This window comes from Hyperoodon ampullatus (genome assembly GCF_949752795.1).
Source record: "Hyperoodon ampullatus genome assembly, chromosome: 4".
Classification (NCBI taxonomy): domain Eukaryota; kingdom Metazoa; phylum Chordata; class Mammalia; order Artiodactyla; family Ziphiidae; genus Hyperoodon; species Hyperoodon ampullatus.
Genome location: NC_136917.1, coordinates 116,909,041 through 117,197,398, shown reverse-complemented (window position 1 = coordinate 117,197,398; position 288,358 = coordinate 116,909,041). Strand labels below are relative to the sequence as shown.

Below are 288,358 nucleotides of genomic sequence, written 5' to 3'. Positions count from 1 at the left end.
CATCCCAAATTTCACATTACTGGGAAGGCCCAACATATTTTATAGAACTTAAGTATTGAAAAGAGCCACTTCAAAATTTTTAAGGTGGTTGGTATTTAAATGCTTCAAGACAGAAAAAGACATATGGAGAACACAGTGTTAATGCCATGGTGGACTCACCCAGCCAAACTCCTTTTATTAGCAAAAGTGAGAATCTGACTTCTGAGACCTCTGGGGAACACTTGGAAATTTCTGGAGGGCAAATGGTGTGAAAATCCTTTCTGCTACCAAGACTGTCAGTAGTTGCAGCAAATTATAAAAAGTTCTGTTTTACTTGTGAAACAATACACCTGTGTTTGGACAGCTCTGGGTGGAGGTAGGAGGTGGGAAGGCAAGCCCCGAGCCCACCAGGCAGTAGCAAAACTGAAAGTTAGCCCCTCACCTCCCCACTCTCCCCGGCTTCTAAGAGGCCTCTCCATGCTGGGATGGATGGTTGCCTGAAACTGGAAGGAAAGGTGATGCTGAATGGAATCCTTACTGATCAAGAGAAGGGCCTGCCCTGTGGCTTAACCCGTCTTGTGATTACCCACCCACGGGCTCCACAGTGCCTGATGCCTCCCCCAGTGTTGTCTATTTCTAGTTGGGGAAAGACTTATTTTACCCTCCTATGAGGTAAAATTCTAATAGCCTAGTTTTCCCACTCTTCACAGCTAAAAGATTTTTTGAAGAAGAAACCTACAAGTTGTGACAAACTCAAGGCCTTTGGGATAATCAAGCTAAATCGTGCCTGATATATCTGTTCTATCTGCCCATGCCTGACTGAAACAAAACCAAACTCATTGAACCTTGTTATTCTATTCTGCCATTTCATATTTTAAGAAATCCACAGAATGCACGTAGGAACTTTTTTTTGCCAAAGAGCAGCATCCTCTTACAGGTGTTCTCCCAGGGACCCAACTCCTAGCCCATTAGTTTTCTATAAAGGAACCTTGAGTTCTAAGAAAGCCTAGCTAGCTCTCCAGCCCACGAGGTAATGGAGAGGTAGGTCATCTCGCTCCAAAAGAGGCAGCAACGGGCAAGGAGTGGAAAGGGGATTTCACTGGGGGACCGGAGACACGGCAGGAATCAAGCAGCGCGGCCCCTCCTCCTCCCCTTCCGGTCCTCGTCTCTCCCTCCTCCTCCCCTTCCTCTCCTTCCTTACCGGTGTGAGGACAGGAGCTAATCGATCAGACCCCTTCCAGCAGCGCTGGAGCACGCTTCCCCACCACCCCAGCTCGGGGCCCCTGGTCTCCCCACCTCCATTCCTCCCCAAATTCATCTCTAAGGCTCTGCGGGGCCCGCAGGCAGGCACATTCCAAAAAGGATCTCGCACGTTTCATCGTCAGGGACTCCTCATTAGCTGGCTGCTGTAGTCACTCTTTTCTCCAGCTCTCCCTTAAAGGCAGGAGTCCTGGCTTTGTCCCCTTCTAATTGGCCCTCTCCGCCCCCTCACATCCCAAGCCCACCGCCCCTGGCACCTCCCCTCCCACCCCACCCCCTACGCACCCCCCCCCCCCCAAGAACAATGGATGGGGAAGAAAACGTTTCCGGGATTAATCTCATAAATCTCTCACCCGCTTCCCTGGAAATTCTCTACCCTGGAGCAAGTGGGGCGTGGGGCAGCCTGAGAAGATCATTCCTGACTCATTAGCATGTTTCTGCAATGAGCCAGCTGGATCATCTAAAAATTATTCTTCTACCCAGGAGGAAAGGCTTTTTGCCAAACTGCAGGCTAACTCGAAGAATTTAGGGCAATCCCCGGCCCTGGCGTCCCGGGCGAAGCTGAGAAGGCCATTCAGAGAGCCATTTCCTGAGCCCCAGGGCGATCAGTGCCCCCCTGGAGTGGATTTTTACAGATTCTGCCTTTGCCTGCAAAGCTTCCTAAAGAACAGTCCATTGTGTTGTTACCTTTGTGCCTGTCTGGGAAGAGAGAATTCATATACCTTCCTGTTCTTGATAGAGTGGGCCCTGAGAAATATTCTTACCTTTCTCTTATCAGATCCCCATGAATTCAGTCAGGCTGATAACACAAGCCTTGAAAGTTTGCATTCACTATTTATTCTCCAAACAGCTTTTATCTTTTCTGCTTTGGCCCCTTCCCCATATCTAAAAGATTTTTATCATCACTTTCTCATTGTATTTGTGTCTGTTTTTCAGTCCTGTGCTGAGGGTTTTACATACCAGATCTCATTTACAGTTTGACAACACTGCAAAGTAGGTGTTTAATAGTCTATTAATAAACAAGGAAACTGAGCTTTAGGAAAATTAGGACTGTCACTCAAATCACACAGCCAGAAAGTGGCCACAAGGCATTGGAACCTAGCTCCATCTGGCTAGCAGGCATTGCTCATAGCTACTTCACTAAGACACGGAGAGCCCAGGAAATGGACATTTTCTCTGATTAACACCCATATCTGAGCACATGCTATGTAGCCTGAACAATGTCCACTGTCACCTGACCAGCTTTCTGAAGATGATGATGACGACCAGGACGGCCATGACAATTTCTGCAAAGAGGCACAATATAAAAGGAATTTAAGAACTGTCAGAACGAAGTGAGAGAGTGGCATGGATATATATACACTACCAAACGTAAAATAGCTAGCTAGTGGGAAGCAGCCGCATAGCACAGGGAGATCAGCTTGGTGCTTTGTGACCACCTAGAGGGGTGGGATAGGGAGGGTGTGAGGGAGACACAAGAGGGAGGAGATATGGGGATATATGTATATGTATAGCTGATTCACTTTGTTATAAAGCAGAAACTAACACACCATTGTAAAGCAATTATACTTCAATAAAGATGTTAAAAATAAAATAAAGTAAAAAAATTTTAAAAGAAAAATGTCAGAAACCTCGAGGTCAGGAACATAACTAGTTCCTAAGAGAGCAGGGTGCTACATAGGTGCCTGATTCAGTGCTTTTGATGGTGAGAGAGAGTATCTCCAGCAATGGAGACAGCAGATCAGTGAAGCGAGGCGTACGGGGAGCAGAAACAGGGCTGCCATCAAAGACAAGGAGACAAGTCAGACCAGCATAAAAGCAGCACAGCTATGGCGCTTCCCTGGTGGCGCAGTGGTTGAGAGTCCGCCTGCCCATGCAGGGGACACAGGTTCGTGCCCCGGTCCGGGAGGATCCCACATGCCGCGGAGCAGCTGGGCCCGTGAGCCATGGCTGCTGAGCCTGCGCGTCCAGAGCCTGTGCTCTGCAACGGGAGAGGCCACAACAGTGAGAGGCCCGCGTACCGCAAAAAAAAAAAAAAAAAAAAAAAACCAAAAAACAGCACAGCTATGGATAGAAAAGGAGAGCCTTTGGAGGTCTGAGGGATGGGAGGAGGTCAGAGATGGTACCCAAAGTCCCTCTGCTGTTGGATTCTGGTCTTCAATTCTCTACATTTCCCCCCCACCCCCACCCCATACTAACCCTCCAGCAACATGGGCCAGTAGAGTGCCAGAGGCTAAGGAAGTTAAGTGTAGAAAATCATTGGCACTAATTAGGAAGGGCTCGATTTTGACGCCTTTAGTTCCTCTGTCCTTAGTTTTCTCATCAAATATATCCATTCATTCTAAAATATTGAGAGACTACAGTAGACAGGGCTTTGTCTTAGCACTGGGAGAGACATGAGCCCTGACCCTGAGTGGCTGGCTCCCTAGGTTGTAAAACAAGAAGTGCACACATCAAAAGGTGAATGAAAATTGTTCAGACCCATATCCATCTGCCTGACACCATCCCCACTTGGAGGTCTAATAAACACCTTGAATGTAATGTGTTTAAAATACAGACCCTGGGTTTCCCCAGGATCTTGACCCAACTCTTTTCACTGTTCTCCTAACCATCCTGCAAGGCTCACCTTGTCCCTTCTCTGTGGAGCCAACCTGCCCATCCAGCCCATACTGACTTCTCTCTCCTGTAAGACACTTTGCCTCTGCCACCCCTACAGAGGTGACCCACCATCCCCACCTCAGTAATCGGCACCTCATACCACCCAGCTTCTCACCCAACATCATCCTTGGTCTCTCCCTTCCCCTCTGCAGGTACATCAATCCATCAACGAGTCCTGCCTGCTACATCTCCAACATATAGCCCAGCCTGGGCCCCTCCCTCTTCCGGTACCACTTTCGCCACCATCACCCTCTGGGACTCCTGCAATGGCCTCGTGACCAGCCTCTCAGCTTCCACTCAGTGGTTCCCTCACTACTTCTAGCTTCTTAAAGTAGCCAGAGTGATGCTTTTTAAATAAACTGGAGCTTATCATTCTTCTGCTTAAAATCCTCAAATGTCTTGTCATCACATTTAAACTTACATCTAAAACTTCCTACCTGACGCTACAAGGCTGTGCCTGACCTGGCACCTGTGTCCACCTGTGACAGCCCCCCTTACTTATCTGCCTCCCTCTGTGTCCAGCAGGTAAAAGGACCTTCTTTCCATTCCCCCCACCACTAAGCTTTGTTCCATTCTGGGGGCTTTGAACTTGCTCTTCTCTTCACCTAGGAAATGCTTGCCCCAGATCGTCCCAGGGTTGACTCCTCTTGTGACTCAGGTCTCAGTTTAAATGTTCCCTCCTCAGAAGATCCTTTTCTACATGGCCAATTCAAAATAGCCCACCGGGGCTTCCCTAGTGGCACAGTGGTTGAGAATCTGCCTGCCAATGCAGGGTACACGGGTTCAAGCCCTGGGCCAGGAGGATCCCACATGCCGCGGAGCAACTAAGCCCACGAGCCACAACTACTGAAGCCCTCGCGCCTAGAGCCCGTGCTCCGCAACGAGAGGCCACCGCAATGAGAAGCCCGTGCACTGCAATGAAGACCCAATACAGCCAAAAATAAAAACAAATAAATAAATAAACTTATACAAAATAGCCCACCAAGCACTTTCAAATCCATCACTGTTTAATTTCATCATAGCACTTATCGCTAGATTTTTCTTGGTTGCTGATTTATTTATGTAATTGCTAACTACCTCTTCCACACATGCCCAGTTAGAATGTAAGCTTCATTATGTGCCCTGTTCCACACTATTTCCCCAGTGCCTAGGAAGGTGCTCAGTAAATATTTTCTGAATGAATTAATTTAGTACAATATAAGGTTTTCTAACTAGAAAATGGTACTGCTAATACATGAGAGCTAATAAGAGCTGAATGAGGATTAGGATTTGAGCTGTGAAAGGGAGCAGGCCATGCATTTCTGGCCAGGGATTTAACACGAGGACAAGCTCCTTGACACATGGTAAGAAGCAGTAAAGCCTTGACATAAAGAAGCCAGGCGGCCCAGCTTCAAATACAGAACCAAACCTCACACTCTACTAATATAAGCTGGGGATATTGTATTCACTCAAATGTAAGATGATGACCCAAACCACAGTGGAATTGGAATGGAAATGGAGGGGGCATGGAAAGAAGAGGAGATGTGAGGGATATTATAGAGAAGAGACAAACAGGCAACAAATCATCTAGTGTAATTAAACTGAGCAGACATAAATTAGAAGTAGCAGGAGGAATACGAGATGAATTTGAAAACCAAAAATCAAAGATGATTTTTTTAAACTGGGGAAAATGGTGACCCAGATTGTGTGGGAAAGTGGTCAGATTTCAGGAGAGTTGGGTCTAAGGAGGTGGCAGGGTCTTCTAATGGACTATCTAGGAAGCCATGGGAAATGTGGACTGGTGTCTGAGAGTGAGATTAAAGTCAGAGAAATGTGTCTGTGAGTCATCTGAACAGAAATCATAGAGGACTGTGATATATTCCAAGAGAAGAGAAGTTCGAGGGGACAGTCCCAATGTCTCTCCCCTCAGAAGCTACCCTCCAGCTTCAGGAATGGGAGACCTGCCCAGGCTAGAGGTGGATGTGTATCCCAAACACCAGGAATACAGAATGTTCTCCCCAAAGAACTGAACAGCGCACTCGAGCTCCACGGAAGCAGAGTGTCTAGGTGGGAAGACAATCCAGACAGGCAGGGCATGTGTGCTAGACAGGCAGAAAAGGTAGAGACTAGATGAGGAAGGAGTGAGAATTTGGTCCACAGGTGGGGACAGATAGAAGATGGGAAGGAAGCCAAGTCAACTGTATGGTCAGAAGACCCAGGGTGGTTGAGTCAAGAAGGCAAGGGATGAAACTTCACAAGACTAAATGTGACCAGAGTGTCTCCTGCTGCAAGGATGTCAAGGAGAATAAAGTATATGAAAAGGTAATTGGGTCTTCCAATCAGTGAATTCACATTGGCTACTGGGAACAATTTCAGCTGAGTGGTGGGACAGAAACCAGATTGCTTGGGTTTACAGTGATGAAATAGAAACCCCAGGTGAAAAGAATTGGTTCAAGAGGAAGAACTGCAGTAACTAATATTTTTTAGTGTTCTGTTAGGCAGTGGATGAAGTCATTGGCTAGAAGAGAAGAAATGGAAGTGGGGAGGGTCAGAAGAACAGAGAAGCATTGGTATAGGTGCTATGGAGACAGGACAGAGAATAAATCTTCAGATGTGATGGTTATTTGAAAAGTGAAAGATGGTGAATACAGTTATTTGTTCATTCAATAAATCCTTTTCGAGAACCAGCTTATGCAGAGAGATACGGCCATGAACAAGACAGCCTCACGCAGCTAGCAGGGGTGGGTGGTCATGGTAGCCACCATAACACTTGCCACTACTCTTCTGTAACAAATTATAGTTGGAGAAGCACTTTCACATTCCATTACTTCTTCAGACCTGACAATATTGCTTGGAGGTCAATGGTGGGAGATTCATTTTTCAAAAAAAGAAATCTAAGGCTGGGAGATGCGAAGACATGTCAAAGTCTGCACAGCTACTTACTGTGAGAGTGAAAATGAGAACTCGTGTCTCCACTCAGGGCAGATGCTTCTCGCAACAAGCAAAGGGCTGCATGGGCAGAAAGTAGCTGCTTTGGGGCATCTCTTTTCTTCCTTCTCTCCTCCTTCCCCTTTCCTCCTCATCCCCTCCCCTTTTTAAGTTAAATACAGTCCTCTTCCTATATCTGATTTCTTGATCTGAGCTCAGGTCCAGCACTGAAATGCCAATTCAAGTCAAATACTTCACCCATCTTTGGATTGGGGTGTAGCCAAAGATGATAGCCATCAATTTTTAGATGAGCACCAGGTGGAGGATAGTTTTTAGAACATTAACTCAAATTCTCATGAACCCAGCTATCCTGTGGGATTTCCTTGTCCCTTGAGCTCTAGTAAACTTGGCTTAAACGTCCAAATTCTAAAAACTGTGAAAGTTCAAAGCCCTCCCCTCAATTTCTATGAATTCCCGAAGCTTTAGCATCTAATCTCCTTGTATCTGGTTTCTACATTCACACATGCTGTCTTCTCTTTGGCCCCAAACTGAAATCCAGACCCCTTCACTTGTTTCCATACCAATTCGGTGAGTTTAATCAAATGTATAGGTTTCCCAGGGGGTGAGGAAAGGACTTTTGAGGAGATAACCTAATTACACGACGCAGAGCCCTCCACCATCTCACTGTCTCCACTCTCTCCTTCCCTCTTCCCCTCCCAGTCCTCCCCTTGTGAGCTAAATGAAGTCTCCTTATTTCAGGCAATTCAGTGTTGTCAATCACATTATATGTCTTGAGGCTGCCCTTAAAAAAACCTCAAGACACGTAATGTGATTGATACACTGAATTGCCTGAAATAAGAGGACTTCTACCAGAGTGGTTTCTCCAAGTATTTCTTCCAAGTATAGTATTCTCTATAAGAGAAATTAAGGCAAATAAAATGTGCTACATTTTGTGACGTTCATAGTAACCCTCTGAAGTAGGCATTATTATTATTCCCATTTTGCAGATCAAACCTGAGGCACAATCAAGCTAAGCCACTTATCTACATTTTTACAGCTGATAAGTAGCAAGCCCAGATTGCAGCCATGTTCTGTCTGACTCTAAAGTCCATTGATTTTTGTAAGACACCATGATCTTGAGGTTGTCCCAGAAAAGTCTAGATGAAGGACAAATACTGGAGGAAGGAAAACGGAAAAGGGCCACCTTCTTCCGTATCCGGGAAGGAACTGGCAAGCAGAAAAGTATGCCTACAGAAGGTATTTCCCTGTGCAAATCCCAGTGAGAATAAAGCCAGAACACCCAAATTGTTATTCTGAAGTGATCTGATAGAGGTATGTCTGTAACTTTCAAATCCAACAGAGAAATTTATCTTGAAGTATTTATCCCAAGCACCAGAAGTACTTGAACTTTAACATTATCCACTTCAGAAAATTGCAGTGCAACAACACTGGCTAGACCGTGAGGACATTATGCTAAGCAAGATAAGTCAGATGCAGAGAAGCAAATACTTTGTATCACTTACATGTGGAATGTATAAATGGAATGTATAAAAGCCAAACTCAGAAACAGAAAGTAAAGTGGGTGTTGCCAGGGGATGGAGGGTTGGCGCAAGGTTGGGGGAGGGGCAGGGGGCGGGGGGGGTGGACAGATGTTGTTTAAAGGTACAAACTTGCAACAAGTAGTAAATAAGTCCTGAAGATCTAATGCACAACACAGTGAATATAGACAATAATATTGTTTTATAATCGTCAAGCTTGCTAAGAGACTAGATCTTAATTACCAACCACTAAAAAGAAATGATAATTATGTGACATGATAGAGGTGTGAATTATTGCTACAATGGCAATCATATTGCAATGTATAAATGTATCAAATAAACATGTTGTACACCTTAAATTTATACAACGTTATGTCAAGTATATTTCAATTAAAAAAGAAAAGAAAAAAGAAAATGACTGGAGAGACTGACCCCGAGGAAAACGGAGTCATGATTGAGGGTGCATCAATCAAAAGGTCCTGGGCTTCCCTGGTTGGTGCAGTGGTTGAGAGTCCGCCTGCCGATGCAGGGGACACGGGTTCGTGCCCCGGTCCAGGAAGATCCCACATGCCGCGGAGCGGCTGGGCCCGTGAGCCATGGCCGCTGAGCCTGCGTGTCCGGAGCCTGTGCTCCGCAACGGGAGAGGCCACAACAGTGAGAGGCCCGCGTACCGCAAAAAAAAAAAAGGTCCAGAGGCTGACACTAAGGATGGTACTGGATGGCTGAATTTAAGTTGGGAAATGAACCCGGCTATCCTGGGGGCTCTTCCTGCTGACACTAGGAATGTAATGTCTCTGAGAATCTGCCTAATACCTTGCACGGCTGAACGGAGTCCAGAAACGAGGCCTGTACAAATAGGTTGAGCAACTGCATCCAATTTCTGTGTTTAACAAAAATTGTGGAGGGAAATCCTAAAGGGATGCCCCTCATCATCACCGTGTATTTACAAGAATTGTAATTTACAAAATTACACCGTGCTTTACAAGAAATCACCCTCGAGAATTCCCTGGCAGTCCAGTGGTTAGGACTCCGTGCTTTCACTGCCGGGACCCGGGTTCCATGCCTGGTTGGGTAACTAAGATCCAGCAAGCACCGTGCGGCCAAACCAAAAAAAAGAGAGAAAAAGAAATCACCAGGCACCGTGCTAGGCACTCTAGGTATAAGGACAAGTAAGAGCAGAGTTGTTGCCCCCAGAGAACTTCTAGTCTAGTGGGGAAGGAGATTTTAATTTTTAAAATCACAGATAAAAGTGTATAATTGCACCAACAAATTCTAAATACTTTACTTTTGTTGGCTTATTTGATTCCCATAGCCCAAAATGTAGGCAGCAGTATCCTCATTTTATGGATGAGTAAATTGGGACTCAGAGAGGTAAAGCCTAAGGTTACTTGGGACTGGGATTTTATCGAAGTTCAAAGTTACTCCTCTGCCTTCTTGCACTGCTGAAAAGAAGGACGTAAGTTGAGCAATTTGACACCGAATTTTGACATGTTAAATCATGTTACTACGTAGGAGGAGTGATTATCTGTTGAGCCTCACGGAACCGCCTTAGCAACCCCGTTTCTGCTGTCACTTTTGACAAGATTATGGATATGAGCAACTCCTTGGATTTTTCTTATCTTGAGTTCTCCTTAAAAGGGGGATGCTTTTAGAACCTTCTTTTGATTACTCCCTTATTTGATTATTACCCTGTTTATTTGATTATGCCTGTGATTATTCTGAACCAGAAAATGACCAAACTTCTTAGCCTGACAGATCCCTTACAACCTGACCCCTTTCATCCCCTCTCTAGCTCCCAACCTGGAACACATCATTCTTTCTTTCAAGACCATATCCCCACATGTAATTGCCTTGGGAAAGCTTTCCTCACCTACTGCAGGCATTGCCTCCTTTGTGATCTCACCTTTATTAAAGCTCTTTTCACCTCATATAGGGTATTTGTGCCTCTCCAGGAAAACCCTGAGTTTCTCAGGGTTTCTCTAGAATTGTCAAGATGCATATGAATGTCTAGATGAATTGTCGAGATGCATATGAACTGTGTCATATGCATCTAGACAATGCTAGCACCTAAGAGCGGGCACACAGTAACACAGTAGGCCCTTGGTAAATACTCACTGGATGAAAGCATGAGTGAGTAAATGAATGACTGAATATCCTGTGACTCAGGGCTCTAGCATTCCAGGCAGGTACAATTTCAAAAGTCCCAGTAAGCTATTTCAGTTAGGCAGCTCAAAAAGTAGCATCACAGAATATCAGCTCTGGAAGGCTCCTGAAATAACCTCTTCCAACGATTTTATTTTACAGATGAGGAATGGAGGTTTGCAGAAAAGAGACTTGCCCAAGGTCACTTCTGCATTACTCTCCACTTACCCCTCAATACAGGTGCTTCATTCTTTTAACTTTGAGCTCAAAAGTAATCCCAAGATATTTTTTTAATTAAAATTAATGACTGATCTACAAAGAAGCCTGTTAGTGTCACAATTACCCAGAGACCTGGAGAGTCACTCTGGCGGGTGGGGAGAGAAAGAGGCGATGAGGTCATCTGGTGTCTGTATTTATCAATAGGGATCTTAGCTTCTTCCCTCCATGAAGACCCTCAGCATTTCATGGGGAATTTTAAAAGCTTGTGGTTTGCAATAAGATCCACCACTGTGGCTTCAGTTGCGCCTATTGTTCCTTGCTGCTCACGGCAAGTACAAAGTGGCACTCAAATAAATATGGGCTAATATTAAATAAATATACATATGGCATTGGTAACATAGAATTAGCCCAGTCATAGGTAGTGCAACTAATACTCAACTGTGTGTTGTAGCCAAGAACTTGGCAGTCTCACCCCTAAAAGTCATTATGGTGTTGAATTCTTCACAAAGAGGTTTTGTCTAAAAAGAATTATATAACGGGGAAGGGGAAGCTGGGACAAAGGGAGAGAGTGGCATGGACATATATACACTACCAAATGTAAAATAGCTAGTGGGAAGCAGCCGCAGAGCACAGGGAGATCAGCTCGGTGCTTTGTGACCACCTAGAGGGGTGGGATAGGGAGGGTGGGAGGGAGATGCAAGATGGAGGAGATATGGGAATGTATGTATATGTATAGCTGATTCACTTTGTTATAAAGCAGAAACTAATACACCATTGTAAAGCAATTATACTCCAATAAAGATGTTTAAAAAAAAAAGAATTATATAAAAGTGTAATTCTCCTCCTTATCAAACAGGAAGCAGCCAGACTTCATCGGCCTGCCCATGGCTGCTTGGCTGTTGTTCTTCCCTTTAGAAACTAAGGGTTTGCAGCGCAGGAATCATCTCCTTTTATCTTGTATCCGCAGTGCCTCGGACATAGTTGGAGCTCACTAAATGTTTGATGAAATAATAAATCAACAAATAAAAGAATGAATGTTTGCCTACTACAGTCATTAAAATCAGGTTTAGCTATACAGAACTGAAACCAAGATGAGAGGTTTGAACAAGACAGAGGTTTCTTTCTCTTTTACACAAAAGAGAGGTAAGAAAACCATGCGGATATGAGGGTTCTACAGTCACCAGGGATCCAGCTCATTTTATCTTTGTGCCATATCCTCCTATCCTCCTATACTCAAGGTTGCCTCAAGATCAAAGGTGGCTGCCATAACACCAATCATCAAGTCTATGATGAAGGCACAAGGAAGTGGGGAAATGCACAAGGAGTGGGGAAATGCAGCCCACCTAGTCAAGTAGAGCTCTTTTTTTTTTTTTTTTGGCCACACCCTGCAGCTTTCAGGATCGCAGTTCCCCAACCAGGGCTCGAACCCAGGACTCTGGCAGTGAGAGCTCCGAATCCTAACCACTGGACCTCCAGGGAATTCCCTAGAGCTCTTCTTCTTTTTTTTTAACCTAAGTAGTTTTTAATCTTTTTTATTGTGGTAAGAATATAGATGATAGGGCTTCCCTGGTGGCGCAGTGGTTGAGAGTCCGCCTGCCGATGCAGGGGACACGGGTTCGTGCCCCGGTCCGGGAAGATCCCACATGCCGTGGAGTGGCTGGGTCCGTGAGCCATGGCTGCTGAGCCTGCGCGTCCGGAGCCTGTGCTCCGCAACGGGAGAGGCCACAACAGAGAGAGGCCCGCGTACCGCAAAAAAAAAAAAAAAAAAAAAAAAGAATATAGATGATAAAAATTACTGTTTTAACCACTTTTAGGTATATTTTAGGTAACCATTTTGAGTGGTATTAAATCCATTCATAATGTTGTGCAACCATCACCCATCCATCTCCAGAATTCTTTCGATCTTGTAAAACTGAAGCTATGTATTCCTTAAACCCTGATTCTCCATTCTCCCCTCCCCCCAGCCCCTGGCAACCACCATTCTACTTTCTTTATGCATTTGACTACTCTAGGTCCCTCATATAAGTGGAATCATACAGTATCTATCCTTTTGTAACTGGCATATTTCACTTAGCATAATGTCCTCAAGGTCCATCCATCCATGTTGTAGCATGTGTCAGAATTTCCATCCTTTTGAAGATTAAATAATATTTCATTGTATGTATGTACCACAGCTTGCTTATCTATTCATGTCAATGGGGCTTCCCTGGTGGCGCAGTGGTTAAGAATCTGCCTGCCAATGCAGGGGTCACGGGTTTGAGCCCTGGTCCCAGAAGATCTCACATGCCACAGAGCAACTAAGCCCGTGTGCCACAATTACTGAGCCTGCGTGCCACAACTACTGAGCCTGCATGCCACAACTACTGAAGCCTGTGAGCCTAGAGCCTGTGCTCCACAACAAGAGAAACCACCACAATGAGAAGCCCATGCACCGCAACGAAGAGTAGCCCCCTCTCGCTGTAACTAGAGAAAGCCCGCGCACAGCAATGAAGACCCAACACAGGCAAAAATAAATAAATAAAAAATCTACAAGGATGTATTAAAAAAAAGAAAAGCTGGGGGCTTCCCTGGTGGCGCAGTGGTTGAGAGTCCGCCTGCCGATGCAGGGGGCGCGGGTTCGTGACCCGGTCCGGGAAGATCCCACATGCCGCGGAGCGGCTGGGCCCGTGAGCCATGGCCGCTGGGCCTGCGCGTCCGGAGCCTGTGCTCCGCAGCGGGAGAGGTCACAGCGCTGAGAGGCCCGCGTACCGCAAAAAAAAAAAAAAAAAAAAAAGCTGTTAAGAGAGTAAATCCTAAGCATTCTCATCACAAGGAAAAATTTTTTTCTATTTCTTTAATCTTATATCTATAGGAGGGGACAGATGTTCACTAAAATTATGATTATCATTTCATGATGTATGTAAGTGAAATCATGATGTTGTACACCCTAAGCTTGTACAGTGCTGTATGGCAATTATATCTCAATAAAAAATGGAAGAAAAAAAATGCCCACTGATTCCAAAATAATCCTGTCTACTCCCATGTCTGAACTTTCCTCCAAGACAATCTGTCTGTGGCTTAAAGGGCTGTGTCTCCAGAAAGCTCCTTCCCATAAAAGACTGACATGTTCAGGCCTCAATAATAACTCTCCTGTATGTCTTTCAGAGCATTTTCACATATCTACTCTCACATCTCCAGACCCACAGTTGCAATGACCGGTTTAACATCCCCACTTGGAAATTCGCTGGCATTTTAACTCAACAGATCAGAAAGGTCAGTTATCCTCCCGTTGCTCCCCACCCACCGAGCAGCTCTTCCTCTGACTTCCTAATTTCAAATCCAATACGTTTTCTTTACGTAACCTCAAGGAGTCTTAATATGACAATTTATATTGTGAAGCTCCAAAAGAGACGTAGAGCTTAGAACACTTTTCAAATGTATTTGTCCGTGGAAACCTTTTCTTCTTTTATGGAACAACTCTAGGGATAAGCGTGCTAAGCAACGTATTATGGGGGAACAGCCACCAAGCCTGGAAATGCAGAAACATCGTCAAGTCCCTCTTACCTTTGGTGCTTTCCAAGTCACCTCGATTCTGCCTCCAAAAAGTCCTCTCTCCTTTCCTTCCCGTCTTTCTTGTTAATTCAACAAGGAAGTCCTGAGACTAATGTGGTTCTAATACCTTAACAGCCTCCGGAAGCAAACCAAAATCTAAGCCTGTAAGCACCTGTAGGTTAGTAAGTCAAAACATAAGGATAGGGCTTCCCTGCTGATGCTGGGGATGCGGGTTCGTGCCCCGGTCCGAGCGGAGCGGCTGGGCACGTGAGCCATGGCGGCTGGGCACGTGAGCCATGGCGACTGAGCCTGCGCGTCTGGAGCTTGCGCGTCCGGAGCCTGCACGTCTGGAGCCTGCACGTCCGGAGCCTGTGCTCCACAACGGGAGAGGCCACGGCGGTGAGAAGCCCGCGTACCGCAAAAAAAAAAAAAAAAAAAAAAAAAAAACCTAAGGATAACCAATCACAAACAGCTAGGCTTTCCCTTGTAGCCAATCAATAATGTCCGTACTCTGCGTCCGCCTTTTCTCTTTAGAAGTCTCTCCTCCACTCCTGCCGGTGGCCAGAGTGCGCCTAACCACTTACAGTTTGTCGCTGCCCACTTTATCAATTTTTGCTCAAATCCACTCTTAAAATTTTTCCTGTGCCTCAGTTTATCTTTTAACAGTTCCGTCCATTTCTAAGGCCACCATTCAACCTTTCCCAGAGTGACTTATCTCCCTGAGCTAGAGCATTTGCCTTACTGCTTCATTCCTCAAACTGTGTACCAGTGACCATGCTGGGCTCTAGGAATGCCGCAGCGGCAAAGGAGCCGTGGTCCTTGTCTTGTGCTTGGCATTGCTTAAGGTCCAGTGGGCAGTAATAACAGAGTAAGAGTAAAATGGCAAGTGTGTTGGGATTGACATATATACACTAATATGGATAAAATAGAAAATCAGAACCTGCTGTATAAAACATAAATAATTTTTTTTTTTTTTTTTTTTTTTTTTTGCGGTATGCAGGCCTCTCACCGCTGTGGCTTCTCCCGTTGCAGAGCACAGGCTCCGGACGCGCAGGCTCAGCAGCCATGGCTCACGGGCCCAGCCACTCCACGGCATGTAGGGATCTTCCCAGACCGGGTCACAAACCCGTGTCCCCTGCATCGGCAGGCGGACTCTCAACCACTGCGCCACCAGGGAAGCCCTAAAAATTTTTTTAAAAAAGAGTAAAACGGCAAGTGTGATGGGCACTGCAAAGGAGAACAGCATGATGCTATGTGGTTCTCTGGGAAGGTCCCTGGGGAGCAATGTTTGGATGTTTGAACAGAGAGCTGAGGGTTGCACAGGAATTAATTAGGCAGATGGGCAGGAAGAGCTCTCCAGGCAGAAGGGAACGTCCTGCGCTAGGCAGAGCTGTGGAGAGAAGCAGCCTGGTGAGGAAGGCTGGAGGCTGGCATAGCAGCTGCAGGACACAGTGATGGTGTGCTCAAGATGGACAAAAGAGGGCCAGAGAGACAGATGGAGCCTTGAAGGCCTTGTTAAGAATTTTTATCTTTTGCCTTGAAAACTGGGGGTGATTTATCACTGTTTGCATCTTGAAAAGTCAGCTTCATCTGCTGTGTGGAGGATGTGGGACTATAGCGAGGCAAGGGTGGATACAGAGAGACCAGATGGAGGCTACTGCAAGTGTCCTCATGAATGATGGTCGTGCAGCTTGGGCCAGAGGGGTTATGATGGCCATGGAGAAATGTGGACGGATTCGAGTGGTACTTAAACAGTAGAATCAATAGGACGTTGCATTGGATTGTATTAAGTTATCTGTGGATTGGTCTCTTTCCTTGAAGACAAAAATCTGTGTCTTACTTATTTCTTGATTCCACATACCTAACTGCAGACCTTGCATTTGGTAGGAGGTGGTCATTAAATGTGCAGAATTGATTTGCATACAGAGAGCAAAGGTTTGAGGAAATCCAACCCAATAGGTGCATTTTGAAGCAAAAAGAAGGGGCAAGTCTCACCTTGCTGGACAGTTCCTGAGGAGGGCAGACTGACTGAGTTGGGTACCACAGAGGTGCATGCCTGGGCCCAGCATGGAGACACAAAAGGCAACTCTATCTCTCCCTTACCTCTACCTGATGGCACAGGCATAGAACCTTTACCTTCTGTGGCAGAAATGGAATCATATGCTCATTTTCCTAATGGATTAGGGAGATAGTTGGACCCCTATCAAGCCATGTAGCTCCAACTATTGAAGGGAGAGAGATTTGAGGACTTATTTCAAATTAACATTTCACAGCAAAGAGGAGTTGCTGCATTGGGTCTTTGTTGCTGCGCACAGGCTTTCTCTAGTTGCGGGGAGTGGGGGCTACTCTTTGTTGCGGTGCACGGGCTTCTCATTGCGGTGGCTTCTCCTGTTGCGGAGCATGGGCTCTAGGCGCGCTGGCTTCAGTAGTTGCAACACACGGGCTCAGTAATTGTGGTTCAAAGGCTCTAGAGCGCAGGCTCAGTAGTTGTGGCGCACGGGCTCTAGAGCGCAGGCTCAGCAGTTGTGGTGCATGGGCTTAGCTGCTCTGCGGCATGTGGGATCTTCCTGGACCAGGGCTCAAACCCGTGTCCCCTGCATTGGCAGGCGGATTCTTAACCACTGTGCCACCAGGGAAGCCCCTGGACCACTTCTTTAGATGTCAGAATCTGTGCCTAAAGTTGGAGGAAATAAACAAATGAACCCACAAACAATGGTCCAAAGAGTGTTTTGATTAATTGCTATAGCTCAGAACACTCAGTGTGAATCACCAAACAATAGTCATTGTGATCCACATTGCTTATGAAGACTGGAAGTAAAAAAACCAGCTCACCCCAGCCATAAACAGAGTTAACTTCTGTCAGAGATTCTGAAGAAAGTTCTAGACTCAGGGGTCAATCATTGCCTTTTTTGTTTCAGTGCTGAAGCAATTATATGCCAGAAACAAAGACCTCCTTGTCCTCCCTGGTCTCCCTCTTCACTCTAAGAAACATTAGTGTTCTCCCTAAATCTTTGTCACTGACCCCGCACCATAATTATAAGCCCAATCTGAAACTTTCCCAGAGTTCAATGGCTCTCACCTAAGGGACAGACTTAGAAATGGAAAAATATTTTCTTTGAAACACAACAGTGCTGTCAACATCTGTGATGGTTTGTTAATGATGAAACGGTACAGGAACAGGGATGGTTTAGGGGAATTGCAAAATAGCAACTAGTCATGGGATAACAGGAGGAAAAGAGGATGCCTGAGGGGAATTGCTAGGTCAGGGCTTCTTTTCCTTTTCTTTTTTTTACTCCTGCCCTGCATTTTCATGAGTTGCTGTCTGGGTCTGAAAAGGTCACAGGCCTAATTATACCTGTGGACACCCCATAATAGAAGCATTAACATGGTGCCCCGTGACCTGCCAGACAGCCTCTCTCTGCCTCAGCCTGCAAGTTCCCAAACTAGTCAAATCAAAAAGCCCATGAAATGTGGATGACATTAAGGAATTATTGTTGGGATTTTTTAGATGTGATAATGATAGTGCGGGTATGTTTAAGAAAGAGAAAGAGAGAGAGTCCCTAGCTCTCAGAGGTGAATATTGAAGTATTTACAGAGGAAAAAATAGGATGTCTGGGATCTTCTGTAAGATAATCCTGGCGTGGGGAAGGGAGGGGTGGAGGATAAATGAAGCACAATAGGCCTTGTATTGATCATTGCTGACGGGCAGTGATGGGAGGATGAGGGTCAGTACACAATGCTGCCTTGTGTGTATGTTTGAAATTTTCCATGATAAAAAGTTTTTAAAATACGGCAGGCATGTTCTTCTTTCTCAGAGACCCCTGAGAAAGCCAGTCTTTTTACACCCAGAAACCTCTTCCTTGAGGCCACGAAACCAATATAAATGTGTTGGTTTTATCACATGCTCTTTGTGTTTCTAAAACATTGTACGTTGAACTCTTTGCCTCCAGAGATAGGGAAACCTAGATATGAGGTAGAGACCCTCTCTTATTCCATAAAAATATGTGTCACATCAACATTTTTTCCTCACTTCTAATCACGTGTGCCCCACGCATGCCAGATGTTAGCCAACCTATTCATTCCAGAAGAGTTTTTAAAATTCTACTACTGTCATCATCAGGCACAAGGCCCTGTGGGTAATGCACTCCAAACAGGAACAAACCTGAGAGCTGGCTATAAATTCTATGTTCAAAATAGCATCTCTTCAGAAGCCATATCCACAACCTCCCTAGAAAACTTCCCCTATGGGGGGTTTAAGGATTTCTCTGCCCAGGGCTCTGGAGGTTTCCTTAAATGGCTCAATTCTCAGGCCCTTTGTCTCCTTTCACAGCAAGAAGCTGAAATCACTCTTCTGGAATTTTCTTCCCACCCTTATGGTTTCTCCTTCCTCTGCAGAGCACTGTTCAAGTATGGCACCTGTCCCTGTTGACTCAGGTGTTCTCACCAATCAAATCAAGCAAGGTCAAAAATGATCAATGCAGCAACTTCTGTGTCCCCGGAACTATCCAATGTCCTAAAAGAAAGGGGGAGAGAGAGATAGAAATAGAGGGGGGAGGGATGAAGGGGGGAAGGATAGGGAGGGAGGGAAGGAGGGAAGAAGAAGAAAGGGAGAGAGGGAGAGGGAGGGAAGGGAGGAAGGAAGAAGGGAGAGAGGAAAGGAGGGAGGGAGGAGGGAGGGGGAGGGAGGGGGAGGGGAAAGGAAAGGGAGAGAGAGAAGAGAGGAAGGGCAAGGAGGGAAGAAAAGAAGAAAGAGGAAAAACATAACTTCCTAATTAACTATCTTCTGTGACTTTCAGGCATGAAAATGTTTTTCCAGAAAATACTTTCCTCAGATTGACTAATACAAAACTTCAAGAGGGAAAGAACTAAGCCTGATGTTCAAAATTTACCTTTACTTTTTCTCTTTTCATCTTCCACCACCTGGGTTCGGAAGGCTGGTTCTGTAGCTACATCATTTGATGGAGGCAGCATCCAACTTGATGATTCAATTGACTCAACAGGTGACTAGATAGTTTTAAAAGCCCTTTGTGTCAGCGAGGCCTTTGTCTATATCAAGCGCAAAGGCAGCTCTGCAGCTGCCTCAAATCACCCTAGAAAGCTCTCCCCATGGACTGGATGCCATGACTTGTCAATAAAAACAGAGCATTACCTGGTAAAGTTCCTCCTGAACAATGGGTCCAGATGTGAGCTTGAAAAATGTCCCTCATGCTTGTTTCATTATAAAGTATGTGGTTAAAAGACTTTGGCATGATCTATTTGTTGGTTGGACATGTGGTGGAGTAGAGGGAAGGGGGCAGAAATTATATGATGATTTAAAACATAACAGATTTCATTTGGCACTCCTTGGTGGGAACTTGAAATCAAATACAGTAGCAAAGCCATCTGTCAAGGGCAACTTGTTCTGATGTCCAAGAGAACCTCCTTAAAAACCTATAAGTCATCGATGTAAGAAATAAATGACACTTTCATTCCTTCCACTCTTCATGTCTTGGGGATAGAAGATACAAGGAATGAGATCTTGGATTGTAAATCATGGTGACTGGCTGCTAAATCTGAGTGAGGCAAGGCCCATAGGTTAGTCTGCACATTCAGCATTATTCGGTTCCAACTCTCTCTCTTCTCACCCGTCACCCCCCGGACACCTCAACCCCTGTCGGCTTGATATCCACCTTCATTTATCTTGGTATGAATGGCATAATGGGAAAAGGTTAAGGCTTGAAGGAATTGCAAAAAAACGGTCAACTGAAAGATTAAACGTAGTCCTGCCCCCCTTTTTCTGGACTTGTGATAAAACTAAATGATAAATGAGGGAACAGGGAGGAATTGAATTAAACCAGCAAGTTGCTTTCTCATCCTGAAAAAATACAATCTAATCCAATCCAATCCAATCCAATCTTTTGTGACTGTGACTCGACATTAGCAGCTGCTTGGAAGATCTTTAATAATCTGATGGCTCAACTGAGGAGATAAACTCCAGCCTATGTCTGCTCCTGCACCTAAAAGAAGTCAGGATTGTAAACGGCTACCTAGGTCATAGAAGGAAAATAAAGAAGTTGCTTTAGGGGTGGGGGAGAGATAGACTGGGAGTTTGGGGTTAGCAGACGCAAGCTATTATATCTAGAATGGATAAACAACAAGGTCCTACTGTGTAGCACAGGGAACTATATTCAATATCCTGAGATAAACCACAATGGAAAAGAATATAAAAAAGAATAAAAAAAAAAGAATGTATATATGTGTATAACTGAATCACTGTGCTGTACTGCAGAAATTAATGCAACATTGTAAATCAACTATACTTCAATTTAAAAAGTTCAAAAATAAAAGGAAGTTGCTTTATTTTATATAAATAACACCAGCTTAAGTGTGGCCTTGAGTCCTATTTAGAGAAGTATGTGTGTGTGTGTGGTGGGGGTGTGCGTGTGTGTTGGTGGAATCTCAGGAGAGGCGTAAGAGGTTGGATCATTCTCATCAGACCCTGGCCATTTCCAATATGTGCACCTGGAGCCCTTCTGCCCAGGTTCAAAACTTCCACGCAGGTCTGGGGAGGATGCTCCCGGAGGCCGCCAGTCCTGGATGGGGGGGAATCGCTGCTCCACTCAATCCTGCACGCGGTCGGGCCGGAATCCAGGAGGGGTTGCGGCTGGGTGAGGGAGCAATTATCTCCTTCCGCAGTGTTGGCGGGCACAGTGCTCTTACACCTCCCCAGGGGCACAAGGAGGGCCAGGCTAACCCCATCTGAAAAGCTCTTTTCGCAGAAGGGAAAAAAAAGGTTATTTCAAGTCAAGAAACTGACACATTGATTTACATTGGTTCTGGCAGTGAGCTGGCAGGAGAGGAAGTTTTTTCCAATGAACAGTGGACGCCGTGGCCCTCAAAATGGCCTAGAGCCATCAGGCATTCATAGTCTCCCACGTCCAAGTGTGGCAGCCCCACGAGCAGGAGCCTTGCAGAAACTGTGTTTTCGCATGTGATTATTCAGGTCCTCTGAGAATAGTAAGAGTCAAAGGGGGTCAAAATAGTGGGTGGAAAGAAATGGAAATAAATTAAACACGCCGCTAAAGCACAAGCTGGTAGGTGAATGCAGAGACTCTCTCCACATCCAGTCCATAGAATCAGAGTGACCAGCAGCCCCCACGGGAGCAGAACAGCCCAGCCCACCGACAGCCTCTTCTTCTCTTCAAGACCAGGAAGACTCGGGCTGCAGGGCTTCCTATGTTTCAGGTCAAAGAGAAAAGCATGTTCCTCTACAAGTCATTCTTCCTTCTCTCCTTACCCTGCATACTCTCCATGGCCTATTCCCCAAGGTCACAAGAGATTGGCCAGCAATCCCAGATTTGTGTTTATTACTTTAAGGACAGACATAATGGTCAAAAGGACTGGGCTTCTCATGTCCATCTCTTAGAACCTTCTGTTCCCAGCAGGAAAATCAAAATTATAGCAGAAGCTTACTTAGGAAGTCTAATCATTGCCAAGAAAGTTGGACTCAAGAAATATTTTTATCAAGATATTACAGCTCAAGGGCCTCCCTGGTGGCGCAGTGGTTGAGAGTCCGCCTGCCGATGCAGGGGATACGGGTTCGTGCCCCGGTCTGGGAGGATCCCATATGCCGCGGAGCGGCTGGGCCCGTGAGCCATGGCTGCTGGGCCTGCGCGTCCGGAGCCTGTGCTCCGCAACGGGAGAGGCCACAACAGTGAGAGGCCCGCATACCACAAAAAAAAAAAAAAAAAAAAAAAAAAAAAAAAAAAAGATATTACAGCTCAAGAAATCAACTTTTTCCTCTAAAGGAATTCATCTGCTACTTGGACAAGAACTGGTCTCTCCTTCCCTTGAGTTTACAGACTGGAATACTTCAGGTTTTCCTGTGGTTAGTACAGCCCAGATCGTCAAGCTGAGAAGAGTCAGGGATTTGGGACAGACATTCAATCTACGTGGGGGAAAAAAAATTCTCGCAGAGGACCAAGTGAAGCAAGCGTGTACGGAAGTGTAATCCTGATCACTGTTAAGAGGGTACACTCTGGGTGCAGATCCAGACTCCACCACTTACCAGCTGTGTGACTTTAATCTGGTTACATATCCTCTCTGATAATAAGTTTCTCTATCTATAAAATGGGATAATAAAGTTGCTGGGAGGTTTAAATGAGCTATAAAACAATATACAGTGCCTGGCCCATTGTAAGCAGGATACATGTGGGCTAATATAATCATTATCATCATCTACTGTCTTGATTTTGCCATTTTTACCTTATACACCCTCCACCTTGCTTTGGATTTCTCTCTATTATGCAACGATCCCTCTATTTAAAAAGAAGGGTACCCTGACCCACTACACTGTCCAAAATTTTCTTATTAAAGGTAAAAAATAAATTAGTAGTCAATTGGAAAGGAGAAGGGACATTCCTTAGCACAGTATTCCTTTTTTCGCAGAGGAGACACCTATGACCACGTTGCCCACCACTTGGCTGCTGCCAGGAGACTTGGGTGGCTTGCCCAGTGACATGGAGAAAACTGAAGAGGACATAGGAAATTGTCCTCTCTCACTTACATGTGGAAGCTTTAAAACAAAAACAAAGAAAACTGAGCTCATAGATACAGAGAACAGATGGGTGAGTGGTGTCAGAGATGGAGGATGGGGGGAGCAGCGAGCGAAAGGGGTAACGGTACAAACTTCCAGTTATAAAAAGTCCCGGGGATATAATGTACAGCATGGTAACTATGGTTAGTAATACTATATCATATTTTTGAAAGCTGCTAAAAGAGTGGATCTTAAAAGTTCTCATCACAAGAACAAAACAATTGGTAACTATGTGTGGTGATGAATGTTAACTAGACTAGACTTATTGTGGTGATTATTTCACAATATATACAAATTCTCAATCACTATGTTGTACACCTAAAACTAATATAATGTTATACGTCAATTATACCTCAATAAAGAAAAAAATTTTTTTAACTGCCCTCTGAGTTCGGTCTGCAGGCTCCCAGGAGGGAGCCAGGGGGCACAACCCTGCCTGCCATCACCTAGGCCTGCTTGGCTCCTGAGAAGAATACGACACCTGACCTGGTCCCACCCTTGCCTCGTCCTCAGCCACCTCTGCCAAATAAGATGGGGAGAGCAAAACATTCTCTGGCTTTCTCCAAGTCCAGGGTAATTTTATTCAAAGGAGCTTTGTTTCCAGAGAAACTATTCATTTGGTATCTCTGTCGTTGTTTGGTGTCTTTACTGTTGAGTATCCAAGACCCTGTAACCCATACGTTCCTGGGATAAAATTGTTTTGAGTATTGACATATTCTTCAGGAGCAGATGAACGCAAGTATAGCCCTGAAGGGGCTCAGGAGGAAATGATTATGAAAACAGAAACAGAAACCATAATCTCTTTCATCACAAACAAAATAGACGGTCATCACCATGGCAAATATGTAACTTATTACTACCTTTCCCTTGGTCTCATAAAACAAAATTCTTCATACCCTTCTATCCAAAAATTCCACTTACAAATTTGACATGTGTAAAGATATTCATTGTAGAATAGTTTTTAATGATTAAAAAAATTGGAAGGAGTGTGAGTAAATTGTAATAAACTATTATAGATCCATATTTTGGAATACCATCTTATAGTTTAAAAGAATGATATAAATCTTCATGGAGTGACTTGGAAAGATGCCTAAAACATATTAAGAAAAAAAAAAAGCAAGTTACTGAACAAATATAACCCCATTTGTGTTAAAGTATGTACACACATATACCAAACAAAAACAAGATATGTTTTTCTATGACATATAAATGTAAATGCATAGAGAAAAGGGGAAATGGGGGTCTGATTCAGAAGGGCTTTGATTTTCCTGTATTATTTGAATATTTTACAACAAGAAGGTATTTGTGCATTAGTCATGTGTTTACATATGGATTTTTAAAGGAATTATTAGGAAATATAATGAAATACCTAATCTCAATCGGATGAAAACAAGATGTAGAGCCACATGCCATTTACAGCAGGAGAATTCTCCTGGCATTTACCAGCCCTTTCAACAATGAAGAGACCATTTTGTTTGGCATAGAAGAAAAGCCTGAGGCGAAGATCTAAGGGGACCAGAGAATCATGCATTTTAATGAAATCAGGTTCAACCATCTGGTCACATTAAAGATAACCCATCACCTGTTGAGAGCCACAAATCATTTACTAAATTTGAATCTACCCACCATGCAGGCAAAGATTAATTTGCCAAGCCCAGCAGTGATCCAACCCAAATCACTGCTCTCCCACTAACAGTATCTTTACAGAAGAATTTTCTAGTTCTCTTATGTTTATAAAATGGAAGCAGAGAGCATAAGTCACATCTCACACAGTAGGGTAGCCAACAGGCAGTAGGGAAGATGAGCAATTCACATAAGGTTTTCATAAACTGTCAACTGTTCATTCAACATCCTGTTGTGGAATATAATAAAAGGATGATTGAAGCTGTAAACACAGAGCTAACTGTGGTTGGATTATAACATTTATGTTGATCAGCCTATTTTTCAGCCATTCAGCTGCAAAATCTCATCTACTTTCAAAGATAAATCTTCCTGATAAGTAAAATGTTTGAGACATTTTGTATCAAGATCACACTAAAGTGTGAAAGACATTAATTCAAGCCTTGCCACCCCGCAGAAAAATAAAGAAAGCAGGGAGTGAAGAAACATCACTTCCATAGCGAGTAGCATACTTTTGAAACTCATTTCCCCAGGATGCTGTCAAGAAAAGTTTAAATAAATTCTAGGGACACAGTGGACATAATTGCTTTCATTATTTCCAAAGCATTTTAACATCTATTGTAGGTGATACAACAACCCTATGGAACAGGCAAGCAGAAATAGTGTTCCCATGTCACAGATGCAGAAATTGTGATAGATTTAAGAGTCCAAGATCAGATGGCTAATTAGTGACAGTGCCAGGGTTAGAATCCAGGTATGTTGACTCCCAACCAAGGTCTTAGAATATTGCTTAAGTAAAATATCAATTTCCTAGTTGGCAAAGACTACTTATTCTCTAAAAATGCCAGTCATTTGGTCAAGTCTTAGAGAAATGACCTTCGCTTAGGGCAGGCCTTGAGCTCCCCTTAAAGAGGAGTGGACCAGTGGCCCCAGTCCAGGCCATGCTCTTGCTGTTTTGCAGGTCGGGCCTGTACTGCAGCTTCTAGTTGTTCTAAATTTTTTCACCAAACAATTGTCACAGCCTGTGATGTTTCCATCCAAATCATTTTAAGGTCAGAACATGTGGGGTCAGAAGCACATTGGAAAGTGGGTACTGCCTGCTTTCTGATGTTAAGAAACATCAGAAAGGGCTTCCCTGGTGGCGCAGTGGTTGAGAGTCCACCTGCCGATGCAGGGGACACGGGTTCGTGCCCTGGTCCGGGAAGATCCCACATGCCGCGGAGTGGCTGGGCCCGTGAGCCATGGCCGCTGAGCCTGCGCGTCCGGAGCCTGTGCTCCACAACGGGAGAGACCACAGCAGTGAGAGGCCCGCGTACCGCAAAAAAAAAAAAAAAAGAAAAAAGAAACATCAGAAAGCATCTTATCCTGCCTACAGGCTGTCCATCAAGGCTCAGAGTAAGCAGCAACATACATTATTGATTAGTCTTTCAAACTTTTCCACCAAGATCATGGTCCACACCCCCATTAGTAAAGCTCCTCCAAGTGTCCCAGACCTTGGAAATGAGAGCTTCCTGGCTTTGGAGAAGACTGTAGTTATCTAGGTACATCACCCTTCCCACCACTCAGCAGACACTCTCCTTCCCTGGAGGAATGACTCGCGCAGACAGCATGAGGCTGTTTTTGCAGGATCGATGACCTGAATATATGGGAGTAAAACTCGCCCAGAGAATTAGATTCAAGAGACTTGAAGCTTCCCAGGAATCTGAAAGAAATGGCATTTCAGTTTTCACAGCCCACTAGAGCCGGTTAAAAGGTCAGAAATAAAAGGTTATTGACCCGGGAGATTTTCTTGGGTGGAGAAGGGCACCGCAACTGCAGCCCCTGAGTTCCTCCAACTCAGGGATCATAAAGGAGCTTGCAGGTCACTGACTCTGGAGAAAATCAAAGTGGGGAAATGATTGGAAAATCTAGTCTGCGCTTCGTTGGATTTTTATGGAAGGGAGTTACTAGGGAATGTTCTGCTTTCAGAAAGAATAAGTTGTATTGGTTTGTTTTGAGTTTTGTATTCAAATTCCTATTCCTTTAATAATTTCTGCATCGAGGGAATTCGCTGGCGGTCCAGCAGTTAGGACTCCGTGCTCTCACTGCTGAGGGCCCCGGTTCAATCTCTGGTTGGGGAACTAAAAATCCCACAAGCCGTGCGGCCAAAAAAAAAAGGGTACCTAATCATTTCTGCATTGGGACTTCCTGAGGTTCACACAGCTCAGTTCCTGGGTTCCAAGTAAGTAAAGAATGGGTTTCTGGCTGGTTCTCTGTTATCTTCTAAAAATTACCCCCTTGTGGGCTTCCCTGGTGGCGCAGTGGTTGAGGGTCCGCCTGCCGATGCAGGGGACACGGGTTCGTGCCCCGGGCTGGGAGGATCCCACACGCCGCGGAGCGGCTGGGCCCGTGAGCCATGGCCGCTGAGCCTGCGCGTCCGGAGCCTGTGCTCCGCAATGGGAGAGGCCACAACAGTGAGAGGCCCGCGAACCGCAAAAAAAAAAAAAATTACCCCCTTGCCTTCCAACCAGGAAACATAGCAAACATAAAATTCTCCTTAGCTTTGATCAAGACAAAATGCCAGTCATCTGAAACTGCATTTGACAGAGGGCATGTCCAATAGGAAGCGAACTAGTAAACTGGGTCGTGAAATTGGAGAAAAGGACAAAAGAAGAAGTTCACTGATCAAAAAGCCGTCACAGCCACTAAGATTAGACGTCTCCAGACATGACACTGGACACCCTGTTGGAAAGATTAGCCTTGTGGAAAGTGCAGTTGTAGATTTCCTTAGCATGTTTGAAACATTCTCCAGCTCAGAACAATCAAGAGGCCATGAAAATGCCACTTTCCCTCAGAACTGACAGAACCTGGAAAAACCCTGTTCCTGGTCATTGATTACACCCCACCAGAGCCATTAACATGCAGCTTCACAGCTTCTTGGAGTTTGACACAGGCAGGCTGAGCTTGTTTTTATAGTCCCCTGGGGCAAAAACTAAGCAAGCACCACAGTAATTTCACACTTTGAAATGGCCCTTTCTCTCCTAAATTTCTCCCCCCACCTCAGTCACCCTGGAATACCTGAGCTCATAATCAGGAGAGAAACATGAAACACACAGCTCAGCAGCCAGTGCTCCCCATGCAAACAATGGGGCCATTGGTCATGGACAGTTGATCACCAACGGCTGGACCAAGACCAGCAAACAACTTTGCATAGGCCTCTAAGCAACCATTAAGCGAGGTGGACTAGGGACTGAGTCAGGCTTGAATCAAGTGACTTGTTAAAGGCTCTCGGTCCACCATCAATCTCTAGGCTTATAGTTCCCTGTGACTTTTGACGGTTTCTGATCAGTGTGACATGTCCAAGAAAAAGCTTTTCCCTTGGGTACACTAGAAATGCTAAGGGACAAAAAATAAATATACTGTTTGCATAGCACTATATCCAGGATAACAGTCACAGAGGTGTCATTCCTACAACGGCAAAACTAGGAAACTTTAGTAGGAGACAAAGCCACCAATGTGTATGTTTACAGCATTCCTTTCTCTCCTCCAAGCCTAAAAAGAAGTAGGTTTTTACCCCTCCAGTTCTGGTCTCTGCTTTTGTGATGCAGAATGAGAGAAATGGATGAAGAAAGGGAGAGGAGAAGGAATGAAGGAGACAGGAAATAAAGGGGGAACAGAGAGGCTGGACCCCCTGGGTGTGGGAGAGTTTTTGCTTGTCGGTGCCTGGGTTTGGTTTTTTGTTTTTTTATGGTTAGGAATTAAGCATGGGAGAGAGAGAGATGGGGGAGGTCCACTCCTTTCTGCAGAGTCCCCTAAGAGAGGCTGGAATGGGAAGACAAGGTGTTGGAGATAATTCGGTGTGAGTTAAGGGTATATTTCCTTCTGTCCTTTTGTGGTTTCTCCAGACACAAGTTAGAAACAAAGTCGCTGTTATTTACATGTTTTTTTCTGTTAAACAATTGTTTCTTTAAACCACCCTGAAACTGGACCACCTGAGGCCCCACTTGTAACAAAGTTATCCTTGAAACCAGCAATGGTAAAAGCGGAATTCAAATAGGACTTTATAATCATGGCTGCTTAGAGCCCCTTGCAGTTCAGAAAGCCATTTTTACCAACCTAGCCCTTTCTTACCTACTGATAAGGATGCCACCTGCGTGACTGCTAGCCCTTGATGTACTTGAAAGATAAAAGTATCCTGGACCGACACTGACCATAGCATTACACTGATAAAAGTGTTCAATAAACCAGATGTCTGCCCTTGAGTAAACAGAAGATCTAGATGATGAACTGGAGTTTTCTTTTCATCTGGATGTTTTCTGTGAGGAAGATGTGGTCATTGACATCTCAGGTGTCAAAACCTTGGTAGGTTTGATGCAAGGCATGCGGGTATCTCAGCAGAGAATAAGCTAAGAATAAGAGGACTAAGATGGATGATGGAATGGGTCCCTTGGGGGAAAAGATGGTCCACAGTCCAAATCATAGTATTCAGCAAGCACCGTGAACTCAGACTCAGTGCCGTATCTGGAGTATTTGACACGTGAAGTGGATCCTTTTTTAACACCCTCTCTCTCTTCAATACAACAAAATTATTCTTAGTGACAATCATGAAATAAACCTAAGAAGAAAAATGTCCGGAAAAGGAACAAAGACAGTGAAAATGCTTTTATTGAATTGCCTGTGCATAATCTTGCCTGTAAAAAATAAAAATAATAGTAAATAATAAAACACATTCAGGTATATAAAAGGGGAAAGCTAATGCATTAACACTCTCCAGTTTACATTACTGATTTTTTGAAAAAAGAAAAATCTCCTACATACATAGCTGTCTGTTGCAGTAATGAATCTCCCAGTTCACACTGTTTCACTGTTTAAAATTTTAAACACAAGTAAAAACTCCAAGTGATCGTGTTTCTTCACGATCACGTTGATAATCACTGTGCCATCATTTTTATTTTGAATCTACTCTTCAAACGCAGGAATATCTGGCCCTGCAGGGGTTAGAGAACTAACTGGTGCCTGAGCTACCACAAATGATTCTAAATTGTTACAAACTTAGGAAACAAGCGTACCTCTGATTCTGCCTGTGTTGGAGGCCTACTGTATAACTAGCAGGCCTCAGAATTAAATTCCATGTTTTCATGGAATGTGTAGTAAAGCACGATGATAAAATATGTACTACAATTGTATTAAAATGTATATTACAACTGTATTAAATTACAATGTGTATTAAAGGACAATAATAAAATGTGTTCATTTGACTCCTACATTTTTTTTTGACTCCTACATTATTAAAAGTCAATTGGTTAGAACTTAGAAAATGTACCCCCTTGTTTTTTTGCACCCTGGGGGAATTGCTCCCACTGCCCTGCCCTTAAAATGCAACTGTGCAGGCTCCTTCTGGCCTGATGTTGTCTGTTTTGATGAAAGGAGCCCAGCTGCAAGAATCTCAAGGTAGTTCCAAGATGAGGGAAATGAAGTCTAAATCAGAAACTGGACACAGCGGAAGTCAGGACGGATTCTTGAGCGCTCATTAGGTGCTCAAGACTGACTCTACCCCTTACCTGCTCATAAGACTGACTCTACCCCTTACCTGCTCATAAGAATTGGATGTTTAATTTCCTGCTAAGTTTGGTCCCGAAGGCTCAGGACCAAGTGGGTGGGGTGGACATCTGGGGAAAGTTCTTTGATCCAAATTTGAGTGGGGTTGGACCAGGCAGAGCCAGCTTGGAATGGTCCTTAAGGGGGTGTTTTATCAATATCAGATGATAAAAGGAAGACAGTCAAACTCTTCCAATCAAGCAAGTGTGTTCACAGTATTATTCCAAAGTGTGGTTATTTACAAAGTGCATGTTAATTTTGGGAAGTCCTCATCTGTCATTTTTCATGGAAGAATTGAATGAAAGGGATAAATAAAAAGGTGCCACAGCATATCATTTATTTGACTGCTTTCCCTTGGGTTTCTGATGTGGCCACTCTTGAAAAGCTTTCCAGATTTCCCAAGTTATTATGTGACTGGAGTGCTTCAAAAATCACCTGCCCAGCAGGTTCCTGAGCAAACCTTGATTTTTAATTATCATACCCACCATTTATTGATTGAGCACCATGTCCCAGGCACAGTGTTAAGCTACATCTACAAAAGTAATACTAATAATTGGTCTTCTCGGTGCAGATTTACAAAGAGATAGTTCCCCATCACAAATAAGAACAGACAGAAAATAGCTCGGAGGAATTTGTCATCATCCAGCTGATAGAGATAATCATACCAAAGTATGTCAGAGTCAGGAAATACCACAAGGTTAAGAAGATTACAAAGGACGAAGATGACCATAATTACCTATGTTTAACTGAATAGTATAATTGAATCACATAATTCTTTTCCACTATTTAAGTTCCTGGCTTAAAAGTCAGGACTGACCTATACACCGCTGCACTCTTGGCTAGTCAGAGACTATGGGGGGAGCGAGGGGGCGTGGCATTCACTGCGGCAAATAAGGCTCTCCTGTTCTTCCCCCTCCTCCACCCCCACCGAAAAGTCTGTGGTAAGTGAAGTCTCTGACATTGTCAACTGCAAGAGGACAAGACTTTGACTTCTCTGGGGTGTGAAGGAAACAACTAGAAAAGCAACCATCTGTATGACCATGTACTGAAGCAGGGCCGTGTGTTAGGAAGAAAGCAGGATCTGGCAATAGATCTGATATTGAGGCTCCATTCGCACCTAACTGGCTTGGGACCTTAGCAAGTCACAGTCTCTCTGATTCCTCTCCGTGAAAAAATGATAATGCCTCTGTTCTGCTTGCCTCGCCGGTCACCTGTGAGGATGACATGGGTGATGCACCTGAGCTCACCGGGGTAGGTCACAGAGTCTACAAAGGGAAGAGGCATCATCCACATACGTATTCTACCTTCCATCCCAAGCGCATGCTAATAACCACAGTTTTTCTAAGCGATGGATAATATTCAATTCAAGAGACACTTTATCGTAAAAATTATTTCAGGCCATGCAATCTTTTTTTGGGGGGGGATTGTCTTTTATGAGAAATGGTTTAGTCATTTTGCTGTCATCCAGTCTTTTTTTAATCTTGTTATTCCATTGGGCCAAATGTAGAAGCTGTAAATAAGGGAAGCAATGGGAGGCTGAACAAAATTCTTGCATGGTTTCAGTTCCACAGCGGACTCTGTGAGAATGATGCAGGTTTTAGGATTGGGCGGAAGAGGTGGCAGTGAAGGAAATCCAGGGAGAGTGGGAGGGTATTTCCAGCTCTGTGAAAATATCCCTGGCCAAGACACAAAGACTCAGGGCCTCGGATTCCAGCGTCAGCTCAAGCCGGCCCCCCAACTCAGCCCTCAGCTCTACTGCTCTTTGACAAGCATCCAGTTGGAAAACCCATCCTTTGGGTCATAGGACTTGGTGCATTTTGCTGCAGTGCATGGCCTGGAGGGCAGTATCAACACCAGAGCATGTTTACTTCTGATGTGACAAGGATGGCTTCGCCACAGAGTCGATGTTTACTTGAGCCTCAAAGCTTATTAGATAGATTAGGAGGCAACTGGCCTACCCTGTCAACCCCTCAGGTTGTCTCATTGTTGTGGTGTCTGGGCGCCTTGGTGTTTTGTGTTCATTTGTTTGTGTGGCTGGAGGGGTGTGGGTTGTAGAGTATGTGTGTGGGAGGAATCTCTCCATCGATTATTTCAAATAATGGTTCATTTCAAATAAGCTATTTTTAATATAAAATGAACCTTCCACTTAGAAGGACTAGGCCATTAGCTAAATTGTATTTCTGGGTCTAGCACACTTCTTGTGAGAGTTTTGACCACGTTCACATTTTCTGATTTCCATTTTGCTTTGATACCATAAATATTATCTTGCCTGGGAATATATAGTATACAACAAGGGGGAAACAAGTCAGATCACTAAACATTGATTCTCTGTCATTATTCACTCAACATTATGTGCCCAAAAGAGGTGCCCCGGGATGGAACAGAAGCTTGCATATATTTGGAGGAAGCCTTTGGCTTCCCCGCAACTCAACCTCCTCACCTTACTCACCAGGGGGCAAGAGAAAGCCCACTCACCCAGCAGTAACACGAGTGGACCCTGTGCCCGGAGATCACTAAGATCAAAGTCACCATTACAACCCTTTCGGAGATTCTTTTTAATTTTTTTTTTTTTTTTTTTTTTTGTGGTACGCAGGCCTCTCACTGTTGTGGCCTCTCCCGCTGCGGAGCACAGGTTCCGGACGCGCGGGCCCAGCGGCCATGACTCACGGGCCCAGCCGCTCCACGGCACGTGGGATCTTCCCGGACCGGGGCACGAACCCGCATCCCCTGCATTGGCAGGCGGACTCTCAACCACTGCGCCACCAGGAAAGCCCATCGGAGATTCTTATTGGAAGGCTAGACCCTTTGAAGAAAAGCACAGCATCACTAAGAACCAGACTGTGTGTTTGAACCCTAGTTTGCCTAATCAGCTATTACCCTCAGGCAAATTCTTAACCTCGCAGTACCTCAGTTTCTCTATTTGTAAATTGGGGATAATCATGGTATTTTATGATGCGGTTGTGAGGAGCCACTGGTATAATACATGCAAAGCAATTAAAACAGTACCTAGGGGGCTTCCCTTGTGGTGCAGTGTTTAAGAATCCGCCTGCCAATGCAGGGGACATGGGTTCGAGCCCTGGTCCGGGAAGATCCCACATGCCGCAGAGCAACAAAGCCCGTGCGCCACAAGCACTGAGCCTGCGCTCTAGAGCCCGTGAGCCACAACTACTGAAGCCCACGCGCCTAGAGCCCATGCTCCACAAGAGAAGCCACCGCAATGAGAAGCCCATGCACTGCAACGAAGAGTAGCCCCCTCTCACCGCAACTAGAGAAAGCCCGCTTGCAGCAACGAAGACCCAATGCAGCCAAAAATAAATAAATAAAATAAATTTATTTAAAAAAAAAAACAGTACCTATGTTATAGTAAGTGCTCAATAACCATTACTACTTCTTCTTTCCTTCCTCCTCCTTCTTCTCATTATTAATATTATTATAAAAATACACTATTCAACAATGATAGCCCCCCCAAAATCTTTTCTTCTTATCTCTCTAACCAGAGACTAAAATTAAAAGAGGTAATAATAGAGAAAAACAGGATTTCTGAGCTCATAGAAACAGTCAACATGGTAGCTATGATCTTAAAACGATGAGTGGCAGGAATAAACCAGGCAAAAATCAGCCTTGTTAAGGCAGAGTTCTGAAAAGAGGATATGCATCCCTGGCTTTGCCCTCTCTGAATCCTGACGTTGACCTTCATTGTCCTGGCACCTCTGTGGAGCCCAGGGTTTTCGATTATGAGGGCCTTTGACCTTGAGTCCGTCTTCCCACCCTCAGATTTAGCTAATATGGGTGTAAGAGGAAGATTGATTAATTTTATTTAGAAGCAATATTAGTGTCAAGACGTCAACCACACGCATGAACAAGTTTGCAACTAAAAAGATCAAGAGTAAACACAATAAAATGGAGAAAAGAGAGTCCTTCCAACAAATGGTGCTGGACCAAGTAGACATCCACACACAAAACAATGAATCAGACTCGCACTCTTCACAAAAATTAACTCAATATGGATCATAGACCTAAACATAAAATGTAAATCTCTGAAACTCCCGAAAGATAACATAGGGGAAAATTTTGATGACCTTGGGTGCAGTGGTAACTTTTTGATATGAAACCAAAAGCACAATATATGAGAGAGTTGTTAATCTGGACTTCGTTAAAATTACAACTTCTGCTCTGCGAAAGACATTGTCAAGAGAATGAAAAGACAAACCACAGGCTGGAAGAAAATATTTCCAAAAGGTATATCTGATAAAGGACTCATCCAAAATACACAAAGCACTCTTAAAACTCAACAATAAGGGCTTCCCTGGTGGTGCAGTGGTTGAGAGTCCGCCTGCCGATGCAGGGGACACGGGTTCGTGTCCCGGTCCGGAAAGATCCCACATGCTGCGGAGCAGCTGGGCCCGTGAACCATCGCTGCTGAGCCTGCGCGTCCGGAGCCTGTGCTCCGCAACGGGAGAGGCCACAACAGTGAGAGGCCCGCGTACCGCCAAAAAAAAAAAAAAAAAAAACAACTCAACAATAAGACAAACAACCTAATAAAAAAAATGGGCCAAAGACCATAACAGATAACTCACCAAGGAAGATGTATACATGGCAATAAGCACACGAAAAAGTGTTCCACGTCACACATCATCAGGAGAATGCAAATTAAAATGACAATGAGCTACCACCACCCATCTATTAGAATGGTCAAAATCCAGAACACTGACAACACCAAACGCTGGCAAGGATGTGGAACAACAAGAACTCTCATTCATTGCTGGTGAGAATGCAAAATGGTACAGCCACTTTGGAAGACAGTTTGGATTACAAAACTAATCATTCTCTCACCCGATGATCCAGCAATCATGCTCCTTGGTATTTATACAAGGAAGTTGAAAATTTATGTCTACACGAAAACCTGCACATGGATGTTTACAGCAGCTTTGTTCACAACTGCCACAACTTGGAAGCAACCAAGATGTCTTTCAACAAGTGAATGGATAAATAAACTGTGGTACAAACAGACAATGGAATATTATCCAGTGCTAAAAAGAAATGAGCTCTCAAGCCACAAAAAGAATTGGAGGAAACTTTAATGCATGTGACTTAGTGAAATAAGCCAATCTGGAAAGTCTGCATATTCTAGGATACACGTCATTATGGAAAAAGCAAAAACAAAAACAAAACCCTATGGAGACAGGGGTTAGTGGGAAGGGAGGACTGAATAGGCAGAGCACAGAAAACTCTTAGGGCCGTGAAATGACTCCGTGGGATACTATAATGGTGGATGTATATACATGTGTCCAAACCCATAGAATGTGCAACACTAATTGTGAACTTAATGTAAACTGTGGACTTTGGGTGATAATGATGTGTCAGTGTAGGCTCATCATAATGAATGTGCCACACTGAAGGGGGATTTTTTTTTTTTTTTGGCTGCGTTGGGTTTTTGTTGCGCGGGCTTTCTCTAGTTGCAGCGAGCGGGAGCTACTCTTCGTTGGGGTGGACGGGCTTCTCATTGTGGTGGCTTCTCTTGTTGTGGAGCACGGGCTCTAGGTGCTTGGGCTTCAGTAGTTGTGGCACGCGGGCTCAGTAGTTGTGACTCGCGGGCTCTAGAGCACAGGCTCAGTAGTTGTGGCGCATGGGCTTAGTTGCTCCCCGGCATGTGGGATCTTCCCAGACCAGGTCTCGAACCCGTGGGCCCTGCACTGGCAGGTGGATTCTTAACCACTGTGCCACTAGGGAAGCCCTGACCATCCAATTCTTCCATGGTTAGAAGAGATCTGCTAGTGTTGGAGGGTCTCCTGCAGAGGCAGGGGGTGGCTGTCTCCCACTGTGAGGACAAGGACACTGGCAGCAGAAGCCCTGGGAAGCACTCCCTGGAGTGAGCCCTCCCAGAGTCTGATGGGGGATCTTGACAATGGGGGAAGCTATGCATGTGTGCAAGGGCAGGGAAATCTCTGTACCTTCCTCTCAATTTTGCTGCGAACCTAAAACTGCTTTAAAAGGTTAAGTTTTTTTTTTAAAAACAATCAAAATTTGAACCTCACCTTTGAGCTAGAGGCCCCAAGCCAAAAGGCTTGCTCATCCCTACCCTCTCTTGTAGGATCTATGCATATTCCCATATGTATCATTCTCAAGAAAGTCTGTGCAGCAGAAATGTGGATAAAGTAGTGTTTCTTAACATCTTGAGGAGCATAAAGATGTTTGAAGCAATGGACTCATTCTCCAGAAAAATTATACCTCACAAATTTGCATGAAATTTTGGAAAGCTATGCATCCACCACTCCCACAGCAATTCTCAGCCTCCAAGAGGACAGTGAGACCTTCACTAGAAGTGGGAAACAGAGTCAGGGACATAAAGTACTTGCTGCCCCAGGAGAATGGGAAGCTAGCTCTCACTTGCACTCCAAAGAAAGTCTATCATCCCATCTTCTGTACTTGGTTGATTCTTCCTGGAAACCAACCATGAAAGACCTCAGCTCAGAACAGCAATGAATTTGGTGGCTCCCAAGTTTTGGGGAAAGCCACACTGTGATCACCTAACTCTAGCCCAGGTCACCTCTGAGGTCCTTCTCAGGGACTTGTACCTCCAGCAATCCCCTGCCTGCCCACCACAGAAGGCTTCATTCACAGTCCTTGGAAACTTTCACTTTCATGCTATCAATCAAATTCTTATGAAACATGTACTCTGTCTCCAGCGTGAAACTAGGTATTATGGGAAATGGGGCATTTCCCAAAAATGTCTCCTAATCTCGGCTCCTAATCTTGGGGGCTACAAAACAAATACATATTTTAAGAGAGAGAGAAACGATGTGGTCAGAGGTTCATCATGGTCTAAGACTGGAATATTTTCTAAAGGTCAGTGTGCTATATGAGCTGAGGGCCCATAGAACATAAAAGGCTTCCAGGAAAAGGTGGGGCTTCCTCCAGGCTTGTTCTATGCGTCCCTGTAACAGCTGTTCTCCTCAAAGTACACTTTCTTCTACCCACCTCCACCTTAATCCACTAGAATCAAATATTGTCTTAGCAGCCTGTTTCCTGATTGACCCTAACGAGCCAGGCAGGTCAGCATGAATCCTGCTGCCAAAACTCAGACCTTTGGCTCTGGGCTGCCTTTATTCCAGCACAGAGTTTCAAGGTCAGGAGGGACTCCAGAGGTCACCTAGTCTAAACTCTCTTCTGTTGCTTAGGAAAGAGACATCTGGGGACACATTCTCCAAGCTTCCGAGGAGAGTAAATGCGGGAGCTGGGGGAGTCTGGTCAACGGTGGAAGCCCTGCACCTGCGAAAAAGCAGGAGCTGGCAGGACACAAAGCACACCTGGACAAACTCACCGGTGCACGAAGAACACAGTCAGCTCGAAGATTCAGCAGCAAATTGTGTGCCTATGGCCATCCATTGAATTACCCCTTCAACCAACCAAAGTTTACCAGACCAGACACACAGTAGTCATCAGTATGTGGACAGAAGAAGAGGGAAGAAATATGAGAAGATATCGTCAGAGGGATAAGGAGAGGCCAGGACACAGTGATGTCCCAGCAGCCAAGAGGAGTTTCGATGGCAGCAGGCTCAGCAAATAGATAAGGACTGAACTTTCCATTCAAGGTGGCAGTTAGGAGGTCAGAGTTGACGTTAGCAGGAGCAGTAAGTGAAAGGACTGAGATGGAAGCCAGATTGCAGTGGCCAGAACAGCAATGAGAGTCAGAGGCCCCGAGAGGAAACCAGTTTGGGGGTCACTTGGTGCTAGTAGCCTGACTGGGGGTGGAACAGAATCAAGAAAGGTTCTTTATAATTAGAAAGTCTTGACCTTTTTCACAGGTAAAGCAGCAGGATCAGTGAAGTGGGATGGGTTGGGAGGCCAGAGAAAGAGGGAGGGTGCAGCTGGAGGGGGGCATTTGCCTTAGAATGGATGAACATATAACAACAGAACATCATGCACCTTGTTAACCATCCTCTTCCCACATCCCATGCACAGATTTTCGTGAAAAAAAACAACTCGCTTTGTATTTTTTGCCTCTTAAAAAACAGCAAAACGAAAACTCCCCCTCAGCAAGTGTGGATTCTCTGTCAGACTTGGTACTAGGTAACTTGACACTTTTACTGGGTCATTGAAAAATCTCAGAAGCTCAGCTGGCTATAGGAGGTGAGATGCCAGTGGGGTGACATCTGGTCCCAGTTCTGTGAGACTGGAGTTCAGGGCATCAGAAATGCCTGTGCAGAAGGGCCCCGACAGAGCAGCAGCCCACTGCCATCTGCCCACTGAACGTTCCAGAATGGCAAAGAGAGAATGACTGAGTCCCTGGCACACCTCCAATGACCCTCTCCTCCGTTTGTCAACTTCTAAGTCAGGCAACGTGATCACAAAATACTATCTTTTTTTTTCATCTTGTAGAGGAAAATGAAATACCCTCAAGTGTTCACAACTTGCTTATTCTGAATGCTTATTAAGCACCTACTATATACCAGTCTGCACCCGTTTGCTTTTACTGCATAACAATTCACCCTAAAGCAACAGGCATGTATTATTTCTCCCGATTCTGCATGCCCAGGTAAAAATCAAGGATCCTGATGAAGGGACAGTGGTGCCACAGAGATGGGAGCGGCCATTTCTTCCTGGGGAGCTCAGGGAAGGCTCTGAAAAGAGCAGCACTTAATGGATGTCTCAGACCTCAGACATGCGGTAGAAGCTCATTAGGCAAATAGGGGGGGAAAGGAGGTCATTGAAAGAAAGAGAAACAACAGGTAAAGCCAGAGCAATGTGAAACAACAGGGTGAGTTTGGGGAACTGTGCAGAAATCAGTGTGAGTAGAACACAGGGTGAGGCAGGGGTAATTAGGAGATGACAGGAAAGGTTGGAAGAGTCAGGTCATGAAGGATAGTAAGCAACGCCAGCGTTGTCTTTGCTGAACTAAGGGAAAGACAATGGAGAAGAGGAAACATCTGCAAAAGCGACATTGAAGTAGCTTGACCATTGGATGCAAAAAGTCATCCAAGAGAGAGTCAATCTCAAGAGAGAGAGAAAGAAGGATGAGTCCCAGGTTTTGGCCTGTGTTAGTGAACGGACAGTAGTACCGTCAGTCAGGGTGGGGACGTGGGAAGAACAGGAGTAACGATGACGAATTTGCAGCGTCTCTGCCACATTCTGGAACGGCTGTGCAATGGGTGGTGGTAAACATTGGTTTGGACTCCAAAGGAGAGTCCTGGCCTGGCGAATTCAATTCGCAAGCTGTCAGCATAGGCAGTGCTTTAGGGATATTAAAAAGGATAGCGATCTTAAACCCGTGTTTCATCCCAGCTAGCAAAAAAATAAATAAAAAAGAAGAAAAGTAATTTCTTTTTTAAAAAAGAACAATCATTTTCAAATTCTTTTCTCTCCTAGCAAAGGAACTAGCCAAGGGTTTGTTTCAATACCAAACAAAAAGAGGGAAGCGATCGGCTTTCTACATGAATGCAATGGGTAATTCGTGAAGCTCTGAAAAATATAGCCGCAGTTTTGCCAATGATTTCCTGTGCCCATGTAAACAGTACCATATTCTCTGAAGCTCTTTCCCCCTTCAAAAAGGTAAACTGTGCTTTGCCACCAAGTAGGGAGAGAACAAGTATGCAGTCTCCAAATTCTTTCTGCTAAGACCATGTTCTTTCAGAAGAGTCTTCAGATATTAAACAGATGGTAACCACTTCGGTTACCTGCAGAACTGGGTAGGAACATGGTAAGTCCAAGTGGCCAAGTATAGTGAGCTGTTATTACTTACAGAGCTGAGGACGATTGAGGAGGAGGAAGATGGGTCCTAGTAACAGATTTCTTGCTGTATCATTTCCCCACATGGCAGGAATTGTGTGCTCCTGCTTGAGGAACATTTTGCTACTCCGCCAAAAAGAAAAACAAAAACAGTCAGTTTGCATCATATAAATTTAGGGAATACTGGACACTAAATCCAGTGTCCAGTAGAGAACCACAATAGTGAAGAACCTTATTTAACTTTATTTTGTCAGTGTTTCCCCAGATTCATTTGACCAAGGAAACCTGGGCTCTGCAGAGCAACCAAGGCTTCCCACTCGGCCTTTCTACCAACGCTGACATGGATTTGTAACAAGAGGGCGGTGCCTTCTCCCATCCTCATAAACCTGGGGACAGGATCTCAGCTCCAGCCATCTCTCCCCATTTAAATTCTGAATTTGAGTGGTCAGAACAGCTGCCTCCCCTCCCCCAAACCTGCCCAGCTCTGGGAGGGATCCCTATTGAAGAGGAAATCCACCATTTCCTGTCCAAGCAGCCCCTTTGGTGAAGTGGGTCTTTGACCTGCTGAATTGGAGGTCTGTCTTCGGGATTTTTCCAGGACAGGGAAAAAGCTCCTCTTAGAAAAGATCCTTTGTCCTTGAGCAGCACACCCCGAGGGAAAAATCAAAAATGAACATAGTCAGATTTTTGTAGCCTTCTCTTCTATTTTATTCTGTATGTTAGGTCAATAGGAAGCACTGTTTTAAAAAAAAAATCCAGTCAGGAAAAATAAAAATGTTTATGACAGCATTTTTTCTCTTAGATATTATATCCCATTTTAAATCAGGAAGTACAACATCTGCATCTGCTCTTAAGGATTCTCTTTTTATTTCCTCATCACGAGAGATTTTCTTTTTTAGCTAAAATGTCAGACACTATAAATCTGAATGCACATAAGATGAGATCAGGGGAGCTGAGAGAAAGTACTTAAGAAAAATGGGAAGATGGAAGGAATTGAGAAGGAGGTGTAAATTGGCATCAAACCTCAGCCATGAAAAATAAAGAAATAAGCAAATAAACCATTGCACTGACCTCATTAGGAAATTCTGGGCGCTGGAGCAGTGGGAAAAGAAAAGTAGAGAGAAAGAGGGGTGTCTGGGTGAATCATAGAATGGGCCTGTGATGGGGCACGGGGTGTTGCAAATACTCTATGGAAAGCTGACTTTTCATTTTCTCTCAAAACAATAAGATAGTTAGACTGCAATATTCTTATTGCATCACTTCCCCATGTGTGTAATGGAGGCTGGGAAATCATCTTTCATCTTCCTTTCTTAGGTCTTTGACTTATTCCTTCAACCTACACTATTATCATCCATCCTGTGCTTGGACCCAGATGCTACCTCCCAGGCCTGCATGGATGTCCCAACCCATGGGAGACCCCAGGTGCCACGATGGAAGAAGGAAGGTTGAATGAGTTATTCAACTCAGGAAGACTGTCCCAAGGCAGATACAAGTGTATAGGATTTATATCAGTCAGTTACTATTTCTGTTACTGAACCAGACTTGGGTCCACTCGCCCTCATGCAGTAAAGCCAACCTCCTGACATGGGGGAGGGGTCTGTCCCGGGAAGACCCCATAGGGTCCTGCTTGGTTACATTGCTCTCAGCTGCAAGTAAACAATAAGATGGCTTAAACAGGAAGAAACCTAGAGGGAGGAAGTTGTTGGTTTTAGTCTAGTACCTTATCCAGTTAAGGGTAATGTCTGCAATTTTTATAGGCTTTCCTTTATGGTCATAAGATGATTGCCTGTGCTCTAGACATCACATCTACATTCAATCTTTCTCTTAGGGACTAAGAAGGAGAAGGAAGTAGGTCTGGTGATGTCTTTCCCTTTTATCAGGAAAGAGAAATGTTTCCCAGAAGCCCCTAGCAAGCTTTGACTTTTAACTCATTGACCAAAACATGTGACATACCTTCAAGCAAGGCTGGAAAGGGGGCACTGAGATTTCCCAGCCTCTAAAATGGAGGCTAAGTCAACTATATGCCAAAAAATTTTTTAATAAATAAATTTTTTAAATGGAGGCAACAAGAAGATTGAGTAGGTCTATCGGCTCAACCAATGATAACTATCTGCCACCAGATTATTATCCACTAACTCTATTATTACTGGATGCTCATTCCTGAAATTTGATCAAAGGCCCACCCCATCATGAGGCTCTTAAGGCCACGTTCTGCTCATCACCTGACCACTTAGAGTTGAGCTATGGTGTAAGTGAACTGATGGTATGCAATAACTTTGTTCCCACTTAAATTAAAAGCTTTTAAATAAGTTGAATTTTTTTTTTAGGACCACTCATGTCTTCCAAAAACTCTCAAGTTTCTTTGGTTTACATCAAAGTCCTATCTAATTTGCTCCCGAGAGGAAACCTACCACAATAGTAAAGTTGTATATTTCCACAGGGATTTTCCCTAAACTGTTAATGAGTTGTGACTTCCTTATATGTACATGCAGACGAGACTGGTACACTACAAGCAGGTAGACAGAATTCCAACCAGATGGTTCAAGGAAAGGAAACTGGATTAGCAGATCATTTCAGACACCTCCATGTGTTGACTGAAATCCATAAGGGGAATGACAAAACATGTACCTTATTTTCCCAACAAACTGTGCACCATATTGAATGTTAAGCATTAAACTGAGGAAGGGGTAGAGCAAGCTCTGGTTTTTCTTTCCTTGTCACTAGAACCATAAGCCTAGTTTTGCCTGATTCATGTATCCAGAGCCGGGGGGGCGGGCAGGGGGGCGCGGAGAAAGAAGTGCATGGCTGGTTCATAAACTCATACCACTGAGGGTCCCTGTGGTAATCCTATAGCGCAGGCCTTTGAATAAATCAGAGGTGGCAAGGGTGTGTCTAATTTCCATGAGTTCCTGTATGGAAAGCAAATCCCATTTTGCTTGATTTTCCAGTTTAAACAATAAACCATAAGAGTCTCTCTTCCCCACCCTTAAGCCAATTTCACTGAAACTGGGGCTGATGCAAATTAAGGCACTTTCCAGTATTCAGGCTCCCAACCCCCCCACCCCCAGTTTAATTAAAGCCCACTTTGGTTGAGGAGTAAACTGGTATTTACACATCAGGAGAAAAATCTGGTTCCAGCAATTAAAGGGATTTTCTAAATCTTGTCCCCCATGTTAGAACACCCATTTTAATAGTTAATTAAAGACTTCTTAACCATCCTCTGAAGGAAATTTGAAAAAGAAAAGATTAGGAACCTGCCACAAAGACATTACTGACAACGAGGACTGAAATTCTTTGTTAGTCCCTTTAAGGAAAACTAAGGTCTTCATTTACCTAAAATACTTTGGGTATGCAGACTTTTTTTTTTTTTCTTTTACCTAAAGGAGATACTTATTTGCCTTTGTAAACAAGTACAATCTGAGGGTAGCCCTGCAAGTTTCACAGCTGTTCCACAGATATAAGCCAGCTTGCAAGTCACCTGCATACCACCCCCATTGCAGTGAAGGTAGGTTGGGAGCACAGATGCCTTCTTCCTTTGGTCTCTTAAGGTATGGCTGGTGCCAAAATGGCAAACTCCATAGATAAGGCCCACCCCACCGCCGGCAACAGGGAAGAGCAACATTTCAAAATCTATTTTGTCAAATGTGTCATAAAATATGTATTTTAATTACAATCAGTGCTCATCTTTAATTACAATCAGTGCTCATTTCAAATTATAATGTGTTTAACACTTTCTACCTCCCCTGACAAAGAGTGAACTTCTTTAAATCCAGGATGAAAACAGTTAGATGTTAATTTAAATGTTTATAAGAGAGTACATAGTTTTGAAAAACTCTTTTGGGAGTGCCCTAGCAAGTGAGTTTTAAGAAACCCGATTTCCTTGGGATGTCAGTACAAGTTGGGAAGGGAAGCAAAGTGAGGGGAGGTTGGGCTCTGTGGTAAATTAAGTTTGAGAGGTGCTGAGTTACAGTGGCACAGGCCTCAGAACCTTTTAATAGGCTAATAGCGTTAGGATCCTCTCCAGAGAGCAATAGTCTTCAGTTTTTCCCCAAGCTTTGACCATAGGAGAGGGGCGGCGGCACCAAAGGGTAACTTGAGAGCATTTTACACCTCGCCCCAATAATCTCCATCTCTCCAACCTCCCCCTCATAAAACATAAGCTAAGTAAATACATATCTTACCATAAACACGAGCTTCAGGCAGTGGTGTGATGAAGCCTGTTCGCACGGTCTCATACCAGCAACTTGGGCATAACTGGCGATCAAAATGTGCTCGGCAAAAAAAGTTCTGGAGCAGTAGGTCAAATCAACCCTGACCATATTTACATCATGCAGGAGAAGTAAACAGTTGAAGCAATTGCGAAGATAATGCCAGACCCCCGAAAATGTCTATGTGTCAATACTTTCCTTAGAATATCCAGATGTGCACATCAGATATTTTTCTGTTGAATTATCTGAAAACTTGCTTCAGTTCTTAACATCATTTTGTATGAATATGTGCAGTCTCTGTTCATAGAATACTTAGATCATTTCTGATTTGGGCCTTATTAGTGGCATATTCCTCATACCAAAAAGTGTGTGGAAATAAACTAGTTAGCTAGAGGCATGGACCAGCAGTTGAGACAAACCATGATAAAGGACACCTTCTTATTTCATCGATTCATGTTCCACATCAAATCTTATCCCCTATGTGTATTTCACATGGCCTTTCTAGAATGCTTACAAGTATTGTCTTTGCTTTTCTCGAACAAAATTCAAAAAGGGTACTTGGGCTTCCCTGGTGGCGCAGTGGTTGAGAGTCCACCTGCCGATGCAGGGGACGCGGGTTCGTGCCCCGGTCCGGGAAGATCCCACATAGCGGCTGGGCCCGTGAGCCATGGCCGCTGAGCCTGCGCGTCCGGAGCCTGTGCTCCGCAACAGGAGAGGCCACAACAGTGAGAGGCCCACGTACCGCCAAAAAAAAAAAAAAGGGTACTTGGTTATCCATCTAATGCCCCCAAACACCTCCAATTTAGTTAAATCACTGGGTTAAAAGATGTCTTTTCAATCCCGAGATTAATAAAAATCTCTTGTGTGATATCAATTCGACAAGATAACCTATTGATTGAATCTTTGACTTTTCAACTGAGTATTTTGCCTTTGTATCTGACGATGACATATGTCATTGTGCAAAATGGAAAGGCCATCTGGCAAGAGCTGCCCTGCCAGATAAGGAAGAATGCTGGCATTCTTACCTCAGGGATGCTCAAAATCAAACTAAGTTGAATGCTGTGAAAATGAAAGCTTCTCCAACAAAAAGTATCCTTCAGATGCAAGCTTCATATCTCCCAGTCACATCTGTGCTGTCTCTGCATGATGACGAGTGATTCTGATATAGCATTCCCTTGCCCTCAGAGTCCCCAAAGAACAGTGCAAAGGACGTGGATAATTCTCCAGTGCAGGGCAAGAAACATAGAATTTCAGAAATGAGATGAAGGCCCTTTTCAACCTCCAGTTAGAAAATAAGCCAAGGGGATGTAATATACGGCATAAGGAATATGGTCAAGAATACGGTAATAGGGCTTCCCTGGTGGCGCAGTGGTTGGGAGTCCGCCTGCCCATGCAGGGGATGTGGGTTTGTGCCCCGGTCCGGGAGGATCCCACGTGCCGCGGAGCGGCTGGGCCCGTGAGCCATGGCCGCTGAGCCTGCGCGTCTGGAGCCTGTGCTCCGCAACGCGAGAGGCCACAACAGTGAGAGGCCCACGTACCGCACAAAAAAAAAAAAAAAAAAGAAAACGGTAATAAATTTGTATGGGGACAGGTGGTTACTAAACTTACCATGGTGATCATTTCATAATGTATGCAAATGTCAAAGCACTATGTAGTACACCTGAAACTAATAGGATGTCAACTATTTTTCAATTAAAAATAAAAAGTGCAATTGTCTCTGAACTTTCTTTCCTCACAACACATTATTACATTATTTTGTAATCACATATTTTCCAAGCCATCTGTTTTGTCTGCTTGACCAAGAGCACGTGCTGTGTGGCATTACTTATCTCCATAACCTCAAAGCCAGCACAGAGACTGACCCAAGGTGGGCACTCAGTAAATATTTGTTAAGTGAAAAAATGGAAAGTTGAATGAATGAATAATGAAGGAGGGAAGGAATTCGAGATTTGAAGTCCTGTCTTCTGGATGACACAGTGTGTTAACTCTAAGAACCATCCGAACAGCATCTTTTGGTCAAACTGTTTATCATGACCTGTCTGCACCATAGTGTGACAGGCAACAACTGACACTTCCAGGTCTTAGAAACTTGCTCTGCCCTATGTTCTCTGAATAGTTGGACTAAAATTTATAGACCATTCAATATTGAGCTTTTCTAGGCTTAGGTGCAGTTTTTTGTGCTTTGACATTATCTAACCTCCCTTTTTTCCAGATACTAAATATTATTTAGTATCATCTGATGCTCTTGACTTTCCTTAAATGTGCATTTCTCCCCTATTTGTCTTCTCGGTCACTTTTAGAACACACCAATACTTCCTGTCTTTCCAGCCTGATATTGTTCTAATTAAATCTCTCCTTTGGAAAAAAATTTCTATCTTGTTTCCTTTATTTCTTTTCTATAATTTGTTCCCAAGGCCTTGACCCCTGAACTTACACTGAGTTTCCACAGCCACTTCCTCAGCTGGCCTGCCGGGCACTATCTCTAAAACATTCCTAGAATTGCTCCTTGCTGAGATCGAAACCCATGTGCACACCTAATCTCAACTTATCTTGACAGGTCCGATTTTTCCATACATGGTCCACATACCTCCCTATTGTCTGACAGTCTGCAGATGAAAATCCCGTGTCTGTTCCACATCCAAGAAGGGCACATATCACTTCCTTGGTTTTCCTCATCTCCTGGGACATTTGGGACTTCTCTAGGAGAGCTGTCATCTTCAAATCTGATATGGCTCTTCAAGTTATTTCATTAGAGCCAGTGATCCCATGTGGAGACTTGTGTTTTATTTTGTTTTCCCCCTAGTTCTGCTACTGACATGACAAAAAACTGGAGACAAGGTACTGAACTTGACTCTCTCAGTTAGTATAAAGCAGGGATTTAAAATACTTGGCATGGGGTTTCCCTGGTGGCGCAGTGGTTGAGAGTCCGCCTGCCGATGCAGGGGACACAGGTTCGAGCCCCGGTCCGGGAAGATCCCACATGCTGCGGAGCGACTGGGCCCGTGAGCCATGGCCGCTGAGCCTGCGCATCCGGAGCCTGTGCTCCGCAACGGGAGAGGCCACAGCAGTGAGAAGCCCGCGTACCACACAAAAAAAATTTTTTTAAATAAATAAATAAAATACTTGGCATTCATCCATTTTGGAGCGTAGCTCTAAGGATAAGTGAGTCTATAGCTATACTCAAGATTTTATTATTATGGATCTCTATTAGCAGTCCTACCATTTTACTGATGTTGTTAATGGAGCTCATAATAATATAAGAAATCCATCAGCAGGCCTGGAACCTCACTCAGACAGGCTCTACTACCACAGCCTTTAAGAATGATCTGCCCACTGTGCTCCCTCCCTTCACTAAACCCCACTGAATTTTTTTTAGCACGTGTCAAACTGCCCAGTGATTAATTTTTATCTTATAATTTTCTGTGGGTTAGCTTTGTCCTAATGAGTTTGTAAGACACTTGGAAATAAGGCTCAGGCTTGGGCTTTCTCCTGAACCTCTGCAGTACCAGCTTTAGGATGGGTCATGTAAGTTCTCAGTAACTTTCTTTTTTTCAATTGAAATATAGTTACAATGTAGAGATTATAGTATGGCAACCAGTGAAGTAAATCAGACAGAGAAAGACAAATACCATATGATATTACTTATAGGTAGAATCTAAAAAAATGATTCAAACGAACTTATTTACAAAACAGTAACACTTTTTGATTGGCAATATGGAATTTCATCCTGAGGATTCTCTTCATCATAGTGAATAAAGGATGGCTTATGACTTCTAATGAGATTGTGAAGTTGAAAGATAAGTTCAGTGCCTTTTAAAAAAATATTTCTCTGGAAGAGGAGTTGCTCCAAGCCCCGCCCCACCCAAGCCCTGAACGAAGTCCCCAACAATCCCGCTACTTGCAGCCAAATTTCCCAAGAGATTTCCCTCCTCCAGCCTGTCTCCTGCTTTCAGGAGTTGATGCTGAGTGGGAGCACCTCTCTTTTCAACTCACATTTCCTGGCCACATCCCTCTCCAGACTCCTCATTTTTATATTCCAACCCCTGAAAATGCCCTATTTATCAGTGACAATAGACCAGTAGCCAGAACGCTCCCCCAGCCCCAGCCCCATGTACTGCTATCGTGGTCGCACTCCTCTTGTCTGCTGCTCAAGGGAAGGAGGAAATCGCATTCTCTGAGCGCCTGCGTGGGTGTGGACTCCTCTGCTACAGGTGGGGAAGTGATGGTAAACGTGTAACAACCCATCTGCAGGAGGGAGCCCTGATTTGTAGCCTGGGCAGAGGGCCCTGGTGTAATTAGCGCCACCACGGCCAATTGCAAGTTACGAATGTGACACCACTGAACACAGAGGTAAAAGAGCTGTGCTCCTCTGCAACAGTGAACAGGGTGGAACGGGCTCCAGTTCGGGGGAAGGGTAGGTAGCTTGGCAACTCCAAATGCTCAGCTCATAAAAATTAAGCATAACTTTGGCTTCTTCTTTTTTTTTTTTGATATCTCACTTTTAAAATTTGACTTGGCTCCCTTTTTATACATGGAAGACTATTTACCCGAAAGGGTAGCAGAATATGGCATCCCAAAATATGCCACCCTTTGCCCAGGATTCATTACAGAAGGTCTGCCTCAGCTTGCAAAAGACATTTTTCTCCAGTTTCTCCAGTGCAAAGCATGGAGGTAATTTTAATAAAAGGCACTTAATAAAAAATAAATAATACCTTAAGACCATTCATGCAGACACTTCCTGACAATCCCTGGAAGTGCCGACTAGCCTGTGAGCTAATTATCCTGTAAATTTCCTTTTCTTCCCCAGTGTGGAGGTGAGATTTAATTTGAAAGATTAAAATCTTTGCATGATTACACACTATCTGGTAATTGTTAAGCTCTGTAGTTACATGCTCAATAGCTACTAACTAAGTGCAAAGAATTACAAGGTGATTTGTGCCTGTAAAATAAATTCCAAGAATTTTGCTTTTACAAAAGGCAAGGAAGTCAAGGTGGCAGAATAACAGATGTGCTAAGTGGAGTAATTGATCGTAAACTTCAGGAAAGAGAGACTTAGGGGTCTCTGGATTCATAGAGAGGCCAAGTCGCAGAATGCCTTCCTGTGCATTTCTGAGATTGTGCTAAACTTTATTTACATAAAAGCCCGGCTCAAGTGGGTAACGCTATCTAAGGGGTATTTAGCCTAAGCTTCTGGAGGGTTCCGAATGTCTGCCCTTCTCATGACAGAGGACCCACCCTAACCACGCATTCATCACTTTCAAACACAAAAAGCCAAAACCAAACTTCTTGAACTCAATACTAGAGCAATGATATGAGATTGTGTGTGTGTATAAAATTAGAATTTTAAAGAAAGAAGAAGAAAAAATAACAAAGCCTTTAGCATTTATGTTTCTGACTCCACCACTATTTGATTCTGTGCCAGCCATTCTTTCTCTGCTTTAGTAGGTCACACCGGAAAATTCATTCATTAAGCAAATATTTATTCAGTACCCAGTGCATACCAAGCTCCTGTTCTTGGCACCGGGGACATGATGATAAGTAAAATAGATAAGGACTCTGCTCTCATGGACTTAGAGTCCAGCAGGAAAGAAAGATTTACTAATACTTACAAGTATTCATTTCAATTACAAATACTTACAAGTAATATTTAGAAGTCCTGGAAAAGAAACGGGCAGGCCACCATGGAGAGTGTAGGGTCTATCCTAGATTAAGAGTTAAGGAAAGCAGCTATGAGGAAGCGATGCTTAACCTGAGACCTTAAGATTAGGTCGGCATTATTAGCTTGGAGAAAGGGGAAGGGCAAAACCAGTCTTTTTTCCAGCCAAGTAATGCAAAAGGAGTTTTCAAAATGATTATCTTTTAAAGCTTTTCTCCCTCCAAACCTTGAAGCTCCCCAGCCCAGTTTGTTTGTTGTAGCTAAGATTTTTAAGATTTTTCTAGCTATAACCTCTGATGTTACTGGTAGCAGCAGGCATAATTCTAAAAGAACAAGAAATATCAGATCTGATGAAGCCAGGCCTTTTTGTAGACAGGCAATAATGAATCATTAGAAATTAAACTCAGAATGGCCTGGGAGTGGCCTCTTCCAGAATCCACTCTGTGGAGTATCCCGGAGTCAGGCCTCCCTGGTAAAGACAAGGAAGGGGACACATGGGCGGGCCAAAGAAGGAGGGGCTGGTGGACAGGGACTGAGTCAATCTGGGCTCACACAGGACAGGGTAAATGGTGGTAGTTAGTCCACAGGACCATTTCAGGCAAACAAAAAGAAAAATGCAGAATACCTCCTTTCCTTGGAGGTTTGTTCACATGTGCAAAATGAGAAACATAACTAGATAACTGTCAATGTTATGCCTCATGTTTGATTGTAATGACTCAGCTTAAACCATGTCAACATCCAGAATTTTTGGAAAATTCACCCATTTCCCTTAATGGTAGGACTTTTCATGTGCTACCAGAATAGGAGCCTCACCACTCACTTATCTTGGCCTACAATCATAACATGTTATTACTGATAGTTTTTATATTTATATCTTTAGAACTAGTTTTTGTTTTTTTAAAGAGAATGAGAAATGTAGGGAAAAAAGGAAATACATGATCCATCTTTCAAATCATCACTCAAATAAAAGTCATAGTCTACATTTGGGTATATTTCTTTTCAATCTTCTTTCTCATCCATCATTTTCAGGTTTTACTTTTTCTTCTTTTAAATATAACCATTTAATAATCCACATATGGCTCTGAGAGCTGTTTAATTTTTATTTAACATTCTATCATAAACATTGTCCTCTGTTATAACTTCTGTAAACATTACGTTTAGTGGTTGCACAATATTCCATCAGTGGGGGTGCCACCAATCTTCTACTGTTGGACATTTAGGGCTTCCATAAGACTCTTAACCTGACACTTTTTGAATAATGAGGACTATGTCCATAGCAAGGACTCTTGGATGTGGCATAACTGGGTCAAAGATATAAACCTTTAAAGATTCCTAAAATTTATTTCCAGATTGTGTCTTAAAATATTGTCAATTTATCCTCCCATTGACAATGTATCCTCCCAATGACAATTTATCCTCCCATTGACAAGCACTTGTTCTATGACACACTTGTCAGTTTCCTCTCCTTTCCTCTCTTTTTCACTCTCTTAACTTTTAGTAATTTGTCAGGCAAAAAAAGTCACGGATGGTATCCTGTCCTTTTTTTTTTTTTTTAATATTTAGTTATTTGGCTGCGCCGGGTCTTAGTTGCAGCACGCTGGATCTTTTTTTTTTTTTTAGTTGCAGCATGCAGGTGCTTAGTTTCAGCATGTGGGATCTAGTTCCCTGACCAGGGATAGAACCCCGGTCTGCTGCATTGGGAACGTGGAGTCTTAACCACTGCACCACCAGGGAAGTCCCAGTGTCTTGTCTTAATTTGTATTTCTGTGTGCTTGATCATTTTCCCATATTTTGTATTAGCTGAATTTTCTCTTTGATATGTTGTCCGTTTATGCTCTTTGTTCATTTTCAATTAATCTTCTTTTATGCTTTGGGGGAAAAAAATTGCCCAGTTTGTGCCTTAATATTTTTTAACATATTGAACAGTTTCATTCTTGTGATGATAATTCTAAACTATGACCATAACACAAATAATGCAATTTTTATTTGAGATACTATTTTAAAATTATTTATTTATTTATGGCTGTGTTGGGTCTTAATTTCTGTGCGAGGGCTTTCTCCAGTTGTGGCAAGCGGGGGCCACTCTTCATCGCGGTGCGCAGGCCTCTCACTGTTGTGACCTCTCTTGTTGCGGAGCACAGGCTCCAGACGTGCAGGCTCAGTAGTTTTGGCTCACGGGCTTAGTTGCTCTGCGGCATGTGGGACCTTCCCAAACCAGGGTACGAACCTGTGTCCCCTGCATTGGCAGGCAGATTCTCAACCACTGCACCACCAGGGAAGCCCTGAGATACTGTTTAAACACAGCTCATTTTTGTCTCAAATTAATTCAACTACTCTGAGACTGACGCTACAATGTATCTTTTTACTAGGCTTAAGTCTTTTCCTGCTTATGTTCTTATAGCTTGCCTCCTTACTTTAATGTATATAAACACACACACACACACACAGACTCATACACACAATGTGCAGGCAGAGACAAAAAAAGGAGATAAATTTTAATTTGCTCTTTTTTGTTTTAGTCACCAGTCCAATAAAATATTTGGCTAAGTTATAGGTGTCAATTACATATGATATTCTTGTCCTTAGAAGCATAGAAAATTGAGAATTGAATATAAAAAATTAATGAGAATCTTTAATTTTTTTTGAGAATCTTTAATTTTTAAAATAGATTAAGCATGTAATTTACTTTAAAAAATAACTATTTGAAAAATTGTGCATTAATTTCACTAAAAACATTTTTTTATAATCTTCTTTTGGAATTGACTTCCAATTAGTTTCTGAGCCTCCTTCATTTTTATTGCAAATGATATTACCCAGGTTGGTACAATTCTTATTCACTTATTTTGGTTTAACCTACTTTGGGAGGGTTCCAATGATAAAGTTTCTCTCATCTCCAGGACTAGAGAATTGCTACATTAGTCCATAATCCCAAGAATCTAAGTCCAAATCTGAAAACCAAAGTAGGAGGAGGTTTGGGGTAAGAGAATGTCCTTGAAATAAGCATAATGCTTTTAAGGGCACCTACTATGAAGGAGTCCAGGTTCATCTGCATGTATTGGTTCTGGCTGGGGTCTCCGTGAGCAGGTGTGCCATGCACAACCTGTTCCACTGAGTGTGATGGCCCTACTTCTCAAATGTGCATTTGAAAAAAAATCCATTTGAGTCCTCACTTGAAGCTCAAATACTCAGAATAGCTTTTATTATTTTTTCAAAAACTAAGAAAAGTTGTGTAAAATCAAGATTAAACTGTAATTATTAAGGCCGCACCATATCAGATTTAACAAGGTTTTGTTACAATTAACTGGGTACACATAATTTTGAGCACTGCTTTTTCTGATGAGATGTGAACTAGTGAAGTCTGTAAAGGTGTAATACCACGATTTAGAACATTATCACGCTGCAATCCCTGGCATATAGAATGGGGCTTATGTCAACATCCACTTATTCAAAAATTCCTAAGATGTTCACTTTCTAAGGTAGAATCAGCAAGGTGATTAATTATTCATTTAAAAAAACACTCTTGGGCTTCCCTGGTGGCGCAGTGGTTGAGAGTCCACCTGCCGATGCAGGGGACGCGGGTTCGTGCCCCGGTCCGGGAAGATCCCACATGTCGTGGAGCGGCTGGGCCCATGAGCCATGGCTGCTGAGCCTGCGTGTCCAGAGCCTGTGCTCTGCAACGGGAGAGGCCACAGCAGTGAGAGGCCCGCGTACCACAAAAAAAAAAAAAAAAAAAAAAAAAAAAACCACTCTTGGGCATCTCAGCAACAATGAACTGATGTCTTTGGTAGATCAATAATTTTTCACTCTAATCCCAAGAAGAAACCCAGTGCATCAAAAGAGTCATCAGCAAAAACATAAAAAGATACGTGCCAGCTGTTTCTGGCAGCCCATCGAAGAGGGAACCGAGAAAAACAATCAGAAATTTTTGCGATATGTTGGGAGAGGAGCAGTAATGGAAAATATTCATAAACAAATGACTAACACTTGTCTGTATGTTATTCAGGTGTGCAGATAAAACACATGCATCTCTTGCACGGTCTCTTCTGGATACAAATTACTCTAAGGCTCAGGCAGTCAGTTCCAGGGTCTTGTAATTCCTTATGCAGCCCGAGCCATCATGGGTATCAGCAGTTTTGCTGCATAAGCACTTTAAGATTAAATCCTAACATCAAAACTAGCATAAAACATCCTGTGTAAAATAAGTCACATCAGAGGCTTTCTTTTTCAATTTCCAAATTGGTGTTGCTATTGTCTTGTACTTCGAATCAGCCTAGAAACATTTTCCCTTCTCTCTAATCCCATTTCCTTGATGCTTGGCCTGACAGTCCCTCCAGGCAGGCTACTTCCACTGTGTTGGCTGGGACAGACGTTTGATGCAGGAGGAAAGGAATATGGTGTCTGCCCCACTAAGAGTCAAATCAAGCACATGGGAAAACAACCATTTCCTTTGCTTGTATTTAAGCAGGTATGATAGATTTATTTCTCCTGAAATTTAGCTTTCCCACAGCAAGAAGCAGAGGAGCAGCCACAGTGGGCAATACAAAACCCTGCTAAGTAAGACTCGCACAGCCCTTCCTGGATGTTAGAAATCGATAAACCAGATTGCACCTTTGACAACCTGCTTGGGCTTCAAACACTTGAGGGAGACATCTCCGGGCCTTGTGGGAGGGCCAGGGAGGCCCGCCCTCAAGACCATGGGATCCCAGGTGTGACCTTGGTCTTGACTGCTTGTGCACGTAGCCATGGAAGCTCCTTAATTTGGACTACTTTGCTGAAACAGGGACCGACCAGAGGTTGCCACATCTCCTGCTTTACAAAACCTTGAGAAGAGAAAACAGGTGTGTTTAGGCTAGAAGCAGAGGATTGACCAACTCAGTTCTCAAGGGAAGGGATAGTACCCTTTGGGGAAATATGGAAATCTGTGGGAGTATTTTTGATTGCTGATTGGGAGACACCACTAGCGTTCAGTGGGTGGAAGGTAAACACCTTGCTAAGTATGGGATTTGGTCCACATGACAAAGAATTTTCCCATATCCCTTCCTAACTTCATATGAATGTCCAATTATGTAAGTGAAAAACTTGATAAAATTATCTGAGCCTAAGGTCTAACTCCATTTAACCTGGAAACACAATGTATTTTTTCACAGATTTAATATACATTGAATTTTTCTAGAATGCCACCACTGTGAGCAAACACCTGTTTTGTTTGTAATTTGACCAAGACTGATCACCCTTTGAGTAAATCTCTGATGGCAATGTATCAGTCTGCCTGTATAACTTCTGCATAGACGCAAATATACTTCCTTGGTCCTTCTTTTAAAATGCCAAATATAAAGAAAAAGTGTTGACAACACTCAGTTGAGTGTTGTTTTCTCTTAAGCCCAATTCACAAGAAGTAGTTGTGGCTACACAGTAGAATTTAATTCCAATAGAATTGAACTATTTCCAAAAACCTTTTAGTTTTGCATACGTTGGGCTTCCCTGGTGGCACAGTGGTTAAGAATCCGCCTGCCAATGCAGGGGACACGGGTTCGAGCCTTGGTCCGGGATGATCCCACATGCCGTGGAGCAACTAAGCCCGTGTGCCACAACTACTGAAGCTCACATGCCTAGAGGCCATGCTCCACAACAAGAGAAGCCACTGCAATGAGAACCCTGTGTGCCACAACGAAGAGTAGCCCCCGCTCGCCGCAACTAAAAAGAAAGCCTGCGCGCAGCAACGAAGACCCAACGCAGCCAAAAATAAATTTTTAAATTTATTTTTAAAAAATATATATATGCATTCAATATGAGTTACTTTCCTATTATTTTCTCCTATCTATTACAGGCTGTGCTGGACCCCATGTACCCCACCCCAATCCCCACTCCAGGGCTTCCTCAGCTGCTGGAGTGTTGACCGCTGACAGCCCAGAGCTGAATGCCACCACCCTCTCCCAGCAATATCTCCAGACGGCTGTCTCTGCCAGGGTCTCGCCCTATCACTCCTCCCTAGGAGCTGCCTACGTCCACTGACTGGTTGCTGGGGGGATAATAAAGCTCTAATTTGGCACAGTTCTGCGGGAACACCCCAGCTCCAGAGCTCCCTGTGGGATCTGCTGAGTCATTTGTGGGATTGCATCAAGGCAGAGCCCAACCTCTGCCTCCGCCCAAACCTGCTGCCTTCTCTCTCCCCCACGTGCTGATCCTGAGAGCGTGCCCCATGTATTTCCTACCACCTAACGCCATCTCAGGTTCTCTTTCCTGGGCAACCTGAACCGTGACACAAGTAGAGCATTATAATGGCATTTGGACGTTGGGTAGTATGTTATCTGGCAATTTTAACTGAAGATAGTAAAGGGGGAAATTACAAAACATTTGTAATTTTTAAAAAAGAAGCACTGGATCTGATGGGCCTGAGAACCTCTGGACTAGGTGATCTCTTCAGGGTCCCTCCACCTCAAGACCCTTTCCTTTAGGGCAGGAACACTGCTTGCCCCAGAAGGGCTGCAAGTAACCCGGACTCAAAATGACACCTTCTGTAACTCTTTCTCACGCACTTGAATAAAATAAGTGGTCCTGTACAGCATCACTTCACACAAGCACTTTTTCCTCCAGATTGTCTACCTACCAGGCCTGTATCCTTCGTCAAGCTCTTGCTGTTATATGAGGCAACCAGCAACCCCCAGGAGTGCGTGCCCTTCCTACATTCCTGAAGCCTCACCTGCAACTGGCCGGCGCCTCTTTAGCTCTCTGAGAGACACAAGGTGCCTAAGGAAATAGTAAACTGGCTCAATAGCATCAGGCACTTGGCCCTGTGAGACTTTTTTAGTTGAAATACAGTTTTAATTTAATTCTTAATATCACAGGACTGTGTTCTCCTTAAACTGTCAACTGAAGAAGATTCACAAAGCCAGAGGAGAGCTGGAGCATGTGTATGTATGTGTGTGCATTAGTGTCTGTGCATGTGTGTCTGCAGATGCTCTATGTGTCTGTGTGGGAAAGAGTGCTTGCTGGCTTAAGGGGCGGCAGAGGAGGACAGTCCAAAAGCAAGACCGGTGAGCACTACATTTGTTCCTCTGGTCTAACCTTCTGACCAGGCTGCCTCAAACCAATGATTCAAAGTCCTTGGAAACAACTAAATTTTTCCTCATGCCAGGCAAGTGTTCCTTTATAATCAGTAAAGCCAGAATGAGGGTTATTTACCTGGCTCTGTGACCCCATTCAAATTGACTGTTGACATAATCCTTCAGCGTGCCACAGGGCCATCAACTATCTTAGCTGTCAGACATTCCACACAGAAACACAGATCAGTGTCTGAAAGTGTGATCCCAGTTCCTCAGGGCTGGCATGCTGCCTCTAGGTTGGCTGCGTATTAGAGGCTGTCTTGTCACTCAGTATTTCTTAACTCCTTCACCTGTAATACTAGAATGCAGGTCAGAGTTTCCACCTCTGGTTCCTCCTAGGGGTGAGGTGATGATTAAAGCAATAATAGTTTTCAAGTACAGAGACATTCCAGATTAAAGACACTACATAATGGAACACATTCTGCTTCTAATGACATAGACTGATGTAACAGCAAGCTAGGAAAATAAGATTAAGCCAGGCGTCCCTATTACAGCAACAATGCCATTTGCCTTACTCTCATGACTTAGGGCCTGCCTCCATATAAGAAGCCCTAGTGCCCAAGAAAGAAGACACCAGGTTGAGAAAGAAATGCTTTCATTCACTCAACTTCCATTTCACCAGTCAACAAAGGTGTACAATTCTATTCCAGTCACTTAGTTCAAGGCTAAAAATCGAGTTGAGAAATAGATGGCCCATCTATTTGTTCATCGTGTCATTTGTACTTCAGAGAGAGGTTTTATTAAAATATTCATGTTGCTCATGGATGGACCTAGAGATTACCATACTGAGTGAAGTAAGTCAGAAAGAGAAAGACAAATACCATATGATATCATTTATACGTGGAATCGAAAATATGACACAAACAAACATTTACGAAACAGAAACCGACTCCCAGACATAGAAAACAAAGTTAAGGTTACCAGAGAGGAAGGGGGGTGGGAGAGGGATAAATCAGGAGTCTGGGATTAGAATTTACAAACTACTATATGTAAAATAGATAAACAACGAGGTCCTACTGTATAGCACAGGGAACTATATTTAATATCCTATAATAAACCATAGTGGGAAAGAATATGAAAAAGAATGTATACATGTGTGTGTATGTGTGTATATATATATATATGACTGAATCACTTTGCTGTACACCAGAAACTAACACAACATTGTAAATCAACTATACTTGAATTAAAAAAAAAATTCATTAAGGGCAGGAAGACCACATAAGGTCTGCCAGTTAACCTAGGCAAATGCATTGCACGTTCATTTTCTTCTCTCACATGTACAATTGGCATACTAGGCTGTGGCACGGTTACTCTGCTGCCCCACACAGCAGCTCTTAGCCAAACATCTTACATCCCAGAACAATGTTGATTGACATAGATCCTGGCAAATCATTGTTGGAGGCTCAGCAGTGCCAAGGCTGCAGACCACAATGGTGGTATCAAATGTCCTGCAATGATATCAAGAAAAGTGGTTTGGAGGACTGAGCTGTTGGCCAACAGACTGTACTTCTATAAAATGATGCTTATCAGAGATTGTAATAAGTTCTGTCCATAGCCAAGCCACTGAGAAGATATTTTCTGATTCCATTCATTCAAATATATTTGAAGTCCCAGGTCTGAACTGGCAAAGGAACCCAAAAAAAGCAGTTAGAAATACAAGCGTTTATTAGGCAGCTTGGATTAAGGGGGCCAATAGAACATGAAACAGAAAAGAAAAAAGTCTGTTTCTGGTTGGGTATATCTGTTGTTGAATGGTATATAAAACTTGGCCATAGTGCCTACTATATTCCTAAGGTCCTGATGCCCAGCCTGCTTCCAGAGGAAAAGAGAGCAAGATCAGAAAAATATTCACATGGAAAGAAGTCAATGACATATTAAAAGAAAAATGCAAGTTGCAGATTCAGTAGTATGCTTGATCCTCCTTGCTCCAGCCCATGACCAAATTCATCAGAATCCAAGCAAGCACGGTATTATGAATCAGCTGCATTTAGGCCACAGCACTTTAGAGGCCATCACAGAAAGTTCACCCATCAAGGATGACACCTTCTCTGTGGAAAGGTATGTCCCAAATATCAAACAATTCTTGCTTATCAGCTTTTCAACATGAGTCATTCTTAAAGGCTTCCAAAAATTTGTTACACAATGGCTTAACTTGGCCCTACCTTGATTCTTATTTCTCAAAAGCTGGGTGGTTTATAAAAATTATTTCCCAGGAGCAAGCTAATATGTTCTCATCATCTTTCATTCAGGGCTTTGGTGCATTTCTGTGGACTCTCCCAACATAGGCGGCCCATGAAGACCCAAACCTCACCTCCAAAAATATTTTTTCAAATCCCCTGGAAAATATTCCTATCTGGAATTATGATTAACAGGTTAAGTAACAAGTTGAGTATGTAGTACTATTTAAGTAAATCTAGTTTTAGGCATCACACTATACAGGGAACAGGCAGAGTTCCTTAGATTTTTTAATTTTGGTAAAAAGAAGTTTGAAATTATTTTTATCAAGCTGCCACATGAAAACCATCCAGTCAACTTTTTTCTGGATTTAAAAAACTTATTCTTCATCACCTGTCATTTCTCCTTCAGTTAAAATTCTAAGGATGAGTTTGTGACAGGCAAGGCCTGTGGCTGTCAGTGATTCTACTTTAGCTCCTTGTACCATTTCCAGTGGGTGAAGGATGGCACACTGACAAAGCTTAACTTCATCTCCTGCTGTTAACATTTCAGCAGAAGGGGATCTTCTTGGTGGAATCATTCGATAACTCCCCAATTACAAATAACTTTACAATGTAGAAAGGGAGGTCCCAAACTTTTTTTTTCCTGTGACTAATATGGTTTCTTCTCCTCCTTTCTTAAAATTTCTACGTGAATCACAGAGATGACCTGAAGGCTGAAAACTATGTGTCAGCTTTTTAATAAACTTTAATTGTCACCACAGAAAATTAAGCACAGGCTGAGAGTCAGGATCCAAGGTTGAATATAAACCGCAGATTGGTAATCAGCTCTGATCCCATGATATTGCGAAAGCTTTGTCTTTGGGGTAGAGAGAGAAAACCTGTGATGAGCACTGAAAGAGAACTTTCAGCTCTTCCGTGTGGCCCCAGTTGAGACCACTTTCAGTCACCCCTGCCCCGTGGAGTTTGTCCCGGGCGCCCTAAGGCAGGATAGGAGCGCAGCGCACAAGGCCTGCACCTCCCCTCGTGCCTGGCTGATGGCATCAAGACACTGGCATCCGTTAGTGGCAGCTTCCAAGGTGCTGTCCTCTGGTCATCTTCCAATTCTATATCCCGACAACAGAAAACTGACCTTGAAGAAAAACACTTGCTAGGGGGTCAGGATATTTAATAAACTGAAGGTGACCAGTGTGGGCTTCCTGCTGCTTCTAAAGCTGTTAAGATCTTTGCAGGTGCATTCAATCATCATGCTGTTCCTGAGTAACATTATAGCTGGGGGGAAAAATAGGAGGAGAAATAACTGTGGAACTTGGCGTGCTCGGCATCTATTTCATAACCATGCTCAAAGGTCTCCACTGGAAAATCTTGAATAGATGCAACAGTCATGCTTTTAAAACTGATCAGAAAGGGATGGGCTGTGGTGCTATTATGGAACCACGTTATTTTAAAATGCACATTAAATGCCTCCCAAATCCTTTTATTCAAAACCCCCAGATAAAAGGAGTAGTTTCCTCTCAAAGAAACCAAGGCTGCTTCTTCCTCAAAGAATAAGCTGTGAGAGCTGGTAAGACATTAGCAAATAGTCCATCTGAGCTAAAAGAAAAATAATGGTTTGGTTTTGTTAACATGGAGAAGTGCCATTACATTTAAGTCTTTGTTGTAGACTGCCCCTGGATGATTGCTGCTGCTATTAACCAGAATGTTCTAATTGAATATAAGCTCATTTATGGGGCAGAGGGAGGAAGAGTGTTTGCCCAGGTGACTTGTAACAAAATGAACTAAGCAGATGTTAGGCATCCTGAAATTACCGCCAAGTTTTCATGAGTTGTTAGACACTGAGATGCTCTGAAAATCCTGCCTAAAATTGCAGCTTATTTGTGAGCAGAGCAATCATATCACTCTGTTCAGGCAGATTATTGCCAAATGCTAGGAAGTTTTCAAAACCATTTAGTCATCCCCCCAAATATAAAAAGGAAAATGAAGACACTATCCCTCTGAAAGTGAGATACTGAAAGCTGGGCCACTGGGATGATCTCATCCCTATTCCAAACTTTCCCTCACCTGCTCCTACACCTGCCTGGCCCACATGAAATCACAGGGCCACGGGGTGAGATAGCAGGTAGGGGGCGATTTCAATCTTAGCCTTCAGCTGTAACCCTCCTGAGTTAGTCGGGTCCTCCGAGAAGCAGACATCAAGACAGGAGGAGCCCAGCAAGAGACGTTCAGGAGAAAGGCCTGTGAAGAATAAGGGGGCGCGGGGGGGCGCGGGCTTCCCTGGTGGCGCAGTGGTTGAGAGTCCGCCTGCCGATGCAGGGGACACGGCTTCGTGCCCCGGTCCGGGAGGATCCCACATGCCGTGGAGCGGCTGGGCCCGTGAGCCATGGCCGCTGAGCCTGCGCGCCTGAAGCCTGTGCTCCGCAACGGGAGAGGCCACAGCAGTGAGAGGCCCGCGTACCGTAAAAAAAAAAAAAAAAAAAGAATAAGGGGAGACAACCAGAGAAGGCAGGGATGGCATTCAGACTGCATCCCAGGTCAGACCCCTGGGAAGCAAGGCAGGAAGGAGGGAAAGCACTTTTCTAAACACTAACGTTTCCTGTTGGTAGTGGGTAGAGGGGCCGCGTGTCAGGCACCAGCTGCCCTGTCTACTCATCCCACTTCCCTTTCGTGCAGATCCTATCCAGTGTCGTAGGTTACCGAGACCGATGCTATGCCCGTCACAGGCTCTGATACCTCTCCAGGTCCACCTGTGAACGCGGGTGTTCGTGCGTGAGCCAAGCCCCGGAGAGAAGTGGGCAGCTCTTCTCCACTCTCTGTCTCTGCTTTCCCCCTTTCTGCTCCCCACAGAGGGCTGCTGCCTGGCCCCTAGTCTCCAGGTGCAATTACCACTTCCCCTTCCCACCTCGAGGGTGGCTCCTTTCCTCTCTGGTTCTGAAAGAGCCCCTACAAGCTTTCTCAGAGATGCAAAAGGAGGGTTCCTGCACATCCCTTGCTCTCGGAAGGAGGAAGGGATCTCCGCCCAGCCTGAGTAACTCACTGAATGTTGAATGTCAGAGCACAAGCAGTGCCGACCCAGAGGCCCCAGGGCTCCGTGGTTCTCTGCCCTTGGACATGGTTCTTGGATGGCAAGGAAAGCTCTGAGTGCATTCAGAGGTTGTACAGGCAGTCACCCCCCTAGACCCATTCTCCTCACAGCCTTCTCTCTGGTTGCTGGAAGCAAAGGGCACCCGGCAGTGTTACCTGCCTCCATGGTGCCTCTGTACCCCATCCCGTTCTCCACCCCCAGTGATGCCCAGGCGGAAAGGTGCCTCTTCACAGAAAGTTCAAGGAGCCTGCCCTAGCCCGGGCCAGCAAGGCCCACCTATGTCATCCGAGAGAGAAACGTTCTGCTTCCCCCCAGCTAACTTTAATCAGCTCCACCAGAGCTTTCTGAAAGACCCATTGTTTTCCCCAAATGGTTTGGTTTATCTCTGAACATTTCTACATTTCCACCTGAGATTATTATCCCTTCCTTCTCTGATTGTTTAAAAATTTTTTTCCTAGCCAATGAACCAATGAATGACGAAATGAATTTCTAGTTATATGGACGTTTGGACACCCACACCACACACCACACTATGAAGTTAGCTTTTTGCTCCAGAGAAATACCTGAACGTGGAAATAAGAATATATTACAGTAATTAAATTTCAAACACAAAGTCTTGTGGAGGAAAAAAATGTGCAGAAATAAAAATCTCTGAATCAGCATTTACACTGTGAGTGCAGATATTCACTTCAAGGTATTTGCTAAAATACTGACTGTCATTAACCTGTGAGTCAGTCGATTCTGGCAGTGTGAATTCTAAGTTCGCCATTTGGAATGTGGGACAAATCCTCCTAGCGGCGATGTTATAATTGGTGGCTGGTTCCCCGGTCACCCATCATGACTCCACATCCTAAGCCTCCGCTAGGCGGGCTGATCCTGGGTCCCGGGACAATGAATGCAGGGATGGGAGGAGGGTTTTTCTCTCTTTCCAGTGCATGGAGTCCACTCATGGTAACAGTTAAAAAAATATATATATATATATATAGATAGATAGATAGATAGATAGATAGATAGATATAGATATATATATACTGTATACTTTATTAGATTTAACAATTTATTTGACATCCTTAAAAGGCTCCTTTTGTTTCTTTTTACTTTTTGGCATTTAATAGACTTTCCTTTTTTCGAGCAGTTTTAGGTGCACAGAAAAATTGAGGCCAAAGTACAGAGTTCCCACACACCCCCTTACCTGCTCCCCTGGCCAGCACAGCACACAACCTTCCCCTCTATCAACCTCGCCACCAAAGCGGTCCATTTGTTACAGCCTGTATCTGTTAGGAACCTACAAGGACACATCATTATCACCCACAGTCCAGAGTTTGTTAGGGTTCACTCTTGGTGTACATTTTATGGGTTTGGGCAAATATAGAATGGCATGTATCAATGATTATAGTATCATACAGAATAGTTTCAGGGTCCTAAAAATCTTCCATGCTCTGCCTGTTCATCCCTCCCTCCCCCTTAACTGTAACCTTTTGAAGTAAAATATTGCCTTTCTCATTCTTCTCCCACCTGCTACTGCCTCACCAACAGGCCTCCTGATGCCCAGTGTTCCTCTGGGTGCGTCTTCCTGTTCAAGCCCCCCTCGGGCAGGCACTCCCCCCAGGGTTCCCAACCCCCGGCCACCCTCAGAGTGGCCTGATTCACAGGAAGGGATGAATGACTAACAGCCCCCCAATGGAGCTGAGGTATTTCCGTTTTGAGAAAGGGTGCTGACTGACCCCCTCCACCTCTTGAATAGCTACACTCTCAGAAGGTACCAGAAAGGGATGTGAGGTGGACCACCACTCACCAGACACGTCTCCCCGGGGTTTCTTCTGCTTCTTCCTCTTTCTCCCTTCCTTCCCTTCAGAGCAGACACATGCGAGTACAATTCCTAGATCTGTTCTCTCAAAATGGTTCTCATGGCAGCAACGCCTGGGCTGGAATGTGTGGAGATGGCTGAGTGGGACACCGGTGTTTGCAATTTAGAGTTTGCGCCTAGATTAGTTAGATCCTCAGACAGAGACATTTTAGTCCTTCACTTTGCAGGTGCCCAATTTGTGTCTACTGATTTCATCTTCTTTGTAGCTACAATAGTAGCAAGTACCCTCAGCCCCTCTAGGATGTCCAATAAACGCTCCCAGCAGCATCTAAAAACTGGGTGTAAAATCACTTTTCGAAACAAGACAAATTATCTGATAACCGAAGAAAAGGATTAGTGAGAGACTTGGCTGCACCTCCAACTGCCTTTCCTTGATGCAGTCCCCCATCTTTGCGCAGATAAAGATTATGGTTGCCAAGGAAACAGGACCAGAGAGAGAAAGACAGAAACTTTGTCTCATTTGGTTTTCCCCGGATTCACAAAGCAGGCTGGGTTGTAAGCAGAGCTGGATGAGATTATGGTAGATTTGTAATTTACTTAGTCAAATTGCTTTTAATTCCTAGTCATGCCTTAATGTACACTTTTTTTTTCCTCTGAAAGTTAGGTCTTGCACTTAGTGGTCCAAGGTCTGACAAATAACAGAGCTTTAAAATTCATTGTCTATGATTAAACTCAAATACAGGACAGATGGCTTGTCTAAGTATGTGTCAGACGGGCAAAGCACTTAAGATTTGTGACAGGCAAGACCAGGAATTAACTGCTAAGTTTTTGCACTTATTCATACATTCATGTGCACCATGATTACAACTATAAAACTCACTTTAGTGTTCTCACTTTATTCAAAATATTCCCAAACAAGCAACTACTCTCCGTTTGGCAAACCAGATGCCCTAATCTCAACCCCATTAACTCAAAATCCATTTTTCTCATATTATATGTATTGTGTACATTTCATCTTACCCTGACATTCAGGATGAAAATAACATCCCTTTGAAAGCCCAGCTTGCCCAGAACCCCAAATGTTGGTTCCCACCTCATTTTTATGAACCTTTTTGTTGAAATATTTAATTTTTTTATTGAACAAACATTTGTCTGTCAAGATAAACAAAAACCGACCAAATGAGAACAGGCAAAGGCTATTTATTCAGAGCTTGCTATAGCAGGGGCGTCAGCCACTGTCACTTGGTTTTGGCAGAGACTCAAAGGCAGGCTCAGAAGTGGGAAAGCTGTATAAGTGGAAAAAAGGGAAGGTTTCAGATATGCCCTGATTGAAGGCTGGTGGCCTAGGGAACCTGGAAGCAGGCTAACTAGAAGTAGGTACCCTATGTGATAGTTAGGGGGGCATATTTGATTTTTTTCTGTTTGGTCCCAAGTTGGAAGCAGTAACAAAAATTAAGGAAGCTGCAAGTTATTAATCAAGTCCTGGCTGTTTGGGGCCAATTGTTAACACGGTTATTGTTTGGCTTCCGGGACCAGTTGCTAGAGATAGTAATATGACTTCCTGCAAGTCTGATTTGCAGATTGCAGGCTGACGTCCTGGGCTGGTTACTGCAGATAATGGGGTTGGTTTCCTGCACTGGTTGCTGCAGATTGTGGGTCAGAGTTCTATTTTTATTATGCTCTGGCCATTGTCCATTTGTATATTCAATCTCTCAGGCAATAAACATTGTATGAACAAAAAAGTACACTGAGCCTAAGTGTACAGCTTAATGAATTATCAAGTGTAACAACCACCCAGGGCCCCCATTTATTTTAAAATTCTCCTCAATCAGAATCTTAGAAGCCTGTTGTCAAGGGACACTGTGAGTTGGAGGGCAGATTCTTTCCCTGTGCTTCTTTAGTCCTGGTGTCCAGTGGTGGGACTCACCAGCTGCAACCTTCTCGGCCCGTGTCACAAAGTCAAGTCTTCCCAGACACAACGGACACGGGCAGCCCTGGGTTTCCCACAATCAGGCTCAGCCCCATGAATCACCGTTCTCCACATTCCTGGACAGGTCAGAGAGTGTGCCTTGAAATCCAGGCTTCACCACTCCCTTGGGCAAGTTAATCTCTCCAAACCTGTTTCTTAATCTACCAAATAGGGGCAATAATTGTGCCTGTTCTCAAGACCTCCCTGGAAGTCTAGTGGTTAAGACTCCGTGCTCCCACTGCAGGGGGCATGAGTTCGACCCCCGGTGGGGGAATTAATATCCTGCACAGTGTGGCCCAAAAAAAAAAAAAGTGCCTGTTCTCATTGGATTGCTGTAAGGATCAATTAAGGCGATGGACATACAAACTTTTAACACAATTCCTCACACAGAATAAGCACTCAGATTTTGATTTATTGGATGTTTCGCATGTCTAAAAACGACAGCTGAAAACTAGTGAGAAACTACTATGTGCCAGGCACTGGGCTTGGTACTTAAATGTATATTATTAAATGTTTCTATTAGAGAATATTAATCATCCTTATTTTATAGAGGAAGGAGCTGAGGCTTACAGATGTTAAGAAACCTCTCTGGGGCTTCCCTGGTGGCGCAGTGGTTGAGAGTCCTCCTGCCGATGCAGGGAACACGGGTTCGTGCCCCGGTCCGGGAAGATCCCACATGCCGTGGAGTGGCTGGGCCCGTGAGCCATGGCCGCTGAGCCTGCACGTCCGGAGCCTGTGCTCCGCAACAGGAGAGGCCACAGCAGTGACAGGCCCGTGTACCGCAAAAAAAAAAAAAAAAAAAAAAAGAAACCTCTCTGTACTTACCTGCATTTTTTGTGAGAATTAAAAGAGATGAAGGAAACATGTCCTTAGTGCAGTCCCAGCACATCGTAATCACTCAGTCACCGGGGCTATTGTTTAAGCTGACCCTTGGATTATTCACTGTGACAGACCCTAGGCAGCAATTAATTGCCTAGCCAACGTCTGTTCTCCCTTTCACCCTTACCAACAAAAATCACCTTTTGTGTGAGGTGGCGTCATGCCTCCATAGAAGTACTCCTCTTATCAGGCTCCCTTACTTCTTCGGAAGTTCATGAGACCCAATTCTGGCCAATGAGAGATAAGTGTAAAGTCTCCTAGGTGGGCCTTTTGGGAAAACGATTATTGTCCCAAGAAAGAGGAAGTTTCATCTGACACATACTTCTTCCCCCTTTGTCCCCATCTTTGCTGCCTAGAAAGCACACGTAATGCCATGAGGTACAGCTGCCATCCTGTAAGCACGAGGACTAAAGGCCCATGCCCAGGATGCCAAGGCAGAAAGAAGAGCTGTAGACCCCTGATGGCCTTGTAGGGATACTGTCCCAGCTGTGGACTGCCAGCCTCCATAAGGGTTTCACCACTGTGGTTAAACCACCATGGCCAGATTTCTATTACATGCAGCTGAAGGCAATCCAAACTAATACAGCCGCTGCTTGGGGTGATATGAATCTCTGAATGAACTGAAATTTCCAAACAACTGAAAATTAGGAATTTGAAGTATCTTCTTTTAATCTGTTTACACATCCCAACTGAGATGATAAAGAAAAAAAACTCCCGAGAATGAAAAGTCGGTTCCCAGTCATCTCTACGTGAATTATTCTCAACCCTTCTGAGGACTGGTGTCATATATGGTGTCATCAACAGGGTTTCCATGGGTCATCAGCACCGTGCACCAAGGTGTCTGAGGACTCTTGTCAGAGTCATTTATTCTCAAAGCTTGGCTCTAGACCAGCCTCACCCAGCACAGAATTGAATGATGCTTCTGTAAAATCTGAGGCATCTGCTCTGGCATCTTGGTCAAAGTCCAAGGGTGGTAATTGCATTCTGCCTACTTGTGAGATCTCCTAGATTTCTAATTAGGTAGTATTTATGTTCTCTCCAAAAAAGATTATGCCCAATGTTGCTCTGCCCATTAAAACAACAAGGGGTCCACCCTAAGTGATAAAGGAGCATCTCATTGTGACACGAAGCAGTCATGAGGTGGAAGCAGGAGGCTTCCTCTGGCTTTACAATGAGCCAGCTGGGATGGCGGCTTTCCACTTGGAAGAAGCTAAGTATACCAGAGGGGTTAAACTTGTGGTTTTCGGTGCCATTTCAGAGAAATAATATACACATATTTCCACTCACTTTAAATGATTCTAAGGTCATGTCAGATGAAAAGAGGATTGAACTATAGCCCCTTCTCTCACAGCTTTCCTATCAAAATATATCCCACATGATGAGTATAGAAACTAAATTCTTTCTATATACTAAGTATGCTGTCTCATCATTGCATAGTACATGACTTTATATTCTAAGCTATCAATAACCCTAACTGAGGTAGTTTTGGTTTGCTTAAATATTCTAAAAGGTCAAATTTTTAATTATTTAATGTGCAAAATTGCTTTCATAAATGGACGTAACTAAATGGTGAAACAGAAGACATCCAAAAAAATTTGAAATGATCCTCTCTTGGATTAAACTAGAAAAAGCACAAGTTTTCAATGCCTAAAATTATGTTGTATTCAAATAAAGACCCATACACACGATGAAGAGAAAATCTCTAATAATTTATTTGACCTTCAGTTTCACATTGTGAAAAAAAAATAACAGTTTTACAAAACCTCAAAAATGTAGTAGCAAACAAGTACATATGAACACGAACACTTTATTTCTTCAACTTATACAGTTTTGTATGTGAACCACATATTCAATAGTCAAGAGAGGGATATTATTCAGCTCTAATCATTCTTATTCAGACAGGTGTCAAGCCCAGAGAAAAGGGGGCTACACAATTATACCAGAAGTGGAAGGCTGCCCTTTGTTATCCGTTTCCACAGCAACCAGTCCACAGAATAAGAAGAACCTTCTCTGTCTTATGCCAAGGTTTTTGTGTGCACTGTGCTGTGAATTGTATTTGCTTCAAAGTGTAGGACGTTTCACAGGGTGAGAATGGTCAAGTAGTGAGCCCAAATGCCTCCATCAATTCAAAGAGCGGGGAGTCCAGAAAGTTCCCTGCAGGCTGGGGGCCCACCCTGACCACAGCTCCTTCTGGCTCACACACAGCAATTAATAGAGAATTCAAGGACAGACCACAACTTTGAAACAACTGCAAAAAATTCACCCTGCTTTCAAAAGCCACGCAGTGACACCCACATGTTGGCAGATTTGCATCATAAACTGTGGAGCTGTAACTGCTACAATATACTGCCAGGGTACAATCAGACGTTTGCATTGTTTAGAACAGGGGTCCCCAACCCCCGGACCGTGGACTGGTATCCGTGCTAGGCCCATTAGGAACCGGGCCGCACAGCAGGAGGTGAGTGGAGGGCAAGCGAGCGAAGCTTCATCTGACGCTCCCCATCCCTCGCATTACCTCCTGAACCGCTCCCCACGCCTCCCACCCCGGTCCGTGGAAAAATTGTCTTCCACGAAACCGGTCCCTGGTGCCAAAAAGGTTGGGGACCGCTGGATTAGAACACATCTAGAAGCGAGGGGCTGACTACCGCCAAGTATTGAGACTCTTTGATTCCAACCGTTCATTTATTTTGGTCCAACTATAGCCCACTTATTCACGGCACGAACAGACATGTACAATTAGTCTAATATATTCAGGTGGAGAGAAATGTGAAGGATTCATCTGTCATTAGACAATGCAAACACACGATGTCAAAGGTTATTGGTCTTAAACCCTATTTTCTAAAATACAGTAATGAGAGAAACAGCAATGAAAGCAGTGCGAATTGCAAATTCTGAGCTTCCCCCGACACCTGTGAGGAAGCACCTATGAGTCTACCACTAATAACTATCACGGCACGTGTTCAGGAAACAAGCACTTGAACTAGCAAAGAACGTATTCACAACTGATTCCCAACTCTCCCAGAAAGCCTCTCGGCAAGGGCCACCGCTTACAATTCTTTGGTGTTTGGGGGCCATATGTGTCACTTTTGTGCACCAAAGAGTTCTTTTAGAGACTTACCTAAGAGGGAGCACTAAAGTATACACTGTACCCATGTGAATATTGCCTTGGAGAACTTTTAGCACTTGCTAAACCCTACAGCAGGAAGAGAGAAGGACCCGTCCAGGTCAAGTAAATCCGGTGAGTGAATTAATTTCCATCGGTGAGTGTTTCGTTTTCTCCTGCTAACTGTGGTTATGGCCAAGCATTCTCATAGGGTAATAAATAGATAAATAAATAAACTTTGGACAATGCCTTTACCTGTGCCCTATATACAGAACTAGTCCATAGCATTTTCCAGGATTTCAGGATATTACACAGAGGAGAAAACAACAACAACAACAACAAAAACAACTGCCAAGCGATTTGGTCCTTTCCAAATTTCAGTAGCTGAGATTGAAGCGAGTGAATCGGACAGGACGAAGGGCAGAAAGAAGCCTTCCCTTGCCCCAGGAGCCACTGGCAGGACCACAGCCCACAAAACCCCAGTCAAAGTTGATGAGTCTGAGAAAAATGACCTTCATGCTTTCCCTACCTCTAGGATGTAACTTAAGTTTCTGTCTTGTAATCCTTCCCTGTCTTGACATTTACAAAATCCCACCCCCCACCCTTCCCAACCCACCCTCCAGTTATATTCCTAATTGTAACTCCAAAGTTTTCACTTTTGTGCAGCAGAGCACATCATAACAGCCACAAAATTGTGCAAAACGTACAACCATTCACACGCGTCCATACACGTGAAGACAACTGTAAGCATTGTTTCAGCATGCAGGCCTCAAACAATAAATAGCTAAATCTACAACAAATTTCTTACCAGCCAAGGGAAAGTTTAAAGTCACTTATAAATAGAAAAGAACATCTACCAAACAGCTACCAACAATGTCCCCATTGTTCAGAAACGTTCCTGGGGAGAAGAGCCCCTCGGAGATTATCGTGGAGTCCAGTGGTCCTCACCCTGCAGCCAGCCCAGCAAGCGTCCCTCCAGGCCCCCCAGTTGGGCTTTCAATCTCCAACAGCAGCTGGTGTGGAGGCTTCAAGCTTGCTCCTCAGAGAGAGGTGACAACCATTTCAAATTTTACACATAAATGGTGGAACCCATGGAAATCAAATGCTGAATATGGTACAGCAAGGGAAAAAGGCCGGCTTTTCTCTCCCTTTGAGGGGCTGATTAATGCTGACATTAATCCACAATTACAAGACAAGGACTAGATCACAGGTTCGTTCATTCATATTTAAACCATGTGCCTCTTGCACAGAAAATCCCACCCCCTCCCCCCTTCCTTCAAGTCCAGTTAGAAGCATTTACAAGGTGTGGTGGATTGGACTGTAGCAACTTCCTTTCCTTTTTTCCTTTTCTTTCTCTTCATTCAACTTGGCCTCTCCAAAGTAGAAATCCCATCTTGTCTCATTGAGGGACGGAGTCAGCTAAACTAGAGGAAAAGGAAAATTTTTTGTTAGTCTCAAAATCTGAAAAAAAAAATTAAACTTGGGACAGAGTAGGTCAATATGGCTTCCAGAGGTCTTAATTACACATTCGGTAGGTGCATTCATGCATGCAGACGGCCCAACAAAAACCGTGGTATCCGAAGAAAGATCTCTGCTTCTTTCCTAAACATGTATACGTTTAAAGTTCAAACCTATACATCTAGGTGCTGTTACGAGTTGCCTTCTTCTGCTCCCGACATTCATAATTCCTCTCCACAGTTAAACAGAGCCACTGTAGTGATCACCAGAGGGTCTCAAGAGATTCCTTTGCCAATCCCCTCCCCGCGCCCCCCGCCTTGGGCCCATTTACCATAAAGGATTCCAAATTAAATTTATTCACCATATAGAAGGCAGACATATTAATCCTCTTATTTAAATGCATCTCTGCTATTCATTACGGCAGAAATCAGTCTCGCTTTCTTTCACATGACAGCATACCAGGCCTCACCAGCCCAGGGCTGGAGTTTATTCTCCAAGTTCATCAGTCCACACTGAGGAGACTCGGGCTGTGGTATGCAGTGTGTTATTATCTACAGAATCAACCGCCATCAAGTGTGAATATAAATTCAAGGTGCCATAATCATGAAGCCTGCACATTTCATGGGAGCTGGTGTTTCCCCACACCACCCATCCTTCCCATTTAGTTAAGTCTAATTTTACAGAAGGAGAGTTTGCAGAGGGCTTTTGTCTTTCAAATGCTCACCCTATCTGTTCTTGGAGCCCATTTCCAGCCCTAGCATAAGAGTCTGCAGCCCCAGTGCTGAAACTCGAAGTACAGACAGAGGGAATTCAGGAGGGGCGCTCATCACTTGCACTGACTTCTTCTTGCTCTTGTGTGTTCGGAAGTCTGATTCATTTCATTAGTTGTTTCTTTTGGCAGTTTCATAACAGTGATTCAAGCTTTCAAGACATTCCTTAGACTACGGGTGTCATCGCCCACCCTCACCTCCCTGAAACCTATACATCAACATTAGGCCTAAAGAATGTATCTTATAATAATATGAAATGTCAAGATGTTGCATACTCAAACAGAAAAACAAAAAACCCCAAAACAAAAAACACCACTAAAAAGGGGGGCCAGGAACAAAGCAAACCAAAATCCAAACGCCGTCAAGTTGGGGGCCACACAGCACCATGAAAATGGAGCAAAATCAAAAGTAATTTCCTCTTTGTTCCTCCCAGCAGCTGGGAGCAGCTGGAGAGAGTTAAAATCTCCTTGGTGGATAAGCTTTTAGACCTAGGGAAACTTTTTGTTAACACTATTAATTCAGGTAGCACCTACATGTGGAGGGCAAAGCCAGGTCCCGGAAGCGTTTGCAGCTTAGGACTGATACCTACACAGCACCTCTTTTAAGTCACTCCATCCGGCTTAAGTGTTTTAACACTATCTTGTGTGTAGTAAACTTTAGAAATTTAAACCAACATTCTCTCTGTCGGAAACTCCAACCGTGGCTTTGATCAGCCCCACGCCACCCTTTAAAAAGGTGAACCTGGCCCTGTCGAATTTCCTTATTCTGTGCTTGACTCTCTGGCTAAGAGCACCAAGGGCAGAGGGGATGTTGTTTCGAATATAACCGAACACTTTATTTGTTCCATTTCCCAGGGACCGGACATGTGTGATTAGGTTCAAATACCCAGGAGAGGGTGAATTCGAGTGTTTGCCAACATACTCACTCTGGGCTGAGAAAGGAGGTACCAAAAATGAAGTATAAAGATAACAAGCTGATAATAGTCAAAGAAACCTCATTTTCACATGACACACAAAGCTAATTCCACTGCGAGCTAAGGTCCAAATTGAAGGGAGGAAAGAAAACTAATACGAGTATTGAACACTTAATATGTACCAGGCACTGGCTAGGTATTTTCACGCCTTTCTTTTCTTTTTCCTCATTTATCAATTCACCCAAGTCTGAACTGGGACAGACCTTAAGGAAAGCACAATTCGAATCACTCATTTGACAAAGGAGATCTCTGAAGTGCAGAGAGGTCCAGACTCCACAGCTAGAAACAGAATGTACATGTGGTCTCTCTCTTTTCTATCTATATGACATATAGGATGCCAGCCACTTCCAAGGATGCCAGCCAGTTACCATTTGGATGTACTGCCACCATCACTGGCAATTTTTAAGGCTCTCCTATGCAAATATAGTCAGTTTTGGACTAACACCCAATTTAGTGCACTGTTAATTGATGCTTTTGCCTAGAAGGTTCTTTAAACCTTCTTTAGAGTTGAGTAATGCATTCATATCGCAAATGAAATAACCCCTTTCAGAGCATTTGTTTATTCAGGATTATTGAGATGCCAGCAAGGCTGCAAAAACCAGTTTGGCGTGGGACACTGTTAGCCCCATTCGCTCCCCAGAGGATGGTTCTGACAGTTCCTGCTCCTTTGAAGGAGTCTCAGTCCAGGAAAACATTACATTACTAAGAACTGTACTAACTGTAATAGGCTGGAGGAGATAACTGAAGCAATGAAAGACACAGAACGATTACATGTGAAAGGGAGGCCAGTTTTACTGGTGTTTCTAAATGAGCTGTAAGAAATGAGCAAAGAAAAGACAAATGAGTCCAAACCCCTCTTTGCTAGAAGGTACCCTTCAAAGGTGTGAAACATACTAGGGAACACAGAACCAAACCTTTCCAAGGAATGAGTTCATTTTCCCAGCAGTTCCTCCAAAGCAGATTTTTAAATTTTATTCTCTTATTATTAGTAATGAGCCCATTAGTCACCAAAACAAATCAATCCACTCCGTGTGTTCTGTGCTACACTTAGATACGCTTAAGTGATTCCGGGGCCAATCCTGAGAATGCTTTAACAGCAGCGAAGCGGCCATTAGCTTCCCGAAGCCTGAACTGTGTAGGCCTATTAATTATTTGAGCCAAGAGTATTATATACTCTTAAGTACACAAGACAACCATTATGTACCCAGATATATGACACAGAAACACAACTTTTGTTCGCCCTGACAATGGGGTCAGCTTGACTGATTAACTCTGAAAAGCTAAAGGAAGGGTAGTTTAGATGGCTCAGTGTGTCCATACATCAGACAAGCTTATACAGTGCAGGTGCAACCTTTTCTAAGGACAGACCTAGACTTCTCAAAAGTTAATAAATGCCCTAAAGGGGGCTGTTTTTTTGGGGCGGGGGGGAGAAGGAAAAACCTTTAAAATAAGCTAATGAATAATTCTGGACAGAATACAATGGGAATCATTTTCAGCATTCAATTTTTTAAACTCCACTTCATTCTAAAAAGGGTTTGAGGAAGTTAAATTTAAAAATCTACAATTATTTCCTGGGGTGATAACAACGTGAAGTTTATTAAGTAGCCATTCGGCGTGAGCTCAAGTGCTTATGCTCTGGAGCCAGACTGCCCGGGTTGATGTCTTGACCAACCCTTCAGCCTGCGAAGCCCTATGACCTTGGGCAACTTACTTAACCCCTGTGTACATCAGGTGTTTTCATCTACGAAGTGCTCTCATAATAATATCCCACAGGGTTGTTGTAGGGACCAAATGAAATGATCCATGGGCAACACACAGCCTAGCTGCCGGCACACAGGGAGGGCTCAGGAGACAAGGTTCCTAACCTGGCCGTAATTAGAATCACTGAAGAACTTTCTAAAAATGCTAATGCCTGGGTCCCACCCAGACCTAATGAAACCCAGCCTCTGGAGTGGGCAGGTTTCAAAAAGCTCTTTGGGGGATTCTGAGGCCCAATAAAGGCTGAGAACCACTGGCTTATGTTTGGGGGGTTGCAGCTGTGGTCAACACAAGTGTTTAAGTTTCGGGGTACAAGTGCTTTTATTTGTAGTTCTTCATGTAGAACCTCTATAGGATGGGCTATATGGAGCCTGTTTCACTCACGTATGGGCTTACACAGCTAGCTCAACTATACGGATACTTACAGCTAAACTGACTCTTACCTTACGCTCACTCTCTTTAGGATGCATTGTGTTTAAGAGGGCAGATGTTTCCAGGTGCTGACAAACGCAGTAGGGATCAGCGAGTACGGGACCGTGGTTATGCTGTTCCACGCGTCCAACGTTGGATCGTAGCAGTCCAGAGTTTTGCATCGCTGAATGCCAAAGTACCCTCCAACCACGTAGAGTTTGTTTCCGGAGGCCACAGCGTGGCAGCTCATCCGCTTTGCTGTCACGTCTCCCACCTTGGTCCACTGGTAAGTCTCGCTATTGAATTTATAAGCCGAGCAGGCGGAGAACTCGGTATCTCCCCCCATAATAAAAATCTGGTTACCCAGCACAGCTGCCGCCGTGTAACGCCAGGGCTGGGGACAGGTGGCCGGGACCGTCCACCTGTTTTCACACTGATCGTAACACTGAACCTTGGGGAGCTTGTCATGACTGACGCTGGTACCTCCGAAAGCAAACAGCTTGAGCTTGGCACTCACCACTGCGGCATTGCTGACCCCTTCTCGGAGAGGGGCCACCATGGTCCATTTGTTGGTTGTGGGGTCATAATGTTCTACTTGCTTTAGAGAGACTGAGGGGGAGGCCGGGAGGCAGCCAGTGGCGGCAGTGTGCCCCCCGACCACGTACAGGCAGTGCTTCAGTTCAGCAGAGCCATGGCCAAACCTGGCCACCAGCATGGGGGCCGCCTTGGACCACTCCTCATGCAGGGTATCATAAACCCAGACATCTTTCGAGACTCCATTCTCAGACCCTCGCCCCCCAGTAATGTATACTTTGCAGCCAATTGCACAGGCGCTGAACTCTTTTCTCGGGCTGGGGATGTCGGCCTTGGGAATGATCTCTTTGGCCTTCTGGTCGACCAGATACAGCTTGTCACACATGAAAGTCTGTCCTCCCAAGAGGAAGAGGGCATGGCCGGTTTTCCGGGGCCGGGCACAGAGGCTGGTCACCACGCCGTCGTTCTGCAGGATTTTCAGCTTGCACCTGATGGCCTCTTCCACGATCTCCTTGCTCTTCCTCTGCTTGGTGATGAGCTCCTCCATGGCCACATTCTCCATGAGATAGATGGCCGGCAGCAGAGCCAGCCTCACCGTCTGCAACAGCTCCGGGAGATAGCAGTAGCGCTTCTTCAGGTCGTAGCTGATCCAGTTAATTGCAGACTCGTACACAAGTCTTTCGTCTTCCGTCTCCAGCTCTTCACTGGACAGGAGCTGCACTACCATGTCCTGGGGCAGCTGGAGGAAATCTTCGTTCTTCCTGATGGTCTGGAAATTGCTGAGACACATCCTCCAAGAGAGCTCGTACAGCTTGGTGCACTGGTGTGCGTCGGACAGCAGCAGCATGCCCAGGCAGTTGGTGGGGTGCAGGTTCTTCTCTAGGAACTCGGCGCAGGCATCCCGGATGTCTTGAAACTCCAGCATGTCACCAGCTTCCAGGAGCGATTCCGCGTTTTCTTCATTGATGATGACCCGGGAGGAGTAAGCGTAGTCGAGGAGCAGCTCCAAGACTTCCGGGTGGATGGAGTTGTCGAAGTTGACTTCGCTGTCCTGGCTCTCCTTCAGGCCGCCGCTGAACATGGCTTCGAAGTAGCGGCTGCACGCGGCCAGCACCGCCCGGTGACACGGGAAGGTCCTATTTCCGGCATGGAGAAGGACGTCGGTGAAGAGACGCTGCTGGCGTAACAGGTTCAGGTGAGTGAGGACACTGTCCGCGTAGGAGGACTTGTGAAACAGATAGATGTTAATGGAGCCACTGCTGGCCCTGGACTTGCGGTTCTCGTGCACGCTGACGGACATTTTGTTTCCACTCCTGAAAAACAAAACACAACTATTGAACCTGATGCTCTCAGTGTTCAGAACGGCCGAACCAAACCAGCAACTGTTTTGGACAGAGGAAACAGAACACTTCGCTGTTGGCCCTGCCGCCAGGGACAGTCAGGCCTATACAAAGTCAGAGACGGCTACCTACCTATAAGGAAAGACACTTATTATAATACCGTTGAGCTATTTAAACTATACACTGTTTAAAAAAAAAAAAATCACTGCTTAAGAGCAGGTTCATCTTGGAAAACCTGATTGCCAACTTGCAGGATATTGAAGTCCTTGAGAATGTAAGTCAGCAAAAGCCAAGAGGAGCAAGGTCTCATTCTCACAGCTCCCTGCCCTAGTCCAGCTGATTCACTGCTGGCCACTTGAAAGGCCAGGCCTCCAGCTCTTGTAACGCCGGGATGGGCACAGGCGTTAATGTCCTATGCAAGCAACGTAAAGCCATGTGTAAAACAAATACCTACTAATTAATTCCATTAAGAATTCCTTTGGTAAGACCCAGTGTCTTACCAAAGTGTAAGTGCAGTAAATGGGAAATGTAACATTAAAACCACAGGCTTAGGCCAACTTCTAAAATGACCAAACCTTTATTTATCATTACAAATAATTTGTAACCAGACACCTCTGCCACTACAGCGTCCTGAAAGAGCCCCAATATAAACACAACCATATACGGATCAGCAAGCTATCCTGGAAACAGGATAGATTCTGGCCACAGTCACCACTCCCCTTTCCTGCTCCAGACAGCTTCCAAAGTGGCGATTTGGGCACAGAAAGGGAAGAATATTTTGTTGTTCTGTTCTCCCTGCTTTAAATCAAATCTTAGAAAACCAGTTGCAAGAACAAAGGATGTAACCACCCATCTCTCTTGATTAAACAGGGCATCACCAGGACCATCCTTGTATACCTGCAAACGCTGGCACCTGCATCTAGGGAGTCCAAAATGCAAATGTCGCTTTATCTAAATCAAAGCACACACGTGTGTGTGTATGTGTGTTGCCTGCCATTGTTAATTTAGGGCCACTCTAGAATTTATTTGCTGACTAGAGTGTTTTCCTCAGTATCTAAATGGAAATTATAGCAGAACCGAATGCTCTCTTTGGCTTTCCTCAGTAATCAAACTGTAGGCTAAAGATACAGGACATGCCTATCACCTATCTTCAAAAATTGAACCATCTTTTTCCTTTTTCACCCTACCCTTCTGTTACTTCAAAGAAATAATAGCTTCAAGAACCTGCCTGTCAAAGGATTCCTAGGGAAACTGTTTATCCCAGGAGGGTAAACTGCGTGGTTACAGTATCTGTTCCAAACACGGAACAGCCAGTCCTTATGGCAGAGCTGAAACCCAAGGCCTGCTTGTTTCCTTCAACCTGACCAGCAGAGGCAAGGCAGGCACAGAAAACAACAGAGGCAGGTACCTAACTTGCCTTTGACACACAGGCCTCATACTATTAGGAGTTGCAACTTGTTTTCTTTCATTTTGGGCATGTAACTTTTCACTGTGAGTAAACGTGACTTAGTGGAATAAAATAAACAACAGAGTCCTAGGGCTCTGGTATTAAGAAGCCTTTACGAAGCACCCATCAGTCTCCACAGTTACTTGGGCTTTGACAAATGGTGAGAAGGAAAGCATCACCGCAACCCTCAAGCTAAGCCTCTATGGTCTAGTCCATTTTACCCAATGCCCAATGCTCCTAAGAGCAAGTGACAGGACCCTATGTGAATACACTAGGTTCTCCAATGTGTTAAAACAGTATTAGCATCCCTGCTGTCCTACTGCTGGTAGTCATCATTTGCATTAGTACATTCAAGCTGAAATTCTTTGAGGAAGATTTTAAGCCTAAACCTCAAAAGATGCTATAAATATTCCTATGCCTCATACAGAAAGGTGCAAGAACTCCAAATGAGTAGCTATGCTTTTTTTTTTTTAAGCTAATGCTTCCAAAGCAACCTCAAAAGCTGCCTCCTGTGGATGGACCTAGAGATTATCATACAAAGTAAGTCAGACAGGGAAAGACAAATATCATATGACATTGCTTATATGTGGAACCTAAAAAAAGATACAAATGAACTTATTTACAAAACAGAAATAGACTCACAGACAAAGAAAACAAACGTATGGTTACCAAAGGGGAATGGGGGAGGAGGGATAAATTAGGAGTTTGGGATTGAAATATACACACTACTATATATAAAGTAGATAACCAACAAGGATCTACTGTATAGCACAGGGAAATATACTCAATGTCTTGTAATAACCTATAATGGAAAAGAATCTAAAAAAGTATATATATATATTATATATATATAATATACATATAATGAATCACTTTGCTGTACACCTGAAACTAACAACACTGTAAACCAACTATACTTCAATTAAAAAACAAACAAAAAAAGGCTTCCCTGGTGGTGCAGTGGTTAAGAATCAGCCTGCCAATGCAGGGGACACGGGTTCAAGCCCTGGTCCGGGAAGATCCCACATGCCACGGAGCAGCTAAGCCTGTGCGCCACAACTACTGAGCCTGCGCTCTAGAGCCCATGAGCCACAACTACTGAGTCCGTGTGCCACAACTACTGAAGCCCGTGCTCCTCAACAAGAGAAGCCACCGCAATGAGAAGCCCGCGCATCACAACGAAGAGTAGCCCCCGCTCGCAGCAACCAGAGAAAGCCTGTGCACAGCAATGAAGACCCAACGCAGCCAAAAATAAATTAATTAATTAAAAAAAAAAGTTGCCTTCTTTCCAGCTAAGAGTGAATGCAGCTCTGACAGAAGAATGAGGCTGCACAAGGTACATAAGCACCAAAGTGCCTGCAGATTGAGCTGGAATTACACCCACCCGGCCCGGAAGGCGTTTCCCTAAGCAGTGTAAAACAACACTCACAACCAGGCTTACACTTAACAAAACAGTTTAGAAGACCTTGGGATATAGGATCTGCATCTCTTTGCATCCTGTGTTTATGCTCCTGTATTTCCCAGGTAGGTTCATAAAGCCAGCAGAAAGAGCCTAGCCTGTCACCTTGGATGCCACCCAGATGGAGAAGTGTGTCAGTCAAAATCCAACAATCTTGCAGCAATATTTGATTAAAATAAAAGGTAAACTTGAAGACCCAAGGGAAACGACTTGCCTTGTATTTTAAAATTATGCAAATGTGAGAACATCAGCAGAAACCACGTATACAGCCACTAAACGCACCTTCAACATGAAATGAATCATCCTTCTGGCATTTTTTTAAGCCCCCAGAGAAACAATATTTGCGTGCCAAGTTAAGTGGCAAAAAAAACGCACACATATACTTAACCTGCCTCTACAAAGAAGGGGAAAAGGGCTGCTATTACCAGTGAACATCAAAAGGGATTCTAGCTACAGTAACTTCAGTTCACTTAATGCTCTTTAACCAGGCTCTGGGCCTCCAATACTTAGCGGCGTGTCACATTTCTTTGGGTTTTAAACCTGATCTCAATGCAATCAAAGGAGAAACTAGGCAGATTTTCTCGGACATTCATATTAATGATAACAACGGAACATTATAAAGAGATTGTTAACAAGAAAAGCATTTTACTATACAGCCCTCTGTAACACCTGTAACGCTCTTTAACACTCTGGCCATGCCTGTGAGGGCGACACCACACACACGCCAAGTTCAACGGTTCATCTCCACCCTGCCCACCAATTCCTATCCTTCGAAACTAAGCATGTTAGGACTAAATACCTCCATGAGAAGAAACTAATTTTTCAGAAACCAGTTTTCATTCATTCCCTACAGACGTCTGGCCGCGGTGAACGTGCCCTCACTAGGGGTGTCTGCGCGTGGCCCTATTGCTCACCGTGCCGGGTAGGGTGCAACGTGGACCAACAATCCCGCGCGCTCGACAATGCTCTTTCCGCTGGGTGGGGGGGGGATTGATCGTATTCCGGCTCAGCTCCTCGCTCTTCAGCAGCTCGCCCGGGCGGCGCGCCACCGAGAGGAGCCCCCTCCAGCAATGCCCGTCTCTTCTTGCTGTGGGAGGGCAGCGGTGGACACCAGGTCTCCGCCCCGAGAACAGCTCCCCACCGCCGCCTAAGTCGGAGCCCCAGGCTCCGGGGCGCACACACACCCCCTCGCGATCACACCCCGCAGGCCAGGCAGCCCCTGAAACCCGCGGCGCCCGCAACAGGTCCGCGGCGGTAGGGGAGACTTACAACAGTGGCGACCGGCCACAGTGCACGACCGGCTGGGTTCTTGCCTCGGTCACCGGGTAGGGAGGGGACGGAGCGGACGTCTCAGCCCCAGGAAGCAACAGCGACTGACCGGGCGAAAGGAGCGCGCATGGAACTCTGGCTCGCGGGCTGGTTACCGCGGGCGGATCGCCGCGGTCTCACGACCCCCACGTCGCGGACTCTGCGCCCGCCACCCGCGGAGCAGCTCCCGGAGTGAGCTCTGGAGGCGAGAGCGAGCCCGCAGCTGCAGGCGCCGCTGAAAGAGGCGGGCTGTACCCTCGCGGCAGGGAGCTGGAAAGCGCCCTGTGCGCCGGCGGCCGCCTGGCGTCTCGACTCGGCCTCTGCAGCGCCACCGCCGCGCCGCCTCCTCTCCGGCTTCCCGAGCAGTCTGCGCCCGGCTGCCCAGCGCCCGGCTATAAGCGGAGCGGCGGGGAGGGGAGGGGAGGAGGGAAGGGGAGGGAGGGGAGAGGGCGCGTAGGCAAAAAGTGACACCAGGGGAGGGAGGGAGGAAGCGCGTGAATGCGGCCAGCGGAGAAGGAGGAGGAGGAGGAAGGGAAGGAGGACAAGAGTCGGAGGAGAGTGTGTCGGGGGAGTTAGTCGTGAGAGGAAGCGGGGGAGGGGGCTGTGGCGAGTGGAGAGAGACAAAGCGCACGCGGAATCTCAGCCAAGAGCAGCTGCAACCCTCGGGGATCGCGAATAAAACAAGTTTTCCTGCGTCGGTGTGTCTGCGCCTCTAGCCCAGCCGGGTGCTGAGGGATCCTCGGCCAGGGAGCGCAGCCCCTCACTGTGCGCTCCGAGCTGCGGGAGCCCGCCTGATGCTCAGGACAGGGCGGCGAGGGGCGAGCCGGGTGTCCGCGGCACGCGCCGTGGGCGCGCACAGCCCGCGCGCTGGCTGGGATATCTGGATGGAGGATGGTGGCGAGGTTTGGACACAATTTTGGACACTCCGGGGACACCGCAGGTTGGGCAAAGCCGGGCCGTAGGGTTTCTCGGTGGCAGTGGACCAGAAAGACTCGAGCCCCAGGCGCTTCCCGCCCCCCAGTCCTCCCTCCCCACCCCCCGCGGGTGCTGCACCCGCGGCTGGACTCTGCCCCACGCCGCCCGGGGCAGCAGTACCCCGGCGCTCTCCGGCGAGGCGTGCACCACGTGCTTTGCAGCCAATCGCCGCCGCCGCTTTATTCAAAGCGACCCGCTCCTAGGAGCGGCCCAGCCGCCGCCTCTTCGTAGCGATAAAGTCTCAATCGCCCTCTCAGACTGGGCCCTTTCCTGTCTTTTATCGCCGGGTCGTGTTAGTTAGGAGTTCAGCAAAGAAATGGTTCAGCACACACACGTTTGAAGCGCCCTTGTGCCACGAGAAGAGAAGGCGATTAGAAAACTAATCTCGAAAGGCGATCACTATTTATGAAGCCCACTTTTGATATTTGTACCAAGGGCTTGTCTTTCCACTGGGAGCTGAAATGCCTGTTTTTCTTTTTATTGGGTATTTGGAATAAAGTATATGAATGAACTGTAGAGATTACTGATCCGGCTCCCTCGTTTTACAGGTTAGGAAACTGAGGCCCAGGGAGATGTGAATTGTCCAGCTAGAGGGCACACAGCTACTTGCAGTGGCCCAGCCCTATAGCTGGAGTGGGGACCCACGACGGAGTTTTCTCTCCCCACTCCACCTCCCAGCTTTCTTTTAAATATTAGATGCAGAAATGGTTTAACAGGCAGAAGAGGCTCTGCCTGGTGCGCCCAGAGCCCAGAGACTGCCGAAACCAAGGCTCTGTCGGTCCTTTAATCCCACTTTCCTTTACACGCGGTCCCTTCTGGTATTCGCGCTGAGAAATTTCGCTCCTTGCAAACAAAGAAAGACAGTGCCCTCTGAAGTCCTTTGTTAGCATTAGCTCGTCAGCCTCACCACGAGCCTTTACAAATCTGCTTCATATTTTAACGTATTATGCAGAGTCTCAGCTCGAGACTGCTTCACAAAGCCGGAGAGGCCAGATCAATTCCCGGTCAGACCCACGTGCAGGGGTCTGCCTGCTGCGAGGTAAAGACAGGGGGAGCGCCGCGAGCCGACCCAGTTGCTAAAGATGTGGATAAAATCAGCGAAGACCAGACGGATAGAAACACCGTAGACGTCAGAGATAGGTGCTGAAAAGCCGGGAGAGGGAAACGTGAAGCTATTGCACATATGTCTTTTAAAAAACATGCTTCTGTAGCCTTCAGCAAGGAGTGGGGGGAAGGTGATCAGTGCAGCCCCCAAAGGCACCTCGTCCAAGCGCTTTGTCTGTCTGGGTTGTGGGTCAAAAACAAGCAGGTTGGTTATGAAGACCAAATGTTAATGTCTTCCGCGGGGAGTGGGACTGGGTGGGGTGGGGTGTTCTGTTTAAATTAAGAGATTAACATTTTTTTCTCATTAAGGAGTATTTCCTTCTTACTTAAATTACCTAACAAATCTACTGGGAACTGTACCTAGATGACCCTGCCTAGGAATAAAACATATCCTCAGTTCAGCTGGTTGGCTGGGGATTTTGCCACAGAAAGTCACTGAGCTAGGAACAGGCCATCTATTTTGGTTGTATCTTTACCACCCGGAAACTGCAGTGTCCTTAACCGAGGGGCCGGAGGGGAGAACAAAGTTTACATGTCTTTGCAAATAGCTTTGCTAAGCAGGCAGGGCTGAGAAAAGAGTGAACTCGTCTGGTCATTGTGTCATCATCCACCGATGCTAATTTCCTGTGTCTGTTCTACCTAACGTTGCCACCTTTCTACGCTTCAAGAAAAAAGAAGGAAAAAAAAGTTGTGGCCTGGAAAATCTTGAAAGTATTCAGTGACCACATACATTTGCTTCATCTGCCTTAGGGAGATAAGCAACATGGATGAAGGGAAAAGAAATTACTTATTATATGGGTTATGAAAACTGGAAGACAAATGACCTGCTGCAAACCGTACACTGGTTTGCTTGAACCTATGTATGAAAAGTTTTCAGGCCTATGGGCAGTTTCTAATGTTTATTCCACAGCTGAAAGTGATTTGCTAGTTAGCATATTACAATCACAGCAACTAAAACTGTTACTCCTCCAGCGCCTCTCAGCCAATACTAAAGGTAATTCTTAACACTTCACTTAGAGGAAGAAAAGGTGAACAAGTCTTGTATCTGTACAGGAAGAACTCTAGACAGACTTGTGATCAAAATGGATGATGATAGACATTGTAGATATGAAGTCATAAACATTTTGGGAAATACTACGGACATCCCTATTGTACAATGGCCACCACCTCCCTCAAGATGTTAGGCCGGTCCCCTGGGCCCCTGGGAGCTGGTCTGCGCCTCTGCCTTGTGACACCAAACCAAGGTCTTGTTTTTAATGCTATTAAGAAGCTGTGCCCAAGGCTTTGGCCTTGTTATCTCCCTTAACCATGTTATTTTGTTAGGCTGAAAAATAAGCAGCATGGGGTTAAATGTATTAGCTGCCTTCAAACGTAATTTATCTTCATTCCATCCTAATTTACACTCTGGCTGAATTAATGAGAATGATTTAATTAACACCGTGTGACCATAGTACCAGGGACAGGACAGCTCAGGGGATTAGACCAAACAGTGGCTAAGCAGCTGCCATCCTGCCTCCTGTGGTTCCCCGCACCCGAAGCCCCACCCACATTTCAGACACATTCCCTGCCAGTCTTCCAAAAGCGTCCTGTTCTTTGCTCCTCTTCCTGAATGTGTGACGAAGGTGGCTCCGCTTTCCTTCCTCCTGTGATTTTCGAAATGGGCCTCAAGACTGTGGCCTGTAGTCAGTGTGGCTGAGAGCCTAACAGCCTGACAAATACTTGGGCTCTTCCTCCCCTAATGTCAAGTTCGTGCTGCAAGTGGATACCCAGCCGGGGACGACACGCCTCATCTTCCACCCCGCCCCTCAGCCCGCCGTGGCGCACACGCGTGCATGCGTGCTTACATCTTGGGCGCAACACCTGTGGAAGGAAAGGGAGGGAAGTAGGATAGGCAGGGGAAGAAGTTGAGCTGGGGTGCGCTCTCAGTCAAGGCCTTGGCCGACCCCAGGTGGAGCTCAAGAGCGGAAGTGACCCTGCGGAGTTGTCCTCAGGTAAGGCGAGAAGGCCAGGCTTATAGAGAGCTGCTGCATTACCAATTGCTGAATGCAGGCTGCCCAGGAAGGGGGCCATGGCCACAGTAGTGTTCCTCAGACGCAGTTCTGAGGAGGGCAGAGAGCTGTGTGCCTTCTGCTGCCAGCACCCCCCGGGGCCAGGCAAGAAGTCCTTCATTCTCCAAGGAGATTCTGAGGCACTCAGTGCAATGCCCTCTTTGACCCTTCACCCTAACACAGAGATACAAACCTAGGAAAATGAGGCCTCAGTTCCTGCCAGCAATCCTCTTTCAAAAAGAGGGAGATTTTTTTTTTTTTACTCTGGCTGTTTATTAAAAAGACAAGGATAAGAAAAAAGTAAAGGGGCTTCCCTGGTGGCACAGTGGTTGAGAGTCCACCTGCCGATGCAGGGGACACGGGTTCGTGCCCCGGTCCGGGAAGATCCCACATGCCGGGGAGCGGCTGGGCCTGTGAGCCATGGCCGCTGAGCCTGCGCGTCCGGAGCCTGTGCTCCGCAACGGGAGAGGCCACAACAGTGAGAGGCCCGCGTACCGCAAAAGAAAAAAAAAGGTAAAGTAATCAATACAAGAAGTCATCAGCATTGTCTAAGTCAGTTATTTGTCTCTCTGGGGACAAACAAGAGGTCTAAACTGGTAGTTGTCTAAATTTAGGTTTACCACCTGCTGCATTTATGTCTTTTTAACTGTATTTGTGTTAAACACGTCATGATAAACTTTGAGAGTATTCTTAGAATTGGATCCAAATTGGCATGGTCATATTTTAAAATTTTAGTTGCTTCCTAAATCCATTATATGTGCTACCACTTTACGTGTATTTTGTGAATTAAGTTGGATTATAGTGTGACTTTTTAATTTCCAAATCCATTATATGTGCTACCACTTTACGTGTATTTTGTGAATTAAGCTGGATTATAGTGTGACTTTTTAATTTCCAATTCCAGTTGCTCATTTCTGATATATAGGAATACAGGGGACTTTTGTATAATGATGTTTAATGGAAAGTTTTCTGTGACAGTGTATTTGTGTCCTTTCAGTGCTGAGCCACCATCGGGCTGAGCTCCTTTATTCGGGGTTAGAGCTGGGGAATTCATTCTTCCTTTGAGACACCGTCACTTTCCACACCCCCAAGTGACATTGCAAGTGGTAGATAGTTTATTGGCTGCTTACAGGACTGCAGAGGGACACATTTGAGGCACTTTTCCTTGGTAGTCCTCGCCAAGGTCCAGTCATTAGTAAATCAAACCATTTAGGATGCTTCTGCTATTTCTATTGCAGGGCCCTTCAAAACAGTGATCTTCACAGCCTGTGGCTGGTTATATATTTTAGGGTCAGGCTTTTAAAATTGCATTTATTATTTTCTCTCTGATCACAAAAGCACTGCATGGTAGAAGGTTGGAAAAAACAGAAAAATAAAAGAAAAAATTAACCATAAACCTACCACATAGAGATAACGACACCTAGCATTTAAATTCTAGTCTTTCTGGGACTTCCTTGGTGGCGCAGTGGTTAAGAATCTGCCTGCCAACGCAGGGGACAAGGGTTCGATCCCTGGCCCGGGAAGATCCCACATGCCACGGAGCAACTAAGCCCATGTACCACAACTACTGAGCCTGCACTCTAGAGCCCGTGAGCCACAACTACTGAGCCCACGTGCCACAACTACTAGAGCCCACGTGCCACAACTACTGAAGCCTGCGCACCTAGAGCCCGTGCTTCGCAACAAGAGAAGCCACCGCAATGAGAAGCCTACGCACCACAACGAAGGGTAGCCCCCGCTCGCCACAACTAGAGAAAGACCGCACACAGCAACGAAGACCCAATGCAGCCAATAAATAAATAAATGTTCCTTTAAAAAACAAACAGATAAATAAATAAATTCTAGTCTTTCTGTATCCACATAGTATTTTATTTTTAGCAGTTAAGTGGTTAAGGACAGAGACTCTAGAACCAAGCTGGAATTCCTGCTTTGACATTCACTAACAAGGTGTTTGGGGGGCAAGTATTATAATATCTGGGTGCCTCAGCTTCCTAGGTTGCAATATGAGCTAATAACAGTGCCTGGCTCAGAGGGTTGTTTGGCTCCTTAACAAGCATATGTAAAGCATGTAGACCAGAGCCCAGCTAGTGGTAAGTGCTATATAATGGCTCCTTTTATGATTGTGGTAGACTGTTTAAGGAGAATGATATTCCTGCAACCCCATAGCTATTTCCTAGGAACTCTCCTAAATAAAAGTGACTTGAATCCTTGTTAAAGTTGCTGTTTCCGCAATCTGCCCAATAGCACTGGATTAAAGGACACTTCTGGTCTTGAATGAATTTACATACTCTTTTGGAGTGTTTATCTGAGGCTCTGCTTCTCTCAAACCTAGCTTGTGCAGTGAAAGCTCATATTCATGGGAATCACCTTTGCTTCCCTCCACCTCTTACGGACACTGTCTTCTTTTTGTCCTGGGACCATTGTTCTTCAGCTGATGCTGGAGAAACAATTCTTAATTCTCCATTACCTTAAAAACTAAGCTGCTGAAAGGGAAAAGTATTTAGGAAAGCACATTTTTTAAAAGCAGCTAGCTGTATTTGGAAGGCAGCAGGCCCAAACAGAGCATACGTGAAATACAGGTCCCTGCTTTTTCCTGCCCTGAAGATCTGGTAGAGGGCACTAGGTAAAAGGTTACTCATATCTGTCGGAATCATACCAGGTCTCTGCGGGGTGTGGCCTTTCACAGCCCAGGGGCATCTGAACCATTTTCCTTCTCTTTTCCATAATTTTTGAGTGCACCAAGCCCCTGGATCTAAACTCTTAATTTGTTCTCAGTAATTACACTGAAGAATTGACCGTTGTTCCGAGCAGTGAAAATGAAGGTTTTGTTTGGCCTATAGGCTTTGCTTCCAGGGCAAGATGCCAAGTCTGAGCATGTCTGGGCATGAAGAAGGGACCAGAAGAAGGGACCTTTGTGGCCCAAGAGCTCGTACCTCTGAATGAATGAATATTCAGAGGATTTTATGGCACTCTGTGAGCACACACTTCACTCAGACAGGAGTCTGAAATCAGGAAGCTGCAAGTCAATGTTATGAGAATGAAGAAAGAATGTAAAAGGAGAGACATGCTGGCGAGGGTATTGTCTTTAAGTTCTCATAACTGTTCCTCCTTGTGATTTTGAAAATACAACCTGAGCAAGGATATGAAGTCACGTGCATTTTGTGGTCTTAAGTTTCCCTTAGCCACGTAAGTCATTTTTTTTTTTTTTTTTTTTTTTTTTTTTTTTGTGGTATGCGGGCCTCTCACCGCTGTGGCCTCTCCCGCTGCGGAGCACAGGCTCCGGACGCGCAGGCTCAGCAGCCATGGCTCACGGGCCCAGCCGCTCCGCGGCACATGGGATCCTCCCAGACCGGGGCACGAACCCGCATCCCCTGCATCGGCAGGCGGACTCCCAACCACTGCGCCACCAGGGAGGCCCACGTAAGTCATTTTTGACAGCAGTTGCTATAAAATCCCAAATAAAGTTGGAAGACTTGCTATTTCTTTATCTGAGGCTATTTGGAAATATTGAACTATCAGGAGGAAATGATAACTTTAAAAAATCATGTATATTCACATAGTACTAAATCCATTTGCATACCCACAATTATCTGAGAAGTTATGGTTTCATTCATTCATTTGTTCATTCATTCATTCAATCTGTCATTCATCCAGCAAATATTTATTTACAGGCATCGTATTAATACTTAAGGCTGGGGTATTCCCCAGTTCCATTAGGGTTTTTCCAGCCTTCCACTGTGATTTTACATCGTGTAGCCTTGGCTTGCCATCAGTATACTCATATTTGCATTTTGAATGTCTCCTCCCAACTCTGAAACCCCGGAAAGGAGTCATATAGGGAAACTTGAGAGGAATGAGGGGGAAAAGAAGAAAAGCACAGGCAGAAAAGGAGCTCAATTTCTGTCACCCTTATTAGACCGTTAGTCTAGAAGAGAACCAGAAGAATGCAGAGTGCCTGGGTTGTGAAATGGTGGTCTTCAGTTGCCACTTTTCACCCAAGGATTGTAAATAAAGCCGTATTGCCTCATTAAAACCTGGCCTGTTAAAAATGGTAAAGTGGCTCAGAATGGCACCAGCCAGGAAAGGAAAAGTGAAACCTCATAGGCAGGAGGTGAGAGTCCACCTTGCACCTCCTTGCTTTTCACAAAGGCTTTTGTTTTCGAGAGGCTCCGAGTTTTGCCACAGTGTGAGGAAACATCCCAGGGGTTCCCAAAACTGCGCATCAATTTCTTCTGCACCTTTTCTGGGTCACTTGTGATGCCCCCAATGAGCAGGAACAGCAAGTTACACTCTGATTTTTCTGATGGTGGTAGGGTTCCAGGCAGATCCTTGATCAGTTTCATCTGCATGCCTTTTCTCTGTCTCCCTTGTGTATTTTTAAAATGCCATATACAATGTTACGTAACTTAAACAAGTTAAAACTTTAAAAAGTGTCTCAATATTTTTTATATATATATTTTCCTGCTACAGACAAAAGGTTGGGTTTTTTTCACCCCTTGCTGGTTACATAAGAAAGGAAACTATCATCCCAGACAAAGCCAGGAATGCGACACTAGTGCAGGACAAAGATGCAGGGCCACAGTGCAGAATTTGGGTGAAGCAACAGTGCCCTCTTCTGGCTACAATGAAGAATCAGGCAAAATTCAAGACGATTAAGGCTTAGTGATTCTACTGTGTGGCATAGTGCCCTTAGGTAACAATACTGTATTGTGTTCTTGAAATTTTGCCAGGGGGGTAGGTCTTACGTTAAGTGTTCGTATCACAAGATTATAGTAATAAATAAAGAGGGCGGAAAAAAAAAAAGAGGGTGGGAGGAAACTTGGAAGTGATGGATATGTCCATGGCCTAGATTGCAGTGATGGTTTCATGGATATATACTTACTCCCAAACTGATCAAGTTGTATATATTAAAAATGTACAGCTTTTTGTACGTCAATCATACCTCAATAAAGTGCTTTTTTAAGTAAAAAAAAACAAAACCCCACCAAGATATTGGAAAAGAAAGAGTGAACACAGTGTGGAGCCTTTTGAGCAGCTGCATAGCCCTGAAGGTTATGACTCAAGTGAGCATGGCCAAGTGTAATCTGGAGGCCAGTCTGTCTGCAACAATGTGATGCCACTTTTGTGCTCGACAGACTGGCAAACAGAGGGCACAGCTGGGCCATCTGTCTCCCCAGCACAGACTGGGCAATTCCCACTGTCCAGTCCAGTGCCATTGCCCCTTCTGCACACAATGCTAATATAAGTTGTCCTCAAGACTACTGGACAGGGACCCATTTGTCCACGGGGATGGTCTTGGAGCTAATAAGAATGACGAGAATGCCTAGCATTTATTTTTGTCTTATCGTGTGCTAAACACTACACATGCCTGTCTCATTTAATCCCTGCAGCAACCCAAAAAGACTGAAAGTCTCAGTGGGTGAAGCCAGGACCGAAGGTGGGTTTTATCCCACTAGAGTTGCGCTCCTAACCACTGACCTATCCTGTCTCCTCTACTTACCTGATTAGCTAGGGCCCCTGCTTTTCCATCCCCTGGAAGGCCAGGTTTGGACCCCTGGCACATATGCAGAGAATTTACAAGAGGAGAAGAAAAAGTGACTTGTTTGGTTTTCTTTGCTTCACGTTGACAGGTCTGATAAGGATGTGACAAATGAGAAGCTGGAATCAACTGACTAAAATTACATGTTTTTTTAAAATTCATTTTTACCCTTTAACCATAGTTGATTAAATGTCTTACCAGATCATTCTTTCATTCTGGCACGCTGTACCCACTAGAAATGGGTACATCAATTCACAAGCAAGATAATGTCCTAATCAAGTTGCTTTTAAAAATGTAGTTCAGACATAGTTTCTTAACTATGGAACGAAGCACTATTTCCCCAGCTATGATTAAACACCTAATATTGAGAGTCACACCTCTGCCCACTTCAGTGTCTGCAGTCCAAACATCTGGGGAAGCTCTGTGTGTGTTCCTGGAAGGATTTGGAGAGAACATGCAATGGAAAATGAAGGAAGCACTGAACTTCTTGGCTATATCCAACAACTGTGAGATTATAGTTAAAAACCTAAGATATGGGGCTTCCCTGGTGGCGCAGTGGTTAAGAATCCGCCTGCCAATGCGGGGGACACGAGTTCGAGCCCTGGTCTGGGAAGATCCCACATGCTGCAGAGTGACTAAACCCGTGTGCCACAACTACTGAGCCTGTGCTCTGGAGCCCAGGAGCCGCAACTACTGAAGCCCGCGCACCTAGAGCCTGAGCTCCGCAACAAGAGAAGCCACCGCAACGAGAAGCCCATGCACCGCAACAAAGAATAGCTCCCGCTCGACGCAACTAGAGAAAGCCGCGCGCAGCAGCAAAGACCCAACGCAGCCAAAGATAAATAATTAATTAATTTTTTAAAAACCCCTAAGATATACAGATTATGCTAAAGTTTGAAATCCTTAGATTGGACAGTGGTTTACAGATGGGAAGGATGTTGTCAGTGAGGAGACATGGATCCTCCTTGAGAAAGTCACAGTGCTTTTCACTCCCTGAAGAAGCCAAACACAATAAACCTCAATTGTCTAGAAGCCAACTAGACATTAATAAAACTAGATGACTAATAAAACATCTAGAATGATTAATAAAACATTTTCCTATACTGAACTTTTAGAGGAAAGATGCTAAACACAAGAAAATATGTCCCTGTTGGAGCTTTCTTTATTATTTATTTATTTTTGGGGGTGGGGGAGGAGCTTTTAAAATTTTCTTCTTATTTTTTTTTTGGCCACACCGTGCAGCATGTGGGATCTTAGTTCCCCCCACCAGGGATCAAACCTGGGCCCTCTGCATTGGGAGCGTGGAGTCTTAACCGCTGGACCACCAGGGAAGTCCCTGTTGGAGTTTTTTTTTTTTTTTTTTTTTTTTTTTAAAGCAAGTAGGGCTTCCCTGGTGGCGCAGTGGTTGAGAGTCTGCCTGCCAATGCACGGAACGCGGGTTCGAGCCCTGGTCTGGGAAGATCCCACATGCCGCAGAGCAACTGGGCCCGTGAGCCACAATTACTGAGCCTGCGCGTCTGGAGCCTGTGCTCCGCAACAGCAGAGGCTGCGATAGTGAGAGGTCCGCGCACCGCGATGAGGAGTGGCCCCCGCTTGCTGCAGCTGGAGAGGGCCCGCGTGCAGAAATGAGGACCCAACACAGCCATAAGTAAGTAAATAAGTAAATAAAAAATAAATAATCTACCCAAGCAACAAATCAGTAAGAAATATCTCAAATTGAGAAATAAAAATGAACTGTATGAAGGCAATATTGACAGATGTGGGAAACAGCTGAAGAGCAGAAAACAGAAACCATCCCACATGGCTGCCTCTGCAGAGTGGGCTGGAGCTTGTGGGGTGGGGACCGGAGACTGCTGCCTTTCCTGTTGTCCTTCTGTGCTGATTATGCATCCACTAGTTTGGTTAATGTTCGGAATTTTTAAAAGTCAACAACAAAAATTAAAATGTTATTAAAAAAAATACCCGTTTATTATCTCACAGTGGGTCAAAAGTGCCAGCACAGAGTGGCTCAACTGTTTCCTCTGCTCAGAGCCTCCCATGGCTGAAGCTGTGGTTCAGCCAGCCTGAGCTCTTATCTAGAGGCTCTGAGGAAGATTCTCCTTCCAAACTTATTTCAGGTTGTTGACAGAATTCAGTTCCTTGAGGTTGTAGGACTGTGGTCTCCATTTCTTTGACTCACATACCCCTTCATCTTCAAGCCAATCATGGTGCATTGAATCCTTCTCCTGCATCTATCTGTTTTCTTTTTCTGTCTGCCTTTTCTGCTTTTAAGGGCTCATGTAATTACATTGGGTCCACATGGATAATACAAGATAATCTACCTATCTCAAGGCCAGTTGATTAGTAACCTTGATTATATCCACAGTGTCCCTTTTGCTACATAATACAACACAGGCATGACAATGGAGGGCAGAGACCATGGGGGCCAAGCTACTACAGAAGCTTAAATGTTGAGACAAAATCAACAGTTCTTGGAAATGGATGAAGGAACAATAATTATATTCTTCTTCCTTGAAGACAGATGCAAGTGGAGAGAAGTTATAGTCCAATATCAGGTAACAGGCTACTGTTCTTTGTCAGCTAGTATCATCAGATGCTTTGTAGGTCTGGCACATAACTGTAAGTGATGGGAACTGGATCAGAGCAAGAGTGGCCTGAGCTGTAGGCCCAGCCCTGTGGGTTGTTAAATACAAGACAACAGGCGCAAAATGGAATCACTTATGCTAAGCCCCACATCACCAAACCTAGTCTTAATTACTGTTTTGGCTCTCCCAGAAATGGAATTTTAAACCAGTCAATCAGGAATGGCCCGATCAGCACTAGTTAGGTCGCCTGCCTGATAGCCCTGTCATCCCCTAAAGGTTGCTATAACCAACCTGCTTTTTGCCTACTATAACTTGCTTGTCCTTGCTGCCTTCTGCCTGTAAGGGTCTTCCATTCTGTACAGCTCCTTAGAGCTCCTTTCTATCTGCTAACTTGGATGCTGCTCAATTCAAATAGGTTTTCACTCAAATAAACTCTTAAATTTTTAAATATGCCTCAGTTTATCTTTTAACAGCATCCCTGAGCAAGTCAGTCCATCTCTTGAGGTCCTGGTTTCCTAATTTGTAAAAGGAAGGAATTGAACCAGATAGTTTCTTCCAAAGAAATGCTATTTTTAATAAAATAGAGTCAAAATAGAAATGGCTTTTCTTTTTTTTTTTTTTTGCGGTACGCGGGCCTCTCACTGTTGTGGCCTCTCCCATTGCAGAGCACAGGCTCCGGACGCGCAAGCTCAGCGGCCATGGCTCACGGGCCCAGCCGCTCCGCGGCATGTGGGATCTTCCCAGACCGGGGCACGAACCCGTGTCTCCTGCATCGGCAGGCGGACCCACAACCACTGTGCCACCAGGGAAGCTGGCTTTTCTTTTTAAATGTCCAATGTTTGGACCATTTAGAATGATTTTCATAGAGCAATGCAAGATTCTCAGGCATCAAATAATATGACCATTCATAGAGAACTGCAATTTTTAGAGTGTTTTGTGCTTTATAATCCTCAAATGTCCTTGGCAACTAGACATTATGGTTATTGGGGCCCATTTTCCTGATGAGAAACTGAGTCCGAGAGAATATATACCTAGCCCAGGATCACATAGTTGTGAAGTGATGGTGTTACAGCCTGCACATGGGTTCTTTTGACCTCCGTTAGACTACCTTTGTCTTTTTTCCACCATGTGTCTAGCCCCTAGCCCAGCACACAGTAGTAAAACAATAAACATTTGTGGAATGAACAAATGAATGGTTTAACAAATGAATGACTCTCCCAACTATCTCACAAAGAAATAACCAAAGTATGCTCATTGCTCTGTACTTGCTAAGTCAAGAAATCTAACAAAGCATTTAAAATAGATGTTCAACTTGGGCTAAGCCCAGATGATTTGTCTGACATGATCTGGAAAACCCCATTTCCAGAATATTTTGCCTAATCAGAGTTTCACTGGATGCCTCAAGAAATAGGACCACATTCAGAGCCATGAATTAGAGGAAAGTTCCCCCAAACCTCCAAAGAAGAACCGTCATCAGCATGTGATCAATGAACCTTTGCAAACAACTTGGGTTTCCTTGGAAGCATGGACCATTCCAACTGTAAACTAACCAACATCTCTGTGCTTTTCCTCTCGAGATAAGAAGTGTTAAATCACCCAAATAGCAAGCCACCCAAAGGAGAGGTAATTTATTTCTGCTCCTTGGTGATTAATTGGTCTGTACTCCTTGGTGCAAGAAATGATAAGACTTAGGTAATGGAAAACCAGAGCATATCTCCCGGTGGGAAAGCCTCACAGTAAGTCGTGAGTTGTTAATTCTAACATGCCAGCGCAAGTCCTCCTGGCCTGTGGTCTGGTAGGTAAGTCTATTCACCAGCTCTATGTAACAGTACCTTTATGTCAGACAAACTAGGAATTCCCTTAAAAGTCTAACCCTAAATCTTTTTGCTGGGTCTAATAGTTAAGTCTGGAGTGAGGAGCCTACACAGAAATTAGTTTGAAGTCCACAGGTAATACAATACACATGAATCACCTATAAATAATAATTCATGGCCACTTATAGTCACACCATGGCTTACAGAGTGTTTTGAAAGCTTAGTCATCCTGTGAGGTAGGTACTATCATTATCCCTGTTTTGTTAATGAGGAAACAGGGGTAACAATGTATTTTAATTTGCCCAAGAGCCCACGATTAGTAAATGGCAAACACCAAACCCCAGACTTTTTTACTCAGAACCTGTGTCCTTCCTAATCTGTGTGTCTACTGGTCAGCGAACCCGCTCATGCAACCAGCAGGCAGCTCATGAATGCAGAGTGGTTTCTTACCTTCCTGTATTTTCTCAATCGGTGGATACAAAAATCACAGCAGCTCTCATACTTGGGGACACTCTGCAAAATTTTTTATGTTGAAAGGGGTCCTTATACTTGGGTAGTAATTATGAATCTTAGGACAAAAACTTAGAAGTATAAGAAATATATTTTTCTCTTTCTAGAATAGAACTTGATTTTTAAATGTGTTGTTTTTTTTTTGCGCGGTACGCGGGCCTCTCACTGCTGTGGCTTCTCCCGTTGTGGAGCACAGGCTCCGGCCGTGCAAGCTCGGCGGCCATGGCTCACGGGCCCAGCCACTCCGCGGCATGTGGGATCTTCCCGGACCAGGGCACGAACCCGTGTCCCCTGCATCGGCAGGCAGACTCTCAACCACTGCGCCACCAGGGAAGCCCAGAACTTGATTTTTATTATAAGCCCCTAATTTGCTGGTCTGGTGAAAACTTAATCTGAGTCATTTAAGGGATTCCCTCCCTCACCACCCACCCTCCCACTTTTCCTCTAGGGCTGTGTCCCAGTTCCAAAGTGCTCTTTAAGAGCCAGAAGGTCAAGGATAGAGGCCCATCTGGTGCCTCTATCTGTCCATGGCACCACTGCCAGAACAACCATCCCCCCTTTTGATCTTCATTAGGTGGTCACTGAGTCACCCCAGCTTCCCTGACCCTGTGTCATTTTGCTGCCCTGTTCACACTGGAAACTCTGCTAGGTTGTCTAAGGCCCTTTCAGCCCAAACACACCACACAGCTCGCTTCCTCTGAGGTCATGTCACAGCCCCAGGCCTAGCCCATCAGGAGTAAGGGGGAAATGCCTCCTTCTCAGGGAAGTACCCACACCTACACCAGAGACAGTCTCTTTTTATGTCAATTATTTTTAATGCCCCCTTTGCCTTCCTAAAACAGAATTTTTAGACAATATAATCTATCAAATATAATTTCGCAAAAACTCAATAAAATTCCTTAACTGTAATGTAGAGGAGAAACAAATGGAAAATTACAATAAAATCATATACACTTAAATATGTAAGTGCCCTAGCATGACTACACTAAAAGACATCAAAAGAAGTCAGATGGCCGAACATGCATGCAGAATCATTGTGAATATGGGTCTCCAGATGTAGCCTGAAACTGGGCCTTATATTGGCCATTCAAGTACCGTGGCTCACATCAGCAACATGATTTAACAAAATGATGATCAGCTCTTGCTAAAGTCCCAAAGAGAACAAAGAGCTGTCTCTCAGTTTTCACAGCAGTCCCCCTCCTGAATAATTTGGTGGGTATTAAGGCACTGCAAAAGTACTGTGTGTTTATAAGTAAAGTAGGTAACATCCACTTCTGGCCAAAATGGAATCACAGGGACCAGATTTACCTTCCCACTTGAAACAAGTAAAACCAGACAAAGCATACAAAACAAGGGCCTTCAAGACATCGGGTCATCAGGCAATGAAGGCCACAGGACCTCTAAGTACCTCCTCTCTCTTTGCTTGAATGAACAGACACACATTTACAGTTTACTAAGTGAAGCTTCCACAGGAATTGTGGTGTCGATGTAGATAGTTTTGGCTAAAAGTGATACCTTTAAACCCTGATAAAGTCCCTGGAATTCTGTCATGATTGACTCATTTCTGTTCAAATCAGTGGGATTGTGCACTGTGTTGGCCTGAGAGGCATGAGCAGACACAATGTGCATCACTTAAGCCAAAATCCACCCATCAGCATTTATGGAGCCCCCACTATGTGTCTGGTTCTGGGGGGTCGGAGGATACACCTCCAGGGAGCTCAGAGACTGGCCTAAGTGTTCTAAATCAGCCATAAGGCCACCTCGTGCCAAATACCTCAGTGTCCTATGCAACAAAAGATAAAGATATCGCATATCCTGTGGAAGCCCGCCTGGGCGGCTCCAGGGTGTAGATGGTGAGCCCACCCAGCTCTCTCCTGGTGAAGCGGCCTTTGCTCCCTTTGCTCCCTTTTCCCCACTCAGACGCGTACCTCTGGAGCCAGGTGTGGCCAGCCATGCTAGTGCCCAGTGTGAAGAGCCAACACATCTTTGGAATCTGGCCAACTTAAAACATCCGCGCCCAGGAATTAGCAGGTATTGTGCACCTTCTATTTAATCCTCACACCAGCGCTTCTCAAACTTTAATGTATGTACAAATCACTCGTGGACCTTGTTCATCGGCAGATTCTGATTCAGAAGTTCTGGGGTAGGTGCAGAGATTCTGCTTTTCTAACAAGCTCCCAGGTGATGCCCATGATGCTGGGCTGCAGGCCACACCTGAGTAGGGAGGCCTCACAGGATACAGCATCATGGAAGCCATCTGTAACCACAGAATCACACAAAGACATTCCTGTAAGTTTTACAGACAGCTCTTCAATCCCCTGGGACTGTGACTCCTTGGAGATGAGGTTAGCCTTCATTCCTTAGTCAAGGGGATCCGACACATAAATAAATACATTACATAGACTGTAAGGAGAATGACGGACTCTCTGGGGAGGTGAGGGAAGGCTTCTGGGAGGAGGTGATTTCTGAGCTGGGTGTGTAAAGATAGGAGTTCAGCGGGTGGAGAGGAGGGACAGCCATGGAGGGGTGACTGCCTGCAAGGCAAACACAGCCACACTGAAAGGTTAAACTGGAAAGACTCCATGGACCATGTATTTCAGAGAGAGCACACTGACTTCTGTGTAGGGAACCAGCTAGAGAGGAAGCAGACCAGGGAGATAGCTCTGTCCAATGCAAGAGACAGCACAAGTCTGGACTAAGTAGAGCAGGGAAGCAGGAAGCGGGATCTTCATAACCTGCGGATGGGTGCCTGGTGCCTTTTACTGGGACAGTTGTGGATGTGGAAGGTAGGGGCACAGCTGTGCAGGTGCTGAGGCTGGGTGGGGTTGAATGTCCAGGAGCCGGACACCAGCTATCTGACCTTGATCCCATGAGCACAGGAGCAGTGGTGGAGTCGGGGCGCTAGTCCTCCCAGGGAGGGTGCAGGTGTGGTGAGGCGCTGGGAAAGCCGCATGAAGTGGTTCTGTGGCTCAGGGTGCCTTTTCCCATTTCAACAATACCGAGTATCTATTGACATGAGGATATAAAATGATATGTTTGCTTCTGCTGGGCACTAATAAGGGCTGTGATGAGAATATCAATGTTATTTTAAGAATGTTCTAACCAATATGCAGGTAAGCATGGTGATACTAACCCTTAAAGTGTTGAACCTTTAAAAAATTTTTTTGGATAGAATTTTAGACTACTGACTGTTGATCTCTCAGCATCTATAAGAATCACCATTCATTATTGTGTGGCAAAGCCAGCTAGTTAGAACCAGTCGGCAATCAGTCTCTATGCTAATTCACACAGTTAGGTACTGCACTATTATTAAATGCAAATGACTTGCAGCAATGAAAAAAATCAGTTTATTTTTAAGGGAGTCAAATCCAATTTTCACAGCAAAGCCAGTCGTCTACCAATGATTATTCTTGCTACTTCTTGTTATTTGTCAGAACTTCTACATAATAGGTTCCCCCCCGCGATGGATATGTGTATCTTACTGGTGTTTATTTTTTTAAGTTATACTTTCAATAATCTATTATGCAACTTGAGATATACAGGTTATAGTTTGGAAGAATTTATTTTGATTATTAGTAAAGAAAATTGATTCACAGGATTGCGTACTCTGAAATATGACAGAAGCAATGTTTTCTATGTCTTTCTTGACTTACGGAGGATAAAAAAGAGATCCCAGCAATTTGATAAAATTTACTGTACTCTGATACACACATTTTCTCTCTTCTGACCAAATCAGTCTACTACTGACATTTATGAACAGCTAAGCTGACAATGTACAGAATCGTTCATTTTAATTATTTCTTAAATTTATTTCACATATATTTAGTGAGCACACGGTAGTATCCAAATTGGTAATTAAAGGAAAAGTGATCAGTTAAAATGATGACTGTCATTTGCATTATTTTTTACATACACAGTATCATTTAATTCTCAAGATTCTGGGTAGAAATTTTTAAAAATTATCTTCATTTATGGATAAGACTACTGGCGCTCAGAAAGATCAGTTGACTGATCTGAGATAACATGTCCTCCCCCAATAAAGCCTTGCCTGAAACAAAAACAAAAACGAAACAAAACAAAAAACATGGCCTCAATAGCAAATTTGAGACTCCAACTGAAGTTACTTGTTGCGAGATGACAATTTGCATAAATATCCTAAAGTGACACAGAGTGTTTTTTTTCAATTGTTCAAGGAAAAAGACAATATTTAGAGTTGACTAGAAAAGACTATTGAACAGCTAGTTCATTGATCTCCTCATGGACACTGTAAATAGAAATGAAACCTGAATAATGCTGGGCCACTTTGGGGCTGGTCTTGGCAGAGGGTCGTGTCCAGAAGAAACACGAATCCAGCTGCAAAAAAGCCTTGCAACGTAATGTAAGGAGTCTCTTGGAGAAGCAGCATGACACACTGGGGAACATCCCAAAATCTTTTTTCTAAAGTTTCCCTCATCTTGGTATCTGCTCCCCCTAAAATGGCTCTTCCCCAAAAGACCAACCTCCATACACCCTCTCTGCCGCTGTGCTGCCCCTTTGCCGGCCACCCTTATCTCTCATGGCTTCCCGAGTTCATTTCTTTCCATGGTCATTCCACAGCCTTTCTAATATAAATCAGTTTAACACTTTGGTTCCCTCTAAGGCTCTTCCGCAGTTACCTCTGGTCAAGATGATGACCATGGGACCAGAAGGCAACACAGAACTCAGGCTGAGGATGGAGACGCAGAGATGGCCATGTGTGTGTGTGTGTGTGTGTGTGTGTGTGTGTGTGTGTTATGTGAACCTTTGTTGTCCCTGTCACACAAACTTACAGTTTACAACCTTCAGTGGTTCCCATCTCCTTTCTACAACCACAAGGCCCAGTTTATCTGGCTTCATCTCTGCTCCAGCCACACTGCTGCTTCATGTTCACACTGCTACTTCATAGTTCATCACCAGCCACTCTCCAGCCTCAGGACCTTTGCACTTTACTGTCCTGCCCTGAACAGTTTTCCACAGATACCCACATGACCAGGTACCTCCCTTTACTCAAATCTCTGCTCAGATCTCTCCTGATTAGTGGGGCTGTCCATAGGCTCCTGATCAAAGATAACAAGCTCCTGTCTCTCCATCTCTTCGCCCTGCTTTATTTTTCTTCAGCACACTTATCTCCACTTCAGGGTGTATATTTACTTATTATTTGTATCTCCCACTAGAAAGCAAGCTCCCTGAGGGAAGGGACTTTGTTTTGTTCTCTGCTGAATCCTCAGCACCTAGAATGTTGCATGGAAATAGTAAATGCTCAATAAATATTTGTTAAATGAATAGATGGCACTTATTCATCAAGATCTTATGAGAAGGCTAATAAATCCTTCACTTAAGGAAGAATATATTTTCCTTCTGAAACTTGACACTAATTGTGTAGTCACAAGTTTCCTAATGAGTCTCTGTGTTCTATTTGCCCCCTTTGGCTTCTTTAGTTCCTGACTCTGTGCCTCACGTGTTGTGTGGTGCCCTCCACCCCCAGCCTGCCCCTCCCACCTGTTGTATATAAGGTCCAAGTTTTCCTGTCCAGTTTCCAAGTCAAGCTGCTTGGTCTCGTTGAATCCCCGAAGCCTTCGTGCCCCCAGATCTCCAGTTCAGGTGTTCACAGACTCTGAACTAGTTAGAGCTGGTCATTTGCCTCCAGAAGCGTCAACTATCTGTGAGTCCCCAGGGCACTGGTGTCTTGAAACACAGAAGACTCTGGAGCCCTGGCTTCTCAGCATCTCTGATGTCTGTGAGCCGTGGGGAGTGGTAGCTGGGGGCTCTGGTATGTGTGGCCCCCAGCGACGTTAGGGTGTTTCTGGTGAGAAAGAAAATGGCTCAAAGCAACTGTGTGTGATCACCAGGACCACTGACAAACTGCTGCCTCCAGGATGGCCCCATGCCTCTCTCACTTCACACTTTCCTGGAGACAGCACCATGATGTCAACGACCAGCAAGAAGCAAAGCATCCTGCTAGTAAAGAATCTGGCTTCGCCCAAAGAGAGGTCTGGCCCGTGCCCCCAGCTTCTGGAAGGCAGTCTGTGTCATTCCTGATAGAAGTGTCTTTGTTTAGGGCAGAGCCTGAACACGGCAGATCTTGAGGGGTGGGGGTGGGGGGGCAGCCACACCCCATAGTTTTAGGGTGGGAGCTGGCCAGGCCGGAAAGACCAACCTTGTGACTTAGGATAGGAGCTTTAGGTCACACGGTATCAGTGGACCTGGAAGCTGGGATCAACTCATGGGCAGTTGGTCAGTCAACCATGCCTACAGAATAGGGCCTCCATAAAACCTCCAAACATCGAGGCTCAGGGGAGCTTCCCTGGTTGGTAATATTCCTTGTGTTTTGTTGCACATAGATGTCAGGGTGGTAATGTGTCTTAAAGACAGAAACTTTGCTCTCGGCACCCTCTCAGACTCTGCTTTACGTGTCTCTTCCTTCAACTAATTTTATTTTATTTTATTTTATTTTATTTATTATTTTTTTTTCTTAAGCTAATTTTAATCTGTATCCTTTTCCTGTGGTGTTCCATAACTGTGAGTATAATAGCTTTCAGTGGATTCTATAAGTCCTTCCTTCTAGTGAATTACCAAAACTGAGGGTGGTTTGGGGAACCTCCTCCCACAAACTGCAGTTGGTGTCAAAAGTGAGGGCAGTCTTGAGGACTGTGCCTCCAAACCTTGCAATCTGGCTAACTCTGGGTCCGTCTCCGTGCCATAAGGAGACTGATGCTTCTGCTCCAAGGTGTTTCAATTCAATACAACATGCATCCTCTCTTTTTCCATTTAGCTGTAACTTTTATATTTCTTTGTATCATGTTTCAAAGCTTTCATAGAGGAAAGGGACTTCTAAAACAGGAGAGAAACATGTCTGGTCTTTATGTAATATTCGCATCAGTAAGTCCCAAGATACTCTAAAAATATAAAATTTCAAAGTGATTTCCCAGCACAGTATTAATTTTTCAGCATAATTCAATCACCTGCCTAAGGCCTCATAACACTCAGAGCAAAACTGAGAATGGAACATGAAATGCCTGATGTCCCTCTGCCCAGCAGACCATGGTCAAGACCAGGGACACACTAACCTTAGAACACACCGGAAAGGACACGAGCCCCAGTGCAGAGCAGGTGAAGGGGCCGGGCCAGCAAGAGATGAGGGAAAAATACAGAAATGCTGAAGGGGGAGTCGCAGGCAGTTCTGAACTCAGAGATCACAAGATGATACAGGAAGTTCCCACCAGCAGGTGATAAGAAAGCAGAAGGAAAAAAGGAGGGGGTGAAGAAAGACCCAGAGGCACTTGGTAGATGTGAACACAGAGAGAAAGTGGGGAGGAGATCATAGTGCTGGGGAATAAGCCCAGCTCATCCCTGTTCTAGGAAAAAGCAAGGATTGCGCTCAATGCTTTCTCCCTTTATCTTTTCAGTCAGCCAACATGTAACACTAGGGGCTTTGAGCAGAACCTAGCATTGCCTTATTGTCAGCTGAACATGAGTGTTCTTCCTCAACCCAGGAAATTACATTTTGATGAGAATAAATGGAATTCAAACCTTAAAATCTTGACGAATAGCTGAAATTTAGTGCCATACCTCAGAAGTCAAAGAAGGCTCTTGCCTTAGAAATCACGTGCTTTTCCACCCTGAGGGTGAAGGGCGAAAGGGGAATAACCCTCTCTCCACCCCGTCTATAACTGGTGGAGAAGAAGGGGAGCCCAAAGGGAGAGAGGCAGTCGCCACATTACCTGAGCAGGAAGCAAAGGGAGAAGAGAGGCTCTGACCTTCGTCAAGGAGCAAAGGGTCATTTGGGAAAGAAGCAAGAGGATAGGGCATGTGTGGTACAGAGACCCTCAGCCTGGCAGAGCCCACTATCAGGCCCGACAGCAACCCCAAACACGGATGTTATGCCGTACAGTGTGCCCAGCCCTAAGTAATGAATGGTGATGGGTCTAAGCCAATCATAGCAACCCTCTTCCTCTTACCAAGTGCTGGTTGCCCAGCTTCCCTCTTTAGCGAGGGTAGCTGTGTGACTCAGCTGGTGCCAATAAAATATAAAAGGAAGCCTGCTACGAAGTTTCTGGGAAATGTTTTGCTTTTTTGTTAAAGCAAATCAATATGGCTGGTTGGATATGCAATATGGAAGCTGCAGCAGCCAACATGCAGCCGCAAGGGACGGGACAGGAGAGTCACAGAGACACCAGCCCTGACGACGTTAAGCCACTGAATTGAGCCAGCAGTTGCCCACCTGCGGACGTCATGGGAGGTAAGAAAAACCAGAACTTGTTTGCTTAAGCTACCCTTGGTTGTGTCTGCTCTTCCCAGCAGCCGCTGAGTGCAGCCTCAATACAAAAGTCTTATTCCAAGAAAACATCTTTCAATCTTGATAGCCTTTATAACTGGTAAAACCACAGTTTAGATGATCACAGGAGAAATCCTGCAAAAGAAAAAAAGGAAAAAAGAAATTTGTTTTGGAGCTCATGGAATCCATCAAAGAGGCCTCTGATTCTCAGGGCTTCACACACTCCAGTTTGAGAACTGAACTAGGCCAGAGACGCCATTACAGCGAGGGTAAGAAAGGGCATTGACTGGAAGAAAAGGGTCAGCTCAGGAAAGTGAGAACATGGGAACTGGAACATGGGCCAGCCCACCATCCCTCTGGCAGAAGGAAAATGACAGTAAGAAATCCCTTTTGGCTCAGCCTCTACCCTTCAGGCCAGACAGCAGTGGACTGAACCGCCAGGAGCCAGGGAGCCTTGTCTGTTGGTGTTGATTGGGGGTCGAGGAGCAAACAGCCCCCCTCTGTCTCCCAGCACGACAAGCCCAGAGCTGGAGCAGAGGCCAATTGCGCTTGTACCGAGCATTCATTAGATCCCCAGAGCATTCTGGAAGCTGAACATAAATTGAAGTTTACAGTCCTTGACCCCCAAGAGTTATCCTGTGAAGGAGCATGAGAATAGGGGAAAACCAACAGGGAGACAGAGGGGTGGAAAAGAAAAGCCAGAAAAGGAGCAGATGCTAGACAAACCAGCTGAGGACTCATGTCTTCCTCTAGTTTAAGAAGGCTTTTCTTTTTTAGTTCTGACTATATGTTGAAACCGACATATTTTAAAACTGAGTTCTACTTACAGGAAATTCAATACATAAAAAAATGGTGAAACAAGATCATTCACATTGTGGATGGAGAGTTCATTGTACATACTGCAGAGGTTCATAAAATGCACTCTCATAATACCCTTACTCCAAGATCCGAATTCAGCAGAATTCTTCAGTATCGTGTCCATGTACAATCATAACATCTTACCTGTGTGTAAAGCACTTCATACTTTACAAAACGTGTCCACAACTTGTTTGCCCTCATGACAATTCCATTTAAAACTTATGATAACCCTATGATTATGAAAGGAACATATTTTTTCCTTTCATAATTATGTTTTTGTTCAAAGAAGACATATTCATTTTTAAAGCGGGTTTACTTTTAGCTGAGTATAAAATTTATATGTGTTCATTGCATGAAATTGGAAAATACAGAAAAGTAGAAGGGGAAAAATTTACCATACCCCAAAGAAAACCTCCATGATTTTAAACTTTTCTTTCTTTTTAAATAATTTTTTAATTAAAATATTATAGACAGATAACATCATATTAGTTTCAGGTGTACAACATAATGATTCAGTACTTGTATGTATTGCAAAATCATCGCCACACTAAGTCTAGTTAAACTCCATCGCCATACATTGTTACAATATTTTTCCTTGTGATGGAAACTTTTAAGGTCTACTCTCTTAGCAACTTTCAAATATACAATACAGCATTGTTAACCACTGTCACCATGCTGCACATTATATCCCCATAAGTTTTTCTTTTAGTCTTTGTGCTGTGCGTGGTATTTTTCCATAGGCATAATAATATTGATTAGACAATTTTATTTTCTGCTTTTTTTTCACCTAACATTATAACATGAACATTTTCTCAGGATACTGTTACTCTTACTAAATATCATTTTTTAATGATTGCATGCTATAATTTACTTACGTATTTCTGATAATGAAATACTTTACTAAAATAAATACTTGCTTTGTTTTGAATTACCCCGTCAGTGTCATTTAAGCAAAAATCTAAATGGATTATGTCATTATAAGATCTTCCAAACTAATCATTCTCCCTACTATTGAGATTTTCCTGGTTTCACTCGCTCTCCGACGAACATCATTATGTGCAAATCTTTTTAGATATCTTAGATGAATTTCTTTTAGGCTAAATTACTAGAGATGGAACTACTGGTCCCAAAGGAAAAAGATGTTTTAAGGAGCTTGATTGTAAAAATTGCTTCCCAAAAGTATTATAGCCATCTATATGCCAAAGTTTCCATTTAACCACACCCTCACAGCACTAAGCAGGTGTTTTAAAAAAAATTCTTTATCAGTAAAAAATCATATCTCATTATTATATTAATTTACCTCATCTTTGATTACCACCGAAGTTGGTACATCTTTCCAGAAATTTATTAACTAGCTCTATTTTCTCTTTTGTGAAGGATTTGGTCCTAGGTCAGAAACGGGGAAAAAAAGCTAGCAGTTAAACCATTTCCCCAAGACTACACAGTTAATAAAATGATTAAGTGAGGGATCCAGTTCAAGCATTTCGACGCCTGCTTAAGTAATTGCCCCACCACCACCACCAGGTTTTTTTTAATACCTCAAACCTGCTTGCAAATATTAGCAAGATAAGTACATTTTAAAGCACACACTTCGGGACTTCCCTGGTGGCGCAGTGGTTAAGAATCCGCCTGTCAGTGCAGGGAACACGGGCTCGAGCCCTGGTCCGGGAAGATCCCACATGCCGCGGAGCAACTAAGCCCATGCGCCACAACTACTGAGTCTACACTCTAGAGCCCGCGAGCTCAACTATTGAGCACTATTGAGCCCACGAGCCGCAACTAATGAAGCCCGCGCGCCTAGAGCTCGTGCTCCACAACAAGAGAAGCCGCCGCAGTGAGAAGCCCGTGCACCGCAACGAAGAGTAGCCCCCAGGGCTTCCCTGGTGGCGCAGTGGTTGAGAGTCCGCCTGCCGATGCAGGGGACACGGGTTCGTGTCCCGGCCCGGGAAGATCCCACATGCCGCGGAGCAGCTGGGCCCGTGAGCCATGGCCGTTGAGCCTGCGCGTCCGGAGCCTGTGCTCTGCAATGGGAGAGGCCACAACAGTGAGAGGCCCACATACCACATACACACAAAAAAAAGAGTAGCCCCCGCTGGCCACAACTAGAGAAAAGCCCACGCGCAGCAACGAAGACCCAACGCAGCCAAAAATAAATAAATATATTTAAAAAAAATTAGTTCCTTTAAAGCACACACTTCAAGCTCGTAGCGTCTCTGCAGGTTTATCATTGAGTAACCTGAAGCCCACAGACTCACGTGGGCATCTGTTGCAGACCTAGAGTCGGCTCTTCAACTGGAAAGAGGACCTGTTTCTAGATGTGTGCTGTGTGACTTCTCTTAGGCTTAAGGCTTTAGATGCTTACACAACAGAGATGTATATATTATGGTGAAATGTAATGGGCAAGCTAGGAGCAAAACTGAGAAGAATTCATTTCTAAACAAAACTCTTAGGAGTCAAGGGTTTCAAAGTCAGGCAGAGAGTTGTGGTTTAATAGGTAAAATAGTGAAAATAGGTAAATCCTATTTTCAGGCAGAGCGATTGCCTAAGGAAAAAATTAAGTATTGGTGAATTATCTGTGAGAGTAAATGCATTTAAGAAAGACCGATAGAGGGCTTCCCTGGTGGCGCAGTGGTTGAGAATCTGCCTGCCAATGCAGGGGACACGGGTTCGAGCCCTGATCTGGGAAGATCCCACATGCCGCGGAGCAACTAAGCCCGTGAGCCACAACTACTGAGCCTGCGCGTCTGGAGCCTGTGCTCCGCAACAGGAGAGGCCACGACAGTGAGAGGCCCGCGCACCGTGATGAAGAGTGGCCCCCACTTGCTGCAACTAGAGAAAGCCCTCGTGCAGAAACGAAGACCCAACGCAGCCAAATAAATAAATAAATAAAATGTTTAAAAAAAAAAAAAAAAAAAGAAAGACCGATAGAGAAATAACACAAATTCTGCTTTTAATTTTTAAAAAATGGATTGTTTTTAAATGGAATATTGAATCAGTGGTGCTGATACAATCCGTTAACCACTTAGAAAAGAATAAATTATTCCCTACTTCATGTAATATGCCCATTAGTTCTGGATAGATTGGTGTTACATATAAAAATGAAGCCATTAAAGAACTAGAAAAGTGCAAATTTAAGAAAAGCCTAAATCTAGGTTCTGATTTCAAGGTGGGAAAGCTTAAAAGCCAAGGAAGCCTCCAGAAAGGAAGAGACAGAGGAAAGAAGTTTCAAACTTCTCAACAAGGGAGAGGGAGGGAAGAAGACTTGGCAAAACAAATAAACATTTTCCAGCTCACCATCCAAGTTAAAAGGCAAATATCAAACTAGGGAAACAGTAGCAACTTAAACAGCAGACACAGGGTTAATATCTTTACTGTGGAACTGTTACTAACGGGAGGACCCAGAGAGCATGGAAAGTAGAACACCCTTATTCTCATAGTGGGCGTGTATGACATACGTCATTACACCCTTTCTGAAGAACACTTGGGACAGTATGTCTCAAATAAAGTCTTAAAAAGAAAAGCTCATACCCTTTGATCCAGCAATTCTACTTCTAGGAAGGAATCAGAGATCTGTGAAAAGATTTTTATATAAAGATATTTATCATAGACTTTTTTAAAAATTGAAGTCTAGTTGATTTACAATGCTGTGGCAATCTCTGCTGTACAGCAGAGTGACTCAGTTATACACGTAGAGACATTCTTTTTTCATATTCCTTTCCATGATGGCTTATCACAGGATACTGAATATAGTTCCCTGTGCTGTATATTAGGACCTTGTTGTTTATCCATTTTACATGTAATAGTTTGCATCTACCAACCCCAGGCTCCCCGTCCATCCCTCTCCCTCTCCCCCTCCTCCTTGGCAACCACAATATCATAGACTGTTTATAGTAGTGAACATTTCTAGAAATTCTAAATGTCCCCAAGTAAACTAGTTCGATAAGAATGGTCTTTCCAACAAGACTCATATTTTAAAAGAACATTTAATACAAGGAAAAATGTTTGTGGTATTTGAAGTGACAAAACAGTATATAGAGCATCACTGTAATTTTATAAAATGAAAAATACTATATATCTACACTGTCGTGATAACTGGATATGGTTACAGATGATTTTTTAGTTTTCTTCTTATACTTTTTAAAAATTTTTATTTTTTTAAATTGAGGCGTAGTTGATTTACAATGTTGTGTTAGTTTCAGGTGTACAGCAAAATGTCTTCTTGTACTTTTCTGTGTTTTCCCAACTGTCTAAAATAAGTTTGTGTGTGTGTTTCTGTCTGTGTGTGTCTTTGGTGGTGTGGTGTACAGAAGATCTTTGGAATAGTAGCCCAGTGGACAGTGCTCTAAATATCTTCGTTTCCCTCCCCCCACCACACACACATGTTAAAAACATCTTGTTGGAACCCCACAAAGGCCTATAAAATGGAGACTACACAGGTGGGTTACCAGATAAGCTTTCTTAATGAGAAACTGGAAAGAAGTGAACAGCAAGTTTGATGAAATAATTTTTTTCATAAAGCTGTAAATATTCCAGAATACAGATAAGAACATAAACGACGGCAAGATCAAAGACCCTCTGGAACAAATCCACTAGGAGAGAAGGTAAAATTTATAGACTGAATTCTTCTTCTTAAGCCAGTTCCCTGTGAGTGTCCAGTTTAATGATGGTTTAAATTATATCTGCAATTTTCTTAGCGATTCACTTACTTTTCAAGTTTGTAAACCAACACATCAACAATTCCCAATCAGTGGGATAGCATTTCCCCAGGGAGCTATGAAAATATACCTTGCATTTAAAGGTAATAAAAAGCATGACTAAACATGCCTCTGTTCTTCATAACACAAAAGTACCACATCTGGTCATTTTAAAAAAATGCATTATACAGAGTTGCAAGAATGCCAGATACTTATTACAGAGAACTGTTTTATCCATTTAGCCCAATTTTCCAGATGTTTTACTACTTGGACACAGGACAATTGTTGAAACTGGTTATTGAAGCCCATTTATTTCAAGGGGTTCGTCTGCAAGCCATAGGAAGCGCTTGAGGGACAAGTAATTTATGACAGGCCACAAGGCAATGCTTGAGGAGGGCTGCTGTCTCACTGGGTCACAAATAATCCCAACAAAGGACAAACTACCCTATTTTGTTAACACCCAGCTTCATTTGCAAAATTTGCCTCTTAGGCCAGCACTTAGTTGTCATTTCACATGCAAATGTGATGCACATAATTGGAGCAATTTCCATAATAGTAGGTCAAGTTGGCTGTGACAGTTTAGCTGTGATTGGAGGCCTGGTTCTCATTGTCTACCAGCAACAAAATACTCACTCAGAGCAGTTGGAAGTCTTGTCCTCATAAAGACAACAGGATCAGGTTCCACGGAGCAGGTGTGGCTTCCCCCAGCCCTTCAGCAGCCGGGTGTCCCTGCTTGCGCCTCCCCCATCCCTCCCCAACACCCCACACAATCAGAACCTTCAGAGCACTAGCCTTGGGACATCAGTGGAGCTGGTCCTGGCAGCCACAGTCATTGCAGCTAATTAGAAGGCATCTCACTGTGGTCAATTCTCTCCACATGTCTATCAAAGTAGGGATCTGAGCAGGGAGCAAAATCTTTTTTAGCTTTGTATCTCTGAAGTCACAGCCAGACACAGTCACTCTGTGTCTTTGCTTCACATACAGATGTAGGAGATCTCAGGGCCTCTTGTAGGTATGTTTTCAGGCTAAAAGGGCCTTGTTGCAAATTGCCCTAAGCCAAAGCATTCACGAGCAAGTAAGTATTGGGCAATTTATTTTTTGTTGTTTTTGGTATTCTTGTAAATGCCGGTCACCTCTGGCATTCGAGAGAGTGGAGACTGTACGTCTTCTTGACAATTTTGCTACCAGGTTGTTTATTGCAATGAAATGGAATCTGAGACCAAATTCTGCTAAGTATGTCAATGTTTATTAACAAGGAGGTATAAAAATGATCATATTGTGCTCTCTTGTGAGTGGGGGAAATGTCCCCTCTCTCTTCAGGCATTCCAACTAGCTCTTTGCTTGAGAGATTCAGTTCAAGGAGGAACGATATTTTTTAGAGCAGGATTAGCCAATTTACTGGTTGGGTCAGGGGATGAGGTCACAGGGATGAGGAAAAGAGCAGAGTCAAGCAAACGTCTGAGGGTCCAGTACCGCTCCAAAGGCTTGGGCTGGGCTGGCCAGATCCTCATGTTACCGAGTCCAAGCTCGCTCTGCTTGCCGCATGGCAGGCCAATAAATCGGGAGGCAAGGTGTTGAGGCAAAGAATACGACTTTATTTGGCTTTAAGCCAGCAGACTGAGACGATGGCATACTAATGTCTCCAAAAAAACATCTTATGGGGTCTGGATGCCAGTTTCTTTTATAGAACAGAGAGGGGGAGGAGGTGAGGAAGTAAAGTGAAAAGGCCATTTATCTTGCAAAACATCTCCTCACACATGGCCTGCATCAGGGAGGGGATGTGTTATTTTCTTCTTTTCTGCAGCTATTCACAGGTGGGCAGGGTTCCCTGAGGCAGGCCATTATGTATGATTATAATAACAAAAGCAACAAAAGCAAAGGTTAAAGTCAAAGAAACAGATCCAACATGGAGTCAAAACTGGCTCTTTCCTGTTACACTCATACTTGCTCAGGTGAGGGCAGTAGGGCCCATGACAGTCTTTCTAGTCAGCCACAGATTTCAACTCTGCATTTCAATGGGGAATCATTCCAGTCATTACTTCCACTAGTTAACCAACGCTCTATTGTTAGATTTCAAAAGCAATATTCAAATCCATAATTCTGGAGTATATCTTCTTGATTAGGGTGCTTTAGATGCTCACTAATCATCCCCGAAGTGTGGATTCCTGATTAGGGGGCCTCAAATGCTAACTGGCCCCTCATGCATCACACTGTTTACAGTGGATAATATTAAACTAAATGATCTCAGGTTATATGACATCCACAATCCATAAGGAGTGGGTTGGGAGGGGACAAAAGCTCCCAGAGAATGGACAACTTGTTCTGTTGCTTCACAAAGGGATGGAGCCTGGCTCTTTGATATTCAGCCATAAAATGCCTTGATTGTGATCTGTTCGGAGGCTGGACCCAGCCCAGGCAGGGTTACCTAATGGAGATAGGAAACAGGTGCGGGGTGGGGGAAGGGAAATCCCAAGAGCTGTAGCAGTGTGCCTCATCCAGCAGCTTGTCTTTTTTGTTTGTTTGTTTTTTGTTGTTTTTGTTTTGTTTTTACTTTTTACATGGTGTATCTTTTTTTTTAATTGGGGTATTGTTGTTTTACAATGTTGTGCTAGTTTCTACTGTACAGCTAAGTTGAGTTCCCTGTGCTATACAGCAGGTTCTTATTAGTTATCTATTTGATACATATTAGTGTATATATGTTAATCCCAATCTCCCAGCTCATTCCACCCCCGCTTCCCCCCTTGGTGTCCATACATGTGTTCTCTACATCTGTGTCTCTATTTCTGCATTGCAAACCGGTTCATCTCTACTATTTTTCTAGATTTCACAAATATGCGTTAATACACGATATTTCGTTTTCTGTTTCTGACTCATTTCACTCTGTATAACAGTCTCTAGGTCCATCCACATCTCTACAAATGACCCAATTTCATTCCTTTTTATGGCTGAGTAATATTCCATTGTATACATGTATCACATCTTCTTTATCCATTCATCTGTTGATGGACATTTAGGTTGCTTCCACATCCTGGCTATTGTAAATAGTGCTGCAATGAACATTGGGGTGCATGTGTCTTTTTGAATTATGGCTTTCTCTGGGTATATGCCCAGTAGTGGGATTGCTGGGTCATAGGGTAGTTCTATTTTTAGTTTTTTAAGGACCCTCCATACTGTTCTCCATAGTGGCTGTATCAGTTTACATTCCCACCAACAGTGCAAGAGGATTCCCTTTTCTCCACACCCTCTCCAGCATTTATTGTTTGTAAATTTTCTGATGATGCCCATTCTAACCAGTGTGAGGGATACCTCATTGTAGTTTTGATTTGCACTTCTCTAATAATTAGTGATGTTGAGCATCTTTTTCATGTGCCTCTTGGCCATCTGTATGTCTTCTATGGAGAAATGTCTGTTTAGGTCTTATGCCCATTTTTGGATTGGGTTGTTTGTTTTTTTGATATTGAGCTGCATGGGCTGTTTGTATATTTTGGAGATTAATCCTTTGTCCATTGATTCGTTTGCAAATATTTTCTCCCATTCTGAGGGTTGTCTTTTTGTCTTGTTTATGGTTTCCTTTGCTGTGCAGTTTCATTAGGTCCCATTTGTTATTTTGTTTTTATTTCCATTACTCTAGTAGGTGGGTCAAAAAAGATCTTGCTGCGATTTATGTCCAAGAGTGTTCTTCCTATGTTTTTCTCTAAGAGTTTTATAGTGTCCGGTCTTACATTTAGATCTTTAATCCATTTTTTTTTAAACATCCTTGCCCATGAGCTTCTTTTTTAAAAAAATTAATTAATTTATGTTTATTTTTGGCTGCATTGAGTCTTTGTTGCTGCGTGCAGGCTTTTCTCTGGTTGTGGCGAGCGGGGGCTACTCTTCGTTGTGGTGTAGGGACTTCTCATTGTGGTGGCTTCTATTGTCGCAGAGCACAGGCTCTAGGTGCGTGGGCTTCAGTAGTTGTCGCTCACGGGCTCTAGAGTGCAGGCTCAGTAGCTGTGGCACATCGGCTTAGTTGCTCTGTGGCATGTGGGATCTTCCTGGACCAGGGCTCGAACCCGTGTCCCCTGCATTGGCAGGTGGATTCTTAACCATTGTGCCACCAGGGAAGCCCAAGGAGGGCTTTTAAAATGATAGCTTCTCTGAGCCCCCAGGAGCCTCCTGCTGTGAGAAATACTGAAATGAAGCAGGACCCTATGGGGCCTTCCCGGGACAGACCCTTCCCCCTCATATCCTCTGCTTTAGCTCCTGTCTGAATTACCTAGATAATAGTATCTGATGCACATTTCCTGAGTTGTTTTACAGATACGAAACCCCCCACCAAATGGAAGATGTTAACTATTTAATGACCGTGAGCACGTAGCCCCTAGACCTACTGGAGCCTGAGGATTCATAATGTTAACCCCTGTGACACTGCCCTGTTACCTCACCATCATCCAATCAGAGAATTGTGCAAGAGTTGATAACATACCCTGCGACCCTCCCTCAGCTTACCTTTAAAAATGCTTTGCTGAAACCCTTTGGAGAGCTCAGATTTTTTGAGCACTAGCTGTCCTGAACTCCTTGCTTGGTGCCCTGCAATAAATGCTGCACTTTTCTTCACCACAGTCCAGTGTCAGTAGATTGGCTTTACTGTGTGAGGGCGAGTGAACCCACATTTGGTTTGGTAACAATACTATAACATGTATGAATCTTAAAAAAATTATGCTGAGTAAAAAAACAGGACCAAAGAAGAGAACATACTGTATGGTTCTATTTCTTTAAAATTTTAGAGAATGCAAACAAATTTTTGTTTACAAAAGCAGATCAGCAGTTGTCTGGACAGGAGGTGAGGTGGGAGTGGGGTGAGGGTAGAGAGGTCAGGGGCAGGGGGCAGGGACTGCGGAAGGCATGAAGAAACTTTCGGGGGTGATGGATATGTCCATTATCTTGATTGTGGTGATGGCTCCACTGTTACATACATAAAACTTACCAAACTGTACACTTTGAATATATGCAGTCTATTGGATGTCAATTATACTCAAGAAAGTTGTAGAAGAAAAAAAAAGAAAAAGAATCACCCTCATCTTCTACCTGCTGATTCTTAATTAATAGATCTGGGCCTGAACTCCAGCATCAGTGTTTTTCCTAAGCTCCTAGGTGAGCCTGAGGCGTAGTGAGGTTCAGGCCCGCTGGATATCTGAGCTGCTTCCTGGTTCTCAGATTCTGTCTCTTTGGAATGGGAGAATTCCTTGGTGGATACTAGGAAAGTATCTTCTTGCCCGTGTGGAGTCTGGCACCTTGGTAAAACCAGGAAGGAACCCCTCCTTTGCTGCTGGTTACTCCTGCCTCTCTTCACATGCTGGGACTCGGGGCTGATGAGATCTATGTGGTTTGTTCTCCTGGAGGTTCCTGTCTGAGTTCCTTCTGCTGTCCCAACGTATGTGATGCTTGTTCTCAGGCCGTATACTCTACCCCAACCCACTCTGGTCCCATGACACGATGAAGTGTCAAAAGGGGTCACCATGTCTCCCCTCATCCCCATGCCTGTGCAGGCCATTTCAGGTACGTGCCCCCTTGCTCAGATGGGGCAGTTCTCCAGGGCAGCCCATGGTTCCTTCTTCTAACCAGCACATTTTCAACAAAAGGAAGCAGTTCCTGTTTAGCGCTCTTCTGAAGGCTTCTAGCTGAATTTTCTGGTCCTCCACACACCACACCACACCACCACACTTCCCAGAGCATTTCCATGAGCGCCAGCTGCCTGCAAGTCCTAGTGACAAGTGAAGCCTCACTCAGTGTCAACTTCACATTTCATGTGTGGTTCTCTTGCAATCTCTCAGCCTCCGAAGCTGCAGACCAGACTGGATGACTCTGGCAGGGAACAAACCAAATGCTAGTCCGTAACTCCCAAGAACGTGGCTCTTCCCTAGGAAACAAACTCCTTACCTCTCTCTAGACCTCTTCATGTGGAGAGCAGGGCAGGTTAACATTCAGGTCTGGCGGCAGTGCCCTCCTAGTAAACCCTGCCCTGGGTAGCTAGTGCCATCTCTTCTCACGTAAGAGATGTTCTCTGACAGGCCCTGGTTCATCTCCACACATCAAATCAAGTCCTTCGGTCATTACATTTCTCATTTCCCCCCAGTTCAGATTCCTCCATCATAACATCTCACATTCCATGACAAATTGGGGATGGTGGGAGGAGGGTAAGAAGGAGGGGGTAGGTGGGCTTCCCTGGTGGCGCAGTGGTTGAGAGTCCGCCTGCCGATGCAGGGGACACGGGTTCGCGTCCCGGTCCGGGAAGATCTCACATGCCGCGGAGCGGCTGGGCCCGTGAGCCGTGGCCGCTGAGCCTGCGCGTCCGGAGCCTGTGCTCCGCAACGGCAGAGGCCACAACAGTGAGAGGCCCGCGTACTGCAAAAAAAAAAAAAAAAGGGGTAGGAGATAAATTTTATTCTAGGGACAATGGGAAACAAGCCATTGACATGTATTGAGTAAGGAAGTGACATGACTTAGTTTACCTTTTACAAGGAAGACTTTGGCAGCTAGCTGTGTTTCCACACTGGTTGAGGTAGGGGTGAGGTCAGTGGTATAAGCAGCAGGTGGAAAGATCTTTCCAGGCCAATATCTAAAGGTCTACCTCATTCTTTTTTAATTTCTGGGGGGAAACTAGGGGTCAGGAGGGATAATATTAACACCAACAACAAAGGAATGAAAGGTCTAGGAACATGCCTAACGAGAAATAAGAAAGCCCAGGTAGACTATGGGACTTTGGCGACAGGTATAAAACAACTTTATAAATTCAGAGATTATGTCTAAGTGGAAAGATTCAATATTGCACATTCTCTCACGGAATATCTTCGGCCTAACTTTTTTTTTTTAATTTAAATATTTATTTATTTATTTATTTGGCTGCGCCAGGTCTTAAGTTGCGGCGTGCGCGATCTTAGTTGCCGGGTGTGCGATCTAGTTCCTCTACAAGGGATATAACCGGGCCCCCTGCATTGGGAGCGGGGAGTCCTAACCACTGGACCACCAGGGAAGTCCCTATCCTCTGCCTAACTTTTAACCTCGCATCTGTTCAAAACTCTGTCCTGAGGGGTTCTGATGGGAGGCTTTAATAATTAAAGCTTTACTGCAGTTATATAAAAGTCCAGACTGAGGGGCAAATAAGCACCCGGTTATCTGGTGTTAGGGGTGGGGGAAGTTAGGTGTTCGTGGCGTGCGTTGTGCAGTTTCTCTAAGTCCAGAGGCCGGGAGGAGACCGCGAGCGCTGCGAGCACTAAGCCAGCGTCCCGCTCAGCGGCTGGAAGAGTCCGGGGTTGGGCTGGGCGGGGAAGGCAGCTGGGGCGGGGCGGGGCGGTGGTCGCTCTGGAGGCGGAGCCGGGGCGGAACACACAGTCAGCTGACTCTGTGACTCGCGCGCGCGCGCGCGCGCGCCGCGCTCCCTGCTCCTCGGCGGGGGAAGAGAAGTCTGGTACCGGGGCGGCGGCTCGGGCAATACCCGGCCGACCGCGGAAGAGAGCAGCTGAGCAGCCATGGAACATCGCGGGCTGGGGTGGCCGAGGCTCCCCAGGCTGCTGGAGCTGCTGGCGGCGCTGGCGGTGCAGGCAGTGCGCGCCTCCGCCGTCGCCGCCGCCGCCGCCTCGCCGGACCTGCGTCTTTGGCCCATGCCTCTCTCCGTGCAGACCACCCCGCGCGTGCTGCACCTCTCTCCCGACAACTTCTTCTTCGGCCACAGCTCCACTTCCAAGGCCGGCCCCTCCTGCTCACTGCTGCAGGAGGCGTTTCGGCGGTGAGTGCTCCCGACGGGCGGCCGGGCGGGAAGGGGACCCGGAGACCCCGGGACGGGGAGGTACAGACCACCGTGGGACGCAGTGCAGGCGCGGCGGTGGGGGGCGAGAGGAGGAACACCTGAGCGCTTCTTACCACCCGCACAGCTATCCAGCCGTGCCGGCGCTCTAATCTCCACTTGACAGGGGAGGAAACAGTCTCCGAGTCGGCCAGTGACCCCACCAAAGTCACAGGTCTAGAAGATGGCAGAGCCGGCTCGAACCAACACGAACTGAAACCCAAACTCTTCCCCTTCCCCTCCTGCCTCCTAAGAAACTTCCTGGGTGCTCTGGAGCCCTGCTTTGAGTGCGGGATACTGAGTGGACGGAGTACGTTGCTCAGGGTCAGTGGCCGTGTTCGCCTCGGAGGGGAGAATGGGGTAGACGAAGAGGAGGGAGGGAAATGGCAGTTTATTTGAAGGGAGTTCTGAGAGGAAGATGAGTGCTTAAAGCTTGGGGACCAGGGGTTCCCCAAAGTTGCTTGTCATTTATAGGCCATCTCTCCCCCTCTCCAAATATGGTTACAATTCAGATGGCAGAAAGCCGTAGGTTGGAGCACTGCCCAAACCTCCCCTTCCCTTCCCCAATCTCTATTCCATGCAAAATGCTGGATATTTTCACCTATCTGCTTTGATATGGTCGCTGCGCCGCAGTATCTGCTTATCCTTTTGTTTCCCAGAAACACTTATGTGCTTGCTCTCCCAGCTTCTTTAGATCTTTAGCACCTCACGTTTCCACAGCCCTCATGTCTGTAAACCCGTTGGCCACAGGGTGAATTGTGTAGTGAGGAGGAAGCCCACAGTGCTGGCTTTTGGGGTTTTTTTTTGCTTTTTTAAATTAATGTAAAGTTGATTTGCAGTGTAGTGTCACAGCGCTAGCTTTGCTAACTGCACCATGTACAAGACAGATTGCACTTGGGGAGATGTTTCAGTAAGGCTCACTCTGCGACCTGTGTGGGCAGGACTGTTCAGTGCCCCGAAGGACTGTAATTTGGTGCTGACAGTACTACCCCTTTTCTCCCTCAGATTTTGGTCTGTGTTCCTAGAGGTAAATTATAGTTTAATTGTGCCTGCAGGACACCAAGCAGCTGGTGGAAAGATGCAAAACTAGCTTAATAACACCTGCTGGCCTGGCCCCAGGTAGGCCTGGAGCTTAGGCTTAGGCTGAAGAGGCTCAAGAAGTTGATGGCAGAGATGTTTTCTTCTCCTTCGGTTGTGTACAATTAAAGGGACATTGTTACCCTCAGTTTAGATGCATACTCCAATGAGCCTTTGGTGTTGAATCTGCTAACAGGTCCGAATGGCTAGAGTCTGGATGAAGAAGTAAAATCAGGGTGGTTGGTTGCCTTGGGATATTGAGAAGGAAAAAGTACCTGCAGGCCATCTAATGGAAGATCATGACTAGGAAATCTTTTAAAAACAAACACACCATATTTGCTTCGGGACTCAGTTCATAAAATTGGATTTTCCTTCTGTGCCATCCTGCTAGTAAAATAAGGAGTCGGTAATAAGCTGAAGTGATATGAGTATGGCAAGAAAGTTTAGAAGACTTAAGTTAACCATGGTTAGATAACCAGAACTTGAATCAGCTGTGAGATGGTTTAAAAACAAATCTTGGCATCTCAAGGCAGTGCAGGTAATTATCTGAGGATTGCCTAACTAATTCATGCCATGTGTGTGAAGCAGCTATTAATTATACCCTGCATTGTTAGGAAGCAGGTTATAAAACATTAACCCTATAGGGGGATATATGTATATGTATATTCACTTTGTTATAAAGCAGAAACTAACACACCATTGGAAAGCAATTATACTCCAATAAAGATGTTAAAAAAAATAAAACATTAGCCCTTATGGCTAAGACTTGAAAACATTCAGGTGAGCATTCTAGGAACTCAGGAGGGGCGGTATCTACTTCAGGGTAAAAGCATGATGGGGTTGTTCCAGAAGCTCTAGGCCGTGGGGAACACACAAGTTTGTTCAGATTCTTGCGGCTCCTGTCTCCTGAAGAGCCCAATTTCTATCTCAAACCCTGCTTTGAAACACTGTGCATTTTGCAGGCAGAGTTCTGTCTGTTTGGTACATGGCTGCTTCCTCAGCTTCTAGAACAAGATCGATCACATGCTCGTTACTCATTTTTTTAAAGAACAAATAGCTTTGCTCCCTCAGTTCCTGAAAAGCTAAATTAACCCACAGACCTTGCACACCACTGGGCCAGAACCCTTTGAGTTTTCTGTTAGAGTTTTAATATCCAGAGCCAAGATTTTCCTTATTTGGGACAAGCCAGCACCTAACTCAAATCTCAAAGCCGCTGGCAGCTTTAATTTCCCTTAAAAATTTTTTTTTTAAATTGTGGTAAAATATACATAAGATCACTCTCTTAACCATTTTTAAGTATACAGTTTAGTGATCTTCATTTCCTTTTGAATCTGTCAAGGTTTTCCTACGAAAAAGGTCCTCAGCACCTTCACCTGTTCCACTGTCTCACTGGTTAACTTCCATACACTCACTTCCAAGTTCATCAGAACTCTCCCAGCTCTCCTTACATCCCTGGAAAAACACAAGATGGTCTTACATATAAGTAGCATGCACAACCTTCTGGCTTACCAAAATCTATTAAATATCATAGGCTTTGAAGCCTGTGTGATCTTTTATCTTCTAGCACCTTCAAATGTTTATTTAATATCCTCTTTTTCTGCTATTCGGGTACCAGCAGAAGGTAAATTTTCAAGGCCCTAGTGAGAATTCTGTGGTGTTTGTGTATTAGCTAGGATACTTTTGTTGGAAGGTAACAGGAACCCTGACTCAATCTGGCTTGAGCAAACAGAAAACCTATTATCTCATGCATTATGGAAATATAAAAGCAGGCAGAATTTCAGGGCTAGTTGGCTAAGTGGCTCAACAATGTAATTAGGAAATCCGTATTCTTTCCACCTCTGCTCTGCCATCTTTGGTGTGGCTGCAACTGGTCTAGGTATCACGTACAGAGACAGTTTTCTCCTTGTGGCTCACTTAGGAGAGGAAGCATCCCTCCCCCCGTCCTCCCACCCCTGCCCCATCACTGGTCAGAATTGACTTGCACACCCAGGATTATTAGTTTGATTATTCTTTTTTTTTTTTGATTTATGATGATTGGTTCTTAATGGGGACTTCATAGGAGTCACTTGGGATTGTGGCAGGGGGACTTTTAAAATCTTTGTGCCTGGATCATGCTCTCAGAGATTCTGATTCTGATTCTGAAGGTCTGGACATCAGTACTTGTTTGCAAAAAGCCCTCCATGTGATTCTAATGTGCAGCTTGGGGTGAGAGCCTCTAGTTAGACTGATATGGGGTAGCAGGGATTTGCGGAGTCAACGACAGTGTCTGCTACCACATATGTATTTAAAACTTGGCTACAGTGCTTTAAAATTTTGTTTGAATTTCTCTCTCACACAGATATTATGACTATATTTTTGGTTTCTACGAGTGGCATCATGGCTCTGCTGATCTTCGTGTTGAAGTGGCGTTGCAGCAACTTCAAGTCTCAGTTGTCATGGACCCAGAGTGTGACACTTTCCCCAAGATCTCTTCCGATGAGTCCTGTGAGTACCTATGTCATGTGAATGTATTGTAAACAAAGCTGCCTGTTACAGACTCGAGTGCTAGAAGCTGGCTCCATGCCATGAACTATTGTGAGCTCTTGACCAGTGAGTTTATAATTCCTATTTTTAAAATTACCATTAGGGGACATCCCTGGCGGTCCAGTGGTTAAGACTCTGTGCCTCCACTGCAGGGGGCACAGGCGAACTAAGATCCCACATGCTGTGAGGTGTGGCGCAAAAAAAAAAAGAGAAAATTACCATTAAAGTCGGATGGCAAAACGAATACATAATTGTTGTAGGAAATCTTTAAGTACAGTAAGTGAAGAGGAGGAAATAAATTACTCATAACCCCCAGCACTCAGAGTTAACCACTGTTATTTCAGATTTTTTTTTTTTGCAGAGTGATACATTTAAATATTTTACATAGATATAAATAGAAGCATATGATAAACAATGGCATGAAAAAGGTGTAGTTCTGTACCTGTGGTTTTTCTGTTTTGCATAACAATCCATTATAAACATGTATTTCACTAAATATTTTTCTATGACAGCATTTTTAGCATCTGAATAATGTTCTACCAACTGTATGGATGTGTCAAAACTTACTTGGCTTATCCCTGATTTTTGGGCATCTAGGTAGTTTATTTTGAAGACAAGTCTGTGCTGATAGGCATGCTCTCTTTTTTTTTTTGGTCTTTGCTGTGTGGCATGCGGGATCTTAGTTCCCTGACCAGGAGCTGAACCCCTGCCCCCTGTAGTGGAAGCACAGAGTCTTAACCACTGGACCTCCAGGGAAGTCCTGGCATGATCTCTATTTATAATTTAATTTGACACAAAGATAATGCAGAACTGGGAGGGGTGAAGCGTTTCATTTTCTTTTATATTTATGTTGTATTATATATGTTTCATCTTCATTTATATTGATTGACAATGTAATCAACATTTAGCTACATGATTCTTTTTGTTTGCCTAAAACATTATTCTCTAAGGCTTTTCCTAAATTGTTCTAGAAGGAATAAACAAATGGGCAGCCCTTTTCCAGAGTGTACTGACTGGGAATAATGTGGAATTGTATCAAGGAATCAAAGAGCAATGGGTGATATAAGATTAGTGCAGAAAGAGCAGACTGGTGAGTCAGGGGTAAAAATAGAAAGGAAAATGCATATCAGAGAAGAGAGTGACTCCTTTGTTCTCAGACTGCCTCACAGACAATTAAGTACATCTCTTCATCCTCTCAATAGAGGTGAGATTTCTTAATACATCTCTGAAAAATAACTTAATTTCTCTTCAATTCTGTAGCTGTTTGTTATTAGAAGAGAAACAGGATGATTTGCCAACATCAGCCATGTGATTTTACTTGACAGTCAGCACTCAGACGCTTTATTAATTAGGTTTTGCAAAATTGAGAAATGGTCATTAAATTACCAAGGAATCTTTGCTGACAGGCAATACAGTGACATATTGTAAATTCCAAAAAATGGAACATATCAAGGCTGGGGAGTTATAGCCTATCTTCCATTCAGCTTTGCAAACCCTCTTTATTCTGAAAGGGAAGCTTCTGGAGACAAGCTGCCTGTGAAATTTTCTGGTTAAAGGATAAACTAGTTTTAAACTAGTTGATGATGATGATAAAAGTAACACACACAAATGGAAATAACAAGATATCAGCCATTGTCCAAGAGTATGAGGAAATCTTGGAGAAAGTGACAAGTCTTACAGCATCATCATCAATTAAAATAAAAATATGCATACCCTCAGAACCAGAAATAGACTAATTTCTACCGTAGAGAAATAATTACATACATCAAGAATGTTCCATGCAGTTTGCCTGCAATGATGAAGATTTATAAGCAAAACTAAATGTTCATCACTAGAAGAATGGCTAAATATATCTTGTCAGTTGACACTAGAGAATACTATACAACAATTAAGAATAAAGAAGTGGAGTTATAAAGAACAGACGTGGAGAACTTGCGAAGATAAATTGCTGAGTTGGACAAAGAAATTTATATAATGTGTACAGGAGGATACCGTTTATATACCAACATACAAAAGAAGGCACACATAAAGCAATAGTGTATTTTCTTGTTACACGTATGTGTATGAAAATGCCTAAGAAAAGTCCTGATATTTCCTCTGAGGAAAATAGGGGGAGTTGAGTGGGCATCTCAAAGGGGATTTTAGCCTTATCTATAACATTTTATTTTTATTTTTATTTTTTTGCGGTATGCAGGCCTGTCACTGTTGTGGCCTCTCCCATTGTGGAGCACAGGCTCCGGACGTGCAGGCTCAGTGGCCATGGCTCACGGGCCCAGCCGCTCCACAGCATGTGGGATCTTCCCGGACCGGGGCACGAACCCATGTCCCCTGCATCAGCAGGCAGACTCTCAACCACCGCGCCACCAGGGAAGCCCACATTTTATTATTTTAAAAAGAGGAATCCATTACTGTTATTTGTATGTATACCCTTCAAAACCACAGTGTGGTGCAAAAAGTACAGAAAGGGATAACTGAAAAAAAAAAGATGCCTCCTATCCCCCGTCAGGGAGGTAAACACTGTTAACGCTAAGAATTTGGCTTTGAAATAAAAATTGAAATTCTATAACTTACTTGTCCATATATTTAGAAACCAAAATCTTCTTCTCACCGCTTTATATCTGCGGTTTTTGCGTTGAGTTGAATCAGAATCCTTTTTTAATATCAGCCCGTCCTCAGCTATTGGAAAATAATTGACATCAGGTACATGCCACATGTTAATGTTTTTAGATAACTCTTTAGGCTGACTAATTCCAGGAGATCTCAAAACTGTAATGTGGCAAAAACTGGCCTTTAAACAGTGACCGGTGGAACGGTGAGCTCTATCTAGGTAGCTAACTAAGAATTGGGTATAGAGGGGGAGAATCGTGGTTAGATTGTGGTCATAACAGCTATAGCATTCTTAGCCTGGCCCTTAGCTAACTCATGACTCTGTTCTTCTGTTGGCAAAGGCTACCTTGTCAGAAGACTGTCACCTGATTACTGGCTGTTGATAGAACGGTTTTCCCTACCTGTAGCCAACTACCGTGGGACAGCCTGGGGCGGTCAGGGTGGTGGAGGAGGAGGATGCAACCCAGATACGCTATTAAATCATTAACCTGCAGCCCTTGAGTGTCTTTACTGTGGCAAAGTCTGCATCTGTCACACCCCTTTAGATCTCTCTGTGCTTTCTGGTGCTTTCCTTTATCTGTGGATGATTCCATCCCAAACCTCTCCAAAGACTAAGATGACTATTGGGGCAACCTCAGGCAGAGTATGATTTCAAGGATTGAGAGATTAGTGCCTCCTTTGCCCAGAAGCAGCCAACTGGAGCCTCATTTTAGATGGCTGTGAACTTCTTATTGAGTGGGACAAAGCTGAATTAGGCTATAGTGAGTTAAGAAGTGAGTCTTGGGGCTTCCCTGGTGGCGCAGTGGTTAAGAATCCGCCTGCCAATGCAGGGGATGCGGGTTTGAGCCCTGGTGCAGGAAGATCCTACATGCCTCAGAGCAACTAAGCCCATGCGTCACAACTGCTGAACCTGTGCTCTAGAGCCCGCGAGCCACAACTACTGAGCCTGTGTGCCTAGAGCCCGTGCTCTGCAACAAGAGAAGCCACCACAATGAGGAGCCCGCGCACCACAGTGGAAGAGTAGACCCCGCTCCCTGCAACTAGAGAAAGCCCACACGCAGCAACGAAGACCCAAAGCAGCCAAAAATAAATAAAATAAAATAAAATTAAATTAAAAAATAAATATTTGAAAAAAAAAGAAGTGAGTCTTAAGGAAGATTTAGGATAATGTTGGGGGAAGATAGGTACAGGGCAAGTAGGGGAGCACAGGGAGATAAGGGACAGAGTAGAGAAGACTCTCTGGCCTTAGACGGAGTGGAAGATTGAGTGATACTGGAGGCTTCACCAAGGAATTACGGGCACTGAGGAATTTGCACTTTTTTTTTTTTTTTTTTTTTTGCGGTACACGGGCCTCTCACTGTTGTGGCCTCTCCCGTTGCGGAGCACAGGCTCCGAACGCGCAGCTCAGCGGCCATGGCTCACGGGCCCAGCCGCTCTGCGGCATGTGGGATCTTCCCGGACCAGGGCACGAACCTGTGTCCCCTGCATCGGCAGGCGGACTCTCAACCACTGCGCCACCAGGGAAGCCCAGGAGTTTGCACTTTTGACTTAAATTCTTAGCTGAAGTAGGACCCTACTCTGTAGAGGGGTAGTTGGAGAGAATAACTCTCCTGCAGGGGAAAATGAGGAATCATGGAGGTGACACCCAAGTTCCTGACTTGAGTAAATCAGCTGGTCGGAGTGTGGTGCGCGATGAGCCCGGAGCCCGACAGGTGAAAGAGGGAAGAGTTCAGAGTGGGGCATGTGGCGTTAAAGGAACCTATAGGACTTCTAAGTGAGGATGTACAGGCGGCAGTTGGAGAAACAGGTCTGGAGCTCAGGAGAAAAGAATGATCCAGAAATACCAATTATATGTTTAGGGAAATGTATTGTGTGTTATTGAGGGATTAAAAACAAACATTTTTTTTTCCAGTTTTATTGAGATATAATCGACAGCACTGTTTAAGGTGTACAGCATCATGATTTGACTTACACACATCATGAAATGATTATCACAGTAAATTTAGTGAGCATCCATCACCTCATATAGATACAAAGTTAAAGAAAAAAAATTGTTTTCCTTGTGATGAGAACTCTTAGGATTTACTCTCTTAACAGCTGTCATATACTGCATCCAGCCCTGTTTACTATATTCATCATGTTGTGCATTACAGCCCTAGTACTTATTTATCTTATAACTGGGAGTTTGTACCTTTTGACTGCCTTCATCCAATTCCCTCTCCCCCTATCCCCCGCCTCTGGTAACCACAAACCTGATCTCTTTTTCTATGAGTTTGTTTGCTTTTGAAGTGTAATTGACTTACAACACCATGTTAGCTCCTGTCACACAACATGGTGATTCGATATTTCTACACATTTTGAAATGATCACCATGATAAGTCTAGTTACCATCTGTCACCATACAAGAAACATTTTTTTTTTCCCAATATAGATACTTTACTTGTGAAAGGACCAGTGGCCTCACTCACTGCCAACAGAGTTTGGGGAGTATTACGAGGTAAGTTCTATGTGGTTTCATTGTTATTTTCTAGTAAGGAAATATTTTCAGTTGCCACTTTGGGAAATGAAGCACAGCAAAACTTTGCTTCCTTGGACCCTTTACAGAATGATTTGTTGGGTATTTCCAAAACAATTTCCATTAAATATATACCACTTAAAGGATGGGAGAAAGATCATTTGACTTTTTAAAGATGCTTGAAGGTTATTACATTCATAATGCTGTAATTCATTGATATTCTTGGGACTATAATTTTTTTTAAATTTATTCATTTATTTTTGGATGCGTTGGGTCTTCGTTGCTGTGTGTGGATTTTCTCTAGTTGCAGTGAGCGGGGGCTATTCTTCATTGCGGTATGTGGGCTTCTCATTGTGGTGGCTTCTCTTGTTGCGGAGCACAGGCTCTAGGTGCGCGGGCTTCAGTAGTTGTGGCACGCAGGCTCAGTAGTTGTGGCTCGTGGGCTCTAGAGTGCAGGCTCCGTAGTTGTGGCGCACAGTCTTAGTTGCTCCACGGCATGTGGGATCTTCCCGAACCAGGGCTGGTAGGCGGGTTCTTAACCACTGTGCCACCAGGGAAGCCCTGGGACTATAATGTTTATAGAGTTATAAATGGCTCTGACCTGCTCTGATTAAGGAATTTTGTTTTATCATCACTTCTTGCTGCCTTCAGTAGCAAGCATTTCTCTTCTGCATTTGTTTATACATTCAAACAAAAGTATACTCACATATTTTTTTCTGAACCAACGTATTAGTGCAGAAGCATAAAAACAAAGAGAATAATCATTTTCCCAATAAAACATGTCCAACTGTCCATGTAGTTGTGATGTTTTCAGCTTGATATGGTAAGATGCTAGTGATGTAGATGCAGCATAAATGCATGTGCCATCGCATGTGAGAGTCCTTATCAACTCATGGGAGTTGTACTTGATGTCATCACCAGCTTTCATCTGAATCCACTGGGGAATGGGACAATTCTGCTTCTGTTTCTTGGCCAGGAATCATTTGATCCTGGGAGTCTTGTGAGAAGACAAGATCAGGAACAGAGTCAACCATACACACCATGATGGCTGAGAAAAGAAGAGAACCCTTCCCCTATTTTAAATTTCCGTGGATTTAGAAATATAACAAAGTTTGCAGGAATAGCATGAAAAGATAAAAATATACTCTAGAGTGATTGGAGGTCGTGGGCAGAGAGGAAGCTTAAAAGCTTTTCCTATGACTTTCAGTCTGAACTTCAAAGTTTGGGCATTGGGAAGTTTATTTTTGCTGTTCAGAAGCTGCTATTACCTCTTCTTTTAAGTAGATAAGATTTTGTTGTACTGGCTTCCAAATTAGTATAGTCTTGAGAAAGGAGTAATTTTCTTTAATGTCAGCAAGCCAACCAAAGTTATTAAGAATAAAGGCGGCGGGCTTCCCTGGTGGTGCAGTGGTTGAGAGTCCGCCTGCTGATGCAGGGGACACGGGTTCGTGCCCCGGTCCGAGAAGATCCCACATGCCGCGGAGCAGCTGGGCCCGTGAGCCATGGCCGCTGAGTCTGCGCGTCCAGAGCCTGTGCTCCACAACGGGAGAGGCCACAGCAGTGAGAGGTCCGCGTACCGCAAAAAAAAAAAAAAAAAAAAAAAAAAGGCGGCTTTGGATTTGACTCAGGTTGAGTGTTATCTAGAATAAAATGATCAGTGTTACTGCTATATGTATTATAGTCATAATAATAATGGTATGATTATGATCTTATTTCAAAATATGACATGAAAACAGCTATAGATGTTTACCGCAAATGTAACTACAAACATTATCATGTGGATTATTTACATATAATGTTATGTGATTTTAAGCTTTTGTCGGTCTGATGTGCCTGTCTTGTCTGGGGCCTGTTAGGGAAAACAGAGCTTTATTGATGTTTGCCCTGATCCACATCAAAATAATAGAACTTTTGAGAGCATTTTGTGAATCTAGTCCAGGAAGGCCTTATTTTCTGCTTACTGTCAGACTTTGAAAGTAACAAACGTGCTCTAAATGATAATTGAGTGTATTGCCACTTAACAGAAAATTCCAAAGTTATTCCTCCTGGTATGGGCCTGTATTGGGGGTGGGAGGGAGGCGTAGCAAAAATGACTTTGAACTTTTTATTCTTTCCTATTTCCTATTTTTTTTTTTTTTTTTTTTTTTTTTTTTTGCGGTACGCGGGCCTCTCACTGTTGCGGCCACTCCCGTTGCGGAGCACAGGCTCCGGACGCGCAGGCTCAGCGGCCATGGCTCACGGGCCCAGCCGCTCCGCGGCATGTGGGATCTTCCCAGACCGGGGCACGAACCCGTATCCCCTGCATCGGCAGGCGGACTCTCAACCACTGCGCCACCAGGGAAGCCCCAATATTTCCTATTTTTTTGATGTATAATTGACATAACATTATATTAATTTCAGGTATACAACACAATGATTTGATATTTGTGTATAATGCAAAATTATCACCACAGTAAGTTAACATCGTCACCACACATAGTTAGAAAACGATTGTTTTTCTTATGATGAGAACTTCTAAGATTTCACTCTTTTTAGCAACTTGCAAATAGGCAACACAGCATTTATTAACTATAGTCACCATGCTGTACCTTACAGCCCTAGGACCTATTTATAAACGAAAGATTGTACTTTTTGACCCCCATCATCCATTTTGCCTACCCCCTACCCCCGTCCCTAGTAACCACAAATCCATTCTTTATATTTATGAGCTTGGTTTTTGTTTGTTTGTGTAAGATTCCCACATCTAAGTGAGATCATTCAGTATTTGTCTTTCTCTGACTTATTTCATTTAGCATAATGCCCTCAAGTTCCATCCATGTTGTCCCAAATAGCAGGATTTCCTTCTTTCTATGGCTGAATAATATTCCATTGTATATATATACCACATCTGTATCCATACATCCATTGATGGACAGGTTGTTTCCATATCTCGGCTATGGTAATGCGGCAGTGAACATAGAGGTGCATATATTTGGGGGGTTAGTGTTTTGTTTTCTTTGGATAAATACCCAGAAGTAGAATTGCTGGATCATGTGGTAGTTCTATTTTTAGTTTTTTGAGGAACCTCCATACTGTTTTCTGTAGTGGCTGAACCAATTTACATTCCCATGAACAGTGCATGAGGGATCCTTTTACTCCATGTACGCACCACCCTTGTTATTTCTTGTGTTTTTGAGAACAGTTATTCTAACAGGTGTGAGGTGATATTACTGTGGTTTTTTTTTTTTTTTTTTTCGCGGTTCGCGGGCCTCTCACTGTTGTGGCCTCTCCCGTTGCGGAGCACAGGCTCCGGATGCGCAGGCTCAGCGGCCATGGCGCACGGGCTTAGTTGCTCCGCAGCATATGGGATCTTCCCAGACCGGGACACGAACCCGTGTCCCCTGCATTGGCAGGCGGACTCTCAACCACTGCGCCACCAGGGAAGCCCTACTGTGGTTTTGATTTGCATTCCCCTGATGGTTAGTGATGTGGAACACCTTTTCATATATCTGTTGGCTATTTATAGGTCTTCCTTGAAAAAATATCTGTTCACATCTTCTACCCATTTTTTAATTGGATTGGTTGGTTTTTTGCTAGAGTTGTATGAGTTTTTTATATATGAACCCCTTAACAGATATATAATTTGCAGGTATCTTCATCCTTTGGTAGATTGCCTTCATTTTTCTTGGAGTGGGGAGATAAAGGGATGTCATTCATTCATTCATTCAGTCTGCACTGGATCTTAGTTGCAGCACGTGGGATCCTTAGTTGCGGCATGCAAACTCTTAGTTGCGGCATGCTTGTGGGATCTAGTTCCCCGACCAGGGATCGAACCTGGGCCCCCTGCATTGGGAGCGTGGAGTGTTACCCACTGGACTACCAGGGAAGTCCCAGATTGCCTTTTCATTTTGTTGATGATTTCCTTTGCTGTGCAGAAGCTTTTTACTTTGGTGTAGTCCCACTTGTTTATTTTTGCTTTTGTTTCCTTTGCTTTTGGTGTCACATCCAAAAAATTAAATCTTTTTTGGACACGCAGGCTCAGGGGCCATGGCTCACGGGCCCAGCTGCTCCACGGCATGTGGGATCTTCCCGGACCGGGGCATGAACCCGTGTCCCCTGCATCGGCGGGCGGACTGTCAACCACTGCACCACCAGGGAAGCCCAAATCTTTTTTAAATGTTTGGTAGAATTCACCAGTGAAGCCTCTGGTCCTAGACTTTTGTTCGTTGGGAGATTTTTGATTACTGATACAATCTCCTAGTAGTCAGTTTGCTCAGATTTTCTGTTTCTTCATAATTCAATCTTGGTAAGTTTTCTCTCTCTCGGAATATATTCGTTTCTTCTAAGTTGTCAGATTTGTTGGCATATAGTTTGTCATAGTAGTCTCCTGTGATCTTTCGTATTTCTGTGGTATGTTGTCACATCTTCTCTTTTATTTGACTTTGAACTACAGGCAAATCTTGGAGATATTGTGGGTTTGGTTCCAGACCACTGCAGTAAAGTGTCTATCTCAATAAAGGGAGTCACACAAATTTTTTGGTTTCCCAGTGGATATCGAGGTTATGTTTACACTATACTGTAGTCTTTTAAGTGTGCAATAGTATTATGTCTAAAGAAAACAAGGTACCTACCTTAATTTAAAAATACTTCACTGCTAAAAAAATATTGATCATCTGACAATGCAGAGTTGCCACAAACCTTTGATTTGTAAAAAATGCAGTATCTGTGAAGTGCTATAAAATGAGGTATGCCTGTATTCTTTTTTTAAAATTTATTTATATATATTTAAATTTATGGCTGCATCGGGTCTTAGTTGTGGCACGCGGGATCTTCGTTGCAGCATGCGGGATCTTTCGTTGCGGCGCATGGGTTTCTCTCTAGTTGTGGCGTGCAGGTTTTCTGTCTCTAGTTGAGGCACGCGAGCTCAGTAGTTGTGGCGCACAGGCTTAGTTGCTCCGCGGCATGTGGGATCTTAGTTCTCTGACCAGGCATTGAACCCGCATCCCCTGCATTGGTCCAGTGGATTCTTTACCACTGGACCACCGGGCAAGTCCCTATGCCTGTATTCTTAGGTTAAAATTTTCCTTGGCAATATAGTTGTCAACTAGAATGATGAATTTTGGTAAAGTCAAGGCCAGATAGAGGAGTTGGCCTGTAATATAGAGAACAATCCACTTGAATAAAAAATGGTCAGGAGATAGTCTTTGCAGGTATAAATAAAACACTGTAAGTTGGGCCTTTATCTATAGTTTCATGGTGTTTTCTGAGCCTCTTTGCCCTCTGTTAAGTTTAGGTACCTTCTAAAGTGCCTATAATATTTTATGATAAAAGTTCTTACGGTGCTATAAATTTATTAAGGAACTGGCATTTTGTTTTATTAAATCACTATTTTGTGTTTATCATTCAGACAAAACCAAGGGTAAGGGTACAATGAAGTAAAGCAGTTTTATTAGATGGCACAGGGATTTTTAAAAATTGAGCTTTGATTTTAGAAAATATGTTACAGGGTATATGTATAACATATTTAATTTTATTTGCCTTTTCTGGTTATGGTTCTGTGTATGGATAATACATCTTTTATTGTCTCTTTTATAAATTAATGCAATAAATTATAAATTTTACTTTCCCTAGGTTTAGAGACCTTTAGCCAGTTAATTTATCAAGATTTTTATGGGACTGTAAGTATGATTATTATATGTTACTAACATTATTGGGTAGATATAATACTGTAGGAAAAATATAAACTTTTTAGTTATTTATTGCTTCTTGCATGTTTTTTCTCTCCAAGTGCGTATCTTATCTGGTAAATGTATATTTCACACTTTTTTTTGGTTTTAAATTAATCTTTTATCCAATACTTGCATAGATAGGTATAATTTATTTATTACATAAATAAAATGAGTGCACATTTTATCTAAGACAAAATAAATAAAAATTTTCTTTTGTCTTTTAGTTCACTGTCAATGAATCCAACATTGTAGATTCTCCAAGGTTTCCTCACAGAGGAATTTTAATTGATACATCCAGACACTTTCTGTCCATTAAGAGTATTTTAAAAACTCTGGTAGGTAATTATTTTATTTTAATCCACTGTCTATTCTGAAGATGTGTTCTTTAATGTTGTTACTTTACATTGGTTACATATGCTGTTGTGCAGGTTGGAACAGGGGATTCATTTTCCATATACTAAGTATAAGCACTGGGCTTTCTTCCCTCCCTCCCCTGGGAAGTATATTTCCTCTGCTGAGAAGTGGAGGCTCCCTTAGGGAATCACTCTCTTGTTTTCATTGGGGTGGGAGAGGGGCTTAGCCAGTATTCAGTCAGCATTGTTAAGAGAAAGACTCAGTTTTAATAGTGCCCACTGGCCCTCTGTGAATCATTTGTCAAATCATGGGTCTAGACTTCTGGTTAGGAATATATGGTCATTGTACCTCTAGTTGGCTTTAGTTTTGTGATCTCCACTTACTTTTTTTAAAGTGGCCTAGAAAGGAATCTGAGAGCAGCTTCATACCTAAGGAAGTGTTCCAAAGGAATATGGAACTTCAGGTGGTGGGAGCTTGGGGGCAAGGTGGACATTAACTATTTTCCCTTTTCATTGGTTCATCCCCACCATCACTGCCAGTTTTTAGGGATCGGGAGGTTTTCTTGCCATGTTTTTCTGCACCTTCACCTGATCATTTATGAACACACTATGTTATAAAAAAATTATTTTTATGTTTACATTAAAACCCTGAATTTCTTTCTCCAAAAGACATTATTGTAATTTTCCTGAAAGAAATATGTGCTTAGTGTAAAAAGTTTGAACATAGATATGCATAAAATAAGTAGCGATCCCATAATTTCATTTACCAAAGATTGACATAAATTTTTATGTCCCATTTATCTCATTTTAAACTTAAAACATGAATATCTTAACGTATAATATGACTTGGTTTTTACTGAAATATAGTTGACATACAACATTATGTTAGTGTCAGGTGTACTAAATCACGATTTGACATTAGCATACATTATGAAACGATCATCATGATAAGTCTAGTATCCATCTCTCCCCATACAGAGTTCTTACAATGTTATTACATCCCCATGACTTATTTCTTGTATAGCTGGAGGTTTGTTCCTCTTAATCCCCTTCACCTATTCTCACCCACCCCCTTACCCTCCTCCCTCCTGTCAACCACTCTCTGTATTTATGAGTCTACTTTTGTTTCGTTTTGTTTTGTTTTTTAGATTACACATATAAGTGAGATCATTGATATTTGTCTTTCTCTGTCTGATGTATTTCACTTAACATAATATCCTCTAGATTTATCCATGTTGTCACAAAGGCAAGATTTCATTTTTTTATGGCTGAGTCTTCTCCGTGTGTTTTGATTGGAGAATTTAGTCCAATTACATTTAAAGTAATTATTGATGGATATGTACTTACTGCCATTTTGTTAATTGTTTGGGGTTGTTTTCATAGTTCTTTTTTGTTCCTTTCATCATCTTTTGCTCTCTTCCCTTGCCATGTGATGACTATCTTTAGTGTTATGTTCAGATTCCTTTCTTTGTGTGTGTACCTATTAATAGGTTTTTGGTTTGTAGTTAATCGTGTGTATGTGTGTGTGTGTGTGTGTGTGTGTGTGTATCTATCTATCTATATATAGATACATAGATACACACACATATACATATATATGTATAGTTTTATATACATGATTAGGTTATATATACATGATTATTGTAAGTTGACGATCTCTTAAGTTCAAACATTCTAACAACCCTACGTTTTTACTCCACCTCTCCCATTTGATGTTTTTGACATCATATTTTACATCTTTTTGTTTTCTGTATCCCTATGCTACTTACTGTGGATATAGATGATTTTTATTACTTTTGTTTTTTAACCTTCCTACTAGCTTTTTAGATGATTGACCTACTACCTTTACTGTATGTTTGCCTTCAGCAATGATATTTTTCCTTTTGTAATTTTCATATTCCTAGTTGTGGTCTTTTCTGCTTAGAAAAATCTTTTTAACATTTCTTGTAAAGTTGGTTTTGTGGTGCTGAACTCTTAGTTTTCACTTGTCTGTAGAACTCTATCTCTCCTTCAACTCTGAATGATAGTCTTGCTGGGTAGAATATTCTTGGATGTAAGTTTTTTACCTTTCATCACTTTGAATATGTTATGCCACTCCTTCTGGCCTGCACAGCTTCTGCTGAAAAGTCAGCTGACAGTCTTATGGGAATTCCCTGGGAAGTAACTAGTTGCTTTTCTCTGGCTGTTTTTCAGATTCTCTGTCTTTAATTTTTGCCATTTTAATTGCAGTGTATCTCGGTGTGGTTGTCTTTGGGTGACCCTGTTTGAGATTCTCTGTCTTCCTGGACTGTATGTCTGTTTTGTTTTGTTTTTTCCAGATTAGGGAAGTTTTCAGCTATTATTTCTTGAAATACATTCTCTGCCCCTGTCTGTCTTCTCCTTCTGGGACCCCTATAGTGTGTATGTTACTATCCTTGATGTTGTCTCAGAGGTCTCTTACACTATCCTCATTTAAAAATTTTTTCTGTTCAACTTGGCCGATTTCCACTACTCTGTCTTCTAGTTTGCTGATCTGTTCCTCTCTATCTACAAATCTATTATTGATTCCTTCTAGTGTATTTTAAATTTCATTTACTATATTCTGCAGCTTTTTGGTTCATCTTTATATTTTCCAACTGTCTATTAAAATTCTGTGTTCATCCATTCTTAGGTTCAGTGAACATCTTTTTTTTTTTTTGTGCGGTACGCGGGCCTCTCACTGTTCTGGCCTCTCCCGTTGTGGAGCACAGGCTCCGGACGCACAGGCTCAGCGGCCATGGCTCACGGGCCTAGCTGCTCCACGGCACATGGGATTTTCCCACACCGGGGCACGAACCCGTGTCCCCTGCATTGGCAGGCGGACTCTCAACCACTGTGCTACCAGGGAAGCCCCAGTAAGCATCTTTATGATCATTACCTTGAACTCTTTTTTGGGTAGATTGCTTATCTCTACTTCGTTTAGTTCCTTTTCTGGAGTTTTGTCTTGTTCCTTTGTTTAGAACATATTCCTCTGTGTTCACATTTTGCCTAATTCTCTGTTTATTTCTATGTATTAGGTAGGTCAGCTACATTTCTCAATATTGCAGAAGTGGCCTTATGTAGGAGATGTCCTATGGGGCCCAGCAGTGCACTCCTCTGTGGTCATCAGAGCCACCTCTAGGGGTGTCCCCTATGTGGGCTGCGTGGGCCCTTGTGTTGTGGTACGGCTGACTACTGTGAGTACACTGGTAGGCAGGGCTGGCCCCTGGACCAGTTGGCTGCCAGGCCCCGCCTCCTATGGTGGCTGCTGCCCTGTGGGTGGGCAGAGCTGGGTCTTGGGGCAGCTGGCTCTGGGGACCAGGGTTCCTGGAATGGTGCTGGCCTGTTGGTGGGCAAGTAAGCCCCTGGTGCTGATAGTCTAGAGGGAGGACTCCAAAATAGCACTTGACAGCACCACTATCCTCGTGGTACAACAGCTCCCTGAAGTGGTTCCCTCCAATGTGTTTGTTCCCAGGGGGAGTCCCAGTTGTCTCCTGCCTCTCTTGAGAGGTTAAGATCAGCAAGTGGGTCTCACCCAGGCTCCTTAGAAACTACTGCCTCTGACTTGGGACTCAGAGCCTGTAAGATTTTAAATGTGTTTTGTTTTGTTTTGTTTTTTAATTGGAGGATAATTATTTTACAGTGTTGTGTTAGCTTCTGCTGTGCAAGGAAGCAAATCAGCCACATATATACCCATATCCCCTTCCCCTTGGATCTCCCTCCTGCCCTCCCCATCCCACCCATCTAGGACATCACAGAGCACTGAGCTGAGCTCCCTATGCTATACAGCAGGTTCCCACTAGCTATCTATTTTACACATGGTAGTGTATTTATGTGAAATCTAATCTCCCAATTTGTCGCACCCTCCCTTTCTCCTTCCTATGTCCACATGTCTGTTCTCTACGTCTACGACTCTATTCCTGCCCTACAAATAGGTTCATCTGTACCACTTTTTCTAGATTCCACATATATGTGTTAATATATGATATTTGGTTTTCTCTTTCTGGCTTACTTCACTGTTTCACAGACTCTAGGTCCATTCACGTCTCTACAGATGACCCAATTTCGTTACTTTTAATGGCTGAGTAATATTCCATTGTATATATGTACCACATTTTCTTTATCTGTTCATCTGTTGTTAGACATTTAGGTTGTTTCCATGTCCTGGCTATTGTAAATAGTGCTGCAGTGAACCTTGGGGTACATGTGTCCTTTTGAATTACGGTTTTCTCAGGGTATATGCCCAGTAGTGGGATTGCTGGGTCATATGGTAGTTCTATTTTTAGTTTTTTACAGAACCTCCATAATCTTCTCCATAGTGGCTATATCAATTTGCATTCCCACCAGTGTGCAAAAGGGTTCCCTTTTCTCCACACCCTCTCCAGCATTTGATGATGGCCATTCTGACTGGTGTGAGGTGATACCTCATTGTAGTTTTGATTTGCATTTCTCTAATAATTAGTGATGTTGAGCATCTTTTCATGTGCCTCTTGGCCATCTGTGTATCTTCTTTGGAGAAATGTCTATTTAGGTCTTGTGCCCATTTTTTAATTGGGTTGTTTGTTTTTTTGCTGTTGAGCTCCATGAACTGTTTGTATATTTTGGAGATTAATCCTTTGTCAGTTGCTTCATTTGCAAATATTTTCTCCCATTCTGAGGGTTGTCTTTTCATCTTTTTTATGGTTTCCTTTGCTGTGTAAAAGCTTTTAAGTTTCATTAGGTACCATTTGTTTATTTTTGTTTTTACTTTCATTACTTTAGGAGGTGGGTCAAAAAAGATCTTGCTATGATTTATGTCAAAGAGTGTTTCTCCTATGTTGTCCTCTAAGAGTTTTTTTTTTTTTTTTTTGCAGTACACGGGCCTCTCACTGTTGTGGCCTCTCGTCGCGGAGCACAGGCTCTGGACATGCAGGCTCAGCGGCCATGGCTCACGGGCCTAGCCGCTCCACAGCATGTGGGATCTTCCTGGACTGGGGCACGAACCCGTGTCCCCTGCATGGGCAGGCGGACTCTCAACCACTGCGCCACCAGGGAAGCCCTTTAATCCGTTTTGAGTGTATTTTTGTGTATGGTGTTAGGTAGAGTTTTAATTTCATTCTTTTACATGTAGCTGTCCGTTCCCAGCACCACTTATTCAAGAGGCTGTCTTTTCTCCATCATATATGTTCTTGCCTCCTTTGTCATAAATAAGGTGGCCGTATGTCCATGGATTTATCTCTGGACTTTCTATCCTGTTCCATTGATCTGTATGTCTGATTTTGTGCCAGTACCACACTGTCTTGATTACTGTAGCTTTGTAGTATACTTTGAAATCGGGGAGCCTGATTCCTCCAACTCCATTTTTCTTTCTCAAGATTGCTCTGGGGCTTCCCTGGTGGCGCAGTGGTTGAGAGTCCACCTGCCGATGCAGGGGACACAGGTTCGTGCCCAAGTCCGGGAAGATCCCACATGCCACGGAGCGGCTAGGCCCGTGAGCCATGGCCGCTGAGCGTGCGCGTCCGGAGCCTGTGCTCCGCAAGGAGACATGCCACAACAGTGAGAGGCCCGCGTACCACCAAAAAAAAAAAAAAAAAAAAGATTGCTCTGGCTATTTGGTGTCTTTTGTGTTTCCATACAGATTGTAAAATTTTGTTCTAATTCTATGCAGAATGCCATTGGTTGTTTGATGGGGATTGAATTGAACCTGCAGATTTCTTTGGGTAGTATAGTCATTTTCATAATATTGATTCTTCCAATCCAAGAACATGGTATGTTTCTCTATCTGTTTATGTCATCTTTGATTTCTTTCATCAGTGTTTTATCATTTTCTGAGTATAAGTCTTTTGCCTCCTTAGGTAGGTTTATTCCTAGGTATTTTGTTCTTTTTGTCATGATGCTAAATGGGATTGTTTCCTTAATTTCTTTTTCTGATTTTTTTGTTGTTAGTGTATAGGAATGCAAGAGATTTCTGTGCATTAATTTTGTATCCTGCACCCTTACCAAAATCATTGATTAGTTCTAGTAGTTTTCTGATGGCATCTTTAGAATTTCCTATGTATAGTATCATGTCATCTGCAAACAGTGAGAGTTTTACTTCTTTTCCAATTTCTATCCCTTTAATTTCTTTTCTTCTCTGAGTGCCGTGGCTAGGACTTCCAAAACTACATTGAATAAGAGTGGCGAGAGTGGACATCCTTGTCTTGTTCCTGATTGTAGTGGAAATGCTTTCAGTTTTCCACCATTAAGAAAGATGTTTGCTGTGGGTTTGTCGTATATGGCTTTTATTATGTTGAGGTAGGTTGCCTCTATGCCCATTTTCTGGAGAGTTTTTATCATAAATGGGTGTTAAATTTTGTCAAAAGCTTTTTCTGCATTTATTGAGATGATCATATGGTTTTTATTCTTTAATTTACTAATATGGTCTGTCACGTGGATTGGTTTGTGTATATTGAAGAATCCTTGCATTCCTGGGATAAATCCCACTTGATCATGGTGTGTGATACTTTTAATGTGTTGTTGGATTCTGTTTGCTAGTATTTTGTTGAGGATTTTTGCATCTGTGTTCATCAGTGATGTTGGTCTGTAATTTTCTTTTTTGATAGTATCTTTGTCTGGTTTTGGTACGAGGGTGATGGTGGCCCTCATAGAATGAATGAGGGTGATGGTGGCCTCGTAGAGTGTTCCTCCCTCTGCAGTTTTTTGAAGACTTTGAGTAGGATAGGTGTTAGCTCTTCTGTAAATGTTTGATAGAATTCACATGTGAATCCATCTGGTCCTGGACTTTGTTGGAAGATTTTTAATTACAGTTTCAATTTCATTACTTGTGATAGGTCTGTTTATATTTTCTAATTCTTCCTGGTTTAGTCTTGGAAAATTGTACCTTTCCAAGAATTTGTCCATTTCTTTGTGGTTGTCCATTTTATTAGCATGTAGTTGTTTATAGTAATCTCTTATAACCCTTTGTATTTCTGCGGTGTCAGTTGTGATTTCTCCTTTTTCATTTTTAGTTTTTTTTTTTTGATTATGGGGTTTTTATTGTGGTAAAATACACATGACATAATTTAACATATTTGCCATTTAAAAAATGTGTACATTTAAAAAGTGTACAATCTAGATAAACAACAAGGACTTACTGTATATAACTCGGGGAACTATATTCAATATCTTGTAATAACCTTTAATGGAAAAGAATTAAAAAAAGAATATAGATATATACATATCTATGTATAACTGAATCACTTTGCTGTATATCTGAAACCAACACAATATTGTAAAGCAACTATACTTCAATAAAAAAATAAATAAAAATGTGCAATCTAGTGGCATTTAGTACATTCACAATGTTGTGCAACCATCACCACTGTCTAGTTCCAGAACATTTCTGTCACTCCAGAAAGGAGACCCCATACCCATTATCAATCATTCCTCATTCCTCCCTCACATCCAGCCCCTGACAACTATTAATCTGCTTTCTGTTTCCTTTTCTGGACATTTCATATAAATGGAATCATATATTATGTGGCCTTTGGTGTATGGCTTCTTTCGCTCAGCAGAATGTTTTCAAGGTTCATCCATGTTGTAGCATGTGTCAGCACCTCATTATTTATTTATTTATTTATTTTTTTTGTGGTACATGGGCCTCTCACTGTTGTGACCTCTCCCGTTGCGGAGCACAGGCTCCGGACGCACGGGCCCAGCTGCTCCGTGGCATGTGGGATCCTCCCGACCGGGGTGCAAACCTGTGTCCCCTGCATCGGCAGGTGGACTCGAAACCACTGCACCACCAGGGAAGCCCCACCTCATTATTTTTAATGGTTAAATAATTGTCTGTTGTTTGGATATACCATATTTGTTTGTCCATTCATCAACTGATGGACATGTATTGTTTCACCTTTTGGCTCTTACAAGTAGTGCTGCTATGAACATTTTTTTTTTTTGTAGTTTCTGCTTTATAACAAAGTGAATCAGTTATACATATACATCTGGTCCCATATCCCTTCCCTCTTGCGTCTCCCTCCCTCCCACCCTCCCTATACCACCCCTCCAGGCGATCACAAAGCACCGAGCTGATCTCCCTGTGCTATGCAGCTGCTTCCCACTAGCTATCTACCTTACGTTTGGTAGTGTATATATGTCCATGCCTCTCTCTCGCTTTGTCACAGCTTACCCTTCCCCCTCCCCATATCCTCAAGTCCATTCTCAAGTAGGTCTGTGTCTTTATTCCTGTTTTACCCCTAGGTTCTTTATGACATTTTTTTTTCTTAAATTCCATATATATGTGTTAGCATACAGTATTTGTCTTTCTCTTTCTGAGTTACTTCACTCTGTATGACAGACTCTAGGTGTATCCACCTCATTACAAATAGCTCAATTTAGTTTCTTTTTATAGCTGAGTAATATTCCATTGTATATCTGTGCCACATCTTCTTTATCCATTCATCCGATGATGGACACTTAGGTTGTTTCCATCTTCGGGCTATTGTAAATAGAGCTGCAATGAACATTTTGGTACATGACTCTTTTTGAATTATGGTTTTCTCAGGGTATATGCCCAGTAGTGGGATTGCTGGGTCATATGGTAGTTCTATTTGTAGTTTTTTAAGGAACCTCCATACTGTTCTCCATAGTGGCTGTACCAATTCACATTCCCACCAGCAGTGCAAGAGTGTTCCCTTTTCTCCACACCCTCTCCAGCATTTATTGTTTCTAGATTTTTTGATGATGGCCATTCTGACTGGTGTGAGATGATATCTCATTGTAGTTTTGATTTGCATTTCTCTAATGATTAATGATGTTGATCATTCTTTCATGTGTTTTTTGGCAATCTGTATATCTTCTTTGGAGAAATGTCTATTTAGGTCTTCTGCCCATTTTTGGATTGGGTTGTTTGTTTTTTTGCTATTGAGCTGCATGAGCTGCTTATAAATTTTGGAGTTTTATCCTTTGTCAGTTGCTTCATTTGCAAATATTTTCTCCCATTCTGAGGGTTGTCTTTTGGTCTTGTTTATGGTTTCCTTTGCTGTGCAAAAGCTTTGAAGTTTCATTAGGTTCCATTTGTTTATTTTTGTTTTTATTTCCATTTCTCTAGGAGGTGGGTCAAAAAGGATCTTGCTGTGATTTATGTCATAGAGTGTTCTGCCTATGTTCTCCTCTAAGAGGTTGATAGTGTCTGGCCTTACATTTAGGTCTTTAATCCATTTTGAGTTTATTTTTGTGTATGGTGTTAGGGAGTGATCTAATCTCATACTTTTACATGTACCTCTCCAGTTTTCCCAGCACCACTTATTGAAGAGGCTGTCCTTTCTCCACTGTACATTCCTGCCTCCTTTATCAAAGATAAGGTGACCATATGTGCGTGGGTTTATCTCTGGGCTTTCTATCCTGTTCCATTGATCTATCTTTCTGTTTTTGTGCCAGTACCATACTGTCTTGATTACTGTAGCTTTGTAGTATAGTCTGAAGTCAGGGACCCTGATTTCCTCCAGCTCCGTTTTTCGTTCTCAAGATTGCTTTGGCTATTCGGGGTCTTTTGTGTTTCCATACAAATTGTGAAATTTTTTGTTCTAGTTCTGTGAAAAATGCCAGTGGTAGTTTGATAGGGATTGCATTGAATCTGTAGATTGCTTTGGGTAGTAGAGTCATTTTCACAACATTGATTCTTCCAATCCAGGAACATGGTATATCTCTCCATCTATTTGTATCATCTTTAATTTCTTTCATCAGTGTCTTATAATTTTCTGCATACAAGTCTTTTGTCTCCTTAGGTAGGTTTATTCCTAGATATTTTATTCTTTTTGTTGCCGTGGTAAATGGGAGTATTTTCTTGATTGCACTTTCAGATTTTTCATCATTAGTGTACAGGAATGCCAGAGATTTCTGTGCATTAATTTTGTATCCTGCTACTTTACCGAATTCATTGATTAGCTCTAGTAGTTTTCTGGTAGCATCTTTAGGATTCTCTTTGTATAGTACCATGTCATCTGCAAACAGTGACAGGTTTACTTCTTCTTTTCCGATTTGGATTCCTTTTATTTCCTTTTCTTCTCTGATTGCTGTGGTTAAAACTTCCAAAACTATGTTGAATAAGAGTGGTGAGAGTGGGCAACCTTGTCTTGTTCCTGATCTTAGTGGAAATGGTTTCAGTTTTTCACCATTGAGGACTATGTTGGCTGTGGGTTTGTCATATATGGCCTTTATTATGTTGAGGACAGTTCCCTCTATGCCTACTTTCTGCAGGGTTTTCATCATAAATGGGTGTTGAATTTTGTCGAAAGCTTTCTCTGCATCTGTTGAGATGATCATATGGTTTTTCTCCTTCAGTTTGTTAATATGGTGTATCACATTGATTGATTTGCGTATATTGAAGAATCCTTGCATTCCTGGAATAAACCCCACTTGATCATGGTGTATGATCCTTTTAATGTGCTGTTGGATTCTGTTTGCTAGTATTTTGTTGAGGATTTTTGCGTCTGTGTTCACCAGTGATATTGGCCTGTAGTTTTCTTTCTTTGTGACATCCTTGTCTGGTTTTGGTATCAAGGTGATGGTGGTCTCGTAGACTGAGTTTGGGAGTGTTCCTCCCTCTGTTATATTTTGGAAGAGTTTGAGAAGGATAGGTGTTAGCTCTTCTCTAAATGTTTGATAGAATTTGCCTGTGAAGCCATCTGGTCCTGGGCTTTTGTTTGTTGGAAGATTTTTAATCACAGTTTCAATTTCAATGCTTGTGATTGGTCTGTTCATATTTTCTATTTCTTCCTGATTTAGTCTTGGCAGGTTGTGCATTTCTCAGAATTTGTCCATTTCTTCCAGGTTGTCCATTTTATTGGCATAGAGTTGCTTGTAGTAATCTCTCATGATCCTTTGTATTTCTGCAGTGTCAGTTGTTACTTCTCCTTTATCATTTCTAATTCTATTGATTTGAGTCTTCTCCCTTTTTTTCTTGATGAGTCTGGCTAATGGTTTGTCTATTTTGTTTATCTTCTCAAAGAACCAGCTTTTAGTTTTATTGATCTTTGCTATCGTTTCCTTCATTTCTTTGTCATTTATTTCTGATCTTATTTTTATGATTTCTTTCCTTCTGCTAACTTTGGGGTTTTTTTGTTCTTCTTTCTCTAATTGCTTTAGGTGCAAGGTCAGGTTGTTTACTCGAGATGTTTCCTGTTTCTTAAGGTGGGATTGTATTGCTATAAACTTCCCCCTTAGAACTGCTTTTGCTGCATCCCATAGGTTTTGGGTCGTCGTGTCTCCACTGTCATTTGTTGCTAGGTATTTTTTAATTTCCTCTTTGATTTCTTCAGTGATCACTTCATTATTAAGTAGTGTATTGTTTAGCCTCCATGTGTTTGTATTTTTTACAGATCTTTTCCTGTAATTGATATCTAGTCTCATAGCATTGTGGTTGGAAAAGATACTTGATACAATTTCAATTTTCTTAAATTTACCAAGGCTTGATTTGTGACCAAGATATGATCTATCCTGGAGAATGTTCCATGAGTACTTGAGAAAAATGTGTATTCTGTTGTTTTTGGATGTCCTATAAATATCAAATAAGTCCATCTTGTTTAATGTGTCATTTAAAGTTTGTGTTTCCTTATTTATTTTCATTTTGGATGATCTGTCCATTGGTGAAAGTGCGGTGTTGAAGTCCCCTACTGTGAGTGTGTTACTGTCAATTTCCCCTTTTATGGGTGTTAGTATTTGCCTTATGTATTGAGGTGCTCCTATGTTGGGTGCATAAATATTTACAACTGTTATATCTTCTTCTTGGATCGATCCCTTGATCATTATGTAGTGTCCTTCTTTGTCTCTTCTCATAGTCTTTTTTTTAAAGTCTATTTTGTCTGATATGAGAATTGCTACTCTAGCATTCTTTTGATTTCCATTTGCATGGAATATCTTTTTCCATCCCCTTACTTTCAGTCTGTATGTGTCTCTAGGTCTGAAGTGGGTCTCTTGTAGACAGCATATATATGGGTCTTGTTTTTGTATCCATTCAGCCAATCTGTATCTTTTGGTGGGAGCATTTGGTCCATTTACATTTAAGGTAATTATTGATATGTATGTTCCTATTCCCATTTTCTTAATGGCTTTGGGTTCGTTATTGTAGGTCTTTTCCTTCTGTTGTGTTTCTTGCCTAGAGAAGTTCCTTTAGCATTTGTTGTAAAGCTGGTTTGGTGGTGCTGAACTCTCTCAGCTTTTGCTTGTCTCTAAAGGTTTTAATTTCTCCATCAAATCTGAATGAGATCCTTGCTGGGTAGAGTAATCTTGGTTGCAGGTTTTTCTCCTTCATCACTTTAAATATTTCCTGCCAGTCCCTTCTGGCTTGTAGAGTTTCTGCTGAAAGATCAGCTGTTAACCTTATGGGGATTCCCTTGTGTGTTATTTGTTGTTTTTCCCTTTCTACTTTTAATATGTTTTCTTTGTGTTTAATTTGTGACAGTTTGATTAATATGTGTCTTGGTGTATTTCTCCTTGGGTTTATTCTGTATGGGTCTCTCTGTGCCTCCTGGACTTGATTAACTATTTCCTTTCCCATATTAGGGAAGTTTTCAACTATAATCTCTTCAAATATTTTCTTAGTCCCTTTCTTTTTCTCTTCTTCTGGAACCCCTATAATTCGAATGTTGGTGCGTTTAATGTTTTCCCAGAGGTCTCTGAGACTGTCCTCAGTTCTTTTCATTCTTTTTTCTTTCTTCTGCTCTGCAGTAGTTATTTCCACTATTTTATCTTCCATGTCACTTATCCGTTCTTCTGCCTCAGTTATTCTGCTATTGATCCCATCTAGAGTATTTTTAATTTCATTTATTGTGTTGCTCATTGTTGCTTGATTCATCTTTAGTTCTTCTAGGTCCTTGTTAACTGTTCCTTGCATTTTGTCTATTCTATTTCCAAGATTTTGGATCATCTTTACTATCATTATTCTGAATTCTTTTTCAGGTAGACTGCCTATTTCCTCTTCATTTGTTAGGTCTGGTGGGTTTTTATCTTGCTCCTTCACCTGCTGTGTGTTTCTTTGTCTTCTCATTTTGCTTAACTTACTGTGTTTGGGGGTCTCCTTTTCGCTGGCTGCAGATTCATAGTTCCTTTTGTTTTTGGTGTCTGTCCCCAGAGGCTATTGTTGGTTCAGTGGGTTGTGTAGACTTCCTGGTGGAGGGGACTAGTGCCTGTGTTCTGGTGCATGAGGCTGGATCTTGCCTTTCTGATGGGCAAAACCGCATCTGGTGGTGCATTTTGGGGTGTCTGTGATCTTATTATGATTTTAGGCAGCCTCTCTGCTAATGTGTGTGGTCGTGTTCCTGTCTTGCTAGTTGTTTGGCCTAGGGTGTCCAGCACTGTAGCTTGCTGGTCGTTGAGTGAAGCTGGGTGCTGGTGTTGAGATGGAGATCTTTGGGAGATTTTCGCCATTTGATATTATGTGGAGCTGGGAGGTCTCTTGTGGACCAGTGTCCTGAAGTTGGCTCTCCCACCTCAGAGGCACAGCACCGACTCCTGGCTGCAGCACCAAGAGCCTTTCCTCCACACGGCTCAGAATAAAAGGGAGAAAACGTAGAAAGAAAGAATTAGTAGAAGAAGAAGAAAGGAAGGAAGGAAGGAAAGAAAGGAGGGAGGGAGGAAGGAGGGAAGGTAAGAAAAAAAGAAAGAAGATAAAGTAAAATAGAATGAAGTATGATAAAATATAATAAAGTTATTAAAATTTATAATTATTTAAAAAATGTAAAAAAAAAACACGGACGGGTAGATCCCTAGGACAAATGGTGGAAGCAAAGCTATACAGACAAAATCTCACACAGAAGCATACACATACACATACACACTCACAAAAAGAGGAAAAGGGGAAAAAGTCATAAATCTTGCTCTCAAAGTCCACCTCCTCAATTTGAGATGATTCGTTGTCTAAAGGAGGGAAGGAAAGAAAGAAAGAAGATACAGTAAAATAAAATAAAGTTATTAAAATAAAAAATAATATTAAGAAAAAAATTAAAAAAAAATCCCCCCAAAAACGGACGGGTAGATCCCTAGGACAAATGGTGGAAGAAAAGCTGTACAGACAAAATCTCACGCAGAAGCATACACATACACACTCACAAAAAGAGGAAACGGAAAAAATCATAAATCTTGTTCTCAAAGTCCACCTCCTCAATTTGGGGTGGTTCATTGTCTATTCATGTATTCCACAGATGCGGAGTGCATCAAGTTGATTGTGGAGCTTTAATCCGCTGCTTCTGAGGCTGCTGGGAGAGATTTCCCTTTCTCTTCTTTATTCTCACAGCTCCCGAGTCTCAGCTTTGGATTTGGCCCTGCCTCTGCGTGTAGGTCGCCGGAGGGCGTCTGTTCTTCGCTCAGACAGGACGGGGTTAAAGGAGCAGCTGCTTCGGGAACTCTGGCTCACTCAGGCGGGGGGGAGGGAGGGGTACAGAGTGCGGGACGAGCCTGCGGCGGCAGAGGCCAGCATGACGTTGCACCAGCCTGAGGCGCACCGTGTGTTCTCCTGGGGAAGTTGTCCCTGGATCCCGGGACCCCGGCAGTGGCGGGCTGCACAGGCTCCCCGGAAAGGAGGCGTGGACAGTGACCTGCGCTCGCACACAGGCCTCTTGGCGGCGGCAGCAGCAGCCCCAGCGTCCCACGCCCGTCTCCAGGGTCCGCGCCTTTAGCCGCGGTTCACGCCCGTCTCTGGAGCTCCTTTAAGCAGCGCTCTTAATCCTCTCTCCTTGCGCACCAGGAAACAAAGAGGGAAGAAAAAGTCTCTTGCCTCTTCTGCCAGGTCCAGACTTTTTCCCGGACTCCCTCCCGGCCAGCTGTGGTGCACTAACCGTTTTCAGGCTGTGTTCACGCTGCCAACCCCAGTCCTCTCCCTGCGCTCCAATCGAAGCCCGAGCCTCAGCTCCCAGCCCTGCCCGCCCCGGCGGCCGAGCAGACAAGCCTCTCGGGCTGGTGAGTGCCAGTCGGCACCGATCCTCTGTGCGGGAATCTCTCCGCTTTGCCCTCCACAGCCCTGTTGCTGCGCTCTCCTCCGCTGCTCCGAAACTTCCCCCTCCGCCACCCACAGTCTCTGCCCTCGAAGGGGCTTCCTAGTGTGTGGAAACCTTTCCTCCTTCACGGCTTGCTCCCACGGGTGCAGGTCCCGTCCCTATCCTTTTGTCTCTGTTTATTCTTTTTTCTTTTGCCCTACCCAGGTACGTGGGGGAGTTTCTTGCCTTTTGGGGGGGTCTCAGTTCTTCTGCCAGCATTCAGTAGGTGTTCTGTAGAAGTTGTTCCACGTGTAGATGAATTTCTGGTGTATCTGTGGGGAGGAAGGTGATCTCCGTGTCTTACTCTTCCACCATCTTCCCCTGAACCTTCTCATTTTTAGTTTTATTGATTTGCATCCTCTCCTTTTTTTTCTTGATGAGTCTGGCTAAAGGTTTATCAATTTTGTTTTTCTTCTCAAAGAACCAACTTTTAGTTTTATTTTTCTGTGCTATTGTTTTGTTTGTATTTCATTTATTTCTGCTCTGATCTTTATGATTTCTTTCCTTCTCCTGACTTTGGGTTTTCTTTGTTCTTTCTCTAGTTGCTTTAGGTGTAAGTTTAGATGGTTTATTTGGGATTTTTCTTGTTTCTTGAGGTGAGATTGAATTGCTATAAACTTCCCTCTTAAAACTGCTTTTGCTGTGTCCCATGGGTTTTGGGTCGTCGTGTTTTCATTGTCATTTGTTTCTATGTATTTTTAAATTTCTCCTTTGATTTCTTCAGTGATCTCTTGGTTATTTAGTAGTGCACTCTTTAGCCTCCATGTGTTTGTGTTTTTTACAGTTTTTTTTCCTGTAATTTTTTTCCAATTTCATAGCATTGTAGTCAGAAAAGATGCTTCATACGATTTCAATTTTCTTAAATTTAATGAGGCTTGATTTGTGACCCAAGATGTGATCTATCCTGGAGAATGTTCCCTGTGCACTTGAGAAGAAAGTGTATTCTGCCACTTTCAGGTGGAATGTCCTATAAATATCAATTAAATCTATCTGGTCTATTGTGTCATTTAAAGCTTGTGCTTCCTTATATATCTTGTTTGGACGATCTGTCCATTGGTGTAAGTGGGGTGTTAAAGTTCCCTACTCATATTGTGTTACTATTTCCCGTTTTATGCTTGTTAGCATTTGCCTTATGTATTGAGGTGCTCCTGTGTTGGGTGCATAAATATTTATAATTGTTATATCTTCTTCTTGGATTGATCCCTTGATCATTATGTAGTATCCTTCCTTATCTCTTGTAACAGTCTTTATTTTAAAGTCTGTTTTATCTGATAAGATTAATACTACTCTAGCTTTCTTTTGATTTCCATTTGCATGGAATATCTTTTTCCATCCCTTCAGTTTCAGTCTGTATGTGTCCCTAGGTCTGAAGTGGGTCTCTTGTAGATAGCATATATACAGGTCTTGTTTTTGTATCCATTCAGCCAGTCTGTGTCTTTTGGTTGGAGCATTTAATCCATTTATATTCAAGGTTATTATTGATATGTATGTTCCTATTACCATTTTCTTAATTGTTTTGTGTTTGTTTTCTGGGTCTTTTTCTTCTCTTGTGTTTCTTGCCTAGAGAAGTTCCTTCAGCATTTGTTGTAAAGCTGGTTTGGTGGTGCTGAATTCTCTTAGTTGTTGCTTGTCTGTAAAGCTTTTGATTTCTCTGTCAAATTTGAATGAGATCCTTGCTGGGTAGAGTAATCTTTGCTGTAGGTTTTTGTCTTTCATCACTTTAAGTATATCCTGCCACTCCCTTCGGGCCTGCAGAGTTTCTCCTGAAAAATCAGCTGATAACTTTATGGGGATTCCTTTGTACGTTATTTTTTGCTTTTCCATTGCTGCTTTTAATATTTCTTCTTTGAATTTAATTTTTGTTTATTTGATTATGTGTGTCTTGGTGTGTTTTTCCTAGTGTTTATCCTGTATGGGACTCTGTGTGCTTCCTGGACTTGGATGATTATTTCCTTTCCCATGTTAGGAAAGTTTTCCACTATAATCTCTTAGAATATTTTCTCAGATGCTTTCTTTTTCTCTTCTTTTTCTGGGACCCCTATAATTCAAATGTTGGTGTGTTCAGTGTTGTCCCAGAGGTCTCTGAGATTGTCTTCAATTCTTTTCATTTCTTTTTCTTTATTCTGCTCCCTGGCAGTTATTTCCACATTCTGTCTTCCAGTTCACTTATTCGTTCTTTTGCCTCAGTTGTATTGTTATTGATGCCTTCTAATGTATTTTTCATTTCAGTTATTGTGTTGTTCATCTCTGTTTATTTGTTCTTTAGTTCTTCTAGATCTTTGTTAAACATTTCTTGTATTTTCTCGATCCATGCCTCCATTCTGTTTCTGAGATTCTGGATCATCTTTACTGTCATTACTCTGAATTCTTTTTTAGGTCGGTTGCCTATTTCCTCTTCATTTATTTGGTCTTGTAGGTTTTTACCTTGCTCCTTCATCTGTGACATATTTTTTTTTGTCATCTCATTTTTCTTTTCTGGGGTGAGATTGTGTTCCTGTGTTACTGGTTGTTTAGCCTGAGGCTTCCAGCACTGGAGTTTGTAGGCTGTTGGGTAGAGCTGAGTCCTGGTGTCAAGATGAGGACCTCTGAGAGACCTCACTCCAGTGAGTTATTCCCTGGGGTCTGAGGTCCTCTGTTAGTCCAGTGGTTCAGACTTGGAGCTCCCACCACAGGAGCTCAGGCACGACCCCCAGCTCATGAACCAAGATCCTGCAAGCCATGCAAGGCGGCAAAAAAAAAAAAAAAAAAAGCTGAAGAATAACAAAGAGTAAAAAAGAAAATAAGATTAGAAAACTAACAGATATGTTAGGAAAAAAATATAGATGAAACAACAACTGGAAGGTAAAAAAGCAAAAAAAGAGGAGGGAAAAATAGTTGTAAAAGGCCTTGGCTGTGGGAGGCGGGGTTTAGGTGGTGGGCAGGGCCTATGCTTAGGACCCACGGGGCTGAAAAGCCCCTTCGGGGGTGGGGCTTAGGTTCAGTGCAGCAGGAGAGGCCCAGGAGTGCCTCTGGCCTTGAGGGCGGAGGACCAGGTCTGGGACTCCAGCAGGCTCCCTGGGCCTGAGTGGGCAGGGAAATGCCTGCCAGGCCTCCCTTGATCCTCCGGTCCTTGGGGTTCCCCCGCCACCATCTGCCTCCTCTTCCCCGCTCCTCCCTCCCTCCCGCATCCCTAGGACCTGCGAGGCCCGAGGGGGCCCTGGAGAACAGAGGACCAGGCCCAGGAGCCCAGCAGGCTTCCCGGGGCCTGAGTGGGCGGGGGAAACGCCTTCCGCATCCCCCCTGATCCTCCAATCCCAGAGGGCCCCTCCCCGCCTCTGTCCTACACCCCTAGGGACCACGCGGCCTGGAGGGGGCCTCAGAGAGTGGCGGCCCTGGCCCGGGAGCCCAGCAGGCTTCCCCAGGCCTGACTGGGCCGGGAAACACTAGGCATGCTCCCCACTGATCCTCCAGGCCCCCGAGGGTCCCTCCAGGTGTGGGGACCCCTCCCCTCTTCCACCCACCCCTCAGGGGTGCCTGTCCTGTCCGGCCTCCACTTCTCTTCCCCCCTCACTCCCCCACATGTCCTACCCGGTTGCTCGGGGGTTCCTCCCATCTTCTTGGGTATCGAGGTCCCCCACCAACATCTGCCAGGTGCCCTAGTTGTGGGGAGGTGCGAACTCCTGTCCTCCCACACTGGAGGAGGAATTTACATATGCTTTTTAAGAGCTCAGTCTGTTTCCTACAGCCTGCCAGCTCATCCATATGCAAGCCCTGCTGGCCTTCAAAGCCAGATGTTTTGGGGGGCTTGTTTTCCCGGTGTTGGACCCCAGGCTACAGAGCCTGATGTGGGCTCGGATTCCTCACCCCTTGGGGAGAACCTCTGCAACTGTGATATCCTCCCATTTGTGGGTCACGTAGTCTAGGGTGTGGGTCTTGACCCACCTACCTGTCTCCTTGTGGTTTCTTCTTTATACTGTTAGTTGTGGAAGAATCTTTTCTGGTAGTTTTCAGGTCATTCTCATCAATAATTGCTCTGTTAATAGTTGTAATTTTGGTGTGTCTGTGGCAGGAGGGTCTTCCTGCTCTGCCATCTTGGCCACATCATAAGGAGAAGGGAGGCTATAAGTTTTGATTTTCTGAAAGGGCAAATCTCTCCTCTAACCATTTTTCATCTTCATATAGTCTTGTATATTTTATATACATATTGTTTATTCCTCCAGAGTGTACATAAAGTCAATGTCAATTTCCCCCCAAATTTGAGAATTTTAATTAGAATTCTACTGTGTTTGTACTGAATTTCTTTCATCTGTAAGGAAGGGTTGGCACTCAAATCTCAGAATTGTGGGAATTATAAGTCCCATTTTTCCTCTGCTGCGTTCCCAAACACAGTAGTAGTGGTAGCCAAGAACTATTTTCCATTCTTGGCTAACCCCTAAATACTTACTGGAAATTTATAAACTTGCTCCCTTCCCATAGGGCAAAGTTATAGCTTACTGTTTAGAATAAATAAGAATTCTGTATAGGCTTTTTGAAAAGCAACATGCCATGTAAAGAATATAAGGAATTTATACTTCTTCACATCCTTCCCTTGTTGAAAAAGTAAATTTTAAAAGGAAACAAGACGCATTGGAAACAATCCTGGATGCAGGTAAGTAAATTGGATTGTATAATATATCTGTGGTATGTAGTTTTTTTTTCTTCTCTCTCCCCACTGGGTTTGTTCTCTTTATCTGTGAATCTGCTTCCTTTTTTGTTATATTCACTAGCTGTATTTTTTAGATTCCACATATAAGTGATATCATACATATCTTTCTGTCTGACTTACTTTACTTAGCATAATGCCCTCCAAGTCCATCCATCTTGTTGCAGACAGCAAAATTTCTTTTTTTTTTTTTATTGCTGAGTAGTATTCTATTGTATATATATACACCACATCTTTATCCATTCATCTGTTGATGGATACGTAGCTTGCTTCCATATCTTGGCAATTGTAAACCATGCTGCTATGAACATTGGGGTGCATGTATCTTTTCAAATTAGTGTTTTTTTCAGGTATGTATACCCAGGAGTGAGTGGGGATTGCTGGGTCATATGGTAGCTTTATTTTTAGTTTTTTGAGAAACCTCCAGACTGTTTTCCACAGTGGCTACAGCAATTTATATTCCCACTAACAGTGTACAAGGGTTCCCTTTTCTCCACACCCTCACCAACATTTGTTGTGTCCTTTTTGATGATAGCCATTCTGACAGCATGAGCTGATAAATCTCATTATGGTTTTAAGGTATATAAATTTTTAACATGTTTGCTTGCAGGATGCTATGGCTTTTAATAAGTTTAATGTTCTCCACTGGCACATAGTAGATGACCCGTCTTTCCCTTATCAGAGTGTCACTTTTCCTGGATTAAGCAAAAAAGTGAGTAATTCATGTTATTGTTGTTCGTATACAAAACAAAAATTTTGGTATAGTTTCATTAGAAGTTTGCAGCTTAAATGTTTCTTCTTATGGATAGAATTGAAGTATAAAAATTAGATATATGGGGGACCTCCCTGGCGGTCCAGTGGTTAAGACTCCATGCTTCCACTGCAGGGGGTGTGGGTTAGATACCTGGTCAGTGCGGCCAAAAAAAAAAAAAAAAAGAAGATATTTGTGGTTTTAAATGTTTTTAGTAGGCTGCGGCTGAGCATTTTAGATCCACAAAACTTGTGGTTTTGTAATTGTTATGTTATCGTAAATGTAAACAATCTCTAGGGGCTATACAAATAAAAATTTAAAAACCTTAATGAATGTAGGAGACCTGAAGCATTCATGATTAACATAAGGTCAAGTAATTATATTTACCAAGTAGTCCATCCAACTGTATATTTGTTTTAAACAGAATTGTTTTAAATTCTATAGATGACAACTTCTTTTCTCTCTGAAAAACTATATGAAACAGGGAATCTTACAGATAACGGCTCCTTCTTGGAAAATAATGGTGGTCTTAGGAGTGTTCAGATTCACTGTATTATAGACCAGTGAAGCTGGGAGTGAGCCTCGATACCATCTAGTTGAATCCCCCTCTAGTACAAGGCCAGTCACTGACAGCCAGGAGAAGCTGCATGTCTCATCCAGAGTTGTAGTTAGCAAGAGGCAGAGCCAAGACCCTACATTTTGTCCTCTGGCCACAGTTCCAGAACTCTCTCCGAGGTGTTGATGTAGTTTGGGTTGAAATCCTAGCAGCACTCCTGTTGTTTGCTTTTAATATGGAAAACTTCAAACATATACAGAAGTAGAATTTAATGCATTCCCATTTCCTTATCAGTCAGCCTCAGTGATCAAGTAATGGCCAGTCTTGTATCACCTATACCCCCTCCATTATTTTGAAGGTTTCCCAGACATTATATCTTATTGGTAAAAAGGCCTGTTTAAAAAGTTATAGTTCGTTATCACAGCTAAAAAAAATAGCAATAATCCAGATAGCCAGTCATTATTCATGTTTCCCCAAGTGCCTTTTTCTTTTTAAAAAAAATTTATTTGCATTCGGATGCAAATAAGGTCCATACATTGTGGTCAGTTAATATGTCTGTTCTCTTTTATATGTAGCTGCCCATCCCTGCCCATCTCTTTTTTTTTCTTATAATTTATTATTTTCATTGAGGAAACTAAGCTCAGTTTGTCTTATAGTTTCCCACAGTCTGGGTTTTGCTGGTTGCATTCCCAGTGTCAATATGTTCTTCTGTCTCCTGTATTTACTGTAAACTGGTGGTTAGATCTAGTCTTGATTCAGTACAGATTTGATGTTGAGGATGGGGGTAGGGCAAGACGACTTTTTAGAGGTTGAGCATTTATTTATATTTATATATTTATACCTTGAGAAATGTGCCATGGTAACACCTTTAATGGACCTTTATCTTTAGTTACCACCAATATTGAGTTCTAATTTTTCAAGGACCTACAGCAGGACCAAGGGTAATCTTTAAAAAAAGACAAAAAACAAAAACAGGTCACTTATCAGAGCATCTCGGGGAATTTTTTTTTTTTTTTTTTTTTTTTTTTTTGCCGTATGCGGGCCTCTCACTGTTGTGGCCTCTCCCGTTGCGGAGCACAGGCTCCGGACGCGCAGGCTCAGCGGCCATGGCTCACGGGCCCAGTCGCTCCGCGGCATGTGGGATCTTCCCGGACCGGAGCACGAACCCGTGTTCCCTGCATCGGCAGGTGGACTCCCAACCACTGCGCCACCAGGAAAGCCCCTCGGGAATTTTTAAAGCTGACACTAATTAAAGTGACTTTGAAAGACAACAGCTATGCTTTGTAATAATGTGTGAATTTTTATTCTAAAACTGACAAGGGCAGTGTATTCAGAATTTTCACTTCGGAGTCAAACATTTCTGTTTTGTCGTACAGTTACACGAGGTTGAAACAGCCTGACGGTAGACATTGCTGAAACGAGGTGCTGGTAGAGATAGACAGTCCTATCAGTAAATCTGGAATTAACCCAAAGTGTGCTGAGAGCTTATTGATAAGATACAGTAAACAAATAATTTAAATGAGTCATCCAACATCACATAAGACTATTTTATACTTTGTAATACTTGAATAATCTGCCAGCAGATACTGAAGTACAGAGCTGTAAACAGTTCATACATTTTAATTTTAAGAAATATGGCTTTTACAGGGAAGCTATTCTTCGTCTCATGTTTATACTCCAAACGATGTCCGTATGGTGATTGAATATGCCCGATTACGAGGGATTCGGATCCTGCCAGAATTTGATAGCCCTGGACATACGCAGTCTTGGGGAGAAGGTAAGGAGTGTGTTTTATGAGTTGCAGAAAATGAACATTTGAGGTCCTGCATCTCCTGACTTGGTGTTTGCTCATTTTGTTCTTGTGATTTGCACAAAGGTTGTGCAAACTATTGATAGTTGTAATTCAGTAACTATTATGTGTCTTTTGTGAGCAAGTCACTATCTAGGCATTGCCTAAAGTATAAACACAAGGGATAAAGGAAAACAAGAAATGATTACAACAAGTAGAATGCATAAGTGAATTAAACATTACATGAATGAAGTAACACTTAAAATGCTTTTGAGAGATCAAAGAATATATTCATGTTTCTGGTAGAGGGAATAACAAGAAAGGCAATTTAGCTGGAGTACAGTGCAGCAGAGAGTAGTTGTACTGTCGGGTGCTTAAGAACTGGCTCTGGAGCTAGATTGCCTGGATTTGAATCCTGCTTCTGGCGTTTATAAACTGAGTGACCTTGGGCAAGTCAGAACATCTCATCCTCAGTTTACCCATCTCTAAAATGGGAGTATTAGCAGTAGCTATCATGTATTTTTTTTTTGAAGATTACAGAATGAATGTAAAGCACATAGCACCACACCTAGCATTTATAATTGTGCAATAAGTATTATTAGAATAGACATGGAGTACAGTGGGAAATGAGTCTGAAAAAGTAGTGTAGAGGGCCTTGGGTGAGGATGTGGGATTCATCAGGACACATGGAAGCCAGTGAAAGTTACAGAGTAGAAGAGTGACATGATGGGAGCCACACTTCAGGGAATCCTATGTGAAAGTGACAGATTGGAAGGGGGAGGAGATTGAAGGTCCTAGACCAGAATGGTGATAGCAGGGATGGAAAATAATATATAGAACTGAGAGACATCCTGGAAATGCAACCCATAGAACTTGGGCAACTGACTGACTCCAGGAGAGGGACAAGAGACTTAGGAGGATGGTGTCTCGCTTACCAGAATGTGAAAATCAGGAGAAGCTACAGAAGGAGTTTGGGGAAGACCATTTGGTTTTTGTTTGATTATATTTGAAGTGAAGCTAGGATATCTAATTGTGTTCAGCAGAGACTTTGAAATATGGTTTGAAGCTCGAGACAAAAGGATTGGGGCAAGGTTTAGATTTGGGAGTCATTAATATTTGAGATATTTGAAATGGGTAAAATTTCAGGGGCTGATGGAAAGGGAAACAAAAGAGGTGTACAGGGATAGTATTCAGGAAACAATTCTTTTCTTATTTGGAAGAAATTATCATAGTAACTCTTAGTAAACACATTTATCTTTTTCTGTATAAAATCTCCTTTGGCTTCAACAAAATAAAGTAATATAATCATGTGCAAAGCCGTGTCTTTGTGACTGAAATACTTCTTTAGAAAAGATTCTCCATGTTTCCTTCCAGGCCAGAAAGACCTCCTGACTCCATGTTATAATGGAAAAGAGCCATCTGGGGCTTTTGGACCTATAAACCCTATTTGGAATACAACTTACAGCTTCCTGTCTAAATTTTTCAAAGAAATTAGTACCGTGTTTCCGGATGAATTCATTCATTTGGGAGGAGATGAAGTAGATTTTGATTGTTGGTATGAAAATTTGTTAAAAACCCCCTATTTCTAAAAACTTTCATCTGAAGTAGGTGTAGAGGTCTCCACATGAAAAGGGAAGATTTGGGGTAACATCTCTATACGGTTTTAACTTGGCAACACAACTCGTGAGATGGTGGATTTCGGTAGAATGTCCATATGGGTGGTATGACAAAGTAAAAGCTTTTAGGAAGGAGAATTAAGATGCAGAAGGAAATGGGAATTAAAAAAAAAGACTAAAGAGTGAACAAGAAGAGCTTTAGTGAAAGAGGGTAATGATTAAGTGGGAGAAATTTTTCAAGTAAAAGTCCTCTTTGCAAATAGCCTCAGATGGAGGAGAGAGGTGGGAGGTTCGGGAAAACCATTTTTATAGGAAATCAGCTTCTAGAAAAAAATTATTTGCAGTGGAAAGCTAAGATAACTCATAATTAAGTTTTTAGGTTTATTTTACTCTACAAAATTTAATAGTTTTACATGTGTATAAGATGTTAGGGATATATGCTGCTTTAAAAAGATTGGGCAGGGACTTCCCTGGCAGTCCAGGGGTTAAGACTCTGCACTTCCAGTGCAAGCGGCGTGGGCCCAATCCCTGGTCGGGGAACTAAGATTCCATGTGCCACGCAGCCAAAAAAAAAAAAAAAAGATTGGGCATATTGAACTTTTAATAAAATTTTGATCACTTTTTGTTTAAGGGCATCCAATCCAGAAATCCAGGATTTCATGAGGGACAAAGGCTTCGGCAGAAATTTTAAGGAACTAGAATCTTTCTATATGCAAGCGTAAGTTACTTTAAAGCCTACTTCTGTTTTTATTTCATCAATGCCTTTTGTAAAAGCTTAAGCTGTTATTTAGTACTACTTTATTTTTCATTTTCTCTCCACTCCTTGCCAAAGTATAGATGTTATATTCTTTGTTACACAAAGTATAGATGAAAATCATAAAGGAGGGAGCAATAGCCACTATTTTCTTTAAATCAATAACGTAGTGACTGATCCTTTTGCAGTAACTGTTGAAACACAGGATAACAGTCATCTGTTCTGAGAACTCAGCTCAGAGCCCTGGCTGCCCTGCGAAGTCTTCGTCACCATCCATCCCCTGGAATTCAGTCCCTTTTGTCAACGCTGGAGCATTTCTTTTACTTTATATCTGTGCTGTCTCGTGTGGTAGCCACAGCCATATGTGGCTGTTTGTATTTAAATCAGAATTGAAGAAAATTAAAAATTCAGTTCCTCAGTCACATTAGCCACATTTCAGGTGTTCAACAGCTAGATGAGGCTAGTGGCTACCATACTGGAAAGTGCATACATAGGACATTTCCATCACTGCATAAAGTTCTAGTAGACAGTGCTGCTCCATGCTAGGGAGCAGGAAACTTGTTCTCTGAAGGGCCAGACAATAAACATGGGAGACTTCGTGGGGCACGTATGGTTGCATACTTTTTTTTTTTTTGCATACTCTTATTTTTTAAACAATGCTTTACAAATGTAAAAACCATTCTCAGCTCAAGAGCCATACAAAAATAGGCTGCAGGCTATAGCTTGCCAACTCCTGCATTGAGCAAGCCCAGATTCTAGCCTTTTCCTGTTCAGCTTTTTGTGCGATAGTCTAATTTTTTTTATCCTGCAGAGCACCTGCCATTTTCTGAACATCAGGAAATATCTGTGGATTGATTGTCAACACTGTTGGAAGTTATTTAGGTGATGTCACAGGCTAGTTTCTTTTATTCTAAGATACCCATGAAATTACAAAGATTGCTGTTTATACACTTCCCTGAGTTGCCCCATCTTCCTATCTTTGGGGTATGCTTAGCTCATTCATTCTGCAATTGACTGTTGAACCCCTCTGCTGTGTCAGGTTCTGAGCCACGTGCTAGAAATAAGGAACCACATGGGTCGCTACCCAGCTTTAGCTAGTCCTGCTGTAAACTGAGAGGCACCTCAGTGTTGGAGTTCTTGGGATAAAAATGTGCATTCTTTACACATATTGGTAAGCTTGTGATCTGAAATAACTTTGTAATTTTTTCAATGGTAGGGTTTTGGATATGATTTCAGCCATGAACAAGAACTCCATAGTCTGGCAAGAAGTTTTTGATGATGCAAGCAAGGTGAGAAGTATTAAGACTGCATTTGGTTTTGATAATATGAGAGACTTAATACTTCCTTGGATGGAAGGAACCCTAATGAAGCTTCCCTGTAATGCTGGGGAAATGAGTTTACCTTTCCATTTGAGCTGTAACACTGAGACCAATGATAATGGTATTGATCTGATTTCTTCCATTTACTTCATTCTTCAGCGCCACCTCCTCCCCATCTCCCCTCCTCCCCCGCCATCTCATTTTTAATCGCAAATTGAAGTACTTTGAAGACCGTTCCTTTTTTCAGAAGGGCAGAACAAACAGATAAATAAGTCTTTATTGCTGTTAAGATAGTTTTGTTTTAAGTAAAATTGTCAATGTACACTTTTTATTTTAAATGGCATTTCTCTGACATACTCAGAATTCTTTATTTTCCTTTGGGGGCAACTGAGAATTTGCAAGTCCAGCTACTAGTATTATCTTTCCAGAAGGGTTGGTGGCATCCTCAGAGTTCCAAAGTAAGTGCAATAGTGTGGTAGCAATGGGATGAAAACCTTTAATTCATTACACCTATATGGTATCATATGTAGACAAAGGTTAAATATCCAACCTTAAGGTTGATGAAACTTCTAAGTCCCTACAACAAATAGTATTTGATATTCTAAGGAGAAAGGGAAAAAAGGAAATGTTGCTTTTTTCAAGGATCTTAAAAGTTATTTTCTTAGCTACAATGCCTTGGACTTTTAATTTCATCTCCTGTAGTTGCGAGACCTAATACTATATATTGTGATTTGTGACTTTAATAGCTCATGCCAGGCACAGTAATTCAAGTGTGGAAAATGGAGGACTATACTCAGGAACAAAGTAAAGTTACAGAAGCTGGCTTCCCTGTGATCCTTTCTGCTCCTTGGTACTTAGACTGGATCAGTTATGGACAAGACTGGAAAAAATACTATGCTGTGGACCCTCTTAGTTTTGAGGGTAAGTGAAGCAACCATCATTACTTGATTTGTTAGGCTTTTTTCCCTACCCTCCCTCCAGGGAATCCTTACCTAGGTAGCATCTACCAACTATCCTCCCTTTTATGTTTGACCCTTGATTTTGTTTGTGTGTACTTAGACCAACTACAATATCATTTTAAACTCTGTGAAAGAAACCACATTCTTCCCTAAATGAAAGAACTTCAAAAGTAGATTCCCTTAGATTTTTCTCTCCATTTTCACTGATAAGACTTGTTATCACTATGCATTTAAAGATGCCTGACTGCATTAACCTTGTATCTCCTACTCTGAGCTGCCTCTCCAATGCAAGCCACCTAAGCAGGGATCCCGTCCTGTTCAGTGGCTTCCAGGTTCTGAGGAGGAGGCATCCTTGGGGGTGGGCATGTCTGAGTGGTGGGGCTCCAGACTCTCAAACCCCCTTCATTAAGAACAGTTCTACTTTGTCCATTTTTGTATACCAGACTTTAATATAAAATTTCCTTTGAGGAAAAGTATTTTGCTGTTTAAAAGAGTTTCAAAACTGTAGGTCTATTAGGAATTGACATAACTGTTTATCTAAAAAGCATTTTCTGAGAATCAAAGTCATAATTACTAGAGATAGTCTCTTTAATAAAATGGTATCTTTACTACCAGACTGCCACATTAGTTAACATATGCTAACAAATACTATGTGAACCATGGGGTCAGCCATGGCAATAAAGTTGGCCACCTTGTGCCACAGCCACGAACATCTCCCAAGGTCCTGCTTAACAGGAGAGAAATGTTGCCCTAAGATAACAATAGAAATCAGCATTGCCTCTGTATATAGGCCTCAAGTTGCAACTACCTAACTTACATCAATGATTTTAATCTAGGTTCTCAGGAACAGAAAAAACTTGTCATTGGTGGAGAAGCTTGTCTATGGGGAGAGTATGTGGATGCAACTAACCTTACTCCAAGATTATGGTATGGAATTTAAGTGATAACATTTGAATTAAGGTGCCTGAGTTTTCCTTCTGTACCCAAGTAGGGAAACCACTAGGAACTTCCCCAAGCATGTGGTTTGCTTATTTAAGAAAATAGAAAACTACATTGGGGCACATGTGGTTTAAATTTTAGGCCTCGGGCAAGTGCTGTTGGTGAGAGACTCTGGAGTCACAAAGATGTCAGAAGCCTAGAGGATGCCTACAGGAGACTAACAATTCACCGCTGCAGAATGCTCAGGTAAGACAGATTTATTTTTCAAGCTAGGATACTATTAAGTACAGGGTGAGTTTTAACCTTATTTAGTGTTAGATGGCTTATTGGGGGTTTTTTCCCTATAAATAGAAATGTATGTCACCTAAGAGGCTGTGATTTAATTAGGAGAAATTGGGAACTATTTCCAGTACCTATAAGGAGAAGATATCTTGGACTTTAAACTGTTTTATAAATTTTGCTGTAACTTAGAACTCCATTATGAATCTCTTTTTTCAATAATTAGTGGTATGGTTTAGTGATTCTGATTTGAGCTATTAAGTTCCTTAAGATGGAGATGAGTTATATCAATCTAAAACATCTTTTGTTTGTACTTTACCTGTCGTACAGACGAGGAATAGCTGCAGAACCTGTCTTTACGGGATATTGTGACCACGAGGACAGAATGTAAAAATGAGCTGAAACAAAAGAAAAATAGGGGAAAATGCCCACAATCATCTGTACCACGATCAGCTTGATTTTAAAAATCATGTTTTTGAATAAAATCTTTTTATTGATTGAACCTCCATCTTATTATACGTTATACATAGAAGACTGACATCTTTCCTGTGAGAGCAGCTTAAAATCAACCAACCAAAAACCTCGTGATATCTATCACTCAGTATATTGCAAAAGACTGAACCTTGACTACCGACAGTAATAACATCCTAGATACACAATACAGTTCAGGTACATTAACCTTCAACATCAAAGCACGTTTCTCATTCTGTAAAATAGAATGGGCAGCACCAAGTGCCACTGTCTGTTTCAAGTTCTACCTTTTCAGTTGTTCTTACTGAAAATGAAGTAGGTAGGTGCTCCTCAGTTTCTCTCCAAGGACTTAGGACAAGCCACTTCTCTGGCTGAGCAGTGTACTTTGGTCTTGAGGATTCATGGCCTGATAATTAGAGAGCTCTAAGGCAAAGGTAGCTGAGCCCGATGTTAACGTTCGAAGCACAGTTGAATAACCCTAGTTAAAATAATTTTAAGTCAGTTATCTCTGCAAAGTTAAGCCTCAAGTCTCTTCCTGCAGAACCTTTGACCATTATCAGGAAAAATTTGGTAAGTATTGTGGATGACAGAAAACCAGTAGTGTGGGTATGCTTCAGAAGTATTCCTTGGTCCCAACATTTGGTTAAAAAAAAGTCTGCTGGCACTCAGGTGCCTGTCCTAGCAGGACAGGCTGGTGGGGAGGAGAATGAAACTTGCCTCAAAGCCGGCAACAGAAGAAGTAAGATAAGTGCTTATTTAGGCTGGTGATGCATTTTGGTACAGCACACCTCAGCCTCTGTAGAGGAATGGAAAGGGACACCCGCCCCCCCCGGGCTGCCATAATCCCCTGGATTTCTCCAGCAATTTACGTAAAAAATTATGTACATTTAGTCACAAAGTACCTACCATAATTTCTGCTAAGGGAACAAATCCAATAACAACTTTGTTGTCCTGACGAGTCTGGATTTCCTGAACGTTCCCTCTTCTTTGTGCCAGATCTGCTAGGACAGGACTGAGGTAATCTCTAGTCACTGTAACCTCAAGATTCATCAGGGGCTCCAAAATTTGCTTATCAGCTTTCTTCAGAGCCTAAAGAAATGAAAGAATATTAACTCCTCTTCCTTAAACTGCAGAATCAAATTTCTGTTTTGAAGGGAAGACTCATAAAAATTTAAATACTGTCCATACTTAGCCTAGAGCCTCTAGCAAAAAGACATAAGCCTGCTTTAACACTCTATAAGAAGTCCAAAATTTCAATACTTGCTTGTACATGCATGACGGTAGCATGTCTGAGACCTCTTGTATGGTGTGTTGCAAGGGAATGCTTGGCAAAGTCTCATTATATAGAGTACCTGTGAACATGTGCCCAGAGACAGAGGGAAAGAAAATGGTTTTCCCCCTTCAAAGACTTCTTCATATTTAAACCTCTTCTTTTGTTTTTGATACCTATAGTTATAGTGCATACTACAAGTCAGGGCAATCAAGGAGGGAAATAAAGGAGAGAGCTAAAAACACAGTAAGTTAGTTAATAGAAACACATTCTCTATTTGAAACAGACTGAAATCTAAAATTCTGAACAGATAACAAAGGCCAAGAAGAACAAGCACATGGAAAGAAAAGAGCATGGAAACTATAAAAAGCTAAAACAGGGCTTCCCTGGTGGCGCAGTGGTTGAGAATCCGCCTGCCGATGCAGGGGATACGGGTTCGTGCCCCGGTCCGGGAAGATCCCACATGCCGCGGAGAGGCTGGGCCCGTGAACCATGGCCGCTGAGCCTGCGCGTCCGAAGCCTGTGCTCCGCAATGGGAGAGGCCACAACAGTGAGAGGCAAAAAAATAAAAAAAAAATAAAAAAATAAATAAAAAGCTAAAACAGCATAGAGCAAATAGGAAGTGGACGAAAGCAGAGGTATAAAGACTTACTGGGGTCCTAGTCAGACGCTGTCTTTAGAGCATCATTCATCAGGCAAATTGGTAAACGGATTTTGGAGGGCGTTTAGGAGCACCATAACTACTGATGGGTTTGATTTTAAAAGCTAACTTACTTCTCCAGCCTGCCAGAGTTAAAAAAAATAACAAAACAATTTCTATAAATTCTAAGCCTCTGGCTGTCAGGTGGGATGTAATAAACTTAGACTTAGCAGCAGGAACCAGATAAAAGAGCTAGGGCTCTGGAATGTACCCCTCACCTTTATTTGGCTATGGCTGATCATCTCTCTCTGGTCACCTGCCACCACTCACTCAGGACCAGGCAGTATCTTCGCCTATATTGTCAAGTAATGCTCTTCTGTCCCCGATACCTCACCACCTCCTCCCTCCCCCACACCCCCGCCTCCTACTTTCACGACCATGAAGAATGGCCAGCAGTATAATTCTCTTTATCATAGAAATTTCAAAAAACGTAGCACACATATATAGTAAAAACATAATCTCAGTTCTTCACAGCAGATTAAGCCTTTAAAATCACTATCAATCAACTGAAACAACTATAGAAAAAGTAATAGTCCTTGAATGAAAACATTACTAAAAAATAATGACAGTCAACAACTAAATATATCCTCTGTATTTTTGCAATTCTTACCAAAAGCTTTGTGCCACTTCACGCAGTGTCTTTTAGAACAACATAATGGAGTGGGAAAAGGTTAAAAATTAAAGAGAAAAAATGCTACAACTAAGGAAAGGACTGAGTTCTGTGTAACTGAACAGGAAGTACTGTGCTTGTGGGTCTGTCCTTAGTCCTCTTTTCTTTTCACAGCCTTTGCCTTGGCAACATTGCCTAGTTACAGAGCATCAAGAACAGCTTCTACATTAGCTTCCTCAAAAATTCTAAACTTTATCCAAGCCACGGTCTCTGAGTGCTCCAGCCTTGTACTCCACTGGTCTGCTCTGGGATACTGTCTAAATATCTTATAGCAACCCAATATGCCCCAAACGGAACTCATCATTTTCTTTTCCAAACACTCCTGTCTGCTTTTTCCTCTTTCTGTTGATGGCATCACTACTCTTCAGTTCACCGGGACATGCATCTTTGATTTCCCTTTTTCCACAAGTAAGCTGTAAGATTTCCACTCCTGTTGCTGGTATCCTGGTTCAGACCTAGTCCATTCCCTGTCCTAGACTCTTTTCCCTACTCCAGTCCCTTCTGTATTCTAATGATTATACTGCTCTCTTCAAAAAACTTTAAATTATTCACCACTGTTCTCAAAACAAATCTCAAACTTCCAGATGTAGTTTTTAAAGGTTTCTCTACAGTCTGACTCTATTTTACTTTTCCAACCCTAATTTCACTACTCCCCTGCCTTCTTTAATCTCCCCTTGTCTGGAATGCTGCCCACTGTGCCCAAATCTTCCAAAACATCACAGCTCAACAATTAATGAAACCATGTACAAGCCCCTGTTGTGTTTTGAAATAAAATGCTGACTCAAGAGTTAATGATTGGGAAATGTGAAGATGCAGAAACAAAGAACAGCTGTTGGGCTAGGGAACTGGTAACAATTTAGACTATAATGCTGCCACATGGCAGAATCACCGAACTCCCAGTTCCCTGAAAGGTATAAAGGCCTGACACACACTCCTAAGTTGTTTGTACAGGAAGCAGACCGCGTGCCAGAGGAAAACTGCTGACCACAAGCACATAGACCCTAGACTGGTTGAAACCAGAAGGCTGATTGATGATGCTTGAAACTTCACCTTGATGCCAGCCAATCCCAGAATTGTCCACAAGCTGATCACACCCTGCTCTTTGAACACTATAAAACTCCTCATAACCCCTCCAGGGTGGATCACACAGTCTTGAGGGCATTAGCCCTCTGTGGCCCCCTTTGCCTGGCAAAGCAATAAAAGCTACTCTTTTCTACTTCACCCAAAACTCTGTCTCCGCGTTTCTGTTCGGCACTGGTGAAGAGGCCGAGTTTTGGCAACATAAACTTCTTTCCAAGAACCCTGCCCCAATTCCCCACGTCTCAGCTTTTATGGATCTTAGTCCATTCTATCTGATATTCTGGCTATTTGGTTATTTATTTCCCTTTTAAATCATAAGCTCCTTTAGGTCAAGAAAAACGTATGCATCCTATTTGTGCCCCTCTCAGTGCCCAGGGCACTATACTATAAGCACACCACCAATGGCTCAATAAATATATGAAGCGTCATTAACTTCTCATAGCAGAGGAGGAGCTTCCCCACTAGATGAAGTTTAACAAGGGCCAGAGTATTTCCATTAGTAGTATTTAAAGTAATGAATTAAAACAAAAGATTAAGTGTAAGCACCATAAAGTTAATTCTTATTCTCTACTATGATCTTAATAAAAAGGCTAACCAAGGCATATTAGATTTTGAAGGACTGGCCTATATACTGGGGCTTGGGGTTAATTTAGAAACATTATATCTTTCAGGTTACCATTATTTCAAAACTAAAACCAATGTCAGGAAAAACTAAGAATTACTGGAAGGTAAATGTTCTCAACAATTTAATCATGACCACTTTACAGGTAATATTTCTAACTATATGCTTAGGCAAACAATATTTAAACAATTTTATTTTTGAAAGTGTAGTGTTTTTTCTTTGTAATCAAAAACTTTTTTTTTTCCCCAAAAACTTTTTAAGAAGTATGAATTTGAACTTATATGAAAGAGCCGTTAAAGTTCAGCCTTCCTAAGTCAGGGGCTTAGGGTATTTAACTTTATAATTATGGATTCAAATAAGACTACAGAAAATCAGGTCTCAACCACAGTCCAAAACATTAGAAAATGATTATAAAAGCAAGCGTTTTAATGCAAAATCAGTCACCAACAAAACTAGAGTATTCCCATACTGAGAAGAATGCATGGAATCAGCATTCAGCACACTAAGGCCCTGGGGGTTAATCCAGCTCTGGTAGATTAACTGGGGCAAGACACTCAAGGACATACCCTCAGGTAACCAGAGAAGACCAGACTGCTTTATGCTCTGAGAAGGAAAAATGCTTATTTGATCTGTTACTCAACAGGACTTACCTGATTTCAGTGATCCTTAATTAATTTTATTAGAACAAACATGAACTCCAACATTGGAACCAATATTAGACCTTCAATGTCCTTTAGATTATAATCCATTTTGGGCCAAGCTGACCCGAGATATGTCTTTTACTCAAATCTACCAAGCTTGCCTCTTATGGCTGTGTATCTGGGATGGGGAAAGCAGAGACACCACTTAAAAAAACTTGCCTCTTTGCCAAAATGAGAGGATATTTAATAACTATCTGTGTCAAACAGTAATTTCTTAGATCCTCTTTTGAATAAAACCCTGGTGATTAAGAAATCAAAGATTCTCCATGGTAAAAACTCTTGACTATAATGCTCAGGATACAAAGACACAAGGTCAGGCACTGTGAGCACAGCTGTCTGTGGACTAGTGGTTCACTACTGTCCGGAGAGTCACCTTAAAGCAAAAAGGATTAGGACACTTCCATACCTTTTGTAGGCATCTTGAGGCACAGGCAGAAATCATAGCTGTGGAGGTACCGGGATGAATTACCAATGAATGTAAACTAATTGCTATATCTTGAATTGGCGATCCAAGCAGTGGTCCTAGGTAAGGGGGAAAAGATTTTATTAGGACTCAGTATACAGTGAGGGGTAAATGAAATGTGTAAAGAGATAGGCAGAGAACTTCTAGTTTCCAGTTCTGCATGTAAAGGAGCTCTGAAGTCATCACTTTGTTGTAAATAATAAGTAAAAAGCAACAATTCTTATTGAATTGGTAAGAGATGGGAGGACAAAGGGCAAACCACTGTCTCCAAGACTGGAGAGACAGGTGAGTGCAGGCAGTCACACCTGAACTGTAATTGAACTGCTTGAGGCTCGGTGTGGCCAAGTCAGAGTTAAAAACTCCAGGGGGACCCAGTCTTGGGGGTGGAGAGGGGCATAATTTTGTGAGCTCAAGCAGGTTCTCACAGTAAATATCAGAGATTCAGGGGGAGGGGGAAAGAATCCATCCTGAAATACTCCAAGGCACTCCATTCTTAACAAGGCCTGCCCTCAGGGGAAACTAGTTAATTAGAGCAAAACCTGCAGGGATATTATCAGAGACTAACTGACTTGAGGGAAGTACCCAATTCCAATCTACTCTAGCCATCCTGTCCCACCTAAGGCAGGTGAAAAAAACTGAGAAACACTTGTGCAGCTCAGAGTCCAAAGGCACAGGCTGACTAGAAGACTGAGACCTAATCCTGGGACTACAGATGCTTCCCCTCCCCTTTACTTCACCACCACATTACTAAAGGCCGGTTTATAGCAGTCCCTTACCCAGTACATCACGTCTGGCTATCAAGAAAAAATTACGGGATGAATTGGGAGATTGGGATTGACATATATGCACTAAATATGTATAAAATAGACAACTAATAAGAACCTGCTATAGGGCTTCCCTGGTGGCGCAGTGGTTGAGAGTCCGCCTGCTGATGCAGGGGACACGGGTTCGTGCCCCGGTCCGGGAAGATCTCACATGCCGTGGAGCGGCTGGGCCCGTGAGCCATGGCCGCTGAGCCTGTGCGTCCGAAGCCTGTGCTCCGCAACGGGAGAGGCCACAACAGTGAGAGGCCCGCGTACCGCAAAAAAGAAAAAAAAAAAAAAAGAACATGCTATATAAAAAATAAATAAAAGAAAAAAAGGAAAAACTTATAAGGCATATTGAAAGGCAAAAAGCACAATTTGAATTTGAATAGAGAGCAAGCATCAGAACCAGATGTGGCAGGGACGCTGAATGATCAGACTGAGAATATAAACAACTATGACTAATATGCTAAGGGCTTAATAGGTAAAGTAAAGGGCATGCAAGAACAGATGGGCATGACAGCAGAGAGACAGAAGTCCTAAGAAAGAACCAAAAAGAAATGCTTCAGATGAAAAACACTGTTACAGAAAGGAAGAAGCCCACTGATAGTCTTAGATGGGAAACAGCTGAGGAAACGGTCTGAGTTAGAAAATATATCAGTAGAAACCTCCAAAACTGAAAAGCAAAGTGAACAGAAGACTGAAAAAAACCCAAAACAATATCCAAGGCTGTGGGACAACTATAAAGGTATAACATATGCGTGATGGGAAGAGATAGGGAGAAAACACCACCAAAGTTAGAAGAGAAGAATGAAGCAGTTTCTAACATTAGGAGGGATTAAATGGTTGAGTGTGATACTAATGTGCACTCTGATTGGAGTACCTTACCTTGGAGGCACGCGCTGTGAAGGCCATTTTCAATGGCCTCTCGTGAGGCCTGAGAAAGGTCTTCGGCAACACTTGCTGCATACTCGATGACTGGCAGAAGAGATGATGTTTCCAGTGATTTTGCTTCCAGTTCTACAGTCACAAGATGCCGTCTGTCTCCTAAAGTTCTGTCTAAGGTATCTGTAAACAAATCGAATACAGTACCTCAAAGATTTGTTCCAGAAAGATGTCAAGGTACCACAACTGGCAAAATTACAATCAGCAAGTTCAAGGTCTCATGGAAGGTAAAGCGGAAGAAAATATCAACAATGACACTAAATACAGTGTAAAAATATCAGAGTAAATAGTTCTACCAAGAAAGCATCTGCTGGGACTTTCCTGGTTGTCCAGTGGTTAAGAATCCACCTTCCAATGCAGGGGATGCGTGCTCGATCCTTGGTCGGGGAACTAAGATCCCACATGTGGTAGGGCAACTAAACCCAAGCCCATGTGCTGCAACTACAGAGCCCATGCACTCTGGAGCCCGCATGCCACAACAAAATATCCCAGTGTGCCGCAACTAAGACCAGATGCAGCAAAAAGTAAATTAATTAAAAAAAAAAAAGAAAGCATCTGCTTCTGTGTTTACCACCATTAAAAACCTGCTCTGAATCACCTATTAATATTGCTTTAGGACTTCCCTGGTGGTGCAGTGGTTAAGAATCTGCCTGCCCACATATATACAATGGAATATTACTCAGCCATAAAAAGAAACAAAATTGAGTTATTTGTAGTGAGGTGGATGGACCTAGAGACTGTCATACAAAGTGAAGTAAGTCAGAAAGAGAAAAACAAATACTGTATGCTAACACTTATCTATGGAATCTAAAAAAAAAAATAGTTCTGAAGAACCTAGGGGCAGGAGAGGAATAAAGACACAGACATAGAGAATGGACTTGAGGACACAGGGAGGGGGAAGGGTAAGCTGGGATGAAGTGAGAGAGTGGCATGGACTTATATATACTACCAAATGTAAAATAGATAGCTAGTGGGAAGCAGCTGCAGAGCACAGGGAGATCAGCTCGGTGCTTTGTGACCACCTAGAGAGGTGGGATAGGGAGAGTGGGAGGGAGATGCAAGAGGGAGGAGATATGGGGATATATGTATATGTATAGCTGATTCACTTTGTTTTAAAGCAGAAACTAACATGCCATTGTAAAGCAATTATACTCCAATAAAGATGTTTAAAAAAAAAGAATCCACCTGCCAACACAAGGGACATGGGTTTGATCCATGTCTGGGAAGATCCCACATGCTGCAGAGCAACTAAGCCTGTGTGCCACAACTACTGAGCCTGTGCTCTAGAGCCCGTGAGCCATAACTACTGAGCCCATGCTCCACAACTACTGAAGCCCTTGCATTCTAGGGCCCATGTGCCTCAACTACTGAGCCCACGTGCTGCAACTACTGAAGCCTGCATGCCTAGAGTCCGTGCTCTACAACAAGAGAAGCCACCGCAATGAGAAGCCCGTGCACCACAACGAAGAGTAGCCCCTGCTCGCCACAATTAGAGAAAGCCCGCGTGCAGCAACAAAGACCTAGTGCAGCCAAAAAATTAAAAAAAAAAAAAATTACTTCAGTGTTAGGGTGTGTTGAGGCAGGTGATCACACAAATTTTGTTATGCAGGTTACACTTTTAAACATTTCTTATGTGACTGATATTCTTCTAAATACAAAATTTTTATTTAAAAGTAAAAGAGTACAAATGGTTATCTAATGAAAATTAAAAGGCTTCACCCTGCCAACCAACAAACTTAAATTTCATACACTCTTCCAGCAATATTTTATGTATTGGGTTTGGTCAAAAAGTTCATTTGGGTTTTTCCATAAGCTGGTACGGAAAAACCCAACGAACTTTTTTTTTTTTTTTTTTTAATATTTATTTATTTGGTTGCACTGGGCCTTAGTTGTGGCAGGCAGGCTCCTTAGCTGTGGCTCACCGGCTCCTTAGTTGTGGCATGCAAACTCTTAGCTGTGCAATGCATGTGGGATCTAGCTCCCTGACCAGGGATCAAACCTGGGTCCCCTGCATTGGGAGTGCAGAGTCTTATCCACTTGCACCACCAGGGAAGTCCCCCGAATGAACTTTTTGGCCAACCCAATATTTAATGTTTATGATTCTTCCCCAAAAACTAGTGATCTATTTGTAAAAATGAAAATAGACTCCCTCATTAGCTAACAACCAATAGCTTTCAGTGAAACCGAGTGAGGCCCTGTGGGGCTCCGAGGCATGGAGGCCCTTTTGTCCCCCATTTCTTGAAGGCAAGACTCCAGCCTCCATGACCTTCCCTGAGTTCCAAAGGGCAGATTCGAACAGTTGCTAATCAAGGGAGGAAGCAGCCAAGAAACCACCTGAGGCAAAATTAAAGGGACCAGAGAAGCTCCTCAAGATTAGGAGACCACCTGAGATGAGATGAAGGGAGTGAAAGCCCTGTGTACACCCTGATGCTGTCAGAGACCCCACCTTTGAACCACTGTTATAAAACCCTCATCAAATCCTCCCAGGTTGGGACACATAGTTTTTCGAGGCAGGAGCCTGCTGTGTCCCCCTTTGCCTGGCAAAGTAATAAGGCTATCCTTTTCTATTTTGTCTCTGAGATTTGATTTGGCACCAGTATACAGAGAAGTTGAGCTTTTGGCAACATCACCAATCTCCAAGATTTTACTAAGACAAAACTATGCTGTATTTATGTGAGTGACCATGGAACACAGTGACTCACGGCCCACATTCAAAACTGAGAACTAATTATGCTCTATAATTCCTCTTCATAATTCCTATTATGAAATATAAAACTAACTTTTATATTATGAAATATTTTATACTTAAAAATACATGCATAACCTAAAACCAGAATGAACATTTATAACCTAAAAACAAAATGAACATTCATGAAACCTAATATTACTAAAGAAACAGAACATTACCAGTAACCTAGAAGCCTTCTGAAGAAACAACCGCTATCATGATGTTGTATTTAAACATTCATATGATTTTCTTTAGAGTTGTATCACAGATGCAGGTATCCCTAAACAATATAGTTTACTTCTGCTTTGTTTTGAATATGTTATTATACTGCATGTATTCAGCAACTTGCTTTTTTCTGCTTCACATTTGTGGGTCATCTGGGCTGACACCTGGTGATGTAGTACATTCTTTTTCACTGTTATACAGTATTCTACTACATGAACAGAGTATAATTTATCCACTATGTCCACAAATATTTGGATTTTTTTCACCTAAAGTTTTATTACAATGCTATTATGAAGGTTCTTGTATCTGTCTCTCAATGTACATATGTAAGATTTTCTCTAGGGCATATACCTACTAGTGGAACTGCTGAGTAGTAAGGTCTGCACATAGTCAACTTCATAAGAAAGTTGCTGAACTGTTTTCACAGTGGTTATATAATTTACACTCCCACCAGAAGTTTCTGTATAACTTTCCATTGCTCAACATCTCACCAACACTTGGCATTGTCAGATTTGCATTCTTGCCAATTTTGTTGGTGTAAAATGCCATCTTGTCCTTTTTTTTTTTTTTTTTTTTTTTTTTTTTTTTTTTTTTTTTTTTTTTTTTGCGGTACGCGGGCCTCTCACCGCTGCGGCCTCTCCCGTTGCGGAGCACAGGCTCCGGACGCGCAGGCTCAGCGGCCATGGCCCACGGGCCCAGCCGCTCCGCGGCACATGGGATCCTCCCAGACCGGGGCACGAACCCGTATCCCCTGCATCGGCAGGCGGACTCTCAACCACTGCGCCACCAGGGAGGCCCCATCTTGTCCTTTTAACTTGCATGATCCTAATCATTACTGAGACTGAGAATCTTTTAATATGTTCACGGGCCTTTGGGGTATCCTCTTTTGTGAAATGTCTGTTCAATGTTTTTTGCTCACTTTTCTACTTGGTTGGTTGTCATGTTTTTAATGATCTTTTGAAGTTCTTTATATATATTCTGGATACTAATCTGTCAGTTTTATATGACGCAAATATCTTCTCTCAGCTTTTGGCTTGTCTTTTTGCTTTCTTTATAGTGTATTTGAATAAATTCTTAATTTCAGTAATATCAACTTTAGTAATCTTTTAGTTCATAGTTTCAACCTTATCTGGTTAGTAAAACAATTCTCCTATATTGTCTTCCAAAAATTCGAAGGTTTTCCTTTCATAAAGTTTTGGGGTTTTCTTGCTTTTTTTTCTCTTTTGCATATATTAGCATTTATTCTCTTTATTCTTTTGTGCTCAAAGGGAGATTTCCAACTCTTCTTTCATATTTAGGCTTTTAAATTCACCTGGAATTGACTTTTGTATACAGTATGAGTTAGGAATCTAAACCTTTTTCCATATGAATAATTATCCCAGGCCCCTTTATTGAATATCAGTCCACTCTTTCTCACTGAGCTGCAATATCACTGATGTAAATCCAATTTTCACATAGATATGAGTCTGTTTCTAGGCTTTCTGGTTTGTTCCACTGGTATATTTGTCTATTCTTAGCTTGATTTGTGTCATAATGACTATGGCTTTATAATAAGTATTAATGTCTGATACACTTCTTTGGGTAGAACTGGTATCTTCATGATATTTAGTCTTCTTATCTATGAATAGTATGGTTTTCCATTTAACTTAGGTCTTCTTTAATGTCTGTACATTTTGATAATTTTCTAGATGTACACAAATGTAATCTGCTCCTCATCAGTGATGTGATCATTAGTGATCTGACTGTCCAGTCAGGGTGTGGTCTGATTGCTGCAGCATCTGGTTACTAGTTTTCACCTTGTAACTAATAAGCAATCTAGAGCGAGACGCTTGGAGACCACGCAAATATGCTGCTCAACAACGTACTCAATATTAAGCATTCACCATATTACAAGATGACGATTTCTTATTCCAGCCCTCCTCCTCAACATCTAACAGTCAGCATTTGGCACTTCAGTGTAAGGAAGAAGAGTCTCTTCTTCTTGTTGATCTATCATCAGTATGGACTCATGAATTCCAACTTTTTCTCAGTGGTCTATGATTATTGTTCGTAATTATTTTGGAGTTCAAATCAACCCAGATTTAGCCAGTGGAGCCTCTTCGGGTTGGTTCCTGTGTCCTTATGACGCATCCCCATCATTTTTTTGAGCATTTCCTTTCTTTCTCAGAAAACATGATGTTCTGTTGCTTGCTTATTTTTGATAGTCTCCTATTTCTTACTAATACTTTCTATCCCCTTTCTTATTTCTTCAAAAATAATACTTATTTTATACTCAGCATATGATAATTCTAGTATCAGAAGCCTTTGCTGGTCTGCCTGTGATGTTTATTGTTTCTGCTGCCTTTTTTGCTCCCTGTGCCTTTGCTCAAGGTTTTATGATTAAAAAAAAATTTTTTTTTTTGCGGGGGGGCTTCCCGGGTGGCACAGTGGTTAAGAATCCGCTTGCCAATGCAGGGGACACGGGTTCGAGCCCTGGTCAGGGAAGATCCCACATGCCGCGGAGCAACTACGCCCGTGTGCCACAACTACTGAGCGCTCGAGCCACAACTACTGAGCCTGCATGCCACAACTACTGAAGCTCATGCACCTAGAGCCTGTGCTCTGCAACAAAGAGAAGCCACAGCAATGAGAAGCCCGCGCACCACAACGAAGAGTAGCCCCCACTCGCCGCAACTAGAGAAAGCCCGCGCGCAGCAACGAAGACCCAACAGAGCCAAAAATAAATAAATAAATAGATAGGTAAATTTATTTAAAAAAGTTTTTTTAAATTGTGAGTTCATATTCCTTTGTGGGATTTTCTTTGAGGCCTGGATTGAGGATACGTTTATCTAAAGAAGCCCTACATTTGTTTTCTCCAGGTTCCTTGGTATATTACCAATCCATGAGCACTTTACACTAAATTCTAGTTTGGAGTTTTTCAGGTCACACTGGTTCTATGAATTTAGGCTGAAAATGCTATCAGAAGCCTACAGTTACAAATTCTCAGAAATTTTTCCTTTTTGCCCCACAGTCAGTCAGACAAGTTTCCTTGTCCTCTTCTTTTTTTAGATGTTGGGGGTAGGAGTTTATTAATTAATTTATTTATTTTTGCTGTGTTGGGTCTTCATTTCTGTGCAAGGGCTTTCTCTAGTTGTGGCAAGCGGGGGCCACTCTTCATTGCGGTGCGCGGGCCTCTCAATATCACAGCCTCTCTTGTTGTGGAGCACAGGCTCCAGACGCGCAGGCTCAGTAGTTGTGGCTCATGGGCCCAGTTGCTCCGCGGCATGTGGGATCCTCCCAAACCAGGGCTTGAACCCGTGTCCCCTGCATTAGCAGGCAGATTCTCAACCACTGCGCCACCAGGGAAGCCCTGTCCTCTTCTTTTATGGAGAAGATTTTCCTCATTACTTCCATGAGTATGTGGCCCTCAAGTTCTAGGTTAGACATGACCACAGATTTCTCCAGGGTAGCTAGTGGCTTAGGTGCTGGCTTATTTTCCAAGATTCCTGCTCTGGTTTCCTTTTTGGCCTCTGGAAATTTCCATTACATTCTAACCATCTCAGACATTAATTTAAAAGATGTTATTTATATTTTCCCAGAATTTTTGGGTTTTCCAGATATAAAGTCCAGAAAGAGAAATCATCATGTCATTTGCCCCTGTGTCCTGCTTGTTTAATTTTTCAAGTTTCAATGAAAAATAACCACCTGGCCTTTTTACAAATCACTGAGTTGCTTAAAAGTTCCTAGTTATCCTAAACATACCTTTTCTATATTTTTTCACAAACCTGCCCATGTTTTCTCCTGGCGGGGGGACAGGAATGATTGTCATGTTCTTTTGTTTAAGGGAACCAAATTGAAATTATCACATGTAGAAAAATCATGAATTCTTACATTTTGGGACAGAAATATAAAAAGTGCACTTTCTTAAGAATACCATCAGCACAGGATTACCATACTTATTAAATAGTGGAAATTATTTTCCACTCTATTTTTGTTTGTTTTTTTTTTTTTTTTTTGCGGTACATGGGCCTCTCACTGTTGTGGCCTCTCCCGTTGTGGAGCACAGGCTCCGGACACGCAGGCTCAGCGGCCATGGCTCACGGGCCCAGTCGCTCAGTGGCATGTGGGATCTTCCCAGACCAGGGCACGAACTCGTGTCCCCTGCATCGGCAGGCGGACTTTCAACCACTGTGCCACCAGGGAAGCCCTGTTTTTTCTTTTTAAATTTTAAAATTTTATGTCTTATTTTATTGAGATATAATTGACATACAGCACTGCAGGAGTTTAAGGTATACAACATGATTTAAGTTACACAGATCATGAAATGATTACCACAGAAAGTTTAGTGAACATCCATCATCTCATATAGACACAACATTAAAGAAATAGAAAAAAATTTTTTTCTTTGTGATGAGAACTCTTAGGATTTACTCTCTTAACTTCCATTTATAACGTACAGCAGTATTAATCATCTTTATCATGTCATACATCATATCACTAGTACTTATCTTATAACTGGAAGTTTGTACCCTTTGACTACCTTCATCTAATTCTACCTTCCCCACCCCCCATTTCCACTCAATTTAGGGAGTAAAACTGACACACCAACTTCAAATTGTTATACTCCTTCTGGTAGTGAGGACTGGGATGAGCTGTCTACTTCAATGGCTGATCCCACTGCACACTTGCTTGATGAGTGGCTCAGCCAATATATGTAATAAATGAGTTGTAATGAAATAGAGCTGTGTCTAAAACAAACAAATGCTAAAAAACAAGAAAACACACACATAAAACCTGTCCCCACTGATGGAAGACACTAGTGACTATGAACCCTGCCGTATGCAACTAAACTAAGAGATTCAGAAAACAGGTCATGGAGAAAAAGAGAGCAACAGAACCAGCGAATTCTAAATGTTGTGAATTCGAAATGTTGTATTTTTTACCTGTGGCACGAACTGAATTTAGGATGGTCTCTCGGTATGCCACCTGGAGGGGCCCTAGATAGGTTTCCAGTCCATATTCCCTCTTGATTCGGTCATGAATTATCTCAATATGTAACTCCCCCATGCCACAAAGGATAGTCTGGTTAAAAGAGGAAGAAAACAAAGATCAAGGAAAAAATTAAGTTTATCACAAAATACTAATAAAGGTATATCAATATATTTTATTTTTCATTACTTACAAAATGAATTTCTTCTGTAATTTTTTTTGGCTCTTACATCAAAACACAGCTTTTAACTTTTCTGATTGAAATTATAAATAAATTAAGAGTGAATCACTAGGCCAATCTCTTAATTCTTTGATAGCTGAATTATCAGTTGGGTAAGTGGTATCTAACTAGAACTATACTTCCAAACCACAAAGGTAAGTTCTGGCCAGTGAAATATAAGCATAAATGATGTTGGTAACTTCTGGGTTACGTCTTTAAGGGTAAATAAAGCCCTTCTCTTAATGAAGATATAGACAACCATCTTGACATGTGAACGAGGGCAACATCTTGTGAATGGGGGGAATAATCCCTCCCCCAAACACTCCCAACCACATGGCTATTTCCAACCATCCTGGGCACCTTACAGTCTTGTGGGCAGTTGAAACTTCCAAAGTAGCTTGGAACTTTACGTGACAGAGAAACTGACTTTTATCTTCTTTGAGCCAATGTTATTTTGGGTCCTTGTTAGAACAGTCAAATTTGCATCAAAACCAATCAAAACATGTTTTTGTTTTTAGAAAGCAACAATGGTTATTCCTGAAGAAGGTCTTTGTGTATGAGAGAATATAGTGCAAAGAATCCACATTTGCCCCATTTTATCATATACCATCTGTGTAGTGAGGCATTAACTTTACCCTAAAGAGAGATCTGGCCCTTGCCTTCAGCTACTGGGAAGTTATCTCTAGGCCAAGACCCTGCCTGATAGAAGTGTCTTTGCTTGTCTGGGGCCTTTGTCCACCAGATAGTCTAACAGTGTGATTTATGATGCAGCTTTGGAATAGTTGTACCCATTTACAACCTAGAGAGTAAAGGTAGTAGCCCAAACCTACAGGAGGCACTAGAGATTAAATGTCAACCACATAGACAGTATGTGATTATACCCTAATAAAAACTCTGGGCACGGAAGGCCTGGGTGAGGTTCCCTGACTGACAATACTCTATGCCAGGAGGATGAAGAAAAGCCTTGCATTTACAACCCTCTCAGACTTTGCCCTAGGTGTCTCTTCCTTTAGCTGGTTCTGATTTGTTTCCTCTCACTATAATAAAACTGTAATTGTAAGGAACAACAACAAAAAACTATTTGGTGTATGACTGTAATATAAAGTTAAAGAAGTAATTATTTGGAAAAAAGGCAGTTGTAGAATAATACAAATAGAATGACTTCTTATATATCTGTACATATATATTTGGAAACATAAATACTGTGTTTTATAACATTGCACAGCAGAAAAATGGATGTTTGGAAAAGTGTGAAAGGCTATTCACCAAGTTTTCACAGTGATTACCTATGTAGAATAGGATAGAGAGACTGAAAGGGAGACTTTAATTCTTTACTTTGTACACTTGAATGTTATTTGCTATTTAAAAAAAATATGTACTGGCATGTTTTAAATAAAAAGTTTCTGTTTTAATTGCTGTTGTAGCCTTCAGAATCAATTAAACTAAATGGCTACCTCATTTAGCTGGCATTTGGGAAAATAAAGTACTCCATATTTTCAGATTAACTAAATCAGTTTATCCTTTTTAAAGGCAAATTTATAATTTTTTAAGGAAATTTTTCTAGAATTTTATATAAACTCTACCCTGCCCCCCTAAAAAGAAGATGCAGAATGAATATGTGTTCTTCTACTGTATTATATAATATACAGCACAGTCCTGTACCTACTTCAGGACTCTATTTCCTCCATTGTTAGGCTGTAATCTATCACTTCTCACCAATTTTAGGTGTGTTATCATCATTAAAAGTATACCTATGCATCCTCCCTTTAGAAAGCTGCTTCTATAAGTTTTAGCATAAGAGGCTCAAGGTTTTGTCTTGGGATTGAACCTTATTTCAAAATTTCACAAAAGGCTGTCTTCTGGAAGGTAGAAATGTTGGAAAGTAGTTTATATAAGTAAGGTATAATCATACTGAGGAATTAGGAGAATTTAGCTTGACAGTCAAAATATAATCAGAAATTTATATTATGAGAGAACCAAAAAAGAAGGCTTTTTCTTTCAGGGGCATAGACCAATCAATGTTTTGGATATATGCACTTAAACACTCTCTCACACACACACAAATGTTTTTATTGAAAGATTCTTGGGATTAAATAATAATATGCATACTTGTCCAGAGTCAGGATCTAGCTTCACTTTCAAACTGGGATCTTCACGCTGAAGGCATTTCAATGCATGATCCAAATCTAGAGGATAAACAATAACTGTTATCTTTATGTTTCATTTTTTTGGATAAGGTACTATACATTCTAGTGGGAAAACAGATGAACAAGCAAATTTTGAAAAAAAAAAATTTCAAACAGCCAGAAATGTTCTGTAGAGAATAAAACAAGGTGATGAGATAGTAATGGGAGGTTACTTGAGATTGAGTGACCTGGGAAGACCTGTCCAAGATGATTCAGAAAAAGACACAAACCAAAAAGAACGACATCGCAAGTAGAATCCTGAAGAAAAAGAATTCCAGATAGAGGAAATGGCTGTGCAAGGAATGGCTTCTATTGGAGAAACAAGAAGGCTAGTGTAGCTGGATATTGGTGGACAAAAGGAAGAGTAGCATCAGATGAGGCGGGAGATGTATGGCAGGGAGCACACCATGTAAGGTATTGAAGGCCATGGTGAAGAGTTTGGATGTGCACTGGGAAGCCACTGAAGGGTTTAAATGGGACAGTAACATCATCTGATTACGTTCTGCAAAGGTTAAGGAACTGGCAAAAAAGACTTTAGAAACACATACAATAAGAAACTGGCAAAAGGAAGCTAAATTACATCATGAATAAAGAGATACTAATGTGATTACTCCATGATGAATTATCACACCAAGGAGGAAGTAAGAATATAGCTGACCCTTGCACAACATGGGTCTGATGCGGGTCTGCTTATACGCGGATGCAGAATCGGAGGACCCAAGCATAGGGAGGGCTGACTGTAAGTTATACTTGGATTTTCAACTGTGTGGAGGGCTGGGGCCCCAACCCCCCTGTTGTTCAAGGGTCAACTGTATGTTATTTGCATTAAATATGCCATCTAAAGTAAAGAGATACTTTGATACAATCAATTAACTGATATGCACATGCTCCCTCTTTAGACCTGCACTGTCCAAATGGTAGCCACAACCCATCTGTACAAGATATTACTAGTCTGAATTAACGTTAGCTCTAAGTGTAAAATTCATACCAGGTTTCAAAGACTTCACATGGAAAAGAAAAAAGAAAGTAAAGTATCTCAATAATTTTTATATTGATTATGTTGAAATGATAATATTTTGATATACTGAGTTAAGTAAAATATATTACTAAATTAATTTTGCCATTTTAACTTTCTTTAAATGTAGCTCTAAGGAAATTTTAAGAAGTGGGATGGAAAGACTGGAGCTTGGGTGCCTGATGACGTGTGGAGTCATCCTTGAACCCCTGGGCTACCAATTCAAGGCATATTTTACAAGAGAAAGAAGTGAACTTTTGTCATTAAAGCAACTGCTATTTGGGGGTTTTATGCTCTATGTAACCAAATTTAACAAGAAATGTTACAGCTGGAACCATGAGCTTTACTATATACTGACTAAGGAGTTTGGGTTTCTGCTATAAGTAATGAGAAGCCACTGAAGTATTCTAAGCCAATATGCTAAAGAACAAACTATCACTCAAAAAGGTCAAATGACATTAAACATAGTATATAAATATCTTCACTGAGTTCTAAAAGTTAAGCCAGAAAACAAGGAAAAGTTGATTTTTATAAATGGTGATGGGAAACTGAATCGGTTATGAATTGGTTACCATCTAATCTAATATACTGGAAGGGCAGTCCTGAGGTCATTACTTAGAATCCCATAGATAGCACCACAAGAACAAGAATAAGGAAGAATATGGTAAGAGAAAAATGGCAAAGCTGAAAGAAAAAAAATGAAAAGAGTTTGTAAAAATCAAAACAAATTAAAAAACTAGACCAATCATAAGAAATACTTACCAATAAATGCTCATAAAATTGAACTCAGTGACATAAGAAACCTTCTGAGGTTAAAATGTAACTATTTTATCTAAATTATCAGAGCACTAATTAATTGATGTACCAAGATTATATGTACCTGGCTGCTTAGCCACTGATGGAGGTTCTATGGTACAGAAGAAAACAGGTTCTGGAATCTCCACCCCAGCCAACAAAAGCCTCTCTGCTTCATTGTTTTGTCTATGCTTCTTTTCTCCCTCCCTTTCTGCTCGACGACATGCAGCTAATGCGCTGGACTTGGATGAGACAATGGTGTCACCAGTGGCAGTCTGCGAGCAAAGAAGATGCCTTGGGACAAAACAGGCTATTGGCAAGCACTCAGCTTCCACCAAGGACCACGAAAACCAAAGAAAAATTTTAAGGTAGCACTTCCTCTTCATCAGAACTTAGAAGAGAGACAAATTCATTAAGCTCATCATAACTCTGCATTGGTAAAGCTAATTTAAGTTGTAGAAGAATTCTGTCCAAAATATTGCTGTAATAAATTCTAACAATAAAACATTCATACATACAAAAAATACATTTAAAACTCATTTGGTAAAACAAATTTATCTTTGAACAAGAGACAAAAGAACGAAAGAGACAAAAATCCTTGCTCTTACAGAGCCTTCACTGGCAAAATATCTTCACTTTTTAACCTGATCAGTTATAAAGTTAGATTTAATTGTCTGCAATAATCAAGATAGGAAAAAAAACAATGCAAATAACATTATTTTACATAAACTTAATACATAAGTATATATCCATAGTGTATTTATTTTACTTGCATTTGAACTTTATATGAATACAATCCATACTGTTCATAGTCTTCTGTAATTTACTTTTCTTTCTATTAAATGTTTGAGATTCAACCATGTTGATGAATATACTACAATATTCATTATTCCACTACTGATAGCTTTTGGATTGTCTATGGGCTTTTGCTATTACAAAATACCTACTTTTAATTAAACATTTAAGCTGTTATTTCCTAGAGAAACGATTTGGTCACTTACGTGTTTAAGCCCAACAGTCAAAGCAATGTTACCAGCAGTCAGTGAAGGGATTTCTACATGCTGGTCAGCAAATGGCAAAAGCAGACGACTTATTCTCTCCCTGTAAAACCATGATTTATATTAGTAAAAGTATATTTAAAGAAATGAGTGAAGTTTTAGAAAATAACCTAGGCTTCTACTTACGTGCAGTTTCCATTAATATTATGGATGGCCAATTGGCGTTTTATCATGCCTGAGTAAATGCGCAAAAATACCAGTGGGCCTCGCTGCTTGTCATGGAGAACTTTAAATGCCAGGGCACATAAGTCACCCTTATACCACTGCCTATAAAATTAAGGAGAAGTTCCAGAAAAGCCACTTTAAAATGTACTTCCTATATATCTATACAGATCAGATCAGATCAGAATCACTGCATAAGCCTAACCCTGATGTCCTCCAAAGATTCCTCATATCTTCTAGTTTAGCTACCAAGGCCAATTAAATAATGTATTATGTACCTCTCTTCCTCCACCGGACTAAATTATTCACTGGAGATCTTACCATTAATTCCTCAAAACCAAAAACAACAGATTCTCTTCCAAATATTACCTCTATTAGCAAATAATTCTTGCCTAGATTTCCCTCCTCAAAAAATATACCTAGGAACATCACACCACTTCTTAAAACCCCATACAGGGTAAACAAATAGGTACTTTCCAATTACTGCTTTCACTCTCTCCTCCCACTTGTCTTCAGCTGCACAGCCATATAAATCTACACTATAAACTTGAACTTGTTTACACAGCGAACACTTACAGAATGATGTCCTTAAATTGGGGTTCATTACTAGGTTTCAGAAAGTTTGAATCCCTCTCAAATTGCCAAACTTTGCACATAGGTACATTTTTCTGAGGAAATATGGAAATATTTCTCCATATTTTCATTAGTTTCAAAGGAGTCCATGATTCAAAGTAGGTTAGACACTTCTATTATTGAATTTCTCTGATCTTATTCCTGTTCCCTCCAAATTTTAATTTTATTTAACAAATTCTTATATAGAGAGTTGATCATACACTAGGCACTGTTTTATGTGCTTTATAAATATTAGCTCATTTGATTCTTGTAACAATCCTATGAGATAAGTCCTATTCTCTGCATCTTATAGATGAGAGGTTAAAGCAACTTGGAAGATCGGAGATTTAAATCCAGGCAGTACACAGTCTATGCTCATCATCACATCACCATAATGCCTCTCCAGTTGAGAGATATGAAAAGTGACTCAGGTCCTAGTTAACAGGATCAAAGTTCACCTCTGTCTGCCATTTGGCACAAAACTCACTCAGATTTTAGAGGATTTATTACGAAGGACAAAGCTGTTAGTGACAAGAGGAATAAAACAATGGACCTTTCCTTACAGTCACAAAACATTATGAAAAATCTTGAAATCCAGAATAAATATAAATGTATCTATAGAATATTTATCAAACACCTACAGTACACTACTTTGTTTTTTTTTTTTTAACTAAGATGGCAGGGTCAACACTTACACTTTTACACAGCAAAAAAGCCATAAATTCTTATTTAGCTCCATCTGTAAACACAGCAGGTTACAAGAGATGATGACAAATATCCCTTTCAAGTAAAAATTACTATGGCTCTATATTATATTATTATTTTTTATTTTATTTTATTATTATTTTTTTTTGCGGTATGCAGGCCTCTCACTGTTGTGGCCTCTCCCGTTGAGGGGCACAGGCTCCGGACGCACAGGCTCAGCGGCCATGGCTCACGGACCCAGCCGCTCCGCAACATGTGGGATCTTCCCGGACCGGGGCATGAACCCGTGTCCCCTGCATCGGCAGGCGGACTCTCAACCACTGCGCCACCAGGGAAGCCCTATATTATATTATTTAGAATAATATTCTTCACCAATGTTATTCAAAAACTGTGATTCAACTACTCTCTGTGAAACATGACCTATCTGTCTACCTGTCTTTTCAAGGCTATACGATTTTAATCTATGCACTTGCATACTTACAGAAATTCATAGTTGCATTCTTCAGGTGAAGGCAAGTACATAGTAATAGCATCTAGCAAGGGCTGGACCCCTTTGTTTTTCAGGGCACTTCCACAAAGCACAGGCACTGCTGTCTGAGCCAGTGTTACTCTGTGTACCGCAGCTTGTAGCTGTAAAACAGAGATATAAATGTTTTATGTGTAGTATTCTGGTCTCGACCAAAATATCCCAGAATTAGATGCCTTCCCTAACCAACCATGTAAAATATCACTCCTCAGCACACTTCCATCATTCTTTATGGCCTCATTCTTCTTTATTTTTCATTGTAAATAACATAAATCACTACCTGGTATATTAGATATATATTTATTACTTTATTATCTGTCTCCCCAGTCACTAGAATGTAAAATCTATATAAGCATTATAGTAAGTCCCATAAAGATACTGTATATCACAAGAAACTGGAAAAGTGCTTAAAATAAAGTAGATGCATAAAAATATTTCTTGAATAAGTGAATTAATATACTTGTGATTTAACCTCGATAGTCTACTAGAGGAATTGGTTAGAAATTAGAAATATAAATGAGTTACAATTTCTTCAAATAAATTAAATCCACATTAAATAAAATCCAAAGGAAAATGAGGTATCAAAGTAGAAACAATTTTTAAAAGACCTCAAAAACCAAGAAAAGCTTAGGTGTGCTTGCAAGCTATTGATAAGAGAAACGGTGGGTCAATTTAATTTTAGATTGTAAGCTCTTTGAAAACAGAAATCATGTTATGTGACTATAGGGCACAATAAACATCACATTTAAGCATTCGAATACTAAACAAGAAAAAAATTCAAACTTACAGCATTTCATTCAAAAGAAAAGAAATAATTTTTTCCACCTCTAACTTCAAATGGCTCAAAATTAATCTACAGATCTTGTGTTTTTCTTTACTTCTTTTCATGAAAAATAACCAAGTGAATTTGCTGGGCTCATCTTGGAGCCCACTGAAAACACTACCACTTAAAAACACTTTTCATGGGGGAAGGTTCCTGGCAGAAAAAATAAAAAATGCCTTGAATAAATCTGTCATAATTCAAATACTACCAGTATTTTACTGGCCTATTCTCTGGTTTAATATATTTCAAAAGAAAACCAAAAAAAGGGAAGACCTGGAATAAGTTTCCACTAACAATTAAAACAGATTCAGAAAAAATGTTCTGAGAAAAATGACCATTACAGTAGTCCGAAAGACCAGTAGATCAAAAAAAAAATTCTGTGATTTCCCTAATACTACTTAGTGAAATGATCACAATGAAGGGAAAAGGCTGCAGTAAATGAACAATGTCTTCTAATTTTTAACAGTGTTCTACTAATTTTTAAGTCCGCATTTTCTAATGATATGCAAAGTTGAAAAAAAACCCCACCTACAATAGAGTAATCAAACCACATCCAATAGTAAAACTTGGTCAAAGTAAATGAATAATAAAATTTACCTTTTCAGCTGGTAGTAAATCAAAATTCTCACTAAATTCTCCTAAAACTAAGTCAGCAAATTCATCATCCAAATCTGCAACCTGTAAAGAAAGGCTTTAGTTCTGTAACTTGCATTCATCATCACAACTATTAAGTCTATACACCATAAGTATTCATTACCCAAATATTTCAAGACAGCTACATGATCTAACTTATCCAGGCCAAGGAACTCTTCACATCTTCTAAAGAGAAAGAGTTTTTCTTTCAAAGGAAAGGAGATTGAAAATTGAAGATACGCTCTCATGAGTTTCCTAAACTCATGGGAAGCCAGATCCAGACAGAGCACCTCAATATGTGCTAGCTACTCAGAGTGCTCAAACGAAATAAAAAAAATCCACAGGTGATAGCCAATGATAATATATACAATGAATTGCTGTTTTTAAATAGATTTGGGGGGGGGTCTTAGTTCATAAAAAAAAGTTTCATTTGGTAATCCTCTAATATTTTGAATGTTCACCAGATCTCCAAGACAAAGTAAAATGACTGAACTTGTTTATAATCCTTCACTGAGGGAATAAATTTAAGTTGAGGGGGTAGTGGTATAATTTCAATAATAAAAATGTAATTATCTAATTCATGTTCATTTCATAATCATCTGCTTATATGACAGGAGAATTCAACGGACAATAAAATTAACAAAAGAGTTTCAAAAGTTTATAATAGTAAAAGGGAGCAAAACATTCAAACTTGGTGAGAAAAACATATTTTTAACAGCTAACTATAGCAGAAATGTACCCAACCATCTTTCCAAAAAGCAGCAAATATGATGGTTAAGCATAGCTTCTGGAATCAAACTGTCTGGAAATGGCTCCACTACTTACAAACTTGTTCAAAAAAACTTTGGTCAAGTTACATCACCTCTCTTTGTCTTGGTTACTCATGGAGATAATACTAGTACTTATCCTATGGTGCTACTGTGAAGTTTAAATAACCAATTCCAATTATGCTTCCAGAATATATACTAAGTATATAATAAGCATTGTCTTCATCGCTGTTCACCTTTAGAACACAGGAAGTCGATTCTAGCCCACACTAATCTTATTCTCTAATTGAAAAAATTTTTTTTAACTTTGATAAAATATAACAAACATAAAAGTACCTCCTTAACCATTTCTAAGTGAATAGTTAGGAAGTGGTAAGTATATTCCACACTGTTGTAAAACTAATCTCTGGAACTTCTTCATGTCACAAAACTACAACTCTATACCCAGGAAGCAACTCTTCCTCCTTCTCCCCTCCCCACAGCTCCTGGTAACTACCATTCTACTGCCTGTCTCTATAAAGTTGAGGACTCTAAATACTTCATATATTTGTAAACTATAAAGTAAAGCAAATGAAAGATAAACACTGCAATCAAGATAGTGGTGATGGGTGGGGCAGATGATTAGTGGAAGGGAGAGAGAAGAGCAGGGAGTAGCACAGGGAGATTCAAGAGTATTGCTAATATTCTATTTCTTAAGCTGCGTGGTGATTACACGGGTGTGCACTGTATTATACTTTACATATTCCATATGTAACTTTAGATGAAATTTCACAATAAATATTTTTTAAAGTTTCTAAATATTTACACAATTTTAAGCTCAAAGTATTTATTTTACTTGTTCAATTAAGGCATTCCTTGCTTCCGTTATCTCCTTCAGCAATTCAGGATCACTCATTTCCAAGAGGGGTTTTCTCTCAAAGTCTTTTCCATCATCTGAATTGGGATTCCAAAGAAGTTTTTCTTTACTTACTACATCCACCACTCCTTTGAAAGTTTTGCCTTCACCAATTGGTAACTGTAAGTCAGAGTGAGATTAACATTTTATTAAATGATCCTTAGAACTCAATTAGAACTGCACTGGTGATAGAATTTATCTCTCCCCACTCCCCCCCAAATGTCTCTTATCATTATTGCCATAATCTATACCTATTTTTATTCATATCCTAACTTCTTCCAAAAGGATTTGCGATAGCTTCAAAAATGTATGTAATATGCTACAATAAAATATGTTGATGAGGAAACTGAGAAGGATCTGTTCATATTAATAAACCAAATATTAATCAACCAACCTGTAAAAGCAAAGGCTTTGCCTTTAACTTCTCTCTGATGCTTTCAACAGCATAGTTAAAACTGTAGAAAGTAAAATCATTTAAAATGTTAAGATACTTAAAACAGGATTTAAGAATGTACTCTCAAATTATAACCCTGAATTGTTCCTAACGTTTACCATTTAACAGTTTTCCACAGGACAACATCTTGTAATCTTTTAACATTAATTTCAGATAATAGTGATTGAGTATCTACCATAATTCTGCCACACACGTATTTAGGGTATTATTATTATTGTGAGCTTCATTTAACTAAAGTTTGAGGTTAAGTGACTTGATCAAGGTCACACATAATAAACTGGAGTTAAGATTCAAATGCAAGATTTGTGATTACAAGTCAAAGATTCTTTCTTCTAACAACTATATTTGTTATCACACAACTACCCACTTTCTTCCAAGAGCCAGCCTGACTAATTTTTCTACACTTTTATCTTAGGCATTGTTCGTACCATATGCTATGCTGTTCATTTCTGTGCTAACACTAGGGTTGGCTACCTATGGAACACATGACACATCTTTGGCACGCGGGCTGAATCATACATGCAGATCATTCTGGTCCCCATGTCTTTAAGAAGCAGCCTAGTATCCAGTCATCTCCCTCCCCATCATCACAGGTGCTGTCAGTCAGTATAGGCAGTATTTCCCTCAGCCTCAAGGAACTCCAAACAGAAAAGGGTCAGAACCTAAGCCTAGCACATTTTGAAGGTTGCTGTGCTTTTACTAATCAAGACAAAAGTCCTCTAAACCAGCAGCCTTAGAATTACTGTAGAGTTACAGAAATACAAAGCATACTGTGTGATATCAGGAGAGACACGGTTTATGTTTTCTTATTGCCACTCTCATACCACAGATCAGGATCTCTCCCTTTCACATTTCCCCAGTATCCTTTGATTCTTAATTCTTGCCCTTTCACATTTTCTCCAAATCCTTCATATATTCTTGATTGTCTGAATTCTGTTCTCAGAACAACGTATCCATTTTGGATTACCACTCTGTAAGTCTGCAGTATTACCACTACATCTCAGCATTAACTCTTTTGCCCTATATGCAGGTCTCAAAACATCTACATTCTCCTCTCCTAGTTTCCTTTCATTGAGAGCATTTTACCCATTAAAGAAAATTGGGGACAAGGAAGAACATCATTCTGTGAAGCAACTACAAGAAACAATTCTCTTCCCTCCCCCATTAGCAATGACGGAGCACCGTAACATTCAGCAATACAAGGACTTGACCATACAGCTCTAAATAGAAGCAATGGAATCAGCAAGACATCACTCTGTCAGGAGCCTAGAAAACAGGATAAAGCCTCTCTACATTAGAATCAGAACGATTCATCATCTATCAGCTCTCTATTAATCCCACATTGTTACTTTACCTATGAATCAACTGCTCTGAAATTTTTTAAAAATGGGATTGAATTGGGATTCCATGGAATATTTATACTTTATAGGGAACAGCTGTTTATAAATTTAAGTTATAGTGCATTAAAAGCTCAAATCATATTCTTACTTTGATAAGCCAAAGAAACACACATTAAATACCTTGCTCCAATTTTGTCCATCTTGTTTAAAAAACAGATTCGAGGTATCTTGTGTTTATCAGCTTGCCTCCATACTGTAAGAGTTTGTGCCTAGAGCAAAGATAAGAAAAAAAACCCATATTTGACAAAAATAACTATGTTACTACACATGGAATAAGCAGACCTAAGACTCGATTATAACATAGAATTGGGCCCTATTCTAGCACAGAATTAGCACCGTTGCACACATACCTCTAGACCCACTCTTATGCTATCAGGTTAAAACAGTTAAGAAAATGATCAAGCATGACTGAAGATTATGCTTCAAACTGAGAATACTTCGGGTGAACTAGGTTGCAACACAAAGGGAATTAACAACTGGGAAGTACTGGGAGTCACAGAAAGAGGACTTAACCAAGAATTACAAGACCTACTTTTTGTTTGCCTTCACCTTACTTAGTAACGTCACACAATACTGAACTCATCAGTTTTCTGATCTGTGAAATATGGACTTTTGCCTTAATTAATTCAGACAGTTGTGATGTAAAAAGAATAGGAACGTACTATAAAACACTACTATGATAAAAATCGTGTATTTTTACTGTGAATGTTTGAACGTTCATATAAACTGAAGAGGATTTAACGGGGGAAAAGGAAGCCAATACCTGTATTTCTAAGTTACAATTCTCATATGCTTTTCTACTTGGCTTTTTTGTTGTTGTTAAACAAGTAATTTTTAATATTTGGCTTCTTTTAATTCCACTTTCTGTACATGTTAAATATAAACAGTTTGCCTAGTAGAGTCTAATAGCCCTGAAGCAGAGCATTAAAAGCCTAATGTGCTGACACTGTTAAAACAGAAGCCAGTTTGTCATTTGTTTTATTAGGTAAAATTGATATACAATAAAATAGTTGACCCTTGAACAATATAGGGATTAGGGGTGCCAACCTCTGCAAAGTCAAAAACCACTTATAACTTTACAGTTGGCCCTCCCTATGTGCTGTTCCGCAACTGCGGATTCAACCAACCATGGATTATATAGTTCTGAAGCCCGTATTTAGTGGAAAAAATCCACATATAAGTGAACCCATGAAGTTTAAACCCATGTTGTTCGAGGGTCAATACAGATTTTCAGTTTATAGTTCAATGAATTTTAATAAATGCATATACTTGTATAACTATTACCCCAATAAAGAGAAAGAACATATAGAACATTAGAGATTTTTATGTCCCTCCCCCCATAGCAATCTGTTCTGATTTCTGCCACCATAGATTCATTCCGCCTATTATTGAACCTCATATAAATAGCATGGCTTCTTTCACCCAACATAATGTTTTTGACATTCATTCATGTTGTTGGGCATACTGGTTCAGTTTTACTGCTAAATTCCTTTGTATAAATGTACCAGTTTTTCTATCCACATGTGGATGTGCACTTGTGTTGTTTCTAATTTGGGACTATTATGAATTTAGCTGCTATAAACATTCTGAACAAATCTTTGGTGAACAAATGTTTTCATTCCCTTGGATAAAGATGGAGGAGTAGAACTGCTGGGTTATAGGACAAGTGTATATTTACTTTTATAAGAAACTGCCAAATAGTCTTCCAAAATGGTTATAATATTTTACAGTCCCACCAACAATGTATAAGAGTTCCAGTTACTCCACATCCTCAACCACGATTTGCTATCATTCTTTTTAATTGTAGCCATTCTTGTGGGTATGAAATGGTCTCTTTGTAATTTTAATTTGCATTTCCCTAACGACCAATGAGACTGAGCATCTTTTCATGTGCTTACTGGTCATTCACATGTCTTCTTTGGTAAAGTACCCATTCAAGTCCTTTGTCTTTTTTTTAAATTGGGTTGTTAGTTTTTATTATTGATATGCAGTTCTTCATATATTCTGGATACAAGTCTTTGGTCATACACATGTACTGTGAAAATTTCAGTACATACTACCTAAGACAATAATATTCTCTACATAATCAACTGTTATTGCACTCTGGAAGTTCAACATTCATATAATATTTTATCTAACATTATAAATTTTCCCACAGTCTAAGGCTTGCCTTTTTAAGTTTCAAGCACATAATTTTGATGAGGTCCAATTAATCAACTTGTTTTTGTTTTATGCTTCTTGTGTCTTCTCCAAGAAATTGTTACCTACCACCCCCTCCACCCACACCAAAGTTGTTAAGATAATACTTTATTTTCCCTCTAGAAGGTATACGGATTTAGCTTAACACTATGATCCACTCCAAACTAATTTTTATGTGGGGGTGGGGGGATATATACTATAAATTTCCCAAGAACTAAACATATTAAAAAATAAAACAAAAATTCCCATCACCCCACCTGCCAGCTAAAAGTCCATCTACTGTTTTAGCAAACAACAGCCTCCTGTATCACAAATTCAGAAACTTCCTATTACAGCATATTTCAATCTTGTAAATAATGCAATCTGAATGATTAAGTGTCAAATTTATGTAAAGAAGTTATAATGACAGGAAGGATGCAACCATTAGGAAATGAAATGACTCAAAGAAATAGAAATAATAGGTGTATAATCAACCTCAGACATCAGTGTCAGGCTTTATATCCAGCAAATATAACTGTCTGTCAGGGGTCCTCAGGTGGGGCTTTCAATAACTGTATTATTTCCCCTCGAACTAGTACAATTAAGTATCCACGTACTCTTCACCTAGATTCACCAAATATTAACATGTTACACTTGCCTTTTTTCTCTATATATAAAACATTATGTGTCTGGTGGCTGGGAAAATGTGCCACTTGGAACTACTATAAAGAGCATGATTAACTGATGGTTCCAACTGTTACCCTTCTAGATCTACCACCACGTATTCTCAAGGCGCACCTTCTTGGGGGCTATTTCCAGCTAATGACTGAGCTCAGCAGAGGACTAATGGAGGCCTATTCCCACAAGACATGGGCTCCTCTAACAGGTAACATTAGCTTGGGGACTCCCCATGAGCGTAGCCAAACCCTTTTGGAACTGTACTATAGCCTGAGACTCTTCCTGCCTAACCCCCCATCCTTCCCCCTCTCCTTCACAGGTGTCAGCCTGCCCTGTGGTCTGAACGCCCTCTCCCACTTCCCTCTTTTCTCCCTTATTCTTCGCAGGCATTTCCCCCCGATAAATCTCCTATACATCTAATCCCATCTTGGCATCTACTGATCAAAGTACCCAAAACTAATACCATGTGTGTATGTGTGGGTGGATGGGAGCTGAACCATGAGAGCAAGTTGCAGACACCATGAGACTTTAATCCTAAATACTTCAGCATGCATTTCCTAAGAATAAGGACATTTTCCTACATAATCAATTACAAAGACCACATTCAGGAAAATTTAAGTTGACACAATACTTTTATATATTACATATTCAAATTTCTGATTTTCCCAGTGATGTCCTTTGTAACTTTTTCTTTTTGATCCAGGATTCAGCCAAAGAGAATATATTACATTTAGTTTTCTTGTCTCTTTAGAATCCTTTAATCTAGAACAATTCCACAGCTTCCCCCCAACCCCAATTGTTCATTTTCCTTATGTTAAAACATTTTTTTTGAATTTCTGAAAAGTCTTGGCCAGTTGTTTTGCACAATGTCTTTCAATTTAGATTTGTTTTCTCATGATTTGGGCCAAACATTTTTGCCAGGAATACAACATAGGTAATGTTGTATCCTTCTTAGTACATCATATCAGGAGGCCCATGGTATCAATCTGTCAAATTTGGGGGGATATTGATTTTGATCCCTTAATTAAGGTATCGTTTTTAGTAATTTTAAGATTAGAAGAACTAATGTGGGTTCTATATTCAAGATAAAGCCAATCTTGAGATTATAAAACAAATGGAGTACCAGCTAAAGAGAGCATAACTGACCCCAGTAGCAACAATTTTATTATAAACCCACTTGCAGGATTTATTCAAGGAGTTTTATATTAAGTTTTGGGAGAAAATCCTTCATGGGTCGCTCACATTTCTGCATGTTTTGTCAGGAGAGGCACTGACTGCCTTTATTCTGGACTATCTTTTCAAAAATGTTTGTATAGCGAACAGTTTAGAAAGATATTGTATCTCCCTTCAGAGCAAAACGTAGGTTGGCTTACAAGAAGCAGGCATGTTTACTGCCCATTATAAAATACTTGCATTCTCTAAGCACAGGGTTCCACTGCAGCTGTCACCTGACTTCCCTTTGTCACCCTATGGGAATTAGGGCTTGAGGAACCAACACAAGGAAATGCTGATACTCTGGATATTGCTATTTTGGTGATTAATAAAGTCCTTCATCCCTGACTCAGAAACCTTGTGTCTTCTGCCAGAATCCATAAAACTATGGCAGACGAACTTGTTAGCTCAGACTCAGACTCTTCAGAGTTCTCAAAACTTTCGTATTTCCTACAGAAAAGCAAACTTTACCTTCCCTTTTACTATGAAGTATATGAGATCATATATAAATCACATCTCAATATTAAATTCCAAATTCCTTTAACCATAATTGGATTTATATGAGCTTACCAAATAAAGGGTTATAGTTAAATCAATCTGATGCATTCTACTTTTAAAAAAAAATCATGCTGTTCTATCTTCACTTTACTTCGACAATATTTTTTACCTCTACACCAGCAGAGGCATCAAACACAGCCACTGCACCATCTAACACTCTTAGGCAGCGCTCAACTTCCAAGGTAAAGTCCACATGACCTAAGAAAAGGATGAGAAATGTAACACCTAAAATCTTTAAACCATCACCACCATCACCACCACCACCACGTGATCTAGCAATCCCAGTTTGGGTACATACCCAGAATAAATGAAAGGATAATCTCAAAGAGATATTTACGCCCCCATGTTCAGAACAGCACTATTCACAATAGCCAAGAGGCAGAAGCAACCCAAATATCCATCAATGGATGAATGGTGTGTGTGTGTGTGTATAAAATTTTGTATATATACAAAATGTGTTACTTATGGGCAATGGAATACTATGCAGCCTTAAAAAGGAAGGAAATCCTGTCACAGGCTACAACATGGATGAACCCTGAAAAATTTTGCTAAGTGAAATAAGCCAGTCACAAAAGGACAAATAGAGTACGACTCTACTTATAAGAGGTATCTAAAGTAGTCAGTCTCATAGATCTACAAAGTAGAATGGTGGTTACCAGGATTTAGGGGAGAGGACAAAGAAGAAAAGTCGTTTTATGGGTGTAGAGTTTCAGTTCAACAAAATGAAAAAGTTCTGGAGATCTATTTCACAATAATGCGAACATACTTAACACTACTGAACAGTACACTTAAAAATGGTTAAGACAGTAAATTTTATGATATATATATATTTTTTACCACAATTAAAAAAAACCCACACATACACAAACAGAAAAGCCTCAAAATAATGCAGCACCTCTGCATTGCTGAAACAGCACTATACCTGGTGTATCAATCAGATTGATTCTATACCCCTTCCAATCGAATGTAACAGCAGCTGATTGAATAGTTATGCCTCGTTCTCGCTCTTGAGCCATGAAATCTGTCACCGTGTCTCCATCATCAACATCTAACCAGGAAAAAAAAATGACATAGTTAGGCTTAAAAGTATATTTTATAGGTCTCTGATATCTACCTGACACAGTTTAATTTGCTTTAAGAAAAACTGTTCATAAAATATTTGGTTTAATATTTAGAGCCTGTAATCATTCTCTAAATATATCATCATTCTAGAAAAAGATTTTTCAGATGAGTAATTTTTCCATAAAAATAATTTTTCTGTAATAACTAAGATTAAACTCTTTTAATATTTTAATTTTACTGAACCATATACTTCTTCCATTTTTTTCCTAGTTTAACTTTCATTATCCCGTCCTTATCTGATGTTCCTCACACCTGATCCCTTGACAGGAGGCAGAGTAATGCCGTAAGAGCAGACAGACCAAATTTAAATCCCAACTTTATCACTTCTCTACAATCTTGAGCAAGTTACTTAACCTAGTTTTTAAAATATGGCTAGTAAAGCCAACCTTGCTGGATTGTTATAAGAATGAAATGAGACTATATATATAAAGTACCTAGCTCAGTAAATGGTAGCTACATGGAATAAGGTAGAGAAAAAATTCCTCCAAAGTTAAATCATCTTTTACAAACTTTTCTCATTACTAAATTTTCCTTTTAGGATTTATTTATACAAATATAAAGTCTTCTATAGTATAAAGTCATGGATAAAATTTATCCTGACTACCAAAAAGGTCACTCAAATTACTCTGCAGTAAAATTCTTGAATTATGCATTTTACTCTTACTCTTATTCAGGAAAAGAAATGACAAAGAGCTGATCTTTACCAATCAAAATTCAAGTTATCATGGCCTTTATACTACCACTGCTTATGTCAGCATTAAACCTCTAAAATGCTAACTAGTTACTCCATATCATTTTTGTGTGTGTATACGTGTATAAATATACATACACACACAAATGCACCAACAGAGGGTAAAATAGCAAGAAAAATGTATCTGTCAGCAACTCCAAATATCAATGTTAAAGAATTGTAGCAGTATTGCCAGTTATTCACAATATAACTAACCGAGAAAACAAGCATCATTAAGAAGACAAAGACCAAATAACTAACCAGAGGTTCTACATAAGGCAGTAAGTTTCTAAGACACTCAAAAAATAAAAATTTGCACAAAGATAAAGAACTTTATTTCCTATTACTATTATTATTATTTTAAAATATAAATTATTTATTGGCTGTGTTGGGTCTTCATAGCTGCGCACGGGCTTTCTCTAGTTGCGGTGAGTGGGGGCTACTCTTCGTTGTGGTGCACGGGCTTCTCACTGCAGTGGCTTCTCTTTGTTGCGGAGAATGGGCTCTGGTCATGCGGGCTCAGTAGTTGTGGCTTGCGGGCTCTAGAGCACAGGCTCAGTTGTTGCAGCATAAAGGCTTAGTTCCCTGCGGCATATGGGATCTTCCTGGACCAGGGCTCGAACCCGTGTTCCCTGCATTGGCAGGCAGATTCCCAACCACTGTGCCACCAGGGAAGTCCTATTATTTCTTTATGATTACACATATGGCTAATAAAATCAACCTTGAATCAACAAATTCTGCCACAATTTGGATAGTTTCTAGGCCTCTGGCCTGAACCAGAAAAAGAACCTCAAAACATATCTTTTGTGTGTGTGTGTGTGTGTGTGTGTGTGTGTGTGTGTGTGTGTGTATCTAATATATATATATATTCCTAGACTAGTCAGATTCATAGAAAAAGAAAGTATAAGGGTGGTTTCCAGCGGCTGGGCAGAGGGGGCAATGGGGAGTTGTTGTTCGATGGGCATATAGTTTGGGCTTTGCAAGATGAAAAAGTTCTGTAGAATAGTTGCAAACAATGTGAATATACTCAACACTACTGAACTGTACACTTAGAGACAGTTAAGATGGTAAATTTTATGTTATGTGTTTTTTTTACCACAATTAAAAAATAACTGTTTACTTGAAAATTGCCTGCGTCCACCTCATCTGGACCCTCGACTCAAGGATACACTCAGGGGATTTGAGGGAAGGATTCTAATCAGATTCGTGATACAAAAGAGGAAGCCTAACAATGTTCAGTGTTTTGCTGTCTGTTATTTCCCCATTTACACAGCAATAAATTCTATGAGAAATTCATGTGCGTATACATTTAGGAAACTATCATCATGAAGATTCTAATCGTGAGTGGTTTTCTCCTCTATAAATATTAAGTCTCAGCCAATTCCAAGGGTCTAGAGAAATGGGTCTCAATAGAGTGCATTTCAAAATCACTGCGGAGCTTTTGAAAAAGACAGTTATTTCTACTTCTGGTATTATGGACCTGATGACCTCCATGTCACATTTCAAAACAAACTGTTTCACCAGAGATAAAGAAAGGCACTTCATAATGATAAAAGGGTTGATTCATCAGAGAAATATAACAATCATAAGTGTGTGTGAGTCAAATACAAGTTTCAAAATACGTGATGCAAAAATACAGACATCCAGGCCATACCCAGACATGCTGAATCTTAATTTTCAGAGTGGAGCTAGGGCACTGTTATTTAAAAACAAAACAAAACAAAACAAAATCTTTAAAAGATACATGGGCATTAAATGTGCATGCCTGGTCAAGAACCACAGTTTTGGGACTTCCCTGGTGGTGCAGTGGTTAAGACTCCATGCTCCCAATGCAGGGGGCCCGGGTTCAAACCCTGGTCAGGGAACTAGATCCCACATGCATGCTGCAACTAAGAGTTTGCATGCCACAACTAAAGGAGCCGGTGAGCCACAACTAAGGAGCCCTCAAGCTTCAACTACAGAGCCCGCCTACCGCAACTAAGACCCAGCACAACCAAATAAATAATAAAATAAATAAAATTAAAAAAAAAAAAAAGAACCACACTTTTTGACATACTATAATAAAAAAGTAAATTCAAAACTTAGGTAAATTATACTATTACTGGGGGTTAAGGATTAATGAAATTCTTTCTTGTTCTGCATGGGAATTTGACTTCTGGTTAACTTTCTCTCTTCTCCTACAGCCCAGAAAACAAGTATGCCAACTGCATTGCTAGGCAACACACTTATAGAAAAAATAATTTCTGACTGGTAAACTACATCTGACCTGGGAAGAATTAATAATAAATTATAAATACCTACTGAAGATACATAGCTTTAGGCTTCCCTGAGTGGGGTATGGCATGCCCCTTGTGGGAAACCAGGAAGATGACCCATGGAGCTGTAACAAGAGATGCTCGTTCCTACGGGGCATGAGTCTTCTAAGCTAGGGTGGCTCCTGTGAATCTTGTTACCTTGCAACTAAGCTATAGCTTTTGGGTGGCCAAAGAAGACAGTTCCCACATAGCTATATGGACTGCTATAAGAACTTCTATAGAAAGAAACATCTATTGCTGGTCTGCTGGTAAGCTATGTTTCCTGTCTCACAGCCTTCTGAGTAGACCAGTGCCAACTATAGCCCAAGATAGTCTTGTGAGTCTGATTGTTTAATTGAACCTAAAAAGACCCTTTGGTGAGTACTGTAACTACCTTAACTTTATGCTGTGGTTTAGACAGCAGTGCCTCCATGCCATACTCAAGGTCTCTAGGTTGACTTCTTTTTTTTTTTTTTTTTTGCGGTATGCGGGCCTCTCACTGTTGTGGCCTCTCCTGCTGTGGAGCACAGGCTCCGGACACGCAGGCTCAGTGGCCATGGCTCACGGGCCCAGCCGCTCCGTGGCATGTGGGATCTTCCTGGACCGGGGCACGAACCCGTGTCCCCTGCATCGGCAGGCGGACTCTCAACCACTGCACCACCAGGGAAGCCCTAGGTTGACTTCTTAATTAAAATATTTTCCATTGATGTTTTTTCTAATGGGGGGGGGCAGGGTGAGAGGAGGAATCCATTCTAACCTCCCAGTGATCTTGTGTATCCAGAATAATACAATATTCTTTCTGTGGTGGTAGTTTTTCCTGCATCAATATGAGCCATAATTCCAATATTACGGATTCTGTTTAAAAGGGGAAAAATAAAAAAAAAGACGTGTATTATAAGGTGGACATTACTATAATTGTAAAACCAAAATATCTATGCTGCACAAATTTCAAAGCTGGTTGGTATTTCAACAATTTATATAATGGTGTAAAAACTAGAAAAATGGAAAACATATCACTATCACATTACTCTGACAAAACAGCTAAGTAACAGAAGAGCTAACTACAATTTTGTGACTATCTTATATTTATTTCTATGAAAAGTGTGCTGTTGCTACATTAAAATTTTTTAGCATTGAATTGAGACAAGCAAATAGCTTTTAAGATACATACCAATATCTATTTATAGTTAATTAGCTAGGGCAGGAAGTTACAGAAATTAGAGCATTCACTAAATGCTGAATTAAGCCTGTGTGAAAAACCTGTAACTTTTCATGGCAGCCTATGGAAAAGACAATATCAATGACAGTACTTACTTAGCAATAGGAGGATTGATGATGGAATGAAGGGACTTGATATCATTTCCTATTAAACCTAATGGAAAGAGTGTTAAAATTGAACTGTTAAATTTAAAGAAAATTTCCTTTAATTTATAAATGAAAGAAATTAAAAGAATTTTAAGCAAATAGTAAAATTACTATTAAAGTAAATCCAATTAAAGTAAAATTCAAGCTAAATATAACACTCATTTACCTAAAATTTATTTTCTTGCAATCTCTAAAAAAAACCTGTGGATGACAATGAAACAAGATAAAGTTTTTAAACATCAATTTCTAGATTATATCCTTAGAAAAATATAGATTTACCCCAATCTCTGCCACCTGCTACAATTCTATAATAGAATTCTATAATAAATAGAATTTTAAAAGTACAATTAATGTTCATAACAATAATCTTCAGGCACTAGTAGATCTTGAATCAAAAAAAAAAAGCACAGTCCTGTAAACCTACATTGTCAAGGCTTGAAGAGCAAAGAGTGATACTCATATCAGCTGATAATGAGTTTTTGTACAGCTTGAGACCTACCTTCCCTCAGCAATTCCAAGGACATGATACCTATAAAGACAGCCTGGGAGGTATCACTGAATAGAAGCTATAATAATCTAATACTTGTAAAAGGCCAACTTGTAAAAACTAACAGTACTTCTGGAAAAAAAAAGTCCATAATGACTTACTCCATGCTTACCATTTATTCTATTAATACTAAAGAAACAATTAAGTTACATTTATAAATTTAATTTATACCTTCCTGCTATTTAAACCAGTTCTCCCAAATTTCTATAATAAATTATGATGACTTCTGTTACATTTTGAAAACCTGATGGCAGTTTGAAGACTGAAAGATAATCTGTACTGCTATAGATAAATTTGTACGGGCAAAATATAGAAACCCAGATATACACCAATAATGCAGAACATTAAATTCACATGCCTTTACAAGTCACACAGCCAACTGGTATTTTTACTCCATTATTCTCACATGACAAAGATGGTAATGAGAACAGCTACAGAATGAAGCTACAGGTGACCCTTGAACAACACAGGTGTGAAGTGTGTGGGCCCACTTATCCAAGGATCTTTTTCAATACATGCATGCTACAGTACATGATTTGCAGCTGGTTGAATCTGCACATGGAACTGCAGATGCGGTGGGCTGACTGCAGTTATATGTGATTTTCAACTGTTTGAGGGGTCAGCACCTGTAACCCCCTCATTGTTCAAGGGTCAACTGTAGTTTCACTAAGTCTCCCACATGCTTGCTTACTTCAAACACAAGAAGCACATTCAGAATTACAGCACAATTGACCTTTGAACAATCTGAAGGTTAGAAGTGCCAACACCTGTGCAGTCAAAAATCCAAGTATAACTTCACAGCCTGCCCTGTGCATACATCGTTCCTCTGTATCCTCAGTTCCACACGGGCAGATTCAAGCAACCGTGGATCATGTAGTACTGCAGTACCCATTTAGTGAAAAAATATAAGTGGACTCTTACATGGTTGAACTTATATCGAAGTTCAAATCTGTGTTCAAGGGGCAACTGTAGCCAGTTCCTCAGCCTTCAGGCTTTTAATAGCCATATTACCTAACCTAATCTATCCCAGATAAATATTAAACCAAACTACTCTTAAGAACCCTCAAAATAAATTATCCTGTTAAACCTCTATTAACAGAAAATACTTTTGTATAAAAACCAGAAATGAACTAGGAAAATCAACATTTTACAGCAAGAGCACTCTACAAGCAGACTCACCTGCTAAACCTCTGAGCCGACCCTTCCCTTTGCTCAGCTCATGAGGATGGACAGCAGATGAGGAACGTAAGTCTACTGGTACTACCTCCTAGCATCTATCAGAATACTCCAACTCCTAATCATCTCAAGCAAAGAGCCAAGAAGTAAAAGGGAGCCACTGTTTTCAAAATGGTTGGAGACCCCTAATAAGGGAGAAGCTTGCAAATGAGAGACAGAGAGAAAGAGAGAGAGAGAGACAGAGAGAAAAGGGAGAAAGCAAGCAAGCAGTTTAAGTAAAATGAGAAGAATCTAACATTTGTACCTGGTAGGGAACTGTAATTTCTTCCAAGAAGCACATGTAGCCTTAATCTTTTTAGACTTGCTCTTATTTTCGAGGAACACATATTCTAGTGAGGAGAAAAAGAAACAATGTTAATTTTATTTTAGCATAACTTACTACTATAGTTTTAACATCATAATTATGCTTTGAATCTCCATATAGTAGTCTCAATTTATTAACTCCAATTCTTTTAAAAAGTGACAACACAAAATTACACTACAATAAAAAATAAGGATAAAATTAATCCTGCTTGCTCTTTTGAGCTGACCTTAGATGATGGCTCTCCTAGACATGCAGCAGTAGCATCACAGGGATCTTATTTGAAAGACAAGTTCTCAGGACCCACTCCAGAGAAGAGAATCAGAAACTAGGGATAGCGTCCAACAATGTGTTTTAACAAGCCCTCCAGGTGATTCTGATAGCTGCAGTTTGAGAACGACCCTAAAGTTTCCAGAGAGCCAGAAAGGTTAAATAAGGTTGCTAACCCTGGCTACCCCTTGGTTCTCCTTTAAGCCTATTAAGAGCTGGTGGGAGTCATGAACTCCGAAACTATTAGGTGTTTTCACCTAGATTTATAACAGCGGCTACATATTAGAATCACCTGGAGAGCTTTTAAAAAGGAAGGGAAGTTGGAGGAACTATAGCATTTTTAAAAGCTCCCCAGGTATCTTCTCCTAATATTCCCACATAGAGGTTGAATGTTCTCCATCGATTTATCCCTGGACCGCTAAATACACATTTAATGGCGGTCAATATATTTGGAATTGTAGTTAGTGTATGTAGTGATTTTGGGCTGCCACAATCTGCCTTTCATGATGTCACAGAATGCATACCTGTGCCTTCTGTATTATTTCTACATTAGTTACCAAGTTTCTGGCAATAAAACACTATTATTCTAAGCAAATATATTAAAAGTAGAGAAGAGACTCAAACTATTTAAATTTCTACTTCATAATGGCCAGGGTAAGACAGCATCACCTGTCACAGGGTGTACAGTCTGAAAGCATCAGAAATGAAAACACTGAAGAAAAACTGTGCAACTCCTTGGGCTGCTAATGACCTCAAAAATGGAATACAGATAGTCTTCAAAATGCTGCACAGGTGATTTTAAAGTAGCAAAATGAATTTATAGACTAATGATAAGGCATACTTCTTGTTGATTACAGGTTCCCCCATACCCCCTGTTAAGAAACTGTTGATATACTAGTATATGAGATACACTAGACCTTTGCGGAAGTCAAGTAACTGAAGTTGTTGAAGTTCATTTAATTTTACAAGAAAAACTTACATTAATGTGCAAGCTGGATATTTTCTTATGATTCACTGCAAATATCCTCAGATTGGACATCTTGGACCTCTAAACTGTTACTCTCTGAAAAAGAAATATATAAAATTACAAAACTAAGTTTATGTATTACATGTAAGACATATGTAAGGCAAATGTAATATATTAGGTAAAAATGTATTACTTTTAAAAAGTAGGAATAATATTTGTAGCTATCAAAAAGAAAATGCATAATTCAGAAAACGAAAGCTCAAACTAAACATGAGAATATGGTCCCTTATTTTTTCAACATCCTTTAACTCTTCAAGAAAGATATGAAGAGGGACTTCCCTGGTGGTCCAGTGGTTAAGACTTCGCCTTCCAATGCAGGGGGTGCAGGTTCAATCCCTGGTTGGGGAGTGAAGATCCCACATGCCTGGAGGCCAAAAAACCAAACATAAAACAGAAGCAACATCTTAACAAATTCAATAAAGACTTTAAAAATGGTCCACATCAGGGCTTCCCTGGTGGCACAGTGGTTGAGAGTCCACCTGCCGATGCAGGGGACACGGGTTCGTGCCCCGGTCCGGGAAGATCCCACATGCCGCGAAGCAGCTAGGCCCCTGAGCCTGAGCGTCCGGAGCCTGTGCTCTGCAATGGGAGAGGCCCCGTACCACCAGAAAAGAAAAAAAAAAAGGTCCACATCAAAAAAATCTTTAAGAAAAAAGAAAGATATGAAGATACTGTAGAAAAAGATACACTGAAATTACAAGTATATATCATACCAACCAAAAAGCACTTTTATGTAAAAATAAAAAACAGAATTAAGTATAGAAAGGTAAGCATCTACATGTTAACTTGGTAATTTCTCACTGATAGTATAAGTTTTTGGTTTATTTGTATATTGATTTTCCTAATATATTGATTTACCATATTGGTATATTGATTTACCATAAATATGTAAATATGTATTTTTACCATGTAAAAAATATACAGAAGTAAATCCTCTTCTATGATCACGGAAACTAAGCATCTTTAGTTTAAAAAAGTTTACTAAATATCCACGATGCATCAAGTACACTCTCAAAGCTATGAGAAATGCATGGAAGTATATGAGACTGAGGGGGTGGGCAACAAGTAAACAGAAAAGGTTAAACCACTGTGCACCATGTTATGTAAGAAGGCATGTCAAAACTTATTATTATTCCTCCTAAACCTGCTCCTTTCTGTATCTTAAGACAGAAACATTCACTACCCTTATTTAGGAAGTCACCAAGTCCTTTTGATTTTATTTCCTAAATATATCTTGAATCCATTCCCCCTTCTTCATCTCCAATGCCAAAGTTCAGAATGTTTGCAAAATCATGCATGTTAGATCCATTCTAAAACAGAACAATGGATTCTACCATAACAGAATACAAAAAGCTCACTAATATGGTTTGATCCCACATTGCAGCTAACCTTTGAGAAACCATCACTCGTCAAAACCTGGTATAACATCTAAGACGGTCCACAATTTTCTGAAGAGACTTAAAATACTCCTCCTTTTCCCAACCACATATATGTATGCTGCTAGATATTCTTCAGACACTTCAACCAAACATTTTACAAATATATATACGGTAACATAATAAATACAGAAGCAGATGTAAACTGTTTTCTGTTAAGCCAGGCATTAAAAAGACTTGCAAAATTGTAAAGCAATGTAAAACACTCTTCAAACAAAATCATTTTGGTTTTTGAAAATATAGATACTTTTCATAAAAGTATATTACATTAATATTTAATGGTTTATTATTTTTAATGAATTATTAAAACATTTTAAAGATTTGTTTTCATTTCTGGTATTTGAATATCAATTACAACCCATACAAACAAAACTGTTCATTCTGACTCGTTTTTAAGAGTGTGAAGGGTTCCTATAGACCAAAAATTTTTTTAACTTATTCCAGCACTGTTTCTTAGGTGACTGCTCATGATTATTTTACATTATAAGTAAAAAAACAAAAAACAAAAAAAACCTAAATAAATGTTAGAAACAATAGCCAACAAAATCTGTGATCTTGTAGTGTTGCTTATGATGAAATTATTTACATAAAAATGTGAATTTAAGGAAAAATATTAAGTAATTAATAGCTCAGGTAATTCAGTTGTCAGTCTTAAAAAAGTAGTACTCGGATCACTTAAGTGGGAAACACTGCTTGAATCCATTCTTAACACATACCTTTCAAGTAAACAACCTCATCTTGTCAATGCCCTACTTAAAAACCTGTAAAGGTTCTTAATACAACAAATTCTGTCCCTAACTACCTTCACAGCCTTGTACTCTCCTACTCCCTACTCTATTCCAGGAGCTCTAGCCAAAATTCCTCTAAAACACTGCGCTCTAACACCTTTGCGTGTAATGGTGCCACTGTCTGAAAGCAGTCCTCAAATTCCCAAAGCCACACACCTGGCAAATTTCTATTCAGTATTCAAGCCCCAACTTGGAAGCTTCTCCTAATCTCCTACAAAGTTTTAATACTACCTTGTCTGTGTTTTCATAACACTTGGAACTTATATTTACTCATGACAAATATGGTATTTCCACATTATCTCCATTACTAGGAGCTCCCCAAAAGGTGGGATTTTCTACCAGCAGCCTAGCACAATTCCTCAAACATCTTTTTGACCTATAAAGTCATTTAGGGCCTGCCACTGATTTTCTTCTTCCCCATGGCTCAATGATTTTCAACAAAAATGGTTTCCTACTGGTACTATCAAGTGAGTTATTCTACAAGGCCCAGACCTCCTTAGGCCTTGGACAACACATAAGCGTAACCAAGCAGGGCCCTATGGGCCCTTCCCAGAACAGACTCCTCTCCCATGTCCTCTGTTTGCCTCTTGTCTGTAGAAAAACTTTAGTCTCCTAGGGCTTCCCCAAGTTCCAAAGAATAAATTTAATAAGAGAAGTGAGGGCTTCCCTGGTGGCGCAGTGGTTGAGAGTCCGCCTGCCGATGCAGGGGACACGGGTTCGTGCCCCGGTCCGGGAAGATCCCACATGCCGCGGAGCGGCTGGGCCCGTGAGCCATGGCTGCTGGGCCTGCGCGTCCGGAGTCTGTGCTCCGCAACGGGAGAGGCCACAACAATGAGAGGCCCACGTACCACCAAAAAAAAAAAAAAAAAAAAAGAGAAGTGAGAAAGTGCAGAAATAAAACAGTCAAACAAGACAAAATAATAATAGTTTAGCCATTAAACAAAGTCAAGGACCTTCAGTTCCTCCTAAAGGGCTACAGATAATATTCTGAGCCATGTCCTTAGAGTTATTTTGCAGATACTGAAACCCCCACCAGGTGGAAGAAGTTAACTATATGCTGCCCACAAGCATGTAGACCCCAGAACCGTTGGAACCAAAAGGTTGATGATGTTGACTCCCGACTATCTCACCACCAACCAGTCAGTAGAGTGTCCATGAGACGATCACACACCCCACAATCCCCCTCCCTCTCCCTATCTTTAAAACCTTTCCCTGAAAGCCTTTGGGGAGTTTGGGTCTTTTAAGCACTAGCTACCTAGGCTCCTTGCTTGGTGCCCTGCAATAAACACTGCAGTTTCCTTCACCACAACCTGGTGTCAGTAGACTGGCTTTATTGCGCTCAGGCAAGTGGACCCAAGCCTGGTTTGGTAACGTAAGTACTCACTAAAAACTGTGACACCTGATGGTATAAAAACGGCAAGTAATGAGAAAAAACAGGTAAATACCCATTCTACATTATCAACAAGTTACACAACCAATAAACAAAAAAATCCATGGACTATTTTTTAAAAAATCAGTAGACTATCACGCCTGTAAGGCTTAATACACAAAAACAGGAATCACGGGACACTAAAGTACAATCACAACATACATTAGCATAAAAGCACAAATGAAGATGATGTTGCTGAGGATAAAGTAATGTAGGAAAAGAGATTCTAAAGCATCAAGTTAAAATAGTCTGTTTGCATATGGTATTTGTTACTGTACTTAGTAATTTTTCCTAAATTAGAAACTTCAATTTAGATTTGTGTCATATTCACTGTTTCTTAAAAAAGTATCAAATATGAATTAGGCCAATATGTTCATTATTGATTAATGTCAATCCCTAATGTCATCTTTGCTCTTTTTCTCTTTATATTGAATAGATCATCTCAAGCTATCTATGTAAACATTCATTTTCACTACAGAATTTATGTCACAAGTTCTAAAACAAGCTATTTATCTAAATTTAAAAAATTAGTTCTAGCCTTTAACTTCATTCAAGAGAAAAGCTTGGCAATTCAACTTTTACTTGCTAAAAACAAATGCTCAGTAAAGATACTCTTAAATTGAGGTCAACTGGACTGAAAAAGCCCCTTCCAATTCCCTGTTCATCTAACATTCATTGGAGCAACACAAGGAGTTGATTATTGGAAACATGAAAATGAGTAACACATGATCCCTATCCTCAAGAAAAACATTAGGTTTAACAATCCTGCGTATCACAATAACAAACATTTCATTCATAATACTTTCTGCATGGCTCTTACTACTGTACCTGTTCTTCCTTTTTAACACAAATAAGCTTAATTTTTTAACACCATGCAATTTATAAAGCAGCTCTCACATCTCCTGGCTTATTCTTCTAAACTATACCAATAAATACTGTCAAAGTTTCATACAGATCAAAGGAATACATTTTTATGATTCTGACTGCCAAAATGCAAAGACTGAGTATCTAGTATATACTTGTAGATGCACCAAAGTAGTGATGATACCCAACTTGGCTACTGCCAGTTACATAGGAAGAAATTTTTTAAGAGACCTTTTTGCTGACATTGATCAGTTTAGGCCATTTTCATCCCACAATCACAGCTGAAAGAACAAATGATAACCAACATAGCGATGACTTTGCCTCGTCTATTTCACGCAAATCAAAATGTGACTATTGCTTAACCTCTAAAACATTTATTTTCTATTTCTGATTCAGAAGGGAAAAGGGCGTTATGGCTTTGAGAGTTGTAAATGAAAAAACATGAGTTCACAATTTAAACAAACCTATTAAAACTTTCTATAAACTGACAGGAAACAGGGTAAATCTCACAATGTTAAGCAAAAGAAACCAACACAAAAAAGTTCATACTATATGATTCCAATTATGTCAAGTTTAAAACAGGCAAAACTAATCCATTCTGTTAGAAGTCAGGGTAGTGTGTACCTTTGGGAATGACAGTTACTAGAAAAAGGCACGAGGAGGGCTTCTCAGGTGCAGGTAATTTCTTGATTTGGGCGCTGCTTATACAGGTATATTCAGGGTTTGAAGAATCCACTAAGAACGTTCATCTACAATATGCATTTGTCTTCCTGTCATAATTATAACACATCAATAAAGTCTTTTTAAAACTCTCCATAAACTTTTAATTATACCAGAAATGTCAAGTGGGCCCTTTACTTGTGGTGGAAAACGCCAGACTAGGCTTTACAGTCAGAGGACTTGCTGGAGCCCCAAGTCTTCTGTGATCTCTGACAAGTCACTTCAAATCTGAGCCTGTCTTTTCATCTATCACATCACAGGATCCACATGAGAAGTAAATTCAATTATCAACAAGAATTTATTGTGTCTACCACTACCTTCTAAGTAATGGGGTTAAAAGTAGTGAACAAAAAACAATCCAACAATCCCTTCCCTCATCCTGTCCCTATCCTAATCAGTGGATACAAACAATAAACAAAATAAATAAATAAAATACATAGCATCTCCTATGGTGACAGGTGCTACAGAGAAGAATTAAGCAGGAAAGGGGAACTGGGGCAGTAGTAACTATAAAAAAGGAGCTCATGGAAGGTCTCAATAAAACAGTGACCTGAATTAGGTGAGGAAGGCAATACCAGGGGGAAGTGTATCCCAGGAAGAGATTACATAATTTACTGTACTTGAAAATATACAAACGCTAGTTAGAATTAGTTCCGGTTTTAAAGGAAATAAGTCCCATTAGAAGATGAAGCCTTAAAAAACAACTGCCTCGGGCTTCCCTGGTGGCACAGTGGTTGAGAGTCCGCCTGCTGATGCAGGGGACGTGGGTTCGTGCCCCGGTCCGGGAACATCCCACATGCCGCGGAGCGGCTGGGCCCGTGAGCCATGGCCGCTGAGCCTGCGCGTCCGGAGCCTGTGCTCCTCAACGGGAGAGGCCGCAGCAGTGAGAGGCCCACGTACCGCAAAAACAACAACAACAACAAAAAAAAAAAAACCACAAAAAACTAAGACATGCTTCCTATAAAAAAAACAACTGCCTCAAATCCAAGCTCTAAGACTTAGGGAGACGAATAACAATGACGTTCCAGACCGTGAGGGTAATTAAGGGAACTTCAACGACCGTACATTAAAATGTAAAACCGACAGCTTTCCTCAGTACCACTAGAGGACCACTAGATGCAAATCCACTCGGCACCGTCCTGGGCACCAAAAGGCCTCAGGAATTTCAGAAATTAGTCCGGAAAAACAGGACGTTGTCTTTCTTTTCTGACAGCTGTGAAGGCCCAGTAATTTACTTTCCTCTACAGTAAGTTTTCATTCCTCTGCATCCTTCTCAATCGTGCACACGTAACACACGGTGACAGGAACCAAGACCAGTCGCTCTCGCCAAAGGCGAGAGAGAAAGGCCCACACGTGGGCGGACACCGAGGTGAGGGGGCGGGAGGCCCTGCAGTCCTCGTGCTTGCCTGGCTGTAGCATCCTGGAAGGTCGCCAGTGGCCATCGTGGGCCTAGGCACGCGGGAGTCACACGGCGCGGCCCCGTACCCACCTGGCACTTGGTCGCATTCCGGAGGCCGGCTTTTTCCCGCCAGGCTGGTGAGAGCCGAGGTGCGGGCTGCACCCTACAGTGCAAAGGCCTCACGTCGCGACGGCCTACCTCGGAGAACGCCCTACCCGTGGGCGGAACTTACGTTTCCTTCCCTCTGCCTCCGGCGACGCCGCTTTTCACCACTTCCGGCGGTGCCCCACTCAAAAGCTGCCGGCCGGCAACTTCTGTCCTTCTAGCTGAAAGTGGAGAACGGAGGGTCGGAACGGCTGTGTGGCGCTTTCTCTGGAGTCGGTCGAGTTACAAGCGCCCCTTTCCTGTCGCTGGTGGCGCGGAGTCGGCTCGTGGGTCTCTAAGACCGGAAAATTGAGAGCTTCTTCGCGCCTCGGCGGCTGCACCCGGTGGCTCGGCGGCCGTTACCATGGTGAGGAGGTCGCCTCGGGAGCTCGCCACTTAGGGCGTCAGAGGTGGCGGGGCTTGGGGGCCCAGGGGCGCTGGGGTTAGCGGTGAGGGGTGGTAGGCGGAAGTGAGGTGCGGTTGAGGGAATGAGAGTGGGGTGCGCTTCGAGGAGTGAAAACAACTTCAGTCTTGGGCCATAGAGTGGGGTATTTGCCCGAGCACAGGCTTTTGGAGCCAGACAGGTTTCACTCTGTTAAATTCCTGGCTTCGCCCAAAGTTGTGTGACTATCAGTGCCAGAGCCTAGGGATAACTCTATACCGTAGGCTTTAATCCCGCATCAGTCCTCATCTCTGCCGAGGAAACCGAAGGTATGCCCTGCCACCGGCCAAACAGCTAATGAATTGCAGAGCCGGGCTTATAGCCCAGATCTGACTGCCAGACCCTTTGTCTTTCTACTACATGTCTAATCTCTTTCTCTGCAAAGTGGCATTCCACATACCTTTTTCATGGTTGCTGCCAGGTGTATGTGGTAGCAGTTGAAAACACCACACATGATACCTAGTACCTTGTTGATTGTTACATAGCGTTATTCTTCGTGCTGGAGTTGGCTTTACACCGTTGTTTTATTTTTGTAGTCTTAAAGTACAAATAGACTGGGGCCGAGTGTTTAAAATAAAACAATATTGGCGTATAAGATAAAACAGGCACTTAAAAAGCAAAAGGGGATCCCATACATTGCTCATGAAATGCAAAATAGTACAGCCACCTTGAAAACAGTTGGGCGTATGTCCACACAAAGACTTATATGCAAATGTTTATTCACTAAGAACTGGAAACAACCCAAATATCCATCAGCTGGTAAACGAATAAACAAACGGTGGTATAGCCATAAAATGACTACTTGTCAAAAGAAATGAAGTATGGATACGTGCAACAACATAGGAGAATCTCAAAAGCCTTATGCTAAGTGAAAGAAGCTAAATGCAAAAGGCTACATACTGTAGATTCCATTTACATTTCATTCTGGGAAAGGCAAAAGTAGAACAATAGATACCAGATTGGAGATGGAAAAAGAGGATTGACTTCAAAGGGGAACTTTCTGGGGTGTTGGAAATATTCTCAATTTTGATTGTGGTGGTTACAGAGCTGTGTAGCTTGTCAAAACTTACAACTCTATATCTACACCTAAGAAGGGCACATTTCATTGTATGTATGTAAATTATACTTCAATAAAACTGAGTAAAATGTTAAATTTTTAAAAAGTATGATGATGATATTGAAAGACCAGATTATCGATGTTCAGAAGAGATCCTAGAATCAGATCGTCCCTTTTGTGGTCCAGTGGATTTTGGACAGTTCTCTTCAATGAACAGTAACTTTCACTGAGTTTATCACAGATGTAAATCCTGATCCCTCATATCATTCAGGATCAAAATTTATTTAACTTACATCATGTGATTAGGCTTAACAGTGCAAGAGTTATTTAATCAAGTGAGCAGTGGATGACCTAGGACCTTCTATACTTTATATGCTACTCAAAAGAAAGTATTTTAGAATAATTCTGTCAGTGATTTTTTAAAAATTAAAGTAACACTTCTTGCCTCGTTATAGCCACAAAATGAATATATCGAGTTACACCGTAAGCGCTATGGATATCGTTTGGATTACCATGAGAAAAAGAGAAAGAAGGAAGGTCGAGAGGCTCATGAACGATCAAAGAAGGCAAAAAAAATGATTGGTCTGAAAGCTAAGCTCTACCATAAACAGCGCCATGCTGAGAAAATACAAATGAAAAAGACGTAAGTGATCATTTATTTGTTGTACCAAGTTAGTGTTTTGAGTAATAATTATTAAAACCAATAATCCTGAATCTTTTTCATTCTTGGTAGTATTAAGATGCATGAAAAAAGAAACACCAGACAGAAGAATGATGAAAAGACTCCACAAGGAGCAGTACCTGCATATCTACTGGACAGAGAGGGACAGTCTCGAGCTAAAGTACTTTCCAATATGATCAAACAAAAACGAAAAGAGAAAGCGGTAAGCAATAAAAATTGAAGTCTTTATTTTTGTTGCCGTTCAGGAGAATTACTTAAATACATATTTGAGGTTCTTAGTTTTGTTTCTTCAGTTAAATGGAAAAATGAAGTCCAACTATTCCCATTACTTAGATGTTGAAGTCTTTGTAAATTTCATTTTATATAAAATGTTTAAGTAATAAAAAAAAATATGCTTTCTCACCATGAGAACATTCAACAGGATTTAAAATTTTTTTTAGAATGCCATGCGTCTTTAGTTTTAAAAAATTATTTAAAACAGCTTCTTATACTTGACAACTCCTAATGTGCTGTTGTGGAGAAGGATACAACTGCTTCTTGTTTTTGCTGCCCTGCAGTGCCAAAACTGGTTAAAAAGTAGAATAGTGGAAAGCATCCTAAGTGATTTGACTTAGATAAAAATTGAGCAATTAAAAAAAATAAATACTTCTGGGTTGCACTTGGTGTCAAATTAAGTTAAATTCTGCTAAAAGCAGAGAAAAAGACATAGATAACTATTTTTAAACACCTGTGGATAGATTGACAGAAATCTGGGTATCAGCAGAATATGCAGTGTCTGCATTTAAAGAACTTAGTCTCCAGATTGGATTTTTAAAATCTTATTGCTTATTTTTTGATATGTAAGTATCAAAATTAGAATGGTAGAACTTTAGCACCAAAAGAAACTTGAGAGATTATCTACTTAACCCCTCTTCATTTTACAGATGAAGAGACTGGAATCTAGGAGGTTGTAAATCACTCTTCACAGGCGCTTATCTGTGAAATGGTAGAGTTGCTTCTAGAACCTGTGCCCTTAGTGATAGGTCCAGAATTCTTTCTGCTACCTTGCACTGCTTCCGTTTTTTCATAGAATCTGCATTCTAGGGAGGTACAAAATATGGGGTGATGATTTCGTCTTACTAGTAATCTAAAAATCCATTCAAGGTAGAAATATAAAGATATGTTAAGAGGTGGAGACAGTTTACAATAGTCAGGACATGGAAGCAACCTAAGTGTCCATCGACCGATGAATGGATAAAGAAGATGTGGCACATATATACAATGGAATATTACTCAGCCATAAAAAGAAATGAAATTGAGTTATTTGTAGTGAGGTGGATGGGCATAGAGACTGTCATACAGAGTGAAGTAAGTCAGAAGGAGAAAAACAAATACCGTATGCTAACACATATATATGCAATCTAAAAAAAAAATGGTTCTGAAGAACCTAGGGACAGGACAGGAATAAAGATGCAGACGTGGAGAGTGGACTTGACGACACAGGATGGGGGAAGGGTAAGCTGGGATGAAGTGAGAGAGTGGCATGGACATATATACGCTACCAAATGTAGAATGGCTGGCTGGTAGGAAGCAGCCGCATAGCACAGGGAGATCAGCTCGGTGCTTTGTGACGACCTAGAGGGGAAGGGTAGGGAGGGAGACGCAACAGGGAGGGGATATGGGGATATGTGTATATACCTATGGCTGATTCACTTTGTTATATAGCAGAAGCTAATGCACCATTGTAGAGCAATTATACTCCAATAAAGATGTTAAAAACAAGAAAAAGGTGGAGACAGTCTTCCAGTTTTACCCTATTAACTATTTAGTAGTAAACTTAACTAGTTCCAATTAATTTCAGGCTTGTGAGGAGACAGTGCAGATCTCTAGAAAAAAATTGAGCCAAAATGTTGTTGGTTAAACAAAAAAGTGAATCTACTACTTTGTACAACTAAAAAATATTTGACTTTTTATTCTCATTGTCTTTTACTAACAATATAAATTTTAACTGTGGTCTGTTTTAGGGAAAATGGGAAGTCCCTCTGCCCAAAGTTCGTGCCCAGGGAGAAACAGAAGTATTAAAAGTTATTCGAACGGGAAAGAGAAAGAAGAAAGCCTGGAAGAGGATGGTTACTAAAGTTTGCTTTGTTGGAGATGGCTTTACTCGAAAACCACCTAAATATGAAAGATTCATTAGGCCAATGGTAAGACCCTGCTAGAGTGCAGTGGCTTAAACATCAGTTCCTATGTTAAACTGGATAAAGTACTTGACAGTTTCCTGAAATTCCTAAAACTGATAGAAAAGAACAGGTTGAAAGATGTTTTTAGGCTATTTTTGTTATTTTAAGTTATTGATGGAATTGGTTAGCACTCTTCCACTACTGTCAAGAATCTTGTCTTCAGCTTCATAGGAGATTTGAGATGAAAAAGAATTTTCATTACAGGGATTGTCAGTGAATCTTGACTTTTAAATATGACATATTAGAATCTTCATTTTCCAGTCATTGAGCAAGTGATCTACTGTGTGCCTGACACTTGTCTTTGAGAACAGTTAGAAAATGAGTACAATTGTTTTTTTCAAGAGTTAATTCCAGTTTAGTAAGGGAAGTATCTTAATGCTTTTGAAAATACTTAGTATGCAGTCATTGACAAAAGAGAATATTAAAATGGGACTTTCTGTTGCCAGCAGTGATGGCCAAAACCAGTCTCCTCTCCACCTCCCCAAATATAATTGAAGATATATTTCTGCAGAATCCCTTTAAACAGAATGAATTAATCTGCCCACTGGATACCAGCCTGCTTACAAAAACAAAGAGGGGAAAGTTGGCAGTGTTACTCTAGCTCTCAACCTGAATAATTTTCAATGAATTAAAATGTTGTCAAACAGCCTGCTTCTATTAAAAAAAAAAAAAGTTCTACTGGAACACAGCTGTGCCTGTTCATTTACATATTGTCTATGGCTATTTTTTTCTACAGAGTTTGAGTACAGTATTTGTAACAGAGACCATGTGGCCTGCAAAGTCTAAAATAAGAGCTTCACTATATGGTTATTTACAGAAAATGTTCACCCATCCCTGGATTCCATCATGGACTCCCCTTATTTTGAATGTATATTCATAATCTTCTAAATATATTTTGGTAATCTTAACAAGTCCTACAGGGAGAGAATATACTAGTCAAGCTGTTCTAGGCTTTCTGTAGTTTGGCAGGTACATTTCTTATTGTGAATTAATCATATGGCATTCTGAATGTTATGTAAGCTTGACTAATGAGTCTGTTACTAAGAATTTGATTTACTGTCATTTGCCCCCTTCCCCCCATACAGGGAAAAATCAAATTTAAGAGATTGCAGAGTGTTGTGGCTTCTAAAGTGCCTTCACCCCAGAAGACCGTATCTAGGTGACTGGGTGAACCTGGTCTCTGTAACAGAGATCTCTCTGGGCTCTCTCCAGTTTTTGACCAGTAGTAACCATCAACTCAAAGAAAGCTGACAATCTTTCATCATGGAAGGTGGCTGAAGTATACAGACTTGGAATCAAGATACTTAAGTTTGATTCCATCCTCACACTATGTAGCCTGGGAACAAGTTATTTAACCTGCTGATCCTTGTTTTTATCGTTTAAAAAAAAATAGAGTTGTAAGGCTATCATGTTTAAATGGTGCTGTTTGTGAGCTCTAGCATAGTGCCTGGCATGTAGCAAGTCCTCAGGAAGTATAGATAACTGGACAGGAGAAAATCTGAATATGATGCTAGGTAGCTGTTCCGTGGTGAAAACTTTTCAGAAGTATGTGTTTGGGTTTTTCCCCCACATACTTTTCTTGTTACCTATCAGGTTTTTAGTCTGTAGAATTAATTCTAAGTATTTTCTTCGATGCCTTAAGATTAGACATTCAATCCTTTTGGGGCGGGGTGGGGAGACAATTGGAAAAGATAAGCAAGAAGGATCAATATTCATCACTAACATTTTCGACTCCAAACATTCTTGTGTTTGACTTACTAGGGATTACGTTTTAAGAAGGCCCACGTAACACATCCTGAACTGAAAGCCACCTTCTGCCTGCCAATACTTGGTGTGAAGAAGAATCCCTCATCCCCACTATATACAACTTTGGGTGTTATTACCAAAGGTACTGTTATTGAGGTGAACGTGAGTGAGTTGGGCCTAGTGACACAAGGAGGCAAGGTCATTTGGGGTAAGTACAGTTTTGAATATGGGGCTGCTAATGTTATCCTAAGATAGAAGTTTTTAGGTTGACATAAAGTGCAGAGCAAATTTTAATGCAGTTAAACTTGATGTGAATCAGATTTAAATCTTTAGGAAGAACACTGTAGAGAGTTATGAATGCAGTTCTTCTTTAGTTTACTGGTTTCAGTTACATAAGGTTTACTACATCGCTAGATATTTTTTTGATGCTTTTTATTTAAAAAGATATGAGAAAAGCAGATGGGAAATTGTAATTGTAACTGAAAAATATTGGAAGAAAATAAATTGACCACAAATGGGGGAAGGGAGGCGGACAGCAAACATTGTAGCCACACTATTCAGTAATAATTAAAACCTGAAATACGTCATGCAACAATTTTAAATTCTTTTCATTTTCTTAGTTTTCTGCTTTCAGTACCCAGATATTTCTAAACTTTAATGTTCTTTGAAACATTGTTTGAAACTGTATAGTTTCTTGATTGAATTTTCAGTGACTCATTGGTTGTTAGTTTTTTAAAAAAATAAATTTATTTATTTTTGGGCTGCGTTGGGTCTTTGATGCTGTGGGCGGGCTTTCTCTAGTTGTGGTTAGCCGGGGCTACTCACTGTGGTGGCTTCTCTTGTTGCGGAGCACGGGCTCCAGGCGCGCGGGCTTCGGTAGTTGGGGCACGCGGGATCAGCAGTTGTGGCGCACAGGCTTAGTTGCTCTGCGGCATGTGGGATCTTCCTGGACCAGGGCTCAAACCCGTGTCCCCTGCATTGGTAGGCGAATCTCAACCACTGCGCCACCAGGTAAGTCCCTTGACCTCGGTTTTAAAATAGGTTAAATTGATTTGAAACTTAGTTAATACTTGATGCTTTTTCCAGTAAGGATTTGTGGAAAAGGAGCAATGCTCAGGTCAATCCATAAAGGCTAGTTAATATAACATAGTAACAGAATGGAGCTAGCCACCATTTATAAAAACAATATTTATATAAAAATTGTATGAAGAACTCAAGCTTGGTCTTGAGTGATTTCATTTTATAAAATCTCATTTATATTACTGTCGTCCATTTTTTCTTAAAAGTGGTAATTGTAAATAATTTGGGCAAAGATTATATGTATTCTTTAAAGGTAATTTTTATTAGCTAACATCCCTCCTTTTTGTTTTCCTTAGGAAAATATGCCCAGGTTACCAACAATCCTGAAAATGACGGATGCATAAATGCAGTCTTACTGGTTTGACAGCAGATACATACAAATAACTCCTTATAATTATTGAAGACTACACACCAATCAGGAAACCATTACTCTGATATTTCTGAATACTACCAATCAGCCTTACATGTCTGCAGTCATCAAGAAAACTATTTATTCTATTGTTTAAAAAAGATTAAAATGGCCTAGTTTTACAAATTGGGCTTTTGCGTCTGTTTAGCGTTTAGATGTTCATAAAATTGCATGATTAAAAAATCAATTATAGAAATATCCTACTTCATCAGTGTCTGCATTAATAAGTGGTACTAAGCAGTGTAGATCTGTCATTATTAGAAAAGCCAGTGCAGTCGAAAACACATTTTATCAAAGGTTTGTGCACACTTAACTGTGAGGAATGGGCCACGAAACTTTTTGTCAGTCACATCTGAGACCTTACCTGAGGTCTCCTCCTCCTCACTGTAGATTATTAATCCTAAGAAATGTAGCATTAACACAGCATTTTAATGAAAATACTTTATATGAGAAGGCATACTACACTATAAAGTTCAAAAGAACTTAGATAAAACTTTTTACCTCTAATTAATCCTTAACTTATTCCTATAGTAAGTCAGGGAATTAGTATTTTAAACATTTCCCCCCTCACTCATCATATATAATGCCATATACCTGGAACTGTATTTTCTACTCAAGATAGATACATGAAAAAAATACCAACCAAAATATTTATACTTTTAGCATTTCCTGTATTCTAAACTTAGGGTAGTATATTTATATTTTTAGAGTGGTAAAAATTTAAGTAATTCCAGGTAAAATAGTTTTAAAAAGAAAAAGGCTGCACTAATGCCCTTAAAGAGAAATTTATTTGCAGTTACTTAGATAATATTAAAAAGGTCATGTTTTAGTCAAAAGCACATTTGTGATTTGAGTTATGTTTGTGACTGAGCTTTAGGGTGTCTATATATTATAATCACATTAATTGTTTTCAATTCTGTTTATTTTTTTAAGTCTGTCTTGAAAGTACAACCAATGTGATTAATTGTGCCTTAAATGAAATCAGTATCTAAACAAATTCAGTATCTAAACACATCTTCACCAATGAACTTAGGGAAAAGGGAAGGAATTTCAAAACACAGACCAGGAAACAATCACAAAATATAAGTTTAATTACTACTGTTAAAAAAAAATAGAAAAAAGAAACTAACAAGAAAACAAACGTAAGTACTTGAATAAGTCTTGCTATTCTGAATAATGTAACATCTTTTCTAAATTGTATAAACACAGTAGAAGTTTTAGAACACACAGACACTAAGGAAAAGAAAGGCTAGTTCCTTGGGAATTACTATCCAGTATGATACAATTACTTCAGGATAACAGAAGCAGAACCTTCCTTACAATTAGATTTTAACAAATGATTTTGCCGCTAATAGAAATGGGGAATGTGTGAATGACAAGTTTTGGAGGGTGAAAGAAAAAAAATCTACTGAAGGGGTAAGCACTGGATACAGAACTGAGGTTTGCTTATTTTTCACAACCAAAAATAAGCAAGTTAAACTATCTGTACAAATAAAGCTTGATACTAAGTATGCAAACAGAAGCATAAACATTTGTAACTAATCACACCCATGAAAGACTGGGTTAACACTTCAAACACAGTATTGCTAATAGTGGACATACGAGGCAGAAATTTCTAAAATATTGTTACACAGATGAATAATGTTAGTATAAATTCTTTATTTACATTAAAATCTGTTTCAGTTTGCTGGTGTGACCAAACCTTAGAAGGTAATCCCTAAGGGTAAATCAGAATGTAAGAGCAGATATTTAGATACCAGGTAAAGGCTCAATTCGATGCAATCATAAACCTTCAAGACATTTTTCTAAAGTCACTGAAACCATTTTAGGTGGTGTTCTGGTGGTCAGCTAAAAGTGAACCATTAATCACTAGTAGTTTTTATCCTTGCCATGATAATTTTCTGCACTGAATGGAAACACCATGAATAGAGACACATTTTAAGTAGTAGAAGACTGACATTCTGTCATGCTATTTGATTTTATAAAAAATCATAATAGACCCTCTCACTGTTAAAAGTTGTAGAGGAACTTTATAATAAATTCTTAAATATATTTCTGTGATGTCTAGCAATTGAATAAACTTGAAAGTAAAACTAAAATTTTGCTAATAACTGTCTGCTTTATATTACACAAGGAAATATATATGTATTTACACAAACTGAACTCCCTTCTCCACAAATAAGACTTTTAAACAGAAAAAAGTTCATAAAGGACTATAGAATAAATTCTACACTCACTGAGCATAGAACTCATTGTTACTGAACATGAAAGTTAGGTTTTTTTCATGTGACCTAACTTTTTTCCTCTACCAACTATAAACTCCAAAATAACATATTCTGTCAGAGATAATACGGACAAAAATTGTGGCTGAACAGAAGGTTTTGAAACTGCTTAGAATGCACCTACTGTTTAAACCAAACAAGTTTAAATTTATACTGCGAGTCCTTAGTGGTCATATATGAATAAACATTTCTTTTTTGTAAACCTCAGCAACTATACTCACACATCAAGAGTTGTCAGTGAGCTCAGTCTTAAACTACACCTTTTTAAAGAAAGTATTTTAAAGAGAACAATGAAGAATCCAAGTAAAAAAGTAAGTGTTAGTTTTTAAATCTATTTTAAGAAATTAAAAATGGAAAGGTTAAGAATTTACTAATAACAAAAATTTCTCACAAAATGTATAAAACAGCATAAACATTCGATAGATACACTAATATTAGTCATACTTATTCTTTCACTTGATTAGCATTTGTTGGGAAAACAAATGGCCAAAGTGCTTAATTTTCATTTAGAATGGAATAATCTGGCCTAACCAATAATTAAAGAAAATAGTAGAGGATACAAGTATTCAAAGTTTTACACGAATAAGGAGGGTTTGCTATTTTGTCTGCTAAAGGTTTTTACCTCAACTTTAAATCTTCCTAAAATGCCAACATCCCAAAATAAAATTTAGTATCACCTGACTGTAGACTGAATAAACCTTCAGCATCAATCCTTAGCACCTCAAATAATGACACAAAGTCATAACATTTTTTTTCATGTAAGGACCAAGCAGTTTTAAAAACAATCTAAATGGCCTCAAAGCATTCTCAAACTTACATGAAAATTTGAGTACACATAATACTTCCAAAGAGTAGGACTGTTTTAAGATTCTCTTTGGATTCTAAGAATAACCATTTTATTCATTTTTAAATAAATTATTATACAAAAATAAATGAGGATGTTGTTTTTAGTTTACCCAGGCAAAGGCAACCACAGTGTACACACAGGCTAGACTGTAACCTGTCTGCACAGAATAAATCAAAAGTGAGCAAGCCAAAAGGGACAAATGAAGCCTCCAATGTGATTTAAGCTCTTGTAACTATGGCTCCTAGGGCAGCTTATTCCTGCCATCTAGGTCTAAGATTGTGGGGTGCAGTTCCAAACCTGCCAAATATGGAAGCCAAGGGCATAAGCTGGCAGGCAGGCAAGAAGATCTTTTGACAGGAATCACTCCATGAGTTAGGGAAGTGGATGAAAGTGAGGGGAATATAATGAAGATTCTAGAATAAAGACAGTGGCAGGATTAAGGTGAAGCCTTAGGAAGGGTTCTCACATTTCTAAAGTATACATGTTAACTGGGTGAGGACAAAAGTACAGTCCCCAGATTCAAATGAAATTTTAAATAATTTTACAAGTGCCTACAGGCCAGGGTTAAATCCCTAGCAGTACTTACTGTTAATATCAGATGTTATCAAGAGTGAACTGGAAACATTTTGTTTGTGCCTTTCCACAGACATTGAAGTCAAAGGAAGAAATTGCACCTACAACTAAGAACTAAGAGGCCAAAATACCACCTTCATAAACCTTTGACCATAAATTTCCAAATTTGTGCTCTCATTTAGTTGAAGTTGCATTTATCCTAATTTACTGACATTTTTGTTTAAGCATGCCTACATTTTAAAAAATGGTGATTAGTTTTGAAATTTAAGATAAAACTCCTAGAACCTTCACCAAGATTACTATTAAAACCCTTAGTATAAAAGATTTCTGTGATCCTTACAACTGATGGAAGCCCTACTACTTTCACATTTTTTAATTTATATTTTCTGAAATATTAATGGTCAGATATCCCCAACTGCTAAAGAAAATATAGTATGATCTGGTTTCCCAAAATCGAAACATGGTTAATAAAAATAAAAAAAAATTGTACTTACACAAAATAGCCTGAAAAAATTAAAAAGAACTGTGAATCCTAGGTCCTATGGGGGAGGGAAAAGCGGCATCATAAATAAGTTCAAATTGAAAATTTGGAGTTTTTGTCCTGTGCCCCATGCTATTTATTAACTGCCATATTTTAAAAACAACAATTATGTTACAAAGAAGAGGATTTATCATCCGCATTTCTTCCTCATTCAGGTCAACTTGGCTTTCTTCTTCGCAGGTCCTTTGTGCCCTTTGGCCTTTCTTCTTAAATTCCGCCTGTCGACCACAGGCACTTCCACTTCTATCTCCTCTGAGCTGCTATCCACAGTCTTCTCTGTTGATTGTGTCAACTGATCCAGTTGCTCAGAAGATGCTTCAGACTGCTCCTCTGACTGGTTCTTCTGTCCTGCATTCTGTGAAAATGGCACATCTTCAAGTTCAACCTCTATTAAAGAGCTCTGAGGAAGAGCTGGAGATGTTTCCTGGGGCTCAGCTACCCCCTCCTCACCCTGGTCTTCCAATGAGGCAGTAGTGTTGGGTGATACATTTTCAGGAATCGATTCTTCAGAAAATTCAGTTATCAAGGAGTTTGGAAAACCACTGTCGGACCGTTCTTCATTTGGGAGAGTAGCCACATTGTCTGAACTCCCGAAATGTGCTTTCTTTCTTGAAACTAGAGGCAGCCTCTCTTCAGTGTGCCCCTTGTCATCAGATGGGCCTTCATCTAGCAACATTTCTGAGTCAGTTACATGTGAAGTCTAAAAACAAAAAACCCGGTGAACAACTTTTGCAATATTGTTCTTACATAAATTATTCTCAAACACTAATATGCAATGAGCCTGAACCACATTTTAAAGAATTCAGTACCCACTACTTTTGTTAATCATGTGCACATGTTCTGAATACAGCTCTATTTCTTCGAAACTGGCTTACATGATAATTTGGATTTATTAAGTTCTTGCTTTAAAGATGCAATAAAAGTAATGATTTTACCTCAAAAAGCACTTAAGGCACAAACTTTATGTCAAGATTCTTCAAAACCATGAATCAACTCAGTTTTTAGTTTCCTGGTGTTACTGGAGCCAGAACCAAGAATCCTGGGACTTGACACTGTGCTACCCCACTGAGTTTGACTATTAGGTGAAAGGTGAGGGCAGCGAAAATTTTATTCATGTAATTATGTGAGACACTAATAAAATAATGCTATACAAGAGTTTTTTGCCCTTAAACTGGAATATTCAAAAGTAGAAATTAAATTTCCTTTTCGACGTGGCACCTATATATACAATGGAATATTACTCAGTCATAAAAAAAGAATGAAATCTTGCCATTTGCAACAACATGGATGAACTTAGAGGGGATTATGCTTAGTGAAATAAGTCAGACAGAGAAAGACAAAAACCATATGATCTCATTTATATGTGGAATCTAAAAAACAAAACAAAATGAAAACGGACTCAGATAAAAAGAACAAATGGGTGGTTGCCAGAAGGGAGGGAGTGAGGGGACTGAAAGAGGTAGGGGATTAAGAGGTACAAACTTCCAGTTACAAAATAAACCATGGGGATGTAATATATAGCATAAGGAATATGGTCAACAATATTGTAATAACTTTATATGGGGAACAGATGGTTACTGGACTTACAGTGGTGATCATTTCATAATGTATGCAAAATCAAATCACTAGGTAGTACACATGAAACTAATATTGTACATCAACTATATTTCAATAAAAATAAATAATTAAATTTCTTTTAAAATATTCCATCAAGTTTTCCCCACTAATCTAATCTGTCTCCCTAATTAAAACAAATTAAAATGAAAGTACTGGTCACAGACTATGTAAGTAATAGGTATTCAAATATTTGGTAAATAATGCTTTACCCATTTTTCTAAGCATTTCCTAAATCTACAAAGTGAAATTCATTTTGTTACTGTAAGTCAGATGAATGAAGTTACAAAGATTTGAATTTAAAAAAACATTACTGATTGCATCTTCTTAAAACACCCAATGTAGTAAAATTTATTTTTCCTGAAGGACTGTACATGTTAAAGTAGAGGAAGATATATATCCCGCACTGCCCTAGCCAAGTCACCAACACTGGACACTATAACTATAAAAAATTAGGATATTTCTCCATTACCTTATCCTGTGCAACAGCCTCAGGAGATTTTGAAGATTCTACCACCAGTGGAACAAGGTTCGTAGAGTCTTCACTGGAATTAAAAGACTGCAATTTTAATTCTTCACCTAAAACTTCGCTAGTGGAGTCCTCCTCTTCTGTTATAAGTGAAGTCTTAAGAGTATCATCCATTATCTCACCATTCATAGGCTCTGATTCAGATTCCTACACCATCGAGGGCAAAAAGAAGTCAGGACAAAATTACAGATTAATTTACTTGTCATACAAGGTGGGTCCATTCTCAGTCACCCTGTCATGCACCAGGACTCAAGATACAGTCTACCATGTTACAGGACACAGGTTAAGGAACATCAGAGTCAGTAAGAGAAAAGAATCCATAAGTACCCCAATTTTCCTCTGTTCTCATGGAGAAAAGACATGACCAGGATGCTCTATGGACCCAGTGTGGGTCTGAGATTCAGTGAAGAGACCCTGCCTCCTTCTTGCTCTTCCTCCATATAGGGCAGTGACAGGAAGAACCTTTTCAGTAAAAAAGCCACCAGAGAAAGTCTAGATTTGGTGCCATCTCCTTACAGAACATCAGCTGTTCAGCACTCGGAATCCTTGGGGCCCCTGGGAAGTCACAGTTTAGCATGCCAGGGGGAGGAAGCACTAGCAGTCTTGTGGGAAGCTGAGTTTGGGTGCAGCTTCTTGCTGGGAGGAGAGAGCCCTCAGTCTTAGTGAGCTCATTCTCCAGTCAACAAAGGGTCATCTTTGAACAATGCTGCTCCTTCAATCACATTAAAATATGGAAAAGCAATTTGATAACACTAAGTCTCCAATTTCTGAAACACCTCCTCCAAGGTTTATCAATTTACAAGACTTTCATTGACATCTAATATTTCTAATTAATCCTAATGACATTCTAATAATTAGAGATTATTTTATTTAATTATCATTTTAAAAATTAGAACACTGGGCTTCCCTGGTGGCACAGTGGTGAAGAATCCGCCTGCCAATGCAAGGGACATGGGTTTGAGCCCTGGTCCAGGAGGATCCCACATGCTGCTGAGCGGCTAGGCCCCTGTGCCACAACTCTGAGACTGCGCTCTAGAGCCCACAAGCCACAACTCCTGAGCCTGTGTGCCACAACTACTGAGCCCGCATGCTTAGAGCCCATGCTCCGCAGCAAGAGAAGCCGCTGTAATGAGAAGCCCATGCACCACAACGAAGAGTAGCCCCTGCTCATCGCAACTAGAGAAAGTCCACTAACAGCAACAGACCCAATGCAGCCAAAAATAAAATAAATAAATTAAAAATAAATTAATTAAAAATAAAATAAAAATTAGAACACTGATGCACTCAAATTTTAAGAAATAGACTTGGCTGGATTATATAGAACCCCTGAAATCATATAATGAATGTTTTTCTAAGGGATACTGAAATCAGAGACTTAGAAAAATTAATCTGGCCAGAGAGTATAAAGAATAAACTGCTGGGCTTCCCTGGTGGCGCAGTGGTTGAGAGTCCACCTGCCGATGCAGGGAACACAGGTTTGTGCCCCGCTCCGGGAAGATCCCACATGCCATGGAGCGGCTAGGCCCGTGAGCCACGGCCGCGGAGCCTGTGCTCCGCAACGGGAGAGGCCACAACAGTGAGAGGCCCGCGTACCGAAAAAAAAAGAATAAACTGCACACAGAAGGTAATTATAATAAAACTCACAAAAGGACCAACTACAGTATGAGAAATGTTAAAAGGAAGAAAATGAGAAAGATATAGCAAAAGTTTTTATAAAAAAACAGAATTTTGGTGAGTAACTACAAGTGAGAGGCAACAGAAGAGAAAAACTCAGTCCTTCAAGTTCTAGGTTTGGGAACAGAATGAAAAATAAGAAATAGGAAAAAAGGCTCAATAGAGGAGTGATAGGAAAGAACAGAGATGTTAAAATTTAAGATGATAAAAGACATCTGTCTAAACAGATATATTCAGAAGGCAAGTAATACTGAAGTCTGGATCAATACTGAAAGTCTGGAGTTACTGGTCACCCCCACAGAGATGACCATTCAGCCATTAGACTAGATGCATTCAAATGAGAAACATGAACAAAAGAGCAGAAAGTCAAGAACTGAGTCTTCTAGAATGTCCACAAATACAGGGGAAAAAACAGGAAGCAGAAGAGTCAAAAAGCAAATAAATAAAACCAAACAAAACTTCAGAGAAGAACACCAAGAAACCAGAACACAACAGTGTTATAAAGCCAGGGGACTAGAGGATCTGGAGGAAGAGAGAGTAGTCAACCTAGGTAAGGAAAGCCACCAGAATTGAGTGAAAGTGTCACTGGTGACCTACAAGAGTAGGTACTCACATGTATTATTGGACAAAAGAAACAGGTTACATGAAGTATGTACAGTATAATCTTAAGTTTTTTAAAAAAAACAACCACAAAAATATACATTCCCGTAGACATCTAGAAGCATATAAATCCCTTTTTTAAAATATGTCGGGCTTCCCTGGTGGTGCAGTGGTTGAGAGTCCGCCTGCCGATGCAGGGGACACGGGTTCGTGCCCCGGTCCGGGAAGATCCCACATGCCGCGGAGCGGCTGGGCCCATGAGCCATGGCCACTGAGCCTGCGCGTCCGGAGCCTGTGCTCCACAATGGGAGAGGCCACAACAGTGAGAGGCCCGTGTACCTCAAAAAAAAAAAAGTGTTTGCTTCCCTAATTTTTACAAGAAGAGAAAAAATGCCATTTAAAAATACAATTTCATGAAGTAGAGGAAACAGGAGCTAAATTGGAGCAAGTTAAGGAAATAAAATCAGTAATGCAGTTTCACTTGCTTAGCTCCTGGCTGGACTTGACAAACAGGTAAAAGATTTTTAAAGAAACTTAAGTATGGGGGCTTCCCTAGTGGCACAGTGGTTGAGAGTCTGCCTGCCGATGCAGGGGACGCAGGTTCGTGCCCCGGTCTGGGAGGATCCCACATGCCGCGGAGCGGCTGGGCCCGTGAGCCATGGCCGCGGGGCCTGCACGTCCAGAGCCTGTGCTCCGCAGCGGGAGAGGCCACAGCAGTGACAGGCCCGTGTACCGCAAAAAAAAAAAAAAAAAAAAAAAAAAGAACCTAAGTATGTTTGAAAGAAGAAATAAGGAATCTGTAAGAGAGGAAAAGACTGAAGATATTAAAGAAAAAGAAGGATAGGAAATAGAAAAGATGAAAAAAGAAATGAAGCCAGATAAAGAGTTTTTTACTCAGTCACAAAGGATTTTCCTCCTTGTTTTCTAGTGGTAAAAAAAAATGAATTTATTTTACTAGGAATTTGTAAATCAACTGTAGTCAAATACATATGTTTTTTCTGGACAACGAATTCTATCCTTCTAACCAAAATAGGGGTGCAGTTTAGGGCTTGTTGGACATTAAGGCATTCTAACTGTTTTTATAAGGTAGACCTCTTACAGTCACATCATTTGTGTCACTTCTTAAGTATGTTTAATTCTACAAGTTAATTTGTACTTTAAATACACTGAGGGACATTACTAACTAAACATCCTCTATTTTATCTTTGCAATATGTCAAACTTTATAAACTCAAGTTTGAAATACAAAATACTTATAACTTTATCCTCTACTACCTGACCTTGCTTTAGACATATATGCTTTTTTTTTTTTTTTAATTTATTTTGGCTGTGTTGGGCCTTTGTTGCTGCACGCGGGCTTTCTCTAGTTGCAGCAAGCAGGGGCTACTCTTCATTGCGATGAGCAGGCTTCTCATTGCAATGGCTTCTCTTGTTACAGAGCACGGGCTCTAGGCTCACGGGCTTCAGTAGTTGCGGCACATGGGCTCAGTAGTTGTGGCTCACAGGCTCTAGAGCACAGGCTCAGTAGTGTGGTGCACGGGCTTAGCTGCTCCGCGGCATGTGGGATATTCCTGGACCAGGGCTCGAACCCGTGTCCCCTGCATTGGCAGGCGGATTCTTAACCACTGCGCCACCAGGGAAGTCCCGACATATATGCTTTTTAACATTAAATACAATTTCTACTAAGAGTCTAAAATACACGTTATGCTTTTCTAACAATATATGACTAAGAAAGTTAAATTTTACTTCCATTCATTTTATTTAATAAGTGAATCTCCTACCTTTTCACCTTCTTGCTTTTCCAGGCCCGGCTGGGTTTCTGGTGCTGGTCGAACATTTTTATCACTACTTTCATCCTCAAATTCAATCACACTCTGTTCAGGTTCTTCTTCCAAGAATTCTTCTGAGCTCTCTGATGTTCGTGCAGTAGACTCCAATCTACAAAACCAAAGAAAAATATTCTTACTTGTTTTATTAAAGATGAATATAAAATTTCAGGAATCCGTTAATAAAGTAACACTTTAGAGAATCAACTAAGTGTTGTTCAGACAACAACTTCAAATTTTACAGATCCAAAACCAACCTCTTCATCTTCTTACAGGTTTGTTCTCTTTCCTACCTTGTTCTCCAGTTCTATCACCACCTTTTCAATTATGTAAACTAGACCTTTCTTTTACTCTATCTATATTGATTGGATCTTATTCTCCTAGAATGAGCATACATCTCAGCTTACCTGGGACAGTCCAGTTTACAACTTTTGTCCCAGCACTGGCATAATTATGGGCATCCCTCATTTTATTGCACTTTGTTTTACTGCATTTTGAAGATACTATGTTTTTGCTAATTGAAGGTTTGTGGCAATCCTGTGCTAAGCAAGTCGATTGAAGCCATTTTTCCAACAGTATTTGCTCACTTCATGTCTGTGTCACGTTTTGGTAACTCCCACAATACTTTGAACTTTTTTTGTTATTATTATATTTGTTACAGTGATCTGTGATTAGTGATGGTTGATGTTACAATTTTAATTGTTTCCAGGTGCCACACTCATATAAGATGACAAACTTTTTTTGTAATGAATTTTTTTTATTGGAGTATAGTTTACTTACAATGTAGTGTTAGTTTCTGCTGTACAGAAAAGTGAGTTGGTTATACATATACCTATGTCCACTCTTAAGATAGCAAACTTAACTGATAAATGTTGTGTGTGTTCTGACTATTGCAACTGATTGGCCATTCCCCATCTCTCTCCCTCTCTTTGGGCCTCCCTATTCCCTAAGACACACAATATTGAAATTAGGCCAATTAATAACCCTGCAATGGCTCTAAGTGTTCAAATGAAAGGAAGAGTCACACATCTCTCACTTTAAATCAAAAGCTAGAGATGATTAAACTTAGTGAGAAAGGCACGTTGAAAGCTGAGATAGGTAGAAAGCTATGTCTCTTGTGCCAAATAGTTAGCCAAGCTGTGAATACAAAGCAAAAGTTCTTGAAAAAAATTAACGGAGCTACTCTAAGTGAACACACCAGTGATAAGAAAGCAAAACAGCCTTATTGCCGATATGGAGAAAAAGTTCTAGTGGTCTGGCTAGAAGATCAAACCAGCCACAACATTCCCTTAAGCCAAAGCCTAATCTTGAACAAGGCCCTAACTCTCTTCAATTTTTTGAAGGCTGAAAGAGGTAAGGATGCTACAGAAAAAGAGTCTGAAACTAGCAGAGGTTGGTTCATGAGGTTTAAGGAAAGAAGCTCTCTCCATAACAGTGCCAGATGAAGTAGCTAGTGCTGATGTAGAAGCTGTATCAACTTGTCCAGAAGATATAGCTAAGATAATGAATGAAGGTGGCTACGCTAAACAACAGATTTTCAATGCAGACAAAAAACCCTACTGGAACAAGATGTCATCTAGGACTTTCAGAGCTAGAGAAGAGAAGCCAATTCCTTGCTTAAACTTTCAAAGGACATCCAAAATATATAAACAGCTCATGAAGCTCAATATTAAAAAAAACAAACAACCCAATCAAAAAATGGGCAGAATGGGGCTTCCCTGGTGGCGCAGTGGTTGAGAGTCCACCTGCCGATGCAGGGGACACGGGTTCGTGCCCCGGTCCAGGAAGATCCCACATGCTGCGGAGCGGCTGGGCCCGTGAGCCATGGCCGCTGAGCCTACGTGTCCGGAGCCTGTGCTCTGCAACGGGAGAGGCCACAACAGTGAGAGGCCCGCGTACCGCAAAAAAAAAAAAAGAATTACAGTTCATAAGGCAATAGTTGCCACAGACAGAGATTCCTCTGATGGATCTGGGCAAAGTCAATTGAAAACCTTCTGAAAAAGATTAACCATTCTAGATGCCACTATGAACATTCATGATTCATGGGAAGAGGTCAAATATCAACATTACCAGGAGTTTGGAAGAAGCTGATTCAAACCCTCATGGATGACTTTGAGGAGTTCAAGACTTCAGTAGAGGAGGTCACTGAAGATGTGGTAGAAATAGCAAGAGAATCAGAATGAGAAGTGGAGCCTGAAGATGTGACTGAACTGCTGCAATCTCAAGATAAAACTTTAATGGATGAGGAGTTGCTTATTGTGTATGAGCAAAGAGAGTGATTTCTTGAGATGGAATCCACTCCTGCTGAAAATGCTGTGAAGATTGTTGAAATGACAAAGGATTTAGACTATGACATAAACTTAGTAGACAAAGCCACATCAGGGTTTGAGAGGACTGACTCCAATTTTGAAAGAATTTCTACTGTGGGTAAAATGCTGTCAAACGGCATCGCATGCTACAGAGAAATTGTTAGTGAAAGGAAGAAGTCAGCCAATCTATGTGGCAAAGTTCATGGCTGTCTTATTTAAGAAATGGCCACAGTCACCCCAACCTTCAGCAATCACCACCCTGATCAGTCATCAGCCACCAACACTGAGGCAAGACCCTCCACCAGCAAAAAGATTACGACTCACTGAAGGCTCAGATGACAGCATTTTTTTAAACCAATAAAGTATTCTTAAATTAAGGTATGTACTTTTTTTTAAACATAATGCTATCACACACTTAACAGACTACAGGATAGTGTAAAAAACTTTTATGTGCACTAGCAAACCAAAATATTTGATTTATTGTGATGGTCACTTCATTGCGGTAGTCTGGAACTGAACCTACAACATCTCTGAGGTATGCGTGTATTAATATTGCCCCTTTCATTCTCAAAAATTTCAGTTTGGACAATAAACGATATAGTTTAGTTCTACCTGTGAAATGCCTTTCAAACAAATATGTAACTTTATTCCCATTCTCATCTTCCTACTTCAGGCCCAATTCTCTCTGGACACTGTAACTTCTTCCCAACTCATGTTCAGACTTCCAATATATACATTCTTCAGTAAGGTTTTCAGAACGATGTTTCTTTTTTTTTTTTTGCCTGCATCCCATGGCATGCAAGATCTTAGTTCCCCGAAGAGGGATTGAACCCATGGCCCCTGAAGTGGAAGCGCAGGGTCTTAACCACTGGACCGCCCGGTAAGTCACCAGAGTTATGTTTCTAATACACATATCTGTACCAGTGACAGTCCAGCTCAGAAAATTCTGATGGTTCTCTATGGCTTGGAGAATAAAGCATACCTCCCTTCAAAGCCTAACATGACCAGACCCTTATATTTTTACCTCCTACTCGACGCTACCATTTACCTATACATCAGTTTTCCTTAGCAACACTCCTCCCAGCTTTGTGCCTTTGCTCATGTTACTCCTGCAGTCTAGAACTGCACAGTGCAATACAGTAGCCACGAGACACTTGTCATTATTTACAGTAATTAAAACTGAGTGAAATTAAAAACTCAGCTCCTCAGTTGTACCAGCCATACTTCAAGTGCTCGGTGATGAGCAAACTGAGTAGTGGCTGCCATGCTGGACAGGGAAGGGCAGACAAAGAACGTGTCCACCATGACAGGTTATTTGAACAGCCCTGGTGTATACCAGGGGTCAGCAAACTTTTCCTTTAGGTTTTGTGAGCCATATGGTCTCTGAACAACTACTGAACTCCACCAGGGTAAAGCAAAAGCGACCATAATAAAAATGTGAACTAATAAGCACAGATGTGTTACAATAAAATTTTATTTCCAACAATAGGTGGTGGGCCAGATTTGGCCTATAGACCATAGTTTGTAGACCGTCGAACTAGAAAAGAAAGTCTTCTTTCCCAACTCTGCTTGTTGAGTTTGTACTTATCTTTGAAGCCCTAGCACAAATGTCAAATTTCTCTATCCCCTCAATTAGAATCAATCACACCCTCCTTTGCATCCACAGCACTTTGCACTTCTATTATTATATCACAATCCACCTTGCAGTGCTCTTAACCTGTGTCACAGGTACAGATATGTGCATTAGAAACTAATAGATTCTTCAAGGGCAAAGATGAAGTTTTGTTCTTCATAGCGTCTGAGCACTTAAGCATTTAGTCTCACTGTTACTATTTTATGAAAAGCAAAAAAAATTCCACAATAATTCTAAGGTGTTCAATTTAAAATTTACTGTTACATTCCCTTCTAAAAAGGGTATTACAACAAAATGTTGCTCAGTGAAAAAAACTATAATTATCTAAACTCATTACTCTTTTCACAAATTAAATATTTACTTAAATTTGACTTTAAAGTGATGAATTTTTCATTAAAATATAACATTTACATAATTATCCAAATTTAAAGTTACATACCTAATGAAATTAGCAGAGCTACAGAATTCTCTGAGTAGAATAATTTCACAACTAAAATGGCAACACTATGAATGGTTGACTCAGGAACAGTTAGCAGGACTATCAGAGCAAAAGCCTAATTTAACTATAATATTGAAAATCTTGCTTTCTTTAAGATTCAAAGGAAGATAAAGAATAAAGTTTTGAGCCAAGTGTTCTGTTGATTCAGCTGGCTATTAAGTTTCTGGAGGAGTTGACAATACCATTTATGGCTATCACTAATTGGTTATATTCTATAACCCAGTAAAATGAATTAGTTATAAAGTAAAATTGAGGGTTTTTAAAATTGACTAAACCTCAGCATGTCTAAAAACCATAGCTACTGTCAAATGCAAAGTTGACAATAATGACTCATTTGGGATAATATAATCACTAGAATATTCTCCTGGATTTTCACACAAGAAACTAAATCATGAGTTTATTCCACTCTCTTACTAGCAACTTCTCCCTATACCACTGTCAAAGGGACACTTATCAAGTGTAATCAATAATTTTGTGGAAGAACTCAAATACAAAGTTCTACACCAAGGCCATTTACTACACAAACAATATAATAAACTTCACCTTAAAAACTAAATACTAAAAATATGAAAATAAGAATAAACAAAATAATGAGAGTAAAATAAACAATACTTCACTTGTTCACTGAAGCTGTAGGTGAAGTCTGGGGAGTCTTTTCTTCTTCCCCTTGAGAACTACTAAATTCAGAATCCTGAAACCGTTTTCCAATCTTTGGCCGCTTTAGATGACTACTTCGAGTACGAGTGGAAACAGGTGTCTTACCGTGACCTGAGGAAAAAACGGCAAAACTATAATTGATTGATTATGTATTCAAAGGATTACCTATTAAAATACACAGAAATGAAAAAAAAAACACAGAAATGCAAGAACTACCCTAGTTTACCTAAATCCCCAACATTACACACTTCCTCTCCGTCACTTCAGGTTAAGAAACCATGTCAGTGTCTTTTTCTAAATTACGAAATAACCTTGTCAGTATTCATTCCTCACATTTCTGTGTTACCCTGAGCTTTTTGCAAAGTGTTTCTGCATTTTCACTTAGACCCTCTTCCAATAATCTTGGGAAATAAACAAGGTAGACATTACTGTCCCTATTTTACAGGTAAGGAAATGAAAACAAAAAGGGCAAAATAGCGTACCTAACTGTTCACACAGCAAAATCAGTGGTAAAAGAACCCAGATCTAGATTTTAGGGCTGGAGAAGTCTTCACTTTACTCTAAGGGACACACACACACAGACACAGACACACACACTTAATTCTAACTGTCTCAAACACTTACTAATAGACCAGCTGAATTTCTTACCTTCAGAAGTACTTGCAAAGGCATCTTTTAGAGAATCAATCTAAAACAGAGATACAGATTAAAACCACAAGTTTTAGATCCTTTCTTCTCCCTATGGATCTACTTCATACAGTTACAAAGAAAATCTTTTTTAAAGTTTTTCAAAGAGCACCTTTTGTACTCACTATTCATCAACTAAGAAACTCACTTAGGAAGTAAAAAAGCTATATTATAGCTTCAGTTTATTAAGAGCTTAAGAACTTAGGAAGCCATCTAATATGCTATAGTGATGTACACGGGGTTTCTGAATGTTCTGTTCTTGGCTCCCTTCTCTTCTCAGTCCACATCCTCCTTCTATGTAACTGTATCTACCACATTTACTTCAACAGCTATTTGCTGATGTATCCAAATATACAATTTAATCTCCCCAACTTTTTCCCTGATTTCCAAATGATGAATCCAAATATACAATTTAATCTCCCCAACTTTTTTCCCGATTTTCAAAGCTCTATTTCCAGTGAAATCTCTCTGCAGCGGATACTCCACCAATTTCACATCCAACCTGTCCCAAACTGAAATCTTATATTTTCCCAATATTATCCTCTATCTTGGTTAATGGCAATAACAATTCAGTATGCCATTCCAACCAAAATCCTGTGAGGCAGTAATGCCTTCTTCTTGTCCCTCATTCAATCAACCACAAAGCCTGTCAATTTTGACTCTGAAGAATCTCTCAAAACTGCCCCCTCTTTTGTACTACCAATGCTTTAATTCAAGCATTTATCATCTTTATCATGAAGGTGTACACCTTATATATGTACAATTTTTGTCAATTATACCTCAATAAAGCTAAAAAAATATGTAGTTAAAATAAACAAACAAAACCACTTCCCCATGTGGTTACTGATTAAAAAAAGATAAAATAGTTTAATATGAGAAATATTTTCCTTGAATTAATTAAAATATTAAAGTAATATAAGGAATATGAATTTCTAAAATGAAAAAAGTCTAATTTATATTGCCAACGTTATGGTGAAATTTTAATATGTTCTCATTAAAATAACACATTTTAAATTATATGGCTTAATATAAAAGTAGATCATTGCTCTCACCACATGATGAGAAGAGTAGATTTTCCTACTTTTCCTAGTCTTATGATATCTGACCAGGACTAAAATGAGTTTGAATATATCTGAGGAATTTGGAATGCAGTATAATAGAACTGGGGCTTATTCTGAAGTCTGAAATTCCAAAGGTAGAAAAAAAAAACAAAAAAACTGAACTCCTTATATATAGTTACTGTATCAATATTATTTATATTATCCTTAAAAATGTTTTTAAAAACTTTTACTCAAATAGTCAACGCTCATGCTAACTAAGACAGGAGAAAAGAGGCACAAATACGGCTTCCCTGGTGGCGCAGTCGTTGAGAGTCCGCCTGCCGATGCAGGGGACACGGGTTCGTGCCCCGGTCCGGGAGGATCCCACATGCCACGGAGCGGCTAGGCCTGCGAGCCATGGCTGCTGAGCCTGCGCATCCGGAGCCTGTGCTCCGCAACGGGAGAGGCCACAACAGTGAGAGGCCCGCAAACCGCAAAAAAAAAAAAAAAAAAGGCACAAATAATTCCCCAAAGCACTGTCTCTCTGAAATGTACATGCATTTACACAGACATATTCAACACTCACTAAAAATACATTTAGATACCCGTGTACAAAACAAATATGACTGTATTAAATGCCACCACAACAAAACGCTGCATAAAAATAGACCTCTAGGATCCCATCAATGAACCTGTATTTTAAATAATATCAAGTAGTTTCTAGAAAAGTACCTGGTAAGTCCTCTGGAATTCAGTAATGGGACCTGCCCTTCTACTTTCAGGTTACCTAGTATTTGCAAAGTATATTACATTCTACAAAGACCTAACACATATAGCCTCAGACTTCCCAAAATAACTTCATAACCTTTGACCTACTACTAATTCCACTTCTAGAAATTTATCTGTGCAAGGAAATAATTACATTTGCACAAAGATTCATGTATAAATGCATTCATGGTTGGGTCACTTATAAATATAAAAAACTTAAGTACAAATGTTAAGGAAACAAATGCTGATATTTATATATAATAGAATAGTGTACTATTTAACAATGATTTAAAACAGTAATGACATAGAAAATGCTTACAATATTATATTAATGGAGAAAAGCAGTTAGAAGCAGCATAAAAGAATAAAAACAAAAATGAAACATGCAGATACATGTTTCATAATATATATTAAGTACATATACAAAAATGTTAGTTGCTACATCTAGGTAATGGAATTATAGATTTTTATTTTCTTCTATATTATTTTGTGTATTCCAAATTATTTTTCAAAGAAAATTAAATCTTAGAAACCAACTAACAGAAAATGCCAAGTAACTAACACAACAGAAGTTACATAAGTCTGTTGAATGAACAATAACATTAAAAAAGTTAAATATTAGTATTAGCTGAACCTCTTTTTTAAAAACAGCAAAATTATTATTTCCTACAGCAAACAACAGTGTACCTACAGTTAGCTGCATCTCACTAGACAGACTGTCTTCAGCTCCTGCTTCACAGTCTGGAACAGATGCAAGACAGTATTCTCCAGACACAGGTCTTTTAGCTTCATTTTGAGAAACTGCTGTGTGTAAAAGAATTTTTTAAATTGTAAACCAGTTAGTGTCTGCTTTTAATTGTAACACTCTTTGTACTGATTTTTACAAAGCCCTAAAGAAGGGTGTTGAAAATCCAAGTGTGGGATATCCCCTTCACCAATATCTTATGATGAAGCCTTGCAATTGTAAAGAGTCTTAAACAGTTATCTGTATTTAGTGACTTCAAGGGGAGATGCATGAAACTGGGTACTACACCTTTGATCCACTGATGCCTATTCTATGCTGTTTGAGTAAACTGTGTTTATTTCTTATCCACCAAGTCCTACTGGACTACTGGGCTACATTCTACTGGACTACTCTAGGTCCTCTGACTATTAGTGACTCAAATGTTTACATATAACAAAAATTCAAAGTTTAGAAAAGGAGGTCTGCTACTAGAGAGATCACATTACAATACACCACTACTCTGGACTATAAGACACAACCATCATTAGGCACTGCTTTTTTAAGCTGGACTTGTGTTCAAATTGAAAACATTCTTACCCGTAATTTTAAATGCTTCTCTTTGTAATGCTCTGGTGATTGGTATTCTCTGGTACCAGTGTCCAACACCTTCAACTTCCCAAAGCAGTTCATGGTCTCCTGGATATTTTTCAAAGTACTGGTTGCAAGCTGCAAAACACATTGAAAGTTTTCTAGAAATCCCCAAAATCAAGTGTTTGGGCAAACAGAAGATGGAAAGTAAGCTGCCCAAGTCACTTAATGGGGCTAGCATAACTTTGATACCAAAAACACCAAGGAAACTCAAGAAAATTATACAGCAGTCTCATTTATGAATAAACAAAGATAAAGACGATAAACCTCACCAGTTGTGAAGGAAATATAAGATGAAACAGCAAGATTCCATTTTCACACCCATCAGATAATAACAAGCATCAGAAAAATAAGGGAAATGGAAACTCCCACACTGCTGGTGTGAAAACAATTTTAAAGTGCTTAGGCAAGTTGAAGAAAAATATTTCATGATCCAATTCTACTTCTAGGTATATACTGTAATGACTTATACATATGCAGAAGACGGCATCTATAATGATCATTACAGGACTGTTTTAGGGGGTACAACCTTGGTGCCCATCATTAGGGGATATATGAATAAATTATGTATATAATAAAATACTATACAGCAACTACAACCAATAAACTACAGCTACATATAATCAACGTTGATAAATCTAAAAAAACAGCCAGTAGAAAAACAAGTCAATATTACCTACAAAAGGATGCCATTTTCTAAGTTTAAAAACACATTAAACAAAATGATGCAGCATCTAAAAAAAACAAAATAATGCCATTTGCAGTGACATGGATGGACCTAGAGATTGTTATACTGAGTGAAGTAAGACAGAGAAAGACATCATATGATACCGCTTATATGTGGAATCTAAAAAAGGGTACAAATGAACTTATTTACAGAACAGAAATAGAGTCTCAGATGTAGATAACAAACTTATGGTTACCAAGCGGGAAAGGGGTGGGGGCTCAGATAAACTGGGAGACTGGGTAGTGTACACTACTGTATATAAAACAGATAATAAGAACATACTGCATAGCACAGGGAACTCTACTCAGTACTCTGTAACGACCTACATGGGGAAAACAATCTAAAAAAGAGTGGGTATGTGTATAACGGACTCACTTTGCGGTATAGCAGAAACGAACACAACATGGTAAATCAACTATACTCCAATAAAAATTAATTTAAAAAATAATAAAATAATTTAAAAAATGATACAGCCTCTGTGGAAAATGGTTTGACAATTCTTCAAAAAGTTAAACATAGAATTATAACCCAGCAATTCCACTCTTAGGTTTATATCCAAAAGAACTGGAAGCAGGGACTCAGATATCTGCACACCCATGTCCACAGCACCATTATTCATAGAAACACGGAAAAGTAGAAACAACCCAAGCATCCATCAATAGATAAATGGATAAACGAAATGTCACATATTCACACAATAAAAATCTACTCAGGCATAAGAAGGAATGAAATTTTGATATATGCTACAAAAAGGATGGAACTTAAACATTATGCTATGTGAAATAAGGCACAGAAGGGCAAATACTGTATGAATCCACTTATGTGAGGTACCTAGAATAAGCAAATTCATGACAGACAGCAGAAAAGAAGTTAGAGAATGAGGGGGGAGGAGAAGGGGGATTATTGTTTGAAGGGGACAGAGTTTAGACTGGGGATGATGAAAAAGTTTTGGGTATAGACAGTGATGATGGGGACACAGTATTGGGAATGTGGCTAATGCCACTGAATTGTACCCCTACAAATGGTTAAAGTGATAAATATTATGTTATGTATATTTTATGACCAAAACCTGTTGAGGAGACACTGCTCTGGGAAAGATCCCCGGTGTTCTCCTTACTTACTGCAAGTGGTAAGTTCTCCCACTCTTTGGCTTGGTATGTCTTCTGGCTCAACAACCACCAAGAGGCGAACCCAGTTTCCAGGCAACACCTCTAATAGGGCAAATGAGGGGAACTTCAATGCTATTTAAATTATATTTTGGGAGGAAGTGTGAAAGTCTAAAGTAACTGTTTAAATAAGAATATATACAAAATAAATCTAAAATTATTATTTTTAAAAACTTTAAATTTCTTAAAATAAAAAAGCACAAGAAATAATGCTTTATACTGTTTATAGACATAGACTTATGTGTGAAAACATGGGCAGGAAGGATATACACCAACTTGAGGAACACAATTATCTCTGGGGAGGAAAGAAGAAAGGGGAATGGGATTAGGGAGGGGTCCAAAGAGAACATCAACTGTACCTACGTTTTGTTCAGGTCTCCCAAAAAATAAATGAAAACAAATATAGCAAAATCTTAACATTTGTTAATCTGGACACTGGATATGTGGACACAAGGATACCATTTGCTCACTTTTCCCCCACATATTTGACAATATTTCTCATGTTTTCTGGTTGTAGTTCCTATACTTATTAGGAAGGGAAAAGCTGGAGAAAACCAACAAGCCACACCTAGCCCTTTGCCTGAATTAAAATAACTAAAATAGCAGAGGATGCCTTACATAATACATAAGCACCTATAATTCATTTGGTATTCAATTTATTTATCATGAGAATCCTAAAAAAGGGTAATAAGAGAGTCTGCCTGCAGTAGATGTGTTTGCATTCCTCCCCAAATTTAGTAAAGCAATAATTAGACTTCAAGAGGAAAATCCATTTTCATATTATCCAAGGGTATACAGGGTTCATTCCATTCTCATGTATGGGTCTAGAGAGAAACTGTGATTCAAGATGGACATGCAACACTTGGCTCTTGTTTTATGGATTTTTGGTATTAAAAGGGGGGAAAGAAACTTAGAACAAAAATATTTTTTCAGTGGAAATAAATATCTGATGTTAGGTTAAAATCAATGGTAAATTATATTTTATAAAAGTTTTCTAATAAATTACTTTCCAGTTAAATATTACTTCATTAAGAAAAGAATAGTGCTATGGACTTTACACAAATGCAAATATAAATCCACTAATTGCTTTTAAAACACCACAACACAATATATCCACACAATGAAATACTAAACAGCATTAAAAAAGAATAGAGCTACATGAATCCACAGGAATGAATCTCATAATGATAAAGATGAATAAGAAAAAGCAAACTACAGAAGAATTCATACAGTACATATTATTTACATAAAGTTTTTTATTTTTTTTTGCTGCACTGCACAGCTTGTGTGATCTTAGTTCCCCAACCAGGGATTGAACCCCGGGCCCTCGGCAGTGAAAGCACAAAGTCCTAACTACTGGACTGCCAGGGAATCCCCTAAACTTTTTAAATATATAAAACAATATGACATTGTTAGAGGATGTATACATATGTATTAAAGCCTAAGAAATGCATGGGGAAAATAAATGCCAAATTGAGGATAGTGCTTATTTCAGGGAAGGGAGTAAGCTAATTGGATAGGACAGAAGTTCAACTTATACTGGCAATGATCCACTTCTCATGGATGGTACATGCTGGATGATACATGAGTATTTGTTACCTTATTCTTTATATTTTTTTGTGTATCTGAAATTTCTTTTTTTTTTAATTTTAAAAGCCACCACAGACAAATAACCCAAAGAAAGAATGGTTAAAGGATCTAAATAGACATTTTTCCAAAGGAGATACATAAATGACCAATAAGTACATGAAAAGATGCTCAACATCAAATGCAAATCAAAACTACAATGAGATGCCACTCCACATCCACTGAGGTGGTTCTAATAAAGAAGACAAATAATAATGAGTGTTGGCGAGGATATGGAGAAACTGCAACTCTCATACAATGTTTATGAGAACGTAAAATGGTGCGGTTGCTTTGGGAAACAGTTTGGCAGTTCCTCAAAAGGTTATGACCAATTTCATCCACACCTAGGTATATACACCAGAGTAATGTCCACACAAAAACTACACAAATGTTCAAAGTAACACTATTAATAATATCTAAAAAGTGGAAACAATCCTAAAGTCCATCAACTGATGGTGGATAAACAAAATGTGGCATATCCACACAAGGGAATATTCTTCAGCCATTACAAGAAAAAAATGAAGCACTGATTCATGCTACAACATGGATGAACCTTGAAAACATTTATGCAAAATGAAAGAAGCTACACACAAAGGGCTTACAATAGAATTATATCATACAATTCCATTCATATGAAATGTCCAGAACAGGTAAATCCATAAACACAGAAAATAGATTAGTGGTTGATTGCTAGGGGATAAAGGAATGGGGGAATAGAAGAGTGACTGCTAATTGGTACAGGTTTTCTTTTTGGCGTGATGAGAATGTCCTGGAATTAGACAGTAGTTATGGTTGCATAGCTGTGAGTATAATAAAAAACCACTGAATTGTACACTTTAAGAGGGTGAATTTTATGGTATGTGAATTATATTTCAACTTTTTAAAAAAGTTACCACACCCCCAAAATGCCATTTATGTGGAGGTAAGGGCACATTTGCAAAATTAAGCCCTAGAGAGCCAAGGAATATAATTTACTTGATATTGATATATGCACATTTAAAATATCCTGCAGAAACAAGTCAGAAGTGACACTGAGACAAGTTTAACTTCCTAAAAATTTAATCCAATTACCTGTGTACATGAGAGAGGTCAGTGGATACCGCAAGCCAAGTGCATCTTCTGTAAAGGAATCAACAAAGTCCTCCAGCATATGAAGCCCAAAGTCTTTGCCTCTATATTTCTTTCTTACGAACATTGTATCAAGAACTGGCAGTTGGTAGCTTTGGGTAAGAAACGAGGCACATATGCTTCCTGCAGTCATAAAACAGAAATCCAACAATTTTTCACATTTAAAAGGCCATATATGTATATACATTTAGAGAACATGAGTTAAATCTAAAATTGGTTAGTTTTTCTTACATGAAGAAAAATGTTAAAGACACACATAAGTTTTATAATATAAAATGCTTTCCAGCTATTACATATCATAATGTATACAAGATGATGAGAAGAGCTATTTATTTTACGTTTGCCAACAGTATCTCATACAAGATAAACAACTATTACCATTTGATGAACTATATACTAGAATACATATCACTGTCCATAGACTTGCACAGCTTTAAAACTCATCAACTATTAAATTTTCAAATTTAAAGAGTATTTGGTGATTGTATATAGTTTATATTATAATACATGAAGTATCTAATTCCAACATTATGTGAATATTCATCTTTTCCCTTTACTTTTTGCCTAGTGATTACAGTCTCATTTGTATCTACTTAATGATAGCAAAGAAGTGAATTAGTTCTCCAAATTTTTAAGGACTATGGATTAGGACTAAATGGAAACATCTGTTTTAGAAATGGCTAAGTCAGCAATCTTTCTGCTGTGAATATACGTTTTAAAATATCTTGTACGTTTAAGGTTTAACAGGAGAAATGTTTGTAGTAGTAATTAAATGTCTCTCCTTGTTACATTACAGAGCTATTCTGATTTGTCTTTTAAGAACTCTGATTTGGGTTTTGACCCTCCAAATAGATGTGTAAGCTCCTGTAATGTATCTTAAGATAGTTTATAAGTTGAGGGCATCATGGTGGGGCAGCCCACTTTCTATTAATTTTAATATTAATTCATAGTTAGCTATCAGTCAACATTCTACTTTTTTGTGCCTCAAGTAAAACAATCTACTATTCTCAGTTACATTATTCACATGATTTTGGATAATTATAATAACGTAGTTCAAGAAAGAAACAAAATTTCAGGTAACAAACACCTCACAAATTAACTTTTACCAATCATATCATTTGATGAGTTGGTCAGTGTAACAAGGCTTTTTTTAGTTCAACCAAATAATGAATTACATATGATTAAATTGGAGAACTCCAATAACTTTTTGCAATAGACTCTAAGACTATCAACTAATTTAAATTCAGAATAGTTAACGCACATTGCTACGTACTTAGATCTTCACCGCTGACATTCAGTTTGGATACTGCTAAGGGTCAAAATGTCTTATATAGTGATTTAGTTAACAATATTGTATTATATGCTTTAAATTTACTAAAAAGGTAGATCTTAAGCGTTAGCACCTCAAGAAAAAAAAAAAGAAAGAAAATGGTAACCATAAATACATTAATTATCTTGATTTTGGTGAATATTTCACAACGTACATCAGATCATCAAGTTGTACACATTAAACATATACAACTTCAAATTATCAATTATATTCAATAAAGCCTAAACACATTTTTAAAGAATCTAACAGGTAGTCTCACCAACAAGCTACTGTGACCATTATCAGTTTTTAATGCCTTAAAATCAGGGTTTTCTCATAGTAACTGCTAGAAGTGATAATGAAGTCAAAGGAGACATTACTTTATAAGTAGCAGTAATTCAAAGGACAAAGCAAAAATGAGAAGAGAAAGCACTATCTAGTTCTCAATACCATCTGAGGATCTGTTGCTACTTACTATTGTGCATGCCTCAGAATACCAACTATATGAAGTAAATTTCCCACAAATTAATTTTTTTTTCTGTTTTCACACAAACATTCCTTTAAGCAGAGAAAAGGTAAAGTCCAGCATCTAATAGTGTTCAAATGGTCAATTTATGGAACTAATAATGTTCACAAAGTTTAAAGTTCTACCATTTACTCACCATGTACATATTCATTTCAAAAAATCATGCTAATTCTCTTTTGCCTACACCTCAATACTTATTTTTGTATTTGTATCAGGTTCTACCCTGATACAAAAGCAGTCAAATAAAGGGCAGAAAACCTCTGCCCTGTTACCAGAGTTTCTTCAGACACATCAACAGCTGCAGATAATAGCACAATTACTTAGTAAAAACCACAACCTCCTTAGATGAAGTTTTCATTAAAATAAATCTAATTGAAATAAAATTAAATTTAGCATTGCATATGGCAGCTTGAATATTTATGTTCCTCAGAGTACCATCTTTGGCCACCTTCTTTTTCTACATGCTCTCCCTGGGTAATCTCACCTACTCTAAAGCCTTCTACCATTTATCCAAATGCTCATGACCACTAAACTTTTATTTCTGTAATACATGAGACTTACTACAAGATGAATGGAAGAACTCATATAAATGTAAATACAACAAAAAACACATGATCATCTCCAAAGACAAAGCAAAATTCAGTACATTCATGATAAAAATACTCAACATCCTCAACCTGGTAAGGGATCCATGAAAAAGCCACAGCTAACAAACATCACACTTAATGGTGAAAGACTGGATGTTTCTCCCTAAGATCAGGAACAAGATAAAAATGTTTATCCTCACCACTTCTACTCAACATGGTAAGGAGGTTCTAGCCAGGGCAATCAGGCAAGAAAGGGAAATTAAAGGCACCCAGATTGGAAAGAAAGAAGTAAAACCACATTCACAGATGACATGATCTTGTATATAGACCTTAAGATTTTCATCTTAAGAAAACCACTAAAAAATTATTATTTTTTAAAAAAATATTTATTTATTTATTTGGCTGCACTGGGTCTTAGTTGGCACATGGGATCTTTGTTGCCAACTGCAGGATCTTTTAGTTGAGGCATACAGGATCTAGTTCCCTGACCAGGGATCAAACCTAGGCCCACTGCATTGGGAGCACGAAGTCTTAACCACTGGATCATCAGTGAAGTCCCAGAAATCCACTAAAAAATTATCAAAACTGATTTTTTTTAAAGTTCGGCAAGGTCACAGGATATAAGATCAATATACAAAAATCAGTTGGGGACCTCCCTGGCAGCCCAGTGGTTAAGACTTCCACTGCAGGGGGCACAGGTTCGATCCCTTGTCAGGGAACTAGGAACCCACATGCCATGCAGGACAGCCGAAAAAGAAAAATCAATTGTATTTATATACACCAGCAACGAACAATCTGAAAATGAAATTAAGAAAACAATTCCACTTACAATAGCATCAACAAATAATAAAATTCTTAGGAATAAATTTAACAAAAGTACAAAACTTGTATACTGAAAACTACAAACATTTAAAAGAAATTAAAGAACACTTAAATAGGGCTTCCCTGGTGGCGCAGTGGTTAAGAATCCACCTGCCAATTCAAGAGACACGGGTTCGAGCCCTGGTCCGGGAAGATCCCACATGCCGCAGAGCAACTAAGCCTGTGCGCCACAACTACTGAAGCCTGCGCTCTAGAGCCTGTGTGCCACAACTACTGAAGCCCATGCGCCTAAAGCCCGTGCTCCGACAACGAGAAGCCCGTGCACCGCAAAGAAGAGTAGCCCCCACTCGCCGCCAACTAGAGAAACCTCAGGCACAGCAACAAAGACCCAACGCAGCCAAAAACAAATAAAATTAAAAAAAAAAAAGAACACTTAAATAAATGGAAAGACATCCCATGTTCATGGTTCAGAAGACAACATTGTTAAGATGTCAATACTCCCCAAACGGACCTACAGGTTCAAAATCCCAGCTGGATTTTTTGCAGAAATTGACAAAGTAATCCTAAAAATCATATGGAAACGCAAAAGAACCACAAACAGCCAAAACAATCTTAACAAAGAAGAACAAAGTTGGAAGACTCACACTTCCCATTTTAAAACTTACAAAGCTACATACAGTAATCAAGCCATATCGGCACAAGAATAAACAGAGACAAACAGAATAGAAGTTCCAGAAACAAAACCTCTTATTTATGGTCCACTGATTTTCAACAGGAGTCCCAAGGCATTTCTATGGGAACAGAATAGTCTTTTTAAATGAATGGTGCTGGGACAACTGGATATCCCTATACGCAAAAAAATGATGCTGGACCCCTCCCCCTTTCCTCAGACCATATACAGAAATTAACTGCAAATGGATCATAAACATAACTTTAAGTGCTAAAACTATAAAATCTTAGAAGAAAACATAGAAGTAAATCTTCACCACCTTGGGGTAGGAAAAGCCTTCTTAGCTACAACACCAAAAGCGCTACACCACCAAAAGCAAAAGTGACACATAAAAAGAAGATAATTGGCTTTTATCAAAACTAGTGTTTCAAAGGATACCATCAAGAAAGTAAAAAGACAACCCAAAAAATGAGAGAAAATACTTTCAAATTATATATCTGATAAGGGACTTGTATCTAGAATGTATGAAAAATGCTTACAACTCAATAACAAAGACACAAATAAAACCCAATTTAAAAATGGGTTGGGGCTTCCCTGGTGGCGCAGTGGCTGAGAGTCCGCCTGCCGATGCAGGGCACACGGGTTTGTGCCCCGGTCTGGGAAGATCCCACATGCAGCGGAGCGGCTGGGCCCGTGAGCCATGGCTGCTGAGCCTGAGCGTCCGGAGCCTGTGCTCCGCAACGGGACAGTCCACAACAGTGAGAGGCCCGCGTACCACACACACACACACACACACACACAAATCGGTTGGGTTTCCCTGGTGGCACAGTGGTTGAGAGTCCGCCTGCCAATGCAGGGGACACGGGTTCGTGCCCCGGTCCGGGAAGATCCCACATGCCACGGAGCGGCTAGGCCCATGAGCCATGGCCGCTGAGCCTGCGCGCCCGGAACCTGTGCTCCGCAACAGGAGAGACCACAACGGTGAAAGGCCCGCGTACCGCAAAAAAAAAAAAAAAAAAAAAGTTCAATGTCACTAATCATCAGGGAAATGGCAAATCAAATGAGGTATCACCTCATACCTGTCAGGATTGCTATTATCAAAAAAACAAAAACAACAAAGACAACAAATGCTGGCAAAGATATGGAAAACTGGAACCCTTGTATACTGTTAATGGGAATGCAAAATGGTGCAGCCACTATGAAAAACAGTATAGAGGTTCCTCAAAATATTAAAAATAGAACTACCACATGATCCAGCCCACTTCTGGGTATATATCCAAAATAATTGAAATCAGGATCTCAAAGAGATATTAACAATCCAGTGTTCATTGCAGAACTATTCACAATAGCCAAGATGTGGTAACAACCTAAATGTCCACTGATGGATGACAGATAAAAAAAATATGGTATATATATATATATATATGTACAACAGAATAATATTCAGCCTCAAAAAAAAAAGTAAATCCTGCAATATACAACATGGATCAACCTTGAAGACATTATGCTAAGTGAAATAAGTCAGTCACAGGACAAATACTGCATGATTCCAATTATATGAGACATTTAAAATAGTCAAACTCACAGAAGCAGAGAGCAGAACAACGGTTGCCAAGGGCAGGGTGAGGGGGAATTGGGGAGCTGTTAATCAATGGGTTTAAAGCTTCAGTAAGGCAAGTTCTAGAGACCTGCTGTATAACATTACACCTATAGTCAACAGTGTTGTAATCTACAGTTAAAAATCTGTTGAGGGCTTCCCTGGTAGCGCAGTGGTTGAGAGTCCGCCTGCCGATGCAGGGGACACGGGTTCATGCCCCGGTCCGGGAAGATCCCACATGCTGTGGAGCGGCTGGGCCCGTGAGCCATGGCCACGGAGCCTGTGCTCCGCAATGGGAGAGGCCACAGCAGTGAGAGGCCCGCATACTGAGAAAAAAAAAAAATCTGTTGAGAGTAGATCTTACGTTAAGTGTTCTTACCACAATAAAGATTACAAAACATTTTTTAAGATAAATAATCTAGACAGAAAGGAGATTAGTGGTTTCCAGGAATTTCAGGGTAAAGGAAATGAGGAGTGATAGCTAATGGGTACAGAAATTCCTGAGGTGATGAAAATGTTCTCAAATTAGACAGTAGTGATGGTTGTACAACTCTGTGAGTATACTAAGAATCACTTCAGGGTGAATTTGATGATATATGAATTATAGTAGGATGGATCTCAAAATAACTATTCTGAAAGAACCCAGACTAAAAAAAACTGTATATACTGTATGATTCCATTTTATAAAATTCCAGAAAAAGCAGGCTAATATATAATAATAGACAGCAGATAACTGTTTGCTTGGGGTCAAACGGGGGAAGGAAGGATGGTTACAAAGAAACTTCTGGGGGTAACAGATATGTTCATTATCTTGATTGCGGTGATAGTATCACAGCTGTATAAATAAGTAAAAATACAACAAATTGGAAACTTTAAATATGGTCAAGTTTTTGTATGTCACATATACCACAATAAAGCTGGGGGGGGAAAGATTTTTTTAAAAAAGGCCAACTCGATTTAAAAATGGGCAAAGGATTTGAATAGACATCCCAAAGAAGACATATAAACAGCAAATACGCACATGAAAAGATGCTCAACATCCTTAGCCATTTAGGAAATGCAAATCAAAATGACAATGCCATGCCACTTCACACCTACCAGGTTGGCTATAGTCAAAAACATAGATAAAAATAAGTGTTGGCTCACAATGCAACGCTTAAATGAAATGTTTATTTTTTCACTGTTTTCTGTGCATCTATATATTTTTGCTGAACAAAAAGAATCATTGCTTTATATCATGTTTACTTTTTCTTAAATAGTCTATTTTCCCATGTCATTAAATATTCTCTGAAAGCATTTTAAAAAAGTATCAGCAAGGATGTGGAGAAACTGCAGTCCTGGTACATCGCTGGTGGGAATGTAAAACGATGCGGTTGCTTTAGAGAACAGTCTGACAGTTCCTCAAAAGGCTAAATTTAGAGTTACCATATGAACCTGGAATTCCACTCTTAGGTATATAACCACGAGAAATAAAAACCTGTACACAAATCTTCATAGCAGCATTATTCATAATGGCAAAATCATAAAAACAACTCAAAAGTCCATCAAATGATAAAAGACGATATTAGAATATCCATACAAGGGAATATTATTTGGCCATAAAAAGGAATGAAGTGCTGATTCAAGAATGGATGAAACCTGAAAACAGTATGCTAAACAAAAGAAGTCAGATGCAGAAAACTATTCTGCTTGTATGATTTCATTTACATGAAATGTCCAGAACAGGCAAATCTACAGGGACAGAAATCTATAAGCAGATTAGTGGTCACCTAGGGCCAGGTACCGAGGGTGGGGAGGGAATGGAGAGTGACTGTTAACGAGTACAGGGCAGGGGTTTATTTGTGGTGATGAAAGTGATCGAAAATTGGTTATGGTGAAAGTTGTACAATTCTGTGAATATACTAAAAAAAATGGAATTGTATACTTTACATCTGTGAACTGTATGCTATATAAATAAACCTTAATAAAGCTGTAAAAATGTAAATAAACAACATAATTTATACATGTGACTCCAATAAACCATTTATAATTAGATTTTTCATATACTCCCCAAACCTGCTTCTCCTCCTGTTTACTAATTTTTCAGTAAATCTCATCACCATTCTACCAGTGGCTCAGAGCAAACCATGAGATCTCATCCTTGACTCTTCCTTCATAGGCCATGTACAATCTATCAGAAACACTGCAGCAATAACTTCATAATTTATCTCAATTATGATGACTTCTACCCCCGTCTTCCTTGCCCAAGCCACCATCACCTCTCACCAGGGTTTTCTGCAATAACAGCCTCTTAACAAGCATAGCTCCTAACCCTGCCACCTCTCTTTCTGGTTTTCTACACAACAGAGCTACCTTTTTTAAAAGGCCAATCAGACTGTGTCACGCCCATGCTTAAAATCCTCCACCGGATTCCTATCACCCACAGAGTGAACCCACAGAGTGAAATTTAGACTCTTTTCTTGGCTTACTGGACGTGTCAGGATATGTGCCGGTCTCTCTCCATCCCCATATCACTCACTCCCTCTAGTCTGGCCACACTGGCCTTCTTGTTCTTTCTGAAACACCCTGAACTTTCTTCTGCCTCATGGCCTTTGCCTTTCAGTTCTTTGCCTGAATACCTCTTCTCTTGAAACTTCACATATCTCATCATTCCCTCACTTCCTTCAGAGGTGCTTCCCCGACCGCTCTATTTAAGATAGTACCCCCCAACACACACTCTCTATTCTTTTAATCTACTTTTTCTTCACAGACCTGAGAGCATATCGCCTATTTGTCTATTCATTGCTATCTCCTCCTCTCAAATGGAGGTTCTGTGATGACAGTTTACTTACAAAAATTGTATTACTATCTTTCAATTTCTCCCTCTTGCTCTTTTTCCTATTCACCCTCCTCCCCTTTCCCTCTCCTTCCCTATCAATATGGCACAAAAAATAACTTTTGAATAAATGAATAAATTTCAACAGTACCATTCAGGATCTATGCATCACATTCAAGAACAGCTATTCTGCCGCAACTGAATGACTCTCTCTTTTCATGGAATTACCATTTCTTCTTTGTCCAACCAGGAATGTGTCTTTCCTGACCTTCATAAAACCTTCATAAAGCCATCAATGTGTGACTGTCTCCACAGAACACAACATAAAGTGAATTCTAAACAAATAATGTGATTATCTTTATAGGAGAGATCTTGTCATACACCACTAGGCAAGTACTCTCATTACAGTCTTCATGCTTTATAAATTGGTTAACGTAACGTTAGCTGTTATAACAAACCAAATCTGGAAAGCTTAACATTAAAAAGTTTCATTTTTGTTTAAGTAACAGTCCCACATAGTTGTTGCTGGGTAGTGGACGGCTTCCTGACTCACAATCATCCAAGAACTTTTTCAGTTACCTATTGCTGCCTAACAAACCAGCCCAAAATGTACTGGCTTAAAACAAAATTTATTATTTCATTATTTATCACAACTCTCATATGGTATCAGATGGGCCACTGGCACAGCTAAAGGTCCAAATGGCTTCACTCCCACAGCAGTAGCTAGCCGGCTGCTGACTGGAATTGCAGCTGGCCTTGCCAGCTGGGCACCTCAGTTCAATGTAGTTGCTTGAGCTTCCTCACCACATGGCAGTCTTGAGGTAGGTGTGTTTCTTACATGGTGACTAGTCTCTAAGAGTACCAAAGTGGAAACTACCAAGCTTCTTAAGGTTTAGGAAAGTGTCACTTGTGCTGCAGTCTACTGGTTAAAGCAAGTCACAGGGCCAACAGATTCAAGCAGGCTACACAAGGACATAGATACTGGAAGCACGGTTCACTGGGGCCCTCACAGTAACACAGGAACTCACGTTCCTTCCATCTTGTGGCTTCTCCATCCCTTAGCTCTTCAGAATCTTTTGCATTTAGCAGACAGATGAGGAAAAGGAATGCATCTTAACCACTCTGCTCTGATGTCATACATATCATTTCTCTCATTACCATGGGGAGAATTAGTCACACAGCCCCACCTACTTGTGAAAGCAACTGAAAAACATAATCCCTGAATGGACAGTTGCTGGCTAATGACAAGAATACAGAAGAGGAAGCACAAATATTTGGTAGACAGCTAGCAGCCTCAGCTAACTTTCTGCTTTCTCTTATCTCCCAGTAGATTAACATTTCCTTTTCAACTTTCAGGAAATCAACTTTGCATCTCAGCAGATAGTACCTTTTGCTGGCAGACTCCTTTCACAGTTATGTTTGCTTATCTCAGGCTATTTTCAGTAACTTATAGCCTAACACCTATATTCACAAATACACATACTCAAGTTATACAATAGTTCTGACTGATCTCATTCACATTTTAAGATTACACTAACTTCTGTGGCCCACACAAATATCCACATCTCCCCCATGTGGCCCACCTTACATTTCTAACTATGTATCTCTACTTATATGTCCCATAGGAACACTGAACTTTACATATCAAAACTGAACTCAAGTATTACCAAATCCACTCCTCGTATATTCCCAATTTTAGTTAACAGCTTCCCACCTAGGCACCCGAGTTAAAACCCTCAAGCTTCATCACTGGTTCCTCCCCTCCCCTTCCCACACACACGCACTGCAGTCACCTCACTCTGTCCATCCAGAAATCTCCCTCAAATCTGTTTCCTTCTTTATCCCTATTGCCTCTTTCCTAGCATTGGTCCTTCCTTCACCTGGATGACTGAAATAGCTCTTTTAATCGAAGTCCCTGACTTCAGAACACAATTTCTTTATCCATCACCAAGTGCTACAAAAATTAACTCCCTATTTAACCATGACGCCCCTAAATAAAATTCTTTGATCACTTCATGCCAATAAAATGAAGTTCCAATGTTTAGTATGGCATTTAAGAACCTTCACAAGGGGACCTCCATCTTCACCTCTCCCCACCCTACAATCCTTTTAGTCCCACCAGCTTGCTCAAGGTGGTGTTATAAATACACTTTGAACTTTCATGATTCTGTTCCTTCTTTCACATTTATATTCCATTCATCTGTTTACTAAGAATTTTCCTTTTCTTTCCCCTTCTCTGCCTACTGACATCCTACTTATCCTTCAAAGCCACTTTTAAATATCTCTTTCTCAGTGACACCTTCCTCCAGGCAAAATTAACTGCTCCATTCTTCCATGACTACTACTGTTGATACCTCAGATACAGTACTTACCAAACTGAATTTTGATTAGGTAACTAGTTTTCTGTCTCATCCACTAGATTTTTTGGTGCTTTGAAGGCTCACCCCATGACCAAACATCTTTGTGTCTCTACTGAGAATGGAATCAGCCCTACCTCCCCAATAAACAGAAACCCTATTGGGAAGTATATACTTTTTAAGATGGCTAAAACTTGACATGAAAACAAAGTACCCACCTCATTTCCCAATGATACATTTCAGGGAGCCACAGAGTACAGTGGGACTCCCCCATGCCTTTGCTCACCACCTTAAGAAAAGGATTAAGCCTAGACAGTCTCAAGGCCCTAAAATATAACCTCAACCCTTCTCAAACACAAACTTCCACTATGTTTTGCCTTTAGCTATATGTATTATCAATACTTATCATTTTATATCACAGTTTTGTTATTCCTTAAATAATCTTAAAACAGAAGGGCCAGATATCTGAATTTCAGTCAACAGAAAGAGAGTGATCTGCCCAAAAGAGGAGGTAAGAGCACAGCTATAGCTCTCAGTAAAAAGGTTGGAAAGTCATAAGGAAAGCTAACTAGCAAATGAAGAGAGGAAAGAATGCTTCCACTATAAATTATTTCAAATGGAAATTACAAAAACCAAAACTATGTCTCCTGGTATTGATCATAATTCCCTTTAGAAGTGAATCAACAAACTGATTTTAAAGTAGTTGTTGATTAGATTCTGCTTCTCCCATATGGTTCTCATGCTTTTCCAAAACATGAGTCTTCAAACTGGATCAAGGTGATTCACAGTTGAGGCCAAATAATATTTCCAAAATAGCACCTAATGATAGTGTCCTCCATTTTGTTTTTTTTTCTCAGATTGTCTACACTAAAATGTGATATCTGATTTATACACATTTATATCAAACAGTTAACAGAACTTCCACTGATTTAACAGGTGGTTTTGTCTTATTTTTCATACCTGTACGAGATTTTTTTCCTTAGCAGTTTTCTAGTTAGCACAGCCCTTTTACCAGGGGGTCCTGATCATCATAGGCCCTGTGAGGATTTATAAGCTTCATCTAGTTTTGTGGTAGACACTGATTAGACTCTGGGAATAGTTCCTTCTCTGATCATGTTCACTTCTTACTTTTAATCAAAGTTTTACATGTACATTGTTAGCGTACAACAGTCCTCTAAGATTTGTTGGGGAAAAAACCGTCCTGTGACCGCTTCCCTGATCCACACATACAAACACACTTTCCATCCCCCAGAAACACACACTTGGGTCTTTTTCGGTATTTACCCCCATTATCTCTAAGTAACTTACTACTTGCTTTTTCCATTTTAGGCATAATCAACTGGCTTCCCAGTATAGAAGATGAGAATTTAGCTTTTATATACATGCACATACCCTACTCCCAATACACCATCACCATACTGCCTATACATGCCCTGCCCTATTACCCCAATACAGTAATTTATAATTTTGGCTAGGTCAATTTTCAGCATTTACATTATACACACACACACACACACACACTTTTGATAACTGAGCCATGTAGTATATCATGATTGTTTTCCTTTTCCTGCACTGATTTTTTTTTCCTGCACTGCTTTTTTGTTTGCCTTAATAATGGTTGATCACTCATTATTTAGTATTTACCTCTAACTTACCCCCCAAAGTCTCCCACAACTGTAACACTTATCTTGATAAGTGCAAACACATCAGGTATTCCATATTCTTTTTTTTTTTTTTTTGCGGTACGCGGGCCTCTCACTGTTGTGGCCTCTCCCGTTGCGGAGCACAGGCTCTGGACACGCAGGCTCAGCAGCCATGGCTCACGGGCCTAGCCGCTCCGTGGTATGTAGGATCTTCCTGGACCAGGGCACGAACCCGTGTCCCCTGCATCGGCAGGCAGACTCTCAACCACTGTGCCACCAGGGAAGCCCTCCATATTCTTGGATCAATGACCCAGAGCTTTCTGACTTACTACAATCTAGATTAGTCAATCTCTAGAAAAGTGCTGTCCAAAAGAACTTTCTGCAATGATGGAAATGTTCTATATCTCTCTGTTCAATGTGGTAGCCACTAGCCACATGAGGCTACTGAACACTTACACAGTGGCTAGTATGACTGTGAAACTGAATTTTAAATTTTATTTCATTTTAATTAATTTTCATTTAAATAGTCACATAAAGCTAGTGGCTGCCAATCTGGACAGAGCAGCCTCAGAACTATCAAATAGCTGTGATGTGGGGATATTTCTCTCCTTAGTTTCCTAATCTGGTATCATTCTTTCCTGATTTACTTCCTTATTTTAGTAGAGCATAAATTCTGTTAGCTTCCTGAAAAATGATGCATGAAAGGTAAAAAAAAAAAAAAAAAAAATTTTTTTTTAAATTAACCGTGTAGAAATTTCCTTCTGTTACTCTCATACTTCATTCATAATTTGGGCATAGAATTATATTGGAAATCACTTTCTCCCAGTATCTTAAAGGCATTGTTCCACTTCTAGTGTTCAGTGCAGTGCTGCTTTTGAGAAATCTAATCATTATGATTCTTGATCCTTTGTATAAATTCCCCCTCTCACTCTGTAGAGGCTTACAGAATCTTTTCTCTATCTCAGATGTTCCGAAATTTTGCAATAATCTACCTCAGCATGGGCCTATTTTAATTCATTCATTGCGATGGATGTTCAATGGGCCTTTTTAACTTGGAAATACATGTTCTATAATTCTGAGACTTTTCTTGAACTACTTCATTGGTGATTTCTTCCCCTCCAGTTTCTCTGTTCTCTCCTTCTGAAACATCTATTATGCAGACTGTTCCTCTAATTTTATCTTTTCTTTCCTATTTTCCATCATTTAGGGTTTGTTGTTGTTATGGTTGCTTTCCTTTCTAATCAACATCAACTTTATCTCCCTTATACTGAGTTTTTAATTTCCAAGAGCTCTATGGACATTCTTTTAATATATCTTGTTCCCATTTATGAATGTACTAACTACTCATACGTTCCACAAATATTGAGTTGTTTTGTTTGTTTTTGCATTGTCTGTCTCTTCCAAATTGCTTTTATTCTTTTTTGGTTTTGATCTCCATCTTTCATATCAGTGACTTTTCCTAACTAAGCTATTTATTCATAGTTAAGAATGAGACATTAGAGACTTCCCTGATGGTCCAGTGGTTAAGAATCTGCCTTCCAATGCAGGCGATACGGGTTCGATCCCCAGTTGGGGAACTAAGATCCCACATACTACAGGGCAACTAAGTCCACACACCACAACTACTGAGCCCACACACCACAACTAGAGAGCCCATGTGCTGCAACTACTGAGCCTGCGCACCATACTAGACAGCCCAAGTGCCGCAACTACTGAGCCCATGCGCCACAACTGCTGAGCCCGTGCGCCACAACTAGGGAGCCCGTGCGCCACAACTACTGAGCCCACAAGCCGCAACTGAGCCCGCAAGCCACAACTACTGAGACCACGCACCACAAGTAGAGAGCCTGTATGCAACTACTAAGCCTGCACGCCGCAACTAGAGAGCCTGCATGCCGCAACTAGAGAAGCCCATGCACTGCAACAAAAGATCCCACGTGCTGCAACAAAGATCCCATGTGCTGCAACTAAGACCTGACTCAGCCAAATAAATAAATGAATATTAAAAAAAAAAAAAAGAACGAGACATTAAAAAGTTGATCAGTGTGCAAGGTGGGGATTGCTGACAATGACTGGGACCTTTCCCAGGGGAACCATTTATACTGGTATTTTTAGAATATTTTTTCTCTTGGCCCAGTCAAATTCCTCAAAGGGAACTTTTTTGCTCATGTAACCATTAAATAATATTGAAATAGATGGCATGTATTCACACATTTTGGTAACATCTAAAATTTCCATCTTAAGTTTCAATAATTACAAAGAATGTAATTTCTAACATAACATTAACTTTTTAACAACTATTTATCATAAAAATAACTTTAGACTTACAGAAAAGTTGCAAAAATATACAAAGAGTTCCCACATACCCTTCACCCAGATTCCCCGAATGTTAACATCTTACATAGCCAGAGTACTATTATCAAAACCAGAAAATCAACATTGATAAAATACTATTAGCTAAACTACAGGCCTTATTCAAATTCTGCCAGTTTTTCTACTAATTTTTCTGTTTCAGAATCCAATCAAAGATTCCATATGGTATTTAGTTTAATGTCCCAACTCTGATCTTTGATAATTCCTCCACCCTTCCCTGTCTTTCATGATCTTGATACTTTTGGAGGTTACTGATCAGTTATTTTGTAAAATAACCTTCAATTTGGCTTTGTCTAATGTTTTCTCATGATAAAATTGAGGTTATGCATTTTGGGCAAAAATACCTCAGAAATGACGTTATGTGCTTCTCACTACATCATAAATTGGGGTCTCTGATGGTGATGTGTCTCATTGCTGGTGATGTTAACCATGATCTATTAGTTAACACGGTGTCTGCCAGGATTTGCTATGTAAATTTACTATGTTTCCCTTTTCAATTAAACAATATTGATTAAAGAAAAAAAACTGTATCACTACTATTTTAAATGTATCAAATGGACCCTAAAAACTATTATCAATTTGATTTGATAACTGTCATCATCCATTGAACAAACTGTTCCTTTACTATTGAACTAACCACTCTTAACACTCAAAAAGCTTACATTGTTCCTTCCCCACCCCGACCTTCTATTTCTATTATATTTATACTATAGACTATTACCCTAATGTAATATATTTTTATATTTGGATTATATATTGATTATCTAATCATTCTTCTCTGCAAAAACATATCTGTATATAAAAATATACATTTTTTAAGTTTCTTGTGACCATAAGATTCTAAGTATCAATTCAAAAGAAATTCTGAGTTATCATTATAATTAATATTAGTATATGATGGATCAAAAAACAAGTATATTATACATTTGGAAAACTATTATACATTGGGAAAACTAATTATTCAACAAAAAATAAAGTTTTATTGAAAATACATCTCAACGAAATACATGGAGCTTACCTTTTTTTTTTTTTTTTTTCAGTTTATGAGTCCATGAACAAATATTACTTACTACCAGAATGTGACAAGGTTCAGCATTAATCCTGTTCCTATTTTTTATTTTTATAGATTAAAATGCTTAATAACCATAGAAGGGACCAGAAAATCTTATTATAGTGATGTTACTCAATTCTGCAAGTTCCCTTTAGAGTTATGTATCAGATATTACACAACGACCTACTGTTAAAAACTATTTTTAGTGATCTGACATCTACCTAACCCAAGAAACAAACGATACATCCTTCATAGTAATCTCTTTATTTCAGGCAAAAAAAAAAATTTATACTTTCTTGAATTTCATTATACTGTAATAGGATTTGACCTCATAAACAAAGTCCCCTCTTATATATCAAGGCTATTTTTATGTTCCAACTAATATCCCTATATACTGATTTGCTATTTTATTCTTTAAAATCACAAATAATAAGTGATATCATAAGGCTTTTATTCAACTACAAATGTATTTAATAAAGATTTTATCTTTTTGCTACTGGTACAGTTTTTTCCTGATATGTACATTAGGAATACTTCTATCACAAAGTGTTTCGGTATTTGTTTTGGACAATTTTTTTCAAATTATTTTATGTTTGGGTTTCCTTTGTAGAAAAAACACTTCCAGACTGAATTAGATGGTTACTGATCCAAAGGCTAGCATAAGCACATCTAATTCCACTGTTCTCTGGCAGATGAGAGCCAGAACTTAAAGCAGGAAAACACTGAAATAAATAGTAAGGAAGTAAGGCAATTAGTAGAGAAGTATGGAAGGTGCTAAAAGGGGTAGACAAGTAGTACTTGGAAGCTCCAGCATATAAAACTGAGTTGACTACCAGAAAAAGTAACAATAGAAGCCAGGTCCCAAAGGAGTGGAGGAGCCCCCAAAACACAGAAAACAAAGAGGAGCCAATGCCTGGAATCAAATATTGATCAGAAATACTGAGGGGGGAATGCTATGCCCTTTCTTAACTGTATGTCTTTTCATCTACAGATGCTCTAAATGAGAAAGCATAAACTCTTATGTACTTCAAATGTCTATGAGCTAGTTTCAAGTAGGAAACCCCGCTGCAGCCAGCGTGAGCAGCAAAAAGCCTCCAATTCCATAGGAATTACTTGTATAAAATAAAGCATAAAGTAATTAAACCATATTCCAGCCCCAAACTTATGAAAACATTTTAAAAACAATAAAGTGATGCCTTTTATGCAATGCAGCACTAAGCTTCCATTTAACAAACATTATTATTCTACCTCTGTATGATGATATCTTTCTGGAGTTGCATAAATTATTGGTTCTACTTCAAATTTATACAAGAATAAAACAGCATATTAAGGGAGAGTTAAAGTATTTACTAAACAGCAAAAACATTTAAAACTATAGATCAGTTTTTTTTAATTGAGAAAAAGTGACCTTCCTTTTACTGACTATATGTACTCATCATACTCATCATGACTGATGTTCTCATCATAAATGTGTACTAATTATACAATTAAGGTATTAGTCACAACTGTCCTTCAAATTAGCAGGAAATTTGGTATTATCTTTAGATTGCATCTGACCACAAGAGCTAAATTTGGCAAGTGTGAAATATAAAAAAGACAGGAAAATAATGTGAGTATTCTCTGTGAAAGGTCTTTTGGCCAAGGTACAAAACAAGGCTGCCTTTGTTGTGTAGTGGTTGTAAGGTGTGGGGTGTATGTGTACATGGAGTAAGCAGGTTTGATTTTTCTGACTCCAGTAGCTCTAGGGAACTGAATGAACAGGAAAACAGGTAAAGCAAGATGAAGCTGCACTAGTCTTCAGGAAAAGGGTATAGTTGGGTCTTAGGATCAGAAATCCAAACTTTACAAGATTGACTATTTCAAAGCTGTTTGGATTCTCTAAATATATTAAAGTACTTTGCTTTAGCTGCTTTACTATATCAGGCTGAATCAGCTATACTAGAAGAAAAAGGCTACGCATTTGGTCCACAGGTAGACAGGGGATTTAAAACGAGCCAGTAATAGTGATAGCAGCAGGAATCAAAGTAAAACAAGGACCTTTAAATAAAGGGAAGGAAATGGGAGGGAAAGAAGACAAATCTGAGGCTCAACATACAACTCTCTGTCCACATACGTGGAGAAATTTTCCACTCTGTCAAAGGTTTACTTTTTTTTTCAAAAGACTTTCCTAACAATCCTCACTTATATAGATTCAAAGTACTCCCAAGAAATACTGAGTAAAATCATCTCAATTCATACTCTAGATACTAGTTTAAAAGGGACATTGATACAGTTGGGGTCCAAAAAGTGGGTTTACATAATATATATTTTAAATAACTTTTAAAGACTCACCTGTAGGCTTAACTGAATAAAACCCAATGGCCTCTCCTTTCTTCCACAGAATCTTAGCATAATCAGTACTGCTATGACACAGGAATGGGATCTCATTTCTCTCCATTTCCTGCTTTCTATAAATAATTCGATTCAGAACATACAGAACCACTCTCTCCCCAAGAGTTCTCACCTACAAAGAGATGAGACACCAGGCACAACAGTTAGCATCAACTCGGAGATGCAATTTACCTTGCTCCCTGCTTCCATACCTTGTACTGACATTCAAAGCACTTTGAATACATTCAGAATGATTTGTAAACCATTTTATTATCACAAAGATGAGACCAGTCATTCATACCAATAACAATCCATTTCTATGGACACAAATTATGCATGAAATAATGCCTCTCAGCAAAATTCTAAAACAGGTTTCCAATATACCAATCCCCAGCATCTCCACGTTAGCCGTCAGTGCTCTCTTTCTGCTTCCAGCTGCCCAGATCCCAGGTCTCCCCCACTCTAATTGCTGCCCCCCACCATTTCTAATGCTTCTTTTCACCCCATTCCAGCCTACACATTAAAAAAAAAAAAAAAAGAAAGAAGGAAAAGAAAGTGAAAAAAGCTTAGTGTTACGCCCTGAAGACTTTAAAAACAATGATTATCTCATTTGATGAGCAAAGCCATAATTATGCTCTTGGGAAAGGAATCTCTCTCATCTTTTCTAGGTAAAATGGTCATTTAACAGTCATGTCTTTGTTGTCTAACTATAGGAATACCTGTCTCCCCCTACACACATACACACATACCCCTCTGCCAGACCAGATGGGCAATGACAGGGGCACCAGGGCAGTCTGATGAAAACAAAACTTGCGGCAATCACAGAATGGAAACAGAACCTCACCTCCTACAGGCAGGGCTGCACGGTCCCAGGGACACCTTCACCAATTGCCTGACATTGAACAGTGGGGTTTTCCCCATAGACATCTGTCACTGCTAAAAACAAGAGTCTATCCATGAAATCTATCCCCCCCACCCCATCCCAAGTCTCCCTAAAGAAAAACAAGAATGTCCTCTAATTAGGCGAGAGGAGAGAAAAAGCATTAGGCATACACACACTACTCTCAAAAACCTCCCCGGTAAGGAATTTCCAATACCAAACATCACATGAAATGACAAAGCTCTCCAGCTTACAGGGTACCCCATGCCTTCCTTGAACAGCTCTGACCAGAATGAAGTTCTTTCTGATACTGAGCTGAAATCTCTTTCCCAAAGACTATACTTTGATATTCTGGATCACATAGTCTACAAATATTTGAAGACAGCCATGATATTCTCTTAAGTTTCCTATCAAAGCTAAACAGAGGAAAAGACGAATCTAATATGATTTGGGGTACTCCTGCCATTTCAGTCTTCTCCCTTCAAATTGCTTCAGATCCCTAACATTTTTTTTTCTCTTCATGTTGGGCATGCAGATATTACAGGTATAAACATCAAAGATATTGATAAGATAATGGGGCTTTTCTGTATAAACTTAAGGTTTTTATTAGCTTTTCTGCTTTCCTTGATTTTACTTCTAATTAACTGAAGCCCAATCTTTTTCATATGTGCTGCTGTTTTAGTATGGTCTTCATGGTATACAGTACAGTTAAACTTTTGAACCCATAGATACTACTTTACCTTTCTCACTAATTTATTTTCATCATGTTAGATCTTTCTCTTTGTTTCTTAATTCTGCCTTTATGGATTAGTTCTCCCATTCAGCACTGTGGCATGCAGAACTGTTAAGTATGCCAACTATGTCTTCTTCTAAGTAACTGATAAAATGGTGACTAAGACAGAATAAAGGACCCAGTTTTACAGCATGCTGCTGAGGACCTCCCTTCCACTACACTGTTTGGAACACTGAATAGACCACTCAAAATGGCCCTACTGATAAGCAAGTTTACTGGTCATTCTCTCCTAGAGACAGAGAACTTAAGCAACCACACAGAGGTAATAAGCTTTTTCCCACCCAAAAAGAAAAATCAGAAGCTAAAGTTGATATGGGTAACTACAGCTTAACTAAACCACAGGTACTCATTTCTCCTCCCCCAATTCTCAGACACTTTCACATAAAATCAAGGAAGCCCAATCTAAGCGCCAGTTTCACCGTTAACAATGGAACTCTAAGGGTTTAATATAACCTGGTATACTAAAATGGAGAAAAGCTCAGTAACTTCAAAAACTATCACTGTTTATGGGAAACATATTGTGAAATGGCCTCCTAAACACTTTTAAAATTCCAGGATCTTGTTACCTGCTTAAGTCCCTCTCTAGAAGGGACAGATGTTTTCACAATATCATCAATAGCCCACCACTGATCGGCAAGGTAAAGTGCCACAGCTAAAAGAAAATAAATGATTGTTAACATTTAAGTCTTAAAGTACATGATACTACTATTTGGTAAGGTTTTCAAGGATACCCTTAAATATACCCATAGTTTACAATACAATGTGGCAGCCCCATTTATACCATTTTTATTGTATTTCACTCACTAAACATTTAATTATAAGCAACTGAGGATTTTATTTTCTTGAATTTACAGTTTGAAATAAGTTTCTTTTTAAAAATTCCTTCATGTAGCTATCTTTCAATAAATTTCTAATTGCTTGAAAAACAAATTCCTCAATTTACAAATATTAAACAAAACAGAGACCTGTGAGTGAGTCCTCGGGTGCAAAAAGAGCAAGAACTTTCTGGGTCTGATCTCCACCATAGAGAGGTACAAAGCCTACATTTGACAGGCTAATAGGAATCTGAAATGACAATTTATTAAAGATTAGTGAAGAGTCGGTAAGAAAACATCAGACAAAAACACCATGCTTCTACCAAAATTTCCAACGTACGTTAACGCTAATTATATAATTTCATTTCATAGGAGATATTTCTAGTCTTAAAAAAAAAAGAGCAAATCAGATAGACTTCGCTTTTGCAGGAATTTTATTAACTTGGGGGAAAAATGAAAGTCTGTTTCAATAAATATTACTGCGCTCTAGCTATGCATATGAATAAAAACAAAAGCATGATATGATCCATAAAGTTGTTAAACTTTATCATCTGTTATTTAGACCACTTGAGGAGGAAAGAATTCCATTTTCTAGTAAAAACCACTAGGGTAAATTCATTTTTACAGTGAGATATATGCAATACTTTAAATTTTTTCTGCTTTCATTAATCCAACATTAATTCCCTACTTACACACAATATTGCCATTCAGAAAATTACAAAATATTGATGTTGGAAGAAACTTGAAAGAATTCTTGGGCTTCCCTGGTGGCTCAGTGGTTGAGAGTCCGCCTGCCGATGCAGGGGACATGGGTTCGTGCCCCGGTCTGGGAGGATCCCACATGCCGCGGAGCGGCTGCGCCCGTGAGCCATGGCCGCTGGGCCTGCGCGTCCGGAGCCTGTGCTCCGCAACGGGAGAGGCCACAACAGTGAGAGGCCCGTGTATCGCAAAAAAAAAAAAAAAAAGAATTCTTTAAATAAACATCATCTTCCAGAAGAAAAACCTGAGGCCTAAAGAGGTTAGAGAATTATTTGCCTATCATCAAATTCACACTAGAATTCTAATAATTTCATGTCTAATGATCTATGAAAATATATCTCAGTTTACTAATTAGAAATTTTATTTTAATATTTTGGGAAAAGGAAGATTTGTGACACAAAAATGTGTAATGTAGTGTTTTGCTGATTTTTTTTATTAAAAAATTTCTAAAACAACAATTTCCAAATCTAAAGTAGACTTAATTGGGTTAGCTCAAATATGGTAATCAATCTCAGCAAAACTAGTAAACTACTTACATATAATTTTAAAGGCACAATACAAATAATAAGCAACTGCCTGTAAAGTTAGTCCTTTTAAAACTTGATCATGCTGCTGTACTAACTAATCAATATTTATGGATTTTACTGAAAAGTCTTCTAATAAAATTTTCAAAAGTGATTAGTTAACACTTTAAAAGATAATAAAAGGATACTGATTTCATGTATAAACTCAACTGAAAAGATTGATAAATCACTGCAGGATGCCTTACCGTAATATTGAGAAGAGAAAAACATTCAGGATTTTCAGGGTCCCCACACCTGAGATCTGACATGTAATCTTCAGCAGAATTTTCCATTTCCTCATGACTGCAATTATCCAGCATATCCACAGGGAATGCCATCCTCTTTAACAAACAACATGGGACAAAATGTTTCAGAACGTGAAAGGCTATCTTCCTGTACTGAGAAAAAACTTTTTATTGTAATAGCGCAGCATTTTGTTGTAAGGAGACTTCTTTTTCACTATGCCAAGACAGACTACAACGTAAGCCTGCTAATCTAAATATATGTCAGAAAGAAAACTTAAACACTCACTTGTATTAAAAACAAGCAATGAAATAAGAATTAATGCCCATGCACCAATGGTCAATTAGTCTATGACAAAGGAGACAAGAATATACAATGGACAAAAGACAGTCTCTTCAATAAGTAGTGCTGGGAAAACCGAACAACTATATGTAAAAGAATGAAATTAGAACATTTTTCTCACACCATTTACAAAAATAAACTCCAAATGGATTAAAGACCTAAATGTAAAACCGCAAACCATAAAAGTCCTAGAAGAAAACATAGACAGAATACTCTTTGACATAAACTGTAGAAATATTTTCTTGGATCTGTCTACTAGGGCAAAGGAAACAAAAGCAAAAATAAACAAATGGGACCTAATTAAACTGAAAAGTTTTTCGCTGCAAAGGAAACCATCAACAAAATTCAAAGACAACCTACTGAATGGGAGAAAATATTTGCAAATAATATGACTGATAAGGGGTTAATATCCAAAATATATAAACAGCTCATACAACTCAATATCAAAAAAAAAAAACAACCAATTAAAACATGGGCAGAAGACCTGAATAGTCATTTTTCCAAAGAAGACATACAGATGGCCAACAGGCACATGAAAAGATGCTCCACATCGTTAATCATCAGAGAAATGCAAGTCAAAACCACAATGAGATATTACCTCACATGTCAGAATGGTTATCATCAACAAAAACTACAAATAACAAATGTTGGAGAGGGTGTGGAAAAAAGGGAACCCTTGAACACTGTTGGTGGGAATGTAAATTGGTGCAGCCAATGTGGAAAAAAGTATGGAAGTTTCTCAAAAAATGAAAAATAGGCAATTTCCTAGTGGTCCACTGGTTAGGACTTGGCACTTTCACTGCCGTGGACCTGGGTTCAATCCCTGGTCGGAGAACTAGGATCCCACACGCCTTGCGGCACGGCCAAAAAAAAAAATTTTTTTTTAATTAAAAAGTAAAAATAGGAGTAACATATGATCCAGCAATTCCACTCCTGGGTATATATCCAAAGAAAACAAAAACAGTAATTCAAAAAGATTCATGCACCCCACTGTTCATAGCAGCACTATTTACAATAGCTAAGATACAGAAGTAAACTAAGTGTCCATCAACAAATGAATGGATAAAGAAGATGTGTTAATATATATACCATGGAATACTACTCAGCCATTAAAAAAAGAATGAAATTTTTTCTTTTAAAGAATAAAAGAGGGCTTCCCTGGTGGTGCAGTGGTTGAGAGTCTGCCTGCCGATGCAGGGGACACAGGTTTGTGCCCCGGTCTGGGAAGATCCCACATGCCACAGAGCGGCTGGGCCCATGAGCCATGGCTGCTGAGTCTGCATGTCCGGAGCCTGTGCTCCGCAACGGGAGAGGCCACAACAGTGAGAGGCCCGCGTACCGCAAAAAAAAAAGAATAAAAGAAAAAGAACAACATGGATAGACCTAGAAGGTATTATGCTTAGTGAAAGAAGTCAGACAAACACTGTATGTTATTACTTTTATGTGGAATCTAAAAAATAAAACAAATAAATGAACATAACAAAACAAACTCACAGATATAGAGAACAAACTGTTCGTTACCAGTGGGGAGAGAGAAACAGAGAGGGGCAAGACAAGGGTAGGGGATTAAGAAGTACAAACTACTATGTATAAAATAAGCTACAAGGATATATTGTTCAGCACAGGGAAATATAACCATTATTTTATAACTTTAAATAGCATATAATCTATAAAACATTGAATCACTATGTTGTACACCTGAAACTAATATTGTAAATCCACTATACTTCAATTAAAAAAAATGAATAATTCCTTAAATTATAAAAATAAATATTTATAAGGTATAGGATATAAACACACATACATACAAATATATCCTCATATACCTCCCAACATAAAAGTCACTGTAAAAGGACACAAGGGAACTTTTCAGAATGATAGAAATGTTTACAACTACATATAGTGATGGCTGCACAACCCTATAAATTTACTAAAAAAAACCCACAGAACTGTACAGCTGTTATCGGTAAATGTTACAGCATGTAAACTGTATCTCTCATGTATACAGCTGTTAAAAAAAAAAAAAAAGCCAGCACCTTAATGGGGAAAACTCTATAGACTTTTTCACTAAAGTCAAGAAAAATAAGGACTTAACTAATAAATAACATTAAATAGGTACTTGCCAATGCAATTAGACAAGAGAAAGCAATTAGAGGTATAACAATTGGGGATGTGCATGGCTTGGGGCGAGGGGAGACTATCTCAACCTTACTTCGCAAATAATAAATTTAATTGAAAAACCCAAAAGAATCAATGGAAAAATTATTCCAAACAATAAGAAAATGTAGTAAAATGGTAGGACATAAAATTACATACAGAAATCAAGCCCTCATATATATAATAATAATCAGTAAGGAGAAATAACAAATGGAAAAAAATGAAGTAAAAATAGAAAAGACAACCCCATTAACAATGGCAAAGATAAAAATAGACTTAAATTTAACAATAAACAATATAAAACTTATATAAGGAAAACTATAAAACAGCATGACTGAAGGAAGCAAAGTGAACAACAGGGAAGACAAACCACGTTCTTGAAAAGGAAGATTCTGCATCATTAAGGTAGCAGTTTCCTCTAAGATAGTCTGTTAATTTAATGCAATCCTAATGAAAACATCTTCAGGATTATTGTTTCCTGAAGCAAGACAAGTTGATTATAAAGTGAATTTGAAAGAATAAATAAGAATAGCTAGAAAAATCCTAAAAAGGCAGAGCAATGACTGGAGAAAAGTTCAAACCCTCTAAGATATTAAAGCATGTTATAAAACTTCTATGGGGCTTCCCTGGTGGCGCAGTGGTTGAGAGTCCGCCTGCCAATGCAGGGGACACAGGTTCGTGCCCCGGTCCAAGAAGATCCCACATGCCACGGAGCAGCTAGGCCCGTGAGCCATGGCCACTGAGCCTGCACATCCGGAGCCTGTGCTCCACAACGGGAGAGGCCACAACAGTGAGAGGCCCGCGTACCGCAAAAAAAAAAACCAAAAAAAACCCCCAAAAAACCTTATATGATACAAGCATATATAAAACTTCTATGTGATACAGGCATATAAATAGACAGACCAATGGAGAAAGATAAATACACCCTAATGCCTATAGAAATTGCGTATATGATTACAGAGCTATTTCAATCAATCGGAGAAAGAAGCACTTTTTAATAGGTAGCATTGTTTCACTGGCCTTACAATATGTTTAAATGAGAAATTAATTTTGCCCATTTTTTAACTTCTTATATCTGAAATCATATAGTATGCTCTCTATTGCATCAACTCTTTTCACTCAACATTATTTCTGTGAGAAACATAAGTGGTGCTGCATCTATCATTTAATTTGTTCCCTTTTATTGCTATGTAGTATTCCACAATACACATATACAGTTTATTTACCAATCTACTGCTGATGGGCATTTGGGCTGCCATGAGCATTGCTGCAGGAATATTTCGGTAGATATACGCACTCACTTCTGGTTTTTTTCCAAGGTATAAAATATTTAATAATGCTTTGTTGATTTATGTTTTTTTTAAATGCACTCCTCTGTGACAGGCCTGCATACCCAGACTTATCAATCTTACTAAAAGTAAGACAAGCAGATATTGTATGTAGTTTGATGTAATGCAACAAGAAAATTGGATCCAAATCTACCTAAGCCATTAGACAAACATGTGAAATGCTGTTTAAAGTATGCAGCCGGCCAAATTTAGAATAACTCAGTTTCTTCAATATATATACAGAATAGAGTTTAAAGAAAAAAGTGGAAACTAATGTAAATTAAAAGAAACTAAAGAGACATATTGATCAAATGCATTGTGGAGAGCATCCTGATTTGTGTATTCTTGAAATTTTCCATGAGAAAAAGTTAAAAAAAAAACCCAACTTATGAGCTATGTCAACTACTGATCTACTAGTTCTTAAAGGAGGTATAAATAAAGCTGGTAAAGATTATATTGTCTTAAAAGTTACCTGCTTTGTATTTACCCACAATAAAAACTGCAGAGCCAAATATCTCTCAAAAACCTCAATTTTAATTTTTAAAAAAATTTATAAATGGAAAGGCAGGAGAAAATAAATTGAAAAAATAAAAGTTACTTTTCTCGAAGGTGACCTTCATCAAATCTATTTTAACACAACAAAAGTATTAGTAGACAGGAAACTGAAAATCTAATGGAAATATGAGATAAACACAAAAAAGACAGGACAGACATATACTGTAACAGATATACATAGTTAAACATATTTTTATGAATTTCGAAGATATGATAATGAGAGGAAGTTACTTTTTTACCGTAATCTGAAATCTTGGTGCTAAGAACTTTAAAACTTGATATACATATGACTGGGGCCCTGATTTGTACATATAAATTTATATACATACAAATATGTATTTTTTAATTACATTGATTTTTAATTTTTAAAAATCAAAACCTAGAAATAGAACACATAAATTCAGCCCATCTGTTAGTAAATGTAAATGTCTAAATAAAAGGAGAAAGCAAGAAAAATTTGTGAACGATTTATGAAAAGCAATACCACAGAACTTCCAGCCAACTTACAAAAAGGAGGAAAAAAGAGACTGAATTTCAAGAGAGAACCATCAGGAGCTTATCTAAAAAAGAGGTTATACTTAGAAAAGGATCATAAAATAAAACAGTAGCTCTGCATTGAAGGACGCTTATTTGTTAGTGTGGCAAATCTCTATAACTCTATCAAAGTCAATATGCAAAAGCAAACTAAGGAAATACAACATTTGTGTTCTATAGTCAGATCTAACAATTGTAGTGAAGATTAAAATTCAGACAAAACTAAACACGAAACAAATGGTCAGTAGTGGGTGAAAGAAGCATAATGAGGACGCTAGTTAAAAGAATGTAACTGTTTTTGCTCTTTTGTAGACAAGCTCCCAGCTTTGTATCCAGGTAAAACATTCAAAAACATTTAATATACTATAGCAGCTCAAACAGTATTAGTATAAAAGCATTCCTGGGACTTCCCTGGCGGTCCAGTGGGCTACCACTGCAGGAGGCGCAGGTTCAATCCCTGTGGGGGGGGCAGGGGACTAATATCCCGCATGCCGCGGCCCCCCCACCAAAAAAAGTATTCCTCTCAAACCAACTCAAAAGACTCTAGAATATTAGCTACCAAAACAAGGTATGAATGAAACATTTAAACTTTTCACTTGCTAAGAGTAATCATGATTTAAAGGATAAAATGTAAATTAATATTTGAAGATTGCTGCCAAAAACTTGATCTACAAAAGCATAGTTGATTACAATCACATAAAAATAATACAGTAGGGCTTCCCTGGTGGCGCGGTGGTTTAGAGTCCGCCTGCCGATGCAGGGGACGGGGGTTTGTGCCCTGGTCCGGGAGGATCCCACATGCCGCGGAGCGGCTGGGCCCGTGAGCCATGGCCGCTGAGCCTGCGCGTCCGGAGCCTGCGCTCCGCGATGGGGGAGGCCACGGCAGTGGGGGGCCCGCGTACCACACAAAAAATAAAAATAAAAATACAGTATTCTAGACAAAGAATACAAAATGGACCCACAAGGAAGAGACTGGCAGAATAGCAAGTTTATCAGGGATTTTTTTTTTTAATCTATTACTAAATTAACTTTCTTAGGGACTTCCCTGGTGGTGGAGTGGTTAAGAATCCGCCTGCCAATGCAGGGGACGTGGGTTTGAGTCCTGGCCCAGGAAGATCCCACATGCCACAGAGCAACTAAGCCTGTGCGCCACAACTACTGAGCCTGTGCTCTAGAGCCTGCAAGCCACAACTACTGAGCCTATGTGCCACAATTACTGAAGCCCGCGCACCTAGAGCCCGTGCTCCGCAACAAGAGAATCCACCTCAGTGAGAAGCCCGCGCACCACAAGGAAGAGTAGCCCCCACTCGCCACAAGAGAAAGCCTGCACGCAACAACAAAGACCCATCGCAGCCAAAAATATAAATAAATAAATAATAAATAAAAATTTAAAAAGAAGACACTGCTACAGATCAAAGGCAAGTATAACATGACTAAACTCAAGTGTAAAAAGAGAAAGTCATTATCCTTCATTCTTAAACCTTTTTAGATTGAGGTTTTTAAATAGAAAAATAATCTCCTCTGGGCTAATTTTTATTATTAAAGATTATACAGGGCTTCCCTGGTGGCGCAGTGGTTGGGAGTCTGCCTGCCAATGCAGGAGACGCGGGTTCGAGCCCTGGTCTGGGAGGATCCCACATGCCACGGAGCAACTAAGCCCGTGAGCCACAACTGCTGAGCCTGCACGTCTGGAGCGTGTGCTCTGCAACGGGAGAGCCCCCAACAGTGAGAGGCCCGCGCACCGCGATGAGGAGTAGCCCCTGCTCGCTGCAACTGGAGAAAGCCCTCACACAGAAACGAAGACCCAACACAGCTAAAAATAATAAATAAAAAATTAAAAAAAATTATATATACAAACACAAAATGAAACAATCCTATTTTCCTGAAATCCAATCATTTAAATACTCTGAAATTTACATAAAGAGCGTTACTGGAGGGAAAAAACTTCACTTAGTTAGAGGTTGTGATTTTTAACAACTAACTTTTATTAAGTGCCAGAATGTGTCAGAACTGTGCTAGAAGAATGCCATTCACTCTCATTCAAGCCTTGTAGCAAAGATATGTGGTGGACCCGACTAATATTCTTATTTTATAGAAAAGTAAACCACCTTGGAGAGGTTAATCATTTCCTCAAAGTCACATGGAGAGCAGGTGGCAAACCTGAGATCCAGACATGGATCTGACACCCAAGCCCATCCTACAGACGGAGTTAAATACTGGGTACTGCATCACATTCAAGGCCCTTTAAGAGCACATTTTATAGTGAAAAACTTTAGACTTGGAGCACTAGAAATCTGGCAATTTCCAGATACATCTGACTTGATTTTAATATTGTTGATCTAAAGGACTTTTTTAAAATCTTTTTTTTTTGAGATTTGGAAGCATAACTAAACAAATCCTTAGATCCATCATTTTTGTGGCAGCAAAGCTAGTTTAAAATGAATGTATTTCTTCTTCACTATAGAAGGAATTATTTCACTCTCTTCTCTCTCATCTCACCTCCAGGACATCTCCCAACAAACTTAAAAGTTGTGATTTCTGGGGTTTCCCTGGTGGCACAGTGGTTAAGAATTCACCTGCCAATGCAGGGGACACAGGTTTGAGCCCCGGTCCGGGAAGATCCCACATGCCGCGGAGCAACTAAGCCCGTGCACCACTACTACTGAGTCTGCGCCCTAGAGCCTGCGAGCCACAACTACTGAGCCCACGCACCTAGAGCCCGTGCTCCGCAACAAGAGAAGCCACCACAGTGAGAAGCCCATGCACTGCAATGAAGAGTAGCCCCTGCTCACCACAACTAGAGAGAGCCCGTGTGCAGCAGCAAAGACCCAATGCAGCCAAAAATAAGTAAATAAAATAAATAAATTTATTTTTTTAAAGTTGTGATTTCTCAAAAAAAAAAAGTTGTGATTTCTGAATATAGTTTAAAAACAACTACGGCATCAGTTTTTAATATGAAAAAAATGAGAAAATGTTTCCCCAATTCCAAAAGCCCAGACACACACCTCCTCTAAAATATTTTTGTGTTTTCAAATCTGTCCTTAAATCTGTTACGTTTATTACTGGTCATTTTCAGTACTAAATTTTATTGGCTAAACAATCACCAATTAGTATTTAAAGAAGATGAAAGAACTAGAAATTATTATAAATCGGTAATAGCAGGTAACATTTACTGAGAAATAACCACACACCATACTTTAAAGGGACTGTGGCATGTAATACGTAATGAGGCACTTCTATCAGCCCCATTCTATAGATAAAGAAATGGAGCTTTAGAGATTAAGATTTGATCAACGTCATACCACTAGTGGAGCTAGAAGAATATGAATCCAGACAATCAAATATACATTCCAATAATTATTTGTACTCAATATGCAAAATCAAATATCATAGTCTTTGTCATGGTTACAAGAAACTTCCTTTTGCAAAATATCACAATAATTACCTTGTTATTAAATATTCCATTCACATATTACACCAGAAAAAGTACTCGCATTGGAATCCTGTGACCTTGATTCCCGGGTCAGCTGTGCTAACCAGCTCTGTGACCCTAGGCGAGTTTCTTACCGTCTTTAGGCTTCTGTATTCTCATTGGTAATGTGATGCAACTGGACAGGATAATCCTAAGGACCTTTCACCTCTAAATGTTTCTAACTGTTTATTTTAAAAAATAGTGGTTACTTAAGACTGTGTAAACTACTAGCCTTAAGTTGGTTCCGCTAGTTCAGGGAGGCAAGAGAAGGGTAATAAGGTTCTGGAGAGAAATATAGGTTGCTGTGAAAAAAATCAGTCACTTCTCTCTCCTTTTTGTTGTTTTTAAGCTTCTGTTCTATGTTACATAACTGTAAAGCTGTCAGATCAAATTCTGTCAAGTACTTTATGCTCTGCCCATGAGATGAACCAAAAGGCCTAACTAGATTCTACATGAATGAGAAAGCTTAATGTCGCCTTGAGCGAACTAACTCATCAAAAAATTTACGCAGAATGGACAATGAAGTGTAAAAAGTGTCCAAATTAATTTATAAATTAAGCAAATGGCATGCTCATTAATCCTGGATAACCTGTAAAAAAAAAATTAATGCTTATACCTCTTACATAAGAACTCTAAGATGCCCACCAGCTATTTTACACCCATCTTTTAATAATTTCATCCCTTTTTCCTGAAAAAGTATCTATTTGCAAGAATGAATGCTCTTAACAAGAAAGAAAATATAAGAGTTAAAAAACATATTCCTATTATTGTGATTTTTTTCCCTATTGAAGGTTAATTACTGGATATCAACTATACTCTTAAAACAGGGAAATATATTTTTTTAACACTAGTTCCTAAATAATTTCAAGATTCTTATAGATTATTGCTATTATCTGGGGGCTTTAGGAGGAGGAGAAGATCCAAAAAATTACAGAAATTTTAGAGCTGAAATAGTTCTTAAAGAAAAAATAATTATCTCAACCAATCCAAGGCATGATCCTACCTCTCCTCACTGTTCCCCCAACACCGAAAATAGCTTAGGTGTCCCAGCAACATAATCCGCAAAGCTCTCAACCTTTTACACAAAAGGCCTGTTTCTGGACCTTATTATGATTCTCCTCTTGATTCTCCTCTTGTCTCTTTCGAACATCATAACCTTCCCTAACGAACCTAGCCTATGTACTACATCAGCTCAACTGAACTCTCTCCCCTACTCACCTTTTATCCTTCTATCCCTCCTACCCACACAAGGCCCTAGTTCCTAGGTTAATCCTTCTCTGCTCTTAGAGCTCAGTTTTTAAGTATGACAAAAATGAAACCACTGAACAGACTGCTACAACTATCAACTCTCAGGTGGGCTCAACACTGCTCAGAAATCCTTTTCTATCTTCTGAGAGAGGAAAAAGATTTGATTATGTATAGGTAAAGACTACCTATAAGTTTATGGGTAATGGGGCAGGAAGTTAAATGCGGTTCATACCTGTTACCTCTTTTTATTTCAAGTAGAAAACAAAATCATCTTTTGGAGCCAACAGTGGACTACACACCTGGTTCTATTTGAAACATTTCACATGTATCCCTGATAGAGTTTTTATCCCAAACCCATGAAGTGGATAATTTAATTATCTCATTTGTCGGATGAGGAAATTAAAACACATAGCATCAGAGTAACTTGTTCAAGGCACACTATAGTAAGTGGCAAAGCTAGAATTTAAACCCAGGCAGTCTAGCTGTGAGGCCTATCCTTTTAGTTACCACGCTATGTCTGAAAGCACAGCGCCTTAGGACCCTAAGATGGTATAAGATTGCTTATACATATCAAGAGAAATCTTACCAGTTTTCTTTCTAAAGGTTTAATTCCTCTCCATATGCAGAAATGGTCCTAGATCTAAGAAATCATTTAAAGATGAAGGTATTGGGTATCTGGTATGTTTTAGGGCTTACAAAAGAAAAATCCAGTCATATGTCATAGAATTTTGTACACATGAAAGGTGGAATATGTAGAATACTAGTTAAGGGAGTGTGTTCTTGAGCCAAACTGCCAGGATTACTAGCTGTGTGACCATAGGCAAATTACTTGAACAGAGAGAGAAAAAGGGACTCTGAGGAAGGAATAAATTGCAAGGGTAAAACTAATAACTTTGAATACATATTAAAATTTTTACATATAAAAACAAAAAATTCAGAGACAAACGTTATATAACTAATATGACCCGCAACAGTTAGGTTGCTTAATACAAATACAATGGTTTTTAAACTAAGATGCAAATAAACAAGCAAGTGGCATGGACAATTCATAAAACAGGACAAACACCAAAAATGCTCAACTCTTAATTTCTTTTTAAAAAGCCTATTGCATGTACTTTTAAAACTAATTTATGAAAAATATTGGTATATACTTACATGTTTACACAGAAGATGATGTGGAAGGGCATACATTATATTGCTATTGTTAACAGTAGTTATTCTTGATGAAGGAGGAAGGAGGGACCCAAGGGAAGAGACATGCGGGGAAGAAAGAAGATTCCATATAGAGCCTCTTCCTCAATCGCTTTTGTAGTGCAGCCTCTCTTGGATGCATCCGACTGACAAAATTTAGGTTACATGCCTGCATCCAACCTCCAAGCGAGACAGAATATGATATGGGGGTTCTACCTTGGGGAGGCAAAACAGGGCTCATAGGGCTGAAATGAGACTCCTAAGCAAAATGAGTCAGAACACAAATACTAAATGACCACACCCAGGAATGGATGCTAAATCCTTTTCTAACTAGATATACACTTGCAGCAAGATATAGAGAGCTACTTACACTCCTCAGATACATATGCAAAAGCCTAACAATAAATTAATAGGTGATATTTCCATTACTGGGCATATACCCTGAGAAAACCATAATTCAAAAAGGGTCATGTACCACAATGTTCACTGCGGCTCTACAATAACCAGGACATGGAAGCAACCTAAGTGTCCATCAACATATAAATGGATAAAAAGATGTGGCAAACATATACAATGGAATATTACTCAGCCATAAAAAGAAACAAAACTGAGTTATTTGTTGTGAGGTGGATGGACCTAGAGACTGTCATACAGAGTGAGGTCAGAAAGAGAAAAATAAATACCATATGCTAACACATAATGTGGAATCTAAAAAAAAAAAAGGTTCTGAAGAACCTAGGGGCAGGACAGGAATAAAGATGCAGACGTAGAGAATGGACTTGAGGACACGGGGAGGGGGAAGGGTAAGCTGGGACAAAGTGAGAGAGTGGCATGGACTTATATACACTACCAAATGTAAAATAGGTAGCTAGTGGGAAGCAGCCACATAGCACAGGGAGATCAGCTCCGTGCTTTGTGACCACCCAGAGGGGTGGGATAGGGAGGGTGGGAGGGAGACGCAAGAGGGAGGAGATATGGGGATATATGTATACGTACAGCTGATTCACTTTGTTATAACGCAGAAACTAACACACCATTGTAAAGCAATTATACTCCAATAAAGATGTTTTAAAAAATTTTTTTAAGTTATACAAAATAAAAAAAAAATTTGCTTATAACTGAAGCTTCCACTTGACTGACTACATATAGTACTGCAGAATACACGTGCCTCTAGAACATGTCGGCTACTCTAGCCCTTCATGACCCAGCTTACTGAACAGCTTACTGAACCCAGCTTCCTGAACCCAGCTTACTGAACCCAGCGGTCTACAAACATCAGGAAGGGCAAAATAAGAACTACTTAAATGAATACACCATAAAGTTTTGTCCTTCATTTCAACATTAGACAATCTAAATTTATTATTTTTTTAAACCTGGTTTCTTTACCATGTAACAGGTCTGATTTTATGGTGCTTAAAGTTAACAGGGGTTTGGTAGGAAACCTCAAGGACACAGGCAATTTTTAAAAACAGGAGTCCAAACAACATGCATATTGTTGTAGATATCTTTAACATAAAATATCACAGGTTTGTCTCATTTAGAACCACGAAGATGGATATTTTCATTTTAAAGGAAATACTCAGAACAAAAAGCAAAAACAAAACAAAACTTGGTGCTTAATTTGGGCATATGATTTATGAAATATTCTGCTGAGTCACAGTCACCACCACCAAAACCACCCCACCCCATCCCCTAGTATTTTCACTGCACAACAAATAAATGTAACCAAGGGCTGCTGCTATCTGCAGAGTATCACCCCAACTTGGAAAAACAGCAGCCTCCAACCCACAGGCTAACCATTCCGCTCTCCCTTCCAGGCTTCTCCAACTCTGCACGTAAGACTCATGGCCCCATACACCTGCTCTTGCAATCCTCGTGCAAACTCAGGTGTGTATGCTTACCCAGGTCAAGTGAAATTGTTTTCTTACCTTTCACTGGCAGCAGTCCTGGGGAAAAAAAGAGATAGTAGTAGCCTTCCTCTCTGGCTTCAATACATATTTACTACATAAATGAATGACTGAACAAAGGCTGGTATAAACAAACCACACACTGGTGCTAACGGAGCAAGAGCTGCCACAGATGAAACACGTGAAGTTCTGCTGCTAAAGGAAGAGCAAGAGATAGTCTCTCAACAGGCAGAGATAGAAGTGAAGACCCTCTAGTAATGCAACTATACTCCAATAAAAATTAATTAAAAAGAAAATAAGAAAGGAAGACCCTCTAAGAAGATGGGAATGCTAAATGGAAGCCAGAAAGCATGCTGAGAATGGCAAGTAGTTGGATTCACCAACAGAGTTAAGGTATATAAAAAGTAGTGGTAGGTACACTAGGAAAATAAATTGAGGATAGAACATAACAGGCCAAGAATACCAGACTAAAGAGTTTGGACTTTATTTGGCACACAGAAGGAGGCAATTTAAAGATCCTGAGCAAAAGAGAGACATCCAAGGCTATGCTTTAAGACAGTTTATCTAGCAGCTGTGTGTAGGATGGATTAATAGGTAGAAATGAAGGCACACAAGTTGAGAAACTCATGAGTTTCTCGTAAGTTCCTTGTGCATACTTCTTTTAACATACTTATCACATGAGAATGTGATTTACTTCTCTTTGTCTATTCTACCAGGCTCAGAACTCCAGAGAAGCATAATCCATTTTTCCAAACATATAAAGTAGGGATGAATCAAATGATTTCTGATATCCTTTCTAACTAGTAACTTATGTGTTTATGTTTGATTACTTAGATAACGAAGATAGATAGGAAATAATTTACAAAGGGGTAATATCATCAAATTCATTTATAACCACTTTTTGTAATTCAAAATGTTTTCTGATGATGAAAGATCATTCATTGCTTGCTTACCTTGCACGAGGCATTATGTTCAACACTCTACACGTATTATATCACTTATTCCTCAAAATGACCCTATGAGGCAGGTATTCATACATTCTTCCAACGAGGAGCCTCAGGTGTGAAAAGGTTAAGTAAGTTGCCCAAGTTCACACAGCTAGTAAGCGGCAGAGTCAGTCTCTAAACCTAGGCAATCTCTCTCCAGAACCTGGATTTAACCAGGTTCCCAGGTCAAGACAAAAGGTCAGTATAACCCATAATGTATCTAATCATACAATTATCATAGAATATATCAAGCATATTGTTCAGTCACTCTTTAAGTGTTAGATTTTTTTTAAGTCTTGCAGTATCCTCTCTTCAGACTTTAGATACTTGTTCTAATCACTATGATCCATCTTCGTCAGAATTTTAAAATGTTTACTACATAATAAAATGAAAGCCAACTGTTCTAAAATAAAAGGGAAACTTAAAAGCTGACAAAGTAAAATGCTTACCAAATATTTCTTTAACAAATTACTACAAAATAGAGCTAAGGGAAAAAACCGAAATTACAGTTTTTTTATTATCCATTGCTTGAGATTCAGTTGGTACTAGACTCAATATGAATTATGAGCAAGTTTGTTTTTTTTTTAAGTTAAAGCAAAATGACCCCAGAATAGGGCATCATTATTAGGGTTCTGACTGTCCAGATGCAGAGATGGAAAAGAATCCCTGCCCTCTTCATGCACCAGACAATGAACATCCACATTTTAAGAAAACCACATTGAAAAACTGGAATGCCTCCGGTGGAAAACAACCAGGATGGCAAAGGATCTGGAATCCACGGTACAGTAGATGAGGAACAGGAATTGGGAGAAATCAGTGAGGGCATGTCTTGCTGGGCAAGTCTTGGAAGGGAGGCAAGAAAGTTCCCTTCAAATATTTGAAGAGTCAATACACAGATGAAAACTTAGACTTTTTCAACATATCTCTAAAGAGTAAAAGAAACGGGCCTTCCCAACAATAAATTCTACCCACAAATGTATCACGCCGCATGAAAACACAGACCAACCAATTAGCTGATCAAAGAGTACTGTTAGTGACAGCTGATACATTCCAACTCTGGTTGGAGTAACATATCTTTACCCTGTTGTAAATAAAGGCACAAGAACATCCGTGAGCCAGTTCTAGAAAGGAGAGCCAAGAGCTTCTAGACTTCAGTTGAGTGGTTATTTGTGTATGAAATTGTAAAATCATGTAAATCATTTTATAAAATAAAACTATGCTTTTTGTTGTTGTTGTCGCCATTCTGAGAAGCTACTCAGATACAAAAAGTTAGTATTCTCCAAACAAAATTTACTGAGAATCACTTCAATTTTTTTTCACAGTTTAGAAAATTTTATCAAGAAATCTCCTCAGCCTTGAAATTAATTTCAAGGACTTTTAGATATGCATTAACATACAAAGCTAAATATCAAGACTTCCAACATGTGGTTGTTTTTTGCTAAATATAGCTCTATTTTCCATTCATATGGATTAAGTAATTAATAGAAAACAGATTCTTAGTCTGGGATCCACAAAAGCTATAAAGGGGACTACATGAATTACTTTCAATTTTTCAAAAAACACATATTTCCCCTACATAATACACAAAATAATGAAAACCAAAGATTTTCTTGGTTTTAACTAGAATTCTACCAACTCAACTCATTTTGGTTATACTTTATCTCAGGTAAAGCAAAAGCTCTGACAAGTGGTAGAGAAATCACAATTTTAAAAATGAAAAAGTAAATCAGTGCTTTGAAATGTACCTCAAAAAAGTGCTGTACATGGCGTGATGTGGGGAGAAGATAATAAAAGGGAGAAAAAGATTAGCAACACTGAACTAGATACAAAAAAAAAAAACAAAAAACTATCCTAATCTCATTGATAACATTAGTTGTAGCTCACCTTTAGGAACATTATCACATTTACCTCTGCCAACATTTTGAGATAAGCTCTGTTATAACTACTCTTTTATAAAGCCAGGGTTCAAACTTATGTCTATTTGGTTTAAATTGTATAATTATACTGCCTCTGAATAATAACTACTGTTAACGTAAGAATCAGAATAACTTCATCTGATATATCAGGGGCTGGCTGATCTAAACCTGAAAGCATTGTTAATACGTATAAGACTTTAGAGGGACATCCTTTGTGGTCCAGCGGTTAAGACCCCGTGCTTCCACTGCAGGGGGCTCGGGATTGATCCCTGGTAGGGGAACTAAGATTCCACATGCCTTGCCGTGTGGCCAAAAAGTAAAAAAAAAAAAAAAAAAAAAAAAAAAAGGACTTCAGACTAAGAAGTTCCTTATCAGTACAGTTTATTACTTTATCAATCATTGTACAACAAAGAGTCAAGCTCATTGACTTTTTCTCCACAGCTATTCATTCTTAAATTGGCATCTCCCCTTATCGCTATACTTATATTACTTCTCTTAAGGCCTCCAATAACCTCTCAATTCCCAAATTCAAGGGATTATTTTCATTCTCACCCCTCTTGTCCTTATGACAGACCAGACCCAACTGACTATTTTCTGCCACTTAAAAGTTTCCCTCCTTCCTCGGACAACACTCTCTCTCAATTCTATTTTTTAGCTTCTTTCCCTCAGTTTCTTTCAGCAACTGAACCCTCTCTCTCCTCTGCACAATCCATAAATGCAGGGGTCCCCCAACATGCAGCTTGGCACTTTCTTAAAGAATACAATTTACTAAGTTGATTTGTTCCCTATACATATTTGCAAAAATCTTTGTGTATTTAGATTTTAAGGAATTTTTAACATTTTAATCCACAATACTTCACTAAACTATAAACACCATGAGGGTGGGGTCTATTTGGTTTTGTGGTCCATAACATAAGACACTCAGTGTTTGCTGAATACATGAAAGCTACCTTTGGTGTAACCTAAAACTAACATCTCATTGGAGCAGCTGGTAACTAAAATCATGCTTTTTAAAAAAAGTATGTGAGAAGTCACAAACGTTCTGGCCCAAAAAATAGGTTGGACTAGATGAGTAGATCCCTCCTACAGAGCAGATAAACCTTAAGGTTTCATATACCAGCTCTAAAATTCAGTGAGTCTAATAATTATCAGCTGTTCCCAGATTATCTTTAAATCATCACACCTCTTCCTTAATAAATACAACCTTGAGTAACTTTGTTGTTGTTGTACTAAAGAATTGTGAAATACCCCTACTACCGATGAAGCATGCCAAATTTAGTACTTTAATTTCAGGGTTAAACATACAAAGGATCAGAAGCCTAATGGTGTGTGAAAAGAAAATCACTATAAACACAATAATCGTGCAATTTTTTTTTTCAATTTAGAATCATAAAATCTTAGAAATAGGAATAAACATGAAAGTTTTGTTTAACTTCCTACTCAACCAACGATCCTTTCTACAGAATCCTTGATATTTTTTGAAAACCTGCCCGAATACTCAATCCTTTTGTATTCTAATTAACTCTAAAAAGTAAATCTTAGGCATATGACTGAACCTAACACACACAGAAGGCTTAAAAAGGGTTAGTTAGGTAGGAGATAAGTAGAAAAATGTTAGAGGTTTTTCCTTCTCTTTTCAATTTCTCAACCATTGGTATAATAATGCTCAAAATCTCAAGCCACATTAAAGATAAAAAAGCACACCAAGATCACTTCCAAACTCAGGTTATCCAAACTCAGGTTAATTAAATACAATAGTACCAATTCAGTGAACCTCTCTGACACGTGTATTAAGAGAATCAGTGTAAAGATACAGGGATTGTGTTTGACTATGTGCTGAACTTGCCGGCAGGAACAATCTCAATCCCTTGGGACCTAGCACAGGTCCAGTCAGGGCACAGGCAACCCTTAGCAGGCAATCTTTACTTCCTTAAGTTCTCTGAAACAAGACGTCTCTCAGCTCATCTCTTGACGTCCAAGGTCCCTTTCACATCCGTAATTCTTCCCACAGAACATGTCATTAAGGAGTGGCATGACACTTCTGCTAGGGATGGTACATGATATGGAATCATGTGTTTGCAGAGATACTAAGTGAAAGAGTCTTCAACTAATCAGAAAAAAAGTTGAGCAATTTAATAAAGAGGATGACTCTCAAAAGCATCTAACTATAAAATATTTTGTTTTCTCCAAATCAAAGTTAAGCCTTTTGTTTGACGTATATTGTATCTTTATTAGAGAAATGATACCAGCTGTAATGATTCGAATACTATTTCAAAGGTCAGTCTCATTTGGAACTTGTTAGAACCTAAAATCCACAGGTAAAGCATCTTAGGTTATAATCACTCAAGCAGCAGACCAATGTTGCTACTCATATAAGCTAAGTTCCCTAAGCCAATCCTCATCATAAATTCAAAGAGAGGAGTTCACTGTGACAGCTACAAGCTTTCCGTGAAAGGCTGTGATAGTTTACCTTTATTTGTACTGGAAGTCTTATCACAAATGGACTTTTCCCAGGTTCCTCTCACCACCACATTCCCTGGGCTCCCCCCACCAGAAAAACCAAACAACAACAAACAAGCAAAGGTTTTTAAAAACCAAAAACTTAGTCTCATCCACTAACCAAAAACTTAATCTTGTCCATGTTAGTCACTAAAAATCGTTCCTCTTGAAGGAGAAAAGCAAAATACAGTTTGCAAAAATAACCTATACATCTTTTGTACATACATACATAAATGTAAGCAGACGATACAAGGCACATCAAACCCAGATCCATTTTAGTGAATTCCCTCCAGGGCCCAAATGTGTGTATTATGCAACTGCCACCATTCCAGACTTTAATCCCTGTCTGTGATGCAGTGATAAAATACAGATGACCGGAGTATAATCTACTAGGTACATACGTATATTTGCGAGGAGACAAGTTAAAACAAGAATTACCAAATTCTCTGGAACCGTGAAAACGACGGAAGGTGTAACAGTTCTAAATCACAACTTTTCCTTTGGGTAGTCTTTTAGCAACCTGTCCCTACCCCCCTCAAAATCCTCACACGAGAGCGTTTTCATTCAGGTTTTGAAACGATATCCCAAAGGAGGAAGGGGTAGTGGTTATTTTAGAATCTACTCCAGGTAAGACACTCATACCACTTTCCAGAAGCTGAAAACCCAGTGAGATACTTCACCTCCTCTCCCAAAGGGCGATAATGGGAGTAAATGTAATCCAGATCCCTGAGCCTTAAACAAACCAAAGCTTCACCCACTGATTTCCTAGGGCACAGGCCTCGAAAAATTGCATAATGGGCAGCTACGAATTAGAACAAAATTGTAATGACCTACATTCTAGAACGGAATCTATACAATACCTATTCCAAAAGTGGTTAAAGGTAAGAGAGGCCGTCAGAGCATCCGTGGCTGAACCCGAGTCCAAACGCTTCCGCCCCACCAGCCACCAGGTCCGCTTCCCCCACGCTGAGGCGACCGACCGGGCGGACGGGCTCCAGGTGGGAGAGGTGGGACGGGAGGGGAGTAGAGGGGGCACAGCAAGCAGCAGCTGGGGAGCGGGCCGCGGCGGGCGGAGGAAGGAGAAGGAAGCATTCCCTCACACAAAATGGTGGCGCTGGCGCGGAGGCCGACGCACCTGGGGCGCGCCACACGCCCCTCGGGGGAGCAGGCCAGTCGCACGCAGCTAGACGCGCGCCCCGCGCCCGAGTGGCCGGCGTGGGCCTGCGCCGCGCCCGAGTCCTCGGGGCAGCCCGCAGCTCGTGGTCCGCGTCACCGCCCGCGCGCGGGGGTGCGGGGCCGGGGCCGGCGGGGCGCGAGGCCGGACCGGGCAGCCTCGGCCTGGGCCCGCGGCCCCCGCCCGGGACGGGCCGCGCACTCACCTCGGACGCGCCGCCGGAGCCCGGGAAAGGAGGCGGAGCCGCGGGAATGAATGAAGCCGGCGGCGACTCGCTAGCGACCTCCGGCCGGGCCCGGGCCGCGCCGCTCGCGGCTGCCGGGGCCGGTACAGCCGCCTGCCCCTCGCCCGGGACGCCCGGCTCCTGGTCGGCGTGTCGGCCGCAGCCCACCGTGCCCTCCGCCAGCGTGACGCACTCGCGCCGCAGCGCCTCCAGCCTTAGCAGCCGCGCGGCGTCCGCGCCCACCGCGAATCCCCCCGCCCGTCCGCGCCGCGCGGCCCCTCCTCAACGCCCGGGACGCCGCCCTGCCTCCCGCCGGGCTCGCTGGTTAGGCGGGCGCCGGGCAGGTGCGGGCTCGGCCGGCCGGAGGGCGCCACGCGGCCGCCGCCCCGCCACCCGCGCCCCCTCTTCCCCGCTCCCGCCACCGTAGCTAGTCAGAGCGCGACGCCCCAGCTCAGGCAATGGCCGGGTATTAAAGAGTGACCTTGGCTTAGGTATAAAAATAGGTGCGGGTAAGCTGCGGGGACCACGACGCTGAATTTGCGTATTCCTTTAATGTCAACATTCGCAGGATCCCGTTTGCACGCCCCAAGGAGTTCTCCTCTAGCGAGGGGCGGGACCTCCGGGAATTTACCCAGGGTGGGCGAGGCCTACCGGCCTCGGACAGGGATGCGGAGAGTGCGGACGAGGTCCAGAGGCCTCCGCCGGCCACCTCCCTCCGAAACCCACTGCCACACTGGAGGATGGGAGGCGAAAGGAAGTCGAGAGGCCCCTTCACAATTTGGACAAGCCCAAGTGCCCAGACTTCCATCTTGAGATTACAAGGAACCACCAGATTCCTGCGTTGAGCCTTTCTCTTTCAGAAACTAGCACACGCAAAACTATCCCTAACCCAGAAGGACCGCGCTCCACCCTCCTTTCCTCCGCTTCCTCTTCCAATTCATTTCCCTTGCCTTAGCGCCCAGGGCCCTTTTGCTAATTACACTCCCACGGAAGAAAGATAAACTCTCAAGTATTTAAAGCCTGGTAGATTTCTTTAAAGTAATGCATGCCATGGTTTAAATATGTTTAATAAATGTACTGAGGAATAGTATTGCATTTGAGTCATTTTAAGACTTCCTATTATCCATAAACTCTGGAAAATAAACTCATCATTCAAGAGCCGTGGCACTGTTTTTAGCTCATCCAGTGCCTTTGAAATTGCTTCTTTAATTCCTCAGAAATATTTAGCAATCATAGTACCGACCTTTCATGAAGTTACTAACGATCAATGAGATCAATAAATACTTCAAAGAATACTTGTTGATGCAGAGATATTTGGCTCAGATTTTTTTCATCAAATAGACTTTTCTACCTTCAGTTGCTCGTAAGAATCAACCTCATATCTGTAATGTTTTTTTATTTGTAATATTTAATTAGCAGAAATCTTAAATGTTATACATAAAGTAGTTACCATTTTTGTGGACCTTAACAATGAACTAGATTTAATTGAGCAGGAATTTTGAATAGTTGGGGTTTTTTTTTTTTAATTTAATTTTATTTATTTTTTTATACAACAGGTTCTTACTAGTCATCCATTTTATACACATCAGTGTATACATGTCAATCCCAATCTCCCAATTCATCACACCACCATCCCCACCCGCTGCGGCTTTCCCCACTTGGTGTCCATACGTTTGTTCTCTACATCTGTGTCTCAATTTCTGCCCTGCAAACCGGTTCAGCTGTACCATTTTTCTAGTTTCCACATATATGCGTTAATATGCAATATTTGTTTTTCTCTTTCTGACTTACTTCACTCTGTATGACAGTCTCTAGTTTCATCCACGTCTCTACAAATGACCCAATTTCGTTCCTTTTATGGCTGAATAATATTCCATTGTATATATGTACCACATCTGCTTTATTCATTCATCTGTTGATGGACATTTAGGTTGCTTCCACATCCTTGCTATTGTAAACAGTGCTGCAATGAACAGTGGGGTGCATGTATTTTATCCACAGCAAATCTTGAATGAATGAAGTTATATAACTCTGGAATTTATATTTCTAGGGCTGTATGTAAGTCGGAGTCCCCAGGGCAATTCCAAACAATTGCCACTTGGGAAGATGTTCTTTTGGCTACCACACTACAGGTGTTGAAGCCTTGGGCCATAGAGTAAAGCTAGCCAATGCAACTTTTTATGTTTGAAATGCATGAGTGTGATTGGCTTTTAGCTATTATTGTAGTCAGTGGCTACTTGTGCCTGGAAAGCCTGTCTTTCAAATGTCTGGCCACTCTGTTAGGAATCAAAGCCACACTCACCTAGCCCCATAAAAGAGAGGGTCCAGTGGCCCCTCATTCAAGCAGCTAAACCCAGCTCTCTTCCTGCAGCAAGGATCTTTACTGCAGAGACCTACTAAAGAAGTGCTGTCTCCTACCTATGAGGAGTGTCCTGTGAGGAAGCTTTGGCTTCGTTCTCTTTACCTGCAACATGATAAGGCTTTGAGTGTTTTAAGAAAAAAAAAAAAAAAATCACCATTTTCGTTCCTCTTTGGCTGAGATACATGAAATCTTGCTTCTGTGTTTACCCATATTCTGAAGATCCATGTGCTCTTAGTGCGCAAAGAATTAAAAAAACAAGTCTTTATCAGATTAATACATGCTGTAAATCACTACCAAATAATCTGAAATATGCTTTGACACTTTCGTCTAAAAAGTTTTATAGCAAGTAAAAGGATTATTGCTTTGATTTTTGTTGTTGCATATGCTTGCTTTAATTATTATTTTGTTAAGTTATAAGCGGAAAGAAACATGTTGAGTTCTTACTGCATTGTTAGTATATGTCAAAAGTGGAATGAAACCATGTTAAGAGAGACTTGTTACAACACTGGACTTTGGAGATTGCTGATACAAATGACCCAGAAAAGAGCCCTTAAACTGTACTGGAAAAGAGAAATTCCTAATGGCTAAAATAATGGCTAATGTTTTTGATTGTTAACAAATTGCAAAGCACTCTACTAACTTCTTTGTGGAAATTAACTCATTTAATTCTAATAACCATCCTTCGAGGTACATACCAATGTTATCCCTGGTTTACCTACAAGGAAATTGAGGCACACAGAGAAGCTAAGTAATTTGCTCAGGGTCACACAGCTAATAATCCTGGCAATTTGGCTCAAGAGCACACTCAACCAGTGTTCTCTACCGCCTTTCATGGACACAAAATCTTATGCCATATGATTGAATTTCACTTTTGAAGCCCTAAAACATACCAAATACCAGTGCCTTCATGGTTAAATGATTTCTTAGATCCAGTAGTATTTTCCTGGACATGAAGAGGGAATTAAACCCTTAGTTAGAAAGAAAACTTTAAGACTTCCTCACATATATATTAAGCAAAGTTATATAATCTGTTAGTTTTTGAAAAGCAAAAAACACCAAAACAACAAAAAAACCCACAAACTTTTAAGGCTAATTGCTCTCCAAGTTTTTTTTTTTTTTTCAGGTTCCAGAGAACAGTTATAAGTTTTACTTATACATTTATTTAGTGAATGGAAGAAACACATTTCCTGAGAAAAGATTCATCACCATCTTTGACCCTCCATTAGACTTAGATGGGTAGCACTAGGGTCCAATGTATACAATACACATGTTTTAAATTCATAAAATTACAATGAAAAGGTTTTCATGACTGAGGTAGCCAAGGGACTTCTAGATCTAAAATATTAGCCAGTTAGTTAACTAGTTAGCTAATAGTGTCAGCCATGGAAAATGGGAAGCGAGAAGGTAATCTTTCCTACTCACCCTAGAAGAATGCTTTATTTTTTCCTCAGGTATATAAAGTATGTCACAGGAATGCTTTAATTATTAAAAGCAGTATTTTGTTGGGGTTTTCTTTGTCAAGCACTACTACTATCTGAGGATTTCAAATTCCTGAATGGTACTATGCACTGAGAAAAAGAAGAAAAAAGAACCTGAAGAACAAGAGAAATAACAGGTTTGAGAAGACCAGTTACCTTTGTTCTTCCTGTTTGGTTTGATCTAATATGAGATACAAGTTTAAGCACAGAGTATTTGATAAGTTTAGGCTCAGTTTAAGAGAAAGAAGATGTGGTATTTTTCATATTACTAAAGAAAAGTTACATATTTACATCCATATATAGCAAGATGCCTAGTTAATATCCATTTTCCCCTTCTCTCTGACAGACCCAATTTTGTTCAGGGTGGCAATGTGTCCAACCCAAACTATTTTCCTTCCCAGACTCCTCTGGCAGCTTATGATCATTTTGGTCAATGAAATGTAAGCAGAAGATTATTTGGTATGGCTTTCCAAGAAAGCTTTTTTTTTTTTTCCCTGATAAAAGACACGCTGAGCTATCCCTTTGCCTTTTGCCATTTGTGCTTTTTTCTCCTTCCTGCCTGGATGAAGGCCTGACCTCTAGGATCAGAGCAGCCATCTTGTAACCATGAGCTGACCATGAGAATGAAACCCATGTATTAACTATGCCAGAGTCAAGATATAGTAACATGGAACAATCATGATGTGATGGAGCTACCACACCAATTCCAGACTGCCTACCCCCAGTCTTCTTGGTCACTTGCCAACAAATGCAGTCCTCACTAAAATTCAAAGTTAAACACTGTCTCCTTGCTATGGCTAGGAAAAAAAGAACACTCTTCTATAATATGTATACTATACTTTATAGATGCTCTTCTATCATTTTGCTGCTGTCTTAAGGAACTGCATTTTGCAGAAATCAGTGCTCTCTGTGACTTACCTACCTGGTGTTTGATGAAGAAAACACACTACTCCCTGACCATGAAAAGAATATATTATACTTGATCATTTAGTGCATTTGATTTTAAACATTGCACACATGACCTCAGTAAGTCTTGAATATCACTGTGAGGAAGGATAAGAAGTGGCTGTAGTAGTCTAGAAACAAGTTACTGGCCAGAGTAATCGCCATGCCAAGTGTATAAGGAATATACAGAAAAGTATAATTATGTTTTTCATTTTTAATTAAAAACAAGTAGAAGAATCAAGGCATCAAGAGGAATCCTAAAATGAGTATAAGTAGTCTATACTTCATAGAAAGCCACCTGACAATACGTATCAAAAGTGATGAAAGTGTGAATGTTCCCCTTAATACTTAAGGAAACTTTGAAAAAGAAGAAAAAATTAACTACAATCTAATGTTTTTTATTGAGTCTATTTCCTAAAGTGGCTGTTGAATAAATGACAAGAAAATAAGTAAAAATTTCAAAACAGTGAAAAAAAAAGTTATGTGCATGAAGATGTCACTAAAGCATTTTTTTAAAGCCAAAATGTATAAATAATACCATGAATGTCTAAAGAGATATATTACTATTAATCAAAGAAATACAAAAAAGTTTGCCTGTCTTATTGCAGGCAATAAGAGGTATTATTTTTAATCACTAATAGCAACCACAAAGCTTATTGAAACAGCTACTCACTCTATAATAGGTTGGCATGCAAATGGACCCCGCCCATCTGGAGGCAAAGTATCATGGTCACCGTTATCACTGTTGCTGGGTTACGTTTATTAAACACTTATGTACCAAACATTGTACTAAATGTTTTACTTAAGTTGTCTTGTTTAATCCTCACACTATTTCAGGTAGATACTATATCCTTACTTCAAAGATGAGGAAACTGAGGTTTAGGGAGGTGAAGAAATTGACCCAAGGTGGTAGAGCAGGAATTTGACCATTGTCCTGAATTATACTAGACTTTAAATGGTAGACTTTAGACTTAACCATACTGCTTCTCAATTAGTATATATCCAAGCTTCTAGAAAATATTTATATTAACACCCTCTCACCCAATATTATATATTTATTAACTGAACATGTGTCTTTTGAAAAGTCTGTTATGCCAGGCACTGTGCTGTATAGA

At 40.9% G+C, this 288,358-nt stretch overlaps 5 protein-coding genes across 9 annotated transcripts; 2 read left to right on the top strand and 3 right to left on the bottom strand.

Moving 5' to 3' along the window:
- Window positions 1-71,001: 71,001 nt before the first annotated feature.
- ENC1 (ectodermal-neural cortex 1) lies at window positions 71,002-76,920 on the bottom strand (the record flags this gene model as incomplete). 2 transcript variants are annotated; one of them, XM_079701887.1, is made up of 2 exons in its annotated part: window positions 71,002-71,140; window positions 75,119-76,920. In XM_079701887.1, the coding sequence occupies one exon, from the start codon at window positions 76,918-76,920 to the stop codon at window positions 75,151-75,153; it is 1,770 nt and encodes a 589-aa protein (XP_079558013.1). In that variant the 3' UTR covers window positions 71,002-71,140; window positions 75,119-75,150. The 2 variants fall into 2 exon arrangements, with proteins under 2 accessions (XP_079558013.1, XP_079558014.1); XM_079701888.1 differs by having other exon boundaries at window positions 71,085-71,135.
- A 40,182-nt stretch (window positions 76,921-117,102) lies between these two features.
- Window positions 117,103-161,328, top strand: HEXB (hexosaminidase subunit beta; the record flags this gene model as incomplete). Its single annotated transcript, XM_079704123.1, has 14 exons — window positions 117,103-117,359; window positions 120,832-120,977; window positions 126,055-126,120; window positions 131,749-131,795; window positions 132,071-132,181; window positions 152,475-152,576; window positions 154,819-154,948; window positions 156,335-156,515; window positions 157,208-157,294; window positions 158,547-158,619; window positions 159,396-159,570; window positions 160,445-160,535; window positions 160,689-160,793; window positions 161,157-161,328. The coding sequence occupies 14 exons, from the start codon at window positions 117,103-117,105 to the stop codon at window positions 161,215-161,217; spliced, it is 1,632 nt and encodes a 543-aa protein (XP_079560249.1). The 3' UTR covers window positions 161,218-161,328.
- Window positions 161,329-161,449: 121 nt separating this feature from the next.
- GFM2 (GTP dependent ribosome recycling factor mitochondrial 2) lies at window positions 161,450-202,253 on the bottom strand (the record flags this gene model as incomplete). The annotated part of the gene is made up of 20 exons (XM_079704122.1): window positions 161,450-161,775; window positions 162,204-162,386; window positions 166,747-166,862; window positions 168,495-168,674; window positions 176,427-176,565; window positions 178,802-178,878; window positions 180,774-180,963; window positions 181,690-181,789; window positions 181,873-182,013; window positions 183,707-183,855; window positions 185,172-185,252; window positions 186,810-186,989; window positions 187,264-187,324; window positions 188,844-188,932; window positions 193,459-193,547; window positions 194,272-194,397; window positions 198,253-198,350; window positions 198,810-198,867; window positions 200,888-200,972; window positions 202,194-202,253. The coding sequence occupies 20 exons, from the start codon at window positions 202,251-202,253 to the stop codon at window positions 161,647-161,649; spliced, it is 2,331 nt and encodes a 776-aa protein (XP_079560248.1). The 3' UTR covers window positions 161,450-161,646.
- A 7,010-nt stretch (window positions 202,254-209,263) lies between these two features.
- On the top strand, window positions 209,264-216,843 carry NSA2 (NSA2 ribosome biogenesis factor). Of its 2 annotated transcripts, none has more exons than XM_079702970.1 (6): window positions 209,264-209,388; window positions 210,976-211,163; window positions 211,254-211,404; window positions 213,206-213,385; window positions 215,183-215,309; window positions 216,544-216,843. In XM_079702970.1, exons 1-6 carry the CDS (start codon window positions 209,386-209,388, stop codon window positions 216,609-216,611), a joined length of 717 nt encoding a protein of 238 aa, XP_079559096.1. In that variant the 5' UTR covers window positions 209,264-209,385; the 3' UTR covers window positions 216,612-216,843. The 2 variants fall into 2 exon arrangements, with proteins under 2 accessions (XP_079559096.1, XP_079559095.1); XM_079702969.1 differs by having other exon boundaries at window positions 215,183-215,375.
- A 3,969-nt stretch (window positions 216,844-220,812) lies between these two features.
- Window positions 220,813-263,021, bottom strand: FAM169A (family with sequence similarity 169 member A; the record flags this gene model as incomplete). 3 transcript variants are annotated; one of them, XM_079702214.1, is made up of 12 exons in its annotated part: window positions 220,813-221,599; window positions 222,986-223,189; window positions 227,097-227,253; window positions 232,200-232,350; window positions 232,888-232,927; window positions 235,426-235,538; window positions 236,056-236,184; window positions 240,697-240,876; window positions 258,835-259,006; window positions 261,113-261,198; window positions 261,512-261,611; window positions 262,890-263,021. In XM_079702214.1, 12 exons carry the CDS (start codon window positions 263,019-263,021, stop codon window positions 221,051-221,053), a joined length of 2,013 nt encoding a protein of 670 aa, XP_079558340.1. In that variant the 3' UTR covers window positions 220,813-221,050. The 3 variants fall into 3 exon arrangements, with proteins under 3 accessions (XP_079558340.1, XP_079558341.1, XP_079558342.1); XM_079702215.1 differs by having other exon boundaries at window positions 235,432-235,538; XM_079702216.1 differs by lacking the exons at window positions 258,835-259,006; window positions 261,113-261,198.
- Between the last annotated feature and the right edge of the window lie 25,337 nt (window positions 263,022-288,358).

Bases quoted from the DNA above. Each gene is read 5' to 3' on its own strand.
- NSA2 (XM_079702969.1), top strand. The intron at 211,405-213,205 runs GTAAGCAATAAA...GGTCTGTTTTAG, and splicing joins AAAAACGAAAAGAGAAAGCG to GGAAAATGGGAAGTCCCTCT. The intron at 213,386-215,182 runs GTAAGACCCTGC...TTGACTTACTAG, and splicing joins AAAGATTCATTAGGCCAATG to GGATTACGTTTTAAGAAGGC.